Source organism: Lepidochelys olivacea (genome assembly GCF_965140295.1).
Source record: "Lepidochelys olivacea isolate rLepOli2 genome assembly, chromosome: 2".
NCBI lineage: Eukaryota > Metazoa > Chordata > Testudines > Cheloniidae > Lepidochelys > Lepidochelys olivacea.
In genome coordinates, this window is record NC_140412.1 from 17,094,310 (window position 1) to 17,382,667 (window position 288,358).

At 42.2% G+C, this 288,358-nt stretch overlaps 1 protein-coding gene and 1 long non-coding RNA gene across 5 annotated transcripts; one reads left to right on the top strand and one right to left on the bottom strand.

Annotated features, from left to right (window-relative positions):
* Positions 1-202: 202 nt before the first annotated feature.
* EFR3A (EFR3 homolog A) lies at positions 203-184,689 on the bottom strand. 4 transcript variants are annotated; one of them, XM_084621037.1, is made up of 26 exons: positions 184,576-184,689; positions 172,058-172,110; positions 161,436-161,528; positions 114,389-114,465; positions 111,274-111,401; positions 110,061-110,211; positions 105,196-105,317; positions 91,421-91,570; positions 76,058-76,195; positions 47,556-47,634; positions 45,996-46,131; positions 41,775-41,939; positions 40,242-40,356; positions 38,961-39,012; positions 35,024-35,196; positions 33,624-33,699; positions 30,730-30,891; positions 29,405-29,536; positions 28,479-28,546; positions 27,581-27,708; positions 15,093-15,181; positions 7,101-7,149; positions 5,549-5,652; positions 4,040-4,089; positions 3,096-3,190; positions 203-1,401 (listed from the first exon to the last, which is right to left on the bottom strand). In XM_084621037.1, exons 3-26 carry the CDS (start codon positions 161,446-161,448, stop codon positions 1,397-1,399), a joined length of 2,457 nt encoding a protein of 818 aa, XP_084477163.1. In that variant the 5' UTR covers positions 161,449-161,528; positions 172,058-172,110; positions 184,576-184,689; the 3' UTR covers positions 203-1,396. The 4 variants fall into 4 exon arrangements, with proteins under 4 accessions (XP_084477163.1, XP_084477161.1, XP_084477164.1 ...); XM_084621035.1 differs by lacking the exon at positions 203-1,401 and having other exon boundaries at positions 2,149-3,190; XM_084621038.1 differs by lacking the exon at positions 203-1,401 and having other exon boundaries at positions 2,149-3,190; positions 161,412-161,528.
* On the top strand, positions 184,169-186,705 carry LOC311516701. Its single transcript, XR_014710488.1, has 2 exons — positions 184,169-184,304; positions 186,568-186,705. It is a non-coding gene; the product is annotated as an uncharacterized lncRNA (long non-coding RNA).
* Positions 186,706-288,358: the final 101,653 nt, after the last annotated feature.

The window sequence follows — 288,358 nt, forward strand, 5'->3', positions numbered from 1 at the left end:
CAACTTTATGAAGAAGTGAAATGTTTTGGGTTTGCAAAATAACTGTCTGTATTAAGTGAAATTTTATTTTGCTTTCTCAACGATAAGCAAGTATTATATTTAGGACAGCACGGATTTCTTAACCTCAAGTATCATACAGTAATTCATACTGTAATTGTTCAAATTAATTTGTAACAAACTCAGCTATTTTAACTTTTTGGTTTATTTTATTGCTGAAATGTACATTGCACAGTGTATTCTTACATTTCATGAAACTGGTTCAACACCAACAGTAAAGACTGTATGGGCATCAATAAAACAGACACATTAGCCCTACTCTGAACAGGCTAATTTTGTTTCTTCTAAATTAACATAATTTTAATTTACCTTAAAATGAACTGCTATCAAAAACCATAATTACTCAAAGTGACATTACATTTAAAAGAATTTAAAGCAGAAGCTGGAATACATACAAATGTCAACTGGACATGAAGTGATAAACATTCAAACAGTATTCAAACTGTCACAGACACGACAAGCCCAGTATGCACACTTCGTATTCTAAGCTCTCCAACTCTTTTCAAGACCAGAAAGAAATAAAAGATTCAAAGCAACTGTATACATTAAAACAGCATTCTGAACAATTTGATTTCAAAATACCTACAATTTATTACCTACATTAAACAATGAGTACAACATATTATGCAGCAGACTTCCACAAATCCTCAATTCTCATCTGTCTGAAGTAGCTTCAGTACTCAACTTGCAGACTCCCTGCATTTTCAGCAGGGAAGAAATTATATATCAGGCAAAGTCCCAAAAGATTACAGATCTTTAGTTCCTTAACATCTGCACATCCTGAACAAGGCTAGTCTGAATTTAGGACATGTGGGAGCCTATCTTGTGATTAAATGAAAAAAAAATCTTCATCAATAGACTTCAAATGAATGGTACATGAAATGTTGAATATAATTTTTCTCATGCAGTATACATGCAACAGAATTTAGTTAATCTGAGAAAACTTTATATTTACACCACAGTCTGCGTATTACAAGAGTGCAAATGAAAGTACATTCTTTATTTCTTATTCTTTAGACTCTTTAATTCTATTTCTTTTTTGTATAAATGTGCACAGTGTTACTTTATAAAATCACATCAGTGTGGATGATGATTGTTCTACATTGCGTCCCTAGCTTACATCTAATTAAAAAAAATACACTCTATTTATATAGGTCAAAATCTAATATCTTACCTTAAAAAACAAAAAGTGAAAACTAAAAACTAAGGTGACAACGAGTTCTACTAATGTTGTTGACTCTGGTCTGATCAGGATGATACGTTGCAGCAGTAACAATCACAACGGAATGCTGTAGGTAAGAGGTTGTTTCGTCATCCACTAACAGCTGTGATTGCACTGTCAAACTGAAAAAAAGGTCTCAATTACCTTTCTGAGTTTTGTGAATGCTTCCTGAAAGTCTTGATGTGTCATCTCATAGGTCTAAATAGCTGAAATTTCTTTGGAAACGTGCTGTTTCACTCCTTTAAAGATAGTTTAAAGGAACATTGTACTTAAGTTTAAAAATCCAGAAGCCCTACATTTTTCAGCAAGTGTGGAAATTGCCAAGGACAGTTAACATATTGACTAGCTTCCTAATCAATTTATAACAAGAGTTATTAGTTTAATACACTATTCATCTCAGCCCTGACCCATTCAAAGAAATATATTGTTTTGAATTTAATAAGTTTGTATTGAGAATGAAAGTTGATTATATTTGCTGCTTCAGAAAAATCCAGCTAAACCTAGACTACAAAGCTCACTGCTAATAGCACTGGACTATTAGAACTTTTCATTTTTACGCACAGAATTTCTCAATGGGTCATGAAGACAACATTGTCATTACCATCAAGGGCCAAGCAACTTACTGTACAGCACAGTTTTATGTACAGAGCTAACAAAAAGTTATGTTCTGTGTATGTATTTGAAATTTATACTCAGGTATCTAAACCTATGAAAGTTACCACATCGGTTTTCAATAATCACAGGAAGACTTGTCAAATGCAACAAAAATGTATACAAACAGCTATAGCTGCAAAATGCTTTTGCTTGAAAACACATCTAAATTGATAATTTTCAAGAGAATTCATCCAGTTTTCTTTCAATTTGCAAAATATCATTAAAAACCTATTTTACTAAACTACACAGAGCAACATTTCATATAATCTTATGTTCTGTGTTTATAATTTCACAAATGAACTAGTATTTAAAGTACTTATCCATTTAAAATGCCCTCAGTTTGTTGCTATACTAAATATATATTTATTTATTATAATTCAGACAGCAAAATACTACTGCATTTTCAAAAGCATAGTCTGTAAACTATACACATAAGACATGAAAAATATTGCACAAGTCAGAGCTCCAAGAGGAGGATTTACATCTCTCAAGCAGAACATTGCAACTTTCGGCAGGAAACAGCACATGTGCTGGATTTCTAAAAAGCACATTTTGTTAATCATTTACTAGGAACAATATTTAACAATTGGATGACCAGTCATATTTATTAGTGAAACTTAACAGGTAAAAGGTTGCCTATTTAATGTATTTCAAAATAATGGAATAAATAGCTACTAGACAGCAACAGTATAGGGAGCTAAGACATTGCTCCACTGATACATATGGTAACAGAAAGCATGCCGAAAGCACTCTACCCAAATCTGGAAACCCAGGTGGAAGGAAGCCACCAGGCATTGCAGATATAGCCCCCAATTCTAGGAAATTGTATTTCTGTAAACTCATTTTTAAAGTCTCTGAAACTCTAGAACAGACTGGCAAAAGAGGAGGAAATATTTACTTCTGACTTTTAAACCTACTGAAATATGAAAAATGACTAAGTGAAATAATAAGGTAACATAACAAAACTAACTTCAAATATTAGAGAATAGTTAAAATAATTGAAAGTTTGGTTAAAAATCATTCCTATATACTGTAGGTCCATCATTTTTCTACAAAACTATTAATCTAAATTAACAAAGAACTTGAAAACTCATCTTGGTCTGTTTATTGTACTCTACTCTAAATAATGTCCTGCAGACTTCAGAAGACACTTAATACACACAAAGATCTGGAAACTTCATCTCATAGACTGGAACGGATTGGTAATGAGCATGTCCAGCAGTAATGGTCATCGTTCCCGAGGGGCTAGGAGGAGGACTGTAAAGAAGGAAGGAGAAAACAAAGGCATACAATTCAAGTTTTCACAATAATATGTAATCTGTTACTACTTTTAACTTCCTAGAGTACTTGGAAACTTGATACTAAATTTCTTTCCATCCTTACTGTACCCTTTTCCTACATTTGTAATGAAGCCAAATTATAATGGCTGATTTTTGTTTGTATCTTTACCTGAATCACCAGTTTTGTTGGTGTCAACATAACTATCGAGATAGGACTTTTGATTTACAATATTACCTCAAATGCAGAACAGATGTGCATGGCACTTCACAATACATAGATTGCTAGCTAATACCTAGAGCACATACAACAAAGGGAGAATTCAACATTTTTGTAAGCATGACGAATATATATATAAAATACATTTATAAAAATACTCCAGTGCTGTGTTGCCAATATATATTTTCACATCTTTCAGCAAATATTTTTCAAACTTACGCCCAATTCTGTCCAGTTATATAGGTGGAACTTTCTTAGGAACCCAATTAAACCCTAATTAATGGATACAATCATAGAAGATCTTCAATAATTTTAATGGAAAAAAAAACCAAGTTTTATCCTTAACAATACCTCTAATTATATGGTTTGGATAGAAAAGAGGTTGACCTTTTTAAAACAGAAAATATTTGATGAGCTAATATGCTAATCTTGACACAGGATATTTTCCTCTAAATAAAAAAAAAAATCAGAATAGTAACAATAAAATCAAATGTTTTGTAAATGAGGCTATTTCAATAATGTACATGAGACTAACATCTTAAAGTAGCACAGAATTTTCTGACAACTACCTTACTTTTAATTAATTCCCTTTTGTGCATAAAACCTTACCGAATGGTGAGCTCCAATATCTGTGCAAGTCTATCATGAAGAAAGTTTGCCTACAAAGAGAACAAATTTAAATATTGTAATGATATCCTGTAAAACCACTGTACACAGAATGACTACGAATAAGAATCCTGGACTGGTTTAGTGGAATATACTCCCAATTTCAGAGTTTTGCTTCCCTGTTGCAGCAAGGACTCAGTTGTGTGAAGGCAAAAGAATAGCAACTGGGAGTTTATTAACAAAACTGAAGTAGATTTTTATTTCTTAAAAGATGGGGGGGGGGGGGGGGGGAAGAGAATGACCCTTCCAGTCAATTAAAGCATGTTGGCGTGATCCAAAAGTTGCATTTACTTGCAATTCCAGAGTGAAATAATCATGGCTCTGAAGCCCAGTCTCAAAGGCAACAAAGGTAAAAGTGTGTGTAGTTTGTGGAGGGTGGAGGACAAAGGTCTGGGCTACACTAGAGTTAGGCTGATGTAAGGCAGCTTACGTTAAACTAACTCTGCCAGTGTCCACACTACAGTGGTGTTCCACTCCAGGTAAGTCACCCACTACATCGACTTAACTCCACCTCCGCGAGAGGCGTAGCGCTTAGGTCGACGTGGCTGGAGTGTGGGGCACTGACAGCCGCACAGGGCTGACAGCTAGAGTGCACCACCCCAGTGCTGAGAGCCCAAACTGTAAGCCAGGCACAGGGGTCTCAGCCAGCACCCCCACCTGCCCTGGGCCTGGTGTAGGCCTTAATTTCACAGCAGGGAGCCTACCAGCAATGAAGTTGACATCCTTGTCAGTTTCTTGGCAGCTATAATTTCACATTTCATCTCCAGCTGTCATCCTTGGGGCCCTGAGGCTCCAGCTGTGAGCTTTGTGCCAGGCTGACAGGCAGAGCCGGAGAGGAAATGCGACATCATAGCAGCCAAGAAACTGACAAGAATGTCAGTCTGCCAGTAGGTTTTCTGCTGTGAAACTGAGCCCTGCTTAGCTCACAGCTAGGGCTGTCAACCCCAGGGCAGGGAGCTCCAGACGTGAGCCTCATGAGGCAGTCAGTGCCCACACAATGCCCCACTTCAGTGGGTGCAAGTACTCCTGATGAAGACGTGCACCACCGGAAGAAGGAGGGCAGTGTGGACACCAACAGCTAATTTAATTGCTGAGGTGGTTGTAGGCCGACCTAATTTTGTAGTGTAGACAAGCCAAAAGAAGGTTCACACACAATCCCTAGCCCAGTAGGGTCCTGGTCTATAACTAGGGTTCCTCGTCACTAAAGCAATACAAATAATAAACAGTAATAATAGCAGCTCTGTGAGATGTAGGGGACCCAACCCATTCAGGGTATATATAATTTTGATTTCCTACACAGATTAAAAATTTCAGAGCACAGATGAAGGCAAAAAGGCAACAACTATTTTCTTTTAACAGTAAGCATGATCATGAACCACCCTTTACCCACGTATCTCCCTCATCACTTGTACAAAAACCTTTAAAACAATATAAAATGTACCAAGTACTCACTTTTGTTTCACATTGTGCTGCAATTTCTTCAAAAGGTGCTTTTTGAAACTTTTCAATCACAAGACGCCTCTTTTCTTTCTCCTGCTCTTCAAGCCCAGTATTATCTTTTAAAAAATGAAGACAGTTCTAATTTATGCTTAAACAGATTTCCTACAATAAGTGAAAGGATAAAACATTAAGATGTCTTCATTTTTTTACTACTACTTCTTAAAGTTAAGACATAAGGCTAGAATCTTTGAAATGAATAGTAAAAAGTAGTCATAGGTTAGGCAGACTTATTGAATAAGTTCTAGTTAGTCAAATTTCCTGTAATAATGGAACATGTACTTGAGAATCAGTGTAAAAAGGTGAACACAATGTCTTGACCTGTGGTCCCAACTCAGTTTCCACTCAGTCCATCAGTAAGAGTTTTGCCTGAATAGGGACTGCAGGATTTGCCAAGTAAGTTATTGTTTGAGCACAGGAGGTCAACACAGATGCAGTGGAATGTGGTCCAAACTTCATCCAGTGGCCATATTCTTGGATTTATAGTATTTTACACTATGCAATCCATTATCCATCTTTTGCTATCTTCTTGCCCTTACATGTGGGGCAGTAGGCTGAAAACAGGTGCTAAGACTTTTTGCGGCTTCTTTTTTTCCAATATACTTAACATGGGGATTGGTACTAATTCTTCAGGTTTCAGAGTAGCAGCCGTGTTAGTCTGTATCTGCAAGTGTACAGAAGCATTCTTCAAGTGTACACAAGACCATCAACTCCATACACTATTCACTTTTTTTTTTTTTAAAACAGTCAGCCTAACAAATTTAACTTGGGATCAGAAAGTCAAATTGGACTTTCATGCATCATAACCAGCAGTAAAGAGTTTGCAAACTAAGTTATACCCTCAGTAACACCCTGTTGTCTTGTAGCCTTATGTTCCAAGTTACACTTTGTTATGGACATGGACATAGTGTGACTTGCATAATCTTTATTACTGGTGGTGAGATGTCAGAAGGAAGAACTCAGATTCATTTTCAGACCCTAGGTTAAGTTTGCTGGGTTGGCAGTTGGAAAAACACCTTTTTAATCATGAACTGAGCATATCTGACATGGAAGTTTGAGACAAAAATGGAATTCCTCTGAAGCCCATAATGCTAATTTCATACACTATACTCAGAGAACTCCCTTTGAGGGCTTGACCATTTCTCACTATATTAAAGGTGCTTTACAGATATTTACTTAACTGAAATTCACACAAGCTAGGGATAAAACATTGTGTGAATTGCTTAAGTGTTTTTCAAGCTTTGACCTGTAAAGGCAAAGTTCCAGAAACCGTTAGAAATAAGAATTCATTTACCAGCTTTTCAGTAAGTCACACCAGCTATAGGTAAAGAGAAGATTTCTCTAAGAAATGCTGAAGATCATTTAAGGGGTTTGTGGTTTCAAATCAACCTGCTATATGATGAGAAACTAATATAGTATTTTAAGTATGCTATGTTGGCAAAGCTTTTTTCTGGCAAATATTTCATTTACTGGAGAAGTGTAAATGCAGTATTGCAATAAATCTCACCAATTGCTTTCTTCAAAGCTTCAAAAGTGATTTCTTCAGTATTATTGACCTAAAGGAAATAAGTGATTTTTAATTCAGTGAAACAACACAAATTGCTGAAGAATAAGTAATTTGTCTGTACTCAACTATAATTTGGCTTAAATGGCACAAATGTTTTTTCTCACACAAGACTAAGGCCCAGATTTTTAAAGGTATTTACAAGTTGCTGTGTTCAATGCTGTACATTTCAAAAGGGACTTAGGAGCCAAAATCCCAATGGGAGCCTAAGTGCCTAGATTTAGGCTCCTCAATCAGTTGGGCATTGCAACGTTGAGTGCAGCAATGCCTAAATACCTTTTAAATTTTTTACCCTAACAGAGTTTTTATTTAAGCGACAGATTACTGTGAATACATAAGGAAGTCTTATATTTCTTTACCATTGCAATGACTCACGTTTAGTGATCCACCTATTTTATTATATACAAAGCTGGTAGTTCCAGCCATACTTATGGTTGCCTGACACGTCATTATTAACACCCATTTTTCAGTTGCCTATAAGTTTACAAAATTAACTACTTGTGCTGAAATGCCTCAGGTTGATTTTTGATTTTATATTTTAATTTAATTTTTTTCGATAAATTTCAGCAAAAAAAATTCAGCAGCTTCTGGGAAAGAGATTAAGGAAAATACATTTTACCTAGCACCTTTATGCTTTGTAACATGGACTTGAAATTTGCCAAGGGGTGGCCTGTGTGTCAGTATTTGTTTTTTGCTGCTGGGGAAAACAAAACAAAACACCCTGCCAAGTTATAAGCCCGTGAAAAACTGCAGTTTGCACATGCTCAGTAGAGACTTGTTAACATTGACAGCTAAATTCCTTTAAATTTTTTGCCTGAACTGAGCAAGTTCCATCACAGGGTTGAGCAGGACTTTCCCTACAATTGCTGTTCTCGGCTGCTATGGGTGGCTAAGGAACTGGGCACCAGAACAGAGGAGATGACTCTGTTCTATGCTCTCAATACTCTCCCTACTGCCACCCAGGCAACATGAAAGAGGAAACTGAGTCAAATGGAGAGGACACAAAAGCCTGACCTAGAATTTGGAGGAGGGATGTTGTGAAATACAGAGGAAGGAGCAGACTGGATCCAAGAGCATGGTGTGGGAAGGAAAGACTGGGGCTGGGAACAAGGGAAGTTAGGTTCTAGGGACTGTTTAGGCCAGAAAACTGGGACCTGGGTGGAGAAGAGGGGAGGCTGAGACTGTGAAACAGTTTAGGGACAGGATGGAGAAGGTGTGGGGACTAGGACAAGCTAGGCAAGGAGAATGGGACAATGAGCTAAGGGCTCTAATCATCCCAAGCTGCACACCTACAATTAATGCACACTTTTGACCTTACTTTCTGTGCCTCAGTTCCCCATCACACAGGGGTGTGTGAAAAATAGTTATTTGTGAAGTACTTTGCTGAGAACACCATACAAAAGCCCACGAGGAAATTAAAATTCTGTATTCAAAGCAGGGTTTGAATAGTGTGAAGTAAATAAGATATGGGCAGGCCAAAATTTTAATGAGGATGAGACAGAATACGAAATAAAAGAGTTACCTTTTCCGTAACTGGTTTCTTCAAGATGTGTTGCTCATGTCTATTCCACAATAGGTGTGCGTGCTCGCCACGTGCACCAGTGCTGGAAGTTTTTCCCCTAGCAGAACCTGTAGTGGGGAGCATCCCCCGTGTCCCCTTGAGTGGTGCCTGCCTGGTACAGTATAAGGGGAGCTGCGCGCACTCCCCACTCTCAGTTCCTTCTTGCTGGACAACTCTGACAGAAGGGAAGGAGGACGGGATGTGGAACAGATATGAACACCACATCTCGAAGAACCAGTTATGGAAAAGGTAACTGTCTTTTCTTCTTTGAGTGACTGATCATGTGTATTCCACAATAGGTGACTCCAAGAGATATCTGTTGGAGGTGGGTAGGAGTTCACAAGTTCCCAGGACAAAGGACAGCCCTGCCGCACCCGGCGTCATCCCTGGTTTGGGGGACAATCACATAGTGCGAGGTGAGTGTATGAACCGAAGACCATGTGGCGGCCTTACAAATGTCCTGAATGGGGACATGGGCCATGAAGGCAGCCGACGAGGCCTGCACCCGAGTCGAGTTTGCCCTCACAATGGGTGGTGGGGGGACACCCGCCAGCTCATAACAGGAACGGATGCACAAAGTGATCCGACTGGAAAGCCGCTGAGTGGAAATCGGCTGGTGCCTTGCGCGCTGAGCCGAGGAGACGAACAGTTACGAGGACCTTCTGAACGGCCTGGTCCACTCGAGGTAGAGAGCCAGAGCCCGCCATACATCGAGCGTGTGGAGACACTGCTCCTCACTGGGCGCATGAGGCTTGGGGCAGAGGACAGGTAGAAAAATGTCCTGACCCATGTGGTAGGCAGAGACCACCTTCGGGAGGAACACGGGGTGTGGGTGGAGCTGGACCTTGTCTTTATGAAAGACCGTGTACAGCGACTCGGAGGTCAGGGCCCTGAGCTCCGAGACTTGCCTGGCCGACGAGATTGCAACCAGGAAAGCCACCTTCCATGAGAGGTGAGACCAGGAGCACGTGGCCAGTGGTTCAAACAGGGGCCCCGTGAGACGAGCCAATACCAGATTTAGTTCCCACTGTGGGACCGGGGGTCTAGAATATGGTAAAAGTCGGTCCAAACCCTTAAGGAACTGCCCAGTCATAGCATGGAAAAATACAGTGTGCCCTTGCACCGGCGGATGGAAAGCCGATATGGTTGCCAGGTGCACCTTGATTGACGAGGGCGCCAGGCCCTGGACCCTCAGGTGGAGGAGGTAATCAAGGATAAGCTGGATCGGGGCGGCCACAGGGGAGACACCCTGGTCCGCCGCCCACATAGAAACTTGGGACTACTTTGCCAAATAAGCGTGGCAAGTGGAGCGCCAGCTACTTTCGAGGAGGAAGCGCTGAACCTGCTCTGAGCACGTCCTTTCCTTTCCACCTAACCAGTAAGCAGCCATGCCATGAGGTGAAGAGCCGCTAGGTTGGGATGGAGGAGGTGGCCCTTGTCCTGAGAGAGCAGGACCAGGCGGAGCGGCAACTGCCAAGGTGGAGCTACTGCCAGGCCCGTGAGGGTCCTGTATCAATGTTGCCTGGGCCATGCCAGGGCAATCAGGAGGACCCGGGCCTTGTCCGTCTTTATCTTCTCTAGGACCCTGCTGATTAGAGGGATAAGGGCATCAGAGATGGAGCCTCTCCCTAGACCCCCCGTGGAGCAGAGCCGGGGGCATCGCCTGTTCCGCCGAGTCGTGAAGAAGTCCACCTGGGGAGTACCCCACCTTCGGAAGTCGGTGGGCCACTTTCGGGTGGAGGGACCACTCGTGTTGTGAGGAAAAGTCCCTGTTCAAGTGATCTGTCCTCTCGTTCTGGGAACCCAGTAGGTGGAAGGCCTTCAGGTGGATGTCATGGGCTATACAGAAGTCCCAGAGCCTGACGGATTCGTGGCAGAGGGCAGCAGATCGGGCCCTGCCTTGCCTGTTGATATAGGGCATTGAGGCCGTGTTGTCTGTGAGGACCCCGATTACCTTGCTCTCCAGGTGCCATACATGCCAGCTGCACTACCCTGAGCTCCCTGATATTTATATGTAGGGTCGGGTCTTGAGCCGACCACAGGTCTTGGGTATGAAAGTTCCCCACATGGGCCCCCCAACCCAGGTCAGATGCATCAGACACCAGCTCCAACGACGGGGCCCTGTCCCTGAATGGGATCCCTTGGAGCATGTTGTTTGGGGCAGACCACCACCGTAGAGAGGTGATCACAGAGTCTGGCACAGTGAGGACCTTGTCCATCCTGTCCGTGGCTTGGGAGAACTTTGAGGCCAACCAGAGCTGGCGGGGCCTCATCCTGAGTCTGGCGAGATGGACCACGTATGTGCACGCCGACATGTGACCCAAGAGCTGCAGGCAAATCCTGGCTGTTGTCACCGGGAACCCTGTGACCGAGTCGATGAGACCTTTTAGGGTCTTGAATCTGTCTGGCCGGAGAGAGGCCCTGGCCGACGCTGCATCCAGGAGCGCCCTGATAAACTCTATACACTGGGCCGGGACTAACATGGACTTGGTATTGTTTACCAACAGGACCAAGGCGGTGCACGTGGATAGGAGGAGCGCCACGTGATCCCTTGCCTGCGACTGGGAGGTGCCCTTGACAAGCCAATCAGTCAGACAGGGAAATATCTGGACCCCGCACTGTCTGAGGTAGGCCGCTATCACCGACATGCATTTTGTAAACATCCTGGGGGCAGTGGACAGACCAAATGGGAAGACAGTGAATTGGTAGTGATTCCGTCCCATCACGAAACTGAGGAAGCGCCTGTGCCCCTCCAATATGTGAATGTGGAAGTATGGGTCCTGTAGATCGAGGGCAGCGTACCAGTCCCCGGGATCCAGGGAAGGGATGATGGAGGCCAGGGAAACCATGCGGAACTTGAGTTTCACCATGTACTAGTTAAGACCTCGCAGGTCCAGGATGGGCCTGAGCCCACCTTTGGCCTTCGGGATAAGGAAATAACGGGAGTAATACCCCTTGCACATGAACTCCTCGGGCACCGCCTCTATCGCTCCTAGTCCTAGGAGCCGCCCCACCTCCTGCTCGAGCAGAGCTTTGTGCGAGGGGTCCCCCAAGAGGGACAGGGGGTGTTTGGGCGGGGAGGAAGTAAAATGGAGGTGTAACCCTGGGAGATGGTGTTGAGGACCCATCAGTCCGAGGTTAGCTGCGACCATTCCATGAGGAAAGCACACAACTGGTTGGAGAAGGGGAGCTTTATTGGGGGTAAATCCCTGATGAGGACTGGCAGGGTGCCCCGAATGTCCCGTCAAAAGCGCCTTTTCCCCACCTGCTTGTCCTTGGAGGACCCAGGCTGGGGGACAGGCCGAGACTGCCTCTGAGGGAGTCTCTTATAGTCCCGCTGGCTCTTATGGGAGCTTCATATTTCGGGAGGTTTGAGCCTCTTGATCATATTCCAACTTATTCATGATGTAGGTTCTTTCCTCACTCTGAACTCTGGGGTACAGATGTGGGGACCCGCATGAAAGACCCCCTAAGCTTATTTCTACCATCTTAGGTTAAAACTTTCCAAAGACACAAAATTCCCCATATCTGGGATTCAGTATGCTGCCACCACCAAGAGATTTAACAAAGAATCAGGGAGAGACCACTTGGAGACATCTTCATGTCGTCATCATGAATAAGTTGGAATATGAACAAGAGGCTGCTAGGCAGCTCTCTAACTCCACATTCTGAAGGTCATCATCCTCTGATTCCACTGAGGATTAGCAAAAGAAACTACACCATCTGCTCAAGAAACTCCCTGAAAAAGCACAGGAACAGATCTGTGCAGACACATGCCTAGAACCCTGACCAGGGGTATTCGATCTGCTACCCAAGATCCATAAACCTGGGAATCCTGGACACCCCATCATCTCAGTCTTTGGCACCCTGACAGCAGGACTGTCAGGCTATGTGGACTCTTTCCTCAGGCCCTACGCTACCAGCACTCCCAGCTATCTTAGAGACACCACTGACTTCCTGAGGAAACTACAATCCATCAGTGATCTTCCAGAAAACACCCTCCTGGCCACTATGGACATAGAAGCCCTCTACACCAACATTCCACACAAAGATGGACTACAAGCTGCCAGGAACAGTATCCCCGATAATGTCACGGCAAACCTGGTGGCTGACCTTTGTGACTTTGTCCTCACCCATAACTATTTCACATTTGGGGACAATGTATACCTTCAAATCAGCGGCAGTGTTATGGGTACCCACATGGCCCCACAGTATGCCAACATTTTTATGGCTGACTTAGAACAGCGCCTCCTTAGCTCTCATCCCCTAAAACACCCCTACTCTATTTGTGCTACATTGACAACATCTTCATCATCCGGACCCATGAAAAAGAAGCTTTTGAGGGATTCCACTATGATTTCAACAATTTCCATCCCACCATCAACCTCAGCCTAGACCAATCCACACAAGCGGTCCATTTCCTGGACACTACTGTGCTAATAAGCGATGGTCACATAAACACCACCCTATACCGGAAACCTACTGACTGCTATACTTACCTACATTACTCCAGCTTTCATCCAAGACACACCACATGATCCATTGCCTACAGCCAAGCTCTACGATACAACCACATTTGCTCTAACCCCTCAGACAGAGACAAACACCTACAAGATCTCTATCAAGCATTCTTAAAACAATACCCACCTGCTGAAGCGAAAAAACAGATTGATAGAGCCAGAAGAGTACCCAGAAGTCACCTACTACAGGACAGGCCCAACAAAGAAAATAACAGAACGCCACTAGCTGTCACCTTCAGCCACCAACTAAAACCTCTCCAGCGCATCATCAAAGATTTACAACCTATTCTGAAAAATGATCCCTCACTCTCACAGATCTTGGGAGATAGACCAGTCCTTGCTTATAGATGGCCCCCGAACCTGAAGCAAATACTCTCCAGCAACCACACAACAAAAACACTAACCCAGGAACCTATCCTTGCAACAAAGCCTGATGCCAACTCTGTCCACATATTTATTCAAGTGACACCATCATAGGACCTAAACACGTTAGCCATGCCATCAGGGGCTAGTTCACCTGCACATTTACCAATGTGATATATGCCATCATGTGCTAGCAATGCCCCTCTGCCATGTACACCTGCCAAACTGGACAGTCTCTATGCAAAAGAATAAATGGACACAAATCTGACATCAAGAATCATAACATTCAAAAACCGGTAGGAGAACACTTTAACCTCTCTGGTCACACAGTAAAAAATTTAAGGGTGGCAATTTTGCAACAGAAAAGCTTCAAAAACAGTCTCCAATGAGAAACTGCTGAGCTTGAATTAATATGCAAACTAGATACCATTGGGTTTGAATAGAGACTGGGAGTGGCTGGGTCATTACACATATTGAATCTATTTCCCTAAATTAAGTATCCTCACACCTTCTTGTCAACTGTCTAAATGGGCCATCTTGGTTATCACTACAGAAGTTTTTTTCTCCTGCTGATAATAGCTCATCTGAACTAATTAGCCTCTGTCAGTTTGTATGGCAACTTCCAACTTATCTGTATGTGTGTATATATATCTTCTTCCTATATGTTCCATTCTATGCATCCGATGAAGTGGGCTGTAGCCCACGAAAGCTTATGCTCTAATAAATTTTTTAGTCTCTAAGGTGCCACAAGTACTCCTGTTCTTTTCACCTTAATGTTACCCATTTCCTGACAGAAGCTAGAAGTAACAGAAACAGCTTATATTTTATGCTTAGCACACTTTTTTGGAGGGGGTGGGGGAATATCTTTTTCAGAACACTTCAGTTAAGAAGTCTAAGATTTGTCCCAACAGTTAGTCATACTGAAGCCTTCCTGCAAGATAATTAGTCTCAATCCCTGTACCTTAATGCCTGTATCTTTTGTTTGATTCTATCAATTCTTTCCTCTGCCTTAAAATACAGTTTATTATACATTCCTGAAAAAAGAAAGGACAAGATATAAGACGTATTTACGATATACGATGTGTGGAATTTCTCTCTTCCTGTGTTCAGTTCCCTTAGTATATGTTCAGGGACATCAAGTTAAATATTTGGAGTTACCTGTATCTTACTCAGTTAAGATATAATGTCTCATAATATATTACACAGAAATTTAGCATATAATTAGCATTCCCTCAATATGTTACCCTGGCTGAAAGGTAACTAAAAGCTTCACTGAAACAGTAGCCTATATTAATGGTCAAAAATAACTCAAATACTGTAGTGTACCTCAGCATCAATAAATGAGATAATAAAAATCTCTACTTCTGAAGAGTTACAAAATAAGAGATACAAGACAAAAGATTTTGTAAGAGCTTCTCTGGAAAAGTTTCATTCTGTAGGTTGTCTCTTTATGCAAGAGATACTTCCTAGGATACCTTGTTTTTCACATACCTTATCCTCCGTGTTGTTGCCAGGCAGAATATCCACCTGAATAGATACAGTGTCCACAATGCTCTTCCTTCTGGATAGTCTATCTTCATCTAGACAAAAATAACATTCTTTCATTTTCTGTATCAGTGATTAAAAAAATAAGCAAATTCCTCACAAAGGAATGTTTCCTCACATAGGTGTGGATTTGTTTTCCCCTACCTACTTTAGCCAAGTTCATCTATTTTATCAGTAGGATATTTGTGAAAAATATGACAAAGTTGCCTTATGTATTAGTGATCTTAAAATTCTTCTAAGTGTCACACAAGTTAAGAACTATAACAGCCATGTAATACCATCACATTACATTCTACACTTCTAGACCACAAAAGTTGAATTCTGAAGAGTTGTTTGTAATTTAAAATTCATGTTTTTAGGCCTTAGCTTGGAGATGTTTTGAAACACAAAAAAGCTCTTCCACAGATGGTTCAGATGGCTCTTTGCAGAAAGGAACAGTGTGGGAGGAGAAATATTCCTTCTTCCCCTGCTGCCACTGATCTGATGAACATAAGAGTGTAAGAATGGCCAGGCTGGGTCAGACCAATGGTCCATCTAGCACAGTATCCTGTTTTCGGACAGTGGCCAATGCCAGATGCCTCAGAGGAATGAACAGAACAGGGCAATAATTGAGTGATACATCCTCTGTTGTCCAGTCCCAGCTTCTGGGAATTAGAAGCTTAGATACCCCAAGAGCATTGGGTTGCATCATTGACCATCTTGGCTAGTAGCTATTGATGGACCTATTCTGCATGAGTTTATCTAATTATGTTTGGAACCCAGTTATACTTTTGGCCTTCACAACATCCCTGTGCAGCAAGTTCCACATTTTGACCGCATATTGTGTGAAGTAGTACTTCTTCATGTTTCTTTAAAACTGCAGCTTATTAATTTCATTGGGAGACCCCTAGTGCTTGTATTACATGAAGGGGTAAATAACACTTCCATATTCACTTTCTCCACATCATTCATGATTTTAATAGACCTCTATCATATACCTCTTTAATATCTCTTTTCTAAGATGAACAGTCCTAGTCTTTTTAATATTTCATCAGATAGAAGTTGTTCCATACCACAAAGCATTTTTGCTGCCCTTCTGTCTACTTTTGCCAAGTCTAATATATCTTTTTTTGAGATTGGGTGACCAGAATTACACACTGTATTCAAGATTTGGGAGTACCATGTATTTATATAGTGGCATTATGACATTTACTGTCTTATTTTCTAACCCTTTCCGAATGGTTCCTAATAGTCTGTTAGCTTTTTCAACTGCCGCTGCATGTTGAGCAGATGTGCTCTGGTAATTCTGTTGTTTACTAAAGTTTCAACTAATTTGCTTGGTACTGAAGTTAGGTTTACTGGCCTGTAATAGCCAGGATTGTCTCTGGAGCTTTTAAAAAAAATAAAAAATAAATCAGAGTTACATTAGCTATCCTCCAGTCATCTGGACATAATTTGCTGGACATAACTTAGTTTATAACATAGGTTCCCTGTTTGGTTACACAACCCATTTCCCTCCTTTCTTATTATTGCATCAAGAAACACTTTTGAAAGTTTAACCGCCTGCAAAATTTTTTGGAATGCAAGACTGATTACACTTTTGGTTAAGAGTACGGTAGTTCCATTAATGCTAGAGGGAGCAGCGGAATTACATTTCATAGGGAACATTCAGGACTCCATGCCAAATCTGACTCAGTGTTCTGCTATACATTTGATTTGATTTTCCATTCTCCTCCACTCCTTCCCATGAGTCTTGTAATGTGACAGCATAGCTGGGACACAGGGCATGGGCAATTACTTACCTACTCATATCTTGTTCCAAATTTTTATAAGAAGAAGTGCTTGTGGAAGCTGGTGAATGGAAAATTAAAGCCCTCTAGATTTATGCATGGAAGAGTTATATCATTGGCTGCCACAATCTTCCTTGTGTTGCTCTGGCTGAAGTCCCTCGACCCTGTTCTAAAAGGACCAATTCTACAGAAGAAGTTAGCTCAGACTTCATGACTCATTCAATTGTTGACTTCTTCTAAGATTGCCGACAAGCGTGCAAATTATTATGCGGAAACCTGAGGCCTATCAACACCAACCTATTAAACAAAGGCCATGCAATAGTCACTTGGCAAAGACGTATTAATGTATGACAAGGGAGATCCTCCACATCCCTAGTAGAGCTCTGAATCCCACACATCACATACAGAAGACCTCAATTTCTGAATTCCCCACCATTATTACTCCTTAATTGACCACATGTTTGAGCAACATGAGATGCTTCCCCAACCCATGCTGGCTCAAGGTTCTGAATACTAGGCCTGAGACTTACTACATTTCTTGAGTGTTGAATTTGTTATTTTCCCCACCTATTCATTTAATTTTCTACTTTTCTACATTCATCTCATTTTCCTTTGCAAACAATGTTGTAGTACCAAAGCACATACTCAAGCACTCCTTTCAATAGCTTTGAATTTCTTCCTGTCTCTTCAGACAAACAAGAAATATGGTTCAATACAGTCTTAAAAATAAAATAGGATTAGCTTTATAGCATAAAAAGGACAGAATGAAGAACAAAACACAGGGGAGACAGTAGACAAAACAGCCTGAGGCTTCCACACAGATTACAGGTATCAGGACTAATTTAGCTAATAATTTACTATTACCCGTGCTCTGAAATACAGCTGGAGATGTATTTTAATATGGTTGCCAGAGATACTCCACATTGGTAAAGGTATTTTGGAGAACCTGGCTCATCTTTAATTTTCTGATGCAGACTTGTTACTTTCTACTCGTTCCATATGACACCCAAAGAACGTATAGGAATTTTGGGGGAGCATAAAGCATGCTGACTATAAGAAATAAAAGCAAGACAAAATTGCATCTTTGCTGCCACCTTGCTGCCTTATCTATAATCCACATAGGTACATTATACACATACTTTTTGTCCTACATTGGATTCAGCACGGTTATATGTGTACAGATGCCTCCCTCATTTTGACACACTTTAATCTGACATACTAGGAAAACAAGGTGATTGCACTCAGAAGAATATTTTGTTGACTAGGAAAAGGAAGCTCATACCTGTGTGTTAAGTATCATATGGGCCCTTTGGAGCTTTCTGGTTAGTCAAGGTGTTGTGTTGCTGCCAGACATGTGCACTTTCAGCTGGGTTTTTATACAATACCATCATGGTTTTGATTATTAACCAATTTATATAGACAGATTATCCAACGTGATCAGCCTCAAACAAGAGACCAGTATGAAACTCCTTACTTTCAAGGACATGACGTCTGCAACAAATTTTAGACAAGAATCTTTATAGATGATAGGAAATTATTTTTTTATGAACATTGGGTGAAAGTGAGCCATTATTGTGACAACTCATTGTTCAGACTATATAATGGTGTCTGAGTAGTTACAAAATATGGATCTACTATTAAACAAAGATCTAAAATTTTAAATCCAAACAGTTTTAAAAGGGTAGTGAAAAAAATGAATTCTCTCTGACCTCATAACCTGTATTCTGCCCACTAATTAATCTCCTCCAGGGTTCCAAAGTTTGGAACAGCTTCCTACAGCATCGATTTTTCCTTTTCTACATAAAGACCCAGTGCCCAAATGCCCAGTTTCTCTCAAAATGTGATCTGTTAAATAGAGGGAGTGAGATTTACATGGGCGATAACATGCTTAATCAAGTGACACAGTGCCTGCTTCTCATTTCCATTAAGGCTCCTCTACTTTGCTTTACAATACGCTGATTCAAAATAAATAAAATCACTTTTTACACCCACTTTAAGAACAGCATAAGGGGTCCTTATTGTAGCATAAATGAGCATCAGATTTTTTCCGAGTCCTTAAAGTTGGTCACCCTCTGTTTCAGTAACATAAGACACAATTTCAGAACTCGACACTCTGTATTAGAAGATTAATACTACATTCTCCAAAAAGCAAAATAGTGCATTTTACCAAAAAAAGATTTTCCACAGGAAACCACTCTGCCTTCATTCTGTCTGAATCCTACTGCGCAGAAGGACAAGGCCTGGCAAACAAGGTGCTAGATGGTCTACCACATATATAAATATGCTGAACATTTCAGAAAGACAGCAGCTCTAGTCTTTCTTTACCACTAGGCAATTCAAAGGCCTCCACTGCAAGACAGAGGAAACTATTAATCAAAAGCAGGATACAAAGCTAGTGATCCATGTTTGAATTATAGCTGTCATCCTCAAAGTTTTTACTATGAACAAAAGATAGAAGTGGGAGGCAGACCTGTTGAAAGTCTCAGAATAAGGATAAAAAACAAAGATGATGTAATGGCAGGTGTCTACTACAGACCACCTAACCAGGAAGAAGAGTTGATGAGGCTTTTTCCAAACAACTACCAAAATCATCCAAAACACGAGACTTGGTAGTGATGGGGGAGTTCAACTACTCAGACATCTGTTGAGAAAATACAGCAGGGCAGATTATGCAATGAGTTCTGGGAATGCACTGGAGACTTATAATTACAGAAGTGGAGAAAGTGAGTAGGAGAGTGGCTATTCTAGATTTGATTCTGACAAACAGAGAGGAACTAGCTGAGAATCTGAAGGTGGAAGGCAGCTTAGGTGAAAGTGATCATGAAATGATAAGAGTTCATGATTCTACGAAATGGTAGGAGGGAAAACAGCAGAAAAAGACAATGGATTTCTACAGGGCAGACCTAACTGAACTCAGAGAACTGGTAGGCAAGATCCCGTAAGAAGCAAGTCTAAGAGAAAAGTGTTCAGAAGAGCTGGCAGGTTTTAAAAGGGTACAAGAGTAAATTTTATAAAGGGCACAAGAGTAAATTATCCCAATGCACAGAAAAGATAGGAAGCATGGTAAGAGACCACTCTGGCTTAATCAGGAGATCTTCAATGACCTGAAACACAAAAGAGTCATACAAAAAGTGGAAACTAAGTCAAATAATGAAGGATGAATATTAAAAAAAATAACAAGTATGTAGGAACAGAATTAGAAAGAATTAGAAAGGCCAAGGCAAAAACAAAATTAAATAGCTAGAGACATAAAAGTTAACAAGAAAACATTACAAATCATGTGAAGAAAGAGGAAGATCAAGGACAGAGTAGGCCCATTTACTCAATGAGGAGGAAAGACAAGAAATGTTTATTTACAAGACTGTGGTTCTTTGAGATGTGATACAGATGAATATTCCCCCTAGGCGCATGTGTGCCCAGTGCACTGGAGCTGGACAAATTTACCTAGCAGTACATTGAGGGGGGGGCGGGCTGTGTGGAGGGAGAGTGCTTGTGCTCCATAGACCCTCCTCTGGCTATATGAGGTGGCACCTCCCCGACCCTCCCTCAGTTCTTTTGCACTGAATGCGTGGACACAAGATTCCAATACACAGGGGACAGAGGGTTGGCCATGGAATGCAAATCTGCATCCTATCTCGATGAACCACAGTTACAGTAAGTAAGCGTTGTTTCTTCTTCTTCAAGTAGATGCAGCCGCATATTCCAGATATGTCCAGATGAAAGGCTAGACAAGTTTGACATCTAAGATATGGAAACGCTGCTCCTCAGAGATGAATGCGACTTAGGAAAAAACAGGTAAATATACTGGTTCTAATGGAACAGAGACCACTTTAGTCAAAAATTTTGGGTGTGGTCGAAAAGTCACTTTGTCCCTGGAGAACTATCTATAACAGGGGTTGGCAACCTTTCAGAAGTGGTGTGCCAAGTCTTCATTTATTCACTTTAATTTAAGGTTTATCGTGCCGATAATACATTTTAATGTTTTTTAGAAGGTTGGTCTCTCTCTATAAAAGCTGTACTTGTACTGTGTTGTACTGTAAAATAAACAAGGTTTTCAAAATGTTTAAGAAGCGTCATTTAAAATTAAATTAAAATGTTGATCTTATGCTGCCGGCCCGCTCAGCCCACTGCTGGTCTGGGGTTCTGTTCACCTAGGCCAGCAGCGTGCTGAGCGGGGCCTGCGGCCGGGACCCCAGCTGGCAAGGGGCCGGCAGCCAGAACCCCAAAACCGCAGCGGGTTGTGCGGGACCGGCGGCCGGGACCCCAGACAGGCAGTGGGCTGAGAGGCTCAGCCCGCTGCCGCTCAGGGGTTCCATCTGCCGGCTCCTGCCAGCCGGGATCCTGGCTGCTGGACCTGCTCAGCCCACTGCCGGTCTGGGGTCCTGGCCCTGCCCACATACAGTGGGTACCTACCTTCTCCCTGGTTCTGGCCCATTCTCTTCTGCTCTCTCAGCACTGAGCTGAGGGTGGGAGTGCACTGAGCACAGGGCTGGGGGTGAAGGAGCAGGCTGGGGGCTGGGGTGTAGGGTTTGGCCAGGAGCTAGAATGAGGGAGGGGGCTCAGGGTTGGGGCAGGAGGTTTGGGTGTGGAGAGCTTACCTGGGCTGCTCCCATTTGGTGGGAGGGGTGCAGGTGGGAATGTGGGTGGAGGGGTGCAGGAGCTCCTGTTTGGTGCTCAGGGTGGGGGTGTTGGGGGTGCGAGAGTCAGGATGTGGGGGGTGCATGGGGTGTGTGGGGGCTGGGTATGTGCGGGGGGTGCAAGAGTCAGGGCAGAGGGCTGGGGGCCTGTGAGGCAGGTACAGGTGTCAGGGCATGGGGGGCCTGGGTATGTGTGGGGGTGCCAGTGTCAGGGCTGGAGTCATGGGGGCAGTGAAGGAGTCAAGCAGAGGCTGGGTGTGTGTGAGGGGGGTATAGGGCTCAGGGCAGGGACCTGGGGTGCGTGCAGGGCTGCAGGGCTCAGGGCAGAGGGCTGGGGGTGTGGTTGTGGGGTGCTCACGGCAGAGGACTGGAGGGGGTATACCCCGTTTCCACCCGTTTCCTTCTCCAAGGCCCTTTCCCCGCTTCTTCTCTGCCTCCGCTGGGAGCAGCTGACCCCGCTCCTCCACTCCCCCCTCACAAGAGCCATCAGCTGATTGGCGGGCAGGGAGGGACTGAGAGGAGGAGGAGGAGGGGCAGGAACCCAGCACACTGCGGGAAGAGGCAGGGGAGCTGGCAGGACCAAGCTTCTGGCCCCTGCCCCTTGTCCCCGAGGGAGGCGAAGAAGAGCGGTCCCAGCCGGGCCGGGCAGGATTTTTCATGGCACGCTGCTGCTGCCCCCGTCTATAAGGAGACTCTGCCATCAAAGTCTGCAACTCACACACACTCCTTGCGGATGTTATCACTACGGCTGTCAAAGTAACGCTCTCCTTGATGCAGAACTGCCATGCACAGATCACCTATAGTCAGAGCAACCTTGATTGTGTTCCCCCTTGTTCGTTCACATCATACGTTGCAGTGGTATTGTAAATATGCGAATCACTGAGTCTCTGATATAGTACTAAAAAATGTGAGAGGCATTGTGGATAACCCAAAGATACAGCAAATTGATATGGAGTGTGGCTGCCTGCACCAACCACAGTCCCTGTAGTTTCAGTGACCACAGGTGCACTCCTTAACCCATCAGTGAGCCATCACTAACAGCTGACTTGGTTGGTGAAAGCTGGACAAAAGAAATGCTTTGGAAAACATTCTGTGGACATGTCCAGCTCTGCAAGGAGACTAGGACCAGTGGAGGGAGACAAACCAGTCTGTCTAGAGAATGAAGACATATGACAGTAGTCGAGATATGAGAGGATGTGAATTCTCTTCTTCCTGAGAAATGCCACAACAACGACCACACATTTGGTAAAAACCCAGGGGGGAAGGAGAGAAACTGAATGGAAGCACTGTGTACTGAAAGTGGCATTCCACCATTGTGAACTGAAGGATCTTTCTGTGCCTCAGTCAAATTGTCATGTAAAAGTAGGCATCCTGAAGGTCATGAATGTCACAATTATGCATTTTCAATACAAAAACCTGTGGCATAACACAAATTTGGAACAAGGTGAAAATAAATTGAATTTAATATGAAAACAAACAGGAACTAGCGATTTGATTGTATTTTTCAATAAAAATATCCATTTTAAAATTTGCCACAGTATTTACATTATTGCTGCACTGTAGTGCAGAAGAGGTCTGGCATCTTGCTGCAGCTTCCATGGAGTACCTGAGATATGATTACGAGGAAGCACTTGGAACAGTTACAAAACTGATATTTATGAAGCTATTAAATCTTTGGGAAAAGGAAAGGAAAGGAAACCACCACATTTTAGAATTCAAAGTCCAAGAATAAAAACAAAGGGAAACCTGATAAAATTACAGCTACAAAACTAGTTACAGCATGAGGACTGAGGCAGCCAAACAGGAGGAAAAGAAATTAAAACTATGCACAACAGAATTTCTTGCTTATTTATCTAAAGATCTTCTAAAAGCAGTTGTTTGGTGGGGTATGTCCTATCCACACACGATAGCTATGGGGAGGGCAGGCAGACCTATGGTTCAGATTTACCTTTTGATTTGCGTCTGCATTTATGAGGCTTTTTGCCTGATGGAAATAGAGCTAAATTAACAAAACAAGAATGAGAATAAAAAATTATGTTTAAGCATCAGCTATAAAGCAAAAGATACAGAACCACCCCCCAGAAAAAACCCAGAAATTCTACTGCTCGGATAAGAAATATGTTAATAAAACTCTCTCCAATATTGGCATGAAAACAGACAGATAAAAGAGCTTTGGTCTTATCCCACAACACTCCTCTTTAGGTTCGAAACACTCACTTCCTCCAGCTTCTTATTTTTATCACCAGAACAGGGCTTTGTAAAGACAATTAAGAAAAGTAATACACTGAAGAAAAAAGTCAGTAGTTGTTACCACATATATTTTCAAAAGCTTCCCTTAGCATTTAAATATTTAAGTAGCTCAATAACTCCCATTAAAGATTTTCCTGTTGGAAATTATTCAGCTAAATCAAAATGTTTCACAGGGACAGTTAGAAGGCTTTTCCTTTACCCTCTTCCCTGGTTCTTGTCAGGCAGATAGAAAGCAGAAGACTAGAAGTCTGAAGCGCAGGCAATGCAATGTTTATCGGGGTTAATTTTCAGCAAGCACGTGTCCCATAACTCTGACGCCGCAGAGCCTTGTTTCCCAGTATTCCGTCTTCCCCCTCCTCAGTAGGCGTAATTATGCCTCGGGCCCTACCAAATTCCCAGTCCATTTTGGTCAAGTGCACGGTCATAGGATTTTTAAAATCGTAAATTTCAGCTATTTAAATATGAAATTTCACAGTGTTGTAATTGTAGGGGTCCTGACCCAAAAAGGAGGGTTTTTTGGGGAGGGGGGTTTGCAAGGTTCTTGTACGTACGGTTGCAGTACTGCTACCCTTACTTCTGTCCTGCTGCAAGCGGCAGCGCTGCCTTCAGAGCTGGGCAGCTGGAGAGCGGTGGCTGCTGGCTCAGAGCCCAGCTGCGAAGGCAGAGCCACCATCAGCAGCAGCAGCACAGAAGTAAGGATGGCATGGTATGGTACTGCCACCCTTACTTCTGCGCTGCTGCCTTTAGAGCGGGGCAACTGGCCAACAGCTGCTCCTCTCTGTCTGCCCAGCTTTGAAGGCAGCATCGCTGCCTAGAGCAGCGCAGAAATAAGGATGGCAATACCACGATCCCTATAAAATAAGCTTGCAACTCCTCTGCAACTCTGTTTTGGTCAAGACCACCCATTTGAGAAATGCTGGTCTTCCATGTGAAATCTGTATATACAGGGTAAAAGCACACAAAAGACCAGATTTCATGGGGAGAGACCAGGTTTCATGGTTCATGACTCGTTTTTCATGGCCATGAATTTGGTAGGTCCCCAATTATACCTGAAATGCACGCCCACAGTCCCACCCCTTGCAACTTATGATCATGTTCCATTTGGGGGGTTGAGAGTCTGGGGTCTTCATCCCACCCCTTTTGTACCCCATCAGGGGGTGAGGCATGAGGTTGTGCTACGGTCAGAGGCAGGCAGTTCCCTGGTCTTTTAGTGTTTTATCTCCCCCTCCCCCCCGAATCTCCTCTTGCCCCTCACGAATGGTTGCTTGACCTTGTCTTGAGATAAGGAGTTGAGGCAGTCTTCAAGTGTGCGCTCATATATTATACTTCCCCCATGCCCAGTAACACTTTAGTTATTCTTATCGGTTCCCATTACACTAACAAGCCCATCTGGCTTAGACAAAAGCAACATAGCCAGTATTTTTGTCACATACTAGTAAGAATCCCCTTGTTCACACATATTAGTAATAATGTATGTGTATCAAAAAAATTAAACAGGCAAGCAAAACCCAAAATACTATTTCAGGCGAAAACACAGGCCTGGATTCTACATTGGCACTAGCGCTCCTAAAAGGGACGTACAAACTAGTGAAATTTTTGATGCAAAATTAGCAAAACATTTTGTTTTAACTTTATCGTTTTATTCTATTATAAACTGTAATATACTGGTAATTAAAAGTTGGAATCTCTTGAGAAGATCAAAATGAATTATTTCAGCATATTTGATTTCACAAAAAATTCCAAGATTTCAACTTTTAGTCCCAATTTGAGATGAAATGAAAATTCAAAATCTCAGCATCTCTCACAGTACGGGGAATTCCATTTTTCAACCCGCTAATCATATTGCGCTTGCAACCCATTCAGATTACTTTTCCGCAAAAAGGAGCATAATCAAATTAAAACACAAAAACATTAAATGAAACTAACTTACGTTCAAGTACATATGAACAACTAATTCAGGCTCGGATGTAGTAAAGTGCTTAAATCCATCCCTATTAAGGAAAGCAGTTAAGCAAGTGCTTTAATCCTCCTGCCTTCATGTGCTTAAATGCCCTTTCTAAATACGTGTGCTTTTTGAATTTAGTAACAATCATTTTAACTTTTTACATGGTATCTAAGAAAAAAAAAGATCTGCTTTATTTAATGAGCTCATCTGTAACCCAAACATCAGCACCCTTTATGTCAATTTGTGTGAAGATTACTAAACAGAAATTGATTTGTTTCATATAAGAACTTGGACTTTTTGCATGAAATTCAGATCAGGCAACCTCTCTTCATTCCCACCCCAAAGAAATTAAAGGCTTCTTAAAAGAAGCTTCTTAAAAGAAAACAACAAATGCTTCTTTTGCTGACACCTGACATTGTCCTTCAATTTTAACGTAAAGGGTTACATTATTCTATCTGGCATCTGAAAAATAGTGAAAAAGGTTACCACCACGCGTATAAGGTATTGAAATGTTTCCACATACATAACGGAATTTTCCCCTCTTACTGTGAGATGCAACCTTAGCAGCAGAAAGTGCTGAGAGCACCATTTTATGACTCCTGGTGCCTAGTACATCGTTATGGTACCTTAAATGAATTTACATTGCCACAGTACTCATGGCAGAACCAAGGCACCGTCAACAGTTTTGTTGGGGGACTGGTTCTCCTAAGATTAGAGCTTTTGTGGCCTCTGTAACTTGCTTCAGTGTGTACTGTGTCCCCTTCTGTACCTGATCCACATCTCCCAGGTAGGAACATTAAATTTAGGCTGCAAAAGTTTATAATTCATCTTGAGAGGTCCTGGGGGTTAATCCCCCAGATGACCCAGAGTTACAATAGTATAAATCCACAAAATATACATATCAGGCCTTGAAGCAAGAACTCTAGAAAAAAAATTCTTTGCTAAGCAAAAGAATAGGAAAACAAAACACCAAAAACATGATATCACTTTCTCTAGCAACACAACCAGAAAAGTTATTTGCACATAGGGGAGGGTAAAAGCTCCCACAATGCTTCTACATGGAGATATTTTATCAGCAACAGCACAATCCATCTTCCCAGTATTAAAAGGCAACAAAATGTGCTAATTAGAGACAAACATAATAAATATATCTTGTTCATCTCAAAGCACTTTAAGGGACATAAGCCTCATTATTCTCTTTTTACATATACAGAAACTGAGGCAAAGAGGCAATGCATTTTGCCCAAGTTCACCCAGCAGGAATAGAACCCATGTCAACTGAGTTCCAGTCCACTGCTCTATCCATTAGACCACATTGCCTTTCCTAGTATTTCTGTTATGTGAACCCATGGTCCACTGAGAATTTGACTGAGCCCAGTAACCCAGGCCACATTCAGTCAAAGAGTGAACATTTATGAACCAGGACTGGCGTTCAATTACTTATCTAGTGAACAAGTGAATGTGTATACAGAAAAATTCAACACTGACTTAATACTAAAGCTCAAATTAATTTCAGAAAGTTAGTAATAAGCACTACCATCTCATTTAACAAATAATGAAAATCAAAGTGAGGTCAAAACTTTCCTCTGTGGCTTTTTTTTTTTTTTTTTTAAAAGGATGCAGAAAATAATTCTAGGAGTTAAAATCCTGTGTTGTATATTGTACAGTACACCATGAACAAACTCTTACTTCTGAAATTATACTACCACAAAATGTTGATGCAAAGTATTCAAGTTACATATAGGTTGGATGTGGGTGACAGATTAGATATGAGGCAAAAATGAATTCTCAGTAGCTGCTGTTGTAACATTTATGTAATTGATTACTGCTTACCTGTTACCTGGGGCACATACGGCACTGACAATCTTTCCACACTGTATCCGCTGCCACCTAATGATTCTGCAATCTTGTTTGTCAGGAAAAACAAGTTTTTTTCATGCTTCTCCAAAGATTTGGGAAGACTGTCAAATAATATATATTTAGCAATTAATATTTATTGATACAGATCTATACATGTAATAAAATAAATCAAGATCATATTGGAAGTCAACTACCACCTAAAGAAGAGTCAGTGTTGATGTTTTGACAAAAAGGAACATAGTTAAATTGGTTATTAACTGATATATTCAAAGCTCTAATTTCTCTGTACATTTAAAAAATATTATGAGTCCCCTTAACACAACACACCTATACGATTTGGAACTTAATCATCACTGTTTATTCTTCACCTAGTCTAGGAATTGCTAAAATATTCTTGGCCTCATTTTGATCCACCAGTTCAAAGTAATTGCAAATGAAATAGATTTTCTAATAAACAGATCAGTTTACATTCAAGAATAACTTTCCCAGTAATCTTTTATGGATTTGAAAAATGATGATGCAGAGAACGATTCTATTATGAAATGTGGGTCTCCGCTTCTGAAGGGTTTAGGATACCACGCTACATTTTAAAGTTACAGAGTACAAATAAAATACCTTATATTACTCAGATGCTATAGCATCAACATGCAACTTACTTCTGACTAACCTTTTATTAAGAAATTAAAATTGAGATTTCCCATCTTATCTTTAATACTACTTTTTTCTTCCCCAGTTTGTATATCATTACCCTTTCTGTGCCATTTCTCCATAGATTCAAGCTACTCTATGGTGTACAATTGTTTAATCTCGATAAAGAGAACGTTAAAACGCATCTTCATCCATTCTATTATAAATATTTGTATCTACGTACATGCGCTTGTCCTTGAAGATGTTTTCAGGTAGAAAATAGGGTGCTTCCACAGTTCGTGTTTCAATGACCTGCAAAACAAGCAAAGTAACGCAAGCGGTCTTGGAGTGAATGAATGAAACTTTTCATTCTTATACTTCCATATTTAATATTTATTTGTGCACATAGAATATTGCATATATTGTATAGCAAACGCCACCACAATGGTACATTACTGGGTTGAACAGGTTAAGATATATTTTCCCCTAAACTAACCAATATCTAAAATAACTGTTTTGTTTATTTTAGACTGTCTGCTAGATTCTCAGTTGGCATAAATCAGTATGGCTTCTCTGAAGGCAATGGAGCTATACGTTTTACACTAGCCAAGGATCTGGCCAATAAATATAAAATTCCAATTATAATGAAAAGTAATGTAGGTGAACAAAATTAAAATGCTACACTAGAAGAGGTGAAAATTAACTGTACAAGCTTGAAGGTAGTATGCAATTCCCATTGAGCTGACAGAGATTGCACTGTAGTAGTATTAACAGGCACAGATGTATTATGGACATTAGTTCTTACTATACAGAGTCTCTGGAGAGAGAGCTGAATATCATCTTACAGTGGGTCCAGCTTCATATTCCCAAGATTCTGCAGTAAGAAATGCAGCCACTAATACATCTACTAGAGAGGCCATTGCAACAGATATGATGACAACACAAATTATGCAAAAAGAAGGGTGTGCTCAGAAGGCGAAAGTGTTACAATAATGACAGAATCTCTACATATTCTACCTATTACATGTAGTCTTTCTAAGCTTTAAATCAGCGAGCATGTTGCTATGCTAAAAGATACTAAAAAGAAAAGAAACATTTAGTAAAAGTTATTTAATTGTTGTAGTGTAGGAAATGCCATGCTAAATATCAAAGCCACTGATTTTATACTACCTTGCTGACATGCTGGCAAAAGGCAGGGACTGCAATCATCTGACTTAGAAAGTTGAGGTAGGCTGCAACCAATGCCTTGACACCACAGCGGTTGAACATTGGCAAGTTATCCTCATTAATGATGGCGATGTCCTATAATAAAAAGGAAAACATCAGGTGGCCCAACATTTACAAGTTATTCTGAATTTACATGAATATTTCATAATCAGCGTCTTAACATTCTTGAAGTAGGTAAGCAATAGCCTCATTCTATAGCTGGGAACAACTAACATAAGGGAATGTAAGGACCCCGTTACCCCATGAGTATGGCAGAGCAAAGCCCAGGGACCCATTTCAACTCTATCCCCATAGGATATGAATAACTCTGCTGAAATGGAGAAGAGTGTCTTTTGACATCTAGTCCTGTGTCTTCACCATACGACCCCTTCCCATCCTAAATAACACATTTCCAGGGAATTAGAATGTTATTTAAAAACATAAATTTCACTTAAAAGCAGACAAAATATTGCATGAGTCACAGGCAAAACATATCAAAACCATACATAATAGCTCCTTAATCTTCCCCACCTCTCTGGAGGTAAGTGGTTAACTGTTAGAAAGGTGAAGTGACTTGCTTAGGACCACATAATGAATCACTGGAAAAGCCAGGATTAGAGCTCAGGACTTATTTCTATCCAGATTCTTCTACTGCTCCAATAACCATGGTATCTAAACTGTTGAATCCATACCCCTGTTCATTCTTCCAGATCAAACTGCCTTCCTGCCGCATTTAGCAACCTTTTAGTAAAGTCTGATTTCATTTAATAAAAGAGACCCAGACAAAATTTTAGCAATTTGAAAAACAGGCCATTTATTTAGTTGCCTGTTTTTCAAAGATGCTGGGAAGCTGCTGGTATTCATGCAACATATTTAAATTTCTACCTTGAAAATCTTGGTTCCTGTTTCTGAATATATGCAAAAACCCAGCCCAAATTAAAATCATCTCAATACTCAGCTTTTCATATTCATTTATATTTACTTATAGAGTGACTGGATTTATGGTTTATTAGAACAATCTGTAACTCACTAATCTCCTTTGTCCTGTGACTGGAGAGGTGTTAACTGGTCACTACACTTTGAATGGTCTCTTGCAACATGCGTTAACTACTTATGTAAATCAAGCTGTTCCAGCTTGCATTTACTGGAGACACTCTGGCTGCCTTTCCCAGACCTGAAGAAGAGTTCTGTGTAAACTTGCTTCTTTCACCAACAGAAGTTGGTCCAATAAAAGATATCCATAAATATACCATTAACGGATTAACCCAAATATCATTCCTGAAGTTTACCTGCAAAGCAATGGCCAATCGAATGAGGTCAATAACCACTTCTTCATTGGCTAGTTCGATTGTTATAAGAGCTAGAGAAGTGTAGAGCAGCTCAAAATTCTTTTGGACATTATCTTCTTCTTTACAGCCTAAGTAGATGTGTCTGTACAACTGCTGGCCATGCTATAAAGTGCAGAAAAGGGACATTCAATACTGAAAAGATACTGTCAATAAAGATTATTTTAAAATATACCAAAACAGGTTATTAAACAAAAGAGCACTACCTTTCTACCTTGAGTGCAATTTTAGAGTAATATGCCATTTTATGTGAACACACTTTTGAGTCTTACATAAATAGTTTAAAAGACAAAAGTCATACACAACATTATACAAGAATCATATATGTCCTCTGCCAGGTTTTATATTGACATGAAGTATTCACGAAAATGAACATTTACATCAGTTTATGGAAATGCGGGGAGGGAACAGAACGAAAAAATAGATCTTCGGTAAAATTTTGAAACACGCCTAAGTGACTAACAAGCCCAAGCCCCATTTTCAAAAGTGAGTAAGGCACTTAAGGAGCTTAAATCCCATTGACTTTCAGTGAGAATTAGGCTCCCAATTGCCTGTCTCTTTTGAAAATAACACATTGTTACTCTGAAACTTGAAAATCATACTTTTTATCCTTTTGAAGAGCAAACCAAATCAGAGTAACATTACAATGAAGGAGTCTATAATTATCAATCTATACTTTCAAGAAATGTCCTAAGCATCAGCCAAATCTATTCTTTAAAGAAATTATTATTTCAAGGCAAAGAATGAACGTATAGTAAGAATGATCTAGAAAGGCCATTGCTTATGCAACTGTCTGCTCACGGTTTTTTCCTTTTCTATGGAATGCCCTGACATGTCCTTGCAGGTGATAAACAAATGTATAGGTAGCAGAGGTATTAACATCATTTGACATCAGTTAGCATATAAGTTTAAAATAAAGGTTTAAAATTACAGGGATCCGGATGGATTCAGTCCTTTGTTCTACAAATGGCAGCTTACTATTTCAAAGCTGCTGCAACTTAATTGAGCCTGATATTTCTAGGTAGCAAATATGTGCATCTCAACAACTGCAATGCTAGTTAGAAAAACTTCTGTTAGAAAATTATTTCCTACACCACTGCTAGCAGACATTACTAGTTTTATGTTTCTCAATGGGAGTACTGCATATAAGTGTTTGACCAGCAAATTACTTCTCTACACTAGGGTCTGCATCCTTATTTCAGAAGCTAATACTCCTAAACGAAACTGAATTTTAAGATCTTGTGTCCAATAATGCATGTGATCAAAAATCTAAAGATTATGAAGATTTCTTTAAATATGTTTAGGATTTTTTTCTTTATTTTTTCCATAGGTCATTCACCCTCTCAGACTAGATACAGCAACAAAGATATTACACATCTATAGCCAGAGACTGTGACATTAGATACAAAATTATGACTGATCCTGCAGTGAAGGTATAATGAGAAGCAAGTTTGATAGGGAGAAGTTATTTAAACAAACAAGCATAACTCCTTTAATAATAAGAGAAATTAAAAAGATACCACAATACACCGCTTTTCACAAATCAATTTTGAATGTGTTGCCCGATTCTTTACTGGTTATTGATTATTATTGATTTCCAATTAAGTACCAATTGAAAGAGCTGGCTGGGGATTGTAGGGTTCTAATTCCAGAATCGGGCACAACAGAATCGAGCTCATCAAGTTTACTATCTGGTTGGGAACCCAGATGTGCACAATGATGACATCTACACTGAGAGCAATGCAAAGCTTTAATCACTTTTATTAGCATAATAGTAAAGACACAATGGCTCCAAACCACAAACATTAGCAAAAATACAGAGTTAAGGTAACATCTTGTACCATTCCTGACATATACTAACACCCCTTCCTGGGGACCTGGTGGAAAGAGATAAAAGTCCTGCTCTGCCCCGGCATGCCAAACGAGTCCAGTGGGCCGAATGCTCCTTACTTGGTGGTCTGGCCTCTTATATGGCCATGGGACTATCATGAACATTCAGACAAATGCCCAGCCTTCCTTGTCCCTATCTAACTTCCTCACCATAATAATGTTCGTGTGTCCTTATCCTATAGGTTAGTATATTAATGATTTTAGCTCATCATCATATACGTCAATTTGTTGCCAAGGCAAGCTTGTGGTTAAGCATCTGCCAACGTTTCTATCCTGAAATATCCAAGCCTAGTACCACAGTTAAATGTTCCTGTGGTTACCAAGTACCATTTTGTACAAACTCTTCCCCTTAAGCATACTATGCCCAGTTCCCCAAAACTTGGGGTGACTGTTAGGACACTTATCTATGCTAAAGTTCATAGGCCTCAAAGTCTTACGCTAACTGTTTAAGCTAATGCCTTACAGGATACAGCCTGAAGGTTCCTTGTGTTATTGATAAGTGAAGTAAAATGCTAAAGCTAGCCCTATGGGCTACAAATGGTGTCTTTAAAAAAAAAAAAAAATCACTGAGGATTAGATCTGTATTGGAGGACCTTACTGAAGTTACTGGTACTCCACATGACTCTGGGTGTATGGAACTTACTTCAGGATCGTGGCTTAAAGTCGTTAAAGCCCTGATTCTGCGAAGTACCTAACTTCATGCATGCGAGTATTCCCACAGAATGAGAGATTAAGCTGTAAATTCTTCAGTGCATAGAACTGTCTCGGAAATGATTCAGTACCTTGCTTTTAAGGTGCTATAAATTAAAAAAAAAAATTATAAAAGAATTTTATATTGAGATTTTTTTATTTGATGTGAAAATGTTGCAGCAAAGAAAGATGAGTTAATGATTCAGTTACTTTACATGCTCCTTCAAAGGAAAAAGATAACTGTTTCATGCTATTACCTTCTTCATGAAGCTCACGTCTTGCCTTGAAATTTTGTCTCGTTTTATCTTTAGATCAGAAACATCTGGTATTATTCTACAAAGGCAACAAGTATGTCATTTTAATAAAATAACTTATTTATAATTTGTTAAGGGAAGTTGTATGGGGAAAAACAGGCTGTGTAATATATCCCATGCACCGCTAAAGACTAGGGACCGAATGGCTAGGCAGCAGTTCTGCAGAAAAGGACCTAGGGGTTACAGTGGACGAGAAGCTGGATATAAGTCAACAGTGTGCCCTTGTTGCCAAGAAGGCCAATGGCATTTTGGGATGTATATGTAGGGGCATTGCCAGCAGACTGAGCAACGTGATCGTTCCCCTCTATTCGACACTGGTGAGGCCTCATCTGGAGTACTGTGTCCAGTTTTGGGCCCCACACTACAAGAAGGATATGGAAAAATTGGAAAGAGTCCAGCGGAGGGCAACAAAAATGAGTAGGGGACTGGAACACATGACTTACGAGGAGAGGCTGAGGGAACTGGGATTGTTTAGTCTGCGGAAGAGAAGAATGAGGGGGGATTTGATAGCTGCTTTCAACTACCGGAAAGGGGGTTCCAAAGAGGATGGACCTAGACTGTTCTCAGTGGTAGCTGATGACAGAACAAAGAGTAATGGTCTCAAGTTGCAGTGAGGGAGGTTTAGGTTGGATATTAGGAAAAACTTTTTCACTAGGAGGGTAGTGAAACACTGGAATGTGTTACTTAGGGAGGTGGTGGAATCTCCTTCCTTAGAAGTTTTTAAGGTCAGGCTTGACAAAGCCCTGGCTGGGATGATTTAGTTGGGGGTTCTACTAGATGACCTCCTGAGGTCCCTACAAACCCTGATATTCTAGGATTCTATGATATGAGCTATTCAAAACATTCTTGCAATTTCCATTTTAATTATACCCATGTTTAACAATCACATTCAATTTTCAGTTTTAAAGGAAGGAAACAAAAGTAATTATGACGCAAACAGAAGGTTGCATTTTACAGAGCAAAAAAAAACTATCTTCTGCAAAGCAAAAATACAATTAAAAACTTAATTAAACCAACAACTATTGAGAACCTCCATTTAATAAATAATATATTAGGGCTTGGACAGAACCATCTCTGTCCTTCAATCAATATAACTATATAACTGTTTTCCAGTTTTGTTATGGCAAGGTGGACTACAGTGTTACTAAAATGCGTAGTAAATAATAAGACATGGGAAGCTGTGTATTTAAGGAACCATATCTAACAACTTAAAGCTTGGGAAAATAGTGCATTAAAATGTTTGTGCTTTGAAAAATATAATTAACTACATGCATTACTTTAGCATTTGGATATTAAACTAGAAACAATTACTATAACTGAAGCTATTAAGACCAGAACACTACCTTATTCCTCTAAGTTTTGCTCTGTTGTCATGCCGATCAATAAGATTATGCAATATTTCCAAGACCAGCTGTCTTAGTTCAGAGTCTTCCATGAGTGAAGGAGACAATAAAGGATCAAGAAATGGGGCAGGAAGAGCAGCAGCAATAGTCTTTGCATTATATCCTGAAGTCACCTGTTCATTGTTCAAGAGAACATAAGCAGTATCATTGTAAACTATTATTACATTACTAGATAAGAATAATTCTCAACTCCCACTCCATTTCTGAGTGAGCAGATTTTTTTCAAGTGTTTGGGGGGGATAGGTTCATTTGTAAATGCAATTAACTTGGAATTTCCTGAGTTGACTGCTTATTCATGCATCCTTAATATTATCTTAAGAGGATTTTTTAAAAAAACTAGGATTTCTGGGTCTCCCTCTCCCGTAAAAAGAAAAATATTTCTTAAGCTGGATATTACAGGAATGCCCTATCCCATGAAAGATGTGCACTGAATGAGGCAACAGTTTGTGCAAAGGTCTGCCTCTTTTAGGGTCTGATCCAATTCTCACTAAAGTCAATGGAAAGATTCCCCATTGACTAATTGTCTTTGGCTCATAACCTCAAAACTCTTATCATACAATTGTATTCATGTGGGCAGATCCCTCAGCCTGTGTGAAAGCAGTTCCAGAATCAGCATCTACATGTTATATTTCAAGCTCCTGGACACAATATGAGATTCGATTATAAAAATAGTGAAAAAACATGCTCCAGGTACAGAAGGTTTTTAATTATTCAATCTAAAGAATGAGGTTAGGGGCCCTGCCTCATTCCATTTGTCCCCTAACAGCTGAACCACGTATGCAACAAGCTCTCCCTTGTAGACTTATCTAGCATGCCCAGCCACACGTGCGGATGCAATACAGCCTTTCTTTGCTTATAAAATTGGTAAAAAAAGAACACATTCATATTGCAAGTGTTGCGTATACAAAACGTGCTACTTTCAAACCCTATAACTTGACCAGTTTTAAAATAAATGATGAAACTTTCCCCCCCACTCTGTGTAGTCAAACAACTGAATTTTTTTTTTTTAAAAGGTATTTTGGGCAGACACCAGACCCAGAAAATTTCAGCCCAGAAATACATTAGCAAATTAAAACAAGGTAGTTTTAATGAAAATACATAGCTAACCTCAAAGCAGACAAAAATACATAAAAAACAAACCAAACAAAAACGTCTTCATTGAACATCCCATTTAAAAAAAATTAAGAATTGCGAAGTTTCATTTTTACTAGTTTGACAGCCCTGGAGACTGGTGTCCTAATTATCCTCAGAACAGGTGCATGTGTGCATTTTCTTGCCAACATGACTCAGTCTAAAGGTGGAGAGCCCAATTCTCAGATTAGCTTGTAAATCAGTATAAAGCCTTCTCAAACTGCAGTCGTTCTACTGAGTCAGCCACCAAAGGAGCTAATTATACAGTGTATGTGCTCCTTATAGCACTGTCAGAGTTAGGAACCAGAGTGGGCAGTAAACTTTTCCCACAGTGCAACACATTTGTAGAGCTAGAGTATCGACACTGGGGTGGGTGGGTGATGGGGGTGCTAGGCACCCTGGGACAGGGTTACTTTGACTCAGGTCTGTGCATTGCAGTGTGGATGCAAGAGCCCTAGGTTCGAGCATGACTGAGAAAATCCTATACCCAGTGTAGACACTCAAGCCCAGAGTTCCCTGACATGGGTCAGCTGACTCGAGTCCTGCTAACCCTAAGCTTCCATTGCTGTGTAGTAGACATATCCTAGGTGCTTAAATGGTAGGTGAGCTCCTTTGAAAATCCATCCTCACAGGATCCAAACTCCAACACTTCACAGATCCAACATGCAACCAGACTGTGGATGCACCAATCATGCAAAGTGACTCAATGACTGGGAGCTGCAGGTGGGAGACTCAGTTTTTGGGCAAGGAGACTGGGAGCTGGGGGAAGAGGTGTAGATTGGAACTGGCTGGACAAGGAGACTGAGAACAAGAGTTTGTGGGGTGAGGAGAGAACAGGGTGGGGGATGGATCTGACAATGACCCAGGATGTGGAGGGCAGAATAGGGTATTGCTGGCAAAGAGATTTTGACAAGGAGCCAGAAAGGGAGACTGGGACAAGGAGCTGGGGAGCAAGAAGGAGACTGATATTAGACAAGGAACACGTGGAGGGAAAAACTGGACAAGGCGAGTGGGAGGGTGAGACTGAGATTTAGACAAGGAAATAAAAGGGGAGATTAGAACTGGCTGGGCAAGGAGACTGGTGCTGGGATGAGAAGTCTCATGACTAGAGATTGGGATGAGGAGTCAGTAGAAGGGAGGAAACAAGACTGGAATAGTTTGGAGAGGATGGGGGTAAAAGTGGTTAAACTTTGGGGGGGGGGGAATGGGCAGAAGACTCTGTACCCACTGGATCGCATTCGCCTCCAGAGTCTCAGCCCCTCAGCCACCCAACCCCAATTTCATGAGCATCCATGGCCTGCCATACAATTTCTATACCCAGATATGATTCTCAGGCTAAAAAGTTTGCCCACCCCTGATCTAAAGGTTCCAACCCAGCTGATGAACCAGAAGGGTGTCAATATGATGCCACATCTGGAATTTCCCCTTCCTCATTTGTTTTTTAAAAAGGTTTGAGACATACTAAGAACATATATTTGCTCACTGGATTGATTCTCAATGACCAATTTTGAATTAATTTTGAACTGAATCTCTTTTCTCATTTGTTCAATTAAATAAATCCCATAGACGATACACAGACTATAAAATGGTAGAATTAACTAAGTTTTTCTGGGGTTACAGATATGTAGGCTTTTTAGTGTATGTATACCTATTATTAAGGCTAAGATTTTTGTCACGGATATTTTTAATCAGTCATGGACAATAAAGAAAAATTCACAGAAGCCTATGACCAGTCCCTGACTGACTAAAAACAGCCATGGGGAACTGCTGAGTGTCCACAACGCACTCCCTAGCTGGGCAGCAGGGTACCCCCTATCACCGCTGGCAGCTTGGAGCTGCAGAATACGTGGCACCGCCGTCTTGGAGCTGCGGGGTACCCCCTGCTGCTGCTGGAGCCCAGGGTTCCCCGCAGCTCCCAGTCATCGTGGGCAGTGGGGGGACCCTGCAGCTCCCAGCCACCGCAGCCGAAGTCATGGAGGTCTCTGGAAGTCATGGATTCTGTGACTTCCGTGACAAAATCGGAGCCTTACCTATTGTATAGCAACCTATTATAAACCACAATCTAAGTCACTCTACAAACTTTTTGCCTCTTCTACCAGTGATGAGTTATTAAAACCAACTGAAACTCATAAGATGTTTCCTAGAGCCCCAGGGCATTTGGTAAATTTCATATTTAAGTGTAATTTGAATGGCTGAAGAAACTTTAAAGTTTAAAAGAGTGTATTTGTGAAAAATCAGTATTTCTAATTATGCCTTTTAAGAAGATGAGGAAGGCTTGGGAGGTGAGGCACTAACTGAGTAATCATGCTTGAAGTGCTTTGCCATTTTAAGCCATAATGCCTCCTGAGGCACTGGGAGCTTAATAAGCGCCCACTGCTACACCATAGAAGGGTATAGAAATTACAGCTCTCGTAGTGGTGGAGAGGGAAAAATATTTCACTTAGAGGTTGCTAGCACTGCTGGCAGAACTAGCTACTTCAACTCCCTGGTATTCTTTGGGCCTGCAGCCCCAATTATGACAGACATTCTCTGAACTACTCTGTGGGAATGGAGGATTAACTCCTGAGCTTCTTGTAAAGCACCTGTGCTTGAGCAGCTGTGATTTTACTCTATATATCTACATATCTTGGTAGTGTGAACATGTATACCACATTTCATAATTTGACTAGAATCAAAATTCAGTGCATTTACAGAATAAGTTATCTACAGAATCTTTTAGAAAATATATTTAACAAATAAGGCTTACCATAAGTAAAGATCTCAGCAACATGATCTGAATCCGCCTAGTTCCCAAATCCCTAGAATCGGGGGAAGATACTCAAAAGTTAGCTTGAATCAATTTCTCTGGATAACTTCAAAATATTATTCAACCACAAATACTGTTTTTAATCACTTCTTGTGTGCCAAGAGAAAACAAGCTAGGAGACCAAGGTACAAGATTGACTGAAAAAAGAAAAGGGTAAACACCTACAAAAGAGGTACAAATGAATGGTTAAAAAACTGTTTCAAAAGGATAGTTACAGGAAGGCACACAACTGAGTAAGCAATTAAACACAAAGAACATGCAAAGTAACACTGAACAATGCTGTAAATAGAGAGGGGCCTAAATTTCAGAAGTGTCCCAATATTGAATGTTTCCTTATAGCAGTGGTCCCCAACCTTTCTGTGGCCAAGAGCACATTCATGCCTTCAGAAGAGCGTGGTGGGCAGCGACGCTTCTTGGCGGCATTTCGGCGTCAGCTTCTCCGACGGAAGCGCGCAGTGGTGGCATTTTGGCAGCAGCTTCTCCGGCGGATGCGCTCCTCTCCTCTTTGTTCCTTGGCGCTGGCCCTGATGGTGGGCATACATAAATGCCATGGCGCCCGCGGGCACCGTGTTGGGGACCACTGCCTTATAGGAAGTGCTGAACTTGAGCCTAAATGTCAGAAGTGCTGAGCACTTGTGGCTTCCAATGAATTCAAATGGAATTGTAGCTGCTCAGCACTTCTAAAAAATCAGGCCTTAAGTGTCCAAGTTGACCACCCGATTTTAAAATGAAAAATAAGCCAACTGAAGTAAAACAAGTTCAACATAATTTTCCCACCATGACTCCTTCTTAATCTTAAAGTCAATTAGTATTGAATGAAGCAGAAAACTTTCTGAATTATTCAGCTGACTAAAAATTTGTAGCCTGAAGACAATTCCATGACTTAAGAAAGCATACTTCCTAAAAATGGAAGGAATTAATGGAACATTAAGTGCATTGATTTTTGGAAACACCTGTATGAGTTTGAAGAGCAGAAATTTTGTAGTGCATGATATGTAGGGCTTTCCAATCAACTGTAATTAAAGTTGCATTTTGGATGCTGGGTTCATACTGCTGTCATTGTGTGTGGCTTGTTTCTCTATCACACTGAATAGAAACCTAGCAGCTAAGAGTTGTTTTAAATTCCAATTTTTAAAAGTTCTACTTTAGGAGGGCTTCAGAACAGAAAAGAGTTTATATTCAGAAGCTCAAAAAAAAAAAAAAAAGCAACAAAGTACAAACCCAAGGTGGCTTGTATCCAGCAAATGTGAGGATGTCCCAAAAACAGGTACCTTCCCCATAACGAACATCATAATCTCTGACCGCTGGTAATCCGGGAGATTGCTCCCAAAAAACCCTAAATAAAAATGGAGAGAAAGATTACACTTCAGGCTACTTTCTTTATACTGCAGAGGTTAATAAATGTAATTAAAAAGGAATAAAATATCTACTCTGTCTGGGTCTCCTGTACCTTTTGCAATGTTCTACTTTGTATTACAGCTGTAATAGATAGCTGAGTATTCATCTGTGCAACTCTGCCTATTACTGTACACCATCTTGTCACAACTACCTCATTCTCCCTCTTCCCCCCAACACACTTTCTAATCTCATCTTTCCTGAGTAATTATACTACTTAAACCAGGGCATTTGACATTAATTGCAAGGTAACAAAGTATTCAGGAGCTGGAAATTTTCCAAGCTAGAACGAAATTTAATTCAATTCCTTACCTTTGCACTTTCCTATGCTATTATTAAACATGAATGGGGTGCTCAAAGAAGAACTCTTACAAGAATATGACTATGCTCTTTCTTCACCTACAAACTACAATGCAGTTATGTTAAATCTGAATTTTTGAGATAGGAAGATTTCTGAAACCATGACAAAGTTGAGTCTTACAATGCAGTTGAGAAATAGTTACTGCAGTTGTAAGGGTTAAGGTATAGAGAAATTTAAGAAACAGATTAATTTTCCAAATCTGCTGAACAAACATTTGAGGGAATCAGACCAAAATAATTGGGGGAAATTTAAAGTAATAATTTTCATTAAATGCATAGCAACACAAATAGCACTAAAGTAACAGGAATGTCTGAAAAGAGAGAGAAATGCTAATGAAATTATTTACAGAAGTGAATGCTAAAACAGGATTTTATGTCTCTTGGAAACACTGCAGTAACCCAATAAATACAAGTGGCCAGTAGGTGTCATTGTTGCTGCTATGTTTGATTTTTGAACAAGTTTTCAAGCAGTAACAATTAAAACATATCTCACTAATGTATACTGTGATGCCCAGGTGGTTTTCATATCATATAGATATCGTATACATATGACTGATACACAGCATACATTAAAAATATGGGAATTTAAGACAGCAGCTTTATATTTCAAAGGTTACGTTTTAGGTAAGAGACAAACCCATAGGTTTTGTTTGTATTTTTCCGAAGCACAATATTAATCAGCAATATGACTCGGCAGAAGTGACAGAGTTCCATTTTTATTGTGCCTCAATGACAGAAATCTTATTTGCCCAGTTAACAAGTAAAAAGACAGCTCCCTCTAACTCTCAACCCCACAAACCCAGCCTGTGTTCTAAAAGCTGGTGCAGTCAGACACCTTATTCTTAACTTGGTGGGAGTGAGGGGAAATAGAGAAGAGGTGAATGGCAAGACCTTTACTTAAAGGAGTGCTCTGTGTTTAGACTTCATACCCATGTCAGTTTTTAAGTTAACTTTTTGAAGTGAGTCCATGCTCAACGGGAATAAAAAACCTTCACTCACCAATTGTTTGAATAATGGCATTCTGGACAATCCTCTCATCGCTTTCTTTGGAGCTTGTGCTGAAACTGGCACTGCCAGTTGAGCTACGCCTCTCACCTAATTCAAAATCAACACTGAGACGCAGGTGCTTCAGTAGGGTGTTAAACACTTCCAAGACTGTTGGGCCTGTAAAGTAATAGATAATAATGGCTGTAGTTTAAAAATGCCTAACAAAACTAGACACATCTTCAACAATCCCTTTTCAAAAGAACTGTCGATTATGCTGAAATGCACAGGTGAACTTGATTTGTTTGAAGGAGAAAGTAAGCAGTCTGAAACTCAAAGTCTTCAACACAAAACCACAGGGAGCATTATGGCTATTTTAAAGATGGCAACGCTCTTTATGACAGGTTTCAGAGTAGCAGCCGTGTTAGTCTGTATTCGCAAAAAGAAAAGGAGTACTTGTGGCACCTTCGAGACTAACCAATTTATTTGAGCATAAGCTTTCGTGAGCTACAGCTCACTTCATCGGATGCATAAAGTGGAAAATACAGTGAGGAGATTTATATACACACAGACCATGAAAAAATGGGTGTTTATCATACACATTGTAAGGAGAGTGATCACTTAAGATGAGCTATTACCAGCAGGAGAGTGGGGTGGAGGGAGAGAAAACCTTTTGGAGTGATAATCAAGGTGGGCCATTTCCAACACATTTCCAGGAGTTAACAAGAACGTCTGAGGAACAGTGGGGGGGAGGGGCGGAATAAACAAGGGGAAATGGTTTTAATTTTCCCCTTGTTTATTCCTCCCCCCCTCCCACTGTTCCTCAGACGTTCTTGTTAACTCCTGGAACTGGCCCACCTTGATTATCACTTCAAAAGGTTCTCTCTCCCCCCACCCACTTTCCTGCTGGTAATAGCTCATCTTAAGTGATCACTCTCCTTACAATATATATTTTTTCATGGTCTGTGTGTATATATAAAATCTCCTCACTGTATTTTCCACTTTATGCATCCGATGAAGTGAGCTGTAGCTCACGAAAGCTTATTATGCTCAAATAAATTGGTTAGTCTCTAAGGTGCCACAAGTACTCCTTTTCTTTTTGCGAACACTCTTTATAAGCATGTATAAGAGTGAAAATCTGTCCGTAAGTCTCTTTTGAAAATGGGACTTAGGGTAAATGTTTTACGCACACAACTAAATCCCTGATCTTTCCAGTCTAATTTAAATGCATATTCTCATTGAAGTCTAAAGTTTTGTCTACATTAGGAAAATTAACTGCTGCTAACAGGTGTCATCAATGGATGCAACTGAACATACATACACTTGCATGAACCAACCACTTTCAGTGGTTTCAGAAATCTCAGTTAAATAAATCCTGTTTCATTTCTAGGTTTAGGGTTCCAATCCAGTTTTTTGACCATTGTTTCTGAGGTGGTGTTGAATGGTTTGTCCTTGTCGACACTTGCATTTAAACCTTTTCAGCTCAACCCTCTGTTGTCAGCAATGGCTTTTTTCACATTGTAAACAAGGCTAATAGGTGTATTTGTGCAAGCAGGACCACCTTACACCTGGAAGAATCAGGCCCTTGCTTAAAATCAACAATGAAAAACAAACTGCAGGCAGTAGAGGAAACAAAGCAGGAAAAAAAGGAGCTCTTAGGTTAGAGTAGTTCCCACAGAGTAAGTGATTTGAACAGTTTCTTATTGGTTCCTCAGATTTTATAAAAACATTAACGATTATAGTTATACATAATGAAATTGTGTATTTCATGGACAATCGCTAGAAGGGAGAGAGTTAAATGGTACACAAGATCAGAAAGGCTGGACAGGAATAGCACTGAGGAAAGCATGAAAATGGGAGAGGGAGACTGATATGCCTTCCAAATAATTTTAAAGTTCCATTATACACAAGCCTCACAATTAAGTTAAATAAATTTCCCCATTTAAGAAATTAATTAAAAGAGTGTATTTAACTCCCAATTTTTCAAATTAAAAACAATTTAAAATGATCAGTTGTATGATGCACCCATTTATGGAACGCTAAATATATTTTCAATGGCAAATTTATTTGGAAACCATAAATATAACACTGTGTGTTTTCAGATTCTGAAGAGTATAGTGCATTTTGGAACACTATTTTCCATGCATTCAGAGCATAGCAGAATTAAGCCACCAAACCAAAGTATATTGCTGGTCAGTAGCAGCCTGTAGGAAAGCTGAAAAGTAGGCTTTTTCAGATACCTTTCATTAAGGCTAATAGAATGTCAATTACTCATAAGACGTGACAAAATGAAAAGCAACACTTTTCCGTAATGCATTCACTGGTGGTTGGAGCCTAACATTGATTTTATAATTATGAAGGATTATCACAATGGAGAGAAAGAAATAGCAGTCTCCCCCAAGGATCTGTAGTGGAACCTGTGCTGTTCAATATATTCATAAACGATCTGGAAAATGGTATGTGCAGAGAGGTGGCAAAATTTCAGATAGCTAAATTCAAAGCTGACTGTTAACAATTACAAAGGGATCTCAAAAAAACAGGTGAGTGGGCAACCAAATGGCAGATCAAATTCCGTGTTGATAAATGCAAAGTAATGCACAACAGAAAAAAAGTTATCCCAACTATACATACAGAATGATGGGATTTAAATTAGTTGTTCCCACTCAAGAAAGATCTTGGAGTCATTGTGGATAGTTCCCTGAAAACATCTGCTCAATGTGCAGCGGCAGTCAAAAAGGCAAACAAAATGCTAGAAATCACTAGGAAAGAGATAGATAATCGGACAGAAGATATCAGAATGCCATTATATAAATCCATGCTATGCCCACACCTTGACTTCTGTGTGCAGATCTGATTGCCTCATCTCAAAAAAGATATGTGAGAATTAGTAAAGGTACAGAGGAAGGGAACAAAATGATTAGGGGTATGGAACAGCTTCCATACGATGAGAGATTAAAATGCTCATCTTCTAAAAGAGATGATGAAGGGGAGGGGATATGATAAGAGGTCCATAAAATCAAGAATGGTGTGCAAAAAAGTGAATTAAGAAGTGTTATTTAGCCCTTCACGTAATAAAAGGACCATGATTCACCCCCTCTAATTAACAGGCAGTAGGTTTAAAAACAAACCTAAGGAAGTATCCTTCACACAACACAGTCAACTTGCGGAACTTGTTTCCATGGGATGCTATGACGGTCAAAAAGTATAACTGGGTTCACAAAAGCACTGGATAAATTCAAGGATAATGGGTACATCAATGGCTATTAGCCATGATGGGTAGGGAGGCAACACAACGCTCCAGATGTACTTAAGTCTTCAGTTGCCAGAAGATGGGACTGGACTAGGGGATGGATCACTTGATGATGCCCTGTTCTGCTCATTCCCTCTGAAGCATCTGGGACTGGGCACTGTTGGAAGACAGAATACTAGGCTAGATGGACTATTGGTCTGACCAAGTATGGCCATTCTTATGTTCTAAGGCTCAGTATTGATACATATATCTAGTGCCATAAGAGGCACCTCCCAAATCGGGTGCACTGCTGTGTCTCAATTTCTTCTCCTTTCCGGGGCTAGACAAAGTCAGAAACATAATGTTGAATTTCATCACAAAGTCTCTCCTCTACAGTTTCATTTATTAAACAAATATTCAGCATTGTTCCTGGGCTCCTCAAGTTCCTTTTGGTTCTTCCCCAGAGTTTCACAATTACCTTCATATCAGGGCTTCATTGAATTTCCTTACCAAGGACTCCCAATTGTCCTGCTCCCAGGGTCCTGCCCCTTCTGTGGAAGAGGCTCTTCCAGTCCCACTCTGGGCCCTTTGGTCACTGCTCTTCACTTAGTAGTTTTCCTTCTGCCAGTCATTCTGGAGACTCTTAGATCTTGGTCTCCCTCTGACCAAGCAAGAGGCCTGGTCTCTCTCACACAATTACTCAAGTCTACAACCCTTAGAATTCCTGGTTGTAAAGGTCTGAGGCCCTCTAACTGTCAAGGTACGCCACACCTGCAATTATAAGACCAGCACTCTGGAACAAGCCTTAAGTGCTGAACAAAGTATAGGGCAAGTTCCACCTACACCAAAGAGAATGGAAAATCTGATTTAATTTTGGATTTGAAAGAAAAGCTAAAAATGGTAAAAAACCAACCAAACAAAAAAATCCAACAGCTTAAGTTTTTATTCATTCTGAAATTCACTGAAATAGTTCATTGGTTTCATACCATTCATTTACCATGACTCACCTATGGATCCTTTAGCAGCAATGGCAACTGCTTCCAAAAGAACCTGAATAATGCCTGCTCGGACTCGTGGTGAATCCCTTTTGCGAGCATCAAGGTGTCCAAGGGTCTCCTGTATTACATGATGGGAGTATTGTGCCTATAAAAGAAAAAAATGGTTTGTTACTTTCCTTTCTAATTAAAAATACCACCACACACAACCATTCAGCCCTGAACTCAGACTAACAATCTTGAGTGGCGTTCCTCTTTGCTTTAGCACTGCATTTGGGCAAATTATACATTTCTAAATCCCAGTCAATAAAAAGCTGGACTAAAGGTGGCTAAAGGAGGCCAGGAAGGACCATTTTCCATTAGGACCCCTCATCTTAAACGAAGTACAGCCTCCTTTAAGTGGCACGTTGATGGAATGGAAAATATTAGTTGTATTACTTGTATCAATAGTTTGAGTTAACAATGTGACAATTCTTTGCCTTTTGGATGTGTGCTCTGGTTATGACTTGAAAGTCAGTTTTATTCTTCCTTCTTCCTCACACCCACAAATCTGAGAACATACGGGATTAGATACTCATCAGCTGTGATTCTTGGTCACGGGTACAGGGTAAAACTGTTTGACAACTACTGGAGGATGAGATCAAATTTTCCTATAAGGCACATAAATGGCAGGGACATTGTAGATTCTTTGCCTTCATCTACCACCAAACAGAGATCTGTCATTATGAGTAAGGCTGCAAGTCTGTCATGGAGGTCACTGATTCCATGACCTCCGTGACTTCTGCAGCGGCTGGTGCTGGTTTAGGGATTACACGACTTGGGCAGCACCTGGGCCAGAAGCAGCAGTTTGTGTGTGGGAGGGGGCTCAGGGCTAGAAGCAGGGGATTGGGGTTGTGGGGGGCACTTACCTCGGGGTGGGGGGCTCCCGCCTCCCACTAGCATGGCCCTGCAGCTCCTAGGTAGTGAAGGGGCCAGGGAGGGGGCTCTCTGCCACACACTGCCTGCAGGTCCCGCCCCCGCAGCTCCCATTGGCTGCTGTTCCTGGACAACGGGAGATGCGGCAGCCGGTGCTTGTGGCAGGAGCAGAGCGTGGTGCCCCCTGGCCCCTCCACCGCCTAGGAGCTGCACGGATGCAGAGCCAGGTAGGGAGCCCATGCCAGCCCCGCCAACCCTTCCCCCTCAGCACGAGTGGGGGTCCTGGGCCGCGCTGCCTGTCCGCTCCCCACCACCACCAGTGGGGTCCTGGCCTGCGCTGCTTGTCCCCCGCCCCCTCCACCAGCAGGGTCCTGGGCCACCTCCCTCAATGCTCCCGGACAGTTGCCTCCTTCCCCGCCCCCGAGCGCCCATGGCCCCCTGTCCAAGATTTAGTCATGGGTATTTTTAGTAAAAGTCATGGACAGGTCACGGGCAGTAAACAAAAATTCACAGCCTGTGACCTGTCCATGACTTTTACTAAAAATACTCGTGACTAAAATGTAGCCTTAATTATGAGTAAGCGAGCATATAATTCATGTTGTCAGCTTTGTTCTTATGGTATGTATAGGTCTAATCACTGGACTAGATCAAACCTACCTGTATAGAATACATGATGATTTTGAAGCAGGAGACAGCAAATTCATTGGGGTCCCAGAGTCTATGATGGTCTAAATGTCTGTAACAAAAAACCAAAAGACGTCAGTTTTCCCCAGTGTTTGTTTTTTATACTGATTCTTGACAAAATTATGGATTGTGTCCCAGCAATTGGTTTTCAGTCATTTTAAACTGAAAGTCCTGTTTGCAATGATGAGACAATTTTTGTGGTCCCATTTATCATTGCTGTGTGTCAAAAGGTTTTCAGCTTGTTAACTCTTAAATGACGGTCTTGTAGTTACAGAAGAGGACTGGAAGTCAGGAGATCCATGTTCTATTTGCCAAAACCTCTGGCCAGAATGTTGACATTTGGGTGCTGTGACAAAGTTCCTCTACCTTGATGAGTCTTGAGCTTATTGGCGGATTTGCTCGCCTTGGAGCTTCACAGCAGCCCTCAATTTGGCCGTTTTTGTGAACCCACAGTCCAGGTTAACTCCTCCTGTGTCTGACCAGGAGTTGGGAGGTTTGGGGAGAACCCGGACCTGCCCTCTACTCCGGGTTCCAGCCCAGGGCCCTGTGGAATGCAGCTGTCTACAGTGCCTCCTGGAACAACTATGCAACAGCTACAACTCCCTGGGCTACTTCCCCATGGCCTCCTCCCAACACCTACTTTATCCTCACCATAGGACCTTCCTCCTGGTGTCTGATAATGCTTGTACTCCTCAGTCCTCCAACAGTATACGTTCTTATTCTCAGCTCCTAGCACCTCTTGCTCCCAGCTCCTTACATGCGCAGCACAAACTGAAGTGAGCTCCTTTTTAAACCCAGGTGCCCTGATTAGCCTGCCTTAATTGATTCTAGCAGCTTCTTGATTGGCTGCAGGTGTTCTAATCAGCCTGTCTTAATTGTCTCCAGAAGGTTCCTGATGGTTCTGGAACCTTCCCTGTTATCTTACCCAGGGAATAGGGACCTACTTAACCTGGGGCTAATATATCTGCCTTCCATTACACTCCTGTAGCCATCTGGCCCGACCCTGTCACAGTGCCTAAAATTGGTCATCTTAGTTTCTATTTAGGAACCTAAATAAGTGGCTTTATTATCAGAGGTAGTGAGCATTCACAGGTCCCTCTGAAATCAACCCCCTTGTAAGATAAATAAGTATTATCCCAATCTTGTAGTTGAGGAAACTGAGGCATAAAGGCCAATATATTGAAGATTCATAGTTTGAGGATATGATCGTATGGGTTCTCCACCATAGGATGCGCACATGCCCATGCACTCTCAATCAGAGACTGCACAGTAGTAATTGCAAGCCTGTGCCTGCACAGAGCAGTATCTTGTGCTTTGAACAAGGGCATTTAAGGAAGCGAAAACTCATTGTTGCTCAGTTTCTTCTCAACAGCCTGCGGCATCAGGACACGGCATTCTGATTTATGTGCTGCAATGCAAAGGCACTTTAGGGGATCCCAAACCACTTTGATCCAGACCATTCTAGTACCAACAGAACACTTTCTGCACACCTCACGAGACCTTCCAGAAAAGAATCAAACTGCAGAGACACCCGTACGTCTTCTTAATCTGCCCATCTTTCTAAGAGGCCGTTCTGACATCTCGGTTGAGAGCACTGACCAACCTATTCCACTGGATCCTCTGTTGTGCAACTACAGCCCCTTTGGAAACCAACTGTCTTACTTCTTGCTTGCCTGGGAATATCATACCTCAGACAGGTAGATACTGGAGGTCATCCACTTCCATCCTATCCTCCCCTCCACCCTCTTCAAGGACCCTTCTCACAAGGAACTCCTAAAATAATAAATTCAGTCTTTCCTCCTCCTGGGGACAATGGAGCCAGTTCCACTGGAATTCGTCAGAAGAGGCTTCTATTCCAATTGCTTTCTAGATCCCAAGAGAGCTAGCGGGTGGAGACCAATCCTTGATCTCAGGAACTAAAACAACTGTGCTCTAGGACATCTCAGAATAGTGACACTAGCTACCATAATCCCTTCCCGAGATCCAGGGGACTGTTTCATTGATGTCAACCTTCAGGATATTTTCAAGTAGTGATCCACCTGCTCACAGGAACAGATCACTATCGGTATCGAGTTTTCCCTTTTGGACTCTCCACTGCCCCAAGGTTATTTAGAAAGATTTCCCCAGAGATATCGGTTTGCCTCCAACAGTGGTGGAGCTCAGTATTCCCATACTTGGATGGCTGGCTGCTACAACTCCTGCCAGCTCAAGAGGTCCACATAGCAACATCCAAGACTTAACCTTATTCCAATCTCTGGGGCTCCGTATCAATCACTAGAAATCCATAGGTTTCAGAGTAGCAGCCGTGTTAGTCTGTATCCGCAAAAAGGAGTACTTGTGGCACCTTAGAGACTAACGAATTTATTTGAGCATAAGCTTTCATGAGCTACAGCTCACTTCATTGGAGCGAGCTGTAGCTCACGAAAGCTTATGTTCAAATAAATTTGTTAGTCTCGAAGGTGCCACAAGTACTCCTTTTTTTAGAAATCCATACAGTTCCCAGTACAAAGAACAGACATTATAGGAGCTACCCTAGATTCCACAACAGCCAGACTTTATTTTCTACCCTTTCCAATATTATCTCAACAATACAACTGAGCCAACAAACAGCAAGGGTTAGCCTAAGGCTCTTGGGTCACACGTCAGCCTCCATGTCTGTGACTCTCCACAGAATCAGAATCGTAGGACTGCAAGGGACCTTGAAGTCCAATCCCCTACACTCATGGCAGGACTAAGTATTATCTAGACCATACTTGACAGGCGTTTGTCTAACCTGCTCTCAAAAATCTCCACTGATGGAGATTCCACAACCTATTTATTCCAGTGTTTTACCACCATGAAGTTAGGAAGTTTTTCCTAATGTCCAACCTAAGCTGCCCTCGCTGCAATTTAAGCCCACTGCTTCTTGTCCTAACCTCAGAGGTTAAGGAGAACAAATTTTCTCCCTCTTCCTTGTAACAATCTTATGTACTTGAAAACTGTTACCATACCCCCTCTCAGTTTCCTCCAGACTAAACAAACCCAATGTTTTCAATCTTCCCACACAGATCATGTTTTCTAGACCTGTAATAATTTCTGTTGCTCTTCTATGAACTTTCTTCATTTTGCAAGCCTACAACTCAGATGCTTTCAAATGTGAGTAAGAACAGTGTATACCCCAAACTGACAAAGCCTATCCAAACACTTTACAGTCTCTCCTAGCGTGGAGGAGACTTTCACATGGTGGAAGAACCCACTTAGTCTGTGTTGGAACCCCATTCTTGTATTCCGCACCATCAAAGATCTTCACCACAGACACTTCTCTGCTAGGATTGGGAGCGCACCAGCAGGGAGTCACAGCCCAGGGTAAATGGTGTTACTGGAACTGGTGCTTTATATCAACATTCTGGAGCTAAGAACAGTATGATATGCTTCATAATACTTCCTTCATGCCACACGGGTCACTTAGAGTAATGCTGGACAACTGGGTAGTGATATATTACATCAACCTCCAAGGTGGAACAAGATTACAATTCTTGTGCACAGTCGCTAAGGCTGTGGAATTGGTGTTTCTACCATTGGATATAAGTACGAGCAGTCTACCTACCAGGCTTCTAAAATACATGTGCAGAATTCCTGAGCAGATACTTCTGACAAGACCACAAATGAGAACTCAAAGACTCTGTCTTTTGCAGGGTTCTACCAGAAATAGGCCATCCTGAACACCACGAAGTGTTGCCTGTTTCTGCTCCAACAAAGGTTATGGCCATAAATCCCTGGGGGATACCTTGACAATACCATGGCCCCATACTCTTCTTAGCCACCTGTACTACTAATCTTCAAGAGCCTTCTCAAGCTGTGACAGATGAGACACAGCCAGAGCAATTCTCATAGCACTGGGCTGACCAAGATAGGTATTGTACTCAAACCTCATCCACTTCTCGGAAGTAACACCCCCTCATACTTTCTATCAGGAAGGATCTCTTGCCACAGAACTCAGGGATCTTAATTCATACTGGTCCCTCCTCCCCAAACCTGAAAGCATTGCTCCTCAATAGCTCGAACATGGAGCTAATCTGTTTAGATAGAGTTCAGTCAATATTCCTATCTAGTAGAAACCTCAATACTCACAAGACATACCCCCAAAATGGAAACATTTCCAGTCCTGGTGCTCCCTCCTCAAGCATCAGAGGTTCTGTTCCATCACCACAGCTTTCCACTCACCCATTCATGGCTTTCCCACTCTTTGCACACCCTACAGCAGCCAGATTACTCCAGAGTCCATACAGCTTATTTTTTCCCTGTTCAGAACCTGTCCTTCCAGCAGAACCTCAATTTGGTTTTTAATGCATTAAGATCTCCCCACTCCTTTGGACTGATGGCTACCTGCTCTGGCCTCCAACTTTCCCTCAACATGTCATTCATCAGCAACATTACTTCAGTAAAATGAATAGGAGAACTGGGATCACCCATGGCTGACCTACCATATACCACCTTTTACAAAGGCAAAATTATACTATGCCCCCATCCGTGCTTTCTCCCCAGGTCTCCTTGGAATATCTTATTACCCAGGAGATTTACTAGCCCCAGTTTTACCCCAAACCTCATGCCTCCAGAGAGGAATCCAGTTCTCAGTCACTGGATGTCAGAAGAGCCCTTGCCATCTCCCTGGGCAGACTTCTCAGATTCCCTATTTTAGTGTTTTTTAAAAGAATTTTTTCCTCTCAAAAAATGCATATTTTTAATCAAATTTTGTGTTCAGCCCTCCATTTTAGAATATCTGAAATGTGCCTTGTTCACAGTTTAGTAGCAAGGATTGGATCGTGCTTGGTCAATAATCCTTACCTTTATGGAACTATAGTTGATGTAATGGGTGGAATTGTGTTCACCAATGGTTCCTTTCATTGGCAATATATTTTATACAAGAAATTGTTTTATGTAACTAGGCTCAGAGGTCATACACTGGGTACATTTCTAAATATAAGATAACAAGAATATAATATTTTAAAAGTATTTGGGGGGGAGGAAGGTGTTCAGTCTTGTGTCGTTCCTGGTGTGTTATTTCTTTTGGCAACAGAAGGCAGAAACAGAAGTAAGCCAAAGACCTTTTATTGGCTAAAGGAAACCAGTATTAGTTTACAAGGTCACCTTACCTTCTGAAGAGTCTTGAGAATATTGAAGAGTCTGTGACCTTTCCAGTTCTATCTTCAGCAATTATATATAGTAAGTCCTCAAAACTCTTCTGGCCCACAACACAGATGGCCAAGTGAAAAAGCCAAGAGTTTCTTCTGTTGAGACCACAATCTCCACAGAAGAATCAACATTCTAAATTGGTTTTGTGAGTGACTTACTCCTGTATGATTGTCATTAAGACAGTTTAAAACAGGGGTTCTCAAACCGGGGGTCGGGACCCCTCAGAGAGGGTTACAAGGTTCTTACATGGGGGGGTTGCGAGTAGTCAGCCTCCAGCCCAAACCCCGCTTTTCCTCCAGCATTTATAATGGTGTTAAAAATATAAAAAATGTGTTTTTAGTTTATGGGGCGGGGGGGGGGGTCACATTCAGAGGCTTGCTATGTGAAAGGGGCCATCAGTACAAAAGTTTGAGAACTCTGGTTTAAAAGAAGCAGTTGAGAGTGTTCAGGGTGAGCTACTGCAGAAATAGGAAATACTGATCCTCTTGTGGAAGCCAAAGTGCCAAATGTAGATAATCGTTAAGAAATATTTCTATTATAGTAGCACCCATATAGAGGCCCCAATAAAATTTGAGAACCCAGTATGTTACATGCTGTATAAACATTAAGAGTCAGTCTCTGTCTTTCAGAATTTACAATCTAAGATTATATCCCCTTAGCAGTTGGAAAACCTTCTCCCCCATTCATCCGCCTCTGCACCAGAGAGATGAGGCTTTGAACTCATATGGTCGGCTGTCTTCTTGAGCTTCTAGAATAACCTTCAATGTATGAGGCTTGGATTTGTCTTTCTACTTCCTCTTTGCCTCAGGAAGAGGAGGGTCCTCTGGCCATTGACTTGTCCAGGTACTCAGAACCAGACTTGTTGGTGTTAAACCAACATTCCAAGATGAACAGATGGAGCTTATACTGCACCTCTTTTGTGCCCTGTACATGAAACTGGTGCACAGAGAGTCTAGCAGATGACCGACATCCAGAGAATGCCCACTAGTTAGTAATTAACATTTTTGCCTTTCAAAAAGCACAGTGCTTGAAGTCTAATATATTTTATTTAAATCAGCCACTACAGAATACAAGGGGCAAAAGGCCTGAACATCATGCCACATTATAGATCCTAACAACGTGGACAAAAGGCCAGAGGACCCAAAGAAAAAAATCTAATATTTTGTATTAAAAAAAGGTACATACAGTAACACTACAGGTGTATGTGCACCTAACACTTTCTAATTGGAGACTTTTGCCAGCAGCGCCACTAGGCAGTGCATGCACTGCTGCTCTCCTTGTGTGCAGAGAAAAGGACATAAAAGGGGTGTGTCCACTACATCCTTGTATATGAAGTGTCCAGTGCAGTAGGGAAAGGCAAGAGGGTCATGGACTAGATACATACCCAACACATCTCAAAGAACAAGTTATTGTACAGATAAGTAACGTTTTTCCCCCACCTTCGAGTGTACATATACATTTCATCACAAGCGATTCATCAGTAGTTCTCTTGCAGGTGGAGGACTTCAGATCACTTGAACAGAGACTAACACTGACTTGCCAAAGTTGGCATCATCTCTACAGGCTTGAGTGATGTCAATGTCTGGAAAAGGTATGAACAGATGACTGACGGCTTTGCAAATATTCTCTATAGGGATGTTGCTCAGAAAAGCTGATTAAGCAGACTAAGCTCTAGCAGACTGAGCTGTTATCCTTGAGGACTTTAGTAACATTGTAGCACTGCTTAATGCAGTCAGAAATCCAACAAGAAATTTGCTGAGCGGTTACAGGTTGGCCTCTAATTTTCTCAGCTTATGCTACAAAGAACCTGAGAGAGCTCTGAAAGCCACAGTGTAATCCAGATAGAATACCAGAGCTCTACAAACATCTAAGGTATGGAGTGTCTCTTCAGCTTTTGAGGCGTGAGATCTTGGGGGATAAAAACAAAACATCAGAAGATGAATTGTTTGATTCAGGTAGAAAGCTCAAATTATCTTTGGAATAAACTGAGGATGTGGCCTAAGAGAAACTTTGAAAGGAGGATCAGCTAAGAGATCTTGAAGTTCTGAAATTCTCCTTGTAGAGATGACTGCCACTAGGAATCCCTTCTTCATAGAAAAGAGAGACAGTGAGGAGAACCGATTAGTCCGGAGATGACGAAGTTAAGATCCAATAAAGGTACTGGATCAGACACAGGTGGGTAGATGTTGATTAAACCTTTCAAAAATCTGGAAACCAGAGGGTGAGAGAAGACAGAAAACCTATCCACTGGCAGATGCAAAGCAGATATTGACACCAAGTGGACTCTCACAGAACTAACTGATAGGTCAGAAGATTCCAAGTGTAATGAAGTACAATACATGTGAGATCTCTGTGTGATGGGGTGGTATGGGCTGAGATTGCACCTAAACAGAAAACCTCCATTTAGTTACTGTACAGTCTCTTGAACTCCTTATCAGGAGCAGATCTAGATGAGACTGCTGAGTGCACTCTCTGGTGTCAGAGGAGTCAGAAACTGGGTGGGTGAAGAAATAATCAAAGTCCTGCTGAGGGACTTGGTAACTTCTATCAACCCACTTTGCCGTACGTGGCATAGAGGACAGTGAATGTTCACTGGCTCTAACAAGACTTCATTAATGGGAAGGGCAACCCTTCCTGGGGCAGGAGCCTATAGAATATTAAGGAGACTGTGTGAGTTTTCTTGTACGAGCTCAGCCTGACACCCTGAGAAGTAGCTACTCTTCTCATCAAGTCCTGAAAGACTTTAAAGTTTTCTGGAGAATGAGATGTCAACTCTGGGGTGACTGCTTCATGTCAGGAACAGGGTAAAATATTGGGGCAGGGAGTAAGTAGAGAAGACATCTTGGCTTTCTTTCATTAATTCCCCTTCCTCAACAAGATCTAGTACAGCTGATGGAGGGATGGTGGAAGGAGTCTCTCCAGAGGTTTCCTGCACTAGACTCTCCTCTTGGACTATAACTCTGATGGAGGACTAGACTCCTTCAGAGCAGGCCAAGACAAGTACGGTCATGGAGGATATTCTATTCTCTCAGTAGACCATAGGGGAGGGTACCATAAAGGAACCTCTTTTTAAGAGTACCAGTCCTGTTCCTTCTGCCTCATGTCCCCTGAACAAGATCTAAAGCCTGGTCTACACTATGAGGTTAGGTCGAATTTAGCCACATTAAGTAGATTTAAAAATGACTGCGTCCACACATTCCGTCAACCTAAAGGGCTTTTAAAATCAATTTCTGTACTCCTCCCCGACGAGGGGAGTACCGCTAAAGTACTGCAAGTACTGCTATCTACTTGCTGGGTCGAATTTGAGGAAGTGCGGACGCAAATCGACAGTATTGGCCTCCAGGAACTATCCCAGAGTGCTTCATTACGACTGCTCTGGACAGCACTTTGAACTCTGAAGCACTAGCCAGGAAAAGCCCCGGGAACTTTTGAATTTCATTTCCTGTTTGGTCAGCGTGGCGAACTCAGCAGCACAGGTGACCATGCAGTCCCCCCAGAATCGTAGAGTGTAGAATATTTCTACGCTCCCCCAATCATCTCCATTCCTGAGGTTATCGCAGATTACAAGGCGAAAAAAACGCACTCGCGATGACATGTTTTCCAAGCTCATGCAGTTCTCCCGCACTGAAAGGCCACAGCTTAATGCATGGACACATTCAGCGGCAGAGGCCAGGAAAGAATTAAGTGAGCGTGAAGAGAGGAAGCAGGACACGATGCTGAGGCTAATGTGGCAGCAAACAGACATGATGAAGCATCTGTTGGGGGGAGCAAATGGACATGATGAAGCGTCTGTTGGAGCTGCAGGAAAGCCAACAAGAGCACAGACTCCAGCTGCATCCACTGTATAACCGCCTACCCTCCTTTCCATGTTCCATAGCCTCCTCACACAGACGCCCAAGAATGCGGGGAGGAGACTCCGGGCACCCAGCCACTCCACTTCAGAGGATGGCCCAAGCAACAGAAGGCTGTCATTCAAACAGTTTGATTTTTAGTGTGGCTACAATAAGCAATGTCGCCTTGTTCTTCCCTCCTCCCTCACCCCACCTGGGCTACCTTGTCCATTATCTCTTTTATTTTTTTTAATTAAGAAAGAAAGAATGCATGGTTTCAAAACAAGTTATTTTATTTCAAAGGGGGGAGGGTGGTTGGCTTACAAGGAATTAAAATCAACAAAGGGGGCAGGTTTGCATCAAGGAGAAACACACACAACTGTCACACCGAAGCCTGGCCAGTCATGAAACTGGTTTTCAAAGCCTCTCTGATGCACAGCGCACGTTGCTGTGCTCTTCTAATTGTTCTGGTGTCTGGCTGCCCAAAATCAGACGCCAGGCAATTTGCCTCAATCTCCCACCCTGCCATAAACGTCTCCCCCTTACTCTCACAGACATTATGAAGCACACAGCAAGCAGCAATAACAATGGGAATGCTGGCTGTGCTGAGATCTAACCTAGTCAGCAAACAGCGCCAGCAAGCTTTTAAATGCCCAAAAGCACATTCTACCACCATTCTGCACTTGCTCAGACTATAGTTGAACTGCTACTTACTACTGTCCAGGCTTCATGAGCCATGGGAGCAAGGGGTATGCTGGGGTAGGTGCGACCACACGGTGCTGCCCGCTGGGAGAGCAGCCTGAAGCAGAAGCCTCCAGCTCGCATGATATTCCAGGCAGGACTGAATCTCCATGAAACAAAACTTAAAGAAGAAAATGACCTGGAGTCTCTGGCTCCCATTCAGTGCTCTAAGAGGACGATAGCCATGTCTGTCCAGGTGCTCCTAATCGACCTCACCGAGGTCTGCCAGGAGCACCCAGGAGATGTATGATGGCTATCAGTCCTACTGCACCATCTGCCACGAAGGCAAGGAGTTGCTGCTGTGTAGTTATGCAGTACTGTGTCTGCCAGCAGCACCCAGGAGACGTACGGTGACGGTGAGCTGAGCGGGCTCCATGCTTGCCATGGTATGGCGTCTGCACGGGTAATCCAGGAAAAAAGGCACGAAACAATTGTCTGCCATTGCTTTCATGGGGGGGGGGGGAGGGCTGACAACATGTACCCAAAACCACCCGCGACAATGTTTTTGCTCCATCAGGCACTGGGAGCTTAACCCAGAATTCCAATTCCAGTGGAGACTGCGGGAACTGTGGGATAGCTATCGCTCTGTAAGTTGATGCTAGCCACGGTAGAGAGGACGCACTCAGCCAACTTAATGCGCTTAGTGTGGACATACGCAATCGACTGTATAAAATCGGTTTCTAAAAATAGACTTCTATAAAATCAACCTAATTTCATAGTGTAGACATACCCTTAGAGGGGAATAAAAGTACAGGCCTCATAAGAAGATGTAGTACTCGTCTGGAAAGAGGAGCATTCTCTGTAGGGGTCCATGGGGGCTTTGGTAACGACGAGACCTGCTGGTCAGAAGCCGCCCGAGGACAAGGTAGATAGAATGCTGCACTCTTAATCGATGTCAGTAGTGCCGGCATAAGGTACTGGCAGAGATGATATCTATGGCGCTGGGAGCGACAGTGGTGCCAGCAGTGCTGACAGACTAAGGCTAACTGATAGAATTATATACATTGAAGACTTAAAGCTGGCAAATTGAAGCAAAAACTACAGGAGCTCCAACTCTTGCCATGGGCGCTGAGACGGAACTGAGAGTGGGGTGGTAGACATGCCCCTTTTTTGTCTTTAGCTCAATGCACAAGAAGAGCATGTGCTACCTAGCGGTAATACTGGCAAAAGTCTCCTACTCAAATGAATTGGGTGCCCCTAAACCTAAAGTGGAATGCATATGTGCACAATCACTTGAAAAAGAATAAGTGTTACAGTAGCATCCAGAGGCCCCATACAAGATCAGGCACTCATATTTGATATTGTACATACAATAAAAGAGTCCAAGCCCCGAATAATTTACAACCTAAAAATAGGGACAAAAATACAGGGAGGGAAAGGGTGACAACAACAAGAACAATAGTTTATATGCATTTTTAACGAACTGTACAATCCTCAGGCTTTGAAGTTTCTTTTTTAATACCTGGTCAGGAGATACTAACAAGCAATTTGTCTAGACGTCATCATTGACATCATAATAGAGATCTTAAAGTATCTGAAGGAACACAGACTTCTGGATGTGTGAAGTGATTTTTGGAGGGCATTCCACACAAAACAGAGGGCAAAAAGTTATCTCTGGGAGAAGTGGACAAGCAGTTGAAAGAGGCTACCATCATTAGTAAAACAAAGGGTGAAAGTCACAACATGGTGAAATAAGAGATTGGTTAAGTATGAGGAGCTAAAATTCGAAGGACCTTGTTAATAAGAACTCAATTGTTGTGTTTGATGTGATGAGAAGGGAGCTCAATGCATTGCCTGGAAGTATCTCTGGTAATATACAGAGAAAAAAGTATACATTTCAGAATCTGACACTCCAGCTTCTACATGTCCTCATTAACCAAAACAAGCAATTAATACAAATATTTCCCTCTATATTTATTTTAAAGTGGGAAATAAAATTTACCAAATCATTGGCTGGCCAGGTTATAAAAGTTCTCTTCTGAATTACCTCCCACTTCCCAGCTTTTTTTTAAAAACAGCCCAATGAAATAAATATGTAAATGTTTCCTTTTAGTCAGAGGAAAGGCACTAACAGCATGGCACATCTCAAAGGTATTAGCACTTCACAGCAGTGCCACAGGTACTCCTTTTCTTTTTGCGAATACAGACTAACAGGGCTGTTACTCTGAAACCTGTCACAGCAGTGTGCTGACTTAAAAAATAAGATAAGCAGAACTGAAGTCTTTCATTTCCATTTTACCGCTGAGAAGAGGAAAAGGCTACTATGACAGAAAAAAGCATTGCTATAAAATGCAACAAAGAAGCATCTGACTGATATTCACAACTTTTTATTTTATGTAACAAAGTATTATGATTATGTAACAATCAACAGGAGCCAAGAATGGAAGATGTAATTTGGAAGGGTTTTTTTGAAATAGAAGTCAAAATAAAATTAAACAAACAAGTTACTAATTCCTCCTTACATGGGTTAAAAATACATATAAGGACAACCACCATTTATTTTAGTTATTACACCCTGGATGCAATTCAACTTCAAATTATTTCTATTCTCCTAGATCAGTGGACACCAACCAGTCGATCACGATCTCCCTATCAATCCCAGAGGATCTCCTAGTTGATCGTGATCTCCGATGGTGCAGTGGGGCTGCTGCTAAGGCAGGCTCCCTGCCTGCCCCGGCCCCACACTGCTCCCGGAAGTGGCCAGCACAGCCCTGGGGACAGGGGCCTCCCTCCATGCAATGCCCCTGCAGCTCTCACTGGATGGGAACGGGGAGCTGCGGCCAAGGGGAGCTGCGGGGGCGGTGCTTGCAGAGAGGGGCGGTGCTTGCAGAGAGGGGCGGTGCTTGCAGAGAGGGGCGGTGCTTGCAGAGAGGGGCGGTGCTTGCAGAGAGGGGCGGTGCTTGCAGAGAGGGGCGGTGCTTGCAGAGCCACATGCTCCCTGATGCTCCCAGGGGCGCATTGACCCCTTCTGGGAGTGGTGTGGTGTGGCGCTGGGGTAGGCAGGGAGCCTGCCTTACCAGCAGCCACACTACACTGCCAACCAGGAGCCGCTGGAGGCAAATGTTGACTGGCTGGAGGCTGCACCCTGAGCCCCTTCTTGGAACCAGCACCCTATACCCCTCCTGCACTCCCAAACCCCTTCCTGCACACCAAGCCCCAGCCCTGACCCCCTCCTAGAGCCAGCACCTGGTATCCCCTCCTGCACCCAAACTCCCTCCCAGAGCTTGTACCCCTCATCCACTCTTACACCCCAAACCCCTGCCCCAGGCTCAGCACAGAGCTCCTTCTGATACTGTGAACGCCTCGGCCCCAGCCCAGAGCCCACACCCAATTCCCTATTCCAGCTTGGTGAAAGTGAGTGATGGTGGGGGAGAGCGAGCTGGGTGGGGGGGAATGGAGTGAGGAGGGCGGGGCTTTGGGGAAGGGGTGGGGTAGATCCTGGGTTGTCCTTAAATTCAAAGTGATCTTGGGCGTAAAAAGGTTGGAGATCACTGCCCAAGATCATCATGGCTTGCTGTCCCCATAGTGGATCATAAATTATGCTATTTGCATTGACTGCAAGATGTGTCACTAGAGTTTGAGGACTATCTCAGGCATTATGTTTAGAGCAGTGGTCTCCAACCTTACGCACAAGATCACTTTTTGAATTTAAGATCAACCCAGGATCTACCCCACCCATTCCCCAAGGCCCAGCCCCGCCCACTCCATTCCCTCCTTTCTCCATTGCTCACTCTTCCCCATCTCATTTTCACCATGCTGGAACAGGGGGTTGTGGTGCGGGAGGGGGTGTAGGCTCTGGGGCTAAGGGGTTTGGAGTGCGAGGGGGGCTCCGGGCTCAGCCTGGGGCAGGGAGTTGGGTGCAGGAGTGAGGGGTGCAAGCTCTGGGAGGGTGCAAGCTCTGGGGCCCCGAGGGGGAGGACAACAGCAAGTCTTCCGGCGTTGCCTGTTCCCACAATTGCTGCCCCCGCAGCTCCCATTGGCTGGTTTCTGGCCAATGGGAGCTGCGGGCAGGGGCAGCGCATGGAGCTGCCTCACCCTCCCACCCCCAAGGGCCACAGACGTGCCAGCAGTCATCCACTTCCAGGAGCAGCGTGGCGCCAGGGCAGCCAGGCAGCTTGCCTCAGGCCTGCTGCGCCGCCGAACTTTTAGCAGCCAGTGATCATGATTGACTGGCAGAGGCTGCAGGATCAACTAGTCGATCGCGATTGACTTGTTGGTGACCACTGGTCTAGAGTTAAACCTTTGCAGTACTGGTTCCATCTAATACTAGATATGCTATGGGGGACAGTGGCCAACAGGAAGGTAACAGATGACAGCAAAAAAATGAAAAGGAAAGCGGTGAAAAGTGGAAAGGAAGTACTTAAAAGTTTCAGACAACTGGAGAGGAAGAGGAAAATGAAAGTACAGCACAAGAGGGTACTAAAAGAAAATCCCACAAGTACTATCATCAAAAACAATCCAGGAAAAGTACTGATAAGGGACAGTAAGATGACCTGACCTAAAATAAGAAAAAAATGGATTACAACCCTACTCTTGTCACTAATAGGACAGTACCATGCTGACAAATTTCTGAAGTGAACTTGGTAAAACAACCACTGTAAAAGGCTGCAATGTGCACAAGAGTTTAAAAAACCAAAAACTCCAGCCTGGATCCTCGTACAGCACATATGCCTTTTTAAATGCTTTTCCCCCACCCTCCACAGACAAAAATGAAAATTTTAAGTGTTGGGGTAGCCTCTTGGACCTTACCCACACAGGAGTATGCTGGGTGGCTTCTGAGACCTTATCCATCCAGTTCCCAAGAATTCAGTGCAACTCCAAACTATCACTCATCTTTATTGGCATATAATCAAACTGCAGCTGAGCCTAATCAAAGCTCAAGCTCAAGTGGGTACAGGGCATACCACACAGCCAAAGTTACACAGCACCCCTTTTCCCTTTATATACATTTACTCATTACACTGCATTTACTATACATTGCATCACACATTTTGAGACTGGCCTGATCACTTTATAGGAACCAATCCTTGTACAGCACGCATTGTTCATACATAACTTACTCTTTACCTCATCTTATGTTCCAGGCTTATCTTATCCTTTGTTATGTTGTCCATTGTAAATGGTTTCCTCAGTGTTTCCCCTTATCTTAGCTAGTACAGACATTCTGTTTCCAGCCTCCTGATCCATTTAACCTCCCTAATCCTGGCTCCAAGAAATGAGGCCTCATACATGTCCAATTATCCATGTCAAGCCAAGCCTACAAACAGTAGCAAAGACAAATATGATTTCTCACCTACTATATTTACAAGCGGATGAAAATACAATAGATATTCAGGCTTGTTAAATCTCCTGTTTGAGAGAAGAAACTGAGTCTTTAGTTGCTTTCAAAACTACCCTTACCCAGGAGTATTAGTGCTACCTCTGAAGTGCAAAAAACACAGACATCCAAGATGATCCTGACCCCATAAAACTGGACAGCAGGAAGTGTACACTGAGCACCCTTACAGATTTCGCAAGCCAGTTACCTCAAAAAAGGGATGATCTGGGGAAACACTACCCAGAAGCTTAAAGCTGAAGAAACACACTAATATGAAACTTGCTTTGCCACTCTAGGTAGGATAGCTATGGTTCAAGTCTTTGAAGGATTCTAACCACAGAGACATAGCCTAGAGCAGTGGTTCCCAAACTTTTGTACTGGTGACCCCTTTCACTCAGCAATCCTGAGTGTGACCCTCCCCCACAAAGTAAAAACACTTGTTTATATTTAGCACTATTATAAATGCTGGAGGCAAAGCAGGGTTTGGGGTGGAGGCTGACAGCTCGCAACTGCCCACATAATAACTCATGACCCCCAGTTTGAGAACCCCTGGCCTAGAGCATTAGTCATTGCTCCCCTCACAAAAAATCCCCTTCAACCATGACCACAGGCTTGGAGCTATGGCTAGATCAAAGTGAGTAGTGCTCTAGCCATCTCTCCCTGATCACAGGAACTTGTGTACAACTAGGGAGCAGCAGCAAGAGAACCAGCAGCCATATTACAGAGAGCAAGGAGCTGCCAGATTTAGCTAATCAGCTAGGTGCTAGCAGCCCAATCAGAAAAGCTGATAGAAGAAAACAGCCAGATTCCCCCTCCCCTCCCAGAGCAAGCACAATCCTGGCAACCAGACCACACCCCTTCACGAAGTCTGGAACAAGGAGCAGAGATGCCAGAGGCACAGCAATTCCTACGTTCTGTGCTACAGTCTTGTCAATCTTAAGTCTGGTAACGGGGACATTTGCTGTCATTTATGTAAATGAAGCAAGGCATAGTTATCAACTATGAAAATTAAGTCAGTATGTTATTTGCATAGAATCTCCAGATCTCTGAAACTTTAGCCTTAACAGGCATGGTATTTCATTGGTGTCAAACTGTAAATGATCATTTGTTTTATTTCCATCAGATTCAGTATTTTTTGGTAGGTAAATAAATATGCTCGTAAAATACAGCATTTGCTTTAAAATTCATGGTGACCAATAAGCTTCTTCTATAATGCTTATAGGGTGAAGGGGCACTACTTTAAAAAAAAATCTGTTTTTTCACATAAATGTACATTATATTCAACGGATATGAAATGTTGCTTGCTGCCAGTTGGTACACAACTAATCTATAAACAAAATGAAACAAAATTATTCTTTAGCATTTGTCTTACTGGAAAACAAGATAATTTGCCCCTTCATACACTGAAAGATTCAGTGTGAATATGAAAATAAAATCCATAACAGATTGTCAATTCATGTTTGCAAACTATTTCTATATTTATATGTAATCATTTAAAAATTGGTAATAAGGCTGAAAGTTAGTTTTCCATGTGCCAAAATTTTCATAAAATAGAACTTTTCAACAAGAATAGTTCCAGTAATCAGCAGAGACTAAGCATGGAAAGTTTCAGCCTCAAAGATGGGAATGTTGAAAACATGGTATTAGAATGCAAATAACCAGTTTTAGTTAGAGGAATCCATAATTTGGAAGATGACTGCAAATGGGATAGGAGCTTACAAAATATTATGGCACCACATGACTGAGCAGTACAGAAAACACATCAGGACTAAGAACACTGTAGTATCTCTGTATAAATCAGACTGAAAAGTACATCTAGCGTATTGTATATGCTGGTATTTTTTGGTACTTCCCTACAATCACTACTTAGTGTTTAAATGTAGAAGCACAGAAATATAGGGTGGAAGGGACCTTGACACGTCATTTGGTCCAGCCCCCTGCAACGAAGCAATATTAAGTACACCTAGACCATCCCTGACAGATGTTTGTGTAACCAGTTTTTAATAACTCCAGTGATGGGGATTGCACAGCCTCTCTTGGTAACCTATCCAGTAATTAACTATCCTTGTTAAAAAGGGTTTCCTAATAACTAACCTAAATCTCCCTTGCTGTAAAATAAGACAATTACTTCTTGTTCTATGTTCCATGGACAGTAATTAATTGTTCTCCATGTCCTCTTCATAACAGCCCTTAACATATCAGAAGGACAGAACAGGTCATGCTGGTGCGGGAGTGGCACTATATGTGAAAGAAAGCATAGAATCAAATGAAGTAAAAATCTTAAATGAACCAAACTGTGCCATAGAATCTCTATGGATAATAATTCCATGCTCGAATAACAAGAATATAGTAGTAAGGATATACTACCGACCACCTGACCAGGATGGTGATAGTGACTGCAAACTGCTTAGGGAGATTAGAGAGGCTATAAAAATAAACTGAATAATAATGCGGGATTTCAACTATCCCCATATTGACTGGGTACATGTTACCTCAGGATGTGATGCAGAGATAAATTTTCTTGACACCTTAACTGACTGCTTCTTGGAGCAGCTAGTCCTGGAACCCACAATAGGAGAGGCAATTCTTGATTTAGTCCTAAGTGGAGCACAGGACCAGGTCCAAGAGGTGAATATAGCTGGATCGCTTGGTATCAGTGACCATAATATAATTAAACTTAACATCTCTGTGGCGGGGAAAACATTACAGCAGCCCAACACTGTGGCATTTAATTTCAGAAAGGGGGACTACACAAAAGAGAGGAAGATAGTTAAACAGAAATTAAAAAGGTACAGTGCCAAAAGTGAAATCCCTGCAAGCTGCATGGAAACTATTTAAAGACACCAAAATAGAGGCTCAACTTAAATGTATACTCCAAATTTTAAAACATAGTAAGAGAACAAAAAAAGTGCCACCGTAGCTACACAAGTAAAAGCAGCAGTGAGAGGCAAAAAGGCATCCTTTAAAAAGTGGAAGCTAAATTCTAGTAAGGAAAATAGAAAGGAGCATAAACTCTGGCAAATGAAGTATAAAAATATAATTAGGAAGGCCAAAAAAGAATTTGAACAACTAGCCTGTCAAGGTTCCTCCCCCACTCTGAACTCTAGGGTACAGATGTGGGGACCTGCATGAAAACCTCCTAAGTTTACTTTTACCAGCTTAGGTTAAAACTTCCCCAAGGTACAAATTAATTTTATGCTTTGTCCTTGGAATATCCACTGCCACCACCAAACTCTCACTGGGTTTACTGGGAAACGTAGTTTGGACACGTCTTTCCCCCCAAAATCCTCCCAACCCTTGCACCCCACTTCCTGGGAAAGGTTTGGTAAAAATCCTCACCAATTTGCAGAGGTGACCACAGACCCAAACCCTTAGATCTGAGAACAATGAAAAAGCATTCAGTTTTCTTACAAGAAGACTTTTAATAGAAATAGAAGTAAAGGAACCACCTCTGTAAAATCAGGATGGTAGATACCTTACAGGGTAGTTACATTCAAAACAGAGAATCCCTCTAGGCAAAACCTTAAGTTACAAAAAAGACACACAGACAGAAAGTCATTCTATTCAGCACATTTCTTTTCTCAGCCATTTAAAGAAATCAATCTAACGCATACCTAGCTAGATTACTTACTAAAAGTTTTAAGACTCCATTTCTGGTCTATCCCCAACAAAAGCAGCCTATAGACAGACAGAGACCCTTTGTTTCTCTCCCTCCTCCCAGCTTTTGAAAGTATCTTGTCTCCTCATTGGTCATTTTGGTCAGGTGCCAGCCAGGTTACCTTTAGCTTCTTAACCCTTTACAGGCGAGAGGATTTTTCCTCTGGCCAGGAGGGATTTTAAAGGGGTTTACCCTTCCCTTTATATTTACGACATAGCCAAAAACTCAAAAAGTAACAGCCAAATTTTTTTTTAAGTACATAAGAAGCAGAAAGCTGCTAAACAACCAGTGAGGCCACTGGACGATCGAGATGCTAAAGGAACACTCAAGGACGATAAGGCCATTGCAGAGAAACTAAATTAATTCTTTGCATCCGTCTTCATAGCTGAGGATGTGAAGGAGACCCAAACCTGAGCCATTCTTTTTAGATGACAAATCTACGGAATTGTTCCAGATTGAGGTGTCATTAGAGGATGTTTTGGGACAAATTGATAAATTAAACAGTAATAAGTCACCAGAACCAGATGGTATTCCCAATGTTGCCTCTAATTTTTTCATCTATGTGAGGAATGAGTTTTGTCATGTCCACTAAGGTGATGAGTGGCAGGGGTGGAGCCGAGGAGTTTGGAATGTGGGAGAGGGCTCAGGGCTCCGTTTGGGGATGCAGGTTCTGGAGTGGGGCTGGGAATAAGTGTTTGGGGTGCGAGAGAGGCTCAGGGCTCAGGCAAAGGGTTGGAGTGTGGTGTGATGGCTGCAAGATGTCCTGGGGCTGCAGCGGGGAGAGAGGACTCCCCTCAACTCTCTCTCGCAGCAGCAGCTCTAGCGCCAGGGCTGGGGGAGAGGCGCCTCTCCCCGGCAGTGGCCCGGCAGGCCCCCTACCTCTTTCCTCTCCAGTCCAGGTCCGTGTGGCTGCTCGCCTGTGTGGCCCTTAGTAGCCTGCTGTGCAGCCACGCAGCTTAGAGGGAACTTAGGTATTCACCAAAGAGATCGGAAGGAACTCAAATGTGAAACTGTACAACTACTAACTGTGGTTTGTAGCCTATCATTTAAATCAGCTTCTGTACCAAAATGACTGGATAGCTAATGTGACACCAATTTTTAAAAAAGGGATCCAGGGGTGATCCCTGCAATTACAGACAAGTAAGCCTGACTTCAGTACCAGGCAAACTGGTTGAAATTATAGTAAAGAACAGAATTGTCAGACACATAAATGAACGTAACTTGTTGGGTAAGACTCAATATGGTTTTTGTAAAGGGAAATCATGCCTCACCAATCTACTAGAATTCTTTGAGGAGGTCAACAAGCATGTGGACAAGGGGAAATCCACTGGATATAGTGTACTTAGATTTTCAGAAAGGCTTTGACAAGGTCCCTCACCAAAGGCTCTTAAGTAAAGTAAGCTGTCATGGGATAAGAGGGAAGGTCCTCTCTTGGACTGATAACTGGTTAAAAGATAGGAAACAAAGGGTAGGAGTAAATGGCCAGTTTTCAGAATGGAGATAGGTAAATACTGGTGTCTCCCAGGGGTCTGTACTGGGACCAGTACTTTATAAATATATTGAGAATGATCTGGAAAAAGGGCTAAACAGTGAGGTGGCAAAATTTGCAGATGAAACAAAACTACTCAAGGTAGTTAAGTCCAAAGCAGACTGTGAATAGCTACAAAGGGATCTCACGAAACTGGGTGACTGGGCAACAAAATGGCAGATAAAATTCAGTGTTGATAAATGCAAAGTAATGCACATTGAAAAATATAATCCCAGCTATCCATATAAAATGATGGGGTCTAAATTATCTGTTACCACTCAAGAAAGAGGTCTTGGAGTCACTGTGGATAGTTCGCTGAAAACATCCATTCAATGTGCAGCGGCAGTCAAAAAAGCAAACAGAACGTTGGGAATCATTAAGAAAGGGATAGATAAGACAGAAAATATATTGCCTCTATATTAATCGATGGTACACCCACATCTTGAATACTGTGTGCAGATGTGGTTAACCCATCTCAAAAAAAGATATATTGGAATTGTAAAAGGTCCAGAACAGCTTGCATATGAGGAGAGATTAAGACGACTGGGACTCTTCAGCTTGGAAAAGACACAACTAAGGGGGGATATGATAGAGGTCTATAAAATCATGACTAGTGTGGACAAAGTAAATAAGCAAGTGTTATTTACTCCTTCTCGTAACACAAGACCTAGGGGTCACCAAATTAAATAGGCAGCCGGTTTAAAACCAACAAAAGGAAGCATTTCTTCACACAATGCAGAGTCAACCTGTAGAACTCTTTGCCAAAGGATGTTGTAAAGGGCAACACTATAACAGGGTTCAAGAAAGAACTAGATAAATTCATGGAGGATAGGTCTATCAATGGTTATCAGCCAGGATGGGCAAGGATGGTGTTCCCAGTCTCTGTTTGCCAGAAGCTGGGAATGCATGACAGGGGATAGATCACTTGATGATTACCTGTTCTGTTCATTCCCTGTGGGGCACCTGGCATTGATCACTGTTGGAAGATAGGATACTGGGCTAGATGGACCTATGGTCTGCCCCAGTATGGCCGTTCTTATGTTCTTATATTTGAAGACTTATCAGGTCTGTACCTCCCCCACCCCAGTCTTCTTTTCTCAAGACTAAACATGGCAGTTTTTTTAACCTTTCTTCATAGGTCAGGTTTTCTGAACCTTTAGTCCTTTTTGTTGCTCTCTTCTGAACTTTATCCAGTTTCTTCACATATTTCTTGCAGCGTGGTGCCCAGAACGGGACACAATACTCCACCTGAGGCCTCACCAGTGCTGAGCAGAAGAATTGCCTCCACATCTTACCCATGACACTTGATAATATACCCCAGAATAGCATTAGACTTTTTGCAACTGCATCACACATTTTTGATTCATATTTAATTTGTCATCCACTATAACCCCCAGATCCTTTCCTGCAGTACTACTGCCTAGCCAGTTATTTCCTATGTTGTATTTAGGCATATAGCATTTTTCATCTCAAATCAAATAAACAAAAATTCAGAGACGAGAGACTAAAATGAACACAATTTGAAGGCATAACTACTGAAGAGTATTAAAAGGAAAATACATTTATATCTTGATTAAATGACAGAAGTGAGCTGAGAGCATAAGGTATCAGTCTACAAGTATTTCTAAGCACCAAGAAATTAGGGGCCAATAACTCTCTAGCTACTCTACAGGAATGTTATCAGACTACACTGCATAAGCAGAGACACATTCTTGGGAGTATAAGCCTTAATGGTGCAATTCAAGAACGATTCAGAAAGCAGTCTCCTGAATCACATTTGTTGGAAGGAAAACCAATCCTTCTCTATTATACCAAAAACTTTATATAGATGATGCTGTGGCAAAATTCAAGTCTGTAGGGCTATTATACTCTGAAAACTCAATTTACAGTGAATAGCCTTCCTTTCCCCTTGGAGACATCTCAGCTATTCAAGACTGCATATTTGTACTATAACTATATGAGATTCTAAACTGTCCGAGAATGTTAATAACAAAACAAACAGAAAAACAGAAAACACCCCAATGTGTGCATAGTACTATAAATCTTTTCAACTTTCACGAACTAGTAATTTTTGCCTGATGGAGGAGTCAGATTTCACCAAAATTAAAAGTGAGAATTTGAGACAAGGCATATATTAATAGTCATATTGACACTGATTGAGCATTAAAAGCCACCAAAGGCAAGGAGATTTTAAAGTCAATCCTGACCAACATCACTAGGTTGAAATTAGATCTTACCTGTCTCAGGCACTAATGTGGCCAGCTCTGTTACTGTACTGACAGCCTCACAATATTTTAATGTACTCATCGCCACAACACCTCTGCGAAGTAGGAAGGTACTATTATCTCCATTTTACAGATGGTCAGAGAGATTTGCTCAAAGTCATATAGGAAGTCTGTGGCAGAGCAGGGAACTGAATCTAGGTCTCCCATTAATGCATTAACTACTGAATCTTTCCTCTCCAGAGAGCTTTGCCAGAGATGCAAATATGCACTCTTATAAATGGACACTGTCAAGAAAAAAGAAAAGGAGAACTTGTGGCACCTTAGAGACTAACAAATTTATTTGAGCATAAGCTTTCATGAGCTACAGCTCACTTCATCGGATGCATTCAGCATTCAGTGAAAAATACAGTGGGGAGATTTATATACACAGAGAACATGAAACAATGGGTGTTACTATACACACTGTAACCAGAGTGATCAGGTAAGATGAGTTATTACCAGCAGGAGAGCGGGGGGGGGGGAACCTTTTGTAGTGATAATCAAGGTGGGCCATTTCCAGCAGTTGACAAGAACGTCTGAGGAACAGCACGCAGGGGGGATGGGGAGGGAGCATGGTTTGTTCTAAGTCAGCCATAAAAATGTTGGCATACTGTGGGGCCATGCGGGTACCCATGGCAGTGCCGCAGATTTGAAGGTATACAAAGGTATACATTGTCCCCAAACGTGAAATAGTTATGGGTGAGGACAAAGTCACAAAGTTCAGCCAATGGCTGACTTAGAACAACGCTTCCTCAGCTCTCGTCCCCATATGCTCCTACTGTACTTGCACTACATTGATGACATCTTTATCATCTGGACCCATGGAAAAGCCCTTGAGGAATTTCACTATGATTTCAACTATTTCCATCCCACCATCAACCTCAGCCTGGACCAGTTCACAAAAGAGATCCACTTCCTGGACACTACGATGCTAATAAGCGATGGTCACATAAACACCACCCTATTCTGGAAACCTACTGACCGCTATGCCTACCTACATGCCTCCAGCTTTCATCCAGACCACACCTCACAATCCATTGTCTACAGCCAAGCTGTTCGATACAACCGCATTTGCTCCAACCCCTCAGACAGAGACAAACACCTACAAGATCTCTATCAAGCATTCCTACAACTACAACACCCACCTGCTGAAGTGAAGAAACAGATTGACAGAGCCAGAGGAGTACCCAGAAGTTACCTACTACAGGACAGGCCCAACAAAGATAATAACAGAACGCCACAAGCCATCACCTTCAGCCCCCAACTAAAACCTCTCCAACGCATCATCAAGGATCTACAACCTATCCTGAAGGACGACCCATCCCTCTCACAGATCTTGGGAGACAGGCCAGTCCTTGCTTACAGACAGTCCCCCAACCTGAACCAAATACTCACCAGCAACCACACACCACACAACAGAACCACTAACTCAGGAACCTATCCTTGCAACAAAGCCTGTTGCCAACTGTGTCCACATATCTATTCGGGGGACACCATCATAGGGCCTAATCACATCAGCCACACTATCAGAGGCTGTTCACCTGCACATCTACCAATGTGATATATGCCATCATGTGCCAGCAATGCCCCTCTGCCATGTACATTGGCCAAACTGGACAGTCTTTACGTAAAAGAATAAATGGACACAAATCAGACGTCAAGAATTATAATATTCAAAAACCAGTCGGAGAACACTTCAATCTCTCTGGTCACTCGATTACAGACCTAAAGTGGCAATTCTTCAACAAAAAAACTTCAAAAACAGACTCCAACGAGAGACTGCTGAATTGGAATTAATTTGCAAACTGGATACAATTAACTTAGGCTTGAATAGAGACTGGGAGTGGATGTGTCATTACACAAAGTAAAACTATTTCCCCCCCCACTGATTATCACTACAAAAGGTTCCCTCCCTCTCTCCCCCCACCCCAGCTCTCCTGCTGGTAATAGCTCACCTTACCTGATCACTCTCCTTTCAGTGTGTATGTTAACACCCACTGTTTCATGTTCTCTGTGTATATAAATCGCCCCACTGTATTTTCCACTGATGCATCCAATGAAGTGAGCTGTAGCTCATGAAAGCTTCTGCTCAAAAAAACTGGTTAGTCTCTAAGGTGCCACAAGTCCTCCTTTTCTTTTTGTGGATACAGACTAACATGGCTGCTACTCTGAAACCTGTCAAGAAAAAGAAAATCTTATTTCCCCATTTGTGTTACAGCCACCACCTCAGATTTTCAGACTGCAAATGGAAGCCTAATTTACTTTTTACTGCTGTTATTTTCTTTTATCAGTTCTCGTCACTTGCACAACGAAAGCGTCTGGTCATCTAACTTTTGTTTAGAAACAGTTTCTTGCAATTTCAGTTCCAGATTCTCATGGTCTTCAATGGTACACAATCTCTGCAGCACTTGCATCCTTCTACTCACATGTCAATTATTTATAAAGAATCTATTTATGCTGGCTCTGCTGTTGCAATGGAATGCTGAGAATGGTGACCACAAGCTATGACTAACCTGTAGGAGAGTTTCTTCACCCCTTTCCTCAGGAAAGGAATGTGCTTAGCAGATCTGTAGAAGGTTGTAATTACAGTAACTCCTTGCTTAACATTGCATTTATGTTCCTGAAAAATGCTACTTTAAGCAGAATGATGTTAAGCGAATCCGATTTCCTCATAAGAATTAATGTAAATGGGGAGGGTTAGGTTCCAGGGAAATTTTTTTCGCCAGACAAGATATTTTTTTTTAATACACACACAGTATAAGTTTTAAACAAACAATTTAATACTGTACACAGCAATGGTGATTGTGAAGCCTGATTGAGGTGGAGGAGTCAGAGGGTGGGATATTTCCCAGGGAATGCCTTGCTGCTAAACGATGAACTAGCACCTGCCTGAGCCCTCGAGGGTCAACACATTGTTGTTAATGTAGCCTCACACTCTACAAGGCGGCATGAATGGAGGGAGGAGACACAACAGACGCATGGTAGTGGCTGCCAAGATTCCCTGTGGAAACTGAACACTGATTATGAACCCACGCTATCCCACTGCAGCGCACCACTCCCTCCACTTTCCAAAGTGCTGCAGTGGTGGGGTGCATGTGTGTGTGAGACAGAGTGTGTGAGAGTGTGAGGGAGCGAGAGAGACACGGACGCGCATTGCCCCTTTAAGTACGCTGACCCCAGTCTAAGTACACTGCCTTTTTAAGTAGATCAGCAAGTTGAGACAGCAGCTGCTGCCAGCAAGCTCCCTCCATCCTCAGCCCCTATCATGTCCCCCCTGCTCTGTGAAGATGGGGTACAGGAGAGGCGGGGAGGGGAAATCCTGACATCAGCATCTCTCTTCTCCCCTGCACAGCAAGCAGGAGGTTGCCTCGGAGCTGCTCCCAGGAGAGGGCAGGAGCAGCATAGGGCAGTGCTGGGAGGGACAGCTGAACTGCCCAGCAATTGATAGCCTGCTGGGCAGCTGCCAAACAGAGAACTTTGGGGAGCTGATGGAGGGCTGCTGGCCCACCCTGGTTCCAAGCCCCCACCATCTAGCTCCAACGGGCTGCTCTTTCTGCAAGCAGTGGACAAAGCAGGCGGCTGCCAAACAACGTTATAAGGGAGCATTGCGCAACTTGAAACAAGCATGTTCCCTAATAGATCAGCAATGTAACAACAAAACACCATTAACTGGAATGACGTTAAGTGAGGAGTTACTGTACCTGGCTGACAACATGAATAGTTGGAGGAGGAGGCTCCTTTAATTCAGAAAAAAAAATAATCACCTGGCCTATGGTGGACATGGCAGACAGGTGTTGGACTTCACTATCCTCACGTTGAAGTTTTGTGTGCACAAAGCTCTCTTTGTTTTCAGGAACTTGCCATCCTCTTCCAAGGCAATCAGACCGTGCCTGACTAGCACAGCAGAATGTAGCACCCTTACTGTCCTTTTGCCTTAGAACGCTGGTCACTTGGAGTGAAGATGAGCCCCAAGGCTGTCCAGCTGAAGACACTCCAGCTTCCTTCCCGGTCTGCAAGACCATATGGTAAGGGATCTCTCAATACCTGACAGACAAATTCCCAAGGCGTTGGAGAGATACACCAAGGTGGAGTCGACTGGATGCACTGGTGAAGAGCTGGTAATTTTTAGAAGTGTACCTTCTGTCTTCTGTCAAAGGCAGCTCTCTTCCCCAACAAGTTCCCTGCCCCATGTTCATTCCTTATATCCTCTCAGGCCCACCTCTCCACAATTTCTGAACCCCGTCCACTAAAATGATTCCTCTTTCCTTCATCCCAGAGAAACTTAGAATGCAGGAAGAGGGTGGCTGTTATACTGCTTCCTCACAGAGACTTCAATGGGCTTAACTCAGAGGAGTAGTAAAGCAAGAGGCATCAGACACTAGCTGGCCTAATGGTTATTCTTCATTGAGCTCTGCAGTTGCAGGAGAACAACAGTGCAGTAGTTGGCCCCTCAGGCTGTAGGCTGCATGGCCTGGCACACTGACTGGAACTGATTCACCAGGGATGGATTTGCAAAATTTGGAGCACTTCTAGTCAAATGAAGATTGTTGGTTACTATGCAGACTTGTCCTTGAATGCAAAAGTAGGCCCAGTAACCCACTGCAACTCCTACTGCAGTCACTGGGAGTTGTTTCACTTAACTAACTGAAGGCAGAACTGGTGCTATTTCAAAGGGGAAACACAAACCATCTATCTCTTCAGATTTAGCTTCTTCAGTATGAATACTAATGTCAGAAAATGGAGCAGCAAAAACAGTAACTGCTCCAATTTCCTACAAGGTCTTTCCATGTGGTATAAATTGCTTTCAGTAATTTATATCACTGAAATCATTATTGGAATATAAATGCCAGTTTCTACAGTTCATTCACTTTTGCTATTCAGCTATTTACTAACCAAAATGTTGGTGAACACCCTTCCATTTCAGTACGTAACCTCTGAACTTTGGTTAAAATGTATTATGGACAACTAACAATTCACAAATGTGTTTGAAAGTAGGCATACTCTGCATTTATAATGCATGAACTTCACATAAGTGGTCATAAAACAAACAAATATTACTTTAATAGATTAGCTGCAAGAAGGACATTATTTCTATTAGTGCTAACTTAGAGGCTCAAATCAGTATCAGGCCCCTCTGTGCTAGACGCTATGCAAACACACAGCAGAAGAGTCAGTTCTGGACCCAACGAGCTTATAATTTAATCTGAGACAAAAACAACATGAGTGAAAATCAGAAGGCAGGAAAAGATGATAGGGAGAACAGTTTACATCAGTTCGTTCCGTGCACAAGTCAAACATCATTGAAGGTACCAAGTACACTTTAATATAATTAGCTTTCCCTGACTGATGCACAACAAAACCATTATCAGATGGTTGATTTCCTGTAGGTATCACAAGCAGAGGTGTGTCTCGAAGAAGAGTTAAGTAGTAGCCATATGTATTAATTCAGAGGGGTGTTCCATGTGTAACTCATGCTTACTGGAATGAATGTGGCTCTGTCTCCTCCTGGAGGCTGGACCACAGCAGTTTATGAGTTGGCTACGGTCTATGAGCAAATAGACTTGGGTCTTTTAGCTCAGGCAGTAGAGAAAGACTGCTGAATTAAAACTGTAAACCCAATTTCAGCCTCCACTGGCAACAACCCATCCTGGGCACTGTAATACAGGGGCTGCATGGGGGAAGCTAACAGATGGGCAGACAAGGCTGGCATCTAGCTGGGACAGGTAGATTTTTGAAGGGCCTTGAAAAAGGGGACAAGAAGGAATGTTATGGGATAGAGTTTTATGGGATGAAACAGGAGGAGCCAGTGAAAGGATTCAAAGTGACGTGATCAGAGTGATGGACAGGGAAAAAAGATTAGAATGCAGTACTTCAAGTATTAAAACTTAATCTTTTTTATTGAAATATTAGACACACTTCCAACTTTTAGGACAAACAGTTATTTTGACATTTGTTTTCTACTCACGCAAAAACTGGTCTGACAGCATTGTTCATATTCCCATAGGTTGCTCGGCCCAACAGTTCTCGAAAACAATTCTCGGCCAGCACAGCAGGGTTCTCCTCTTTCTCTCCTCCTGTAGGGGATGAGGGTGGGCCAGTTCGACTAAAACAAAGAAAAAAGTTGCACTGGAGTTATTTTTACTTGTTACTCATACACCTATCCCTAGGTACTTTTATGGCTCTCATCCGTCTAGTATTCAAGTGCTTGACTTATGCAAAGCCACTCAACAATGATCTCTGCAAGATACCTCATCCAAATTGTTCCAAGACAGACAGGCTGGGATGTAAACCTAGAATGCACTATAATGCCAGGCACTAACTAGCCATGTGGACACTGCTACTGCGCACTAAAAGTATAGCGTGCTTTGATCTACTCCCATTTCACGTAGCCAGTTAGTGCACTGCAGGTTAATGTGCTGTAGATTTACATCACAGCCTGCTGTGCACTGTCCATCTGGTCAAGCTCTGTATATTTTTGTGGGTAAACAACTTTATCTGTGTCTGTACTAGGTTGTGAACTACCTGGAGCAGAGACTCAATGTCAGTCTTTACATATCTGTTCTCCCCCAAGCAAACTGTAAGTGTTCAATAAATAATTTAGTCATAGGACCAGTAACCGATAGGAGGCAAAACAATGGCTACCAATACTGAGTTTTGACATGTTACTTATCCAGTAACACCATCACATCTAGTATTGTAGATTTGTCTATGGACTGAGAAACCTGGTGAACAAATGGTTGCCCTTTTACCCTAGACAGCTTTAAATCTAAAATCTATTTGCCAAGATCAAACACACTAGTTAGCTATGTAGCTATACTATTTGGTTAGGTTTAATTCAGACAATTCTGTCAATCCTTCCATTATCTGAAGGGTTCCATCCTGATCTGAAGGAACTGGATAGAGGTTAATGACCTGAAGGAACCTCCATCCCCTGCTGTAATTCTCTTCAGAAAAACATAATTGGTGAATACGCTCTCTACTGCCTTCGCCTTTCACATGCAGTTTTTATTAGAGGAGCACTTTGTGGCAAATAGAACAAAAAGTTCCTGCAATGAACCTTATGTCTTGTAAAAGAAAAACAAGTCAAACAGTTCTGAAGGAGCCCCAGCTGCATTTGTATAGGCCCTGAACTCAGCTATATCCAAAGAAATGTAGCCATTCTTGGTCTTACGCAACCCTCTAAGTATAGCAGAAAAGAGTATTATAAAACACAGTACTTTATTTAATGCCTTTTTATGGTTTTATTCAATTGGAATTCAGATTATTCAGAGGGCAGGAGCCATTCAGCAGAAGGTGGCCTCCTCCACGGCTGGGGGCTCCTCCTCCTCGCAGTCCTAACTAGAGGTCTCTGCTCTGTCCTGCTCACCCACTCCCATGATTGCAGGGCAGCAGAGGGGTCCCTGTGCTGCCACAGGGTCGGTGGACACTTGATCCCTGCAGGCACAAGGTGCAGGTAAGGCTGCAGTCCATGCAGGGAAGAGCAGAATCCTGTCATGGCCCCACTCACTCCCCTCCAGGACAGCAGGGCTGCAGAGGGCTCCTTGTGCTGCTGCAGGAGCCATTCAGCCTCTCCCAAGGTTGAGGGCTTGTCCTCCCCCTTGCAGTCCTGCCAGGAGGGTCTTTCCTCTATTACCTGAATGTCCACATTATCCCCCAGCATGAGATACATGCTATAGAGAGCTTGTACCTCATGCTGGGAGACAAGGAAGGGATTCAGACAATGCGGACATTCGGGTAATAGGGTTTTGGATAAACAGGAACCTACTGTAAACCTATATAGAAGACAAGTCGAAAAGAATTTAAAGCAAAAGTTATGTGATGTTTCAGGCTGCACAAAATATTTTTGGTAACATAGCTAAGGTTTACTTGTATTAATGTATTATATTTCAAAATGAATTAAAAGCCCCAAATCTATGCAAGAACTTGGGCAAAACTTTGGTAGGAACAAAGTGACTAAAGATCTCTTTCACTTGCCCACTGCTTAATCATCATTAGGTGGGCGAGTGAGAAATGAAAACTCCAATACTTTCGCAGTAATAGCTGGTTTCCAGGTTAAAAAATAAATAAATGATGGAACCAATTAGAACATTGCTGCCCATGTAACTATATCACAACTATATCCTGTAGACCTTAAAGTCTGCAAGCATATTCAATTCCGGGAACACAATGCTTCTGTGTTAACTTTGTTTACAAAGAGTGTCAATCAAAAGAGGCAAGCCACATTTAATAGTTTCAGTAGCTTACAGCTGTAGCCTACGAGTATCACAAAAAGTCAGATGTTGAAAAGAAATGTCATTGTAGTCACATGACAATGTACTTCACAGCTCTACGGCTTTCCAATGTTCACAGAAGCTTTGTGGTTTAAGGTCATTATGATCTAAACTTACATCGTCAAATCTAAGTGCCTCTACTCTGGTCAATATTTTAGAAGCTACAATACTAAGTAGATGGTTAATAATTAGACACTTGCCAGACATTTTTAGGGTGCAAAAGAGGAGATCAGGAGGACACTTTAACAGAATAGGAAGGAAAACTGGATTTGCTATTAGAGGGTAAGTCTGCACAGCCTGAAGCACTGAGCCTCCCGGCCTGGGTCAACAGACTCAGGCTAGCGAGGCTTATGCTAGTGCTCTAAAAATAGCAGTGTAGAATGCGCTTTGACGTTGCAGCTAGGTTCAGAGCCTGAGTCACAACTTCAAAGCACTGTCTACACAGCGTATTTTTAGAGAGCCAGCCCGAGCCCCGCTAGCCCAAGTCTGTTGACTCAGGCTGAGAGGCTCATTGCTGTGGGCTGCGTAGACATACTGTTTGTGTTTTACCACCACCTATGCCCAATGCCAACCACTTTATTGTTAAGTTATATTGGTTATTTCAGTTCCAGTTTTTAAACGGGATATACCAATTGTAAAGCTGAATGAAAATTAAAATGAACAAAACCATTTTAAGTTCGGCACATAACTGGTAGTAATATAAATAGTGATGCTATGACTTCAATTTCTTAATTACCTACAACAGTGATATTCAATTACATTTTCTGGTGGGCCAGATAAGGCAATGTCCAAATGTTGGTGGGCTAAAGGGCACTCTCTAGGGCCAAAGGGCTTTTCAGGTGTTTGCTCTCTAGTGAGCCTGCCACCAGTCAGGGCTTGCAACTTTTCAAGAGTGGGATGCCAGACTATTTATTAATCTCAACATAAAAAATTAAGTATGCCGGTAGACAATATTCCATTGAAATGTTGCAAACAATTATTTACACAAATATACTGTAATGTTATTAAAACAGCATGCTATTAATATAAATTCTATTAAAACTACAAAATTCAAATTAGAAGTTAAACTCATAAGAAATGAACGGACATCTAATTTTCTTTTCTTATTGCCTCAAATTTTCTGATATTTGCTTGCAGAGTCTTTTTCGAAAGAGTGCTGCACAGTACCCAATCAAATTAACTAATGAAAGCATAACAATTACAGATCACTTTAAGTTGCATAAATATCTGATACAGCACTTGATTAAGCCAAAAGGTAGCAACACAGTCTAGCTCCAATGTGTTTAAATGCACATGAAAAGTTTAATTTAGAAACACATAGCATGACAGTAAACAGAGGGAAAACAAACTGAAGTGCATCTGCCCTGCTCCCATCAACTCAGCTCCCCTGCAGTTCTGCCCTCTAGCCCCTCCCATGTGCCCCCCTCCCCCCCCCCAGTTTTTCCCAGCCCCACCTCTGCTCCTACTGGATTCTTCACCCCCCTCTCCCAGAGTGGGGGAGGGATGCAGCAGGATCCCCCCTCCCCTCTTCCAGGCAGAGGGCAGCTCCAGGGGTTCTCTTCACCAGCCTCTCCCTTCTTAAGATAGTTATTACAGGGAGGGAAGGGAGAGGAGCAGAGGAACCATTTCTGCTCACATAAGTGGAGGGGGTGAGGGGAAGGAGAGGGAGTGAAGGGCATGGACCTGCTCTGAGCTGTAGGGCTCTTTGTGCCCCCTCCCTTCCTGTGAGAATACGCTAGACTCCTCAGTGAAGGAGAAAAGAACTCTGCTGTTTCCAGAGCGGTCTGGTTGGCTGCTGCTTCCCAGAAGGCATGAAGGAACAGCAGATGCCCGGGCAAATGGAAGACCATTGTGGCCCAGATCTGTCTCTCAAGCTGCCAACTGAAAAAACACTGTAAGTGATATATTTTGGAGACCCCTTATAATCCAAGGTCCTGAGCTGCATCCCCTAAAGCCCCTGCGTTAATCCAGCCCTGAGTACATTACAATGTTTCACTGCAGAGAACTTTGCCATTTTTCCACTGCAGCTATCAAAAAAATCTGTTATGAATGGGTATATGGTAAATGCCTGCTCAGCTTGTAATAAACTACATATGACCTCTTCCAATCCCTACTTTGAGCATTTATTCTAGAAACCATGAGTAGGAAGAATGTTTCAGGCTTATGAAAAAGGATATATTACATATACAAGCAATTAGATAGTACATTTCTCCCTTAAAATACAGAACTGTAATGAAGCATAAGTGCAGTAGAGAAAAAGAATAAATGACTTTTAGAATTATAAGACACAGCATATGCAAGTCTTTGAGTTTGCCTACATGTGGGGTGGGGTGGGGTGGGGTAGGGGAGGGTAAACCTCATTGATGCCATTATTTAACCTGCAGTACATAAATCACACTAATAGCATGCATACAGGATGGCTGTGCATTTTTTAAATTTGCATCATTGTGCACACTAAGCATATGGAGTTCTTGGAGGATATTCTATGGTCCTTTGTTTTGCTGCTAAGAAGTATGCATTCTGGGATTTTTCTCGCTGCATTGTGGGATGCATAGCAGAAACCAGGAGGGTTCAAATTCTTAAAAGAAAAAAAAAGAAACCTAGGTTTCTGCTTTCTCTGCCCAGTGCTTCTTTTCTGGATGGGTGAGCCCCATTTTTGTATTTCTGTTGGCCGGCGTGGGCCCAACAATGCGCCGTACTGCACCACTGTGCTGGCAACTGTGAATATACAGAGGCAGGCTGGGCTGCATTTCAGCAATTAAAGCTGGATGAATTTGGACTTCGCCTGCTGCACCACCCAGCAGATGATGTGGCAACATCAGCTGTCCAGTAGCACCAGCAGCTTCAGTGGCAGCAGTGGGGTGAGGATGATGAAGAGGATGACACAGAGCAGCTGATTTTAGAGGAGTCGTTCCTGAAGCAACTTCACACCCTGCAGTGCCATTTCATGGCATGCCGACCAGCACGGATTGGTCGGAAAGGAGAGGATACTAACCCTGTGAGGTATCTGGAATTCTTCGAGATTGTGTCCCTGTACATTTTGTACATCCCATAAACCAGCGGCCTCCAGTCCCAAGAGCCATGGGGGAACTATGATTGCAGTTAAAGAACGTTCAGATTGGGGTGAAGCATCTGACCTGCATCCTGAGACACAGTTGAGGTTTGATCGGAAGTTGCCATGGAGGATGAGGGGTGAGTTTCATGAGGGAAGGAAACTAAACTTGTCTTATTTTTAGGGGCGGGCTTCTTGGAGTCCTTATTTTTAGGGACGGGCTCTGGTTTGCTGCATCCACCACCAAGGTCCCGGGTTGGGAGTAGGAGAAGAGGTCCTTATGCCCCTTTTGTGGGATGAAGTAATGCTTCTCCACACCCCGGCTGTAGGTGGTATAGAGGCTGGGGTCTGTCAGAGCACCTTTGTGGTGTTTTGTACAGTTTTTATGAGGCAGTGCCACCTTGGAGGGATCCTCTGGGGCGAATGTGTTGACCATTGGGTCCGAGTCCTCCACAACTTCCTCAGTTTGCATATTGAGGTCCTGGCGTATCCTCCTAAGGAGGTTCTGGTGGGCTTTCATGTCCATTGCTGGGAGGGACATTGTAGTGCCCACTTCTGTCTTACATGGCAAGGAAGAAAATGAGGCTGGAGGTGGGACAGCCCCTCCAGTTCCCTGTGATGTGTTCAGAGACATCCACTGCCGCTGCGACTAGTGTTGCGGGAGCCACAGGTGTTGGCAGCTCTGACAACGCACCCAATCCGGGAGGCCTGGGGTCTGCACCCCATGGTTTTCGGGAGCCCTGAAAGGGGGTTGAGGGAGGGAGAGAGCAGTATGGGCAACAAAAACTACTGATGCTGCCTTGGAACTATGCCCTTGGGCCTGGTGATAGGCCCAAGGTGTCCAAAAGGGCCATTGTACTGGGCCCTGCCACTGGGGTGGCGAGTACACCATTGGTACCAAGGGATCCTCCACGCTACAGTGCTGAGACCGGAGCCGGGATCTTGAGCGGTACCAGCTGTGTCGGGACACGAACAACTCCGCCTCTGACTCAGAGGAATAGTCTGAGCCCGACCAGGGTGGGGCAGACCCTGACCTGACATCGAGGCGATGGGTAACAGCACTGCATCATGCTGGGCTTGCCACAGTGCCGGATAGGTGGTGCCACAGATGGTGCCGCTGTCAGTGCCCAAAGGGTGCAGCAGATGTACCGGGTATCAGCGCTCCAGGAAGGAGAGCTACTCTAACAGGGAAGGAAAAGCTATCTACTCTTGGAAGAGAGTCTAAACCTTGCTCAAAAAAAAAATTTAAAAAAAAATCAGAATTTGTGATATTAGTGCATAATACCTGTCAATGTCTTCTATCTTCTGCATATTAAAAAGCAGTGAGAACTATCTTGTCCATATGCTCCAGGATGAGCTGGGGCTTCCGCTGTCTGCACCTGAACCAGTGAATGAGTGGTGGGGGACTGTGCCGTCATGGCAATCAAATCCCACGCGGCCTCAAAAGTGACTGGTGTGGAGGGAAGGTCAAGGTCCTCTTCCAACACCTCCCAGACTAGGGAGTCCACCAACACTGGACTCAACGGACCTCCCCTCAAGGCTGGAGTCAACAGTGACGGGACCAATGGACCAGCCTTCTGGTGTCCCGGTCTGGGACGCACCACACTGATGTCCTGTTTGCTCTTCTTGGTGTGGGAATGACCCCCTCTGCCTTTTTCTTCTTATGCTGCACCGGGGATTGTGATCTGTGTCGCACCAATGAGCCGGCCTTCCACAGTGGGGAGCGGTGCCGACGCTCCTTATGCGAGTCCTTCCTCAGTGCCGAGGTGTCCCGCACTGAGGCCGGTGAGCTGTGCAACGAAGCTGCTGGTGCTGCCTCTTGTGCTGGTTGAGGCCAGAGAGCAGACTCCATTAAAAGGAGATTCAGCCGATATCCTTTCTCCCTGCAAATGTCCCTCTCCCAGGCACTTCAGACAAGTGGCGTGCAGATCCCCTCTGGGCAGAGGCTTACCACACCTATCACACAGCTTGAACCCCTGGGGCCGCAGCAGGTCTTTGACAGTACTCTTAACCTCTCTTGGGAAGCCCAACAGCTGCAGCGAAGACACTCTCCTCCTGAGCACTGCAGTGAATATAGATCATGCTGCAGTATATGCAGCATCCAACGAAGCCTGGAACAATATCTTTGCCAGGAGCTGACCCTGTCTACAATAGCCTTAAACTGATCACGATATTCCTCTGGCAGGTGCTCAATAAAGGAATTAAGTTCGTTGTAATTTAAATAATCATATTTGACCATGAGCGCCTTATAATTTGCTATTTTGAACTGAAGTGTGGCTGAAGCATAGCATTTGGGACCAAAAAGATCAAGCCTCCTGTCATCCTTTCTGTAAAGGGTGGACTTTGAGCTATGCTATCTACCTTGTTCACTAAAAGCCTTCACTACCAGGGAATTTGGAGCTAGATGAGAAAATAAAAACTCTGATTGCCTGGCAGGGACATAATACCTTTTATCTGCCCTCTTGCAAGTAGGTGGTATGGCAGCTAGGGTTTGCTAAACTGTCTTAGCAGCCTTTATTGACCAGAATGATCATAATTCAGAGATGTGTAGGTATGCAAAATAACTAGAAGTTTATGACAGGACTCCTGAACCTCCTCTAAGGGAGTCAGAAGCATTTCAGCAATTCACTTAATCAGTTCTTGAAAGTGCCTAACGTCATCTGCCTTAGAGGGTGGTGGAAGCATGACAGGTTCATCAGGCAACGAGGAGGAAATATTAGTAAGAGGTGTCACCTCCTTAACCACTCTTATTTCTTGCTCCTCAAAGGTTTCCTCCTCTGTCATAAATGGTGGTAGAGGAGGTGGAGGAAGAATGGTCCCTTTTCTGTTCCCTCTAGCGGTGCAAAGATCTTGCTGCAAATTGTTGATGACAGAACCCCCACAGGTCCCACCAGAACCACTAAGGGGGCTCAAATAGCATAGAATCATAGAATATCAGGGTTGGAAGGGACCCCAGAAGGTCATCTAGTCCAACCCCCTGCTCGAAGCAGGACCAATTCCCAGTTAAATCATCCCAGCCAGGGCTTTGTCAAGCCTGACCTTAAAAACCTCTAAGGAAGGAGATTCTACCACCTACCTAGGTAACGCATTACAGTGTTTCACTACCCTCCTAGGGAAAAAGTTTTTCCTAATATCCAATCTAAACCTCCCCCACTGCAACTTGAGACCATTACTCCTCGTTCTGTCATCTGCTACCATTGAGAACAGTCTAGAGCCATCCTCTTTGGAACCCCCTTTCAGGTAGTTGAAAGCAGCTATCAAATCCCCCCTCATTCTTCTCTTCTGCAGACTAAACAATCCCAGCTCCCTCAGCTTCTCCTCATAACTCATGTGTTCTAGACCTCTAATCATTTTTGTTGCCCTTCGCTGGACTCTCTCCAATTTATCCACATCCTTCTTGTAGTGTGGGGCCCAAAACTGGACACAGTACTCCAGATGAGGCCTCACCAATGTCGAATAGAGGGGAACGATCCCGTCCCTCGATCTGCTCGCTATGCCCCTACTTATACATCCCAAAATGCCATTGGCCTTCTTGGCAACAAGGGCACACTGCTGACTCATATCCAGCTTCTCATCCACTGTCACCCCTAGGTCCTTTTCCGCAGAACTGCTGCCTAGCCATTCGGTCCCTAGTCTGTAGCGGTGCATTGGATTCTTCCATCCTAAGTGCAGGACCCTGCACTTATCCTTATTGAACCTCATCAGATTTCTTTTGGCCCAATCCTCCAATTTGTCTAGGTCCTTCTGTATCCTATCCCTCCCCTCCAGCGTATCTACCACTCCTCCCAGTTTAGTATCATCCGCAAATTTGCTGAGAGTGCAATCCACACCATCCTCCAGATCATTTATGAAGATATTGAACAAAACCGGCCCCAGGACCGACCCCTGGGGCACTCCACTTGACACCGGCTGCCAACTAGACATGGAGCCATTGATCACTACCCGTTGAGCCCGACAATCTAGCCAGCTTTCTACCCACCTTATAGTGCATTCATCCAGCCCATACTTCCTTAACTTGCTGACAAGAATACTGTGGGAGACCGTGTCAAAAGCTTTGCTAAAGTCAAGAAACAATACATCCACTGCTTTCCCTTCAGCCACAGAACCAGTAATCTCACCATAAAAGGCGATTAGATTAGTCAGGCATGACCTTCCCTTGGTGAATCCATGCTGGCTGTTCCTGATCACTTTCCTCTCATGCAAGTGCTTCAGAATTGATTCTTTGAGGACCTGCTCCATGATTTTTCCAGGGACTGAGGTGAGGCTGACTGGCCTGTAGTTCCCAGGATCCTCCTCCTTCCCTTTTTTAAAGATTGGCACTACATTAGCCTTTTTCCAGTCATCCAGGACTTCCCCCGTTCGCCACGAGTTTTCAAAGATAATGGCCAATGGCTCTGCAATCACAGCCGCCAATTCCTTCAGCACTCTCGGATGCAACTCGTCCGGCCCCATGGACTTGTGCACGTCCAGCTTTTCTAAATAGTCCCTAACCACCTCTATCTCCACAGAGGGCTGGCCATCTCTTCCCCATTTTGTGATGCCCAGCGCAGCAGTCTGGGAGCTGACCTTGTTAGTGAAAACAGAGGCAAAAAAAGCATTGAGTACATTAGCTTTTTCCACATCCTCTGTCACTAGGTTGCCTCCCTCATTCAGTAAGGGGCCCACACTTTCCTTGGCTTTCTTCTTGTTGCCAACATACCTGAAGAAACCCTTCTTGTTACTCTTGACATCTCTTGCTAGCTGCAGCTCCAGGTGCGATTTGGCCCTCCTGATATCATTCCTACATGCCCGAGCAATATTTTTATACTCTTCCCTGGTCATATGTCCAACCTTCCACTTCTTGTATATGTTTAAGATCCGCTAGGATTTCACCATTAAGCCAAGCTGGTCGCCTGCCATATTTACTATTCTTTCGACTCATTGGGATGGTTTGTCCCTGTAACCTCAACAGGGATTCCTTGAAATACAGCCAGCTCTCCTGGACTCCTTTCCCCTTCAAGTTAGTCCCGCAGGGGATCCTGGCCATCCGTTCCCTGAGGGAGTCGAAGTCTGCTTTCCTGAAGTCCAGAGTCCGTATCCTGCTGCTTACCTTTCTTCCCTGTGTCAGGATCCTGAACTCAACCAACTCATGGTCACTGCCTCCCAGATTCCCATCCACTTTTGCTTCCCCCACTAATTCTACCCGGTTTGTGAGCAGCAGGTCAAGAAAAGCGCCCTCCCCAGTTGGCTCCTCTAGCACTTGCGCCAGGAAATTGTCCCCTACGCTTTCCAAAAACTTCCTGGATTGTCTATGCACCGCTGTATTGCTCTCCCAGCAGATATCAGGAAAATTAAAGTCACCCATGAGAATTGGGGCATGCGATCTCGTAGCTTCCGTGAGCTGCCGGAAGAAAGCCTCATCTACCTCATCCCCCTGGTCCGGTGGTCTATAGCAGACTCCTACCACTACATCACTCTTGTTGCACACACTTCTAAACTTAATCCAGAGACACTCAGGTTTTTCTACAGTTTCGTACCGGAGCTCTGAGCAGTCATACTGCTCCCTTACATACAGTGCTACTCCCCCACCTTTTCTGCCCTGCCTGTCCTTCCTGAACAGTTTATAACCATCCATGACAGTACTCCAGTCATGTGAGTTATCCCACCAAGTCTCTGTTATTCCAATCACGTCATAGTTCTTTGACATTACCAGGACCTCCAGTTCTCCCTGCTTGTTTCCAAGGCTTTGTGCATTTGTATATAAGCACTTGAGATAACCTGTTGATCGCCCCTCATTCCCAGTATGAGGCAGGAGCCCTCCCCTCACAGACATTCCTGCCTGTGCTTCCTCCCGGTATCCCGCTTTCCCACTTACCTCAGGGCTTTGGTCTCCTTCCCCCAGTGAACCTAGTTTAAAGCCCTCCTCACTAGGTTAGCCAGCCTGCTGGCAAAGATGCTCTTCCCTCTCTTCGTAAGATGGAGCCCGTCTCTGCCCAGCACTCCTCCTTCATGGAACACCATCCCATGGTCAAAGAATCCAAAGCCTTCTCTCCGACACCACCTGTGTAGCCATTCGTTGACTTCCACGATTCGACGGTCCCTACCCAGGCCTTTTCCTTCCACAGGGAGGATGGACGAGAACACCATTTGCGCCTCCAACTCCTTTATCCTTCTTCCCAGAGCCACGTAGTCCGCAGTGATCCGCTCAAGGTCATTCCTGGCAGTATCATTGGTGCCCACGTGGAGAAGCAGGAAGGGGTAGCGATCCGAGGACTTGATGAGTCTTGGCAGTCTCTCCGTCACATCGCGAATCTTAGCCCCTGGCAAGCAGCAGACTTCTCGGTTTTCCCGGTCAGGGCGGCAGATAGATGACTCAGTCCCCCGGAGGAGAGAGTCCCCGACCACCACCACCCGCCTTCTCCTCTTGGGAGTGGTGGTCATGGAACCCCCAACCTCAGGACATCGCATCTCATGCCTTCCAACCAGCGGAGTCTCCTTCTGCTTTCTCGCCCCAGACATATCATCTGGTCCACTCTCCGCAATGGTACCTGTGGAGAGAACATAGGTGGCATAGCATAGGTGGAAGCATCCATCTGTGTTCCTGCCAGGGGGTGTCATTTGAAATCTATCCTCCTGTAACACGTAAGTGTAGGAAGGAGAGCACTGTGTCCTAGAATAGACAAGGGAACCCTGCACATACTCCAAAGGGTGTGGCGGGGCTAGCTGTTCAGCTTGCAAAGTAGACACAGGCAAGTATGTTACTCTAGGTGATAGAGAGGTTGGTGATCAAGAGACTCCTGTCACTGACAAACCCCCAGCACTCATTAACAGAGGAAACTTCGGCTTTGAAGATACTATCAGGTCCTATGGGTACCTAAATTCTTGCGATATCCATAGTATCAAAGAGTTGAGGGAGAACCTGTGGAAGATGGCTTCAGTATTGGTGCACTTGGTACTGAGTGCTTGGCATGTGAGTAAGTTGGTTCGATTCAACCTGTAGCATAAGTAGCTAAGCAGTCTTTGGTACCACTGATTTTCATATTATCGGTACCAAGTGCTGCTCAGGGACTGGCTCAGAACTCTTAACAGTCTCTCTGTTGGTGTGGGTACAGGTACCCAAACTCATTACCGAGTCTGTCCAAATAATGGACTCTGCTCCACCCTTGCAGTGCCGGCATCACTTGGAACTTGTATGGAACTCCTCTTGGGACCTGAGGTCTCCGTCCCTTCTTGTGCGTCGGTGAATGAGATTTCTTATAGATTTACTCCTTACCTCCTCCTAGCTAGAGGCAGATGTGGATGAAGACTTCAGTACCATAGATGTACTTTGTGCCGTGGTACTGCCTACATCTCTAGCGGTCTCCAGCAACCAAGACCTTGATGTGGATGGGCTGCTAGCAGTACTGGGAGGTCTATGTAGAGAGGAGTCCTCCACCACGGGATCAGAAGCTGGTCCTAAAGCAGGCTCCATCATTAGGCGTTTAACTTGATCTCCCTCTTTTTCTGGGATCTACCATTGAAGGAAGTGCAGATCTTGCACTTACTGAGGATATGAGTAAAAAGAAAAGGAGTATTTGTGGCACCTTAGAGACTAACCAATTTATTTGAGCATAAGCTTTCATGAGCTACAGCTCACTTCATCGGATGCAGCTCACGAAAGCTTATGCTCAAATAAATTGGTTAGTCTCTAAGGTGCCACAAGTACTCCTTTTCTTTTTGCGAATACAGACTAACACGGCTGTTACTCTGAAACCTGAGGATATGAGTATCACCCAAACAGTAGAGGAACTGGGAATGCCCATCACTGACCTGCATAGCCTCATGGCAGGCGAGACACCTCTTGAAGACCAGCATTCCAGAATAAAATAATGAAAAAACTTCTATAAGGGGAAGCTCTTAAATTATCTCTATGTGTATATATATTTGTTAAAGGAAAAAAAAATACAAAAGGAACAACTATTCCAACAACTGCAAACGCTACAAGGTAACTATATGCTAACTAATTTTTGAAGTATTAGAGAAAACAGGTACACAGAGGATCCATCTCAGGCTGAAGCCAGTTGAGAAGGAAATGAGGACAGTTTTCCTGTGCTGCTCCATATTACGTCAACAAGGGACACAAGGATGTGTGGGGCGCACGTTTGGGCCGAATAGGCACCGCTACCAAAAATCTCAGATCAAAGGTGCAAGCACACTACTTGAAGAATAGTTCATAACTGTGTCTTAAAAGCAACCAATGTCAAGAGAAATGTTTCATTCTCCCTTAAGATGCTAGTGTGTATTTATTCATTCTCTATGCAGCTGGGCTGGAAAGACTGGTCTTTCCTACATAAAGCTTTGATGCCATCTGCTAGAACAATATGGTTCATACTCCTACACTTTAAGATGCCTTTCTCTTCTGCCTCTGCATGTATAAAGTCACAATAGCAAAAAACAAACAATTATTATTTGTAGCATTTAAGGCCAAGAGTCAACAACTGATAAATATTGTTTTCCATTTTTATGTCATGTGTATAAAAGCCACTTATCTGCCACTTGGAAAAGCATTAGCCATTTTTTCTGCTGAGTGTCTTTAGTATACTACCTTTCAAATAAGCAGTTAGCCTCAGATATTACTTTCCTTTGCTCACTAAGTGATAAAATTTACCCCAGGGTTCATCTGAAATGATCTCCTTTGAATGAATGCAGAAAGTACTAACTTAGTTAACCATATGTCTGCTTCTTAGCACAGGGAAAGGTTAAGAGGGAACCAGAAAGGTGCCTTTCAGAGGTGCCTCTGACTACTTCCTCCTGAGAAATCCTCTCTTTTAGCACAGACATCCCAAAGCCAGTGGAGGCTGGCTAGGCTTCTCTCATTAGGAGCAGCAACACGAGGGTCCTGGGAACAACTGGCTTTTGTTCAGGCCACTTTTTCAAGGGTAAAAGCCACATGGAGACAGCTGTGTGCCCCAAAGGCCTGGACAATCTGTATTCCAGAGACACTTTCAGAGAAGCATGTAGAGAAATGGGCAGGTAGGCAATGACTGATCTGAAGTGGGGAGCCATTGGTACCAGCCTAGCTTGAAACTGCTGCTGCTTTGAAGGGGAGCCAGGTGCTGCCAACCAGAAATGGAAGAAAAAGTGAGGCAGGAGAGAACACAAAGGGCCTGTAGGTTCAGGAAAGCAAAGCAGGAAGGCATGAGAGAGAGAAAGCATGAAATGACTGCTTTGTGTAGATGTAGAAAGTCTACCAGGGATAACAACAGACAGGGTCTTAAAAGGGCCAGATTCAACCACCAAAAGAAAGATTTGTTTAAGAATGCCTCCACAAATGGAATTAGCTTGACGCAATTCCACAGGATTACCAAATGGACATTTGCCTGTAATACATGCTCCACAGAACAGTATTTATCAGCAATTGTATGGCTCCAATACTATTATGAAAAAAAACAAAAGAAAACTTGATACACATACTGGTACATACAAAAATGCACTGGAAAAGTAACTGTTGCATATTCTCAAGAGCTACAGTGATTTAGCCAAAGAGCCATTGAAAGTCAACAGCAGCTGGGTGCTCAACTGCCATTTGTGCCTTAGTTCCATATCTTGCTTCCACTTCTCCTCCCCTAAAAGAAAAATCCCAGAAACTGCTTTAAGGACTACCTAAAAATTAATAAAAATCTCAACTTTAAACAGTTTTGTTAAGTTTGGCAAAAATGGTATTTGCTGATTTTTATGTCAGACACTGCATGAAACAAGTGATTTTTAATTTTAAAAAGCTTAAAGGTATCTGGATAAGCAATTTGTGAACCAATTTTCAGTCTGGTGGGATCTGGAACAATTGAAATATTGATTGTTGAAAAAAATGTTTACCAAGGCAAAGATTAGCAGTTAACCATATACATGCTACCAGTTATACACATTTATCAAGAGTATCTAGTGACAATGAGAGCTACTCTAACAGGGAAGGAAAAGCTATCTACTCTTGGAAGAGAGTCTAAACCTTTCTTTAAAAAAATCAGAATTAGTGATAATTACTGCATAATACCTGTCAATGTCTTCTATCTTCTGCATATTAAACAGCAGTGAGGGAACTATCTTGTCCATATGCTGAGGTTCCCATATGGTTGCTCTGAGCTCATCATTCACTGTTTTACGTACTACTCCCTGAATGCCTCTGATTCCAGCAATCCGGATCCTAGGAGAGAAAAGAAATTTCAAAAGATGGAAACGTAGCATAAGACTTAATGATTTATCTAGTTATTAGGCAGTGTGGTTATGCAGTTTGGATTTCATTTAAGCTCTAAAATGGAATTAAATTGGAAATATGGTTAAAACTGTATGGACATACCTATTTCCTTTAAATGGACACAAGGCTCCTACTTGTGGCACCTTAGAGACTAACCAATTTATTTGAGCATAAGCTTTCGTGAGCTACAGCTCACTTCATCGGATGCATACTGTGGAAAGTGTAGACTTTGGTTAGTCTCTAAGGTGCCACAAGTACTCCTTTTCTTTTTGTGAATGAACGGCCGTTACTCTAAAAAGCTCCTACTGACATTGATGGAAGCAATGCATGCACACATGAGGACAATATATGGCCTTTAAAAGTTATACTGAAATGGATCTTCAGGCACACTTGCAAATATATAAAATTGTTCAACTGTACAGACTGCCTCTTAAAGCACCAAGTGCATGGCTTACAAAAAAGAAGGAGCTAATCTTTCAAGATTTTTGCAGGTTGAGATCTACAAGAATGATTAGAAATGACAGAAGTAAGCCAGAAAAGGGAAGACAGCCTAAACTGCTAGAATAGTTGCATGTATCTTGATCAATGAATAAAAGTTAAACATGAAATACAAAAGGGCACTTCAATCTGTATTTATAAACCAAATACACCAAAAATGCTGACTGCAAAAAAATACAAACTGATATGTTCTGACCTCTACTGAGAACTTAGTCCTATTAATTACAGCCATTTATACAGTATCCATAAGAGTGATGTAAAAACAATAACCATGTAACCGATTAAAATTCTATCGGTTACACAGTTAAACATTTAACCGGGGAACTATTTATGCGGGGGGTGCTGCAGCGCCCCCACGTTTCAGGCGGGGCTCTGCTGCCAGCCCCGCACTCAGGGATTCTGGCACAAAATGCCTGGCACAGGCGGCTGCCAGCTGGGACCCCGGGTGGAATTTAATCATTAACAGAAAACGATAAGCATCAGGCTTATTGGTTAACCGGTTACATTTTTACATTCCTAATCCATAAGTATAAATACAGGTGTAGTTCAGAAGAAACTATGTAAAAAAACAACCTTATACAGAAAAGGTTCGTATCTGTGGTGTTGAATTGATAAATATTAAATATGGTTGAGGTGGCAATGGCTTTTCTTTTTTTTTACACATATATTTCGAGACAAGACACACCTAGTTATAAGAGGTCAGAAGATTTAGCATAATAGGACTTTTTAAAATAAAGATTTTATCACTCCTTTAAAGCAATTTTAAATCTTAATTTCAGCACAAAGGAATACTGTCACTGGCCTTGATTCTTACTTCTCTAAGCTGTCAGTCACATTACAGTTGCTAAACTAAACTAAAATATTCCAAGCTTTACTTCATAAATGTCACATTATTCACTAGGAACACAGTTACAGGAAAATAAGGGGGCTACGATTCTGAATAATCTATTGTAGGTCTAATTAGGATTCGGTACCAGAAACTAAACCTGTTTCTAGGAGTTATAGGTTAACATAAGAGGTAGAGGCCGCATGTGCAAGTGATTGGGATGCATTTCAAATAACTAGAGAAATGCACGTTTATTACTTTAGAAGTATAGCGCAGTCTTGTAATTCCAATTTTAAGAAGTCTAGGAATTACAGTTAAAGTGCACTGCATTTTAATATTCCATCATAGCAAGAGTTTCAGTCACATAGTGTCATCTATAACATTAACATTTTTGAAGGGAGATGTTTATTATTCTTTACAGGAAAGTAGCATGACTTAAATAAAGAATGCTCCTTTAATTCTCAGTTATACATCTTTGGTGTTCAATCAAGTTTTGCTCATGTAGTGGTTGTACCAATAATCACCCCTATCAAAGGGTACTTTTAAATTTTACATAGTGAAGACTTGTTCATCTAGAGTGACTTCACTGTCCATCCCAATGGTAAATTTCGTGTTAACTCCTATGATTATCTCTCTCTTTTTTTTTTTTTTTTTTTTTTTTATGAAGGAGACGATGAGAACCAAGCTTAAGATTTCTGTACAGACAGGTTTTTTCAATCTTACCCTAAGCCCTGGTCTACACTAGAACTTTAGGTCAAATTTAGCAGCATTAAATCGATGTAAACCTGCACCCGTCCACACGATGAAGCCCTTTATTTCGACTTAAAGGGCTCTTAAAATCGATTTCCTTACTCCACCCCGACAAGTGGATTAGCGCTTAAATCGGCCTTGCCGGCTTGAATTTGGGGTACTGTGGACACAATTCGATGGTATTGGCCTCCGGGAGCTATCCCAGAGTGCTCCATTGTGACCGCTCTGGACAGCACTCTCAACTCAGATGCACTGGCCAGGTAGACAGGAAAAGAACCGTGAACTTTTGAATCTCATTTCCTGTTTGGCCAGCGTGGCAAGCTGCAGGTGACCATGCAGAGCTCATCAGCAGAGGTGACCATGATGGAGTCCCAGAATCGCAAAAGAGCTCCAGCATGGACCGAACGGGAGGCACGGGATCTGATCGCTGTATGGGGAGAGGAATCCGTGCTATCAGAACTCCGTTCCAGTTTTCGAAATGCCAAAACCTTTGTCAAAATCTCCCAGGGCATGAAGGACAGAGGCCATAACAGGGACCCGAAGCAGTGCCGCGTGAAACTGAAGGAGCTGAGGCAAGCCTACCAGAAAACCAGAGAGGCGAACGGCCGCTCCAGGTCAGAGCCCCAAACATGCCGCTTCTATGATGAGCTGCATGCCATTTTAGGGGGTTCAGCCACCACTACCCCAGCCGTGTTGTTTGACTCCTTCAATGGAGATGGAGGCAATACGGAAGTAGGTTTTGGGGACGAAGAAGAAGAAAATGATGATGAGGTTGTAGATAGCTCAAAGCAAGCAAGCGGAGAAACCGGTTTTCCCGACAGCCAGGAACTGTTTCTCACCCTGGACCTGGAGCCAGTACCCCCCGAACCCACCCAAGGCTGCCTCCTGGACCCAGCAGGTGAAGAAGGGACCTCCAGTGAGAGTGTACCTTTTAAAATACTATACATGGTTTAAAAGTAAGCATGTGAAAGGATTACTTTGCCCTGGCATTCGCCATGTACTCCCAAAGCCTTTGCAAAAGGTTTCTGGGGAGGGCAGCCTAATTGCGTCCTTCATGGTAGGACACTTTACCACTCCAGGCCAGTAACACGTACTCGGGAAACATTGTACAACAAAGCATTGCAGTGTATGTTTGCTGGCGTTCAAACAACATCTGTTCTTTATCTCTCTGTGTTATCCTCAGGAGAGAGATATAATTCATGGTCACCTGGTTGAAATAGAGTGCTTTTCTTCAGGGGATACTCAGAGGAGCCCATTCCTGCTGGGCTGTTTGCCTGTGGCTAAACAGAAATGTTCCCCGCTATTAGCCACAGGGAGGGGGGGCGGGTTGAGGGGGTAGCCACGCAGTGGGGGGAGGCAAAATGCGACCTTGTAACGAAAGCACATGTGCTATGTATGTAATGTTAGCAGCAAGGTTTACCCTGAAAGAGTGTAGCCACTGTTTTATAAAATGTGTCTTTTTAAATACCACTGTCCCTTTTTTTTTCTCCACCAGCTGCATGCGTTTCAATGATCACAGGATCTTCTCCTTCCCAGAGGCTAGTGAAGCTTAGAAAGAAAAAAAAACACACTCGAGATGAAATGTTCTCCGAGCTCATGCTGTCCTCCCACACTGACAGAGCACAGACGAATGCGTGGAGGCAAATAATGTCAGAGTGCAGAAAAGCACAAAATGACCGGGAGGAGAGGTGGCGGGATGAAGAGAGGGCTGAAGCTCAAATGTGGTGGCAGCGTGATGAGAGGAGGCAGGATTCAATGCTGAGGCTGCTGGAGGACCAAACCAGTATGCTCCAGTGTATGGTTGAGCTGTAGCAAAGGCAGCTGGAGCACAGACTGCCACTACAGGCCCTGTGTAACCAACCGCCCTCCTCCCCAAGTTCCATAGCCTCCACACCCAGACGCCCAAGAACGCGGTGGGGGGGCCACCGGCCAACCAGCCACTCCGCCACAGAGGATTGCCCAAAAAAAAAAGGAGGCTAGCATTCAATAAATTTTAAAGTGCTGTGTAGCATTTTCCTTCCCTCCTCCACCATCCCTCCTGAGCTACTTTGGTAGTTATCCCCCTATTTGTGTGATGAATGAATAAAGAATGCATGAATGTGAAGCAACAATGACTTTATTGCCTCTGCAAGCGGTGATTGAAGGGAGGAGGGGAGGGTGGTTAGCTTACAGGGAAGTAGAGTGAACCAAGGGGCGGGGGGTTTCATCAAGGAGAAACAAACAGAACTTTCACACCGTAGCCTGGCCAGTCATGAAACTGGTTTTCAAAGCTTCTCTGATGCGTACCGCGCCCTCCTGTGCTCTTCTAACCGCCCTGGTGTCTGGCTGCGCGTAACCAGCAGCCAGGCGATTTGCCTCAACCTCCCACCCCGCCATAAACGTCTCCCCCTTACTCTCACAGATATTGTGGAGCACACAGCAAGCAGTAATAACAGTGGGAATATTGGTTTCGCTGAGGTCTAAGCGAGTCAGTAAACTGCGCCAGCGCGCCTTTAAACGTCCAAATGCACATTCTACCACCATTCTGCACTTGCTCAGCCTGTAGTTGAACAGCTCCTGACTACTGGCCAGGCTGCCTGTGTACGGCTTCATGAGCCATGGCATTAATGGGTAGGCTGGGTCCCCAAGGATACATATAGGCATTTCAACATCCCCAACAGTTATTTTCTGGTCTGGAAATAAAGTCCCTTCCTGCAGCTTTTGAAACAGACCAGAGTTCCTGAAGATGCGAGCGTCATGCACCTTTCCCGGCCATCCCACGTTGATGTTGGTGAAACGTCCCTTGTGATCCACCAGAGCTTGCAGCACTATTGAAAAGTACCCCTTGTGGTTTATGTACTCGGCGGCTTGGTGCTCCGGCGCCAAGATAGGGATATGGGATCCGTCTATGGCCCCACCACAGTTAGGGAATCCCATTGCAGCAAAGCCATCCACTATGACCTGCACATTTCCCATGGTCACTACCCTTGATATCAGCAGATCTTTGATTGCGTTGGCTACTTGCATCACAGCAGCCCCAACAGTAGATTTGCCCACTCCAAATTGATTCCCAACTGACCGGTAGCTGTCTGGTGTTGCAAACTTCCACAGGGCTATCGCCACTCGCTTCTCAACTGTGAGGGCTGCTCTCATCTTAGTATTCATGCGCCTCAGGGCAGGGAAAAGCAAGTCACAAAGTTCCATGAAAGTGCCCTTACGCATGCGAAAGTTTCGCAGCCACTGGGAATCGTCCCAGACCTGCAACACTATGTGGTCCCACCAGTCTGTGCTTGTTTCCTGAGCCCACAATCGGCGTTCCACAGCATGAACCTGCCCCATTAGCACCATGATGCATGCATTGGCAGGGCCCATGCTTTCAGAGAAATCTGTGTCCATGTCCTGATCACTCACGTGACCGCGCTGATGTCGCCCCCTCGCCCGGTATCACTTTGCCAGGTTCTGGTGCTGCATATACTGCTGTATAATGCATGTGGTGTTTAATGTGCTCCTAATTGCCAAAGTGAGCTGAGCGGCCTCCATGCTTGCCTTGGTATGGCGTCCGCACAGAAAAAAGGTGCGGAACGATCGTCTGCCGTTGCTCTGACGGAGGGAGGGGCGACTGATGACACGGCTTACAGGGTTGGCTTCAGCTAAAATCAGCAAAGGGGGTGGCTTTACATCAAGGAGTATTTCAGGCAGGACTTCACGGAGGGTTCCAATAAGAAATGGTGCACCTAAGTTATTGTTCTTATTGGAACAAGGAGGTTAGCCTGGCCTCTGATTGATACATGGCTAGATTTACCTCGCTGCACCTTCTCTGTGAGTGACTGCAGTGTGACCTAGAGGAATGAGTCCCCTAGACAGGGAAGGAGGCAAATGAGTACAAAACAAATCTGGTCTATTTCTTGTTTTGATCCACTCCATCTATCTTTTACATCTTTGGCTGGCAGCAGACAGTGCAGAAGGACTGCATGCCATCCACATCTCATGGCTGCTCAGCAGAAGATGGTGCAGTAGAACTGCTAGCCACCCTCATCTCTTGCCTGCCCGGCAGAAGATGATGCAATAGGACTGCTAGCAATCCGTATCGCCTGCCTGCTCACCATAAGACAGTTCAATAGGACTGACTGCAGGACTAAAGAGAATGACCTGGTCAAGTCACTCCAAATTTAGTCCCTGCGCCCATGTCTGCCCAGGCGCTCCCAGCCGACGTGGCCAGGAGCACCTCGGACATGACGAGGACGGCTACCAGTCGTACTGTACCGTCTGCTGCCAGAAGGCAATGGGTTGCTGCTACTGTGTAGCAATGCCGTACCGCATCTGCCAGCACCCAGAAGACATACGGTGAAGGTTACGTGAGCGGGCTCCATGCTTGCCGTGGTATGGCGTCTGCACAGGTAACTCAGGAAAAAAGGCACGAAACGATTGTCTGCCCTTGCTTTCACGGAGGGAGGGAGGGAACGGGGGCCTGACGATATGTACCCAGAACCACCCCCGACAATGTTTTAGCCCCATCAGACATTGGGATCTCAACCCAGAATTCCAATGGGCAGCGGAGACTGCGGGAACTGTGGGATAGCTATCCACAGTGCAACGCTCCGGAAGTCGACTCTAGCCTCGGTACTGTGGAAGCACTCCGCCGCGTTAATGCACTTAGAGCATTTTCTGTGGGGACACACACACTCTAATACATAAAACCGATTTCTAAAAAACAACTTCTATAAATTCGACCTTATTCCGTAGTGTAGACATACCCTAGGAATCAATTTGGAGATTGAGAATCTGAGTTATACTGTTTAATGTCCTGAAAAAATTGCTAGCTCATTTGCCAACATGAGTAGGAAACTTGTCCTGGAAAGTGGAGTTCTGCAGAATTTAAGCTTTCATTTAAAAAAAAAAAAAAATCCCAGCCTTTTGAGAAGTCACTTTCACAATGATATTGTAAACTGAATTGGATCGATTCAGAGTTACTTCAGGCTGACAGGAAACTTACACATGAAAAATGGAAATTCTTTAAGATCAAAATCCTGCCCCTGAAGGCTGGGAGGAAGGTATACTTCCCCTCTGATCACGGTGGGAGAAGAACTACTTATTCCAGCACTATGTGGGAGGAAAAAGGCCAGTGGATCTATACAGCAGCACCATAGGCCCAGCCCTCATATCCTTACTGTCACTGTTATGCAGGAAAGCCCCATGAAGCTAAGGCTTTTGTTGTGCTGAAGGAATGTTGTGTTCCATCTTCTGGCATAGTTCCTGCATAGGAGAATGTCGCAGCTTCCACTAGAAGAGATCTCGTACAACACGCCAAAAAGGGGGCTAGATTTACATCTGAATATTGTAAGCATATCAAATGTATGCTAACCTTGAAATCCTTCTGCATCTTAGTTTTGTCTCAGAAAGACTAGATATTTGGAACTACTTCATGATTTGTCAAAGTCTGCAGTCTTATGATAACTGTATTAGGATACACACTAGTTTAAAGCTAGGACCTATCCCCGTTCCTGTTGGTGTGAAGAACAAGATTGGAAATTACCAGAGAGTCGTGTTCCAAACCCATCTCTATGATCAGCATGCTTTATGACCTTGTCCAAGTTGATAAGGAAACTAAGACCAAATGCTAATCTTTACAACTCATATGGCACTTTTTACTTAGAACTCAAAGTGCTTTAAGTGTTAACTATTTTTAATGACCATGAACCACTGAAGCTTCTGGGACCCATGTTCTCCCATGAAGATGCACTGTGAGTATGCTTTCCTTAATAAAAATATATAGCTTTCAGATGAATATTTCAGTTATTTCTTACATTATAAACTCCTCTAAGCAAAGAAAGTGTCTTCTGTACTCCTCGCAGAGTAGGCCTCCACCCAGTGCTGACTAATATAAATATTTAACAACAATTTGGATTTTTACTGTTGAAGGAAAGCTGAACAATGTAATGCATGAAAGTAAGGAAAAATCAATATCGTTATAGGTTGGGATGAACCTTGCTGGTGGGTGTAACACCCACCTTGCATTCAGAATAAATGTGGAGGCCATTACACTCCCTTATGGAACCTGGCAGCTGAAACAACAGTGACCTCTCACCCCAAAACAGAGGCACACCAACACCCAAAACAAAGGAACACGTAGCTGGCTATTATTTTACGAAGGCCACGTATCTGTGAAAGAAACAGAAATACCAGAGAACCTGAGAGAAAGCACAACGAAGCCCCGGACAGCAGCACTGGTAGCACATCATCCTCTTAACAGAAACAACGCACAGGGCCCAAAATTTGGCTAACCTCTAGTGTGAAAAAGGGATAACAATATAGTCAAGTTATAAATCACATTCTATAAAAAAAGGTGTCACAAATTCTAATGGGTTTGAGTATTTTCAATAATGCGTATACATAGTTTACACAACAAATGAGAACATTTCACTAGAGGGAGCTAAAGACCAAAAAATGTAGTGTTTATGTAATACTAAAAAACAAGTCCATAGTACAATATACTTACATTTTATGAATTAAAGTGTTTTTACACTATTGACATGCTGGCCCCTAAATTACACTAATTTATATACAAAATGCCATCCTTAACCACAGCTTATACTCCCACTACACAAAGTGGACTAACAGTGATCCTGCCAAACAAAGCAGAAAGTGTTATGTTAAGCTGGCAAATCCATTCCTATATCTATTTAAGTTTTAACACAAAAAATTCATCACCATGATGTTTATACTTTAGAGAAACTGGCTAAAGGTAACTGTTTGGAAGTTCACTACTGAAAATTCAGCTAAGCTTAGACAGTTTATTTTGTACCATAATATCTTTTTGCACTATTGTAGTAGTAAAGGGTTTTGATTACTTATATAAACTAAATATTTCCTTTGTAAGTGAAGACTTGTTAGAAGGCTACTACTCAGGACTGAAAGGGAACCTGGTGCCCTAGGAAAACCACAATATTAGCCTTTCCCCTCCTCCATTACTCAAACAGCTTCATCTCCCTCTTGGAAATGCAGTGGCAGAGGTCTACCCAATTCCCTTCCAGAGAAGCAGAGGCAGAAGCATAGCGCCCTCTTCTTCCCCAACTTGGAGTAGCAGCAGGGATCCCCTTAGAAGCAGCAGGTGTATCAACATGGGTCCCCCTGGCCTCTCTCAGGAGGCAAGAGAGGCCTCAGGTACTTATCTCACCAGCAGAGATTAAACTGCTTAGGTGGGTGGGCCAGGCCCTGCCACACTCTTCTCTGCCATTCTGGTAGGGTGGTGCGACTCGACACCAGTGACTCTTGGAGTTAACCCCCCATTAAGATGCATGGAACAATTCACAATTGTTGTTTGGCAATGAGGCACTTCATTCTATTTGACTAATGTACACATTAAAACCCACTTTGGAGTCTGATTCAAAGAAAACTAAAGGATGTGGCCTATTAAAACATCAGGACTTTCATAATCAAAAACAAATGTTTGATAAATATATTAAAGATAACTTGAATTTTAAAAATACTGAAAACATGCAGAGCAGAGCTTATTACCACTTCTGTTTAAACATATTTTGTTCTAGATAGTGGCCTCAGAACTAGCTTTTTATGATTGAACAAACCTAGGAAGATACTTTGCATGTGAAACTACTTTGCACTGCAAGTCAGGTAACCCAACTACTCCAGTTTTACTTAAATTCCATCTCCTAAAACCAGTCTCAAGGTGGTTCCAAAAGGCTCACACTTCACATACATTACAGAAAAGCTCATTGCAAGATGAATGGTTACAAACAGAAAAAAATCTATTCATTTGAAAGAAGGAAGTGCCATGATCATCTGATCTTAACAGGTAAAATAAGAACTAAATAATGGCAGTAAGATATAGTTATCAAAGAATATGCTAGTCAATCTGTGCATTTTCCAAGTCACAGTATCCCCAGCTCACGATAGCATTGCTGACCCATGATGATCACCTTAAAGATGTCAGAGTGCTGCAGGGGTACACAAGTATTGACACTCCAGTCCAGTTTGAAAAGGGTTGACCCTAGGCTTCTAGCAAGATTCTCCCCTTTTCATTCCCTAAATTCACTCCTCCTGTCTAACAGCACTCAAAACCACATTTAGTATGCATCCACAATGTGATTTATTAGTAGGATGCCACTGAAATCCCCAAAATACAGGACATCCAGCTCAGCTGCATGAACTTCTAGAAAGGTGTGGATGCACCTCTGCCAGCATGACCTTGCATGCATGATCCATGTGTCGCCACACCACAGAGAGGATGCCATTTTGCAAAGCACCCTGCCCCTACCAGAGTGAACTTGCAGGCATTATGCCACATGGAAATGCCATTTTGCAGACCATGCTGCCTCACCCCCACCAGCGTAACCCCACGTGCACAGTGCCTACGAAGCCACGTTGGTTGGAGAGGAGCAATGCATTCTGCAAAATGGTGTCCTCCGTGCATCTGCAATGACATCGGACAAAACCACATTCAGTTTTATATCAGTACTAGACAGGACATCAAACTTTACCAAACAAACAAACCAAATAAACGGACTGGTTGGCTTAAAACCGGACAAATGGCCTGCCTACTTATTACCATAGGTGTGGATAATATAAATCAACTACCCCACTATTCCTTAATTATTCCCACCCCAGCCTTTATGTAACTCTCACCAATAGGAAAGATGGGGACCACAGGAACTATATGCCTATGACACTGACCCAGGCCAGATGCTTAGGTAAACAAGCCTCTATACAATATTTAATGAGGTCCTAAAGTGTGCTGGGGGCTTCACAGAAGACAAGACAGAAAGGGTCATGGAATCAGAAAAAGAAACAAAAGGGTCATTCATCATGGGTGATGTCACTGAAGAATAGAGGGGGGAGAGGGCCATAAAGCACCCATATACCACCGTCTTCTAGCAAACCCTCCCCCAGCGATTCACAATTCCCAAATCCTTCCCTCTTTCCCTTAATCCAACAATCAGCAGTCTCTCAGTTGTTCCTGCAAAGGGACCTCTTAAAAGACCCATTCTAAGTAGTGCAGGAGTCTGGATGGAGCTAACACCAAGTCATGTGGAACAGCAGTTTCTGCTTTCAGCCAGGAAAGAGAATGTTATTTTATTCTAATTGTACAAATATTAAAAAAAATAAAAAAAATTTTACTTTGCCCCATTTCATCTCCCAAGTCTCATTTTCTTGTTATCCACTACAGTAATAAGTGTACTCAGAGAAAGACTGTGGATGCAGCAATGTTGGACCATTTCCTCCAGGAACAAAGGAGGACATTACAGCTAAAGCATAGGATACAGTCAGGAGATTTGGGGTCCATTCCTGGCTCTGCCACAGAATTCCTGTATGACCATGGGTGACTCACTTAATCTCTGCCTCAGTAGCTTTGTATGAAAACAGAAGTAATATTTACCTCTTACAGAGATGTTAAGAGGTTAAATTAAAATGTCTTTAGATTCTTGTATGCAAGGTACTACAGTATGTAAAATACAAAGCGTTTTTACCATTCACTAGATTATCACTTTCAGATGGCCAAGCCTCATGAACTATATAACCCTAGTAAGACTAGTATAATATTACATATAGGATTCATAACACATACAGAGCAATGTTTATTTGGGATTTTTTTTCTTCATTGGGAATTATATTTCTATAAGCTTATTTCACAGATGGAATTGATTTCCCTTCTTGGGAATTTTATTTCAAGTATGGGACAGAGAAAGACAACATTCTGTGACACTATTCATTTGCCTTTGAGACAAAGGCAGCAGCATGCAGTGTCTGTCACATTCAGCGGCTGGGTAAACAGTGTAAGGCAATCTTTTTGCATAAGTGTTTCAGGCCCAGGTATATTTCAGTTGTATTCCTTGGAGATTTCCTGAACTGACCTTAACTTAAAATGAGGAAACTGTGGAAAAGTCTGATTCATCTCCCTCTCCCTACAATATTGATGCTCCTTTGTACTGGATATGTACTTCCATCAGATGTGTCCTTTAGCTCAACTTTGTCCAAGTTGTTGCAGTCACTTGGCTCCTACATAAGTGGCTGAAATCAATGAGACAGTTGTGTGGAGGGGAGAAGCTGAAGCATTGACAATCTTCGGCACAAGAAGCACTAATAACGGTGTCAGTGACAATGCTTTGTATGACAAAGGAGCCAAGAGGTACAGGAGTTCATCTGGAAGTGGTTGATTGCACCAAGAGATTTAACAGTCTCCAACAGAGCAGTAGGTAGAGCCATCCCTTGGTAGAATGAATCAGGGCAACCACCCCAGGCCCTTCACTTTGGGGGGGAAAGGGGGGGCCTGCATGTCGATAAAAAATGGGACTGTCCCGATATTTAGCCCTTTGCCCCGCATCCCAACTGATGTATGATCTGGACACCATTTATTCAGATATTCAGATAAGGAGGCGAGTGGGGAGGTGAGGTGGGAGACAGGTGAGCAAGCGGGGCGAGGACGGGAATGGGGAGGCAAATGGCAGTTGGGTGGGGGGGTAAGGAGGCAGGCAGGCGGCAAGGAGGAGAGTGGTGGTCGGGCAGGGTACCAGCCAGACTGCAGGGAGGCGAGCGATGGGCAGGCAGGTGAGAAGGTGAACAGGTGGACAGCAAGGAGAATGGCGAGCAGGCGGGGGGAAGCGCACACTGGATAGATAGCGAGGAGACTAGCGAGGAGACGAGCAGTTGGCAGGGGGGTGAGGAGGCAAGCAGGTGGATGGCGAGGAGGAGAGCAGCAGGTGGATTTGTCTCGGGCCCCACCGCCAACCAAGGACAGCCCTGGCAGTAGATAAGTGCTGAAGGAAGTGTAATCAACAACATACTAGTTCTTGAAGAAGTTAGGAGTCCAAGGGTATGCTTATACTTCAATCAGGAGGTCTAACTGCAGCTTGTGTAGGCATTCCTGACCGAGTTTTAATCTAGCTAGCTCTAGTACCAATAGCTAGGTAGCATGGGCTTTGGCGTGGGTTATTCAAGCCTGCCTGGGACCCTGGGTTCTTACTCAGGTGGCTAGCTCCCTCGGATGCAGCTTCACTAGCTTGTGTATGCTTATATGTGCTGTAACCACACTTCCGATTGCAGTGTAGACATCTCCTTAGAGTCTTACACAATAGCACGCTGTGTACATCTGTAAATACACTCTGTTTAAAAAGCATAATGAGAATGGATGAATAACGGACATAGCAAACAGCACTTTTTTCCTGTTTACCATTTACAAGCCCAATCATACACACACTTGCACATGAGTAACCCTGCTCATGTGAGTAGCGCCACTGACTTCTCATGTGACTCATATGGTTGTAGGCTTGGCCCTGTGTCCCTTAATATATATGATGCAATCTTGCAGCCCTTGTTCAGGTAAAACTTAACTACACTGAGAGTTTTAACTGAGTAAGACTTGTAGTATGAGGCCTATTTTCCTGAAATATTGTACAGGTTCTAATGTTATTTCCTTGAATGATCACCGAATGTTACAACAATTGTATACTTCTCTTCTGCTTTAGTTTTTAACAGAGTACATAGCAATACAATATAAACGGGCACTTACTCAGTTCGTGTTTCTGGATCACTGTGACAGGAATGACACATGGCACTAAATCGAGAAACAAAAAAGTCATAGCGTCTGTGATATGAAGGGGTGTCTTCCTCAATGTTGGCAAATTTGACAAACTAGGGGACCAAAAAAAAAAAAAAAAAAAAAAAAAGCATGGTTAGAAAACTCTTTGTAACAAAAGTTTCCAAAAAGAGAACTAGATGGCTTTTTAGTTTCTAACTCCAGAACTTTCAAAAGTGGCTGTTCAATTTTTAAATATTTGACTTGGTAAACATTAAACAGAAAAAAGAATCCTCATGTTGCAATGCAGTGTAGAATATTGTTGCACAATAAGAGCAAAATTAATAATTTATCCTAATTTATTTGGTTACTCTAGTAAAACAAAAAGGAAACACGCAAGGTGGGGAGAAAGTAAATAGGCCTTGCCCTAAGGTTCCCCAGAAAAATATCAGCCCTGCTCAGAAAACTGGTTTGCAATTGGACTATAGATCCTAACTGATTTTTTCTTCATTTGGATTAATGTGCTTAGCTAATGGATTTTTTTTTTTAAGTGTTCTGATGTAATTTTACACTATTTTATAAAATCTGTGAAGACCAAGACAGCTGGTCTTGCAATCTAATGGTAGGTCAAAAAGCTATACAAAAGTGATCAGTTTTGTTCACAAGCCTGTTCTCCAGGCCAGCAGAGGCCAAAGGCATTGTGTAGGCCATGAGATCAGAGCCTCGAGGTGGGGGGGGGGGGGGGGAGTAGAGACCTCATGTTGCCACAGGTGATTCACTTTGGTTTACATGGAGCAACACTGGCAGGCTGTAAAAGGAACTGCGTTAACCCTCAACAGCTAGAAGAAGGACAGTCACAAATATTTCCTTTGAAAGAGTGAATATCCATGGGAGATCCTAGAGGACTCTTCCTCTCCAACCGTGTGAAGTCAGTATTGCCAACCTTGAGCATTTAAACACATGTCCAGCCCAAAAAAACATGATACAAAAGAGTCATGAGTTTTAAGCCAAAGTAATAAATGTTGGGTTCTTTTTATCTGCAGTCTGGTTAAGTTTGAGGCTTTAGGATGCACCAGCTTCACATTTCTAACCTTTTCTCTGTAACGATGAAGGTTAGAAAAAAATTAAAATGAAAGCTGAGATTGTCATACCATCTCTTGAATCCAGCTAGTAGGGGTTTAAATATATCAAATGTCATAAGATTCACCACACAAAAAAAATCACGAGAGTTGGCAACACTGTTTTATCCTAATAAAAAAAGGTTAAACTGCAGTACATTTTATTTTCAAAAGCTGTTCCATTAGCAGCTGCATTATTTCAAAGTGATCTAAATGCAATTGCATGAAATAGAGCATACCTTGTGGCGCGTGAACATGTAAAATTGAAACAAAGTGTTGTATCATAACATTTTTTGGGGAAAAAAGGCATCTACCCATCAAACAACCTCACAAAGCTGCTTGCCAGGTTGAACAGTCTATCTAAACTGTGTACCAAATAATGACATCTCCTATTGCTCAGTAGCATTTGAAACAGAAATTAACAAGCAGCATTCAATTCACAAAAATTCACAGACTTAAGCAGAATTTCCCTAATGCCTCATGGTTTGCACAAAATGCTTTGAACATTATAAAAGTAAAAAACATTCATAAATGATACAGGATAATGCTGAATGTTACCTAATGTTATTTGCAACTTTCAAACACTAAACTATCAAATCCATTAGTAGCCTCACTGAGTAGGGTTGACAGTGTTTTTATCCTATACAATGCTATACAATTACTGGCTATAAAAATCAACATTTGCTACAACAAAGAAGAGTTCTTGACTCAAAAGAACATGTGAGTGATGTGACCCAGATGATATTTGTATGGCTTTTGCACTAGAGAGAGATGCTGAAGAAGCCTCAGGAGATAACAGACCCCCACAAATTTAGTTGCTTACATAAAAATATTGGTTTAAAAAAGGAATGGAACAGGTCAGACCGGAGAAAAAGCTCTTGATGCCACATCTAAGAATTCAAACTGTACATCTGACAAGAAATTAGTATCTTTTTAGCATCTAGATGGACTTTTGGTCTGACCCAGTGTGACCATTTTCTTATGTTCTTATCTCAAAGTCCCCAAATGAGCCAAACTTGAAGACAGAGTTGACACTTCTTTACAGATCACCAAGCACAGTCTAGAGCAGTATTTCTCAATGACCAGTCTGTGGACTGGTGCCAATACCTGAGATCTCCCTGATACAGTTTAGGAAGGCAGCAAGTCAGTACCTGGTATCAAAAAGGATGAGAAACACTGATCTAGCGCATCCCTTCCATCATGGTCCCTGAACTTTAGAACTGGCCTGTATCAACAGGTCATCCAGATATGACTGGAAAAGCCATGTGGAATCTGCAGCAGTCACTACCATGATATTTTATATTTTTAAAATTCAGGGGCATTGTACAAACTTAAAGGTGAGAGCTCTGTATTTGAGGGAGATATAATGAAACCATTACCATTCATTATCTTCCTCTGCCCTGCATCTTTTCTCCTGTTTCCTCTGCAACATCAGTTCCGTACCCAACAACGTCGCTGCCATTTTACCTACTGAGAGCTGTAGTTCCAGTTTAAATTTAGCAGATTTCTAACAACTATATTCTAAGTATCACTGAAATAGCTGACTCTAAATTCTGAGATACTGTACAAAACTGTTCTTCCTGGAAGCAGAATACACTGGGTTGTCACATGGTAAGAAAGTGAATAACAATCAAACCAATGTTCTAAAGTCTATTGCCACTCATTTGTCTGAAGGAGAACAGCCCACAGACACTCATTGTAGAACATAAGTAATAGAGAAAAGGTTTCTCTTGATACACTATTTTATAAAAATTTTTTTAAAGCTTTCCTCTTTCTAAGGGCTTCAGAAATAGGCTTCAAATACCTGCTGTCCTACTGTTCATTTCATAGCATTGCTAATTATGTGGCAGTGTAATTAATTAGGTTCTTGTCTTCAAAATGGGTTTTTTAGACAAATCAATCTTCTACAGTTTAATGAACCATGAAGTTCAGGAAAGAGGAAAAAAGGAAGACATCATCATTTTAACATGTTCACAAATGTTCAAACATCTTCAGAGCCTATTCAAGTGATTTGACCAGATCCATTCTTATGTAGAAGTTTAATAGAACTGAAGCAAAAGGTACCTACAATTCATGGCAGTTTAAATTTTACTAAAAGATACTAAAAGCTAGAGTTAAAAGTTTCACAACTTTAAAGTATCAACAATAACACTCTCCTATAAATGTAAGAAATATAAAAGGCTTTTGGTTTTGTGGTGCATGATACACCTTCTATGGAGGACAGAAGAGGGGGTTATATCGTTCGGATGACTTCTCTCTCTCAGGCCTTGTCTACACTGCAAACTTAAGTCTATGGAAGCTGCCTTAAATAGACATAATAAATAGATGTAATAATCGATACTACCAGGTCCCTTCCACTGACGTAAGTTGCCTGTAAAAGCAATTTCATTACTCCATCTCTTAATTTGATATTGATGGGTCAACAGAGAGGTAGCGCAGACACACCTTTGTGTAGTTTGACTCAAATGGCCCCCAGGAGGTGTCCCACAATGCTCTGCTGTGACTGCTCTGAACATCATTTACAACTTCACTGCTCAGCTGCTAGGCATTGATTCTGCCCAAGACATCCCATTTATACCATGAACTGCATGCGATTCACAGTGGTGACCCCACTACACCCCCACAAACACAGTGTGGACATCTCCCAGGAGTATGAGTCCTGGGCCACCACAGGCAACAACAAGGACAACATTTTGGAGGAGGAGGAGCGAGCCCAGAGGATTTCACTCTCTGAGAAACTGGACATGGAGAGCATCCCAGAGGAGCCACACAGGAAAAGATGCTGTGGATTATGAAGGTCCAATCAGAGATGTTGAGATATCTGGTTGAGCTTCAAGAAAAGCAGATTGAGGCTAGACTCCATCTGGAGGCCTTGCAGAACTGCCTGGAAGCATCACCCTGTTCACAATACCCCTACCCCAAATGTTCCAGGAGGCAGGGGGGAATTCAGCATCCGTTCCACTCAACACCAGGGGAGGACGCACAGAACTAAAGGAGCCCATTCCTTGGGCTTTGCTTTCGAAAAACAATCTGACTTGCTTGGTTTCTCCCCTACCAATTTTATCAGTCAGACTTAGTTTCCCGTTCTGTTTCTTTGTGTGTATACAATAAAAGTAAACACGTTCAGAAAGAAAGGTTCTTCGTTTATTTTAATCATGGGAGTTTGGGCTGGGTACAGGAAAATCGATGCAATGGAGGGGATGGTAAGGGAAGGCAGAATGCAGATAACCGGCAAATATTACTGTGGCTCATTACTGAAATGGGCTTTCAAAGCCTCCCAGAGATGAAGAGGTCCTTGCTGGGCTCTTGTTGCCCTGGTATCTGGCTGTTCAAAATTAGCTGCCAAACTATCTGTCTCCATGCCCCACGCCTGGGGAAACTAAGCAGAATCTACTTTACAGTGAAAACAGAGGAAGACTGGATGGACCCCGTAAAGGGAAAAAGACCAAATAAAATTAGTTGTATTCATGAGTAAGGCATTCACCTCCAACTTTTACTATGAAAATCATTTTATACTTTTAATAGGATAAATATCCATAGATAAGGATTATTTTGACAGTTAAGCTGCTTATAGATACATTCATATGGGTCATACAGGAACTAACTACATGCAATCTCAGGCTTTCATTATGTTTTTTCCTTTGATTGTCATGCCAGATGTTCAGCTGGTATTCAGTCTCTCACCACCTCCAATCTTCTATGAACTTGATTCAGATTTGGGTTAGCAAACTGTTTACTCACTGAATTGGTTCCAAGAACTTGCAGCTTTGGTTCCCCTGACTCTAGCAGCTTGGCCACCATCTGAAGGAAACTTTCCACAAATGGTTTAATGCTTTGAGAATGGCAAGCCATTAAAAGTTGGTCCAGTGCCTCCATGGCAATTAAAACATACCTGAAAGCAAATGGAGAAGAGATCCATACAGATGCACATTGTGTCATATTTACCTTGGCCCAAACTTTTACATGCTTTTATTTAAGCCCATATTACAAAAACTAAAAAAAAAAAAAAAAAGAAATTTATATGTCAGATAGGTGTAAGGCACATCACCTTAATATTCTCCACTTATTTCAGAAGTATATTTTTCAAAACAAATCAAAGCAGGTAAAGATTCCTTGGTATTCCTGTAGAAATATTTTTTAATCTTATTTTTTCCTACTTTTTATTTTATATTAAAGGCACCACTCTTCCAGTCAGGAGAGGGCTTTCAGCCTACCAAAATCCCAGTATGACAAGACAGCAATGTATCTAAACTTCCATAGTTTAAGGAGACATCTCAATCTACACAGAGCGTGTTAGTGAGAGGGAAGAGTGCTGATCAGGAGATGTGTTTACTGTCACTCACATACTGACCGTTTCCATAAAAAAAATTCGTAGTTGTTTTTACATCTGTACCCCTTTATCTTCAACAATAACTGCCAGGCAGCAACATTCTCTTCCAATTCCATGTGTTGTCTGTTTCATTTTTTTAATCTCTTAACTTTATGGTCTCTTCCTATCTCTATTTTCATTATATACTCCTCTCCCCTATTCCCTCTTTGGGAAAATACAGGAAAGACCATTTTCAACCTGTTCCCCTGGGGTCAGGAGGATTAATTTAGCTCAAGTATTAAGGACAATCACCTGTGAAGTCAGACAATTAGCTTATAACACAATTATAGCTCCAACAGAAGAACTGAAGGATATATTAAAAGAAAACACTCTTAGTATACTGGGAAATATGTCCTGCTGAGTCTAGAAGTTTGATTTGTAAATCCAGGTCATTTTCACATCCAACATTACCTATAACTTCATAATTCACTTTACTTTCAATATATTTTGGCTATTCCCTGCCCAGCAGCATGAACAATATCCAAGGTTCTGACTCTATATGTCTTGTAGACTGAACCAGAATAATGATGGGGAAAAACAGCTAACTTTCAGCTTCAGTATTTATGCAGTGACCGAATCCCTTACCCATAGCGATGTCTCACAACATCTCTGCTCAGTCTCTCTGCTAGGTAAGCTCCAATTCGATCCAGCTTCTCTGGTGCAGAAACTGCATAGAAAGTCAACTTCTCCATATCAGCTTTAACAAGACCATCCTAGGAATACCACAGAGATTGTTTTTTAATTCATAGTAATAGTTTTAAGCTTCTGAAGTATCTTTCACTTTTCCAATTCAAATCACAGGTTTGGGGCTAATACAAAGTAGAATATGCCATTTTGCTAGAATATGTTAAATTATTCATTAACAAGCTTGTCCAGGGCCTAAAATACATAAATGGCAAAGTAAAAGATTAAGCCCAGTACTTCTCAGAGAAGTGTGCGGTCAGTGTTCCCCCTTCCTTCTAACAGAGGCAGATTATAGGTGAGCTGTGACATCTTTCTTCAGACATACTATTTTTCCAAAGTCCAATTTCTGTTACTTAAGTAAGAGTCCTTCAAAAAGCCATTAATTACTTCAATAAAACACTTCAGAAGTGAGTGTGTCACGTTAATCCTTTCAGGCTAAAATTGTTTTTATATAACTGAAATTGCAGTCTAAATGTTTCATTGCTCCAATATCATGCCTTAACAGTTCTGACTCTTCTCTGTACAAGGCCACTGCTTTCATATTTGTCTGTATTACAGCTGGTGTTTAAGGAGCTGAAGCCATCTGATATTTCTAACTATCAAAGTACCAGCTACAGTTATTGACATACAAAGAGCACTCAGCATTATCACAGGTTAATTTTTAGAGCTGAGATGGAACAGGGATTAAAATATATTGCTCATTTGAATAACCAATCACAGCTGGTAGACAATATACATTTTTCTTAATTTTTTTCAATGGAAAAAGGGTTATTCACGAATTATTTTTTCCCCAAAGCTTTTTGTCCAGTTCTCTCACTGACATCAAGGTAAAAGTCTAGCCGCTATCAGGGTCTCAGCCCCTTCAACCAGAAGCTTCAGTCCTCTTCCACTAGAGTAACATCTTTAAAATTGTGGTTCCTTTTTGTACACCAGCATCAGCTTCAAGGGGAGAATGACCTGATCATTGTGCAGGAATTTTTCTTCACTTCTTCCACACTTTGATAATTTCATATTTAAATAAATTGGAGAATATAGGGATCAATAACTATGGAAGAACATACAGTAATGGTGATTAGATATGCCACATTGTAACCCTGAAAGTGATAACTACATTCCTGCAGTGCTACTGGTGCAGTAAGTTGTACTCTTGTTGAAGTCCCTTTCCTGGCTGCGTCACTGATCTGTGATTGTCTACTATCATCCAACTTATTTTACACTATAAAGCAGTTTAACCGGCAGTTCAGCAAACAGCATAGTTTTTAAACAATATTTCAGATTCATTAATTCAAAACTCACAATTTAAGTCAAATATTAATTATATAAAAGAAGAGTATTTTCTCTCAAAGTCTCACAAGAATGATTAACTTATGTGTGAACAGTCACAGGAGAAAATGTCCATGATATATTAAATGGATCATTAGAAAAAGAAAAATCTTTAGTATCAAGATGTCCCAGAGGTCTAAAGAGATCACAGTTAGATGCCATGCAATAATTAACATTTTACCATGCAAAATTAGGCCTACCACCATCTGCAGTGTCATACATTGTGGGCTGGACAATATCCTGCCCTCCCTCACCTTGTGCACCGACCAGCACAATAGGAAAGTCTGACAGATTGCTGCAACAGGGCTGCTTTTGAGAGCACACACAGCACTAGTAGTACAACTTTAGATGTTCAGAAACGTTTCTCTATAGCAGCATAGGCGCCGACTCCATGGTGCTCCAGGGCTGGAGCACCCAGGGGGAAAAACTGGTGGGTGCTCTGCACCCACCGGCAGCCAAGCTCCCCGCCCCAGCTCACCTCACCTCCTCCCCTGAGCGCACCACATCTCCACTTCTCCTCCCAGCGCTTGCCGCCACAAAACAGCTGTTTCACAGTGTAACAAGCTGTGGGAGGCAGGGGAGAGGAGTGGGAACGCGGCACACTTGGGGAGGAGGCGGGGAAGAGGCAGGGTCGGGGCGGGGATTTGGGGAAGGAGTCCAATAGTAGTAGGGAGGGGGCGGAGTTGGGGCCGGGACTTTGGGGAAGGGGTTGGAATAGGGGTGGGCTGGGAGTCGAGCACCCACCGGCACCAGGAGAAGTTGGTGCCTATATATACACGACTAGTACCAAACTTGTTTAAAGAAGTATTTGGTTTCTATGACTGTATATAGAAAACAGACCATCAGTATCACCCTCTCATAGGTAGACAGAATTTATTTCTGAATGACTATTTTCTCTGAAAAAAAAAAAAATCCATGCTTTGAAGATATCAGATCCACAGAAAAGAACAACTCTCCCCTGCAGCCGATATTTTACAAAACTTAGGTAGCTAGCCCACAGTGATAATAGTGGACCTTCTAGGAAGAACACACATGCTGCACGTTCTGCCTCATACATATGCCAGACCTACACACACAACTCCAAACTGTTCATAGCCTTCATTTTTAAGAAAAAAGAAAAAGGTAGTACAAATCTGGTAAGACATTGAAAGTGATCTTCCACCATTTAAAGAAACTCTGGATTAGTTTCAAACATTCAGCTGTATTAGATATTTAGCATCATCAGTACTTAACACTCAGGAAGGAACTATATTTTCAAGTAACATGGCATGAAAGAGTTTGTACTATGTGGATCCAAATGAAGTCACAATAAACCAATACATATGGACAACTAAAGATGAAAAACAATTGGCTCATCATCCATTGGTTAAACCAAACTATATACTTCAAAAAGACAGAAAACTAAGAAGTGCTAGGCACACAGAGAAAAGCAAATACGTTCAAACTTGTGGTTATATCTGAACAAAAATTCTGTTTAATATTAAATATTTGTGGTCCAAACAGTTGGATCACAATTTTGCAGATTTCTCTCTTACTGAAGAATGCTCTAGCAGATTAAAATTTGAATGCCTTTCGTTCTCCAAAAAGTATGTTAAAAGTTACAAAATATTACTATTTCTGTTACAATAATATTTTAGTAAATGAAGATTCAAATTAAGAATTCTGGTTAAACTTTAATTAAATCATTTCTTACTTTGGGGTCTTCGGGGAATATGTTATCCACCAGACGTTTGTAACGAGGGCGCAAAGCAGCACAGCAACAGCATACTCCTAGAAAAACATTTGCCAAAAAACAAAAACACAGGTTATTAGAAGGTAAATGTTTTAGAAGCTGTATAGAGTCATTTAAGAGAGGAAGAGTACAAGCAAATGTTACGTGGACAGACCCAGGTCATCGGTGAGACCGAACCTGGGACCTCTGAAGCTTAGTGCATGAACCTCTACTATATGAGCTAAAAGAAACATGGCTCTTCGCTAATGCTGTAGCAGACTCAATCTCTATGTAGCCTTGATGCCACTACAGGGGGACAGAGCACCATACCCAGGAGGATGTAGGTTACACATACAGGGAAGAAGTTAAAGGGTAACTATACTCTGCAACCTCACTTTCTAGAAAAAGGTCATTTGTGGAAATAGAGTTAAAACAAACAAAAATTAAATATTATAATATAGCTAATTTTTTGCACACCTTCCCATGTTTTCCTTAGGAAGCAGTATCTGTCAGAAAGATAACAGGCAACAATTCCACCAGAAGATGATGTGCATTGGCATAAAGACTTGTAGAATATGGGCCTATCCTACTCCAGGGCCTGAAAGTTAAAAACTTCCATCTGTAGAAGTGGGACAAGACACAACATCTGGGTAAAACAGCGGCAGTCAAGCAGCGAAACCACCTCCTCACAGTAACATCTTGATCTGCTGCCAGGAGGGAGCAGTGGCAGTTTCCTCCCTAAATCTGCCTTTTAGAACTGCAGTTTTTCCTCCAACAGCCAGTAAGTGAAGGAGTGGACCGTGGGGAAAGTTAGAACTTCCTACACTCACAGATGAAAGCATCTCCAGGAGAAGCAGAGAGATTACAACTAGCAGCTATTATCTCTGCAGCAGGAGAGGGAAGCTACTCAGCTAGGGGGGCAAATTCCACTATTCACCACTTTTTCAGCCCCAGTGCAGTTGACCCCCAAAGACTGAAAGGAAGAATATGATGTTTTTCCGCATTCCCAGGTTATAAGCGCTTGTCTACACTTACATTTTATAGCGCTCTAACTTGCAGACTCAGGGGTGTGAAAAATCACCCCCCAAGCACAGCAAATTTGAGAGCTTTAAAGCGCTAGTGTGAACAGTGCTCAGAACTATTCCCCTCATGGAAGTGGATTATCAGGAGCGCTGGGAGAGCTCTCTCTCAGCACTCACGCGTGACTAGAGTAGACATAGCCTAAGACAGGTGCTGTTCTTCCCTACCATATCCCCAATCATCAAGCCACTATTTTATAAAATAAATATTCTAGTATTACTACATATTTAGTATCCCTTCCTAAAGTTTATGGCAAAACATACTTAAATATTTTTATATTTCAGGATTTACTGCAATTCCTTTGTTATTAGGGAACAGATACTGTCCTCTTGTTTGTCTGAAGACTTTTAGTGCATGTTACATGAAAACACAACAGGGAACTGTTACACTCTGTATCCCATATGACACCCTGTACCCTATAATCAGCACTTTTATATGGTTATATATTTTGTATAGGGCTGTCAAGCAATTAAAAATTAATCGTGATTAATCGCGCAATTAAAAAAATTTTAATTAATCACACTGTTAAACAATAGAATACCATTTATTTAAATATTTTTGGATGTTTTCTACATTTTCAAATACATTGATTTCGATTATAACATAATACAAAGTGTACAGTGCTCAATTTATATTCATTTTTATTACAAATATTTGAACTGTAAAAAACAAAATAGTATATTTCAATTCACCTAATACAAGTACTGTAGTGCAATCTCTTTATAATGAAAATTGAACTTACAAATGTACAAAAAAAACTGCATTCAAAAATAAAACAATGTAAAACTTTAGAGCCTACAAGTCCACTCCGTCCTACTTCAGCCAATCGCTCGGACAAACAAGTTTGGTTAAAATTTGCAGGAGATGGCACTTCTTGTTTACATCATCACCTGAAAGTGAGAAGAGGCGTTCACACGGCACTATTGTTACTGGCCTCATAAGATATTTACATGCCAGATGCACTAAAGATTCATATGTTCCTTCATGCTTCAACCGCCATTCCAAAAGACATGTGTCTATGCCAATGGCGGGCTCTGATCGATAACAATCCAGAGCAGTGTAGATTGACATGTTCATTTTCATCATCTGAGTCACATGCCACCAGCAGAAGGCGGATTTTCTTTTTTGGTGGTTCAGGTTCTGTAGTTTCCGCATGGAAGCGTTGCTCTTTTAAGACTTCTAAAAGCATTCTCTACACCTTGTCCCTCTCACATTTTGGAAGGCATTTCAGATTCTTAAACCTTGGGTCCAGTGCTGTATCTATCCTTAGAAATCTCACATTGGTACATTCTTTGTATTTTGTCATATCTGCTGTGAAAGTGTTCTTAAAGCAAACACGTGCTGGGTCATCATCCGAGACTGCTATAACATGAAATATATGGCAGAATGCAGGTAAAACAGAACAGGAGATATACAATTCTCCCCCAAGGAGTTCAGTCACAAATTTAATTAACGCATTTTTTTTTAACAAGCATGTCCTCTGGGATGGTGGCCCAAGCATGAAGGGGCACATAAATGTTTAACATATCTTGCAACGCTGGCTACAAAAAAGTGCCATGCAAATGCCTGTTCTCACTTTCAGGTGACACTGTAAGTAAGAAGTTTCAGAGTAACAGCCGTGTTAGTCTGTATTCGCAAAAAGAAAAGGAGGACTTGTGGCACCTTAGAGACTAACCAATTTATTAGAGCATAAGCTTTCGTGAGCTACAGCTCACTTCCTCAGATGCATATCGTGGAAACTGCAGCAGGCTTTATATATACACAGAGAATATGAAACAATACCTATTCCCACAGTGGGGTGGGAATAGGTATTGTTTCATATTCTCTGTGTATATATAAAGCCTGCTGCAGTTTCCACGATATGCATCTGAGGAAGTGAGCTGTAGCTCACGAAAGCTTATGCTCTAATAAATTGGTTAGTCTCTAAGGTGCCACAAGTCCTCCTTTTCTTTTTGTAAGTAAGAAGCAATCAAAAGTATCTCCCGTAAATTTAAACAAACTTGTTTGTCTTAGGCCTGGTCTACAGTATGCGGTTATTTTGGAATTAGCCGAGTTACCTCGAAATAAAACTGGTTCCGTCCAGACGACCAAACCAGTTTTTTCGATTTAAAGGGCTGTTTACTCTGATTTCTGTACTCCACCTCGGCAAGCAGAGTAGCGCTAAAATTGAGATTGCAGTTCCGGGTTATGGGTACTGTAGATGCAATTCGACGATATTGGCCGCCGGGAGTTATCCCAGAATGCTCCCTTGTGAACATTCTGGACAACACTCTGAACTCCTATGCACTAGCCAGGTAGGCAGTAAAAGCCCCAGGAACTTCTGAATTTCCTGTTTGGTCCCCATCAGCACAAGTGACCATCAACACAGTCCACCATTACAGGCGACCATGCAGAGTCCACCATCTCAAGAGACCACACAGTACCAGATTCACAGACGAGCTCCAGCATGGCTCGAACTGGAGGTACTGGATCTCATTGCATGTTGGGGAGACGAATCTTATGGCAGAACTACATTCCAAAAAAAAGGAACGCAAATACGTACGCTAAAGTCTCCAGGGCCATGATGGAAAGACGCTAGTCCAGGGACACAGAACAGTGTCGTACAAAAATCAAGGAGCTCAGGGCAAGCGTACCAAAAAGCCAGGGAGGCATACAGGCGCTTTGGGTCACAGCCCCATACATGCCGCTTTTACCATGAACTGCATGCTATTATGGGTGGTGACGACACCACTACCCCACCACTGTCCATGGACACCTGCAGGGGGGAGTAGCACGGAGCGAGGAATATGACTTTTTGGTGAACAAAGAGGAGGAGGAGGACAGTGCACAGGCAGCAAGTGGGGAATCTGTTTTCCCCCCTACCCAGAAACTACTCTTAACGCTGGAGCCAATAGCCTCCCCCAACTCCCAAAGCATGCTCCCAGACCATGACCCTGGAGAAGGCACTTCCAGTGAGAGAGAGCTTGATCGGAGCCATGAGGTGGGGGGAAACCCAGTGGCACTGGGCTGTTCACGTTTAGTTTAAAGGGCTCATCCCTGCTCAGAGCCTCATCGGAGCCCCGCGGTGGGAGGGGAGTGTCGGGGCGGGGGAGGGCGTTGTGTGATGCGATCATCCCAGAGAGCCCACAGGCTGCCTGCAAGCTGAATTCTGTTGCCTGGCCGCTGCCTGCAAGCTGAATTCTGTTGCCTGGCTGCATGTGATGGCTTACTCACACCAATGTGGCAGGCACTTCAGTATAAGAGGCAAAACGAGACCTTGTACAGAAAGAACATGTGCTGTGTACTATGAATTGCCTGTTTCACTGAGAAAGAGTGTCCCCTTTGCTCTTTAAAATGTATCTTAAAATACTACCCTCCCTTTTCCTCCTCCTGCAGCAGGTGCAAATGTTTCAATGTGGCTCCTATCTACTCCATCCCAGAGGCTGGTCCAGATTAGAAGGCAGAAAAAACTAACTCGGGATGACACATTTGCCAAGATTATGCAGTCCTCCCACACTGATAGGGTCCAGTTGAATGCGTGGAGGCAAACAATTGCGAAGTCATGTAAAGCATTACATGAATACGAAGAGAGGAGGGATGTGCGCAATGAGAGCAGGCAAGATGCTATGGTCAGGCTCATGGGGGAGCAAACTGACATGCTCCACTGTATGGTGGATCTAATGTGGGAAAGGCAGCAAGACCACAGACTGCCGCTGCAGCCCCTGAATAACCGCCCTCCCTCCTCCCCAAGTTCCATAGCCCCCTCACCCAGACGCCCAAGAACACGGGGGGAGGGGAGGGGCAGGCTACGGGAACCCACACAGTCAACTCCAGAGGATTGCACAAGCAGCAGAAAGCTGGCATGTCCTAAATTCTGACTTGGGTTAGGGGGGAGGAGGAGGAGGGAAGGACAAGTCCAGAAACCAATACCCCCCTCCCCTGTCTAGCTTCTGATTTCTCTCAATGTTTTGTGCAACAAATAATAAAGAACGGTTCTTAAACAATTGTGACTTTATTTCCTTATATATTATAGGGGGCAGGTAACTTTAAGAGAAACAAACAACTCTCACCCCGTAGCCTGGCCAGTCATGAAACTGGCTTTCAAAGCTTCTCTGATGTGCAGCGTGCGCTGCTGCGCTCTTCTAATCGCCCTGTTTAGCTGTGCGAAACTGGCCGCCAGGCGAGTTGCCTTAACCTCCCACCCCACCATAAACATCTCCCCCTTACTCTCACAGATACTGTGGAGCACACAACAAGCAGCAATTACAATTGGAATATTGGTTGTGCTGAGATCTAACCGGAGTCCGTAAACTGTGCCAGCACACTTTCAAAAGTCCAAACGCACGTTCTACCACCATTCTACACTTGCTCAGCCGAAAGCTGAACTGCTCCTTACTACTGTCCAGGGTGCCTGTGTATGGCTTCATGAGCCATGGCATTAAGGGGTAGGCTGGGTCCCCGAGGATAACTATAAGCAATTCAACATCCCCAACAGTAATTTTCTGGTCTGGGAAGTAAGTTCCTTCCTGCAGCAGTTCAAACAGACCAGAGTTCCTGAAGATGCGAGCATCATGCACCTTTCCCGGCCATCCCACGTTGATGTCGGAGAAATGTCCCTTGTGATCCAGCAGTGCTTGCAGCACCATAGAAAAGTACCCCTTGTGGTTTATGTACTGGTGCCCCGGTGTTCCGGGGCCAAGATAGGGATCTGCATTCTGTCTATCGCCCTGCCGCGGTTAGGGAAGCCCAGCACATTAAAGCCATCCACAATGGTCTGCACATTTCCCAAAGTAACTACCCTTGATAGCAGCTAGTCAATGATTATGTTGACTAGTTGCAGCACAGCAGCCCCCACAGTAGATTTCCCCACTCCAAACTGATTCCCAGTTGACCGGTAGCTGTCGGGCATTGCAAGCTTCCACAGGGCTACGGCCACTCGGTTCTCAGCTGTGAGGGCTGCTCTCATTTTGGTGTCTTTGCGCTTCAGGGCAGGGGACAGCAAGTCACAAAGTTCCATGAAAGTGGCCCTACGCATACGAAAGTCTCTCAGTCACTGGGAATCATCCCATACATGCAACACTATGCAGTCCCACCAGTCTGTGCTTGCTTCCCGGGCCCAGAATCGATGTTCCATGGCATGAACCTGGCCCAACAGCACCATGATCTCCCAATCGCCACATGCCGTGCCGTCTGTATCCATGTCCTCATCAGTATAGTAATCGCGCGATCGTCACTTCCTCACCCGGTTTTGCAGATACTGCACATACTGCTACATAATGCGCGAGGTATTTACAATGGTCAAAACTGCAGTGGAGATCTGATTGGCTCCATGACTATGGCGCCTGCATGGGTAATCCTGGAAAAAGGGCGTGAAATGTAGGAGAGCAGAGTGGCAGCAGAAGCTGTGCTGTTTGGTTCACAGTAGCTGAACAAAGGCTGAAAATGGTTGTCTTCTGTGGCTTTCACAGAGGTAGGAGCTCAGGACAGACAACATGGAGAAGCTCAGAAGCGTGGCAATAGCGGGAGAGCAGAGTTGGCAGCGGAAGCTGTGCTGCTCGGTTCACGATGGCAGAGCAGAGTTGAGTTGGAGAGGTGGATTCATAGTAGCAGGAGAGCAGCGGTGCACCGTCTGCTGAAAGCAGTATGGCATCTGCACGTCAAAAAGGTGCAAAATGATTGTCTACCATAGCTTTCTGATGAGACATACCCAGAAACACCGGTGAGAATGTTTTTGCCCCATCATGCACTGGGAGCTTAACTCAGAATTCCAATGGGCAGCGGGGACTACGGGAACTGTGGGATAGCTATCCACAGTGCACCGCTCCGACATTCGATGCTAGCCTTGGTACTGTGGACGCAATCAGCTGAAATCACGTGCTTTAGTGGGGACATAGAAGACCGAATGCATAAAATAGCTTCCAAAAACTCAAATAGAATAATTTCGAAATAATTGCATACTGCAGATGTACCCTTAGGAATTGGCTGAACAAGAAGTAGGACTGAGTGGACTTGTAGGCTCTAAAAAGTTTTACATGGTTTTGTTTGTGAATGCAGTTATGTAACAAAACAAAAATCTACATTTGTAAATTACACTTCCACAATAAAGAGATTGCACTACAGTACTTGTCTGAGGTGAATTGAAAAATACTATTTCTTTTGTTTGTCCTTTTTACAGTGCAAATATTAATAAAAATAATATAAAGTGAGCACTGTACACTTTGTATTCTATGTTGTAATAGAAATCAATATATTTGAAAATGTAGAAAAAATCCAAAATATTTAATAAATTTCATTTGACATTCTAGTGTTTAACCGTGCGATTAATCATGATAAATTTTTTTTAATCACACTTAATTTTTTGAGTTAATCGCATGAGTTAACAGCGATTAATCGATAGCCCTTATTATGTACAATGGATGCCTTGTGGGGTATCATTTGAAAACGCATAATCTACTGAACATTATTGTACGGTTGAAATATGTGTAGCAACAGTGTGTGTGAAGTTAAGGTTCTACTTTATGATTGTTACTGAAATATGTTTTAGCTCTGGGAAACGTCCATAGACTAGCTCCTCAGTGTCAACAAAGGACTGACCAAAGGTGTTAGAAAGCTATTAGCTACCTATGCATTTGCCATCGGTGGGGACTGTAAACAAAAGATTTGCATGTCATCCCTGAAGACATGTTGAACTTCATATGAATTATAAATTTCTTTTTCATACCTTCTGCATATGTGAAGGACTGATGCAGAGCACATACATCATGGAACTGCCTAACCCCATGACCCAGCAAGGACTTTGGCATATAAGAAGAGAGAACACAAAACACACAAATGACCTCTCCTCTTCACCTTACATCTCTCTGCTCATAACATCAATGAATACCTGAAGGGCACTGAACTAAGGGGAGTGGTCCCATGCTGAAGGAAAATCCAGCCTGTGAACTAAGAACTGCAGAGGAGAAGTTCAGAGGAGAAGTCCAGAGGAGAAGCAAACAGAGGGAGTTTCCCTAGGGGGAGTTCTCACAGAGATCTTGCCTTTCAAGCTTCTGAGAGCAGGAAATAAAACATCTGAAGAAGCTCTTAGAAGGAAGACAACATGGATAGTGAGCAATTAGCTGTTGTGACCTGCATAGGATGTGCCATGTTTGTCTTTCTCCCAGAGGATAGAAGAGCCTTAGTCTGTATGAAGTGCAAGCTGGTCTCCATTTGGAAGAGAAGGTTAAAGGACTAGAGACCCAAGTTTCAATCCTGCACTGCATCAGAGAAAATGAAGACTTTCTGGATAGAAGTCAGTGTTTGGTACTGCAGGGACAGCATGCTGAAGAATCAGAGAGGGCAGTGCAGAACAGAGAAGAAAATTGGCAGCATATGACCTCCAGAAGAAGAAAGAGGAGAACACATGTAGTCCCAAAGCAGACAGAGAAACAGTTTTCAGGCTTTCTGCACAGGTACTATGGCGGCGAATGGTTTGGAAGAGACATCTGAGGGAAGGGATCAGAAAGAGACCCCATCAACTGGAAGGCATGGGATACATTGTCCTTGGGATGGGGGTTCCACAATCACCACTCCCAAGAGAAGGAGATGGGTTGTAGTGGTGGTCGGGGACTCCCTCTTAAGGGGGATGGAGTCATACATCTGCCGTTCAGACTGCGAAACTCGAGAAGTGTGCTCCTTGCCTGCAGCTAGAATTCAGGATGTGGTGGAGTGTCTGCCAAGAAGATCAAGTTCTCGGACCACTACCCCTTCCGACTTTTCCACGTGGGCACCAATGATACTGCCAAGAATGACCTTGAGTGGGTCACTGCAGACTATGTGGCTCTGTGAAGAAGGATAAAAGGAGTTTGAGGCACAAGTCATGCTCTCGTCCATCCTCTCTGTTGGAGGAAAAGGCCCAGGTAAGGACTATCAAATTGTGGAAGTAAATGTGTGGCTACGCAGCTGGTGTTGGGAGAGATGGCTCTGGATTCTTCGACCATGGGATTCTGTTCCAGGAAGAAGGATTGCTAGGAAGAGATGGGATCCACCTAACAAAGAGAGGGAAGAGCATCTTCGCAGGCAGGCTTGCTAACCTAGTGCAGAAGGCTTTAAACTAGGTTCACCTGGGGATGGAGAGCTAAGCCCTGAGGTAAGTGGGAAAATGACAGAGCAAGGAGCAATGGTCTCAAGTTGCAGTGGCGGAAGTTTACATTGGATATTAGGAAAAAATTTTTCACTGGGAGGATGGTAAAGCACTGGAATGGGTTATCTAGGGAGGTGGTCGAACCTCCTTCCTTAGAGGATTTTATGGTCAGGCTTGACAAAGCCCTGGATGGGATGATTCAGTTGGGGATTGGTCCTGCTTTGAGCAGTGGGTTGGACTAGATGACTTCCTGAGGTCCCTTCCAACCTTGATATTCTATGATTTTATGGGATACCGGGAGGAAACACAAGGAGGAAGGTGCAACAGGGAGGCCTCCTGATTCATACCGAGAAAGTAGGGCAATCGGCCAGTTATCTTAGGTGCCTGTAGAGGAATGCAAGAAGCCTGGGAAACAAGCAGGAAGAACTGGAAGTCCTGGCACAGTCAAGGAACTATGATAATAGACTGGAATAATAGAGACTTGAGGGGGTAACTGTTCAGGAAGGACAGGAGGGTGAGAAAAGGTGGAGGAGTTGCTCTGTATGTAAGAGAGCAGTATGAAACTGGAAAAAAGCCTGTTGAGAGTTGTTGAGTTAAGTTTAGAGGTGAGAGTAACAAAGGTGAAGATGTGAGGTCATCTGCTATCGACCACCAGACCAGGAGGTTGAGATAGACTAGGCTTTCCTCAGACAACTAACAGAAGTATTCAGATCGCAGCCCCTGGTTTTCAGGGGGGACTTCAATCACCCTGACATCTCGGAGAGCAATACAGCAGTACACAAACAATCCAGGAAGTTTTTGGAGAGTGTTGGGGACCATTTCCTGGTGCAAGTGCTAGAGGAACCAACTAGGGGCCATACTCCTCTTGACTTCCTGCTCACAAACAGGGAAGAATTGGTAGGGGAAATAGAAGTGGGTGGCAACCTGGGCAGTAGTGACCATGAGTTGGTCAAGTTCAGGATCCTGACAAAAGGAAGAAAGGAGAGCAGCGTACTTCAGAAAAGCAGACTGACTCCCTCAGGGAACTGATGGGCAGGATCCACTGGGAGGCTAATATGAGGGGGAAAGGAGTCCAGGAAAGCAGGCTGTATTTTAAAGAAGCCTTATTAAAGGCGCAGGAACAAACCATCCCGATGTGCAGAAAGAATAGCAAATATGGCAGGCGACCAGCTTGGCTTAACAGAGAAATCTTCGGTGAGCTTAAACACAAAAAGGAAGCTTACAAGAAGTGGAAACTTGGACAGATGACTAGGGAGGAGTATAACAATATTGCTTGAGCATGCAGGGGTGTAATCAGGAAGGCCAAAGCACAATTGGAGTTGCAGCTGGCAAGGGATGTGAAGGGTAACAAGAAGGGTTTCTATAGGTATGTTAGCAACAAGAAGGTGGTCAGGGAAAATGTGGGACCCTTATTGAGTGGGGGAGGCAACCAAGTGACAGATGATGTGGAAAAAGCTGAAGTACTCAATACTTTTTTTCCTTGGTCTTCACAGACAAGGTCAGCTCCCAAACTACTGTACTGGGCAATACAGTATGGGGAGAGGTGAACAGTCACCAGTGGTGAAAAAACAGGTTAAGGACTATTTAGAAAAACTGGACATGCACAAGTCCATGGGGCTGGATGCAATGCATCCGAGGGTGTTGAGGGAGTTGCCTGATGTGACTGCAGAACCATTGGCCATTATCTTTGAAAATCTATGGTGATCGGGGGAGGTCCCAGACTATTGGAAAAAGGCAAATGTAGTGTCCATCTTTAAAAAAGGGAAGAAGGAGAATCTGGGGAACTATAAACCAGTCAGCCTCACCTCAGTCCCTGGAAAAATCATGGAGCAGGTCCTCAAGGAATCCATCTTGAAGCACTTGGAGGAGAGGAAGGTGATCAGGAACAGTCAACATGGATTCACCAAGGGCAAGTCATGCCTGACCAACCTGATTGCCTTCTATGATGAAAGAACTGGCTCTGTGGATATGGGAAAAGTGGTACACATGATATACCTTGACTTTAGCAAAGCTTTTGATACGGTCTCCCACAGTATTTTTGCCAGCAAGTTAAAGAACTGTGGATTGGATGAATGGACTATAAGGTGGACAGAGAGCTGGCTAGATCATCGGGCTCAACGGATAGTGATCAACAGCTCGATGTCTAGTTGGCAGCCAGTATCAAGCAGAGTGCCCCAGGGATCAGTTTTGTTCAACATCTTCATTAATGATCTGGATGATGGGATGGATTGCACCCTCAGCAAGTTCACAGATGACACTAAGCTCGGGGGGAGGTAGATTAGCTGGAGGGTAGGGATAGAGTCCAGAGTGACCCAAACAAATTGGAGGATTGGGCCAAAAGAAATCTGATGAAGTTCAATAAGGACAAGTGCAGAGTCCTGCACTTAGGATGGAAGAATCCTATTCACTGCTACAGGCTGGGGACCGACTGGCTCAGTGGCAGTTCTGCAGAAAAGGACCCAGGGATTACTGTGGACGAGAAGCTGGATATGAATCAACAGTGTGCCCTTGTTGCCAAGGCGGCTAATGGCATATTGGGCTGCATTACTAGGAGCATTGCCATCAGATTGAGGGAAGTGATTATTCCCCTCTATTCAGCACTGGGGAGGCCACATCTGTAGTACTGCATCCAGTTTTGGTTCCCCCACTACAGAAAGAATGTGGACAAATTGGAAAGAGTCCAGCGGAGGGCAACAAAAATGATTAGGGGACTGGGGCACATGATTTATGAGGAGAGGCTGAGAAAACTGGGCTTATTTAGTCTGCAGAAGAGAAGAGTGAGGGGGGATTGATAGCAGCCTTCAACTACCTGAAGGGGGGTTCCAAAGAGGATGGAGCTAGGCTATTCTCATCTGGTGGCAGATGACAGAACAAGGAGCAGTGGTCTCACGTTCAAGTGGGGGAGGTCTAGGTTGGATATTAGGAAAAACTATTTCACTAGAAGGGTGGTGAAACACTGGAATGGGTTACCTAGGGGAGGTGGTGGAATCTCCATCCTCAGAGGTTTTTAAGGCCTGGCTTGACAAAGCCCTGTCTGGGATGATTTAATCAGTCCTGCTTTAGGCAGGGGATTGGACTAGATCCGTGGTTCCTAAAGTGGGGTTTGTGAAATGTTACAGGGGGTTCTCCGGAAAAAATTCCCTAATGGTAGATAGAGCTGTCCCTAGGAGCCCTGGACAGCACGGAGCTAGCAGCCTGGAGCCCCTGGACTTCCAAGAGCTAAGCAGATCAAAGCAAGCATATCCATAACACTGAGGAGATTTAAACTTCAAGACTCTTTATAAGAAATGGAAAGGGAGGTGGATATTTTTTGCTGTTTTTAAAATTAAATAGGTACCTAGTACGGTTTTAAAAATTATTATGAAGAACAAGTTTAAGCTTTGATGTAACAGGTGTTGTTTGCTTGGACTGCTCAAGACCTGAATGCTTGTGTAGGAGGAACTCTTTGAGTTGACTTCTTAAATACCTTCATGTTGTTTCACATCTGATACTCCTTGATGAAACATAGGAGCCTTGTCTTATAACAGGCTTATTCAAAGTGATATAAGCTACAAAAGTGAGATCTTGGAAGAGTGTTGCCGTTTTCATAATATAATAAAAATACTGTAATGATAAATAATAAATAATAATTAATAGTGTGTAATAAGCATGTCATAAAAACAAACTTTATATTTCCAAGATCACTGCTTTTATAATTTATACTCAGGTAAAGGAGAAAATCCCTGGAAATATTCATTTTTCGGAAGGGGTTTGCGAGACTTGACATTTTATTGAAAGGGGTTCACAGGTTGTTAAAGTTTGGAAACCACTGGTCTAGATGACCTCCTGAGGTTTCTTCCAACCCTAATCTTCTATGATTCTATAACAACTGCCTGCAACATCTGGTGAAGTGAGAAAGCCATGTGCTTCAAATCTTACTTAGCTTGTTAAAGTTTAGGAATTCCACTGCATGTTTATTTTTTATTTCTTTTGCAACCAATTGTGACCTTTGTAACTTACCACATGTAAATCACTTAAAATCTATCTTTTTTTTAGTTAATAAACTTGTTTTACTCTTACCTAAACCATTGTGTTTGATTAAAGATTTCCCAAACACTTCAGTCAGGTCAACGGAACTCATGCATATTCATTACCCTTTGTTGACAATGACAAATGAGTTTAGACAGTCCACTGAAGGTACAAGACATATTTCTGATGGGCGAGACTGGGACTGAGGGGCATGCAAGTGTCGCCCTGTACTACTTTATGGATGGCTGGGCACAGCATTCATGTACTCAGCTAGGGAGTAACTTTACATGCTGGTAGCTGAGAGTGATCAGCACCTACAGAGTTTTGTTATTCATGAGAAAAGCAGTGTAAAAAGCATCTCAGTCTGGAGAGCTGAGGAGACCCAACAGCTCATATTGCATCCTGGGGAAGGTCACAGGAACAACAATGTTAGATTTCAGGTGACTGTTAAGGCCAGTTTAATATTCCGAAATACATATGTAATGCACTTTGATTGGGGCAACTATGTCATAAGTCAGACATTAACTTTACAGCAGATGATTTACTTATAATCTCATGCTCAAACAAGAATATTCCCACAGCCCAAACCAATACTCTTAATAACCAATAATTGTTAAGAGAAAAAAACAACTAAGAATATACTGCTGAAAGTATTTCTTTTCATGGTTAACAGAAAAGCATTCAGATACTTGTTCTGTTCTAAAGGTGTCATAATCCCTTTGTAAATACTTCAGAAACAGTAGGCAAACTTCTTGAGTACTGGGAAACACTGTGTCCTAGAAATGTCTTTGCCACTGTAAATTAGATTAAACGGGGGTTGGGGACGACGAGAAAAATGCAAACATCTCCAAACAAGACAATAAATTGCACCAGAACTGCTCCATTTATTGCCTTATCTTGGCTCTGAATTATCCTTTCACAATATAAGGAAGGGGCATATTATTGTATGTGTATACACACACTTCATACTTACATCTGTAAATTACAGTAAGCAATAAAATTAATCTGATATTTAGTAGCCGATTAATTATTCTGTGAATGCAATATGCAAACCAAGATATACCAAGATGCTCCCTTCCCATCTGTCTATCGTTTGTAGGCTATTAAGACAACTACATGAAATTACACTTTTAAAAATGCCTGTTCCTCCATCTTCTTGCCACATTTCCATTGTCAATCACAGTATGACAACGTTCTACTCAGATATATCAAAAGATTCTTAGAGTAAAATATGCAGTCTCTCTTTAACATAATAAGCAACACACATCACATTTCCTGTTCATAAAGACAAGAGAATATGGGTTAGGTATAGTTCGCTTTTTTCCTGGGATTGAGCGCAACCAGATTGTTCAAAGGAATAAAAACCTATTATAATTTACATGACAAGAAACAGCAATTAAAGTAATAATGCACATTTAAAACCAAAAATGGAATATAGCCAGCTAGCCATCTGGTACCTTCCTCTACCAGTGCAGATTTATTCCCTACAGTATTTTTAAGCACTTTATCCAATCTAATTTTAAGTATTCCGGAAATGGGTGAGATATGATGCGATTCCAACTCATTGGTCAAGTCCCAGATCCACAGTAGAGCAGCTTTGAAGCACAGGAGCTATTTAGAGGTAAGCTAATATTAGTAATTGTCTACAAAAATCAGTGGGAGCTTGCCTCTCAAAACTCAAAAACACAATACTTACTCAAATAGCAAGCAGTATAATGGGGTAGGAGGTGGTGAACACTTTAGAGGAGATTAGATATCTAACATCTAACTCAAACATACAAAAACTTTGCTAAAGTAGATGAGGTTGTTAAGCGAAAACAACGCCCACGTTAAAACAAAACAGACTTAAGAATGTCTTGGTACTACCTTGACGACTGCAGTTCATTTGTTTGGGGGTAGGGGCAGTGTTTATGAGGGGATGGGGTGAAGGTTATATCTGTAGTTGTATGACTTTACTCAACATTTGGATCTCTATGCAACTGAGAAACCTGTGTCATTTTTAGCCATATTTATCATATAACAAGACGTATGGGAGGTCAAAGTACAAGCTATCCACTGGTTTCAAACTCAATAACTGGTCAGGAATTTTCCACTCTTGCTTTCTACCAGTCAAGAGGAGCTGTAATAGATACACAACTCCTTGTCTAATTTTGCTGTATCCCTCTCCATTACAGATACTGTACAGCACTAGATACTGTTACCCTATCCACCTCTTCTCTCCCTCCTAATAATTAACTTTCCATTTGGGAAGGAAGAGCCGCATTCAATTTCAGTTATGCCTATTTTCTGACAATTTAATTAATTGGTTTTATCTTATGTAACTTGCAAACAACAATTGTGAAATTTACAACAATTTGTTTTTAAGCACTTGATCCTTCAGTCTACCTCCATGAGTCCTTTGATTGATTCATGAATACATAGTTGAAAACACAGTATAATAGATCATTTCCACAGATTGGGATGAGAACAGAAATATTACTTCACTCTTCCAAGATCTCACTATAGGACTGAGGAAAAACTTACTACATTTCACAAGAATCATCCACAGCAAAATATCAACCAAGTAAATGGTTTATGTGATATTTTTTAAAAGGACATCTACAATTATCTTAAAGAAACCTGTTTTGTACAGTACAACATTTTGTAATATTTTATATTGATTAAAATAAGGGAACAAGACTGAATATGTAACAACTGGCTAAATCAGGTACATATTATAGAACACTAAAAATTTGAAGTAAAGATCATCATAAGCAAACTAGGGAAATGTGGTCGACATGAAATTACCATAAGGTGGGTGCACAACTGGTTAAAAGACAGTACTCAGAGTTATCAACAGTTCACTAGATACTTCCTCCCAGTTTGACAGTGGAGTCCCTCAGGGATCTACCCATTTTCATTAATGACTTGGATAATGGAGTCAACAACTGGATGCAGCTGTGAAAAAGGTATATATTGTGGGGTGTATTAACCAAAGTGTCATGTGTAAGGTATGGGAAGTAATGGTTCTGCTCTACTCAGCACCAGTGAGTCCTCAGGTGGAGGTGAATGCCCAAGTCTGGGCACCACACTTCAGCAAAGATGTTGGAATGTTATAGGATTATTTTCCTAAATTAGAACAATTGCATAACTCATAGTAACTTAAGCAAAATAATTTGAGATTTATTTGAAATACAGATAAATACAGAAAACACTTTCTCAATACATTTTCCATACAGCTATTACAGTGTTCACAATTAATGAAAATACTGTTCATTCCAGTAAAGACTTTCTTTTTTTTAATCTTTCACATACTTGTGTCCCTTTCTTCCATTTACTGTCAAGAAAGGCCAAATTAAAAGCTCATTACCAAAGGCAACTCTTCTACACCAAGAGCTACAACATCAAGCCTAAAAACAGTGTTTTTGACAATTGAAGCTATATAATCTGAATGTAAAATAACGGAGAGGATATGATCTTGACATTTATTTATGAGCTGCTCTGCTGACTCACTCTGGCAGCCAGACCATGTGAGCAATAGGACACAATTTCTGCCCTTGTGTGGTGAATATCCTCCCCGCACTGAATTTTGTTCAGCCAAACGAATTTGCCAAACTAAACATCAAGCTAAATCTCTGGTACAGTAGACTTGAAACATGTCGGTTTTACCTTTTTCCCCACTGCAGATTTTCCGTAGTATCTTTCAATTGTGTTATATTTACTACATTTTACCATCTATGCAACAGGAACAAAGAAAAAGATTCTGGCATGCTTTTGTGCCCTGAACTGGTTTGCTTATGGCAAAAAAAGTAGAATGGGAAAAATAATATTCATTAGCAAATCAATATATGAAACTTGAAGTTAGGTCAGTGGAAAAAACTGTATCAGTACATTATATTCCATGTAAAAGTCTTACACAGTAGATTAACACTAGCTTTAACATTTTCCTATAATTCAAATATATGTCCTCTTGAATCAAGCTTTCATAGTCTACCTGTTAAGAATTTACGAAGAGTATTGTCTTTTGTTTTTTAAATAAAAAAGTATTCTACAAACCACACAGTGAGAAATGTTGCACATCACCAAAATAGTAAGTGATTTTTTCCCACCTACCCAAATGTATAAATGGACTTGGCTCCCATGCAGGATTGTAGTCATAGGTATTTTCCTGCTCAACTGTCGGAACTTGAAAATATTGCCTCATCCTGTATGCGAGGTTACTTTCCATGCATTCTATTCTTTTTAGCTGTCCTTTTTCAACAGTTCAGCATCTTTTCTGCTCAATTTAGCAGTATTCATGTAATGTACTAGAAGACACTAAACTTACCTAATTAGCTTTCCATGTGACATCAACATAAAGCTACCAAACACAAGACAACCCAAGTATCATATTCTGTTAACACCACCTACTGTAAACAGGATATATTATGAATGAGTTTACATGACCAGTCTCATGAAAATCAAACTTTCATGTAATGTATAGCCTTCCATTTCTATGAGAGATGACAGGAGAGAGAAACAGACTAGTTTTAGGAAAACCTCTGTTAATTCAGCTGCTGTATATCACTTTACAGTGGTAGTACCAAACTACCAATTTGGATTTCTTTTAGTATAATTAGCAAGTTTATCATATTTTTTAAATAAATTCCTGGCTAATAAGAAAGCCTTACAAAACAGACTTTTAAACAAGAATGTTAAATTTTAAGGACAGGGACACCTATTTAAAAGTCAGGAGACTAATCACATTAGAACTACCTGTATATAATACCTTATAGTTTAAGCAAAGGTGGTATATGGAACAGCTTCTATATGAGGGGCAAATAATAAGATTGGGACTTTACAGTTTAGAAAAGAGATGACAAAGGAGGGAGGATAAGATAGAGGTCTATAAAATTATGACTGGTGTGGAGAAAGTAAATAAGGATGTCTTATTTACTCCTTCTCATAACACAAGAACTAGGGGTCATCAAATGAAATTAATAGGCAATAGGTTTAAAACAAACAGAAAGTATTTCATCACACAAGGCACAGTCAACCTGTGGAACTCTTTGCCAGAGGATGTTGTGAAGGCAAAGACTATTATAACAGGCTTCAAAAAAGTATCTTGTCTAGTGGGCATTACCCAGGTGTAACTACACATGTGGAATACAGATATGTAGTCAATATTCATAAACAAAAATGATATATGCACACAAATAGGATAATCATATTCAGCAAATCATAACATTTCCAATGGCACCTCACATGACTGATCTTGCATAAAATACACTATAATTATGTCATAATCATAATATTATCACTGTGAAGAATATAGGGTGCAGTGTCACAAGGTCCATCAGTGGCTATTGGCCAGGATGGGCAGGAATGGTGTCCCTATCCTCTGTTTGCCAGAAGCTGGAAATGGGTGACGGGACGATCACTTTATGATTACCTGTTCCGTTCATTCCCTGTGAAGCACCTAGCACTGGCCACTGTTGGAAGACAGGATACTGGGCTAGATGGATCTTTGGTCTGACCCAATATGGCCATTCTTATGAGGGTACTACTAAATTAAAATCCATTATAAAGACTCTTCTCACAGATGCCTTGGTGCAGTGAAGACTGTTTGAGTAGAAATTCCACTTATGGTTAAATATTTAGAAGGGTTTTTTTTAAATGTATTCCTATGTCCTTGCATTATTTTATCCTTTTGTCTCCCACATGATAGTCACTTGTGGCAGACTAAAAAACATCCACTGAAGTGTTTTTAGAAGCCCCTTCAAAACTATTATAAATCTACCCATGCCAGATTTGAACGGTATTCTAATTGACTACTCAGGTTTTACAGAGTAAAAATACTGAACTGCATGGGGATTGCAGCTTAGTTTATCCAAAAAGCTGACCACATGACTAAATCCCATTATATTGCAAATCAAAAGAGTAAAATCCCAATCTATTGAATTTGGTGTAATGAAAAGTTATATAATGAAGTGAAATATTTAACTGCAATCTATGAACAGAAACATCTTAAATTTAACCTGGCTTTAACATAAAAGGCTTAGTTAATGCACACTGCAAGTTTTAGGGTTTGTTTTTTAATTAAGACAGCTACACAGAAGTTCTGAACAGCCAAACAGCATTTTTTGCCCTTAGTTAAAAAATAGGTAAGGAAAAAAATTGTGCCTCTGTCACATGCCAGTTTTTTTTTTCCTGGCATCTTACCTATAAGAATCCCTGTCAAAAATCTTACAGTTTGGATAGAGAAGATCTTTTCATTAACAATCTGAACAAAGATTGTGTGTCCACTCACTCATTCTGATATTACCTAGCCTCTTTTATGGCCCCGCCCCCTCAGCCTTTGTGCCTCCCAAGAATTAAAAACAGAAGCAACACTCTCCATCCTTCATAGTCTTGAAAAAACAACTTGATTAGTACATAGGTTCTGTTTGCTTGTTCACGTTTGTGTGTGAATGGACGTGTTTTGTGTTTATGAAGAAATGGAGGGAAAAACTAAAGAAAATGAGGTTTGCAGTGAATTCTGAAAGTAGTTGGTTTCATGGTCATTCTTCTCTCTCCTTGGAGTGAGCTCCCTAGTCTATCTCCAGCTCCTGTAAAAGTTGAGTCTCCTGCACTAACAAGTTTTCCTCATAAGTTAACATTTTCAGCATACAACTAGAACTCAGCAGTTGTAAGAAATCATAGACAACAAGGGAATACTGACCTCTTAAGTAGCTAAGATCATAGGGAACTTTGAATATCCATACAGAGAAGTTGAATTCAACTTAGTAACCAATGGGACTGCTTTAATAATAAGAAATTATTATTAAATTATTTAATAAGAAATTGGTGTAAGTGCTGGAGGAACCAACTAGGGGCAGAGCTCTTCTTGACCTGCTGCTCACAAACTGGGAAGAATCAGTAGGGGAAGCAAAAGTGGAGGGGAACCTGGGAGGCAGTGATCATGAGATGGTCGAGTTCAGGATCCTGACACAAGGAGGAAAGGAAAGCAACAGAATACGGACCCTGGACTTCAGAAAAGCAGACTCTGACTCCCTCAGGGAACTGATGGGCAAGATCCCCTGGGAGAATAATATGAGGGGGAAAGGAGTCTAGGAGAGCTTGCTGTATTTTAAAGAATCCTTATTGACGTTACAGGGGCAAACCATCCCAATGTGTAGAAAGAATAGTAAATATGGCAGGCGACCAGCTTGGCTTAACAGTGAAATCCTTGCTGATCTTAAACACAAAAAAGAAGCTTACAAGCAGTGGAAGACTGGACAAATGACCAGGGAGGAGTACAAAAATATTGCTCGGGCATGCAGGAGTGAAATCAGGAAGGCCAAATCACACCTGGAGTTGCAGCTAGCAAGAGATGTTAAGAGTAACAAGAAGGGTTTCTTCAGGTATGTTGGCAACAAGAAGAAAGTCAAGGAAAGTGTGGGCCCCTTAATGAATGAGGGAGGCAACCTAGTGACAGAGGATGTGGAAAAAGCTAATGTACTCAATGCTTTTTTTGCCTCTGTCTTCACAAACGAGGTCAGCTCCCAGACTGCTGCACTGGGCAGCACAGCATGGGGAGGAGGTGAGCAGCCCTCTGTGGAGAAAGAAGTGGTTCGGGACTATTTAGAAAAGCTGGATGTGCACAAGTCCATGGCCGGATGCGTTGCATCCGAGAGTGCTAAAGGAGTTGGCGGATGTGACTGCAGAGCCATCGTCAATTATCTTTGAAAACTCATGGAGATCCGGGGAAGTCCCAGATGACTGGAAAAAGGCTAATGTAGTGCCCATCTTTAAAATAGGGAAGGAGGAGGATTCTGGGAACTACAGACCAGTCAGCCTCACCTCAGTCCCTGGAAAAATCATGGAGCAGGTCCTCAAGGAATCAATTCTGAAGCATTTAGAGGAGAGGAAAGTGATCAGGAACAGTCAGCATGGATTCACCAAGGGCAAGTCATGCTTGACTAATCTAATTGCCTTCTATGACAAGATAACTGGTTCTGTGGATGAAGGGAAAGCAGTGGACGTGGTGCTCCTTCACTTTAGCAAAGCTTTTGACACGGTCTCCCACGGTATTCTTGTCCGCAAGTTAAAGAAGTATGGGCTGGATGAATGCACTATAAGGTGGGTAGAAAATTGGCTAAATTGTCAGGCTCAACGGGTAGAGATCAATGGCTCCATGTCTAGTTGGCAGCTAGTATCAAGCGGCGTGCCCCAAGGGTCAGTCCTGGGGCCAGTTTTGTTCAATATCTTCATTAATGATCTGGAGGATGGGGTGGATTGCACCCTCAGCAAGTTTGCAGATGACACTAAACTGGGAGGAGTGGTAGATACGCTGGAGGGTAGGGATAGGATACAGAGGGACCTAGACAAATTAGAGGATCGGGCCAAAAGAAATCTGATGAGGTTCAACAAGGACAAGTGCAGAGTCCTGCACTTAGGACGGAAGAATCCAATGCACCGCTACAGACTAGGGACTGAATGGCTAGGCAGCAGTTCTGCAGAAAAGGACCTAGGGGTTACAGTGGATGAGAAGCTGGATATGAGTCAACAGTGTGCACTTGTTGCCAAGAAGGCCAATGGCATTTTGGGATTTATAAGCAGGGGCACTGCCAGCAGATCGAGGGACATAATCGTTCCCCTCTATTTGACATTCGTGAGGCCTCATCTGGAGTACTGTGTCCAGTTTTGGGCCCCACACTACAAGAAGGATGTGGTAAAATTGGAAAGAGTCCAGCGGAGGGCAACAAAAATGATTAGGGGACTGGAACACATGACTTACGAGGAGAGGCTGAGGGAACTGGGATTGTTTAGTCTACAGAAAAGAAGAATGAGGGGAGATTTGATAGCTGCTTTCAACTACCTGAAAGGGGGGTTCCAAAGAGGATGGATCTAGACTGTTCTCAGTAGTAGTAGATGACAGAACAAGGAGTACTGGTCTCAAGTTGCAGAGGGGGAGATTTAGGTTGGATATTAGGAAAAACTTTTTCACTAGGAGGGTGGTGAAACACTGGAATGCGTTACCTAGGGAGGTGGTGGAATCTCCTTCCTTAGAAGTTTTTAAGGTCAGGCTTGACAAAGCCCTGGCTGGGATGATTTAATTGGGGATCAGTCCTGCTTTGAGCAGGGGGTTGGACTAGATGACCTCCTGAGGTCCCTTCCAACCTTGATATTCTATGATTTTATGAAATTCTAATCCTAATTAAATACCCAGATATTTAAATTCAGTAACTGCTTCAAAAGTTTTCTGGCATCCAATAGCATCAGTGATAGGTTGTTTTTTTTGGGTTTTTTTTTAATATTTCCTTTGGAAACCATGCATGAAGTTTTAAAAAACTCACACTTTCCCAGTGGCATTTATTTTTCAGGAATATGCTGAAAAGTAAACAATGGTAGTGGGAGGTTAGTGTTTCTTCTCAGCTTGCACTGGAACAGTTTGCTACAACTCTTTTCAACTCAGGATAAAATTAGAAAAAACGGTAGAAGCCAACAGCACTATGCTAACATAACTAAAGGAGTTTATACTTTCTCTCCTTCCCTGGGAGGCTGCACTTTGATATGGTGGAAAGCTTGCAGACAGGGATGCAGGCCCAAAATTGGTCTCTGAACTCAGCTGAGGACCCACAATATGTTACTGCTACTCATCTGTTGAACTCAATGGGAGACTCCACAAAACTTTCCATGAAGACATATGATTGTCACCACATTCTGAGTTGATCAGTAATTGTTTGCTACAAGTCAAGTTAAAATGATCACTATAAATGAAGGTAGACAGTTCTAAATAAGGTTTATTCAATGCTACTATCTAAAGCAGTCTTGAAATACACACTGAATGCCTATCAGGAAAAGTCTTCAATCAGCCTCAGAGCTGAAAGCATAAAAACTCATGTATGGTGCATAATTACAACTGCATCCGTAGATGTGAAAACTTGTTATGGTTCATAAGCCTATAAAGCTGCAAAATACTCAACAGTTGGAAGTCTTTTTACTAACACAGTAATTTAGAAAAGTCATTCAATGTTACCCTCCTGGTAATGAAATCAGAGCTTTACTTCAACCAGATGACTCACTCACCTGAGAATCTTTTATGTGAAAAATGCTAGGCTTTTGCTCTGGACCATGAAATAGAAGATTTTTAATTTATAGGCATGATTACATGACAAATGAAAGCTCTCCGTTTTAGTTTTATAAGCTTCCGCAATCAAAGTCTGAATTCTCTATCCTAATCCAAACAACTGAAATATCATTCTTTTGACAAAGTTGACAATTTTGTCAAAATACCAGTGAATATGGGGAGGTGCAAGCAGACATGAACCTCACCATAATTTCACATGAGACATCCCAAGAAATTTGGTGAACTGTTTTTCATTTTTGTTTCTCAGAACTTTGCCCTACAAATACCTTTATAAGTGTCTCAGTTTAGCAACCTCTGTGACAAATGTCTTTGGAAATTTTATTATACCACAGAAAATATCTTAACAAATATAATGCAAGAGTTGAGAAGGAAGATTAGGCAGATTGTGTGACTATCACTGGGTAAGGATCACAAAAAGACATATTTTAACAGATATCAAATGCATAAATTACTGATATTGAAAATCTCAAGACACAGATGCACTGCTTACAGAAATCCTGACGGGGGGGGGCCCTTTTTTGTGATCCAGAATTGAACAGGACAGACACATTTATTCTCTTTCAGGCATCTAGGAACCAACACCTCACTGACTTTGCATACCCCTTACTGTCCATCCATAGCTGAAAGCGAACTGGTCGGTTTCTTGCGTAATTTACTAAGAAGAAAGGTTCCAAACTAAGACTATAGATCTGTCTTCTATTCTTACCTTAAGCAGGTGTCTATACCAGCATTGTCAGAATAAAGAAAAAATTAAAGTAAATTTGTTCTGTGGCCTAGTTACTACCAATACAGTCTGGATGGCACTAAAGAGCAGAAGACAATGATGAGCACAGACTCACTCCTTCACTTCACCAATGCTAGATTATTTGATATAGACAAAGGAAAAGTGAGAGCTACTAAACTGCCACCACAGCTTCCTACAGCACCTTCATTTTCCTTAGAGATATCTTTTCCAAGCCCAATCCAGCCATCCATATCTTGAGAGACCTGACATGCTAACAGCTTAGTGTTGTATGGCTTCAGGCTGCTCCAAAGGCAATAGGTTAGTCTGGATACTGGACTTCCAGTTGCAATGAGTTTTTTGTTTTGTTTCTGTTATTTTTAAAAGAAATCAGCTAAAAATTTCAGCAGCAGATCTCACCTTTTCATCTATCTCACACAAATGGCACATTAAGAAGATGCTGTGACAAAGCCATCCCACCCCATAAAGCACATCTACTTAGATAATACACAGTGCTCTGCTTATAGTTTTACAAGTCTTCTCACTCTCCAAGATGGAGATTACACAGGCTAATCACAAAAGATCGGAAGATACTCTATAGATTTCATTTGACCTCTTTTTATACCCTGAATTTTACAACAAGCTAATCAATTATATATTGTATATGCTTAAACAGTCCTTGCTGCAAATCAAAGTATTTATCCATATTACCCAAATCATACACAATATTTGAAGACTTAGCCTTCTCAACAGCTTTGCTTAAAATAATTACTCCATTTCAGGAGTCTTACATGGGCTTAAAACCTTGAACCAGCTTCATTCAAAGAGAAACCACTTTTAAAACATAGTATGTCAAAGGAACTAATTCCTTACAAGCAAATGACTCCTACCTACATCTTTCTGGATTCAAAAGGCAATACTATTGCATATAACTATATTGCCATTAGGAAATTCTAAACGTTACACACTTTAAACCTTTCAATTAAATTTAAAAAACAGAACATACTACACAAAAAGTAGTGAGAAACTTAACAGTAAGTTAAATTTAACAACTTAAATCAAGTACAAAAACATCCAGCTCACATAAGGTTTAACATTAAATATCTTCAATCAAATGTTCCTTTCAAATCTACTGAGCAATTCAAATGAATCCCCCACTGCAGGTTTCATCTTCTGGATGGTCCCTTAAGAGTTTCAAATGAATCCACACTGCAGGTTTCATCTTCCGGATGGTCCCTTAAGAATTTCAATCCATTATATAAAAAATATTCAATTACCACAAGTACTTTCCTTCTCCAATTACATTCCTTTGCTCAGTTCTGCTGGCTGCTCTACTTCCCTGCCATCAACCCTTCCTCTCCCTCCCACTCCCCAGTGTTGCTCTTGATTCCCTCATACACATTTTTATCCTGGTTTACTTATTTCTTTCAAACTGTCAAATATAAAGGGAAGGCTAACCACCTTTAAATCCCTCCTGGCCAGAGGAAAAACCCTTTCACCTGTAAAGGGTTAAGAAGCTAAGATAACCTCGCTGGCACCTGACCAAAAGGACCAATGAGGAGACAAGATACTTTCAAAGCTGGAGGCCGGAAGGGGGGTGGGGGGCAAAGGATTCTCTCTGTCCATGTGTTGGTTTTGCCGGGACCAGAGCAGGAATGCAGGTCAGAACTCCTGTAAAGAGTTAATAAGCAATCTAGTTAGATATGCGTTAGATTCTGTTTTGTTTAATGACAGGTTTCAGAGTAGCAGCCATATTAGTCTGTATTCGCAAAAAGAAAAGGAGTACTTGTGGCACCTTAGAGACTAACAAATTTATATGAGCATAAGCTTTCGTGAGCTACAGCTCACTTCATCAGATGCATTCATCCGATGAAGTGAGCTGTAGCTCACGAAAGCTTATGCTCATATAAATTTGTTAGTCTCTAAGGTGCCACAAGTACTCCTTTTCTTGTTTTGTTTAACTGGCTGATAAAATAAGTTGCGCTGAATGGAATGTAGATTCCTGTTTTTGTGTCTTTTTGTAACTTAAGGTTTAGCCTAGAGGGATTCTCTGTGTTTTGAATCCGATTACCCTGTACGGTATTTACCATCCTGATTTTACAGAGGTGATTCTTTTACTTTTTCTTTAATTAAAATTCTTAAGAACCTGATTGCTTTTTCATTGTTCTTAAGATCCAAGGGTTTGGGTCTGTGTTCACCTATGCAAATTGGTGAGGATTTTTATCAAGCCTTCCCCAGGAAAGGGGGTGTAGGGCATAGGGGGATTTTGGGGGCGAGACGTTTCCAAGTGGGCTCTTTCCTGGTTATATTTGTTAGACGTTTGGTGGTGGCAGCAATAAGGTCCAAGGACAAAAGGTAAAATAGCTTGTACCTTGGGGAAGTTTTAACCTAAGCTGGTAAAAATAAGCTTAGGGGGTTTTTCATGCAGGTCCCCACATCTGTACCCTAGAGTTCAGAGTGGTGAAGGAACCTTGACACAAACTCTTGTTAATGGTTTTTCCTTCCCACAGCATTCCTCTTTTCCTGCTACTGAGTCAGCACCTTGAAAACTCCTGCCCTTCTAAAAAACTATGTCATAAGAGTCTCTAGACCTCAATCAGCAGGGCTGTACAGACTTGCCCAAGTGTCATGCACTTTGCTTCATAGATTGTAATACTACTAATATAACAAATGTGAAAATAGATCATGCAAACTAGGGCATATTAGCCTATCTTCAGTGTAATACTTTTGTCAAGGTCTATCAAGTGGTAATATAATGCAGAATCAATCATCTTAGCCCTGATTTACACTACAAGTTTAGGTTGAATTTAGCAGCGTTAGATCGATTTAACCCTGCACCCATCCACATGACCAAGCCATTTTTGTCAACTTAAAGGGCTCTTAAAATCGATTTCTATACTCCTCCCCGAGGGGATTAGCGCTGAAATCAACATCACCAGGTCAAATTTTGGGTAGTGTGGACGCAATTCAACAGTATTGGCCTCCGGGAGCTATCCCAGAGTGCTCTATTTTGATCGCTCTGGACAGCACTTTCAACTCAGATGCACTAGCCAGGTATACAGGAAAAGCACTGGGAACTTTTGAATTTCATTTCCTGTTTGGCCAGCGTGGCAAGCTCAACAGCAGAGGTGACCATGCAGTCCCAGAATCGCAAAAGAGCTCCAGCATGGACCGAACGGGAAGTACTGGATCTGATCTCTGTATGGGGAGACAAATCCATGTTATCAGAACTCCGTTCCAAAAGACGAAATGCCAAAATATTTGAAAAAAATCTCCAAGGGCATGATGGACAGAGGCTATAACAGGGACCTGCAGCGGTTCCACGTGAAAATTAAGGAGCTCAGGCAAGCCTACCAAAAAAACAAAGAGGCAAACAGCCACTCTGGATCAGAGCCCCAGACATGCCGCTTCTACGATGAGCTGCATGCAATTCTAGGGGGTGCCCCACCACTACCCCACCCCTATCCACAGATAACTGCATAAGACTCCCCCCTTGCAACAGTGATGAGGATTTTGGGGATGTGAAAGATGAGGAGGATAGCGCACAACAGGCAAGCAGAGAAACCGTTCTCCCCCACAGCCAGGAACTTTATCACCCTGGAGCCAATACCCTACCAAGGCAGGCTCCCAGACCATGAAGCTGGAGAAGGCACCTCTGGTGAGTGTACCTTTGTAAATATAATACATGGTTTAAAAGCAAGCATGTTTAATGATTAATTTGCCCTGAAGACTTGGGATGCACTCGTGACCAGTACAGCTACTGGAAAAGTCTGTTAACATGTCTGGGGTTGGAGCGGAAATCCTCCAGGGACATTATTAAGGGGACATTCAGAGGTGGCCATTCCTGCTCGGCTGTTTGCCTGTGGCTGAAAAGAAATAATTCCCGCTTTTAGCCACGAAGGGGGGGGGGGGGAAAGACGACGTTCTCGCTGATCTGTTCATGTTTGGTTGGCAGGGATCTTCCCTGATACTCATCACGCGGTGGGAGGAGGGGTGATGTGATCATCCCAGAGAACTGGGGGGGAGGGGTTTAGCTGGGTTTGTGCTGCACTTTAACCCGAAAACTGCAGCCCCTCCTTTTAAATGGCCAACCCAACGGGTGCTTGGTATGGGAAAGGAGGGCGCTGCTGTTTGAAACCATTCCCACATGTTATGAAGGTTGAAGAAGCCAAAAGGCTGTGGCTTACCATGGCTGCCTGCAAGCCGAATTCTGTTGCCTGGCCCTGCGTGTGTGATCTCTCACACCAAACCGGCAGGCACTCAATATAAGAGGCAGAATGCAACCATGTACCGAAACGTTACATAGCACATGTGCTTAACAGCTTGGTTCACAATGAAAGTCTACCCATTGTTCTCTAAAATGTGTCTTTTTAAATACTACTCTCCTTTTTTTCCTCCCGCAGCTACAAATGTTTCAATGCTCCGCTTTCATCTCCATCCCAGAGGCTAGCGCAGATAAGAAGGAGGAAAAAAAACGCACTCACGATGAAATGTTCTCTGAGCTCATGCAGTCCTCCAGCACTGAACGAGCTCAGCAGAATGCGTAGAGGAAAACCATGGCAGAGTCCAGGAAAGCAGAAAATGAATGAGAGAACAGGAGGGACAAGCAAGATGAGCGGTTGCAGGAGCAAGAGGAGAGGTGGCAGCAGCGTGATGAGGAGGCGGCAGGATGCAATGCTGAGACTACTGGGGGATCAAACTGATATGCTCCAGCGTCTGGAAAGGCAGCAGAAGCACAGATCGCTGCTGCAGCCCCTGGGTAATTGCCCGCCCTCCTCCTCAAGTTCCATAGCCCCCCCAGCCAGATGCCCAAGAACGCAGGGCGGGGGGAGCGGGAGGGCCAAGCAACAGAAGGCTGACATTCAATAAGTTTTGAAGTGAAGTGCAGTGTGGCCTTGTCCTTCCCTCCTCACCCATCCCTCCCAGCTATCTTGGCAGTTATCCCCCTATTTGTGTGATGAATTAATAAAGAATGCATAATTTTGAAACAATGACTTTATTGCCCTGCAAGCGGTGATCCAAAGGGGGAGGGCGGTTGGCTTACAGGGAAGTAGAGTGAACAAAGGGGGCGGGTTTTCATTAAGGAGAAACAAACAGAATTGTCACACTGTAGCCTGGCCAGTTATGAAACTGGTTTTCAAAGCTTCTCTGATGCGCAGCACACGCTGCTGTGCTTTTCTAATCGCCCTGGTGTCTGGCTGCATGTAATCAGTGGCCAGGAAATTTGCCTCAACCTCCCACCCTGCCATAAACGTCTCCCCCTTACTCTCACAGATATTGTGGAGCACACAGCAAGCAGTTATAACAATGGGAATATTGGTTTCGCTGAAGTCTAACCGAGTCAGTAAACTGTGACAGCAAGCTTTTAAACGTCCACATGCACATTCTACCACCATTCTGCACTTGCTCAGCTGAAAGCTGAACTGCTCCTTACTACTGTCCAGGGTGCCTGTGTAGCTTCATGAGCCATGGCATTAAGGGGTAGGCTGGGTCCCTGAGGATAACTATAGGCATTTCAACATCCCCAACAGTAATTTTCTGGTCTGGGAAGTAAGCTCCTTCCTGCAGCTGTTCATACAGACCAGAATTCCTGAAGATGCGAGCGTCATGTACCTTTCCTGGCCATCCCATGTTGATGTCAGTGAAACGTCCCTTGTGATCCACCAGTACTTGCAGCACCATTTAAAAGTATCCCTTGCGGTTTACGTACTGGCTGCCAAGGTGATTCGGTCCCAAGATACGGATATGCGTTCTATCTGCCCACCACAGTTACGGAATCCCATTGCAGCAAAGCCATCCACTATGACCTGCACATTTCCCAGAGTCACTACCCTTGATAGCAGCAGCTCAGAGACTGTGTTGGCTACTTGGATCACAGCACCCCCACAGTAGATTTGCCCACTCCAAATTGATTCCCAACTGTCTGGTGCTGCAAGCTTCCAAAGGGCTATCGCCACTTGCTTTTCAACTGAGAGGGCTGCTCTCATCTTGGTATTCTTGCGCTTCAGGGCAGGGAAAAGCAAGTCACAAAATTCCATGAAAGTGCCCTTACTCATGCGAAAGTTTTGCAGCCACTGAGAATCATCCCAGACCTGCAACACTATGCAATCCCACCAGTCTGTGCTTGTTTCCCAGGCCCAGAATCAGCATTCCATGGCATGAGCCTGCCCCGTTGCCACCAGGATGTTCAAACTGCCAGGGCTCATACTTTGAGAGAAGTCTGTGTCCATGTCCTCATCACTCTCGTCACCACGCAGCCATCGCCTCCTCTCCTGCTTTTGCAGGTTGTGGTTCTGCACACACTGCAGGATAACGTGCGAGGTGTTTACAATGCTCATAACTGCCGCGGTGATCTGAGTGGGCTCCATGCTTGCCATGGTATGGTGTCTGCAGGAGAGCAGAGTTGCAGCAGAAGCGGTGGCTGATGATAGATGCCACGAGAATAGATATTTATACAGAAGGACGAGAGGACCTGCGAGGTGGATTCACGAAAGCAGGAGAGCAGAGTTGCAGCAGAAGCGGTGGATGAAGCACCGTAGCACTGCGCATGTTTCCTGAGGAAGAGCCCATGACAGACAATATGGAGAAATTCGCTATTGAGATAGCAGCAGAGCAGAGTTGCAGTGGAAGCAATGCATGATGACAGTTAGCAGTCCTACTGAACCTCTGCTGAAAGCAGTATGGCGTCCACACGGAAAAAAGGTGCAAAATGATTGTCTGCCATTGCTTTCATGAAGGGAGGGGCAACTGATGACATGTACCCAAAACCACCCACGACAATGTTTTTTCCCCCTCAGGCATTGAGAGCTTAACCCAGAATTCCGATGGGTGGCAGAGACTGCGGGAACTGTGGGATAGCTACCCACAGTGCACCGCCCCGTAAGTCAATGCTAGCCACAGTAGTGAGGACATACTCTGCCGACAATGCACTCAGTGTGGACATATGCAATCGACTGGATAAAATCAATTTCTAAAAATAAACTTCTATAATATCGACCTAATTTCATAGTGTAGACATACCTTAGAGAAAGAAATAAATATGCATGCTATAAAATACTCCAAGGAAACAAGAAATGAGACAGCTAGGCACTGAGGACAGGGCGGAGATTAAAGAATCTAGGCATGGTCCAACATATAAGCAAATACTTTGATTCAGTTTTTAATAAAGGTAATGAGGAGCTCAGGGGTAATGGCAGGGTGGCTAACAAATGAGGATATGGAAGTAGAAACTACCACAATCGATGTTTGTACAAAACTGCTATTAAAATAAATTCTTAAGCACAAATTCCTAAATAGAATTTTGTTTATAGTGTTGTAGCCATGTTGGTCCCAGGGTCTTGCGTAGCTTCAAGCTTGTCTTTCTCCAGAGAAGTTGGTCCAAAAGATTAACTCACCTACTCTGTCTCTCGAATAGAATTTTTACTTTTTCATGGATAAAAGGTAATTTTTCAATTAAAAAGGAATAGCATTAGATTTTGAAATGAAACACACACATTGGCATCACCATGGAGTTATATAGATACTTAAGTATGAACCCATGTTCATGTTTTTGTAATTGTTTTGTTTATTTAAGATGACTGATATTTTAAAAGTTGAAGGAGCCAGGAAGCAAAGGTCCTGCTGAGATGAAGATCAGACACTAATTTTCCTTGAAAGGTTCTGAGTATGAATATCTTGGATCTGACATTTCCAGCCTGACATATGGTCAAAACTTAGTTTTCACCATGGTAACAGAGCAGTATTGACTAAAAGGCTTGAATTCCCTGTCAGTTTTTAATGGTCAGTTTTGTTTAGGTGACACTCTTTTGCGCGCATTCTCCTATGAAGGTGGCAACTTAAGCTACCACCACTATAATTGTGTTTTCTTTCATCATTTCACAAATCCATTTCTACAGACTCCTATTTTGGTTTGCAAATAGTGAGAATAACCAGTCAAATGGCAGCTGCCACTTGTATTTCACTGTCCCTCAAAATTTAAGGTTTAATTCTGCAAAAATTTACAAGAATTTAATTTTTAGTCACGAGTAGTTTCACCAGCTTCAAGAGGACTGTGCATGTAAGTTATGTATATTCAAGTGTTTTTAGAATCTCTAATCAGTCTAATTTTTCCCACGCATGTGCAGAATTAATTTTGTCACGTGCACCAATATGGAGATGATGTGTCACACATCACCTCCATATTGGTGCACGTAACAAAATTCAAGTGGGGGGGAGTGGCCGAGGGGTTCAGAGTGTGGGACGGGGGCTCAGGGCTGGGGAAGAGGATTGGGGTGCGGGGAGGTGGAGTGCAGGCTCCGGGGATGGAGGTTTCAGGGATGGGGCAGAGGGCTCCAGGCTTCCCAGGGGCTATGTTGGGGGGGAGGGAGGAGGAGGAGGAGGAGGAGAAGAGAGACGCACACACACTCTCTCCCCCCGGCTCTCCCTCCCCACAGCATTACCTGGGCTGCGGAGGAACAGGCACCTCTCCCTTGGCCGCGGCAGGTCCATGCCGGAGCTGGGTTGGGGCCGAGGCACCCCTATTCCCCGGCAAGTCCATGGTGAGGGAGAGGTGCCTCTCCACACCACAACCCTGAGCCTCTGCGCGGGGCTTAATAGGCAGCTGCACAGCCACACAGCTTAGAAGGAACTTAGGTGTGCACACCTAGAGACATTTGGGTATATTTTCCAAATTACAAAATAAATCAAATATACTGAACATATAGGTATATATTAGGGCTGTGAAGTGATTAAAAAATTAATCGTGATTAATTGCGCTGTTAAATAATAGAATACCATTTATTTAAATATTTTTGGTTGTTTTCTACATTTTTGAATATATTGATTTCAATTACAACACAATACAAAGTTGACAATGGTCCCTTTATATTATTTTTATTATAAATATTTACACTTTAAAACAAAAGAAATAGTATTTTTCAATCCACCTCATACAAGTACTGTAGTGCAATCTCTATCGTGGAAGTGTAATTTACAGATGTAGATTTTTTTTGTTACATAACTGCATTCAAAAATAAAACAATGTAAAACTTTAGAGCCTACAAGTCCACTCAGTCCTACTTCAGCCAACTGCTCACACAAACAAGTTTGGTTACAATTTGCAGGAGATAATGCTGCCCACTTCTTGTTTACGTCACCTGAAAGTGAAAACAGCTGTTCGCATGGCACTGGTGTAGCCAACATTGCAAGATATTTACATGCCAGATGCACTAAAGATTCATATATCCCTTCATGCTTCAACCACCATTCCAGAGGACATGCGTCCATGCTGATGATGGGTTCTGCTCGATAACAATCAAAAGCTGAGTGGAACAAGACATGTTCATTTTCATCTTCTGAGTCAGATGCTACCAGAAGGTTGATTTTCTTTTTTGGTGGTTCAGGTTCTGTAGTTTCCACATCAAAGTGTTGCTCCTTTAAGGCTTCTGAAAGCATTCTCCACAACTCATCACTCTCAGATTTTGGAAGGCATTTCAGATTCTTAAACCTTGGGTCCAGCGCTGTAGCTATTTTTACAAATCTCACATTGGTACATTCTTTGCGTTTTGTCAAGTCTGCTGTGAAAATGTTCTTAAAATGAACATGTGCTGTGTCATCATCCGACTGTAACATGCTGTAACATGAAATATATTTTTAAGAATGAGAGTAAAACAGAACAGGAGACATACAATTCTTCCCCAAGGAGTTCAGTCACAAATTTAATTAATGCATTATTTTTTTTAAATAAGCATCATCAGCATGGAAGCATGTCCTCTGGAATGGTGACCAAAGCATAAAGGGGCATACAAATATTTAGCATATCTGGCGCATAAATACCTTGCAATGCTGGCAAGAAAAGTGCCATGCGAACACCTGTTCTCAATTTCAGGTGACATTGTAAATAAGAAGCAGGCAGCAGAATCTCCCGTAAATGTAAACAAACTTGTTTGTCTTAGCGATTGGCTGAACAAGAAGTAGGATTGAGTGGACTTATAGGCTCTAAAGTTTTACATTGTTTTATTTTTGAGTGCAATTATGCAATTTTTTTTTTTTTGGTTACATCTGTAAGTTATACTTTCATGATAAAGAGATTGCACTACAGTACTTGTATGAGGTGGACTGAAAAATACTATTTCTTTTGTTTTAAAGTGCAAATATTAAGATTAAATCGACAGCCCTAGTATATATGTTTATGTAGATATTCTGGCCATATTGTTAATGTTAATACATAGATACAAATTCCAATTTGCCACTGTACACAGAATACATAAATGTGAAATTTATAGCAGAGAGATTCACAGAACAGATTTAACTTGGTCATGAGCATACAGACAAGGTAATCAGATGAGAACCAAGTTACAGACAGAAGGGACATGTGCTAATTTAATATGGTTAGAAATTGGGCATACCAATGAAAAGGTAAAGATTCCCTAGTTAATGGCCCATAAAGATTATACTTCAAGAACGGACACAAAAATGAGATCATAGCAAGAAGGAGCTCCAAAAATGTGAAAATGTGCAGATTCCCATGGATTCCAAGGCCAGAAGGGACCACTGTGATCATCTAGTCTGATCTCAATGTGATTCAATAAGGTAAACAGTAGTCAGCTACTTTAAGATGCACCTTGACCACCTTATTAACTTTTATCTTTTTTCTGCACAGGAGATATTCATTGAACCAGTACAGGTACTGGACCTTAGAACTCAATGACTTGAGTCACCAGAACACATACTCCAGATTAGTTTAACTGTTCAGCTATTACATCTAGTACAAAACTATGATGTGTCCTTACCTAAATGCTCATTTAGGGCCCAACTCAAGAAGCCACTTAAACATATATTTACATCTATGCCTCTTCATGGCCATATTTACACAAGTGCTTAAGTCCCACTGACTTCAGTGTAGAATAAAATTTGATTGAAACAATCTGCTTCACCTTTCCCTTCTCTTTCTCGAGGGAAGGGCACAATCAGAAATACAGACCCAAGAGAATGCTGGGTGGTCTGTTTCTTTTGCCCTCAGCAAAAAACCGATACCAACATCACAGTGAAATTCTGTTTCTAGTGAAAGGAAGGATGGTCTGATGTAATCTAGATACCTGCAACTAAGCAGATCAGCTTTCAACCTGAGACAGTGGCCTCCACCATCTCACCTGCTTCAAATCCTGTTTGAACCTGATTCCAGGCCAGATGTGTGTCCTCACAGAATTCCTTCCTAAGTTCCTGACCTTTCTTTGGAGAAGCAAACTGATCTAGGTAGAAGCCTTCTTCCATGACTTCATCTGGACATTGGTCAGAAAGAACTGGTAATTCATGTTACACAGTTGCAGCAACAGGCTGGTAAATAGTATGTCCTGATGAACCCCATTCTGCAGTTCACAATCATGGGGTACCGTACCACAGGTGTGGCCAGTCTTCTAGCTGTGGTTGCCTTCACCACTACGCTCTCACATGGACATGGGGGGATAAGCTGCACTTTTTCCTCAACTGCCTTTGAGACTAGGACAGCTGTGTGAAGGCTCTACCATGATTTCCTCTATTATCTAGTAAAAAATAGGCACAAAGTCACAGCAACCCAACTGAACAAAGGTTCAGTGATGAGATACCTTCAATTTAGAGCTTTTCAGATTTCTGAACTGATTTAAGCTCAAAAATCAATTGCCTTTGACAGCATCTGTAAAGAACCTGGAAAGACAGCACCTTCCTTGGGGAGTTATTGTCCTCTTGTTCCTCAGTAGAAGTATCTGATGTCCAAGTGCTCCAGATCATCTGAATTCAAATAGCAGCCCATAGCAAAAAGACTCACCATACCTAAACTCAAGTAGCTGGAATCATGTAGGGAATGGGGGAGCCTAAAGCATCTTAAACACTTCCTGAAGTTCCAACTGGCTGATTCAAGAGGCCCGGGGAATGCAATCATCAAAGCTCCAAGGTACTAGCTTAAAGAATGAACGTGACTGAGCATGGAAGAGCTGCCAGGCACCAACAACCAGTGGCATCTGAACGCCAAGGCATGCACCAAATCACCACGGGAATCTATCAAAGCACTCAAGTGAAAGATTTCAACAATCATACCACACCTGACTGGAAGATACAAAATGAGGAACTGTTAGGGTCTAAAGAAAAGCTGGAGCTATGGCCAATGAGGCAGGCTACTCACTGACCACAGTCAAGAAGGAACTCACTAGAACATTTGAAAGGCAGTATTTATACTCTGCACAGTAGGGCATGGCTTGTTCACCACACATCTTCTGCCCTCAAGAATCAAAACCCTCACAACTAGGGATCTGAGATGAAGTGTGGGTCCCACAAAAATGGAATTTATTGAGAAAATGAGGTCTTATTAGTTTGGAGATTTTAAAGATATCTTGTTGACTGAAGAAAGGTTTCCTTAATTAGATTGTATTCCACTACTTCATAGGTTTTAGTGACACTTTTTAAACGAAGAAAGAAAATAAAGCAGAGCTCTAATTATTTTATGGTGCCACCTTGTGAATTTATAGAGTTTGACAATTATGTGGTACTGCTGGGTACAATTTCATTACTCTGCAAGTCTTGATCTATTCAATGTTTAATACCCCTATGCCGTATGCTCTCAGTTCCAAACTTCTGACTAACGCCTTCCATTTGTGACTTCACAGCGTCTCCACAAAAACACACTTCATTACAGACATTCATTACCCAATCTTTCAAGCTCTTGGGTTTCCTGGCTTTCTGGCCACACTTTTGTTTTGCTCTTCAAAACCACAATTCCTCTGGCATTCAATCCTGCTCTCGCTCCCCACCTTCTTACGCTGTTAAATACAAAATTTTTAAATGGTTGTTTCAAACATTAGATGGACACGTTTTTTGATTCAGTCAATAGCAAAAATTATTCTGTATATAAAAATGATTGATAAAGAATCTAAAACATTATTATTCACCAAACTCAAAATGTCTGCAAAGATCAACTACATTGAGCTTTTTTTTCCAGGTAAGTATATCTGCAATTAACCCAAGAGAAATTTTCAGCTGTTGCAGGAGGGAAAACCTAGTTATTTATACTACTATCATATTCATAGTATTCCAGCACCTAGGAAAACACAAATCTCCAAAAAAACCCAAACATTTTTATCCTAATTTCAATCACCCTGATTCAATTTATCATCATACGCGGGGGAAATCTGTATTTGAATTTGGCTTGCGGGAAATCAACATCCATCCTTGAAATCTCTATATTCCCCGTCACTGTCACAGTCTGCCTTTCTGACAGATATTGTTCAAAGTTGGGCATGTATAAATTGCATCTTACTTCCCATCAGAATTCTAGAATAGACAATTTCTGCCATCATGCTGTCATCTGATAAAGTTTTAAAATGAATAATGATGTAGGTTTAAGTCAAACATAAAAGTGAAGAATTTGTAGCAAAGAAAAATGGTCAATACTGAAAATCTTTTAAGTTGGGAATAATGTTGGGAACAAACAAAATGCTGGGAATAATTAAGAAAGGGATAGATAATAGGACAGAAAATAACATGTTGCCTCTATATAAATCTATGGTACGCCCACATCTTGAATACTGTGTGCAGATGCGGTCACCCCATCTCAAAAAAGATATATTGGAATTGGAAAAGGTTCAGAAAAGGGCAACAAAAATTATTAGGGGTATGGAACGGCTTCCGTATGAGGAGAGATTAATAAGACTGGGACTTTTCAGCTTGGAAAAGAGATGGCAAAGGAGGAATATGATTGAGGTCTATAAATCATGAGGTTTAGAGAAAGTGTTGTTTCCTACTTCTCATAACACAAGAACTAGGGGGTCACCAAATGAAATTAATAGGCAGCAGGTTTAAAACAAATGAAAGGAAGTATTTCTTCACACAACACACAGTCAACCTGTGGAACTCCTTGCCAGAGAATGGCGTGAAAGCCAAGACCATAACAGGGTTAAAAAAAAAAGAACTAGATAAATTCATGGAGGATAGGTCCATCAGTGGCTATTAGCCAGGATGGGAAGGAATGGCGTCCCTAGCCTCTGTTTGCCAGAAGCTGAGAATGAGCAAGAGGGGATGGATCACTTGATGATTACCTGTTCTGTTCATTCCCTGTGAAGCACCTAGCACTGGCCACTGTTGGAAGACAGGATACAGGGCTAGATGGACCTTTGGTCTGACCCAGTAGGGCCATTCTTATGTTTTTCAACCAAAAAAATAAAAGTAACTTATCAGCACATACACAGTGCTACCCTTGTGAAGTAAAGCTGTCTAGTGAAAGTAACAGTAAAAGCTTTCTAAAGGTGTATCTTCTGAGCTTTTAAAAATGCAGGTAGTACCTGCCAATGTGTTTGTCAGCTGCCATAAAACTCATGATCATCATCTCTGGGATAAAGATATGGGGATTAATACAAAGATACAACACACATATTTTATCATCTTATTTATATCAGTCCCAAATGCCACCCTGTCACAAACCATAATTAAGAAATTCAGAAAGTTATCGTTTCACAAAGACAAGTTGTTGACAGAAGTTATTGTGTTTCTGACCTTGCTTTATTAAAGTAAGCTAGGCAAGCAATAACCAAACTGGAGTAGGATACACAATATTGCTTCAAGATGTACACTGCCAAGGTTGATTGGTCCAAAATTAGATTTTTCATCATAGCCTCCTTAACTTCAATAAAAAAAAGTTATATGTTTTTCTTACACTTGTCCACTTAATATAGAAAGAACTATCACGCTATAAATAGTAATGACAGGGGCCACAACTTTAAGATGGCTTTTTCATAACTCATGTCAGGAAAATTGGATTATATTTAGTTCTGAGAGAGTGTAATACTCTCTCAAGTACCATGGTCTCTCAAGACTGAAGGATGCCTACTATTACACTGAGTGTAATATAACATTTTTGGGCAATTACACCCAATGAAAGTGTAATATTCCACTCTGTAGTTTCACAAGACTCAGAATGCTTGCTCCTAAATCCCTACTAGGCTGACGTTCCAAGCAGCTTTAATTTTCTACCCTGTGATGTGCTCCCAGCCCACAATCATGTGCCATATCACACATACCCCTTCTTTAACTAAGGCTATCTCTACACTACAATTATTAAACTAGCCAGGTTACACATTTATCTGACACAGTTGCAATAAATATGATTGAGCTACATCCATCCAGCAGCTTTTTCCACATCAAAACCAAGTGTCAAACTTATGTATCCACATCCACCACCAACACTGACTTCACTGTTTTTACCAGTGCATTCTGGGAAAGTCAGGAAATCAAAGGTCCCCAGCATACATACAAAGCAACATGAAAAACATGTGAGGCAACGTATCCATGCATGGGACACAGAACGAGGAGGAGAGAGGACCACTCAGTCTGGTGATACAGACATGAGATGTTGTGCAGATAGCATCCTCTAAACAGATCTGACCTGATTACAGGACAGCTTTGTGAGAGCCTAGACTACTGGATGGGAAACATTAACATCCAGAGTTACTGTTCAACAAATATAACACAAAAACACCACATCTGGAACCAACTAATGCCACCAACAAGTTAAAAACCTGGTAAAACTGTTCGGGTGTACAAGGGGCCTTAGACCAGACTTGCACTTGAGATATAGCCATACAAGAAAGCATAGTTATTCCTTGTTACAAACACATACAGAGTAGACAGGATCTTATCCACGATCTTACCTGTGTTTTATAACCTGGGTAAATCTAAACGTTTCTCTGGAAACATTTCAAAGATTTACCTGTGTTATGAAACTTATTAACTTCCAATCTATTTTGCATATTGGAACATTGTTTTGGGTAGGGAACAATCTAGGTATAACTGTCAGAAAACCAGAAGTGTATCTGTAGCACGGAAATGCTTAAGTGCAGTCTCAGCAACAAACATTTACTCATTTTTCACATAGTAATCTTCCCCACATACGGGCAGCTTGCTCTCCCCATACACCTTATACTTTCCAAAATCAGGAGGAGGAAAACCTAATTTTACATAGCCACAAATAAGAGGCTAGATCCATCTCTGCTTGACATTAAAAATAAACGCTATAATCAAGATTTTCAGAAATAACTAAGGATTTTGGCACCTAGCTTGAGACAAATTAAGATCCCAGTTCAGCAAGATACTTAAACGTATGCCTAACTTTAAGCATCTGAGTAGTTTATGCTTTAAGTTAGTGATGTAATCAAGGAAAAAGAGGGACATAAGTGACTTGATGAATTTAGACCTTAGTATGTCTCAACTGGAGCACCCAAAAAATTGAGCCACAAACCACTAGTCACTTTTGAAGATCTTGGCTTAAACTTTTACTTTCAAGTTTCACACAATATCCATGCAAACATTTTCTAATTGTATGCAATCTTTGACACAGTTACTACATGGCTGAAGATACAAAGGAACCATTTTTTCATAACAGATGAGTAGAAGGTGATGATTTACATAAGAACTACCATACTGGTCACACCAATGGTCCATCTAGCCCAGTAGCCTGTCTCCAACACTGGCCAGTACAGACGCTTCAGTGGGAGTGTATAGAACAGGGCAGTTTAAGTGATCCACTCCTCCTCCCCTCCCCAGCTACTAGCAGTCAGAGGAAGTCCCTGATCATGGCGTTGTATCCCTGACCATCTTGGCTAGTAGCTATTGCTGGACCTATCCTCCTTGAACTTATCTAGTTCTTATCTAAATTGTATCTAATTATACTTTTGGTCATCACAATACCCCATGGCAATGAGTTCCACAAGTTAACTATGTTCTGTGGATAAAAAAAATACTCCGTCTTGTTTGTATTAAACCTGCTGCCTATTAATTTGTGTGACAACGACTGCCTGTTAGCATTAACAATTACTGTACCTTCAAAGAACAAGCTGACATCAGTAAGGTGAAATTTTAATAGTGTTTTAGGAGGAAAAGTATTAATTTCTGAGGGAAAATATATGAATTAACTTACATTTGAGGCTGTTCAATATATGACAATGTACAGGAATACATTTTTAGTCTGATTTACAATTACATTTTGAGAACTGATTTTTTAATCACTATTTATGCTGGGATGAAATATGAAGTTCTTTACTCTTGATTTGAATGTGTTTTCATACATAATGCAAGATTTGAGGTCTACCTACAATTTTTACTTTCAAGTGCGTGGGTTTTGTAAAGTGATGGGTAAACTATGCTGTTATACAGCAACCTTAACTAGTTTTGGAATTAATAATGTTTTAAGAATACTTTTTCTTCTACAGATAAATGAAGACATTATTTAAACTGTTTTTTAAAAATGTCAAATGGACAAGACAGGTTTTTAATTTAATAAAGAGTAAACTGTGCAGTCTAAACTAATAAGGACTTGCACATCCCACCCTCACTCAAGCCCCAGTCCAGCAAAGCACTCAATAATCAGCATGTGCTTAAACAGTTCGCTGGATTAGGGCCTAAAAGCACCTGTGCCAACATACACACATTCACTACATAGCTAAATTATTCAGACAGAATAGTTAGATGGGGAGGGCTCTGAGTTATTACAGAGAATTCTTTCCCAGGAATCTGTTGGGCAGGTCTTGCCCACATGCTCAGGATCTAACTGATCACCATATTTGGGGTTGGGAAGGAATTCTCCTTCAGGTCAGATTGGCAGAGACCCTGGGAGTTTTTTGCCTTCCTCTGCAGCATGGGGCATGGTCACTTGCATGTTTAAACTAGTGTCAACGGTGAATTCTACGTAACTTGAAGTCTTTAAACCATGATTTGAAAACTTCAGTAACTCAGTCTATAATGCTGGTAAAAAGTGCTAACTGGCTTAGGCCATGTCTACACTACCACTTACGTTGGCAATACTTACGCTGCTCAGGGATGTGAAAAAAAACACACATGCCCCTGAAGCAACATAAATTTTGCCAGCATAAGTGGTAGCGTGCACAGCACTATGTCGGCAGGACAGCTTCTCCCACTTACATAGCTACCACCACTCGTGTAGATGGTTTTATTATGTCGATGGGAGAGCTCTCTCCTGTGAGCATATAGCAGCTACATGAGCCATTTTACAGCAACGCAACTGCATCAGTGCTGCTGTGCTGCTATAAGCTAGTAGTATAGACATGGCCTGAGGAGATTCAAATTTTTTCCCCTATCGAGGAATTCTCACTTTAAAACTTTCCCCAGCAGAGGTTCACAACAAAAAGTTTCTGTCACCATGCTTCTTTCTCCATTAGCTTTCATGGCAAAAAAAACTGGGTCTTGTTTTCACACAAAGTAATCTTTCACTATATGTGCTCATAAAACTTCCTCTTCAAGAACTAATTACAAAAATCTACCTAGATTTTAAATATTAAGGTTCAATTATTTTGTTGGGAATCTCATAAGACAAACTTTATACACGGACTGTAAGCACTGCAAGACTAGCATGTCTTATATTAATAAGCAAAAAAACTTAATCAGTTAGGGTGACTACAAATCCACAAAAGTAAAATTAAAAGTTAAGCCACACATCTTTACCATTACAACAACTGTACATCACAGAACATACACTGCAACCTTAACTCTGTCCCCTTTTTGCACAACCTGTTTACCAGATTCCTTTCCCTATCCTCAGCCACTATGGATGTTATGGATGTCTGATATACAGTAATGGATATTGGGAGAGTGTAGTTTGGTAATGGGGTATGTACAGAGGGATCGTCAGAGAGGGTGACTGACGACTGGCAATCCCAAGAGGGCAGGGTTAAGGCTGCTGTATCATCTGTCTTCAGTAGTTCTTTCTAAGCTGCAACCAAGGTATTGCAGGACATGCCAATGCACACACAGCACCCAGACCTACCCCCAGCGAAGTCAGTAGCAAAACATGACGTGAGTGAGAATATGACTGGGTCAATAATTAAATATATATCATAATACTACTGCTTACTATGCATAAAATTCTGTTTTTATTCTTAGCTCGTATTCCCACCCTTCTCTTTACTCCCATTTGCCTGTTTCAGTCACCAGCTGCATTGTCAAATTCAAGCCCCAATTTTGCTTACAGCCATAGACTATCAGTTCTCTTTGGACAGCAGACTTTTTACTACGTTTCTACACAGCACCTACCACAAAGTGGCTTTAACCCTCCTCTGGGCCCCCAAGTTGCTATTGTGTGAGAAATTAACAAACAAGAATTAAGGTTAGTGACAGTTCAGGTTGCACCAAAACCCATCCTACCCACTCAAACCCTTGTATGTTCATACTTTTATACTTTCAAGTTAACAAAAGTTTCCAGTATCCCTTACCATCTTTACATTGATTACAATACTGTTAAAACTTCCTCCAAAAGGCATTCACTTCCATCTCCAACCCATATCAGACAGCAATACATAACCCAACTTTATTCAGTTCACTGTCATGCAAAACTCAGTGACCCCAGCCTCTTGCATCAACAGTTTGACACATTTGTCACATGCTTTTGGAACTTATTTTGCTTTCACACTGCTGATGTTACTGTTGAGGTTTCACTTTAGAGGGCAAATTTGATGAAGTTGGGTATGTATTGCTTTTTGGTATCTGTTGGACACAGAAGTGAAAGCCATATAAAGTTCTAGATACTAACAACATTGTAAATAATGAGAAGATGGAAAGAAACAGGAGTTTTCCCCCTTATCTTATTTCCCTGCTTTTAAGGTTTTGAGTGCCTACGTGTGTCTTAATGCAGCCTTAACTGTCACTGAACATAGTCTTTGTTTCCTGATTATAAGTAAGTATGGCTAAAACCCAGAAAAGGCATTCTCTACTCAATATACTTTAATATTACGCTCAATACACAGAAAAAAGAAAATCTAAATTGCAACACTACATTAAAAAATGCAATGTTTCACAGAGTTTGGCCATAATCTGGTATGGAAATTTTGTGTTGTTCAAAGGATTGTTTAATTTTTGTAAAATGCTTTGAAAATGAAAGTTAAACCTTTGGTACTACTCATTTCAAATAAGAGAGCACAGTCTACTGTTTATCGCATGGGATTTGTGATCAGGAGTTCTGGGTTTTATTTCCAGCAAGACTTACTGTGCATCCCTGACAAGCAACAGCCTCTCTGTACCTCATTTCCCTATCCAGGGAACTGGAGATATGCTCTCTCATAAGGGTGTTGTGAGGCTTTAAATACTTTGTTCCAGATTGCTAAAGTTAGGCACATATAATTATTTACATATGCATAATGTATGGAAATACCCAATGTTCCAGACAAATATATTTATATATATACACATCACCTGATAGAGTCTTAATTTGCCTTGTGAGAGCAACAGGCCATGTGCACAGGTAGATACATGATTTATACACAAGATTTAGGTACGCACAAATGATTGTACATGTCCAATAGAAGCCACGTTTTCAGAGTAGTAGAAAGAGAGAGCCTGAGACCTGAGGCCTGATATAAGGGCCTAGTGCAAGGCCTAAGGCCCAATCTAAAGTCAGGCCCTATCCTGTTACAAAGCAGATGCCTGCTTGCAGGTTCCCTGTCCAATACATGAACTTGGCAAAATAGGGCTAGCATTGCAAAAGCAAGCACCCCTAGGCATTAAGATCGCTCTCCTGTCGATTCCGGTACTCCACCGGAACAAAAAGCGTAAGGTAAGTCAATGGGAGAGTTTCTCCCGTCGACCCAGTGCAGTGTAGACTCTGCAGTAAGTCGCCCTATGCTACATCGACTCCAGTTACATTATTCTGGTGGCTGAACTGAGAACCTTGATCTCCTGAGTCCTAGACCAGTGCTAGAACAGTACATCATCTTCATGACACCACAAGCTAATTTTTTCCCTTGCATTTGGTGTTCTACAAAGTGGGCTTTGGCAGCCATATCTGAGGTCCAGGGAGCAAAGATCAGGTTTTTCCTTCTTCAGGGGTTAGCTCTAAACAAATAGTGCAGACTCTTAATTACCATATGGAACATGTTCAAGTGGATTTAAATGGGAAGACTGTAAAAAGAGTATGGGAAATCAGTTAGGGCTCAGACTGTTTCCAGAACATCAAATATTCAACATTTACTGTAAATTTAGATCATTTCTAAGTGTTTAAAGATTGATAAATATTGAAGTGTTAATCCTTATGAAAGCAGTAGTTATTGGTACTACAGTGTACTGTCTATAGATTTAATGTTCTGGAGTTATGTTTATTTTCAAAAGCATAGGACACTCATAAGGTGACAGCAAGACAATCTCCACTATATATATTTCTAAATTTTCTCAGTACAAATTAGTTTTAATAGGATTTATTAGTAGTTTAATCAGGTACTGCTTTACTGTATCTTTTGAAGGTGTTGCCTTTTTTTATGAAAAATATTGCAGTAGGTACAAAACATCTGCAACAGGCTCACAAAATAAAGTAATATTCCATTAACAGAGAATTTTAATTGGGACATGCCTTTCAGATATCACAGTTGGAGGCTAGTTTGGATTTTAAATGGCTTTCCATCTTTCAAAAATATTCTTTGTGGTTTATTTATGATTTCCTATACTCCCAGCAAGCCACTAGTTACCTTTTCATATGAATTTTTCTTCCACAGGAAAAGTCTGTATAATACTGCATAATTTTTTAAGGTGGCACAGCTTCAGTCACTCCCTTATCACTTTTATTTTATCCAAAGGTAGGATCATACTTGAAAGCAACACTTATGATGTGCTAAACCAACTTGACTTAAACCAAAAACCTCACATTCAGTCCGGCACAGCCTTCTCCATGCTGCTGGGCACCAGCTGCAGGACTACTGTGAGCAAAAGACTAGTCTCCTTCCTGTCCATTCCATTGCCACATACCACAGCAGCCCCCAGGTACTGTGAAGAACAACTGCAGTGGAAGTCCTGCTCAGCTCCTGCAGCCTGGGGATGAAGCATTTTCAGTCACTCTGGAGAATGATACATGTACAGTCCGGTCCGCATATAGGGACACAGCATGCTCAGTGCAGATAGAATCTTTTGAAAATTTAGCTGCCAGTCTCTAACAAACTTCGACTGAACGTGTACAAACTGATTTATAAAAGCAGCTTATAACTTGGCCAAATTTGGGTATATTTTCCACAGAAAGGAATAAACAAGGTGACCCCCTTGCCAAATTTTGAGTTCCTCATCCAAAGCACAGAGGCACTTCTCAATGAAATTGCTAAGAGAATTTAACATGGGTAAAACAATGCATTTTTCCTCAAAATTCATTCTGGGAAATGCTTACCCTGGTTTTGTTGAAACTTGCAAAAGCCTTCAGCTTTAGGCAGACACCCAGCTCAGAAAATTTGAACCCAAACAGTTAAAGAACTCAAAAGTTTTAAGCCACAGGAAACAGGGTCTTCTAATGGAGGCAACCTTAAGCAAAGGCACTGTTACCATTTTACCCATATTCTGGAATAAGTGAAAAAGCCCTCTGCCCCCTAACGACACCCGCAGAGGGGTCAGCCAGAATCTCAATGTGCACATGACTAGGAGCATCTACAGCTGAGAGACCCAATGAACACATGGAGGGGGTAATGCCATAACTACACCACACTTTCACACAAGCCAGTGGAACAGAGCCAATATACTCTTTGTCCATTTGTAGGGCTCCCACCAGTTCGTGCCAAAGACCACCAAGACCGTTCACTCTTCCACAGTTTTGGCTGTAACTCCAAGAGGAGTTATTAAATTTTATGATCTTATCCTTGCTTTAAGATCTAGTTTTTCCAATTACCAGCTTCCTTCAATTTCAGCAAGAGTTTAGCAGCAGATATTCTCATTAACTCCTACAAATGAGATTACACCATTTGAAAGCTGGAATTGAGGCATCCAATTAATTTCTATCCCTGATTATTCTCAAGGTATCTGATCTTAAAGTGATCACTGGTCCCTTCCAGAAGGCAAAAAAAGAAAACCCAGAGGCCACTTGTCAGACAGGCCAAGAAGTTTTCAGTGTATCATTAATTGCTATCAGTCATCTCAGGCCAGTTCACTCTTGGTCTTTCGATACTATAACTTGCACATAGTCACATGGGAAACATAAAAATTAAACCAATTGATCTTTATATTTTTAAAAAAGAAAAATCAGAACACTTGCATGTATAATCAGCATGAGTCTTACCCGTCCGTCCCATGATACAGAAATCAGTATCAAATAATGCTGCACATGAAGATTAATCAACGACTGATACGAAAACCAGTTGCAAAGTAATTTCTGTAAATAACAATGACAGGTTTTAACAAACAGGTAAGTTAATAAAACTTAGCGATACTTTTATAAAATATTCACTGCAAAATTTTGATTTTGAACTTCAGTATGCTTTTATCAGGTGCTTGCTTTTAACCTAAAACTATACCTAATAGCTTACAAAATGAAAAACCTATCTGACACATACATGACTTTTTAGTACGGAATGAAAAGACATAAGGGTATTAATTAAATCAAATACTGAAAATGCAAAAAAATGAATTGAGATATCATTCATCAGTTATAAATTGCATAGATAATTTTAGATACAGAAGTTTCAATTGCTTCCAATTTGCACAGCCCCTTTCCTAACGTAGAACACTAGACAATCAACAGCTAATTAGGAGCTGCAATATCCATGTGACAAAATGAAAGTCTTCATAGGCATAATATGTTCTCTGCCTATCAGGTTCACCATCTGCCAAGACATATTTTGAATATGTACTTGTATAACCTACTAAAAAGGTACAATTTTCTGGATAGAGTCCTAGTTGGGCAGTTGTAAGTTGTTATTTTGTATTTTGCAGATTGTTTCATTATTATCTTGTGGACTCAACACTGTACAACTTTACTAAAATTGTTTAATGTTTTTCGTGTACACAGATATAAAGCAAAGTGCCCTTTGAATACTTACAATGAAATTATTTTAAAATCTCCTGAATAAAAGTAAGCCACCACTGTAGTCAATGTTCTCCTAGAGCCTTGTATGTTCAATTATTTTGTCATTTTATATTCTGTATGTTGAAACCTGCACTGTAACTGCATAACCAAGAGGAAAACTTGAACAACAGTGTTTAAACAAACAAACAAAAAATCAATAAAAGGTTTGTAATAGCAGATTGGTAAAAAAGAATGTTTCAAGAAAATACTAAAGTAAATCAGATTAAATCCTTCTTTGTCAACTATTTCAAGGAGAAATTACAATCTATGTGAAGATTCCTTTTCTAGTATCCACAATCAGGAAAGTTTTGTTCTGCGGTGTTTTAATACTACTCCATTAAATACTTCATATTGAAGCACAATTTTACATGAATAATTAATCTGAAGATTCTCTACACAAGTGAGATGTATAAGTACTTTGAACAAAACACTTGTATTAATATATTTTTTCCACTGAGTAACTAATCAATTTTTATTTGAAAGGAACTCTTAAAGAATAGCTTTTATTTATAATCTGATCGGCGTATACATCAATATGACATGAAAAATGGGTTCACAGCTCGTCTGACAATTGAAGCACTGGTCGCAGCTCCATAGTTATGGTTGAGTTGAATTTTGCACTTAGACTATAGAGGGGAACAAGTCAGGACACTCATAATTGGGGAACTGGTCTTCAGAAATAACAACCAATCACCACCCTTCCTCTGAAGCTGACTGACATGTTACCATTCTATTGGTCTGATGAGTCAGTGATGAGAGAAGACTGGACTCAAGAATTCTCATTAATAAATAATTTTGGCCCCAACTGCCACTGCTCCTTAAAGTTTCTGTGGCTGCATACTACCTTGGGAATCAAGGCATGGCTGTCTAGGCTTCCCTGTGCACTGAGTAGCTGAGGCAAGAGTGCAGAGAAACTGAGCTCCAGTTCTCCCCACAGTGCTGCTTTCTGTTGTTAAAAACAATGAGGAAGACAGTAAGGAAGAAGTTCAGAGAGACAGAATGGGAAGGCAAGGGAACGGGGGAAACAATGGGGTGTTGGGCCTTGGGTAAAGAAGGCATGTGCATTGGGAAGGAGGCTTTAATAGGGAGATGGGCTTTATGCAAATAGGGAGTCTGGGGTGACAGGAAAAGGAAAGAATCCAGGCCAGAGGCTAGACCCTTGCAACCTGCCTAAATGCTTCAGGTTTGGGTCAGGTATGAAAATGACTCACTCTTGAGCTTGGATGGGCTTTAAAACTAGGTCCAAGCAGATTTTCTCTTCCTGTTCCTGCCTCATCATCCAATGGAATGAAGTTGAAAGGCTTCCCATGACATTTATAAACAGATTCCTTCACCATCACAGAATCCTGACTGCTGCACAGCCCTCTCTCCCTACAACCCTCTCCTTCTTTATTTTTTGTTAAACACTGTTACAAAAGTATGTAAGTCTTTATGTTGGCTATGCAAGATACAGTGAGGGTTTCAACAATACAACACAGAATACAAAATGACAAACATTTAAAAATATATAAGGCTTTAGGAAAACTGTATTATGGTGGTCACCTATATTTCATAGGAAAAATTAAAAAAAAAAACTTAGCTCCTTTTTCACTGGGAATGCTGCTTTCATTTATTTATGGACTAATGTGATTGCAAAGTCAAAGCAAATATAATCTTGGTTCCCACTCAGTATCAGGTATTTCCTCTTTGTTCATACTGGAGTTCGATAGGAGTTTAAAGTCATAATAAATTAGTGTGAATGGAAGTTTTTCCACTCCAATATTCTTGTTGGCTCTTTCAAGGAAATGTCTATCTTCTAGTCTTTCCAGAGTATTTGATTTCCCTTACTTCTTAAAGAATTACAAACTATTAGTTCTCTTTTACAATGTGGGGAAATATAGTTAGAATCATTTTTCTCAATATGTGCTTGTTTATAGTAGATGCAATACTATCCACCATTCTCGGCCAAAATCTGCAACAGTAGAATTCCTAGGACCACAAATTATGGAGAAACCCACTGAAATATTTTATTTCCATTTCAGTTTTGCAGACATTTAAATACAAATCAAATTTAGCTGTGTACAACTTACATGCTAACTGGCATGGATATTTATTATTAGTTGTAGACTTGATTGTGTCCCTATTGTACCTACAAACAACCCTTTGAAATACAAAAAAGATTTTTTAGAAATGACCACTAATCTTCTCAAGTAACTCTGCCAGTAAATTTAGCATCTTTGTAGCAAGACATATAATACTTTGTATTCTTAGTTTTACATGATATTATGGAAATACCAGTTATAAATTAAAATATTAAGAAGGATAAACATTTTTTAAAAAGTATACAATCTCATATTTACTGATGTTTCAACACTTTCATGGAACTATTTCCCCCATATACACTCCCAATTGTGGCATTGGGGGCGGGGGGAAGAGTGGCACTGAACTATAAAGGCAACTTTGACAACATAAAAGCAACTTAAAAGATCTATGATAGCAATGTATTCTGTACAATTTCTGCTAGTAATATTAAAAGAAAGTTGGTAAGCTCATTGTTCAGTTGGTCATTAACTTACCATAATATTTTTTTTAAAACTCAACACAATATAAGACTGAAAAGTTTTGCCATAAACAAGAAACAGAATATTAAGGAGAACAAAGGAAAGACAATATTGTGTGGGAAAGGAAGAGTTTGTATTTAAAGTTTTCAGCATCTGGTGCAATAGGTCTTGACTCAGTCTGTAAAAGACTTTGAGAACAATCTGTCCCATGTAAGATTTAAAACCTTAGTCACTAATTTACTTGGAGTTTGGAATGATTGTAAAACCCAAGTGAAAACAGACTTAAATCCCCATAGCATATAATACTATTTTTTAAACAAGCATAATTTGTAATCTCAAGGAAGAGAACGCCTTCATTCCATTTAATCCACCTTGAAGTCAATAAATCAGACTTCACTTTACACAAACTAAAAAAAGAAAATCTTCAGCACATTCTTTGGCTGAAGATAAAAGTCATTACAGAATGTCAGAAACAGACACATCGGATTTGAGAAGTAGGAATGAAATTCTAAAATAGAAATAATTGAAGAAACCTAATCCAAGATTTTGGAATGCTTCTGTAACAATGAGTGAACAATTTGAGTATTCTAAAGTTGGGCTTGTTCTACATTAAACCTTGCTAATTCTCACATAATGAATACATATACCTGAATTCTAATGAATGATCTCTTTCCAACTACACAATTTAAATAGAACATTATAGTACTGTTTCCTATTATAAAAACATCACTACTGTATTAGTCTAATTAATACTATAGCCAGCTACACTTGTAAAAATAAAATTACTGACATTTTATGCATTATCTTGGTTTTCTGCATGTTTGCTTATTACCCTGCATACTCCAGTGACACACAATGGGCCTGCCAATCATTGTTGAGAATTCTAACTAGTTAAACACAAAAGGCAATATAAACATTCCACCATGTTAGGATATAGATATTCAGGCCTGTCTGCAAAGGCCTGTACTCTAAGAATTTAGGTGTATTCTTATCACTTGGCTAGTGATAGAGGTATAAAAGAAAGAATCAAAATCACTGTCTGCTGGTGTAAGGGCCTTCTCTTACTGTGACAGTTTGTGGCCCTGTGCTTAGGCTCAGGCCTTTGGCTAAGCAGCAGAGGCAGCCATAAACTGGGAAGCGAACGGTCACATCCTCACATTCCAAACTAGTCACATTGAAATAAGGTGCTATTGGGCTGTTAGGCACTATCAGGACAGGATTGTATTCCTATCACCTCCAGAGAAAGGGAAGTGCCTAGAAAATGTAAAAGGAAACTTAGTTTGATAGCATCCTGTCTGGCAAGAACTCACTTATCAATAGCTGGGATGTGAAATCCTCACTTCTGTATTGTTTTGTCATTATAGTTCCCACTTTGCTGTTGTTTGTCTGTATAATCTCTGTCTGGTTCTGTGATTGTTCCTGTCTGCTGTATAATTAATTTTGCTGGGTGTAAACTAATTGAGGTGGTGGGATATAATTGGTTACATAATCATGTTACAATATGTTAGGATTGGTTAGTTAAATTTCAGGAAAATGATTGGTTAAGGTATAGCTAAGCAGAACTCAAGTTTTACTATATAATCTGTAGTCAATGAGGAAGTGACGGGGGTGGGGGTGTGGGTGGGGGTGGGCATGGGCATGGGCATGTGGGTGTGTGAGATGGAACAGGGAATGGGGGTAAGAAAATTGGAATCATGTTTTGCTAAAGAGGGAGATGGGAACAGGGAATGGGGGTAAGAAAATTGGAATCATGTTTTGCTAAAGGGGGAAATGGGAACAGGGAATGGGAGTAAGGAAGTTGGAATCATGTTTGGCTAAGGGTAGGAATGGGAACAGGGACACAGGTGTAAGGCTCTGTGGTGTCAGAGCTGGGAAGGAGGATACTAAGGAAGGAAACTGGAATCATGCTTGCTGGAAGTTCACCCCAATAAACATCGAATTGTTTGCACCTTTGGACTTCGGGTATTGTTGCTCTCTGTTCATGCGAGAAGGACCAGGGAAGTAAGTGGGTGAAGGAATAAGCCCCCTAACACACCACAAAAATTGTGAATTTACAGTTAAGACTGCTTAATTGTATTCCAATCAATTGAATCACTAAAAATCTAGAAAATCACTAGTTAAGACAACATTCACATCTACATCAATCTCAAGTCATATGCCTTGCCACCCAAGCACACAGCTCAGATTCTTCAGCTCCACAATGAACACACTTCCCACTCCAACCAGGATGGATAAACTGATTTTCTGTATTTAAATCACAAATATCAGATTTTTATCCAAATTATTTTTTTTTAAAAATGGTGCTTAAAACTAAATTTAAAGTTTGTTAAGGCCTAAATTTATAATCTATTAAAATTTAAACATAAATATGCTGCATCAATGAGGTCATCCTAAAATCTGAATGAATTATGGACATTTCTTTATATAACTAAAGAAGTATCAAGAAACCACCTCTAACTTATGAGGTCCATTCAAACTTTATAAATATAATCACATCATATACTGTATTAAGCAAGCATCTATATTGTTTTCAGTCTTTACAATGGAGCAATTTTATCCCCAAATTTAAGGGCTTTCAATTTCTGTTGTGCAGAAAAGCTCTTCCATTAAATACTTTTGGCAATGGTTTAGCCAGCAGGTGCAGAAAGGATCTTCTCTTCATTTGGATTAGCTCATTCAAAGTTAAGAAACCAACTTGGAACTGAAAAGCAGGAAAGTTTATTTTCTTACTCCAATCTATGAATGAAAACATGTGGCAGAGGATGCGATCTACTAACTCTAAAGATCTGAAGGACCTGGGACCAGTTTTTCAACGGCATTTTATATCTTAGATGTGTGATTGATGCTTTAGGAAATCCTACAAGGCACCTAAGCAGGTTAAATGTCTAGCTCCCACTGAATGTCAATTCATTTTATTTCAATGGGAGTTAGGTATTTACCCTGCTTAAGAAATTTTGAAAATCCCATTAGGCATCTATCTGCATTTTCAGGCACCTAAATACCCTCAAAAATCTGGCCCATGGGGACCAGAAACAATCCATCAATTCACTAACTGCAGATAATACTTCGTTTGCTTAATAAATCAAAGTTTTAAATATAAAACATGTTTTGTTAAGAAAAAATGTTTATGTATACAGCACATTTAAGGAAGATTTCTTTATCTAAAAAGATTAAACTGTTGTTTTTGGACTTTTAATTGAATTCCAAATCCCATGCAAATGCAGAATGACACAAGTCCATAGTAAAAAATTATCTAGTAAATAAAGGAGTCATTCACCATTTTCAACATAATACAAATGTAAAAATTAAGCATCTGAATGTTCACTCTATATAATTACTTACATAAGTGTGCATAGACAGTATATATCCTCCTAGTTAGCAAAGAGTAGTACCAAATTTAGCGTGAGGACTATATTTGGTTGCAAATGAACACGAGACTGAACCTCTCTTTAGGAAAATAACTAAAAAGTACAAACACAAAACAAGATTAAACTCAATTATTTAAATCAAAGTTTCTCACTTGATTTAAATAATTAAAAACTGATTTAAAATCACTGATTTAAATAAATTTATCCATGCTCCAACATATTACCAGTCAAAATGCACATTCAATTTCTCACAATTACATGTACTCAAATGCACAATGTGAATTTCAATAGATGACCACAGACCTGTCTAGTGGCAATGAATTTGCCCATGAATAACTATGAGATTGAAGTCAATGTTTTACAGCTGAGTATGACAGTATGAATGAAGCTGTAACATTGAGAGGAGAAGGAGACTGTAGTGGAGCACTGAAGGATGGCCATGATCTAAGGTTTCATAGCAACATACTACTTCATAACAACTAGAAATGCTGAGAGTTGGTTAGTAGGAATCCTGTGTGACATCTACAAAGAAGCTAATTTACAGTGGTTTTATTTTCCAACTCAGAGGGGTTTTTTTTCCACTGCATTAATCTTGCGGCATTTTGAGTGCTACACCTAACCCCACTGCACCCAGAAGTTTCTAGCTTGAAATAAACTGGAGCTTTAAGCTCAAGGTAGCCCATCAGGAAGGACGGGTTGGAGACTGAGTGTTGCTGAAGCTCAAGCTAATAATGCAGGGAGGACTCAGCTTTAGAGAGTAAAAAGCTTGCATCCGATGAAGTGAGCTGTAGCTCACGAAAGCTTATGCTCAAATAAATTGGTTAGTCTCTAAGGTGCCACAAGTACTCCTTTTCATTTTTAAAAAGCTTGAGTTACCATAGAATAGAATATCAGGGTTGGAAGAGACCTCAGGAGGTCATCTAGTCCAACCCCCTGCTCAAAGCAGGACCAATTCCCAATTTTTACCCCAGAGCCCTAAATGGGCCCCTCAAGGATTGAACTCACAACCCTGGCTCAAACCACTAAGCTATCCCACCCCCCTTAATGTCTCCCAATAAGCTGGTAAAGAATACTACAAGCATGTAAGAACAATAATACAGTATGCAAAGTGTAAAGTAAGATGAATCAAGACACATCCCCAGTATACAACTTAAAGGGTGGGAGAGTGTGAAACGGTGGTGTCAGGATGACACCAGTGTCTCCCTAAAAAACAAAAACAAAAAAATAAAAAAACACTATGTCAGAGGCAGGGAAAGATGAGTACAATCTTTAGTAAGCTTGTTCAGAGGCTTGCAAAAACCCATCTTCAAACTCATCTGTTCACAGCTAATATCCTATATTCTTTATAGTCTGATCCCATTCCTTTCCAATTAGAAATAATTACATGAAAAAATGTTAAGACAGAATATTTACCTTGGCTCCTTGTTCAAATGTACTAACATTACAGGTGTAGCTGCTGGCTTACATTCTCTCCCCAACCCATACCACTTGGTTACATACTGTACAAATTTTAATTCTTGCTATTTATTTTGTGTACATTAGTACTGAATATCCCACTGCTCCTATCTCCAGATTTCTTTGCAGTCTGGTTCTGTTTCTGCACAAGAGCTACCTCTGCAACTCTAAAGTTATCCACAAGTCAATCTCTTAATTTACACCAAAGCAACCATTTGATAAAGACAGATATGAAACATACAAGGCTGGTCCGGAGAGGATTTCTTCCCCGCCCCAAGAATGGGGGTAGGGATGGAAGGGGTAAATTTAGTTGGTAAAAAAAAAATCTGACAATTATAAAAAGATATGAGGGGCTACAAATAGCATCAAGCATCACTGCTTAAAGACAGATGTTCCACCGTTTTTACAAAAGTACTGCCCTAGTTTAAAAACCTTTGCTCTTGATTAAGCACCCATATACCTCTTGTGTGACCAATTCTCTATATGTCTAATCGATTGATTTATTATTCAAAGCGAGCAGGCTGACATTCAACATCAACAACCTTGACACATTCACTCAACAGGTCTTCTTCCTCACTTGTCTTCCCCATGAATCACCATTCTTTTGCACTTCTTAAAGAAGCTACAAGCTTCCTCCCCATTTTTGGACCTTAATGGCCAAATCTTGTTTCTATTGTCTATGTACTACTCAAAAAGAAAGTTATGCTGAAGAGGTACCTAATCACAGACAAGCATATGCACTCCAGTTATAGTCATAAAGGACCATCAAGAGAATTAGTGCTATCAATCATTACAGACCACACACCCATTTATCTGAATTCCTTTTTAGGAATTCAGTACAAAATGTTCACACTGAATTCAAACCTAATATACAATAAAATTTAGTAATTAAATTGTGAACTGCCCTTCAATTTAAAATAAAACCCTCCTCTACTCCCAATTTATCTCTACTGCATTCCATTCTCTCCCAAAATCCAAATCACACACACTCTCTCAAACCCAGTGTTCTGATTCAATAACACAAGTGTCAAAAAAGGAATAGCATTTCTATTATGTCACCACTCAGTTTGCCAGACCTGGGGAAAATATTTCTGATAAAGATAGAGGAAAAAATTAAATTTACATTTCTTCTATTAGGCTATTTCTCTTGACATCTTCACTGAAGCATTCTCAATAAAAAAAGAAATAAGAACACTATGCCAGCAACCTCAAAAGTGAATTCAACTATAATTTAATATCCATTTTGGCAACATGCAAGCTATTAAAAATTGTTGACATACAACACCTACTCTGCATTCTACATAACATGTTCTCTTTACAAGAGCTCTCCCTATACTTAAATGAAGGAGATTGTTCTATTTCTTTATTCCATGATGCCGGGAAAAAATGCAAAAATATTTATAGAAAGGTATTTCATAATCACGAGGGCCCAAACAGCAAACATCCAAATGCTGCTTCACCTACAGAACAGCAATTTACAAAAAGCTGTGACACTGTAACACAACAAAATACCCCAAAAATATTTTACAGTAAGTAGCAAGTAGTAACTAAATAGCAAAATACCCAACAGATTTAGCTCCTAACATATAGCACATATTTTGATTCATGGATTTCTGAGATGACAAGCAACCTAAAACACAAATTAGATTAATGTTTCCTGATCAATCCAGACATCTGTAAAATCCATATTCAAAACAGTATATCTATATTTTCAACAATCCTGGTTTTTGTTTTTGAAGACTCTCACTTAGTCATTATGAAAGAGAAATTCACTTATTATAAATACTACTTTTTGGGGGGGTTTTTTGGTTTGTTTGGGGTTTTTTTTTTTTGAGATAAGTTACTTTACTTGGTATTAATTGTGTGGTGGGTTCATTTCCTTCCCCAGCCTGAAGCTTTTATATACATGAGGTTTTTCTTCCTCAAGATACATGATCTTTTTGAATCTTAAAGATGCTTCTGTCAAAATGTTAGCTGTATTTTTATATATTAAGTATTAGACCTATCATTTTATAAGTTAACTATTCATTCTATTTACTATACTGTATTACTTACTATTTTAAAATACTTTGTGGGTAGGATTGCACTGGAGTACCACAGCTTCTTTTGTAACTTTTGTTTTGCCCCACCACATACTTTCAGTCACGTACTAAATTCACCATAATTTTATGATGAACAATTTTACAACTATGAAGATTTTATGATCACTGAGCAGTTAACAAGAAGTTGCCAACCTTATATATGAGATTTCATTTTTAAAATGTTCTCAACAGATATGTATTGGTACATGAATGTATGGCCAATCACACGGTCTTGAGCAAATCCAATTCCATTTTAAACTAAAAAGATAATACCTGCATTATTAGTTCCCTTATTTCACTTGGGTTCCCCCTACCCCAATTAAGCAATATTTAATACACAACATGATATCCTTAAACATTTTTTCAATATAACTAAAGGTTGTAATACTTACTACCAGGCATTGTTAGCCAGGAATTTGTCTTCAGTTTTGCAAGATGAAATAAGCTATAAGAAAATAAAAATATAATTTGAGTAAGAAGTCAAGACATTATGTACATTGGTTTAATGTATTAATTTCAAATGCAAAACATGCTTTGATAAATTTTTCCTTATGTATACAGCACATTGAAGGCAGTTTTATGAAACTAAAAAAATTTTTACAAAGCCATTTTTGTACATTTAATTGAATTCCAATTTCCATCCAAATGCAGCTTGACAATTCACAAGTAAAAAACCATCTAATAATAATAATAATACATCATTTTCTAACATCATAAAAAACAAAAATTAGTAATCTGACTACATGAATGTTGAGCTATATTATTGTTTAGAGTACTGTCATAAATATAAAGGGAAGGGTAAACCCCTTTGAAATCCCTCCCGGCCAGTGGAAAGCGCCTCTCACCTGTAAAGGGTTAAGAAGCTAAAGGTAACCTCACTGGCACCTGACCAAAATGACCAATGAGGAGACAAGATACTTTCAAAAGCTGGGAGGAGGGAGAGAAACAAAGGGTCTGTGTGTCTGTCTATAGTCTGTCTTTGCCAGCGATAGACCAGAAATGGAGTCTTAGAACTTTTAGTAAGTAATCTAGCTAGGTACGTGTTAGATTATGATTTCTTTAAATGGCTGAGAAAAGAACTGTGCTGAATAGAATAACTATTTCTGTCTATCTTTTTTGTAACTTAAGGTTTTGCCTAGAGGGGCTCTCTATGTTTTGAATCTAATTACTCTGTAAGGTATCTACCATCCTGATTTTACAGGGGGGATTTCTTTATTTCTATTTACTTCTATTTTTATTAAAAGTCTTCTTGTAAGAAAACTGAATGCTTTTTCATTGTTCTCAGATCCAAGGGTTTGGGTCTGTGGTCACCTATGCAAATTGGTGAGACTTTTTATCCAACATTTCCCAGGAAGTGGGGTACAAGGTTTTGGGAAGTATTTTGGGGGGAAAGACGTGTCCAAACAGCTCTTCCCCAGTAACCAGTATTAATTTGGTGGTGGTAGCGGCCAATCCAAGGACAAAGGGCGGAATATTTTGTACCTTGGGGAAGTTTTGACCTAAGCTGGTAAAGATAAGCTTAGGAGGTTTTTCATGCAGGTCCCCACATCTGTACCCTAGAGTTCAGAGTGGGGGAGGAACCTTGACAGTATCCTCTGGTAAGCAAAAAGAAGTACCAAATTTAATAAAACTACATTTAGTTGCAAATCAACATGTTTTAACGGTTATAACAACCAAGGAGAATGAACCTCTCAAATACAAAATAGGATTAAAATCAATTTTTTAAATCAAGGTTTAGTGCTTGCTGATTAAAATCAGTGATTTAAGTCAATCTATCATGTTTGAAAAGTATGCCTCTCCACAAGGACAAAGTTAAAGCTTTTATTTTTTGTGGAGGGGGAAAGCATGTGTATTGTGGGTGGTGCATGTTTGTATAATAAAGATGAATTAACAACTTTGGTTGAAAATTTGACTCAGGGATTAGAGAGAACAGATATTTTCTGGCTTCATTAAGGGTGCATTTGTAGTACACAATTGAGCAGCCTTAACAAGGTTTTAATTAAAAGAGCCTGATGTTTATGAGTGTTGAATTTTTGACAACCGCAATGAATGGGGACACAATACACTTTGCCAGTGAAACATTATAGGTAGAAGGTAGAGACAAATATAATTTCAGTTGCCTGACACTTCCTATTATAAGACCCTATTTTCGAAAGCTTATAAATTTGCCAAACCTCAATTGTTCAGGCTGAAGTTTTTCATACCAGGTGTGAGCCTAATGCTGAAGTTTTTGAAAATTTTGTGCTGAAACAGTTTAACTGTTTGAGAACAAGCTTAAGAAAAATTTTTCCCACATAATTTTTTTTTACAACCTTTCCACTGAGAAGTTTTAGCACCCCCATGCTTTAGAACAGGCAGTAGAAATCTAAGAGGGAGTCACCTTGGTGTGAGGGGTGTGCCTTTTCTCCCAAGTCCACAGGGATCGGAAAGCTGCAAAGAGGAGCTAGCCAGAGACTCTGACTGGACTTTCTCTGTGCTGACTGGCTGTGTGCTCCAAACCTCCCCCTTCCTCAGTCTCTTCACTTTATGTCACCAGGGTTGCCAGCTTTCTACCTGCACAAAACTGAACACCCCTACCCTGCCCCTTCTGAGGCCCCTCCCCAACTTGCTCCATTCCCCCCCCCCCCGGTCGCTTGCTCTTCCCCACCCTCACTCTTTTTCACTGGGCTGGGGGTGCAGGCTCTGGGTAGGGACCGAAATAAGGGGTTCAGGGTGCAGGAGACTCCAGCTGGGGTTGCAGGCTCTGGGGTGGAGCCAGGGATGAGGGTTTGGGATGCAGGAGGCGGCTCAGGGCTGGGGGTTGAGGTGGTGCAGGATACAGGCTCCAGAAGGAAGTTTGGGCGTGGGAGGGGACTCCAGGCTGGGGGCAGGGGGTTGGGGGGGGGGGTCCCGGCAGCACTTACCATGGCTCCTAGGAAGCAGCTGCCAGGTCCTTCTGGCCCCTTGGTGCATGGGCGGCCAGGAAGGCTCCACACACTGCCCTCACGCGCCTCCCCCGCAGCTCCCAGCCAATGGGAGCTGAGGAGCTGGCACTCAGGGTAGGGAAAGCGTGCAGAGCCTCCCTGGCCACCCATGCGCCATGGGGCCGCAAGGACCTGATGGCTGCTTCTGGGAGCTGCGTGCAGCTAGGGCAGGCAGGGTGCCTGCCTTAGCCCTGGGCCCCCGCTGCACCACTGACTGGACTTTTAATGGCCCAGTCGGCAGTGCCAACTGGAGCCACCAGGGTCCCTTTTTGACTGGGCATTCCAGTCGAAAACCAGACACCTGGGAACCCTCCACTTACACTCTTCTCCCCTTCTGTTCCCTCATCCTCCTTCTCTTCAATGTCCTTTCTCTCTGCCCTTTAGCTTATCCCCTCCTAACTAAACCCACCAGAGAGAAAATAAAAACTGTGGAACTAATATATTTGCTGCCACCAGATTGTACACTCTGCTTGTGTGTCGTACGCCTTCCCTGTCTGTCTGGTCTTTTTAGTCTGTAAGTGTTTCAGGGAAAGGACTGTTGTTTTGTTCTGTTTGTACAGCTCCTAGTGCTTTGTGGTACTGGCCCAAAATTAGGGCTCCTAGCACTCCAGTAATAAAAATAATAAACAGTGGGCCCAAATTTGACCAACTTATAACCTTCTGAAACTTACAGTAAAGATTTGTTAGAACCCAACAACTAAATTCTCTGAAGATTCCATGTGCACTAGTAGTGCTGCATGCTGAAACAGTTCCCAGATGCTACCCAGACCACACATGCACAATCCCCATGAAGCAACTAAGCCCGTTTCTTCCCAAGACTGCAGAGGCTGAGCAAAACTTTCCCCGCAGTTGCTGGGGGCTGCTGTAGCTCTGATTATCAGAGCTGAGAGCACAGGAAAGCCTCCCTTCTTTCAGCAACTAACTTGCTCGAACTCACAGAATGAGGCAGGGGTCCTATGGAAAAAATATTGAATATTTAACTAAAAGTTATATCCTAACACATACGCACATGGGACTGAATTACGTTTGCATGGGCAACCTTAATTCTGGCATTTTTTAATCTTTGAGTGCTTGACTAAGCAACCTTAATATTCTTTTATTGTAGTTCTTTTATATGTCATTATTTATATACTGCTCCAGTGTGTACTAGGTGCTTTACATAAATGTAAGACAGGTCTCCTGCCCCAAAGAGCTAATGTGCAACAAATGCAGTGTGAACTTTAGGTACTCAGCTCTTAGGGGAGGAGAGGGGAGAGGGAGTGAAGGCTGAAAGGCATTTTCCAAGCTATGGCAAAACATGATTGAAATTTACAACAACTCCCTGGACGACGAGGCAGAGAATGGCCTAAAGTTCAACAATCTGCATCCTGCCTACAGTCACCAGGCACCTAGCTGGCAGCCATAAATAACCTTCCAGCATCTACATCACAAAACTGGCTAGCTTTCCCTGGTCATTGATGGACAAGGTCCTGGATAGATGGAAAGCACATTATGCCACTGACAACTGTCCAGAGCTATGTGACATGGCAAACCATAAGGCTGAAGACCCAAGGACAAACACTGATCCCTAAATATTTCCCCATGCTTATTCCCCCCCCCCTACTGTTACTCACACCTTCTTGTCTACTGTTGGAAACGGGCAATCCTGATGATCACTGCAAAAGTTTTTTTTCCTCCTGCTGATAATAGCTCACCTTAATTGATCAATCTCGTTATAGTGTGTATGGCAACACCCATTTTTTCATGGTGTGTGTGTGTGTATATATATCTATCTTCCTACTGTATTTCCCACTGCATGTATCCGATGAAGGGGGCTTTAGCCCACGAAAGCTTATGCTCAAATAAATTTGTTAGTGCCACAAGTACTCCTCATTCTTTTTGCTGATACAGACTAACACGGCTACCACTCTGAAACCACTGATCCCTCGGTCACTTGAGGAAGTACGAAAGGCCATTCCGAAGTTACAGAGTGGATGCACTGTTGGACCTGACATTCCCCCAGACCTGCTCAAAGATGCTTTGGAAGCAGTGAGCAACAGCCTGCAACAAATATTCTTCAAAGTGTGGGCATCTGGCGAAGTACCAACAGAATGGAATAATCATATCATAGTATCCCTGTACAAGGGCAAAGGATCTCGCACTGAGTATGGGAACTTCAGGCCAATTTCATGGTTGTCAGTCCCTTGAAAGGTGTTTGCTCATGTTCTGCTTGGTAGGATGCAGATACTCCTTGACAGAGGTCAACAATGGACACTGTCATTACCCTCTGGCTGATCTGTACCAAGAATTTAACTACCCACTTCACGTGTCATATATTGACATCAACTTGGCTTTTGATTCTGCTAAATCTGGCGCATGGTCTTCACACCAGTACCTGTGTGAAAGTCATGCTGGTTAACAGCTTTCGCTGCATTTCTACACAACTTTGGGTGTGAGATAGAGTTGCACTCTCACCCTGGCACTTTCTGTCAAGCTATTGATTGGATATTCGGACTTGGGGCTCCTCATATCAGAATCAACATCGGTAAGAAATGTTCACCAACACACACAACACGGATGAAGTAGCCTTGCTTGGGGAGAAGTCATAGAATTTCAGTCCCACCCTCCAAGGTTTCCGGAAGGCTACCCCCACTATGGGGTTGAACGTCACATGCCAGAAGACCAAGGTTCAGAACCTTGGAGCTGGGCCACCACAATACCTTGTGAAGAGTTGGTTCAAAACTGTCATCTACCTAGGCTGAAAGCAAAATTCAGATGGCCAAAGCAAACCGGACATTCTCTGACAAAGATGTCTTCTCACTTCCTGCATGAAGTTCACGTCTCACTTACAGATGCAGAAACATCTTTAAGCTGAGACAAAGTTCTGGATCGATCAAACCTGCGTATTACCTGTACTGCTGTATGGATTAGAAACCTGGACTCTCTTATAGGCAGATTTTGAGTGGCTAGAGACTTTCCATATGCACTGGTAACACTAAATCCTGAACATAAAGTGGTCTGACTTTATGCAAAACATTACAATCTTGCTGAGAGATGCCTTCTTTCAATCGCTCATTATATTCAAAAGCAGCATTGCATGCTCTTTGGTCATGTCATCAAATTGGACAAAAACCACCCCAGCACACCATGCTCTCAAATTCCCCATTGGTGCATGAAGAGGTGCACATCTTGACTCTATGTGGCACTGACCACTGGGCCACCACAGAGATCTCTAGAGCCTCAGGATTGAGCCAGAACTGGGAACTTTCCTACAAAACGCCTTGTGAGAAATCGGAAGAACTGTGCCATACTGAGAGGTCAATAGAGGTGGTTTTGGAATAAACTGATAAATTAAACAGTAGTAAGTCACCAGAACCATATGGTATTCCCCTAAGAGTTCTGAAGGAACTCAAATATGAACGTACACAACTACTAAATATGGTGTGTAACCTATTGTTTCAATCAGCATCTGTATCAGATGACCGAAAGATAGAGAACGTAATGCTGATTTTTAAAAGATACTAAAGAGTATCCTCGCAATTACAGGCCAGTAAGCTATCTTCAGTATCAGGTAAACTGGTTGAAAATATAGTACAGAATTATCAGACACACACATCAACCCGATATGTTGAGGAAGAGTTAACCCAGCTTTTGTGAAGGGAAATCATGCATCCGATGAAGTGAGCTGTAGCTCACGAAAGCTTATGCTCAAATAAATTGGTTAGTCTCCAAGGTGCCACAAGTACTCCTTTTCTTTTTGCGAATACAGACTAACACGGCTGTTACTCTGACACCAATCTACTAGAATTCTTGGAGAGTATGTGGACAAGGGTAATCCAGTCAATACAGCATACTTGAACTTTCAGAAAGCCTTGACAAGGTCCCTCAACAAAGGCTCTTAAGCAAAATAAGAAGTAATGGAATAAGAGGGAAGGTCCTTTCACGAATCAGTAACTGGTTAAGACCGGAAATAAAGGTAGGAATAAATGGTCAGTTTTCACAGTGGAATTAGGTAAATAGCAGTGTCCTCCAAGGATCTGTACTGGGACCAATGCTATTCAACATAATCATAAATGATCTGGAAAAAGAGGTAAACAGTGAGATGGCAAAGTTTGCAGACGATACAAAATTATTTCAGATCGTTAATGCCAAAGGTGACTGGGAAGAGTTAGAAAGGGATCTCCCAAAACTGGGTGACTGGGCAACAAAATGGCAGATGAAATGCAATGTTGATAAGTTCAAAGTAATGCACATCAGAAAACATAATCCCAACTATACATACAAACTGATGGGGTCTAAATTAGCTGTTACTACTCAAGAAAGATCTTGGAGTCATTGTGCATAGTTCTCTGTAAACATCTGCCCAACATACAGCAGCAGTCAAAAAAGCTAAGAATGTCAGGAACCATTAGGAAAGGGATAGACAATACTGAAAATATCATAATGGCACTATATATATCCATGGTATGCCCACACCTTGAATACCACATGCAATTCTGGTCACCACATCTTAAAAAAAATGCATTAGAAATGGAAAAGGTACAGAGAAGGGCAACAAAAATGACTAAGGGTATGGAACAGCTTCCACATGAGGAGAGATTAAAAAGCCTAGGACTATTCATCTTGGAAAAGAGACAATTAAGGGGTGATAGGCTAGAGGTCTATAAAATCATGAATGGTGTGGAGAACGTGAATAAGGAAGTATTATTTACCCCGTCACATAACACAAGAACCAGAGATCACCCAATGAAATAAATAGGCAGCAGATTTATCACAAACATAAGGAAGTACTTCTTCACATAGCACACAGTCAACCTGTGGAATCTATTGTCAGGGGATGTTGTGAAGGCCAAAAGTATAACTGGATTAAAAAAAATTACATATGTTCCCTGAATATAAGTTCATCAATAGCTATTAGACAAGAAGGTCAGGGACACAACCCCACATTCAGGGTGTCCCTAAGCCTCTGACTGCCAGAAGCTGGGACTGGACAACAGGGGATGGATCACACGATAACTATCCTGTTCGTTCCCTCTGAAGCACCTGGCACTGGTCTTTGCCACAAGACAGGATACTGGGCTAGATGGACCATTAGTCTTACTCAGATGTCTACGCAGCAAATAAACACAAAACCCACACCTCACGGCTGGCCCATGCCATCAGACTCGGGTTAGCAGGGCTCAGGCTGCGGGACTGTTTCATTTCTCTGTAGACTGACCAGGCTTAGGCTGAAGCCCGAAATCTAGGACACCCCCCCACCTTGCAGGGTCCTAGAGCTTGGGCCGCAGCCCAGCCATCTACACAGCAGTAAAACAGCACTGCAGCCATAGCCTTGGTCAGCTGGCACGAGCCTGAGTTGGCTGGCACAAGCCAGCCACAGGTGTCTAGTTGCTGTGTAGACATATCCTTAGAGTTATGGCTCTGTCAGAATGCTGTTCTATTCTGACAAGTGACTAAAACTGGTAAGTGGCTTAGAAAGAGCACAGCTTTACTTTCAGATCCCAGGCTTAATTTGAAGGAAAGGCAGTTAGAAAAGCCATTCTTTAGCTTTTAACCACACAAGACTTGATATAAATCCACAATACCATTTATTTGTATAGACTTTCATTATGCATAGCGAAGAACATATATCATTTAATATTCCAATCAATTAATATTATTGTCTGCGCTGGCAGACCCATCCACCTGAAAATAGCTGCGACACAAACTCTAGAAAGCCACAAACACTGACTTTGTTGCAGTCCAAAGTCTTTTGATCAGCATGCCCTGGAAGACCAAAAGAGCTCTACAGCAGAAGGTTAGTGCGAGGTGGGCTCTTGCAAGCTAAAAATGTCACATAGCATATTCCACAATTCCAGATTCTCACAATAGTCAATCTCCCCTCCTGTTGCCATAAATTCCAGGAGAATTAATACAGCCTTTGGGCTGAAGTAAAGCAATCAGTGCAATGCCCAGTAATTATAGCTCTAGGCTCAGCCTCCAATCAGCCAACTAGAAATTGCTATGTCAATTTAAAATGTGTGCGCTGGCGGTGGGGAGGAATAGTAATACTTCCTTACTTCTTATCCTGTCCTTAACCAACTAGTCTATTTTAGCCCACAACAAAGTAGCAATCCTGAGTCTGGGAGGAAATACAGTATTGTGATTAGGGTACAGTAATGGGAGTCAGGAGATCTGTATTTTTATTAACAGCTCTTTCACAAGCCTTGGGAGACACTAATTTTGGATTTCCCAACTGGAGATTTCTAGGGTTCTTTTTTGGAAGAGATGAACAGCCCCCAAGCCCAAATAAAGATCATGATATAGGTGCTCAGTGCCTCTGAAAAATCAGGCACGAGGCATCTCAGGTTGGGCACCCAAGAACTGAAGCATTCAAAATTATTGTTCACTTGTACCTTTTGCCTTTCACCTCTGTTCAAGTTCCCCATCTGCAATATTGAAATAATGTGTCACACAGGGGTATCGGTGAGGCTAAATGTATTTTTTTGTAAAGCAGACAGAGATCCTCAATAGGTACTACTGATGTATATGTACAAATATTATGACTCTGTTGCCATGGCAACTACCACAAATTCAGCTTTTATATGCTGCAGAATCAATTCAAAAGAAAACTGACTGAAAAGGATCAAGCCCGTTTTTAAACAAATCTTCAATCATTACAAAACATGGCAATAAAATGTATGAAACAAGTGAGTAAAAAGGAAAGTTTTCCCCATGTAACTGACAGCCACAAATCTAACATGCTCATCCACAAAGAAAAAAAAAAAGAAAAAAAAAGCCTAAAAGTGCCATAGTACTGGTAATCATCTTATTTCACCCTGATATGATGCTCCTAAGATACTCAGGTTTCAGAGTAACAGCCATGTTAGTCTGTATTCGCAAAAAGAAATGGAGTACTTGTGGCACCTTAGAGACTAACCAATTTATTTGAGCATAAGCTTTCGTGAGCTACAGCTCACTTCATCGGATGCATACTGTGGAAAGAAGACATTATATACACAGAGACCATGAAACAAAATGTCTTCTGCAGTTTCCACAGTATGCATCCGATGAAGTGAGCTGTAGCTCACGAAAGCTTATGCTCAAATAAATTGGTTAGTCTCTAAGGTGCCACAAGTACTCCTTTTCTTTCTAAGATACTCAATCTGCCAGCCATCAGTTTCCATTTCTCTCAGTAAAGTCCATCTCTGAAAGTGCCATCTCAGGATCTAGCTATTAACATAAAATAGTAGAGAAGCACCATATTAAAATAAAATCAACTGAAAGCACTGATTAAAGTACATAAATGGTATTTTTAATCACATAAAAATGATATAAGTTGATTACAGGGAACCACACATTTTGGAACAAAATGTGCTACTGGAATTGCTTAGGATTCTTTGAACAGCTGTCATAACTTTTGCTTTCTATGCTAAACTATGATAATCCCATTCATAGACATTTTTATTGAAAACCCCCTAACATTAGCCATTTTAGTGATGTCAAAATACAGATGTTACATGGCACAAAATTCATGAAACAGTTTATTTTCATTTCCTTTAAAGCTTATGGAGCCAGAACAATGGCAGTCTATTTCCACAACAGGTCTCTGATCCAACAGCCAACCAATCATCTGGGAATCTGAAAGTCATCAGTGTTACTAATGTGGACACCTACTAGCACACACTGTAGTTAGGAATGTAAACAATTTCCTTCATAGAATCACAGAAATGCAGGGCTGTGAGGAACCTCAAGAGGTCATCTATACCATCTCTGAAAGGTCTTTATCTAACCTGTTCTTAAAAACCTCCAATGACAGGGATTATACAATCTACTTTGGTAATCTAGTCCTATAGTTAGAAAGTTTTCTTCATAGTTAGCCCACTACATACAAGTAACCTGTTGTGAGATTCTTCGGCATTTTATCCACTCCCCCAAGCTTGGAGTGAAATCTATATTTTAGTGGGAAAAATGGTGTGGAGAAAATGAATAGGGAAGCGCTATTTACCCCTTCATGTAACACAAAAACCTACTGCCTATTCATTTCAATGTGTGATTCCTGGTCCAAAACAAACATAAGGAAGAACTTCTTCACACAACATAGAGATCATCTGTGGAACTCATTGCCAGGAGATATTGTGAAGGCCAAATCTATAACTGAGTTAAAAACAAAATTTAGATGAGTTCATGGGGGATAGGCCCATCAATGGCTATTAGCCAAGATGGTCAGGGACCCAACGCGATACACTGGGTGTCCCTAAACCTCTAACTGCCAGAAGCTGGGACTGGACCACAAGTGATCACTCAATAATTACCCTGTTTTGTCCATTCCCTGTTCATTCATTCCATTGAATGAACCTGGCACAGACCACTGTCAGAAGACAGGATACTCTGCTAAATAGACCATTGGTCTGACCCAGCATGGCTATTCTTATGTTCTTAATGATTCCATTTTATTAGACCTGAAGCAGAAGATCAATCATACTCTTTGCAGTTTTAGTATTGCAGTCTAATGGAATTCCAAATTTTGATACAGGTATACATATTTACACTCACACAGACATATGTACACTAGGATGGGGTAAGAGAGCAGAGGAGAAAATGGGGAAGGAAGTTTAACATTTTCCAACATTACAGTATTTGAAACCAGAAATCAATCACTGCTATCTTATTTGTAAAATAATTACCTTCAGTTCCCACTTTTAACACTGTTTTTTCTGAATGAACAATCATAGACCTGCCAACTCACTCATTTTGGCACATTTTAGAGTGTCTTTTCCTCCTATGAAGGATTTAACAGCGTGTTTCAAAAGCAATTTAAAGTCTCACTTAGTGAAGTTCTCCCAGTGTAATGGCCCTACAATCAGTATTTTAATCCCCCAAATTTGTAATTTCTCAGTGAAATTTTATGTAAACATTTTAGAGCCTATTTACAGAGTCTTTCAACAGACAAGCTCGGTACTGCAGTCCATCATACCATAAACAAATTTCCCTCCAAAGGTCAAGTTTGGTCTCTATAATACACCAGCCCGTCAGAGAGATGGAAAGCTATCATCACGGATAGTCACAAAACTGTGTAACTTTCATCTAACACTACAAAGGTCAGATCTGCATTGTCACACCTCACTGTCATGTGTTGCCAGGACACAATCATCCTAAGAGTGTCAGACAAGCAAATGACATTCGTTAGCGCTAAATGGATTCCCTGAACAGCTTGACAGCACGCTTACAATATTTGTATCATGGTGTTTGGTCAATACTATGCAAGACAGACCTGTATGTATACCATATCAGTATATCACTCAACGAAAAACAGAAACACCTGCCTCCAGACACTACAATACCAAGGGACATAGTGGTGTTAACAGGCCTATCTCATCCTGCCACAGGACTCTGCCGCTTTTACAGATCCAGACTAACGCGGCTAACCCCCTCTGATACTTGACATCACAACATAGTATCAGGGGGCTGTTCCGTGATGAGTTCGCGGCCCCTTCCCACAGCGAGTGACCCCCCCCCACGGCCCCAGGCGCTGCAGGGGACACTGACGTGGTGAAGCCACAGCAGGGCTCGGGAGGCTGGCTGGCTGGCTGGCGGCCGGGGCAAACTTTGCAGCACAGCCCCAGGCGGGCACTCGGCGACACCTGGAGCGCTCTGCGATGCGATTCCGGGCCAGCCCGGCGGAGCGACGCGCAGGGCGCGCGGACACCACGCGAAGGTTAGCTGGCTGCGCGGCACCAGGAGCGCGGGAACTGCGGGCCCGGGGGGGGCCCAGGCACCAGGATACAGGCGCGCGGGGGCGCCTCGGACGCCAGTCCCCCGCCTCGCGCCGGCCGGCACCGTTGGCGAAGTGCCCCAGCCTCCGTGCGGCGCCACAACCCCGACCGCCTTCGCCTCGCTTCCCGGCTGCCGCCTCTCGCCTCGGGCACCCTCCTTCCCGCGCTTCCTCTCCCTCCCCCGGAGCCGCTCACTTGCCCTCGCAGACTCACCTCAGCCACGACTCCTCTTCCTCGGCTTAGCCGCAGCCATTTTGCTCCTCCCGGCTACTGAGGCTGCTGGCGCGCGGAGCACTGTGGGAGTTGTAGTTCTTTCGGGGGAGGGCTCCTCGCCTTCCGCGGTCACTGTCGCGGCCCAGTCTCCTGGTTACCCCCCGAGGCGCGACCCCGGCACTGAGGCTGCTTAACCCCAGAGGCAGCCCTGCCGCAGCTGAGGGTCACTGGGGGAAGCCGGGTGGAAGGGGCAGCTCACGCATACAAATCCCAGCATGCTGTGCGAATCATAAACTATCAGGGTTGGAAGGGACCGCAGGAGGTCATCTGGCCCAACCCCCTGCTCAAAGCAGGTGAAAAAGTTTTTCCTAATATCCAACCTAAACCTCCCCCACTGCAACTTGAGACCGTTACGCCTCGTTCTGTCATCTGCTACCACTGAGGACTGTCTCCCCCTGCTTGGCGTTGCTAATGGTCTCTGAATGCGGCCATCTCCGACCTTTTCCCCCCTCAGCCATCACCGTCAGGTGCCCCAGGCAGACAGTGGGAGGGACCAAGGTGCGCCAGTGCCCAAAGTCCCTGCAATGGCAGGTCAGGGATTAAGTGAGGTAGACTCAGCTAATCCTGCCCAGTGACCCTGCAGAAAACCCACACTCACTGCCAATCTGACTGAGGGGGAAAGCCCTTCCTGGCCCCTCTTGTGGCAATCAGACCCTGAGTGTGTCGGCAAGAACCGGCCTGCCACGCACCTGAAAAAGACACTGTGCGGTGGCACCTCAGGGCACTGACCCATCCTGCCCACTGTCGCATCTCCTGACCTGGCCATCGCTGGTACTTCAGAGGAAGGAAATAAAAAAAACACCTGAACAGACTTGGTGACAAGAGATTCCTTCTTGAAGCCTAAGGGTGGCCGGCTGAAGCCTGGACACATGAGCTTTTAGGCACATAAACCATAAATCAGAAATGACCCTTAAGGCTGCTGAGTCCTGCTCCCTACCAGCACAAGCCAGCCCCTCATTCATTTGCGCTCATAAATTTGGCTAGCTCACTCTTAAAACTAAGTTGTTTGCCGCCCACAACTATTAGGAGGCTGTTCTAGAACCTCACTCCTCTGAGAGTTAAAATCTTCTAATTTGTAGCCTGAATTTCATAGAATCATATGAGGTGGAACCATAGGTGGTGGAATCTCCATCCTTAGAGGTTTTTAAGGCCGGGCTTGACAAAGCCCTGGCTGGGATTATTTAGTTGATGTTGGTCCTGCTTTGAGCAGGGGATCGGACTAGATGACCTCCTGAGGTCTCTTCCAACCCGAATATTCTGATTCTATAAGAGGCTGAGCGGGAACAGGGCCTTTGGGTGGAACGCAGGTGGCCCCCCACTGCTAGGGAGCTTCTGGTGGTGGTGCTGTAAAGGCAGCAGGACAGCATGCCTCCAAAGGGAGGTGTGCCGCATCCAGCATTTCTTGCCCCGTTTGGGGTGGCTTAGCCTCCCCAAGCCTCTTATACCTGCCGCCCATAAGCAATTATGTCCATTCTCAGCCTTCTTACTAGGCTAAACAAGCCAAGCTCTTCCAGTCTCCTCTGGCCCTACATTCCCTTGGTCATCCTAGTAGCGCTTCTCTGCACCCGTTTCACTTCAAATTCATCTTTCTTGAACATGGGTATCCAGAATTGTACATGTTATTTCAAATGACGTCTTATCAGTGCTCTATACAATCGCTTGAATACTTCCCTATCCCTACTGGAAAAACCTTGCCTGATACATCCCAAGATTGTATTCACCTTTTCACAGTGTTACCAGAAAACTTGGGAGGTATCTTTATAAAGGACCCCCTCCCAGACAGGCCCGTTTACTCTGAATTAGTATCTATCACCTATGGTCATACCAATAATTACATTACTCACTCTAAGGAAGAAAACAAAAGGGATTTATTTAATGAATAACAGAGGAATAAAGATAGATATTTCTATTACACTGTATTGATGGAAGCAGGAGACAACAGAAAACCAGATGGGATCAGCAAACCCAGGAACCCCTTGAGAACCAGGACCAGGAGCCTCAGGAGAACACGCCACCACTAGAGCAAGCCACCACTGGATTGGATACGGAACCGCTCAATGGCAGGAACAGGTAGGTGTATTCTTCTTCAATGTTACCACAAACGAGCACAGGCTACCTCTAGGACAGATAGCAACCGGCACACTGTGTGGAACTCTTATATACTTTCCTGTTGCCAGGCAGATTTTCCGGCCTTTTCCTTCAAATTTCCTGCCTCTGCCTCTGTTACTAGGCAGAAGTCCCTTAAGCTTACCCAATCAAAAATAAGCAACAAAGAAAAGAGTGTCAAGCCAAGAAACAAGAAGGCAAAACAACATGGAGGATAACAAACAACAAAACAAAATGGCAGAAAATTCCTAACAACAGCTGCATCACCTTGGTGTCTCATAGTCATCCTGTGCTTGACACACACATCCATGTCTTTCTCCTCTATTGCTTCCAGCTGATGATTCCCCCGCCCCTGCAGCCTGTAGCAGAAGTTACTATTATTAGACCCTAAGTTCTTGTTTTTACACTTTGTACTATTCAATTTCATGACATTTCCATCACGCTAGTCTTCAAGCTCATCCAGATCTTCCTGTATAATATCCTGATCCTCCTCTGCATTGATGATGCCTCCCAACTTTTTTATCTTTGGAAAATTTCAAATAGTACACTCCTACTTTCTGTGCCAAGGTCATTAATAAAATATTGAATAAGATTGGTCCCAAGAGCTATCCTTGAGGAACTCCACTAGTAACATCACTCCAGTCCAATAATTCACCTTTTCAGCACAACCCGTTGCCTTGTCACCTTTAGCCAGTTCCTCATCCATTCTACCATTCTTGTACTAATCCTCATCTTGTCTAATGTAACTAATATTTTTCTATGTGCTGCCATGTCAAATATTTTACTGAAGTCGAAGTATATTAGCTCTACTGCATATCCCTTATCTAAGATATCAGTTATTTTCTCAAAGAAGGGAATTAGGTTAGTCTGTCACTAACTAACTGTCATCCAGTAACAGACTGGATGACAGTTATTACAGTCTGTTACTGGATGACAGACTATTAGGTTAGTCTGTCACTAACTGACTGTCATCCAGTCATCTCTCAATCGAACAACATCTCTACTTCTACTCCCCAATCGCTGACCATGTCTAACACTATAATCAGTGTTGTGTACCAAAAAAGATGAATAAAGAAAAGAGAAAAGCAACTATATATAGAAACAGGGAAGCCTCCTTGGACTCCACTGCACTCAAAAGCAAAGCACTCTGCAAGTGAACCAGAAGTGGCCTTTCCCCAAGGCATTACTAAAGAGGAACTCAATAGTCTATTGACTTCAGTAGTTTGACAGCAATAATTCCATAGTTTCTTATTAAATTAAATGTAAGGCCTGGTCTGCACTATAGAGTTAGATTTATGTGAGGCAGCTTACACTGACCTAACTCTGTGAGCATCTACACTAAAATGTCGCTCCAGGGGATGTAATTCGCCCGCTACACTGACTTCTTAACTCCACCTCCGCTAGAGGCATCACACTTATGGCAACGTAGTTAGGGCAATGCAGTGTCAGAGTAGACACTGCATTACTTACATCGACTTTCGTGGCCTCCAGGAGGTGTCCCACAATGCTCCATTGTGACCGCTCTTGTCACCATTTTCAACTCCACTACCTGGTGGCCAGGTACACAGATACACACCTGTCATAAATATAAAGGGAAGGGTAAACCCCTTTGAAATCCCTCCTGGCCAGGGGAAAGCTCCTCTCACCTGTAAAGGGTTAAGAAGCTAAAGGTAACCTCGCTGGCACCTGACCAAAATGACCAATGAGGAGACAAGATACTTTCAAAAGCTGGGAGGAGGGAGAGAAACAAAGGGTCTGTGTCTGTCTGTAGTCGTCTTGGCCAGGGACAGAACAGGAATGGAGTCTTAGAACTTTTAGTAAGTAATCTAGCTAGGTATGTGTTAGATTATGATTTCTTTAAATGGCTGAGAAAAGAATTGTGCTGAATAGAATAACTATTTCTGTCTGTGTATCTTTTTTGTAACTTAAGGTTTTGCCTAGAGGGGGTTCTCTATGTTTTTGAATCTAATTACCCTGTAAGATATCTACCATCCTGATTTTACAGGGGGGATTTCTCTATTTCTATTTACTTCTATTTTTTATTAAAAGTCTTCTTGTAAAACACTGAATGCTTTTTCATTGTTCTCAGATCCAAGGGTTTGGGTCTGTGGTCACCTATGCAAATTGGTGAGGCTTTTTATCCAACATTTCCCAGGAAAGGGGGGTGCAAGTGTTGGGAGGATTGTTCATTGTTCTTAAGATCCAAGGGTCTGGGTCTGTAGTCACCTAGGCAAATTGGTGAGGCTTTTTACCAAACCTTGTCCAGGAAGTGGGGTGCAAGGTTTTGGGAAGTATTTTGGGGGGAAGGACGCGTCCAAACAGCTCTTCCCCAGTAACCAGTATTAGTTTGGTGGTGGTAGCGGCCAGTCCAAGGATAACGGGTATAATATTTTGTACCTTGGGGAAGTTTTGACCTAAGCTGGTAAAGATAAGCTTAGGAGGTTTTTCATGCAGGTCCCCACATCTGTACCCTAGAGTTCAGAGTTGGGGAGGAACCTTGACAACACCCCTCCCCTTTTAAAGCACCATTAATTTTAAATTCCATTTCCTGTTTGCTTGGCATGGAGAGCTCACATAGGAACTGCCCAGCTGACTGTGTCTGCTCCACATAGCAAATGGGATCCTGCCTGGAGTACACAGGAGGTGGTGGATCTCCTGGGTCTGTGGGGAGAAGAGAATGTGCAGGCACAACTCCAATCCAGCCATAGAAACATTGATATCTATAAGCAGATTGCTCAGGGCTTGGGGAAGAAGGGCTACAACAGGGACACCCAACAGTGCCTCGTGAAAATCATGGAGCTGTGGCAGGCATACAAGAAGGCAAGGGAGGCAAACAATTGCTCTGGTGCGGAGCCACAGACACGCTGCTTCTACAAGGAGCTGCATGCTGTCCTTGGGGGAGACTCCACCACTGCCAAGAGCCCCATGGATACTTCAAGGGAGCTGGAGTCACAGGCCCCTGAAGAGCACAGTGAGAAGGAGGTGTTAGACGAGGAAGAGGAGGAGTAGTATGGGGGCAGACAACTGGGGGATCCAGTGGTGCGGCGAGCCATAACCTCTTTCTGACTCCAGGGCAGTCAAGTCAGTCCCTACATCTAGCACTAGTGAGACTGATACAGGGGAAGGAACCTCTGGTAAGTACGCAGTTTGCTTTGATATTGCAGGGACACATCTGTTCATTTACTATTTTTTTAATCAGGCTAGAAGAGGTAGTGAAATAACCAACAGAGGCAGAGTTGCTATCTGCTTTTCATTCCCCTGTACAGCTAGGCAGAGGGGGTCTGGGGAACAGTTTGTTTATGTGCACTGGGATGTTCCATGAATCCTCACAAAGATCTCAAGGAAATTTTCCTGGAAGGAGTCTGCAATCCTCTGCCAAAGGTTTCGGGCTGAGGGGCGGGGCTGCCTTATTTCTTCTTTCTTCCACCATGGTAGGACACTTTCTCATGCCAGTCAGCAATTATGTCAGCAGGCACCATTGCAGCACACAGGCTAGCAGCATAGAGATCCAGTCTGCGGCCAGACACATGCAGGAGCTGTTCCCTTTCAGCCTCCATTACATCTCAGGAGTAAGAGATCAGCTACAATCACCATGGCCTGTGGAAAACGGTGCCAATATTCAATGCAATTGCCCTATCCGCATATACTGATGGTCATGTACTCTCCCCACTTATTGTCCCAAATTGCCTCTTTCTCCTCTTCCTCACCATGGCTGGGACTGCTGCCATGCTCTATGAATTTAATTACTGTGGCAGCTGTATGTCGATGTTAACTTTGGACAACTTAATTTTACAGTGTAGACATGCCTTAGTTCACATTAATAAAGTAGCAGGGAAATTTTCAATTTCCTAAGCAAGCAGTAAAAGGTACCTTAGCTAAAACTGTCAATAAAAGTTCAAAATGGGGGATCAAATGGTGCAAGATGGCCAATGCAGTACATTAATTCTGCTCAAGAAGTTTCTGAGTTGGTGAAAAAAACCAAACAGTGAGGTTGATTCCACCTCACATCAGTGTAACCAAGAGTAACTCCGTGGTAAACTGGTATAAGTGAGAAGATAATCAGGCTCACAATGTTTCATTTCACATGGTTTTAATGTAGATTTATCATAGAGGAGGATAGCTAAGGAGCTGTACAGTGTCCATAAGGTAAGGGCTGTAGCCATCCAAAGTCACTTGTTTGGCTAACAGTAAGATATAGCAGATTTTAAAGAAGCATATTCACAGATGTGAATATTTTTTAGTCTTTACAATCAGATTCTAATCAGATGACATTTTTAATCTTTATTTTAAAGTCTATTTTTTCTAGTCAAAATATACTGTTTTTTCCTTGATGTTTTTGTTTATATGAATTAACAAATATTTTGTTACAACATTTTCTAAAAGATTGAATTTAGACCAGGAGAGAAGATATGCCTACAAAGAATAGTTAAAATAGAGGAATCAGATCTACCATGATGAATTCTGGCTGGCTTTGTAGTCCAATAGCTTCACAGGCAAGATCCAAAGACAGCAGCAAATGAGCTCCCCCAATCCCCTCCACTGGCTCCCTGCAGATCTTCACCCACTCTTTTCCCCATATAGTGCCCTGGGTGACAGCAGTATCCCCTCCAGAGCCACCTCTAGGGGGACAGAAAAAATGGATTCGGGGGGGGGGGAGGGAGGTGACTCAAGAATTTTCAGGAAGTACTGAGCATACACCCTCAGAAAACTAAGCATCTTTAAAGTGATTCAGATTGGGTGACCAAAAATTGCACTCAGTAACACTAATTGCTTTTGAAAATTATCGCCATACATATTAAAATACATATATACACTCAGAATACAGTCTATATGAATAACAGAGGAATAAAGATAGATATTTCTATTACACTGTATTGATGGGCACAGGAAGTGGTCTATTAATCTATAACGTGTTTACACTCCAATAATATTTTTATAATATAAATTATACAGATTTTGTTGTGTTTTGTAAAGCCAGCATTTTGATTTGCCAGTAATTCCCTTAAAGATACAAGAAAACTCATTGTCAATGTGGTCAAATGAGGGAAAAGGTCATTTTAGTTACATTTCACAAATAGTGCTTTATGTTTTCCTCTGGCATCTGGAATGTTTGTAGTGATAATTTTTCTTATAGATTAGAATAACTTTGATAAATTTTGGGTTTTTTCTTTTAGGAATGTTTATATTTATAAAAGATAAATGGCTTCATTATAAAATATTTAAATCCAGAGTTAAATTTAATTTGCTGATTTGGTGGGGAGCGCTTGAAATGGAATTATAGTTACTTCGCCAGTGGAGAGTGGGAAACAGTATAACGTATTAAATATCGTTTGTTATATGCAGAGTTCCTGCAGTGTTAGCCATTACTAGAGTTAACTATGTATAGATCATACTACATTCCTCCCCCTCCCCACAATGAGATTTTATATATTAGTCAAATTTCCAATCCCTTTTCAGAGAAGCTGGAACTGATGTACTTGTGCATATTCTACATATCTCCACCTTACGCAATTTCTTCCTCCTGCTGTGCAGTAAAACAGTAATGTCAGAATTTTTGAGTACCATAATCTCCAAAAAAAAAAGCTAATTATTCTCTTCCATTTTCAGTCTCAACTAGACTTTTCTGAGAACTGATTAAAGCCCTGTAGAAAAGAATGAACGTGTTCCTTTTTGCTACCAAGACCATTTCTTCAGCACTGTTTTGTATGCTGAATACTCCACATTATGTTCTGTGTAACAAGAATGATTTTTTTAAAAGGCTATGTAGTTATAGCCTATTGCAAGGAAGTACTGCAATCAGACAATATCATGTCCTGTACACAATAATGATACACTACAAATTTCTGAAAGGCTTGCAGGACACAACCTGCACAGAGAAAAAAACATTGCTTCAAACAGCAGTGGGCCAGATCCTCAGCTAATATAAATTGGCATTCCTCTATTAAAATTAACCGAGTTATGCTGCTTTACAGCAACTAACAATCTGGCCTGGTATGTCAAAAAAATACCTCCAAAGTATACACAGATAATGGTACAAGAAAAAATTTAGATGTTTGGCGGGGTGTGTGTGTGTGTGTATTCAATAATGGTTGATAGTCAGACTTTTAAGCTATTCTGGGAGCAAAACTGAAGGAATAAAACCCCTTGCAGCTTTCTTAAACTACTATCTGAAATCAAATCAGTTTAAAGGATAAAGCTTGTCTGGATCTAAAATGTCTTGGAAAATGACAGATACAGTGTCTGCCATTTGTTTATGTCCAAAATTTAGGTTTTATAAAGGGGAAAAAATGAGAGTCTCATGATCTTTTCTTAAATATAACAAATAAGTAATATCTATATTTATGGTGCTTTCCAAACATTAACTAATTAATCAGTCTTCCCAATCCCCCTGGTAAGTAGGTAAGCAGTATTATACCAAGTGTACAAATGGGCAAATTATGACAAATTTATGCTAGGTTTTTATCTGTGCTCCATATGCAATGGGTGCATCAGTGACATGAGGGGCTCACAAAGGAGCCATTTGTGACTCCTGATTTTGGATGACCAAAGTTAGGCAGTTAATTAAGTAGCCTGATTTTCAGAGATGCTGCATATGGGCAGTTCCCACTGATTCTAGGTACCCAAACTGGAAATCTTTGGTTTCAGTGACCTAGGAAAAAATGGGACTGAATGCAATGTGCTGAGTCCCTCCCACAAGGTCCTATGTCCTCTCAACTCTAGGTAACTTCAATGGGAGTTGAAATTTATCTGACATTTCCAAATTAATCTGAATGTCAAACTGCTGTAGGAAATACTCTGCATATTGTTGCCCCTTTTTGATCTCAGTGGCTACTCAAAATTTGGAGCTATGGGGAAGTTCCAGCAGTGAGTAGAAATTGGTGATAGATATTTCTTAGATGCAGTTTTGTTTATCTACAAAGAATGTACAACGCCCTGTTTCTCTGAACACCAAAGGAATCAAACAACAGGAAACCGCTTCTTTTGCTCACTCTTTTCAGCCGGCTCCCTTGACTGAAAAATCTCTTCTCAGGTTTCTTTCAGGGTCAGACACCAGGCTTTAAGCTGCTCTTTCTGGCTGGCTGTATTTCTCTCTAGTCATCTGTCTTCTGCTTCCCCTTCCACACACCTACCTAGCCAAAACAGTACTTAGCAAAAACTCCTGAGTGAGTTCACATGCTCCTTTTGTCCTAGTTGGAGGCTTATCCTTACAGTTATGTTAACTGAAGGGTGTGTTCACATCTATCAATCTCCATGAAGTTTTAACTCAACACATAACAATTTTTCACCCAGTTCATAACTGTATATTTAAATGGATCTTACTTTGTTTAAAAAAACATGATTTTTAAAATGCTGATTATTAATACCTGTGAACTCTTAAATCACTGTGTGGATTCAGTTCAGCAGGTCCACGCACAGGGTCAAATTCTGATTTTACTTTCCCACATGCATACTCAGTGATATAAGTGAGGTTGAATACATATGAATAAAATGAATTTGGCACCGAGTTTGTATCCATAGTGACAGTTTTGCCGAAGGTAAAAGAAATCTATTGCTTAATCATACTCTGTTTTTTTCTTGGTATGATTTTGCAGAAGAACAGATATAACATTTATATCACATATTTAATCCAGCTAGGGAAACACTTACAGTTGTAAATACAGAAGCATATATAACTCTTTCTAACCAACCCTGACTGCTCTAAATAAGGTAATTACTGAGATTAAGCAAGTATCTCTAAATTGCTTTTATATTCCAATTGCTTCTATTTTCTACTGCCCCGTCATTATCCTGCTACAGAAAGGATGAAAGATAGCTTTAATTTTATCTTTAAAGTGCCCTGCAGAGCAAAATGACTTTAATTTCAGGATTAACAAACTGGGCTTTGTTGGGTTTTCTTGAGGAATGAGAAACTTATTTTGGAATTCTTGAGATGGGTCCTATGTCAAACATTTCTGGGGCCGAAGAGATTTAGATATATTTTGAAACTCAGAAAATTAAGTAAATATGGTATTGAAAAAGACAACAGCCACTAAAATTCTGACTACCATACCAACCAGGAGTTCAGCTAAATTAAGTTCCCACCCAACCACCACCACCAATGGTAAATATTCATTGTTGAAAATAATTGCTTTGTTTAACTGTAAGTCCAGTTCTGGTTTCTAGCAACAACAACAGTGATTGATTGTGTAATGATTGGTATTGCCATGTTGGGGTTTTCCTTGCCCCAGCCCTGACAGAGGACTGTAAACTGAATGAAATTTTGACCCCACTGAAATCAGTGAGAGGTCTGCCATTTTCTTCAGCTAGGCCAAGATTTCACTTGAGTGTGAATGTGAATGGAACAAAATAGGAAACCTGGTTTGTTAATTTTCTTTTATCAGTGAGTCTGCTGAGTAGGAATTCTTCACTTTATTCATGCATTTCCGTTCATGAGTTGCAAAAAGACCCAAAGGATACTGGGAGGAATTATAAATAAATTGTGACTACCATATGCCTTTCATCCCAAATGCCATTCAGCCCAAAATATCCCAGCTCACTTTACAAACTAAATATAAAGTAATCACTCAACCCACAACTGGCATACAACATTTAGTAGGGTAAAATGCAGTGGCCGTTTAAACAGTGCACAGGAACATTGCAAAATAATTTAGGGTAGGAAGTGGACAAGAATACTGTGTGCACTTCGAGAGGCAAGGTGGGTGAGATAATATATATTTTATTGGACCAACTTCTGTTGGTGAGAGAGACAAGATTTTGAACTACACAAGAGTGCTTCTTTAGGCATGAAGAGCTCTGTGTGGCTTGAAAGCTTGTCTCTCTCACCATAGAATCATAGAATATCAGGGTTGGAAGGGACCTCAGGAGGTCATCTAGTCCAACCCCCTGCTCAAAGCAGGACCGATCCCCAATTAAATCATCCCAGCCAGGGCTTTGTCAAGCCTAACCTTAAAAACTTCTAAGGAAGGAGATTCCACCACCTCCCTAGGTAATGCATTCCAGTGTTTCACCACCCTCCAGTGAAAAAAGTTTTTCCTAATATCCAACCTAAATCTACCCCACTGCAACTTGAGACCAATACTCCTTGTTCTGTCATCTGCTACCACTGAGAACAGTCTAGATCCATCCTCTTTGGAACCCCCTTTCAGGTAGTTGAAAGCAGCTATCAAATCCCCCGTCATTCTTCTCTTCCGCAGACTAAACATCCCCAGTTCCCTCAGCCTCTCCTCAAAACTGGACACAGTACTCCAGATGAGGCCTCACCAGTGTCGAATAGAGGGGAATGATCACGTCCCTCGATCTGCTCTCTATGCCCCTACTTATACATCCCAAAATGCCATTGGCCTTATTGGCTACAAGGGCACACTGTTGACTCATATCCAGCTTCTTGTCCACTGTAACCCCTAGGTCCTTTTCTGCAGAACTGCTTCCTAGCCATTCGGTCCCTAGTCTGTCGCGGTGCATTGGATTCTTGCGTCCTAAGTGCAGGACTCTGCACTTGTCCTAGTTGAACCTCATCAGATTTCTTTTGACCCAATCCTCCAATTTGTCTAGGTCCCTCTGTATCCTATCCCTACTGTCCAGCGTATCTACCTCTCCTCCCAGTTTAGTGTCGTCTGCAAACTTGCTGAGGGTGCAATCCACCGCATCCTCCAGATCATTTATGAAGCTATTGAACAAAACTGGCCCCAGGACCAACCCTTGGGGCACTCCACTTGATTCGGGCTGCCAACTAGACATGGAGCCATTGATCACTACCCGTTGAGCCCAACAATCTAGCCAACTTTCTATCTACCTTATAGTCCATTCATCCAGCCCATACTTCTTTAACTTGCTGGCAAGAATACTGTGGGAGACCATGTCAAAAGCTTTGCTAAAGTCAAGGAACAACACGTCCACTGCTTTCCCTTCATCCACAGAGCCAGTTATCTCGTCATAAGGAGAAGCTGGTTCAATAGTAGATATCACCTCCCCCACCTTGTCTCTCTAATATCCTGGGACCAACATGGCTATAACTATACTGCATCCTGTATGCACTTGACATTTCAGGAGGAATTTGAGAACTGTACAACACTATTGGGGTTCTCAAACTCTTTCATAGTCCTCTTCTACATTGGGAAATTGACTGGCATAGTTATAGTGCAATAAACTATTCCACTATATCTATTCTGGAATAGCTACCTGTGTGGACACTCTACTCTGGAATAAAAGTCACTTGCATTCTGGAATAATTACTCTGTTTTGTGAATGGTCAGTTTCCCCGTGTAGATAAGGCCACAGTATGGGCAACATTTTAAAATGGAGATTGCCTTTTGGGCCATCTCAGCTTCCCAGTGGACACTAATGCAGTTGTTTACATGGAGAGAATATATTAATAAAAGTACTTTTAACATCTTTTAATGTGATAGAGTAGCTAGAAATACATAAGAGGAGCCTATTCTAAGTGATCAGTCAGCTCTTTGGGACTGTAGAGCACATGTAGTCCACAGCCCACACTTTGAAAACTGCTACTGGAAAACTTTATATGCCATATAGAAACTTCTTCCCCTGTAACAACCTTTCTTGCTTGTATACTTTTATGTTTTGTTTTAAAGCAACAGGCTATATGTATATATTTTTACATGCAACTAGAGATGGAATGAGAAAGAAGTGTTTGGATCCGGATTCGATTTAGGACAGGATTCAAATTCAAGTAAGGAAACACATAGAAAGCCTGTGTTAAAACAGCCACACATTGTTTGAATTGCAAAGATGTGGATGATCAACAGTGAAACCATCCTTCTCCCCACCAAAAATGGGTCTACCACAAAAAAGGAGGCCAAAAACTTTAAAAATATGCCACATGTGTGTTAAAGACAGAAATCCCATTAACATTACTTTGTAGTACCCTCTGACATGCTTTGTGGCTGAACTGCTGAATTTTGAGTAAAAGCTATTGGGAAAGGGTAATAGGTTGTGAAACTAGGCAGTATCATCTAAAGATTAGGAGAGTGAGTCTGCTAGATTCTATTCATAGCTCTTACTGTATGTCTTGGGTAAGCCATGTAATTCAGTTTGCCCCTGTGTATAATTTGGACAGTAATATTTACCGAATTCACAGGATTACTGTGAGGTTAATTAATTACAGTAATATTGTTTTCAAGATGCACACACAAAATGTGTGTGTGCTGGCACAAATCAGAAACTATTATGCAAAATGCATGATTTATAACTTATCATTTATAAAAGTGCTCCTCTGTTGTAAAACGTCTGGGCCCAACACACATTCAGCAATCATCGAAAGTAAACAAATCAAGAGTAAATCATTTTAAAAAATGAACTTCCAAGATCATAATTTCCACTCAGCCTCTTTCTCATAAACACCAAGCTCTGTCAAACAGATAGGGAATGAATTTCAGAACTGAGGGCCCTCTGCCAAGACCTGGTCTGCTGCAAATCCCCCAGAATTCCAGTCTGGGGAAGATTAGCAGGAACACTCCAGCTGTACAGATAGTGAACAGGGAGAGAGTAATCAGAACTCAAACCACATAAGGACTTTATAGATCAAAATCATCACCTTTAATTGTACCCACAAGCCACTTCACTCTACAAAGATTTAGCGTAATGTACGCCACATTAGTAGCACAGCTAAATAGGGGAGTAGCTGCATTCTGCACTAGCTAAAGTGTTTCATTCCTCTGTAGCCTTGCATAACGCACATTGCAGTAGTTCTGTGCAGAGCAGTGTTTTCTCAACCTTTTTGATACTAGGAACTGGCTTGCTGCCTTCCTAAACTGTGCTAGGGAGATCTCAGGGATCAGGTGTTGAAAAACACTGGTATAGAGGACACAGAAATAAGGCTAACTCATGTGCTTACATCACAGAGGATAGATTTCAACCTCCTAGCCAAATGGAGGTGGAAAAAAAAGCAACAAAAAGTGTTTGTGGAAGCAGCTACCAATTCTGTATAAGCAATTACTCATTTGCATCCCTGTAACTACATTTTTTTGAAAATATGGACTTTAGGATATATAAAATGCTTTGAATCCTCAGAAGAAAGGTGCAAAGTAAATGCAATGTTTCAGAGTAACAGCCGTGTTAGTCTGTTTTCGCAAAAAGAAAAGGAGTACTTGTGGCACCTTAGAGACTAACCAATTTATTTGAGCATGAGCTTTCGTGAGCTACAGCTCACTTCATCGGATGCATACCGTGGAAACTGCAGCAGACTTTATATATACACAGAGAATATGAAACAATACCTCCTCCCACCCCACTGTCCTGCTGGTAATAGCTTATCTAAAGTGATCATCAAGTTGGGCCATTTCCAGCACAAATCCAGGTTTTCTCCCCCTCCACCCCCCCACACAAATTCACTCTCCTGCTGGTGATAGCCCATCCAAAGTGACAACTCTTTACACAATGTGCATGATAATCTAGTTGGGCCATTTCCTGCACAAATCCAGGTTCTCTTACCCCCTCACCCCCCTCCCAAAAACCACACACCCAAACTCACTATCAGACCCTCAGACAGAGACAAACACCTACAAGATCTCTGTCAAACTTTCTTACAACTACAATACCCACCTGCAGAAGTAAAGAAACAGATTGATAGAGCCAGAAGAGTTCCCAGAAGTTACCTACTACAGGACAAGCCTAACAAAGAAAATAACAGAACGCCACTAGCCGTCACCTTCAGCCCCCAACTAAAACCCCTCCAACGCATTATTAAGGATCTACAACCTATCCTAAAGGATGACCCAACACTCTCACAAATCTTGGGAGACAGGCCAGTCCTTGCCTACAGACAGCCCCGCAACCTGAAGCAAATACTCACCAACAACCACATACCACATAACAGAACCACTAACCCAGGAACTTATCCTTGCAACAAAGCCCGTTGCCAATTGTGCCCACATATCTATTCAGGGGACACCATCACAGGGCCTAATAACATCAGCCACCCTATCAGAGGCTCGTTCACCTGCACATCCACCAATGTGATATATGCCATCATGTGCCAGCAATGCCCCTCTGCCATGTACATTGGTCAAACTGGACAGTCTCTATGTAAAAGAATAAATGGACACAAACCAGATGTCAAGAATTATAACATTCATAAACCAGTCGGAGAACACTTCAATCTCTCTGGTCACGCAATCACAGACATGAAGGTCGCTATCTTAAAACAAAAAAACTTCAAATCCAGACTCCAGCGAGAAACTGCTGAATTGGAATTCATTTGCAAATTGGATACTATTAATTTAGGCTTAAATAGAGACTGGGAGTGGCTAAGTCATTATGCAAGGTAGCCTATTTCCTCTTGTTTTTTCCTATCCCCCCCCCCCCCAGATGTTCTGGTTTAACTTGGATTTAAACTTGGAGAGTGGTCAGTTTGGATAAGCTATTACCAGCAGGAGAGTGAGTTTGTGTGTGTATGGGGGTGGGGGGGATGTGAGAAAACCTGGATTTGTGCTGGAAATGGCCCACCTTGATTATCATGCACATTGTAGGGAGAATGGTCACTTTGGATGAGCTATTACCAGCAGGATAGTGAGTTTGTGTGTGTGGTTTTTGGGAGGGGGCTGAGGGGGTGAGAGAACCTGGATTTGTGCAGGAAATGGCCCAACTAGATTATCATGCACATTGTGTAAAGAGTTGTCACTTTGGATGGGCTATCACCAGCAGGAGAGTGAATTTGTGTGGGGGGGTGGAGGGTGAGAAAACCTGGATTTGTGCTGGAAATGGCCCAACCTGATGATCACTTTAGATAAGCTATTACCAGCAGGACAGTGGGGTGGGAGGAGGTATTGTTTCATATTCTCTGTGTATATATAAAGTCTGCTGCAGTTTCCACGGTATGCATCCGATGAAGTGAGCTGTAGCTCACGAAAGCTCATGCTCAAATAAATTGGTTAGTCTCTAAGGTGCCACAAGTCCTCCTTTTCTAAATGCAATGTGTTACTGTTACCTCAAAAGACTGATAAGAGCACTATATGTTGCTGTAATGAGTTTCCCCACATTTAATTTATGGAAGAATAACCTGGTTATATTAACAACAATCTGTTTCTGCCCACTGAAATAGTTATTGTTGCCTCCACTAGCAGGATGGAGTTGGTTGATGAGAATGATATGTAATTGGGTAGTCTTCTGCCATGTACTGTATATGTAGCACAGGAGCTCAGTATATTGAATAAATCAATAAGAATGTACTTTGTCACGTCAAAATAAATGGACCTACTTATTTAAATACCAAATATACAATGCTTTGAAAGCCATTGGGAAAAATTATAGGTCACCCTGAGCCAAATATATTCCAGCAGGACCTTATTAAACATTCGATGATGTTACTGTTTAAAAGTCTTCTATGGCACTGGGATTCAGATTCCCCACATAGCGGATACCATGGACAGTGTGCATAATAAATCAAAAGTGAGATGCATCTTATTTGTCATGTATTTTCCTTTTATAAATATTAATCACATTTTAGTATTGGGAAGGGAGCTGACAGATCCACCCTGGGGAATGAGGTACTCTGTGCATTCAAATACCAGGTACGGCACAGGTAGTACTGGTGAAAGCTTCCCCAACACGGCCCTGCCCAGAGGGGAGAGTTCACTTTGCATGCCCATCAATTCTTGACATTTTTACTGAAAACGATTGCTGGCAAAGAAGCTACTTCATTTCAAATATGATGGTGTTTTCTGTGATCTGTGATCTCACCATTTGTCCATTAGGAGCAGCACCCTGGTATCTGTAATTTCTAAAATGAGACACCTCCAATGACACTTTACTAGCATGTCACAAGGAAATTTAATCCTTTTAAAGTAGTGTCTTCAAGGGGGAAGGGTATTCTGCACTTCACTTCTTAAGATTTAGTGGCTGCAGCCACCTCCAGGAATGATTCTCCATACTTTGTGTTGAAGGAAAACAAGCAATTAATCTGAAAAATAAACACTTGCCCTTAAATAAGAAGAATTCATAAAAATAAAACTTGAGTAGTAAAATGCTTTTCATCTAAGGGAGAAAATGGATCATGAAACAAACTGGCAATTTTTTGGTAGCATTGTAAAAGGTCACTTAAGTCATTTATATTTAAACAAAGAAAAGCAAAACAAAACATGTTGGAGAGGGAAGATTCCATGGAAAACTCTACATGGCAATCCACAAAAAATTCCAGTGCACCTTCTTCTCCATTGGGAAGAGAGGGTCTTGGGAAACATAGAGAAGGAAGGAGGCATGCCATGAATCATACCTTCCCATGCCATTCTCTGTCCAGCTAGCTCATTCAGGAGCTGACATTGGTTCTGTGGTTGCATACTAGTCCTATCATACATGATGTCTGAGTGGCATAGCAGGAATTAAGCAGCATTAATTCCTGATGGAAAATCTGCTGATTTCACAAGGGATAGAGTCATGTTCCCCTCTATTCGACATTGGTGAGGCCTCATCTGGAGTACTGTGTCCAGTTTTGGGTCCCACACTACAAGAAGGATGTGGAAAAATTGGAAAACGTCCAGCAGAGGGCAACAAAAATTATTAGGGGACTGGAACACATGAGCAGGGGGTTGGACTAGATGACCTCCTGAGGTCCCTTCCAACCCTGATATTCTATGATTCTATGTAGAGTAGCTGGTCCACCTCCTCATCCATCTGGCCAATATAAGATACACTGGGTATATCCTATTCTCTACCTGGGGAGAATTCTTCCTGTAGGGAAAAGGCAGCCAACATGATGAGACCATCTCTTTGTCTAAGGGCTTGTCCTCATGCAGCAGCACCACCGGAGCTCTGTGGTAAAGATGCCCCTATGCCAACAGGAGAGCTTCTCCCATTGGCATAGATAATCCACCGCCCTGAGAGGCAGTAGCTATGTTGACAGGAGATGCTCTCCCATCGACATAGCACTGTTTACACAGGGGTTTAGGTTGATATAACTACATTGCTCAGCGGTGTGGATTTTTCACACCCTTGAGTGATGTGGTTATACTGATATAGGTCTGTAGGGTAGACCTTGCCGAAATTTAACCCTAAACCTTATCCTTCAGAAAAGTCAGCTGACCTCAAACATCCAACCAAAAAAAAAATCCTCCTTCCACCTAAAACAGAACACAGTTGGCAACACATCCACTCAAGAGAGGCCCAGAACTGGAAGAAGGGGTGTTTTTGCAGGTTAGGATTGAAGCACAGTGGTAAAGTACCATTTCAAGCCTTCATTGCATTTTAATGTGTACTCAGTTCAGTTGCTTTCTGGCTGTCTGCGAGAATCCCCTAAATACAGATTAGGTTTCAGTGAAATCATTGGACTTCAGCGGGAGCAGAATCAGGTACTTCCTCATAACTGATCTGCATAACCACCAAATTATTAGCATGGTTTAAGTCATCTTTGGTATAATTTACACTAGCGATACCATTCTCTACAAATTCAATGATTCATTTTGGCAAGTGTCCCAATAATTGGTTGCTTTGGTCATTTGATATGACTTCTGGCAGGGAGATTAAACATTTTCATCCCCCACACAATCAGGGGCTATTTTCCATAACCAGGTTGCAGTTTTAGAGGTGACCCATCCTAATCCTTGGGGTTATCCTCCTCCTATTTACCAGTAGCATGGAGGAAATAATACATAATTTACAACTAATACCACCTCCCTTATCATCAAGTAAAAGGCAACCATGTTCAGTCAGTTTATAGTAAATTGTACCACTGCATAGCTGATTGCAAACTACGCTCCAAGTTTGTAAAATGCTTTGGGATTCTTTGGCTTGAAATGTGCTATATAAAATATTAGATGCTGGGCTTGAAAGCAGTCATTGACTGCAGTTGGCAGAGGATCAAGTCTATCATAAATTATTCTGTAAACTCTGTAAAGTTTCTGCTACACCTAGTTTCTAATATTTTAGTGATATAGCTGTATCATATCTTTAAGGTGGGAATAGGTAGGGCCATCTGGAAAGAAAGATTTTGTTTGCTCTTTTGGCTTTTTCAGAGGAAAGGGCTCAAGTAAACTCTTTATTCAGCTTCAGTGTGTTACTAAACTAAGACACCCACTGTTTCCGACCCCATTAGGCTAATTTCAAAGAGAACTTGCCCATAAAATTATTCCTTTCCACTTGGCTTGCAACAGAATATATTTTGCACAGTTATATACAGCAAATTTTTTCCTCAATGCTAAAGAAAAAAAAAAGCTTTTGTTACAGCCTTCTGCGGTATGGCAATGTGAAATGGGTTTGTTTACATAGCCAGTAGCCATACAGTAAATTTGTAGCATGTACTGGGGAAAGAATCAATTACTTCATTTACACCTTAGTTTAATTCATATTTGGAGTGATCAGTCATTGTTTCAAAGGAAGCCAAGCACTGCAGGATTCCATTTGGAGCTTATCTTCAGCTTCCCAGGCAATAGGTCAAGCAGCTTCAAAATAGATCAGCTTCAGTTGAGACAGAAAAGCTGATTTTCATGGTCCCTCAATGCCCGGCTGCTTCCTTTCTCCCCTGGCATAAATAAATAATGAGTTTGTGTGATTACACACATAATTAAGATAGAAGAGTAGTTGTCTGTAACTGTCCTCTTTAAAACTCTCAACGTACACAAATATAACTTTGCCTCCTGAATAGTTTCAAAGATTACTTCCGTACATCTGAGAACAAATAATGTATTTCACTAATATATAAACATTATTTCAGAGAGACAGTGTGGTAGAGGTAGTATCTTTTATTGGACCAAAAAAAATATTTCCTCACCCACCTTATTTCTCTAATATCTTGGGACCGACACTGGTAGAACAACACTACAAAAAAACATTATTTTAGTGATTCGGATGCTGGTAAAAGGTCCCAGATTAATAACCTACTAAACCCTCTATTTATCTGCTGAACACATTCAGTATAGCTTTGGCGACTGCTGGACAAACCTCCCACCACCAGCTTTCCAACATACCTCAGCCATGCTCTGGACTGACCTTCCCTAAGGAGAGATGTTTTTATGCCCATTGAGTCCATGGAGACTCTGAATTGTTCAGGGGCTCAAATTAGAACCAAGGCATCTTAAGAGTTTCTCATTGGGAGCTGAGGCATAAAGGAGTGAAATCTTAATTGTGATGCACTAGCTCATGTAAATTACTTAAGTGGTACAAACTTAAACAATTTCCATCTGCCCCAGGCTTCAGCATGGGTTCTCACCAGTGGGTTCTCTTAGATTTTCACCAGTGCTCTATTCTTCCACAGAACACCAGCTCCCAGGGTTGCCTCCCTGCGGTTCTGCCCTGTTTCAAGGCCTACCACAGGGGCTAACTCCATTCTTGTAGTTTTCCCCACAGTTCTCCTTCTGCCAGAACTCAAGACCATCTCTTTCCTGAGATTCCTCCACCTAACTGTAGGTGAAGGGAGTAATGATACAGAAGCTGAACAAGACCATGACAGAAAACTACAAGCTTTTCTACAGCAATTCAGAGACAAGAACGTAAAACTCCACCCAGAAAAAATGTGACTCGAACCGTGTGAGATAGACCTTGGACATGTGCTCACAGCAGAGATTCTGAAAGCAGATCTCAACAAGATCAAGGCAGTCAGAGACATGCCAGCTCTAGTGGATGTGAAAAGGTTACAGCACTTCACAGGAATGATAAATGTTATATCCAAGTTCTGTCCCCACTGGGCTGCAGTAGTGGAACCCATATAACAGCTCACAAGGCAGGATGTTGAATGGGACTGGACAAGTCACCAACAGCAAGCATTTGACATGCTGAAACAAATGATAACACATGCCTCTCTACTGAAGTACTGCCATCCAGGAGAGCCACTGACACTCCAGTTTGATGCATCAGAGAAAGGACTGGGTGTAGCTCTTTAGCAGGAACAGTCAGCCACTTAGGCCTGTAGATCTCTGTCAGAGACTGAACCAGGCTATGCCCAGATAGAAAAAAGGCTTCTGGCTGTGGTATTTGGAGTGGACTGATTGCATCAGTACATCTATGGCCACCCAGTAATACTGCACTTGGACCACAAACCCGTAGAGACAATTATGGCAAAGCCCCTTCTTACTGCTCCAGAGAGATTGCAGCACATGTTGATGTGACACCAGTGCTACCAGGTAGACATCAGATATTGTCCAGGATGACTATTGGCGTTAGCTGACACCCTGAGCAGGGCATATGCACCCAGCATAACCAAGTTAGGGGAAGGAGATCAAGACACTGAATCCATTAATATGCTGCACTAACTCCCAGTTTCAACAGGAAAGCTGACAGAAATCAAACAGGCGACGGAAAAGGACATTCATCTACAGGCAGTCAAGAAAGCAATACCAGCAAGGTGGCCAGAAGACAAAAGTCCAAATACCATATTTTCAAATTAAAGATGAACTGAGCGTACAGTATGGAATCATGTTTAGAGGACATGTTGTACCTGCGTCATCACGTAAGGATGCCTCACACCTGGGCATTGACAGCTGTCTTAGATTCAGGAGTGTGTTTACTGGCCAGGAATGAATACATGATTCCACTCCTTGATGGAAGGGTGTGACGCCTGCCAGTCATGTGATAACAGCCAGCAGAAAGAGACTGTTACCACATAGGCTGACTGCCTAACCACAAAGAAATGTGTGAGCAGACTTACCTTCAATGAAAAGCAATACTTGATTACAGTTGACTACTGTTCAAATTTTTGGGAGGTCAATGCCCTGCCTGCTACAGGAAGCAAGTCAGTGATTGGCAAACTGAAGGCCCACTTTGCGAGAGATGGCATTCTGGACACACTCTATTCCCTGACAACAGCCCCCAGTTTGCCTTGGAAGAATTAAAGGAATTTGCACACAAATGGGAGTTTGACCACCCCACCTCCTCCTCAGCATACCCACAGTGTAATGCTAAGATGGGATCAGCTGTGAAAACAGCTAAGGGGCTAGTATACAAGGTTGTTTCTTGTGATTCAGACCCTAGTTAGCATTTCTGGCACACAGGAATACTCCATCATGGAGGCCAAAACAGTCCATCACAGGCATGGATGGAGATACCACCAAGAGGCAATGGCCGGCAATCAGAGAAAGCAGGCACTAGCGTACGACAGGTCAGCGAAGGATATACTGGCCCTGGAGACAGGCATTCCTGTGAGGATCCAGTAATTAGGGAGACACCAGCAGGAACGGACTAAAGCAGTTGTGAGGGTGCAGTGGCACCAAGGTCATACGAGGTGATTACTCAAGAGGGACAAGTAATCCAAAGAAACAGGAGGCTCTTAGGGACCAGCAGACACAATGCCCAGAGAGAGCTTTCCGAGAGACAGAGACCACCACAGAATGCAGAGACTGAGAACCATCCAGCAGCTAACCCCAGAGGGAGGAAAGAGACTCCACAGACAGAGAGAGTTTGCTGTACTCAGAGACAGATGACAGGGAGACAGAAATAGGTCACTTCTGGTGTGGTCACCTGTTGAGGAGACCAAACTATCCCAAAGACTATGTAAACAGCTGAGACTTTGGTCAAGGCAAGAGTCCAAAGATGTTGGGCTGGAAGCAATGCATCCTCATGGACACAGCAGGGCACAGTTGCCAATTTTCACACGGTAAATAAGCACCCCGACTTTCACAATAAGCCAAAAATAAAGCTAATCCCATTTCAAAACAAGGCCAAAACAAGCCAATCCCTAAGAACCCCAACACTCTATGTGACTAGATCCCCCCGGCTTGCAATCTGGGACTGTGGTGGGCCCACTGTGGACCCCTGACTCTCCCGCCCATTCCCCTGTAAGCCCCCCCCTTGCCCCTGCTTGCCGAGAGCTGATCAAAAAATAAAGAAGCTACGAGCTACAAGCCAAACAAGCTACAAGCCAAAAACTAGCCAACAAGCAATTCACTAGCCAATTAAGCCAAAAACAAGCCCAATTTCACCGGGGGGTGGGAGGGGAGTGGGTTTGGCATGTCTGCAGCAGGGCACAGGGTTTAATGAAGTTCCACTTGTTCAACTTAACCTGCATTCACCTTCACTTTTTGCCAGTAAAACACAGTTTAGCTCCATGGACCTCTAGCACCCTGATCCCCATGTAAAGCCCCAGTAGAGAGCTTGGCAGGGCTCTGGGGCCATCCCTCCCAGCCCTAACTCCAGTAGGAGCTCCTTGATTGAGTGGGGAGGCAGCTGCCCCAGTCTGTTACTTCCTGTGCAGGGGTCCCCAGCTGAGGGGCTACCCTGTGTTGCTGTTCCAGGTATGGCTGGGAAGAGAGGTGGAAGTTGCTGGGTTTCCACTCAGCCAGCCAAGGGGTGCAGGGGTGCCTGACTCCCGGCTTTGTTGTGCGCATCCCTGCCCCCCCTATGATCAGAGGGCAACCTTTTTTTTCTGCCCAAGGCAAGGGGTCCTTTACTGCTGCACAGGCTGAAGGGTCCTGGCAGGAGTATTATGACCCTCTCTGCTCCTGCTGCCCATAAGTAATTTAGCCTGGATCAGTTTCAGCTTGGCTCCAACAGATAAGTAAGTTCTGGTACTTTTTTGTAGGACTCAAGCATTGGCATGCTTGTCTCCTACACTATAATTTTACATTAAACTACTTGTAATTTTCCTCATTATACACTGTTTTACATTTTGGAGACATTTACTTCCTTTCTTCATTCAGATTCTTTCTGCTGTATAGGATCCCAACCCTGTGAAATGCTGACCTCCTTCAACTAGCTGATGTCAATGGGAACAGAGGACACTTTGTTTCACAGAACTGGGCCCTGAATTTGTACATTCCTAATTACACCTAACAGGATTTGCATACTTATGAGAGTGGCAGGAATTCAGCTGATCTGCTTTAATAGAGCAGAGCTGTCCAGCTTTCCAGAAATTGCTCCAATTATCAAGCTAAGTATGTTACAAAGTATAAACAATGTATTTCATAATGCAAACCTCTTCCTCCTAGTGCATTTTGCTTCCTTCTATCTACAATACAGTATTTTTATAATAACAAGTTAAAACAGTACATGAAATGATACACTAATGCAAATGTAATCACTTCCAGAAATGTACAAAGCAAATGCTAATCTCCTATTTTGTGTAGAGAAAAAACAAAATCATATGGGCATGTTCCTTTGAACACTAACATGGTCTGAAAATAACCTGTATAAAACTGAAGCAGCTACAAATTAGCACAGCTTCTTTCTGTAGCTGATGACTCACAGTCCCGTTTCTTTCCTTCACATACTATCATCATGTTTCACTTTTTTTTTAACATACAAGAGCAATGCCCTGCTTAGAGCATGAGGTAGAGGAAGAACACTTGGCCCCTTGTGTTCCCCTTATAAGTGAAGACTAAATGGCAGCTCTCAGGTTCTCCCCAGGGGCCCTATCCTGCCAGATGCTGAATACTTCCTACAAATTGCACTCATTCGGAGTTCAAGTTGCTCAGCCCCTCACAGGATTAGTAGCCAAGGCCTAGATCCTTAAAGGTTATCTAGGCTCCTAGCTCCTATTGACTTAAATGGAGGTAGGTGCCAGAATACTTTTGAGGTTTTGGGCCCAAGTGCCGAGTATGCTAACCATACTGGGAGATTAAGGGTATGTCTACACTGCAATTAAAAACCTGCAGCTGTCCCATGCCAGCTGACGTGGGGCTTGGGCTAAGGGGCCGTTTAATTGCAGTGTAGACATTTGGGCTTGGGTTGGAGCCCTGGCTCTTGGATCCTGTGAAGCGGGAGAGTTCCAGAGCTCAGGCTGCAGCACAAGCGAACTTCTATGCTGCAATTAAACAACCCCTTAGCCCAAGCTCTGTGAGCCCAGGTCAGCAGACAGAGGCCAGCCACAAGGGTCTAATTGCAGTGTGGACATATCCTAGGAACATATCTGAGCTTGATGGTGAGAAAAACAAAACAAAACAAAACAAAAAAACCTCTGTACTGACTAACTGCTAAGAAACACAATATACTTCTCTGTAATTTGTGGTCTGGTAATTTACCCTGCTTCTAAGAAAGCGAGAGTGATACATAGTATCGAAAATCCACATGTGAGAAAGGAGAAGCAGGTGTATTGCATGTATCTTCTGGCACCACTTCCATCACTGGAAATAAATGGGGAAGCTACTGTAAAGTGTTCTGGCCAAGCTACATACAAAATTGTTTCTGTATCTTCACTGAGAACTTACTCAGGTTCTTATGCTGCACCTATGTAATCTTTCCCACTGTCTATCATATACTTGATGACCGGTGGTGATGTGTGTAGGGTGACCAGATGTCCCGATAACACGGCTGCTACTCTGAAACCGATTTTATAGGGACAGTCCTGATATTTAGGGCTTTTTTTCATATGGGCTCCTATTACCCCCCACCCCCTGTCCCGATTTTTCACACTTGCTATCTGATCACCCTAGGTGCGTGCACTGTTAAATAGTTGCTAAGTTTCTCCCCAGAGATAGCTGCACTTGAATGCTGGGTGAAGTGATTCCTATACTGTAGTGCTTTTAGGTACTTCTGGAAGGAAGGTATGTTTTACTGTAAGATCGTTGGGCCAGATCTTCAGTTGGTGTACATCAGCAGCGCTCTGTTGAAACAATGGACTACTATTGATTTACACCAACTGAGAATAGTACACGGTCTATCTAAATTAACTAGTTCTTCTGTCATCCCTAAAAAATTGATTTCTGAGACCATAAAATGAATGCAAATTAACTACTTACTGCTGACTATATATCAGATTCAAGAGAGTGAGTCAAACAAGGGTGTGTGAATCCTCGGCCATTGCTATAGTGCACATCATATCTACTATCTATGTTTTAGGAACACTGGTGAGTATAGTTAATAGCTTCTCTTCATATGCAGAGAATGATTTAAATACCTTGACAACAGCACATGCCTGAGCAATTTAGAGCAACGTAGTTACTTAAAGAGACTAACTGATCAGAAATCCCTGTGAAAAATCACCTTTTAAAATCAAAGTGATCATTTTTGACACTGCTGGCAGTAAAAACAACTAACACTAAAATTGTGCAGCATCATTTAGTTCAAAAAGCACACACTGGGCCAAATTCCACACTGACTTATACCCAAGTTCTGCCATTGAAATTAATGAGATGTATCACATTGGGTGTAAATCAGAATAGCAGTTGGCCCTTTGTGTTTTACAAAGACTTCTCTTTCTGTCTGCAACCTATGCATGAACCTGCCACCTGGCAATGCATGAAGGAGAAATAAATATTGATAAAGAGCATTTTGATCAGGGATAATAGCAAAAATATACCAAACAAACAAAACTGGACTAAGGCTATATATATAGGGTGAGCTGAGATTTCCTTCTATATTATGACAATGGGATTTTTTTAAAATAAGTGTATAGTTTTTGCCTGTATTTTTAAATTAATGGGAGTTTGGCAATCGTAAGTAGTGAAAGACCAGTCCCCAATTTGATAGCACAAGTGTTCAGAAATTGACCTACGGGCTACATGAGATCAAGAAACCCACAAGTGCTCTGGTAACAGAACTCTTTTTTGAGTACCTTAAAGATCCAGCACTTAGTCCCCAACTCTAACACTTTTTATAGACATGAAATTCCAGTCGCCAGTGACTCCTGTAAATGTGTGTCTATGCCAGTGCCACTGACCTCTACTGGGAAGCTGTAGAACTGCAAAGCTGGAGCTTCTGAACCTAGGAGAATTTACAAGAGCTCTCTGTTAGGTCAATTGAAAGGGGCTTGTGCCTTTTCTTTTCTTTTCTTTTCTTTTTTAGTAGAAGAATCTGAGTTCTATTCCCACTATCTCCATCAATTTTTGTGCACCCAGGGACCTAATCCAGCAAAGGATTTAAGAATGTACTTAAATCCATTCCTATTCAGTGAAGCATTTAAAGCACAGCATGTACTTAAGTCCCATTGAACCCATGCTTAAGTACCTTGCTGAATAGAAATGGGTTGCTGAATTGTGGCCCAAGCTGTAAGGTGATGAGTCACTTATGTGCTAGGCTCCACCCAATCCACAAGCCAAGAACTGGTCTAGTGACTCTCAGAACAGGTATATAAGCCTCACAGAAGGCGCCGCTGCTCAATCTGCTCATTTGTCCCTTCAGAACTTGGAACTCTCTGCTGCAGTGGCAACAGATTCCCCAAGCCCTGTTTTTTGTCCAGCCCCATTCCTAGTCTTGCTCCGGCTCTGCTCTAGCTCCCACCCTGTTCATAGACCTTCTCCAGACTTGCTTTCATTCCAGTCTTCCTCCAACCCTGCTCTAGACTCTTGATTTTGGCTCTGCCCCTCTGGCTCTGACCACTATGCCTCAACCATCTCCATCATGCTTTCTGATACAAATGCATGCATCAGAGAAACAATCTTGGAGGTTGAGAGGCCTGGGTATAAAAACAGAATCCCCTAATTATGATTTTACCTGAAGTGAACACTTGTTTTTTTGAGGAGAAAGCTGACTTTATATGTGACCATTTATTTTGATAAGCAACATAAGAACATGTGTTCCAGAACCTTGGAGGGCCTGTTGTAGTAGATATAAACCAGTCTATCAAAAGGCTGACCAGTTCCCCATAATACGTCTATACACCTCACAAGGTCCTAGGCAGCTAGAGATTGTTTTACATTATTCTGCACTTCTATGGTGCATTCCATATGAGGAATAGAATAGAAGCATGCTTTTGCTCCTTATAAAGACAAGAAGTCTGTGGGGGAAGACATAACAGGGGGCTTTGGGATGGCATGAAATATACGCTGTAATCAGTATAAGATTCTAACAAAACTTGTCACAATACAGCAACTTTGTCTTTTAGCTGTCACATTACAACCTTATGCTGATAAAAGCAATAGCTGACAACTTGATTTAAGTTTTAAATTATACCAGTAGTCTGCAGTATATCATAGAATTCATGATCACCTCACATAAATATATTATTTATGTGTGATTTTTTTTAAATATCAGTTGTTTTATAGGTTATTAAGAATTCTAATGGTTAATTAGAACCTACAATTGCAGCTTTATTATGCATTGCATTTATCTGCATGACACAATGCTATTACCAGGTCCTGGGAACCGGGGCCGGCTCCAGGCACCAGCGTTCCAAGCAGGTGCTTGGGGTGGCAATCTGCAAGGGGCAGCAGTCTGTGTGCTGTTAGGACGTTTCCGCCGCAGCGGCAATTCTGTGGCAGCTGCTCTCTTTAGCCATCTGCAGCGGCAAGTTGGCAACAGCTTCTATCTTCAGCCGCTCGCGGCGGCGGCAATCCTGCCCTCTGCTTGAGGCAGCAAAAACAGTAGCGCTGGCCCTGCTGGAAACAAAAATTGCTTGAAATGCATAACCCCCAACTTACAAGTATCTAAAAATTGCATATGAATAACTAATCTCAGAGAGGAATAGAAAAATCAAAGCCAACTGGAATCTGCTGTTAACATGCATACAGGCCTGAAACCTGCAGTCCTTAAGCAAGCAAAACTTTGACTGAAGTCAATGAGAAGTTTGCCTGTGTGGAAACAGCAGGCCTCAGGCCCTAAATGGACGGAACAATAAATGATGTTTTCGAAGAAATGAGCTGATCTGATCTTATCTGATCTGATCTGATTGGCGCTATCTGAAAAACACTAGGTCTCTCCGAACATCAGGGTGCGTGTCTCCTCACTGTGCACTGGGTGTCTGCTCAGAAAAGGTTGATACCATGATTGCTATTTATTTGCTGAGTTCCATAGGAATCCTTGCCCCTTAACTTTCAGGGCCAGTTTTGCCCCATTGTTGCAAGTTTAGAAGATAAAGAGTCAGGTGGGATGGAAAAGAACAAATGTTGGGAGACTCCCTTCCCCAGCACAGATATATCACAGCAGAGCAGGATTCTTCTAGGATAGAGGAGGAAAAAACCATGCCAGTGCCCAAAGAGGCTGTCTTCAGCGCATACTCTGTGTAGAGTGGTCAGCTTTCTAATGTCTGAAAACTGGACCCCCCGCCTCACCTCTTTCCCCCGGACCCTGTCCCTTCTCCACCTCTTCCCTTGAGGCCCTGCCCCCTGCTCGCTCCTCTCCCCCCACCCCAGTAGCTCGCTGCTCTCCTCTCCCTCAACTCCAGCATGAGCAGCCCCAAGGGACTGGCCCACCCCAGGTCCAGCAGGCCGCCTGGAAAAGCAGGTCAAAAGAGTGCTGCGTCTGCTGGTGAGCTAGGATGCGGCCATGCTTCACACCAGCCTCCCGCCTCCCTCTATGCCCAGCAGCCCCCTGCCTCCTTCTTCGCTGCCTGCCCAGCAGCCCCTTTCCTGCCTGCTTGAGCCCTCCCTGCCCCAGAGCTGCCTGAGAGCATGGCTGAGGAAAGTGCTGGTTGGCAGGGCAGCTCATGTTCCTTTCCTTCCGAGGAACATTCCATGCCCTCTGAGAGCCCCTTACCCTGCTCACCATGGGCCCCTGCACTGTGTCCTCCCCCACAGCCCTGCAAACTGTGCTCCTCAAATGGGCCACCCACAGCTCAACCCAGTGCACACGTACTGCCATGAGAGCCACTGCTTCAGGGCTGGGTGACAGGCTGACACTTTCCCGCACCTGTGATAACCAGGCTTTTAGTGTCCGGTCAGTACATCTGACTGGACACTGCTAGATTCCCTTTTTCACTGGACTTTGTGGTTGAAAACTGGCAACCCTAACTCTGTGATAAGCAGCAGACCCTAGATGGGGTGCACGCTCTTGCTTCTGAAAAGGCTCTCCCTCTTCCCTCCAATCCTGTTCTGTGCATGTATGATCTCTCTGTACCCACAGTGTGGCCACTCTATTCTGTTTCCCTGTTCTCCCAGAATTGCTCCAGCAAGTACCACAAAGGACAGAATATTGCCCTAAAGTACAGTTCACACATATGTAAGCAGGGTCTGAAAGAATTCTCCCCTGACAGCTAGCTGGGATGGGGAGAGACTTCAGGAGCAAACTGTATTTACATGAACACACCTACTCTGCTTAGATATCCAGCAGATAGAGCTGTGTTGCTCAAAGTGATCAACTTTGGCTGGTGTTGGGTTAAAAATCACTATAGTACTGAATGCAGGGGGTAGTGAAATGTTGTTATCATTGTTGTTGTCTTTATTGTATGAATAAAGGGGAGCAAAACTGTGCTTAACCTATCCCAAAGGAGGGGGTCAACCTCAGCTGGAAGGACCTCATTAAGCCAGGGGCTCGAATGCCAAAGCCCTGTGAAAGTAAAAGGGGTGGGGACAAAAGTCCTAGCCTGGAGGTATGGACTTTCCCTATGGGTCATCAGTCAGATTTAACCTGTTCATCTCCACTGTTCAAAGATAGAAATAAATAGGCTTCCTTAGAAGCCTTTCGTTATGTTATGAACCCAGTGAGAGCTGAAATCACCTGTGGTAGGGCAGTGTTTCTGCCCAGCATGTTGAGAGCTAAAAATCACTAAGAGATTGACTGACAGAGGTCACAGCAGAGAGGCAGGTAGCAGCACGAAGTCACTGACTGGTTGCTGGCAAAAGTGGCGAGCAGTCGGGAGCGGCTGGTGAAAGTGGCGAGCAGTCAGCAGGGCGGCCAGGCGGCAAGGAACAGCGGCTGGCGAGGCAGCCAGCCAAAGCAAGTGCTCAGATAGCAGAGCAAGCCCGGTGTCTTCTTCTCTGGGTGGGAGGTGAACTCACACAGATGCACTTCTGAACCCTGGATCCTCACTGACCAAGGACACCCACTGTGAGTGGGGTATAGTGAGGGAGCAGAGAGGGACACAGAAAAGGAACTTTTGGTTGTTGAACTCAAGAACATAAGGCAGAAGACTCTCCCTCATGCACTCTGGGGTGGGTGTCCTTCTCACAGTTTTAGGCTTATGAATCCTCCTTCCGACATTTTCCCTAATTAATGTCAGGTGACTTCTCTCCTTCACCCTAAACCCCTTATCCCTGGCCCCACCCTGGAGCCCACACACCCCCAGCTGGAGCCCACACCCCCTCCTGCAGTCTGATCCCCTTGGCCCCAGCTTGGAGCCCCCTCCTGCACCCCAAAACCCTCAACCCCAGCCCCACGCCAGAGCCTGCACCCCCAGTCAGAGTCCTCACCCTCCCACACTCTAACCCCCTCTCCCAGCCCAGTAAAAGTGAGTGAGAGTGAGCGACGGAGGGAGGGGGGATGGAGTGAGCAGAGAGCAGGGCCTTGGAGAGGGGGCGGGGCAGGGGCAGGACAGGGGTGTTCAGTTTTCTGTGATTAGAAAGTTAGCAACCCTAATGCAAAGCCCCAGCTTATCACCAGTGGATAGACAAGTTTCTGTTTAATAGAAGCATGTATACTATACAGCAGCGGTCAGAAACCTTCAGCACATGGCCCATCGCTGACAGGCTGCAAGACCATTTTGTTTACATTGACCATCCACACGCATGGCCCCCCCGCAGCTCCCAGTGGCTGCGATTCGCTGTTCCTGGTCAATGGGAGATGCGGGAAGTGGCATGGGCCGCAGGGATGTGCTGGCCACCACTTCCCACAGCTCCCACTGGCCGGGAACAGTGAACTGCAGCCAATGGGAGCTGTGGGGGGCCATGCCAGTGGATGGTCAATGTAAACAAAATGTCTCGTGGCCCACCAGCGGATTACCCTGATAGGCCGTGTGCTGAAGGTTGCCAACTCCTTGTATACAGGATCTGCAGCCTTCCATATCAAGAGAAAAGTGGAACTGTGCTCAAAATATATAGCTCTTTGCTGACTATTGTTGCATACTTTTGCTGTGCGAAATTTTCACAGCTGTTGCAATGGCATCTCAGACCTGGGCTGCAATTGTACCTCCCCCGGGTTTTCTAATTCTTGCCCTGGGGGTTGAAACTACCAGCTTCTCTAGCTTTTTAATTATTTATTTGAAGTTTTGCTAGTGATCTCTTTGTGAAAGGCCCTGGCACTTGCTGGAAGCTGGGAACACAACTTGCCAGCAGCAGCAGCTGGAGAATCAGTGGGTAGGAGAAGGCACCAGGCATGCTGAGCTTCAACATATTGCAAAGGATGGCTGTATTTGCAAAGGGGAAGTGAAATGATTCTCGTGTCTTCTTTCTCCCTTAAATCCTGCTTCTCCTCTGATGCTGCAGAGGCCTGCTCCCCGGGGGAACTAGGGACTGCCACAAATTCATTTCTAGAAAGGCTTCAAATGAATAAATTAAAATAATTTTTAAAAAAATCAGTTCTTTATGTAATACCCACTGATTTACTTGTGGAGGACACCATTTCCAACTTCTATTGTGCTGGCTCATTCTCCCTGTAAATGCTTTTCTGGTTATGGTCACTTACTGTAGATTTACATACTCATCCTCTGCCTACATGTTACTAAGGCCTTGTCTACACTACACGGGAAATTCGATCTAAGCTATGCAATTTGAGTTACGTGAATAGTGTAACTCAAATTGGCGTAGCTTAGATCTACTTATCGCAGGGTCCACACTATGCAATGTCGACAGGAGAGACTCTCCCATCGACTCCCCCTACTCTTCTTGATCTGGTGGACCACAGGAGTTGACAGGAGAGCGATCTCCAGTCGATTTAGCGGGTCTTCACTAGACCTGCTAAATTGACTGCCAATGCATCAATCACTGCTCGTTGATCCCCCGGTAAGTGTAGACAAGCCCTAAGACTATTGGGAGGCTTAAGTGGAACTGATGAACAAGTGCATCTTGGGATGTATATACTGGAGAAACAGAACACTCACCACATCCCTCAAAATCACATTTTTATCTGGTGACCCGTGCCCTTTATTTGTTTTTTGCACCTGTTAGCATTATGAAATCCATTTTGGGTGGAATTTTCAAAAGCATGTTAGGGAGCCAGGAGTACAAGACCCATTGACTTTCAATATGACTTGTGTTCTGTGACAGGGTTGGGCCAGATGGCTACAGGAGAGTAATAGAAGGCAGATATATTAGCCCCAGGTTAAGTAGGTCCCTTTTCCCTGGATAAGGTAATAGGGAAGGTTCCAGAACAATCAGGAACTTTCTGGAAACAATTAAGGCAGACAGGCTGATTAGAACACCTGCAGCCAATCAAGAAGCTGCTAGAATCAATTAAACCAGGCTAATCAGGGCACCTGGGTTTAAAAAGGAGCTCACTTCAGTTTGTGGTGTGCGTGCGAGGAGCTGGGAGCAAGAGGCGCAAGAAGCTGAGAGTGAGAAGGCATACTACTGGAAGACCGAGAAGTACAAGCATTATCAGATATCAGGAGGGAGGTCCTGTGGTGAGAATAAAGAAGGTGTTGGGAGGAGGCCATGGGGAAGTAGCCCAGGGAGTTGTAGCTGTCACACAGCTGTTACAGAAGCCACTGTAGACAGCTGCAATCCACAGGGCCCTGGGCTGGAACCTGGAGTAGAGGGTGGGCCCGGGTTCCCCCTTCCCTCCATACTCCCAACTGATACGAGAGGAGTTGACCTGGACTGTGGGTTCCACCAGAAGGGGAGGTCTCTGGCCTGTTCTCCTGTCCACTAGGTGGATCAACAGTAACTGCGGGGATGGTTCTTCTTCCTTTCCCCATGCTGGCCAGTGATGAGGCTAACTGAGTGAACGGCAGATTTGAGCCATGAAAGTGGCCAAACTAAGGGTTGCCGTGAACCTCTGAGGCGAGAAAATCCACCAGTAAGTACAGGAGCCACCAAGGCAGAGGAGGAACTTTGTCACAGTTCCTAACTCTTTTTTATGCTTTGAAAATCCCACCTCAGTTTTTAATACATTAGAGAGAAAAGCAGATGGCTGAAGTAGGATTGGCAAGGAAAGCTCATTAGATGTAAAAGCAGTGGGAGTTCTAAAAGAGGAAAAATGGATTGGTTTCCTTTTGTTGATTTAGGATATCTCATTGAAACCCAGCCCACCTTAAATGTCAATAAGAAAACAATCTATTTATCCCCCATAGAATGTTCTTTTCATTATGCTTCTTATGTCACAATGCGGTCACACTTGCGCTTGAATATTTAAATGATCTTTTTAGGGAATTTATATATAAGTTTGGAGGTTTTTTGGGAGGAAAGAATAATTTGGGTTGTAAAAACTGCCTGCAAAGTCATGGGCAAAATGAAACTATCCAGCATAGCAGAGAACATAATGGTATTTATATCACTGTACCACAAAGAATGGACCCATCAGCGAGCAACTTACAAAAATTGCCCACAAAGAAAACTCCCAGAGCAAAGTACAGCTATTTCATCCCATTCAGAGAGATTAGGCCTTTTTGTAATTTTTAAAAAGATGGTGTGACAAGATTGGCAGTGCTGGAAGGTGGAAGTTTAACCTAGCTCATTCCAATCTGAGCAGCAGAAGAAAAGAAATTCAGCACGAAAAACAAATCTAAACAAGCTAATACGTATGTGGGGACATAATCCAAAACAAAGATGTGTCAAGAAAGCAAAGAACCTGGAAAGCACTGGTTCTAAAAGAGACTGGGGAGGAGAGTGGACTGTAAATTAGAGAGAAAACCACATTCAGTTGAAACTGTAGAGGGAATTTTAGTTATTCAGAATGTAATTGTCCATATTGGAATTTGGTCAGGGCATTGGGACTAACAACCCTATGCTTAAGATACATAATTAGCCAAGGAATTTTTAATGATCACAAGTGGTAAGGAGCTCAGCTGTGCATATCCTCCAGAAGGTTCACATCACTACCACATTGACTGATTATTCTATTTTTCAGATATAGTTGATTTTAGATGCTGCAGACTCTGTTTCTTGGTTTTGATTATTTAAAACTCATTGCAGTGAGCGTGTCACAGGTTACTCTACCTCCCTCGCATCCTGGTGAGGGAACGGTTCAGTGTTACAGTGCCATCTATTGAATCACTAGCACTGCTTGCTGCAGCTCTCTGGCTTCTTTTCAGATGTTCCAGACAAGCACTCACTAGGTCCAGCTTTGGTTAGCTTATGAGACCAGCCAAGCTGACAGCCCCCAAGGGGTGTGACTTTCCTTACCTAGCCCTAAGTGCCCCAGCATGTCTATCCCTTCATGTTACCTTTTTATTTATTCATTGCAGTATTCATTGCTTATTAAACCATGCATTCTAATTCATCACCCACTGCATAGTCTTTTGTATCTTGTTATGTGAAATAATGCTGACAAATCCCAAACTGTTTAAATGAAGGCTCTATTTTATTTTTATCTGGGTGCTAAGTGGGGTTAATTATAGCTTATGCAGAAATATGTGGGCTGTAACTAATTCCATAGGTTCCAACTCTGTGGGTGCTTGTGGGTGCTCCGGGACTGGAGCACCCATGGAAAAAAAATAGTGGGTGCTCAGCACCCACCAGCAGCCTATGGATCAGCTCCTCCCTCTCCCTCCCCCGCCCCAGTGCCTCCCACTTGCCGCAATCAGCTGTCCAGCGCCGTGCAGGAGGCGCTGGGAGGGAGGGGAAGGAACAGGGGCAGAAAGAGGCAGGGGCAGGGATGGGATGGGAAGAATTGGGGCGGGAGCAAGGCAGGCGTGGGGGCTTAGGGGAAGGGGTGGAGTGAGGGTTGAGCACCTGCCCTGCAAATTACAAAGTCAGTGCTTCTGACTAATTTCAACTTTGAATTGCTGGGACTTTTTTCTCGTTTCTTCTCATTTTATTGTACCACCCCATTACCACCCCATTTTCACTATCACCTCTTCCTTGTTACTATTAGAGCATAGATCTCCAAGAGCTCTCTGGAGTTTAATTATCTGCTAGAAAGAATCTGAGAGAGTTTACTTTATGTTTTTCTTAATTTTCACTGGTTGTCTATATTTTCCTTTTCAACAAACACTCCTTCCCCCCACGCCCTTTCTACTTATTTTTAAAGTGGATTATCTGGAAATAAACGGTCTGATTCACAACTAGAGTAAGTCTATTGAAATAAATGGAGTAACACTTATTCAAAACTGAAATAATACCATGGTGAATCATAGAATATCAGGGTTGGAAGGGACCTCAGGAGGTCATCTAGTCCAACCCACTCCTCAAAGCAGGACCAATCCCCAACCAAATCATCCCAGCCAGGGCTTTGTCGAGCCTGACCTTAAAAACTTCTAAGGAAGGAGATTCCACCACCTCCTTAGGTAACACATTCCAGTGCTTCACCACCCTCCTCGTGAAAAAGTTTTTCCTAATATCCAACCTAAACCTCCCACACTGCAACTTGAGACCATTACTCCTTGTTCTGTCATCTACTACCACTGAGAGCAATCTAGATCCATCCTCTCTGAAACCTCCTTTCAGGTACTTGAAAGCAGCTATCAAATCCCCCCTCATTCTTCTCTTCCGCAGACTAAACAATCCCAGTTCCCTCAGCCTCTCCTCATAAGTCATGTGTTCCAGTCCCCTAATCATTTTTGTTGCCCTCTGCTGGACGTTTTCCAATTTTTTCACATCCTTCTTGTAGTGTGGGGCCCAAAACTGGATACAGTACTCCAGATGAGGCCTCACCAATGTTGAATAGAGGGGAACGATCACGTCCTTCGATCTGCTGGCAATGCCCCTACTTATAAAGCCTAAAATGCCACTGGCCTTCTTGGCAACAAGGGCACACTGTTAACTCAGATCCAGCTTCTCATCCCACTGTAACCCCTAGGTCCTTTTCTGCAGAACTGCTGCCGAGCCATTCGGTCCCTCGTCTGTAGCGGTGCATTGGATTCTTCCGTCCTAAGTGCAGGACTCTGCACTTGTCCTTATTGAACCTCATCAGATTTCTTTTGGCCCAATCCTCCAATTTGTCTAGGGCCCTCTGTATCCTATCCCTCCCCTTCAGCGTATCTACCTCTCCTCCCAGTTTAGTGTCATCTGCAAACTTGCTGAGGGTGCAGTCCACGCCATCCTCCAGATCATTAATGAAGATATTGAACAAAACCGGCCCCAGGACCGACCCTTGGGGCACTCTGCTTGATACCGGCTGCCAATTCGACATGGAGCCATTGATCACTACCCTTTGAGCCTGACAATCTAGCCAGCTTTCTATCCACCTTATAGTCCATTCATCCAGCCCATACTTTAACTTTCTGGCCCATAATCTTCAGTTTAGGCATGTGGTAATAAAGCAAATACATGTCATGCTTCAGAGAACAAGCTGATTTCTTCAAGGGTCAGAAAGGAATGCCAATGTGCACAGTTAACTACAATAGATACATTTTGTCTTCCCCCCCATTCCTCTGGAGCATGAAGTACTGGGCTCCAGGAGGTGGAGGTGGGATACTGAATTCTGTGTACCAATGGTCTGATCCAGTATGGCAAATCCTATTTGGACTCAGCAGAATGATCATAATGGAATTTGAAAAATAAATGACATTTCCTTTTTTCCTTTTATTTCACCAAATTGACAGAAAGAAAGAAAGAAAGAAAGAAAGAAAGAAAGAAAGAAAGAAAGAAAGAAAACCCACTTTGTGGAATTTAATGTTTTTTTACCAGGAGAATTATTTAGGTGCCTAGCTTTCAGCACCCAAGTTTGAAAATTTTGGCCAATGGGATTATATTTATTACATGACCAGTGTAAGATTTCTCATTTCCTTAACTATCCATTTCCTTGTATTTTAGTGCTTGCATATTTTTAAATGATATGATGATAAATACATTGTTGTCACTTAGCAACCTTAATTGGTTTTTGAAAGAAACATTTCATTTGGGAACATACATGAGAAAGATTATAAGAAAGACATTATTTTCTTTGTAACACTAAATGTAAGAACAACAAGAATTTCAAAGAACTGTGGATTAAATTTTTCCATTAATAAAGCAGCTATTGAAAAAATGTTTTTGTTCTAAGTCTGTGCAAAAATCACAAAATGAACAATAGATTCTTGATATTTCCAGAATAATACTGTCGGTTCCCAATTAAATTTGGCCGTGTATAGAGAATTTCATTTTCTGACTTGACTTTAAGTCAATACTATGACTCATTAAAATATATTGTTTCCAAAAATTCAGAGGCAGAAGATGAAATGTCATACAGGGATATCATCACCACTTGCATTGATATTAATATGACTTTTATAATACAGCTTTATTTTTTACAGCATCTTACATACATAATGTATAATAAAATGTTATAGCATGAAAGAAAGCTTTCAAGTGACGGAGAACTGCTGTTCTATTGAATAAATACAGAGAGAAATAATCATGGAGTTACATCCTGATATTGCAGCCCAGCCTGTAAATAGTTGCATGTATACACTCGCATGCTCAAAAATTCACACTGTACCTGTGACTGTGCATGCAGTTGCAGAAACTGTGTGCGCAAAAACCTTTGATGTGTCTAACAGGCCACTTCTGTGTGCCAGTGTAAGCCATGCTTTTGCTGCTGTTTCTTTAAACAGTAGTAGTCAGGGTGTTTTTTTTTTGCCAGAAGTGTGGAGCAACTGTCCACTGACTCCAGCTAGTCGGGGACTAGCAGAAAAAAAAAGTTAACAGGCTTAGTAGGGCATCTGTGAGGGTGGGGGCTAATTCCACTCCCCAGTATTAAAAAAAAAAAAAGTGCCAAACTCTTGAGTTAGGTCAGTCAAACCCAAGGGGAGACAGACATACCAGAGGGGAGGTGAAGATCTCTGCCCTGAGGTCTGATGCCCAAAGGTCCACTTTTACTAATTGTACCAAGAAGATAACCACAAGTAAAAGCATACCAGCATATTCAAAGAATAGGATGCTTGCGGCTTGTTCAGCTCAGAACAATGTGGTGACATAAAGGTCAAATCAGCAGTGCATGTTTTAAGTGGACAGGATATGTGGCCTGGGTACCTTTTGGCACTGAAAATAGAAATCTGTATGTTTGATATTATTTTTGTTTACATAGTATTTGCTGTATTGCTGTAATGATAAAATCAGATTTAGATTTATGAGGAGTCTTAGTTAACCCCCAAATTGTCATCTTATAAACTTAAAGGTGTTTTGTTTTTTGTTTAGTTTGAGCAGCTTTACTTCCTTGTGGTGTCTTTATTCTAAACTAGAGCAACTCAGGGTATGGGCATACACAGCTGTCCAAATCTGCATATGTGTCATTATCCACAGGTGGGAGTTCTACTGTAAAAACCTGCTCACTGTTGCTGAGGTAAAATGGAGTTGTAATGGGTACTTTTGTAATCAAAGTTTAGCGGGTTACACAAAGACTATGAAAACATAGTAATTGCATGCTATCACGTTCTGGGGTGCAGTGCAGACCTGCGAGAGGTTGTGTCATCTCCTGCCCTGCAACCCTGGGTGCCTTAAATGCTCTACTGTGGTGGCTCACACCCCAGACACCACCAGCTGGCAGACAAGTATGCAGTTCCTTGAGTGTCTGTATGCTGTGCAACCTTGGTTCAGCACTCTGACTCCAGCTGCCTGTCTACAACACAGCAGTCCCATCCTGGTCTCCACCAGCCATGGTTGCTACTTGCAAGGTGACCGCAATGCACCCCCAGTCCTAATTTTTCCCAAAACCAACTACTCTGAAGTGTCGGCCCACTCCTGGACCACACGGAGATGTCATAAAGTCCCTTGCTCCTTCAAAGAGACAAAAGCACAGCTTATTACTTTACCCGGAGTTAACAAGAAACAATCACAGCACTGGGTTGGTTTAGATTACAAGTAACACAAGTTCATTAACAAAAAGAGAGGGTTTAAGTGACTTCAAGTACAAGGGATAAAGAAAAATTGTTACAAGCAAATAAAAGTAAGAATAAGCTTTCTAATGACCTAACTTAACAAGCTACAGCCCTAGTTCAATGTAGATTTTTTTTTTACCAGTCTTCCTCCTTTCTGGACATGGCTGACTTTCTGTCAGTCAGAACCTTCCACAGAAGTACAAGGTGCTGCGTTCCCTTGTCTTCCTAGCTGAAAGATGCCAAAATGGTTGTCCCTGCTTATATCTCTCAAAGTTCATTGATTCTGTTTCAAGAGGATGGACCTCATGCTGCTCTTCCCTCCCTGTAGCCTTCCTATTCCCCAGCTCATTTCCATGTAAATGGGGTTTCCATTGTTTTGATTCTACCATTCTTAATTCTTAAGCCAGGTAGATAGCTGTCTTTCCTCCTGTCTGGGAGAAAACTTGTTTCTCTCTCTCTGTTCGGTCACAGACTTTAAAGCAAAATATTAGTGAGTATCCATAATTCATCATATAGTGTTAATATGTAAATTTCAAAACAATATTAACCTCCACTGTATCACCAGTTCACATATGATACCTTACATGACCCATTTAAATACAGGTTATGACAGCAGTGCGTTGCGGTACCCTGGGCTAGTCAGGCCAGCTGAAACTCACTGCTGCAAACCAGGAAGTCCTTGCCATCTGACCATGGGTTCTCTGAGGGTCACAACTCCACTCTTACAAAACTGCAGGAAGGTCAGACACTGGCTGCCTGTAGACAACAGATCAGAGCCCTCTTTCTTGAACTGGGCATCTGCCACCATATTTTCTTTATATGGAAAAAAACCTGTTTTGTCTCCTTTATCAGTCTCCAAGACATAATATCAGAGAGTATCCACAATTTCACCTACAGTATTGGTACAAACATTTCACCCTGATATTAATGACCAGTGTGTTATTAGATTTCAAACAATATATTACATGTTACCTTTTAAATAAATATCGTGACCCCTGTGTGTGAGGTGTGGTGAGTAGGTCAGGCCTGACAAGAGTTGCTGAGATGGAGTAGTGAACACAGACCAGTGGGCCTCTGTCTCACACATGTAATCATCTTTTCCTTTGGTAGATGGCCTGTATCAAGGATGAGAACCTGTAACTTACTTCCAGAAAGTAAAGTTGCTTCTTTAGCTCAACTGGCAAGGGATTTAATTTTTAATAGGGCTGTATTGAGGCTTAAGCCTCCCTTAAAGGGCCTATACACCCTGTTCAAGTTCTTTAGATACCACAAGTCATGGGTGCTCAAATACCATTTCCCTGTTTTCCCTGTTTCCAAACACCACACTGCTACGCTAGAATCAGAACCTAGAAAGGGAGACAGACTGGTTTGATCCCCACTGACCCTGGGGATAGGAGGGAGGTCTCTATATGCACCCCTAATTTATTAATTTTCACCCCAGGTGGTAATTGAACTCCTGTGGAGCTAGATCACTTGTCTGACTAGGGGAATATGTAACATCTTGGCTAAGGGCATATGATCTTATCTCACTCTAGTGTCTGGCCCACATCAAGGATAAGAGCCTTTTACGCTCCACTTACTCCCAGATAACATAGTTACTTCTTTAGCTGAAGTGGTAGAAGTGCTGTTGATGATGGTTTGATTGCCAGCGACAAACTCAGTGTCTGTATGTACACAGCTGCAGTTTACTGCCTGTGCATTTGCCACAACTGTGCACTCAGATTATGTTTGAATTTTTATACACATGTGGTTTGGAAAACCTGGGGCTATGCTGTGATGTTGCAGCTCAGTGTCGTCAAGTACTGAATCAATGCCATTAGGCAAACGCTGAAATGTCTTGTCAGATGTCACGTCATATTCATTTTGTGGACCTCAGCTATTGGTTCTCTCATGATCTACTCTCCTCTTCCACACCCTCCTAGCTGCTATCTTTCATTCATGTGTCTCCTTCTTTGCTGTCTTCCTGGGTGCCAAAAAAGGCCACGCTGTTCCACATTTTGGCTGCTTGGAGGGATTATTGCCTCTCTGAGACATTTATTCAATGCTGCCCAAATTGCTTCACACTTAAGCACCAATCAAGGCAATAACCAACACAGAAGTCTTTGTGATGCCCCGCAGAGCCTTATATGGCTCTAAAGACCTAGGTTGAATATTGCTACTTGTCTGCTTCACAGAATTAAATACTACAATAACATGGATAAAAAGGGAGAGAGAAAGTAAGAGGCCTAGCAAAGGAGAGCAATAATTTCAGATAAGATTTAGAATGAGAGGGACGGCTGATGAAATGGAGAAATACAGCAAGGCTGTTCCAGATGGCAGGAGCTGTGCAGGAGAAGGCTTTTCCCTTACATGATGTAGAGCCATGTAAAGGACCAGGGAGAAAACCCCTGTGAGAAGAATGGTCAAGGACAGCTTGAAGGTCAAGAAGAATGACTGTACTTCACACACAGATAATGGAGTTACATGGAAAGGATGACGCCTGTAGTAGGAACCACAACACCATTAGAAAAACAATAATTGCAACAAGTAATTACCTCTCCAAAACCAAAAAGAGCTCCATTAATCACACTTAATTGTTTTTTGCAGTTCACTAAAGTGTTTGATTTTTATGTAAACATCAAAAAATACTATTAAAAATGTGTAACCAAAAATAATGACTAATCAGCTCAGCTGGAAGTGGAATTGGACTCATTCAAGCTGGCTGTGCTTTAAAATTATTTAGCTGATACAAGGGATTGAGTGCCAAGGACTCCACAGACTTTAGTTGCTTGTTTTGGAATCAGTGAATGAGTCAGTAAATGGTTTTCTGCTGTCAATCAATACTTTGGTTTTATTTGAATAACCCAGGTAAGAAGATCTAATTCATGTCTAAAAATTGGAGTTGTAGAAACAAAAATTCAAATGTAATTTTAACACCTATTTCAGTATTGAAATAGGATGCTTCACGATTAACCTGATCCAGGCCCCAATGCTGAGGGGATCTGTAACATACAGAGCGTTGCTGATGCTGCGGCGTTGTTACTTTTGCCAGCGTTGGTGTTCTTGGAGCTCTGATGTCAGTCGCACATAGTACAGCATGTTAAGTCAGCAGACCTCCATGCTATTCATCAGAAAGACCATACGCTCGGTTTGATGGTGAAGGCGCTCAGGCGGGTTTATTGTCAACAAAGCAAAGGACTAGCACCCTATAAGAGCTACATGTATACTAATACATGTATGCCTGCAAGAATGGTACCAGTTTAATCAGGACACCAGGATCCTGTCCCCTAGACCAGCACAAAGTTGCCCCTCCTATGACTTTTCCTTTTATACATTGATACAAACAAGTTACGTATTACACTGTAGATGTTGTTAGTTACCCTGACCCTTGTACCTGCTCGTTCAAACAAAATATCCTTATCCATTATCTTCTCATCCCATCCTTATCTTACAACGGGTTGATGTGTTCCTGTACAACCTCTTGGCAATTTGTTTGTATAGTTATTGAGAGATCTGCATGTGAGAGAGTATATAAAGGAAAACATAACCAGTATCTAGAAATGTTTGAAAAAGAAGGTTACATTATTGGCTCTGAGCAGGGAGTGGGCTCCGTGAGTTAGAGCAGAGGGTTTGGAAGCTGTACTCCTGGTATATATCCTGGCTCTGGGAGGAGAGGGGGGGTTGCTACCTGCTCCTGCAAAACCTGAATTTGTTTCCCTAGTGTCTGTTGCTTTTGTCTGCCTGGATGGACTGGTGCCAGTTCGAATGGGAGAAGTAAGTGCACAGGAGGGAGACATAGCAAACATTTACTTTTACTAAATTGGTAAATCAGATGAAGAAGGAAATGGAACAGTTAACAGAGCACATTAAGTGATAGGAACCACAACTTGATTGCAGGGGAGTGGGTAAAAAAGAATTTAAAAGGGAAAACCCAAGAATGAGCAGGTTAACACCTAGAATGGATGAACTGATGCATGATGTTGTCCAGAAACAGTTAACTGCAGCAGGGATGTGCTTATTTGGTGTTAGCTAATACCTAATGTGTTGTTATTTTGCCAAGGCCAGGCCTACTCTAGTTAACAGTCTTTGGTGCATGCTACACAATGGCTGGATAAAAGACTGTTCTGTAGCCTGGTATCTTTCGAAATAGGTGACTCCAAAATCTATATGGAATTATTTGGTACATTTCAAGATTAGCTGAATGTGGAGATCTATTTGGAAGAGGGATAACATGAAAAAGATACATACACCCCAACAAACACAAACTGGTCACTTACAAAACCTGGTCTGCATGAGAGCATCCCTGCACCTGTGCAGAGCCCCACTGAATTCAATGAAAGTGCATGTAAGCATAAATAGCTTCATGTGCAAATCAGATTGTGGGATTGTAGTGCTAGATTGGATTGTTTTATTATACACATTGTTCGTGACTCCCTAATTAAGGTTGCTTTAGGATTTACACTTCAGTCGGGACTAAAATTCCCCTGATTCACATTTTGATGTGTGAATTTAGCCTCCCAATTTGGCACAAGAACTCTTCAAAGGCCCCATAATTTTTCAGTGTAACTGTTTTAATAAAATATTTAATAATTTTTGTAGATGAAACATTTGCATATGCTCCTATTGAATTTTTCCCTGTTTTCCTCACATCTCTTTGAGTTCCTTTAACTAAACAACCACATTCCCCACAAACTCTAGTGACTTGCTGAAAACAGAATGAAATGTGTTCCTGGAAGTAACTCCTACGTGTCTACATGGCACTTCTCATCTGCAGATCTCAGAGTGTTTCTCAATGATTAATGAACTGAACTTCACATCACCCTTGGAGGTAGGACTGGTATAGCGAGTACCTCCAAGGTTACACAAGATGTCTGTGACAGAACTGGAAATAGAGCCCTAAACTCCCAGCCCTGGGCCTTACCTCCTCACAACCGTCCTTGAGGAGGAAAGATGGTTTGTTAATTAGGGCACTAGCCTGATATTCAGGTAGACCCAAGTTCAATTTCCTGCTCTACCACAGACCTACTTTATAATCTTGAGCAAGTCCCTTAGTCTCCCCATCTGTAAAATGGGGATAATAGCACTGCCCTACCTCACAGGGATGTTGTGAGCAAATATACATGAAAGATTGTGAAGTGCTTAGGTAGTACAGTGATGGGGGCCATATAAGTACCTGAGATAGTCACATATATATCCTTCCTTACATTAAGAAATTCTGGTTTGTCATTGTGTATATGCTCAGAGACTCTGCAATTGGTGGATTTGATCAATCTAAAAATAAATAGGTTGGAATGGTTTGCATTACATGTCACAGAATATTATGCCATTGGAAGAAATAATTAGCAAGCTCAGCTGTTTTATCAAGACATTGTGAAGAAAACCCATTTGCACAGCTTTCCCAGAGCAGCATTTTGGGTTCTGATTTGTTGTGGCAGCTTTCAGCCTATCTACAGTAGGAGTGTAAATCTGCCGGTTGATGTTGCATTATGCATGAAACATCTCATGGACTAAGATCACAGCAAAGTCTAAAAATAGACCCATTCAGATATCCTTAAAAGAAATCCTGACATGAATATCAGCTTGTAAATCAATGGTGTCCGTAAGCAGAACTGCTAGCCCACACACAGCTCATGTGTGCTTCATGCAGACTGTTCGCTGTCTCAGGCACAAACACAGCCCTGTTGTGCCTCTCTCTATCAAGTTATGCGCAGTCACACTGTTTGGAGCCTATATTAACTAAGAAGGGAAATCGTTGCACAGCGATTGGTTTTTGGCTTCAAAGGTGAATTTAGGAAGGTGAAAAAGAGACGAGTCAAGTTGGAGACCGAATTCTTCTCCTTATCCCACGCAGCACAGACAGGCAATTCAAAATTCCTTGTGCCATCCCACTAGAGCTGAGGAGGTTGTTTGATCTCTCTGATCATTATGCGCAAGTCTGTGACCCCGGCTATGTGTCCACAAAGGGCGCCACAGATTCGGCCAGCAAACCGAAAAATCAGCTATTTGCACAGCATAGCCACCACCACTGTGACGCATACTCTGGCAGGGAGGGTAGGATGCGTGGCTTCTTTCTTTGATTCCAGTGCCTGGCTCTCTATAATCTCAGTTTTGAACCTCTATATAGTGAGATACCCCACCCTTTTCAACTATTGCAAATATGATGTACATTGTCCAGTGTGATGGCCTTCACTCGGGGGGAGCATTGCCTAGTGGCCAGGACTTAGGCCCATCAATGTGTGGAGATGGGGGAAGGGTCTTGGTCGGAGAGCCTGGACTCTCCCACTCCACTAGGATCTGATCCAGGGCTCTGTGAGGGCTACTAAAACTCTGACCACCAAGGGCACCTTAAGGCTGCCCTCCCTAGGCCACTTCTTACCATTCCACAATTGTCCAAAGCTCGCCATCTGTGGCAGCATCCAGCCCCCGATATGCGGCCTGCATTGGTCCTGTTAGGTAAGGTGCCAACAGACTGGCCCACTGGTCAGGTGGCCGTCGGGCTTCTGTTGCTACTCGTTCAACTGTTGTCAAGAAGGCCTCTGGGTCATCTTGAGGCCCCATCTTTGTGAGTTCATGGATGTGGGCGGGACGCTCAGGCTCAGGCTTATACACACTGGAGATTAAGTCCCGGTGGGAGAGCACAGACCCTGTAGCTGCATTCAGGCTAAGACCTATTGGACCAACTGTTGCAGTGGTTCCTGTTGTTGTGCCCTAAGTCCCAGACCAGCTGTTGCTGCTGGGCAGACATTTGCTATAGGAGTTGTTGCTGCTGCTTCTGCTGGCCTGCCGGTTTGCCATCATCCACTTAAGCAGGCACTCTAGGTCCACCTACCAGCCCATGTCTTTTAGTCCCAGGTTGTTTGACTATCTGGGTCAGTCAGTCCTTCCCCCTCTCCAAGGATGGAAAATTGCCTGTATTCTCCACCAAGTTGTAGTGGCCTTCACTTGCGGGAAGTGTTGCCTAGTAGTCAGGGCTTAGGCCCTTCAAACTGCCTTGGGGGTGGGGGTTTGGAAATGGAGTCTGGGCCCTCGCACTCCACCAGGCTCTGGCCCAGGGCCCTGTGAGGGCTATCAAAGGTCTGACAGCCAGAGGCGCCTTAAGGCTGCCCTCCCTGGGCCACTTCATGCCACCCCATGATTGTCCACAGCTCGCTGTCTGTAGCAGGAAGTGCGCTGGGGAGGTCAGCTCAGCACAGGGCACCTCCTTGTGGTCATGTGTGGTGAGGCAGATCCCTCTTTCGGGATCCTCCTCCAGTGGCTTGAGGATGTGAGAGATTAGGGGAGGTGATATTTGAACAAGATGAGGGACCTGTAAAAGGTGGGTGACTATTTGGAGAAGTCACTGAGTGAGGATTGGGGAGACAGACATAAGTGTGTGTGTTTTTCAAGAGAGACAGCTACCGAGTCACTCCCACATGCACTTTCCTATACTTTATTAGACTCTCCCCCAACAACTCTCTCAGAGTTTTTCCTTTGAAATCCCAGTCATCTCCAGATTAGAGGGAGAGAAAAGGCAGGAGGCAGCCCTGAAGGGCCTGAGAAATCCCCTACAATCATGAGGCTAAATAGATCTGGCTGGGGCTGTATTTAAACACTGCCTGCACCTCTTTGTAGCGAGTAGGAACATGATTTCCAAACACCTCTCCCTACAGAATGGGAGTATTACTCATCATTTTCCCTCCGCAGTGTTTAATCTTTCTCTCTACACACTGCCATGTGATTCATATTATTGGGTGGGTAACTGTATACAATACAGCTTGCCATTAAGTGCATTTTATTATTAAGCTTTCCATGTGGTAATATCTGCTGTCAGCACAGACAGCATCTGAATCGACAGTGGGCTTTGTCTCCAAAAAGCTGTTACAACAGATCTGTCTCCAGAAAGCTCAGGGATGACCTCAGAAACACTATTGGAGCCACCGATGTTTGTTTTCTCCACCATGAAGAAATGTGAACGTTTCACCTCTGTATCTGCTCACCTCCTGAAGGCTTTGAAGGAATGTCAATACAACATATTATTTGTCAGACATTTCCAGACAGCTTCTCCCTGAAATCAAGATTTCATCATGGGTAGATTTGAGAGAAGAACACTTATCTTCATTACAGCATTTATGGTTTCAAGAGCAGGGTTTTCCCTCTGTGGATAGCTTTGGTCAATTTTACTGAATATAACTAAGCTTTTACTGCTATTTGGTGAGCATTAGCGATTATCTCCAAGAACTCGTGGAGGACAGGTGACGTCCCAGAGGAATGAAGGGCAAACATAGTAACTGTCTTTAAAAGGAGGAACAAAGAAGAGCCTGGGAATTATAGACCAGACAGCCTAACTTTGATATCTGGGAAGACACTGGAACAAATTAAACAATCAATTTGTAAGGACGTAAAGGATCATAGGGTTATATGTAATGGTCAGCTGTACATAAGACATGGGAGGTAACTGTCCTGTTCTACTTGGCACTAGTGAGGCCTCAGCTGGAGTACTGTGTCCAGTTTTGGATGCCGCACTTTAAAAGCTATGTGGACAAACTGGAGAAATCCAGAGGAAAGCAACAAAAATGATAAAAGGTTTAGAAAAGATGACCTATGAGGAAAGGTTTAAAAAATAACTGGGCACGTTTAGTCTTCAGAAAAGAACACATGGGAAGACTTGATAACAGTCTTCAAATATGTTAAGGGATGTTATAAAGAGGAAAACGATCAATTGTTTTCCATGTCCACTGAAAGTAGGACAAGAAGTAATGGGCTTAATGTGTAGTAAGGGAGATTTTAGATTAGACATTAGGAAAAACTTCCTAGCAAAAAAGATAGTTAAGCGCTGGATTCCAAGGGAGATTGTGGAATCCCCATTATTGAAGGGTTTTAAGAACAGGTTGGACAAACACCTATCTAGGATGGTCGAGGTTTACTTGGTCCTGCCTCAGTACAGGTGGCTAGACTAGATGACCTTTTGAGGTCATTTCTATGATTCTATGAAAATTTGGACTTTCAGAAAATATATGTAGTACAATTAGCCTATTAAAATTCAAAGAAGCATGGATTATTTGATTTGTAATTCCTTTTTCAAGTCTGTTTATTTTCAATAACAGAGCTATATTAGTTAATGGTTGTAATGTATCCTGGGAAATGAACAGGACAAAACCTGACATGCAACCAAATATGTGATCATCTCTCTTCACACAAAGCCTGATTTTGCCCTGTAATGTTAGTCATATAGAATTTATAAGTAGAACAGGAATGACATTGACAAAATAGAGAGAAGTGAGAAGAGTGATCTATTAAAAGTAAGATTTCTGAAATGGTAATTAAGCCTTAACTTTTATATGGTTCTGAATGCTGGGCATGAAGGAAGAGCGAGGAGCAGATCTTAAATACACTGGCAGTGAAAATGCAAAAATGGATGCTTGGAGTTACAAGGATGGACCATATTTGGAACAAATGAATTAGAGGAAGTATGAAAGTGGTACCAATTACAGAAAAGCTAAGGGAATCCAGGTTCAGATAGTTTGGCCATATGAAAAGAAGACTGGAAGAATGTATAGGAAACAGGATATTAAACCTAGAAGTGGAGGATAAGAGAAGGGTTGGAAGACTAGATGGATGGATGTCATACCAAAGGATTTGATTAGCTGCAGAGTTTCCAAGGAACTATTTCAAGACAGACTGGAATGGAAAAAAGGACTCGAGCTGATCCCATGTAGATGTGACTACGGCTAGAAGAAGAAGAAGAGTGTTGGCCATAGGGTGACGCTGTTTAATCAGCTAATACCAATTTTTAATGTTAAAGAATATTTAGTCATTTAGATGCAGATTTTTAAAGGTATTCATGTGTTGCTGCATGCAGCCTTGCAATGCTTAACTAATTTAGGAGCCTAAATCTCATTTTCAAAAGTGATTTAGACACTTAAGGACCTAAATGCCATCAACTTCCAATGTGATTTATGACTAAATCCCTTTAAAAAATGAGAGTTAGCTCCTAAATCAATTAAGCATTACTACACTGAGTGCAACAATGCCTAAATACTGTTAAAAATCTGGGCCTTGGTGCATGTGACAATGTCTCCCCCTAGGGACTGATGGTAATAGTGACTGTAACAGCTTGATACTTAGCCACGCATAACAGCATTACTGTTTTAGTTCAGATGATAGATGTGTGTGCTTTTGGTGCTGAAGGTTCCACATTCAATCCCAACAGTAAAGGTGTTGGTAGCTGTATGTGGGCAACCCCATTGCATTATGTGCGTAGCAACAATAAAATAAAAAATATTCTCCTCTGGCAGAGGAAACTTTAGCTGGGACTGTTCAGTTTTGGTGAAACTATGAAGGATGTGTCAAAATTGAGAATGTAAGAAAGCTAGATACGGTTTTGACTATGAAGTGACTACATAATATTTAGCACAAACAATAATATTTCTCCACAACTTTTAACAAATTATATTAATCCTCCCCCTGGAAAAAAACATATTTGAGAGAGTTAAAATATATTCCCATTTTCATTTATGATTTCCATGAGAAACGGTGGAATCCCCATCACTGGAGGTTTTTAAGAAAAGATTAGATAAACATCTGTCAGGGATGGTCTACATATATTTAATCCTGCCTCAGCACAGGGGACACACTAGATCAGTGGTTCTCAACTTTTCCAGACAACTGTACCCCTTTCAGGAGTTTGATTTGTCTTGTGTACCCCAAGTTTCATCTCACTTAAAAACAAATTGCTTACAAAATGAGAAATAAAATACAAAATTGTCACATCACACTACAGTAACTCCTCACTTAAAGTTGTTCCGGTTACCATTGTTTCATTGCTGATCAATTAGGGAACATGCTCGTTTGAAGTTGTGCAATGCTCCTTTATAACATGGTTTGGCAGCCACCTGCTTTGTCCACTGCTTGCAGGAAGAGCAGCCCATTGGAGCTAACTGTGGGGGCGAGGGGCTTGGAACCAGGGTGGACTGGCAGCCCCCCATCAGCTCCCCGAAGTTCCCTGTGCCACAACTGCCCAGCACGCTATCAATTGCCGGCAGTTCAGCTGTCCAGCCCCCCACTGCGTGAGCTGCTCCTGCCCTCTGCCTTGGAGCTGCTCCCGGGAGCCTCCTGCTTGCTGTGTGGGGGCGGGGGGGGGGGACGGACGAGAGGGAGTCTAATGTCAGAGTATCCCCCTCCCCACTACGCCTGCATGCCACTTTCCCCATCTTCATCAAGCAGGGGGGACACACAACAGGGCTCAGGACAGAGGGAGCTTGCTGGCCCAAGCTGCTCTCTCAACTTCCTGATATATTTAAAAAGGCAATGTACTCAGAGTGGGGTCAGCGTACTTAAAGGGACAATGCGTCTCTCTCTCTCTCACACACACAGGGTGTGTGTCTCCATTTCTGTCTGCCATGCTGTCTCCTCTCCCTCCATTCATGCTGCCTTTTAGAGTGTGAGGCTACAATAACAAGGATGTGTTAACCCTTGAGGGTTCAGCCGAGTGTTAATTCATTTAGCAGTAAGGCATTCCCTGGGAAATATCCCGCCCTCTGACTCCACCATCTCAACTAATCTTCATAATCATCATTGCTGTGTATAGTATTAAATTGTTTGTTTAAAACTTATACTGTGTGTATGTATAGTTTTTTGTCTGGTGAAAAAAATTTCCCTGGAACCCAACCCCCGCATTTACATTAATTCATATGGGGAAATTGGATTCGCTTAACATTGCTTCGCTTAAAGTCACATTTTTCAGGAACATAACTACAACGTTAAGCGAGGAGTTACTGTATTCCTGAAAAATTGCTTCCTTTCTCATTTTTACCATATAGTTATAAAATAAACTGTTTGCAATACAAATACTGTACTTACATTTCAGTGTGATATTTGAGCCTGTTTTTCACTTGTGAGCCTTGTCATTTTGGGAGGCAGTGAAGCAACAGCAACAATTAAGTTTTTCTCCCCATTGAGTCTATTTCTACTCTTTGTCTTGATGGCAGTCATAGCAGAAAATGAGGCTTCACAAAGATATGTTGACGCAAAAGGTAACAGAACATCCAAAGCCTGGTTCCGAAGGTCAGTGTACTCTTTCTGTACTAAACACCAGAACTGGGTTAGTGTGGAGTCATTAAACTTCATTTGGAGACCATGGTCTGAGGACAGCTCAAGAAGATTTTCTTGCTGACTGGCAAGCGACATTGCTGCTGCTTACATCTGACAAAATGAATGGGTTGCTTACCCAGTTGAACTAAGCTGAGTTGTGTTGAATGTTGAGGAAATACGACTTGAACTTAGATGTCAAGTGGGCCAAATGGTCTAGATATGAAGCTTCAAGTGCTTTCGTAGAAATAGATGAAGACTTTTTTCATTTTAAGCTCTCAAGCCCGGAACTCAGAAAACTTTCTTTGAAAAAATTCTACTGGCTTACCCGCATGCACAGGGTATTTTGTCTTCATAAGTCATTGCCAATGTGCTGGCTTCATACAGTTATTTGATAGAGTTTCTCCACAAAGGAAACTCAAAACTTGAGTTGGATCACTATTTGTAGATGTACAAAAGCAATATATTCCTCACAGAACTGATGATGGTTTTTTTCCCAGTCATTTTCAATTTCTTAAAATTTTCACTGTTGCCACAACCGCTGCTTCCAGCTCCTCATTTTAAAAAATGATCCATTTTTAAATTGCAACCTCATCTACACCATGACAACTTCAATGTAATTAACATGCTTGCACGCATCCATAAATGACATAACATGCCTGTGTAACACAGTGTGTATACGCACTTTGTGCTACCGTATAATATATAAGGCAGTATAAACAAGTCATTGTCTGTATCAAATTTTAGTTTGTACTGACTTCGCTAGTTCTTTTTATGTAGCCTGTTGTAAAACTAGGCAAATATCTAGATGAGTTTGTTGGGGACACTGGGCATGGCCACTAGGTAACTCGAGGGGATGGAAGACCACGAGTGTCGATGGAGCCCCCTCGCACTAGGCCCAAGTGACCTTGGCCCCCCGCCTGGAGGCACTTGCAGCAGTTATGCTGAGGATCTGCAACAATATGTTGCAAAGTCAGACTGTCTGAAACTAAACAAGGCCAGACAGGGCAGATATGGTAAAACACTGCTGAACAAAGCAGCTTTATATATATGGTTTAACTGATGGTACAAAGAAAAAGGGAACTAGCTGGTATCTGGATTGGCTGGCTATATGGATACTTAGGGCAGCTTGCTATGGGATAAGTATGCTGAAGAAAGGATGTATAAAAGTCTGTGTAACTTCCTGCTTTGTGTACAGGATTTGAGGTGAATATCTCCCTGTACCATACTGAAGCTTCAAATAAACTTTTCTGCTTCTCCACCCCGTTGTGATTATTGGGTGAGGCACACCGGGCAAAGAACCTTGCTGTTGCGTGCCTCAGGCACTCTGTGCTGGCAACAAGTTGATGTACCCCCAGGGGTATGCGCACCCCTGGTTGAGAACTACTGCACGAAATGATGTCTTGAGGTCCCTTTCAGCCCTACTTTTCTATGATTCTATAATGTCATATGCAGAGCTGGGAGCAGTACCCAGTTTTCTAGGCCCCACACTCTAAACATCGGATATAGTGTTCGTTACTTCACTGACTACCCACCTAGAAGTTAATCAGTCCAAGGTATTTTCATGCCATGTAACAAGTTTTAAAATAGCATTAAAACCAGCTCGATTACATTGTGGTTTTCACGAAAAACAACTACAATTTATATCGAAGGTAAACCTACCAGCCAAACTATTGTTTCTTTTCACAGAAACACGCCAAAAAAAAAAAAAAAAGATACTCTGCAGTTCAGACTGCAAAAAGTTTGCCTCTTTGCTGGTTTTGCACTGAATTTATGAAGTTCAAGTGAGTGCTTATTCTTCCACACAAAGCAAGCAGTCCTTCCACTAAAGCTTTTCTGTAAACATATGAGAAAAAATATCAGTCATTTCAAACCAGGCAAAAAAAGATTAGCAATACTGATCCAGGAAACAGATAAAGCAGATGTTTATTGGAAAAAACCTAAGTGGATTATGATATCTGGTTTCCAAAATGTTAATAAAATATACACACACCAAGTTCATATCCCATTTGCTACGGTTTTAGAAGCCAACCTCCCAGCTGGCAATAACAAGTGTTCAGTGACAATCCCCGTTTATTTTTTCTATAGCACAAATCTCAGACAGTATTTTCATTTTGTTTGACAGAGCTCCCACAGAAATAATGCGGGTTTGCTTGCAGGTGTTCGATTTGATCTTTAAAGGCCTGATTTTGCATTAGTGAAGTTAATGGGAGTTTGGATATAACTTTAAAATACAGCCTAAGTACAGGTTTCAGAGTGGTAGCCATGTTAGTCTGTATCAGCAGAAAAACCGAGGAGTACTTGTGGCACCTTAGAGACTAACAAATTTATTTGGGCATAAGCTTTCGTGGGCTAAAACCCACTTCATTGGATGCATGCAGTGGAAAATACAGTAGGAAGATATATATATACACAGAGAACATGAAAAAAGGGGTGTTGCCATACACACTATAACGAGACTAATCGATTAAGGTGGGCTATTATCAGCAGGAGAAAAAAACTTTTGTAGTGATAATCAGGATGGCCCATTTCAAACAGTTGACAATAAGGTGTGAGTAACAGTAGGGGAAAAATTAGCACGGGGAAATAGTTTTTACTTTGTGTAATGACCCATCCACTCCCAGTCTTTATTCAAACCTAATTTAATGGTGTCCCGTTTGCAAATTAATTCCAATTCTGCAGTTTCTCGTTGGAGTATGTTTTTGAAGTTTGTTTTGTTGGAGAATAGCGACTTTTAGGTCTGAAATTGAGTGACCAGGGAGGTTGAAGTGTTCTCCAACTGGTTTTTGAATGTTATAATTCTTGACGTCTGATTTGTGTCCATTTATTCTTTTACGTAGAGATGGTCCAGTTTGGCCAATTTACATGGCAGAGGGGCATTGCTGGCACATGATGGCATATATCACATTGGTAGATGTGCAGGTGAACGAGCCTCTGATGGTGTGGCTGATGTGATTAGGTCCTATGATGGTTTCCCTTGAATAGATATGTGGACAGAATTGGCAACGGGCTTTGTTGCAAGGATAGGTTCCTGGGTTCATGTTTTTGTTGTGTGGTGTGTGGTTGTTGGCGAGTATCTGCTTCAGGTTGGGGGGCTGTCTGTAAGTGAGGACTGGCCTGTCTCCCAAGATCTGTGACAGTGAGGGATCGTCTTTCAGGATAGGTTGTAGATCCTTGATGATGCGCTGGAGAAGTTTTAGTTGGAGGCTGAAGGTGACGGCTAGTGGTGTTCTGTTACTTTCTTTGTTGGGCCTGTCCTGGAGTAGGTGACTTCTGGGTATTCTTCTGGCTCTGTCAACCTGTTTCTTCACTTTAGCAGGTGGGTATTGTAGTTTTAAGAACACTTGATAGAGATCTTGTAGGTGTTTGTCTCTAAGTACAGTGCAGTACAATTTATGACACTACCAAAAGTGAACAAGGCAACTACAAAAAAGTCAGCTGACCCTCCCTTCCAGAAAATCCCACCTCCATTAACTGTCCCCCATTTTCTGAAGGCATGGGTAGCAGCCCTGAGCTCCAAATCCTCATCTCAGTAATCAGGAAAGCACTTAAGTGTGGGCTTAATGTAAAGCACATGTTTAAGTGCTTTCCTAAATAGGGATACATTCCTGAAACTGGACCTCTGTGGGCAGCCAGTCTGGGAAGAAGGCTTGAACTAGACTTTATGGCATCTTATTGTTCCTTTGTTTATTAAGAAAGTCAATCCCCAGGAAAGGGGTGAGTTCTGAGCCTACACAGGACATGAGGACAGTGTTTACAGTGAATAAGAAAAGAACCACACCTTTAGCTTTATTTGATATACACTTCAGTTTTTACTATTCATAACAGCATAAGAACAGCCATACTGGGTCAGACCAATGGTCCATCTAGCCCAGTATTGTGTCTTCTGATAGTGGCCAATGCCAGGTGCCCCAGAGGGAATGAACAAAACAGGTAATCATCAAGTGTTCCATCCCCTGTCGCCCATTCTCAGCACAAATGGAAATTGCACTCAAAGGTAGAAGTCTGCTGTTGCCAGATAAATATACCCTCTCTACACTTGACAGGTGTGGTATTGAAAAAGACACTGCTTCCACCAACAGAATCTTAACTATGAATAGATTCAGTGCTAAATTTACAGCCACTATAAAGCCTTAAAGGATGCTTGCAACTGTACAAACAAACTCCATAAGTTTCCATTTCAAGTGAAATATTTATTTGTTAATATGTGTTTTTTTACACTAATTTAAGCTGTTAGAGTCCTGTGACTCAGGCAATTTTCATTTGGGCTTATTAAACTATTACAATATGTGATCTTCTATAAATAAAGATGCAGATTTTATTCTAATCAGCAGTAGAAGCAAAATCAACAGATGTAATAGATATATTTAAACTAATTACTGACACAGTACAGTAGAAACAGGCACATGGTGCGTGGATTCAGTTTCCTGTACTGAATGTCTCATCTATGTCTGTGATCATTAATTTAGCACATCTTGAATTGTATTTGAAAATATCTCGAATAAATCAACATGTATCTCAATCAGTCCATTCCAAGTTGTCAATCATTCTGTGTAGAAATCTTCCATATAGTTATTTATCAGGTAGCTTTACTAACCATTAGTACAGAACTTAGTTTGATTATAAGCCTGCAATATGGTTTTCTCCTGCAATCAGTTAAGTTTATGAGCAAATTTACTCACATGAGTTACCACATTCACCTCAATGAGACAACTCTTGCAAGTCAAGTTGCTCATGTGCATGAGTCTATGCAAGATTATGTCCTTAACCAGAAAGCAGATTTCCTCTCTCTTTCGGATTTGGTCAGAAATTGCATCTTTTTGCAGTTCTTCAAAATCTGGAGGTCTCCATGTCATGAAGAACAGAATGATTTTACTTCTAGTAATGCTACCACAAAGATTGGTAATGTTACGTTCACACACAATACAGTGGGGATACTGCAAAAATCAGCATTGGCCAGTGACATGGCCCAAGGCTGCATGTCTAATATGGATTATCTTTTGCCTAAATATAATATATCAAGCTGTATCTATCTATCTGTTTAGGTAGCTATATGGCTACCTGTGTCACCAGGCAAACTTGAACAAATTGAGCCTCACAACTGCCATTTGAGGTAGGGAAGAATTGTTCCCATTTCACAGATGGGGAAGCTGAAGTGCAGCGAGATTATGACATTGTGGCAGAGGAGAATTTTGAGGAGAGACTGGAAGGAGGACAGGATGGTGGCTTTACAGATTTTAAATGGGGGATTATCTCACACATAGGGGATGGCATGAGAAAGAGCATGAAGGTTCTTGTGAGTGAATGACGGAGGCCAGCATCTTTGGCTGAGCAAAGAATGGAGAGGACCTTCTGGTAAAATGATAGGATAGATGGTGGAGTAGGGCTAAATTGTGGAGGACTTTTAAGGTTAGGGCAAAGACTTGCTGTTTGATGCAGTGAAAGAGAGTCTTAAAGAAAGGGGTGGCAGAGTCAGAGCAACAAACCAGAAAGGCGATTTTAGCAGCAGCCTAGATTATAATCAAGAGAATACTGTAAATCTCATGTGTGATGATTTGATCTACTGCATTTGGTCAAAGATAAGCAATTTCCATAGGAAATTCTTATATTATCTGGAGCTCTGCATTTGTCACCACTATAGTGCCCATTTACACAATTCATTATAATGCAGCATCAGCGCCAAGTATTCCTGATGTTTCCTACCCATCCACTTAATTAAACTACAGTGTTTGCTTCAATGCTATCTTCTGCTAAAAGCTCATTCTGGAAACATTCTCAAAATGCCAACAATCATGCCTACCACCCAGACAGAACTGTCTCTCTGAGCCAAGCCAACTATTCTGCTGCGTCTAATTGGACACAAGGCTATGTTTTTAACAACACACTGCAGATGATTTCACCAGACTTCATTGCGACAAATGCCATATCTAAAGTAAAAATAAATCACACATGTTAATTGGTCTTACCTAAAAATTCATACAGGGGGACTATGGAATTGCTAACAGAGCACTTAATTGGAGAGCAAATATTTTATCAGCCTGAAGAGACATTCTGTCTTTTGACAAACACTGTTTACCACATCACTCGGTATCAGAGAGCTAAATCCTTCCCACACGTTGCTCTTTTCTGATGAGGACACAAAGCAGCAAGGCAGCAGATGCTCCTTTATAACAAAGGGAAAAGCGCATGAGGGGGCTACGCTCCTTAACTATCAGTGTAACAGGAAAACTATGAACCCCCATAGCCAAGGCAGGGGCACAATTGACATAATGGTGTAATATTACCACATTCATTGTCAGTGTCATTTTACTGATGTGGGAGTTGGGAAAGATAAAATAAACTTGAAAATGCTTGTTTTTGTTCTTCACTCGATGGGGTTTTTGCACGGGTTGTTCAGCCTAGGTTTTGTTTGTTTTATTGATCTGGTTTTGATTTTTGATTGGTTAGTTTTTTTGTTTGTTTGTAAACTCTTTAAAGATTTTATCTTTAAAACATAAAATAACCCTCTGTTTCAGGCAGAGAGCTGTGGTTTAGAGTTTGACTGTAACTCACCACCAGTTTTATTGAGAGAGGAATAATAGCTTCTTTCAGACCTTGGAAGCCACATAATGCCAGCACTGTAACTTAATGGCTTATTAGTAGGAAACAGAATAGTTGTTTTGGGAATGAGTAAAGGTCCCTCAGCCCATCAAGGCTTATTCTGCTTTTGTACCCTCAGGGTACATCTAATTGTTTTCTGAAAGATCCCATTTTTTTACCTCAACAACCTTGCCTGGGAAGTTTTGTGTACATTTATGGATCTGTTTACCAGGATCAGCCTGAAGTTTGTGTTTTTTGTAGAAACAAGCCCAAGGCAAAACCCTGGATCCAAACACGAATGAGTTTTGAGGGGTAGTTTGGATCTGGATCTGGACTTTCTGGCTAGAACTTTCTGTGGGTTCTCCATCCCAACACTGGCAGATCTTTTACTCTATGGAGAGTCAATGGAAACTCCCCTCTTTATTCAGTAATAAAGCAATTGACATGAAGGAATCTTGGATCAAATTCTTGTCTTGCGTCTTTGTATAGTACTCTCATTCATTGGAAGTCTTGTCACCACCCACCAGGCCACTAGATATCTGAGGGCAGAATTGGAACTTGAATGTTAGGGGTAAGTTTGTCACAGGAACACTAGTGTTGGGCTCTGAAGGGGCTACATACAACTTTTTCAGGACCCACCTTTGGCCATGATGAATAATACCATTTCCCCTTTGGCCTGAGTAATTAGTCAGTATCTGGGGCCTTGAAGATTTGCTTCTGTATGATGAGAAATTGGCGATAGAAGCAGGACTGGTTGTAGGGGCAGGCAAGTAGCAGGGTCACCCTGGGTACTAACTTCTTGGGGTCACCATACCACTTGGACTTTTCCCCCCACTCCATTCTGCTGATTGGCTTGCTTTTCTTGGGGGATGAGACTTGGCCACTCCAACAGGCAATGAAAACATTTTCTACCCTGGCCAGCAAAACACTCAGGGCTGCTCTTGAATATGGGTCATGTATATGCTTGGTGTAAACAAAAAATGAACATAAAATCCTGTTTCCCTGGACATAGTAGCCTAGACCCAGAGGTGTATTCATGTGGGCTCACCTCCCACCACATGGGAGGGGGCATCAAGCAATGCCTCTGTTGTTGCTACTACCACCTCTGCAACTGGCTCACAAGTGCCATTGTTTTTCTCTACCACCGCCTACTGCTCCCTGCTACTTCTGCGATGTCATGTTCTGAGGTTCCCCCACTTAACCCAGTTCTTAGTGATTTCAGCAGGTAGCTGGGAACCTCACGCTAGTGCACGGTTTGCATTGTCTTTCTCTACATTTTCCCCACACACAGTCTAAGGCTCCGCCCCTAGATCTCCTCATCAGTGATACCAACTCTACTAATCCCTGAACAGAAACAAGGACATTCAATTGAGCCCAATCAGTGCTATCTTTAAACACTAGAGAAGAGGATTAAATGGTGTCTAGGACAATTTAGACAGCACCACACCACCACATTAAAAACACATATTTCCCACTCCCACCCCCCTCAGTTTTGGCATTAGCAAGTGAGGTTTCAGTTAGGGTGATCCCCTCAATCAGTGCAGTTTTGCTACACTTTACTCATATAATAAGGATAACCACATTTCATTACCTCTGCATTCAAATAGAAAGTGATTTGTAACCCAAACACAGCCAAAATTGATCACTTTTGCAAAGCAGCTCCATCTGCTGAACACCTAGGCAGAATAGGCATGTCTATGCAAATATGGTCTGTTCCTGAAATCTCTTCCCCCAGCTCCTCACTAGATGTCGGGGAGAGCTCATTTAGACCCTGCTTACATCATTATTAATGAAGGCTCTGGGCAATTTATGGCTTTCTAGATCAGAATCTAGAAACTCCACCTGGAAGCCAACTGCCAGCCAGCGCACATCCCAAAGCACCCATTTCATGTACTCATAGTGAGACAGTCCCAAAACAGCTGCCACATTCTGCACTAGCTTCAGCAATTAGCAGCTGAGCTGTTCTGATTTCTTCAACCAGAGTGCAATTGAACATACACACAGTGGCTAGAACATTACAATAGCGTCAAAGCGTATGCTATTGTCATGGCTCAGGCACCAGCTTTACATTTGCTATGTTCACCTTATGGGACTATAAAGAATTAGAGGGACAGTGTCTGGTCAAATAGGGCCTTAAACAACTTTTTATTAGAAAAGCTCTAGATACTGTAACCTAAATTGAGTGCCCCTGCTGGTGAAGCTTGAAAAATGCACGTTTAGCTACATTACATTTTGGTGCTGAAAAACATTGAAATGTCAATATAAATGTTTCTTTTCTATTCAGAAGATTTAGGGGCTGCCCTTAAACCTGAGACCTTGAGTGCCACATTCTGTATCCATGCACTGGGCAACCGCACTGATTTCAGTGTGATTTCACAAATAGTACTGAGAGCAGAATCTGCCCCTATGAGCTAAATTCCAGCCCAGAGGGATTTTTAGTGGCTAAGCTGGAAACAGGAGGGAGGATGCTGTCATGCTGAATTACATTTTCCATAAACTATAGCAACCAAATTTCTTGTATAATGATTGTATGCTGGAGCATGAACCTAGCTCCATCACATCTGGATTAATTCACTCCTGTTATGCACATTAATGAACAGTTTCCACTTAAGTACAGATGCAAAATAATAACCCTTTAGAAATCTATAAATAGCCACTTTTCTTCTTGCAGGAATTACATAACCTCCCCCTGCAGAAAAATCACCCGGCAGAAAAACAATATGCCAAACCCCTTGAATTAGCAGGAGGGGAATAAGGAATTGCAGAGCCATGGATAAGGTAGCAGAAAGGGCTGCATCCCTCCCAGAGCATAAGCACCTGGAGAGAAATGTAATGTTGGATGAACATTTTCTGCTGAAAAGTGTTGGGGTTTTTTTAACAGAAAATGGTATTTTGTTCAAATGGAATGTTCTGCAGGAAATGTCTCTTTTTATTTATTTATTTAGTTAAGTTTAGTTTAGTTATTAAAGATTTTCACTGAAAACTCAAAAAGGAAAATTTTAGATTTTTCTAGAAAAAGACTGGCTGGTTTTCAGTGAAAATCTTTAATAACTAAACTAAACTTAACTAAATAAATACAAATATTTTGCTTTTGCTAAAATTTATCATGGGGAGAAAATCCTTTCCCAGCCAGCTCTAGAAATCAAGTCACAATCCTGGGTATCACAGGGAACAGTCTCGGATCTTCTAAACTAAACCTGCTCATTTAGTGGTTTAGTTCTTGCGTCAGCTGCACCCTCTGTGCAGGGTATACTTGCAGAGAGAAGGAGTGAGTGCTGGTCCAAACAGTAATATTGTGTGTACACACACACACACACACCCTGATCACCTGGAATCTTCTTGCTTCTAAAGGGAGAATATAGTGCTCACTGTTTGCTTCCCGGATCTCCCTTTTCCCATTGCATGCTGAACCCCTATCCTAAGCTCAGTAAAGACAATCACAAGCATTCAAAAATCATGAGATGCTAAAAAAACCCCAACATTTTGGGTTCTTTTTATATGCCTTCTAGTTTCTGAGCCATTACAGTTTATGCTGTCAAGCTTTTTTTCAACAACCATAAGACTAGAAACTTCCTTTGATTTTTAAATGAAAGTTGATATTTGCATAGAATCACATGAATCCAGGAGCTGGGGCTTTTTGGAAAACATTAAATATGATCAGATTTGTGATACCATGATACCAGCTTGGGAGTTGGCAACACTGAGACCAACCTTCATGTTTTTCACATGGAAGGGCTGAATCCAACACCATGACTATGGTCTGAACCCAGAACCATTCTGCTTCCTCACTATTCTCCTGCCCTGTTTTAATCTTCTCATTTACAATGTGGCATAAGCTTTCATGGGTAAAAAACCCACTTCTTCAGATGCATTTACCCATGAAAGCTTATGCCCAAATAAATCTGTTAGTCTTTAAGGTGCCACCAGACTCCTCATTGTTTTTGTGGCTACAGACTAACACAGCGACCCTCTGATCCTTCTCATTTAGTGATTTGTATATACCAGTATTTTTTATCATTAAGATTAAAGCAGTGCCCCAAACATGCTAGGAGCTTGCCAGACCCACAGGAAGAAACTGACCTTGCTTTTGAAGCTTTTCCAATCTGCAAAGAGAAAAATCTGACAAAGGGACATATGCATCTGCATAAAGCAAGGCCTATCGAAGCAAATAAATGCTAGCTCAGAGTTCAGCCTTCTTAAGGGAGGAACTGCAGGTAGTTATTTACAGCTCCTAAGAAAGGTACAATACAATAGTTACTCAGCAATTATGGGCTACATCTTTTGTGCTTTTGCTGTAACCAAATCAAGATGAAGTGGAAGAACCCTCCTCCCCCATTACTTCAGTCCCTGTGCATCTGTAACAGTGAGAAACACAGACCCTTAAACTGCAATAAGAAAAGGAGTACTTGTGGCACCTTAGAGACTAAGAAATGTATTTGAGCATAAGCTTTCGTAGCTTATGCTCAAATAAATTTCTTAGTCTCTAAGGTGCCACAAGTACTTCTTTTCTTTTTGCGGATACAGATTAACACGGCTGCTACTTTGAAATCTGACACTTAAACTGGAAAGATTAATTTTTCTGCCTGAAGGTGTCAGCAGATAGTTGGAATCCTGTGAACAACAGAGCAGTGAACCAGTCAAGCAACAGTTTGTGTGCTCTGCAATGTTTGGTGAAGAGGGGGAGGAAAGAGACGACCTTGTGCACAATATGCACCAATAAGCATAGACTGACCTCTTTGAACTATCTGGAGAGCAGACAAAAAGGAATGCAAGGCTTTCTGAAGGGTTAGAAATGGTCAGAAGTGTTAATCCACCTGAATCCAGTCTCTTGTTTCAACAGCTTTCCACACAATCCCAAATCCCTATGCACCAAAATACCTTTGCTGATATGTACGTAAGTTTCAGCAGCTCTGATTACCTCTGGTGGTCCAAGTGCTGTGTTTAAAATTTTAATGGTTTCTGAGGTTTTCCTGGCTCAGTAGAACACAGTGCATCCCCAGATGACTCTAACCTGGGAAAGCCTGGGAGCATGCAAAATTTGATGACAGCAATTGGCAGAGCAGAGATTGCCAGGCTTGTTGTGTCCCCACCATAGATGTAGCGATCTATCGGCAAAATTATATTTGGGGCAGGTTTACATATGGGTTATTCAGAGCCCAAAGGACCTTGAACTGGGTCAAGGAGGAGAAGAAACAAAATGATTAATTTTGTTGCAGTTTCTGCAGAAAAGCTAGATGTCTTTTGTGTATATGCAACCATTCCCAGCACTGACGCTGTACGATATTTGCTTTCTTGAATTTCTTAATGGACTTTCTTGTCACTGTTACTCCTTAATTTCTTTTTTGTAATGGTATAAAACTGACCTGTTTTGATTCCAGTGCAATTCATTTAATATTTTAATCCGACATTTACTATATTCCCTACTGTGTTAAATCTACTTCTCTTAAATTAATTTTTATTCCACAGTCTATTCCATCTCCTTCTCTAGAAACATGGTATGTGACTACATACAGAGAGACCATCTACATCTAGAATCAAATTGGGTCTTTGTGTTAAAGTCATCTTCTCATATTGCAAATTGATTATTTTTTAACACTGCCAGTTTCCTTTAGTATCAAATATTTTAATAAGATGCTCTCTCATCTTCTTTCCAGTCCAATGCATAAATAAAGTCTAAATGCTGCATCAGGATCATCTCATGACATGCAGTCACAACTTATATTTTGTGTTAAATTACTGGGGTAGAGGGTAGGCTGGGTGCCTAAAGATATTTCAGGCTTGAGCCCCAAATCTCAAAGTGAAGTTCGAGGAATACAACTCAAAGTGACAACAAAGAGAGGTTTGAACAAGCCTCTGTAAATCCAAACCATCCAGTTTCAGACAGCTGTATTGACAATGTTTGTCCCTATGTTTAACTTCTCACTTATATTCAGTATTTACAGTTTTTCCTCATTACTGTACATTTTAATTCACTGTAAATAAATTCAGGTGGAAATTAGATGGAGCCAACTTGAGAAATATTAATTCAGGGGCTTATGGTGCAGGAGTTTTGGTATTAAATCCAAAAATACCATGCTGCTGAGCTCATCTCTGAATGTCTCAAATACAGACACCCATTTAAAAGGCAAAGCCCCTCATATGTAAAAACCTATCCCTTATGAGTTTCACCTGTCCCACTTGTGCTGCATTATAACATAGCACATTATGATACCAGCTTGGGGTTGTGAAATGGCCTTTCTCTCAAGATAAGAAATCACTAGAAAAAGCAGAGGAGACCACCATCTCCTTGCAGGTAGGGTGGATGTTTTGATATTAGCGCCTTTAGCCATGTGTGCACAGATCCTCCCTAGTTTCTCATCAGTTCTGATTCTTTTGAAGAGGTCCACTTAGAAACTCCACTATAGAAACACAGAAGTAGCATTGAAATGGTTACTCCACAGGGAATTCTGCACCAAAAACTGAAAAATTCTGCACACAATATTTTAAGATTCTGCAACATTCTACATATCTTATTTTTCAAAATAACACAATATAATCCAGCCAGTTTCAATTATGTATGTCTATAATAATATACATACATATAATAGAGTATGTCTATAATAATACGGACACCAAAAAAGATTCGGGAAATGTTTTTTGACAGATAGATTCCTTACTAGGTATATTAATACAGAACTTTGAGTAATAATTCATTTAAACTACAATACAGAAACGTATTTCCCACACCGCTCAGAAGCAGTACAAAGGCTTTGGGGAGTCAGGGGCAACGGAGCACTGAGAGGGAAGTAATTACTGGGCAGGAGCCTGGGAGTGAACTTGGAGGGTTGTTAGGTGTGGGTGGGAGAAGTATGGAACAGGTTTTTTTGGAGAGCGGGGTGATTTGGGAGCTGGGGAGCCTGCTCCATGCAGACCCTGGCTGACCCTTACCTCGCCTATTCAGGCACATCTTCCTCTGGCTCCATGTGTCCCTCCACCTCTCCACTCCCCTGCCCCATGTGTTCTCGTGTAACCCATGTGCCTAATAGGGAGATATCTCTTTAAGAGACCCATTGGGGGGAGGTAGGAGTGAGCTGTGTCTGGGTCACTGTTGCTAGGCGGATTAAACACTCCACATCCAGAAGCTTCTGGAATTGGGTGTGGTAGTTTTGGGTCTGCTCCAATTGGTTCCCTGTTGTTGGGGTCAGACTCCATGAGGGTGAGCAGTCATGGCAGCTGCTTTACAAAGGGCCATGTGCCCTGGGTGGGTTGGGAGAAGGTGGGCCCAGGAGCAGGCTGTTGTCCCTAAGGCTGAAGCATTTTGCAGCAGCAGGTTAGTGATATTGTTAACCTCTAACAGGGCAGCATGGGCAATGGTAATTATAGCCAGGGGAAACTGGGAGGGAAAAATAACTTTTGTCTATTTTAATTGTATGCTTTGAATGTTGTTTTGATTTTAGCCAAACTGCTCTAGTTAAATTGTCTCAACTAGTCTGAATCACCAACTAATGGGGAAAGAGTCATGTCTATTTTGCTAGTCTCCATTTTTGTATTGTAACAGGGTTTTCTTTAGATCTGTACTTAACTGAGTGACTTAACTGAGTGGTTGGCTAATCAGTCAGCTGACTGGCTAGCAGCGATTTCAGCAGAGACAGAGTCTGCCTGGATTCCAGCCGAAGATCTCTACAAGCAAGTGGAGGGAAGATGCTGTTTTAAACTCAGCAGTCTGTATAGATTTGGTGATAAAGACTCTAGCTGAGACTTAGGTGAACTCAACCTAAGCTTTTGGGAACTCTCAGTTTCTTCTCACTGTTTCTGTGGGGACTGAACTGTTCAGATTTTAATTTGTTTTCTTTCTTTATGTTTATAATATAACTGTGAAGATAATGTCTATAGATAATAAAACAGCCGTGTTATGCTGTAAAAATTAGATTATTTGTTTATCATAAGATTTTATAAAGTTATTTAATTAAATTAATTTCTTTAGTTCCTTTTGGGACTTGAATGTGGGGAGGTTGACCCTGTGCAATCCTTGCTGAAAATCCTCAGAGACTGAACTCTGTGTCTCCAGCTACTTTTCTATGGGAGTTGGGGTATTTTTTAGGCACGGGAGAAGGGCAATGAAGTGAACTCTAGCCCACTCAAAGTTTACACGTGCACCCTCCCTTTCCCATCCCCATGTGTCCCTGCACACCTACTCAGCCACCCCTCCCCCATCCCATGTGTCCCTGCACCCCCTCCCTTCACCCCCATGTGTCCCTGCATTTCCACTCCCATTAAGCCCCAGGTTCAATGCTGTCACCCCACTAGTTCATTTCCCCCCACCCCAGTCTGTGTCCCCCCGCTAGCCTTCTGAACCCCAGTCTAAGTGACCCCTCCGGCAGTCCTATGTGCTCCACGCTGTCTGTCCCCTCATATCCCATACCTTGTCACCTGGCCCTATGGGCAGGGAACTATGAGGAAAGCAACTTCTGCCCCTCCCTCTCTGCTGCCGGCTGCTCTAGCCCATGAGCCGGCTGCTCTCTCATCTCCCACCACAGCAGCCCTGGTGGGCAAAAGCTGTAATTGCAGTGCCTCCCCAGCATAGTGTATTATTGGGGGTGGGGGTGAAATCTGCAAGGGATATGAATTCTGTGCATGCATGGTGGCGCAGAATTCCCCCAGGAGTAAAGTGGTGTAATATAATAGAAGATGAGATTTCCATGATGAGCGACAGTGCAATGAAGCCAGTTGTTAAGTATTTTCAGGGTACATGTGGGTGTCATGCAATAAGCCAGAGCAGTGTTTCCCAAACTTGGGATGCCGCTTGTTCAGGGAAAGCCCCTGGCGGGCCCGGCCAGTTTGTTTACCTGCCGCGTCTGCAGGTTTGGCCGATTGCGGCCAATGGGGGCTGCGGTAAGGAGCGTGGGCCGAGGGACATACCGGCCACCGCTTCCTGCAGCCCCCATTGGCCTGCAGCGGCAAACTGCGGCCAGTGGAAGCCGCGATCGGCCAAACCTGTGGATGCGGCAGGTAAACAAACCAGCACGGCTCACCAGGGGCTTTCCCTGAACAAGCGGCATCCCAAGGGAAACACTGAGCTAGAGGGTCATCATTATGAGCTTTAGAGCTTGTTGACACCTTTATTAATCAATATAGCTAGTTTAGAGAGGAATGGAAGATCTCATATTCACTATATTAAATTAATGCTGGAAATTTCCCAAACAACATATGGATAGAGTAGATAGGACTGCCACAGCAGAGGGAAATTAAACAGTAGGCTTGATTAAACACCAACAACTTGTATGGACTCTAATGCGGAATTTGCCTCTTCTTCACTAATGGTATATCTAAAACACAGCAACACCATCACTGGAACTTGGAGGCAGAAGTAAAAGTAAACATGTGAAGCAAGAAACATAAATAGCAGGATGTGCAATAAATGTTCCTTAGTGTTGCTTAGCAATATCACTTGCATGGGCAATGGGAGTAATGGCGTCATCCCTGGAACAATCTACATTACCATCTACAAAGGGAACATTCCTGTGCTTATAAGGTGCCATAAAGGCAAAGTGTATTTGTTAAGCTGGGGGAGGTGTAACAAAGAGCAGAATGGGAAACTATCACAGGGGCAGCTCAGCTTTTCACTGTGCAGGGGGCACTTTCATTAGCAAAAATGTTCTCACTAGTTCTGAAGTGTCCCTCTTTATTAGTGGGGAGCCTTTCAAAGGCATCCATGGAAGTTAGGTGCCTGCTTCTCATTGTCTTTCAGTGGGAACTGGATGCATCAGTGTCCTTTGTGCCTTTGTCAATATCTCCCTGCGTGTTGACCAACCCCAGTATCCACTGCCTATCTCTGGATCAGGACCTGTAATCACGGCCAGGTTACCCCGCTTCGAGAAAATGGAGGCGGGGGCAGTAGAGATGGAAAACCCCATGAGGTTCTCCTTCACAGTCCTCTCATCATATTGTGCCTTCAGTTACTCTCTCTCAAAGAATGGGCAGGGCATGCCAGGCACCAGAACCAATAGATTCTGGAGGAGTCTGCTGAAGGGGCAGGGCCACCCATTTGAAGGAGTATCCCACAGGGAATCCCCCAGAAGTTCATGCAACTGAGGCTGCATGAAATTTCCACATCTCCTCTCCGCAATGTGGAACCCTCTTCCTGGGATCTCTTAGGTTAGCTTCACAGATAATCCCCTGGCAGTGTGGCTGCAATGGAGCTGTGCTCTTCAGTAGCTGGTGGGGCCACCCAGAGCCATGCAGAGATGCAAGGCCTGTGTGTGGATGATCTTAGCCTCTTGCAGATCTATGGCATATGCACTAATTTGGGTATTCTGCATCCAGAAACCATGGACTACACTGCTCTTCCCATGGGATTTTCCAAGGAGGGGGCAATCCAGCCAAAGGAACTTTCAGGACAGATACCAAGAGATCGAGTTTTACTGAAAAGAGAAAAGGAGTACTTGAGGCATCTTAGAGACTAACCAATTTATTTGAGCATAAGCTTTCGTGAGCTACAGCTCACTTCATCAGATGCATAAAGTGGAAAATGCAGTGCGCTCTTGCGTCAGCTACTCCAGTGCATAGGGAAGGCTAGGCAGCCGTGCCTTGATTCCAAGGTAGTATGCAGCCACAGAAACTTTAAGGAGCAGTGGCAGTTGGGGCCAAAATTATTTATTAATGAGAATTCTTGAGTCCAGTCTTCTCTCATCAGTGAAAGAAAAGGAGTACTTGTGGCTCCTTAGAGACTAACCAATTTATTTGAGCATAAGCTTCCATGCGCTACAGCTCACTTCATCGGATGCATAAAGTGGAAAATGCAGTGAGGATGTTTTATACACACAGACCATGAAAAAATGGGTGTTTATCACTTCAAAATGTTTTCTCTCCCCCCACCCCACTCTCCTGCTGGTAATAGCTTATCTAAAGTGATCACTCTCCTTACAATGTGTATGATAATCAAGGTGGGCCATTTCCAGCAAAAATCCAGGGTTTAACAAGAACGTCTGAGGAACAGTGGGGGGGGGGGGTAGGAAAAAACAAGGGGAAATAGGTTACCTTGCATAATGACTTAGCCACTCCCAGTCTCTATTCAAGCCTAAGTTAATTGTATCCAATTTTCAAATGAATTCCAATTCAACAGTCTCTCGCTGGAGTCTGGTTTTGAAGTTTTTCTGTTGTAATGTTGCAACTTTCATGTCTGTAATCGCGTGACCAGAGAGATTGAAGTGTTCTCCGACTGGTTTATGAATGTTATAATTCTTGACATCTGATTTGTGTCCATTTATTCTTTTACGTAGAAGTAACCTGCAGCAACATCTAGCACGCAAAGTGCCGGAGCAGGCTCCTAGATGAGCACAGGTCTGCCCTTGGTGATTCATCATCAGTTGGAATCTTTTGTGGTTATCCTGATGACTCCTATTGTCAATGTATGGGAAAACTGATGGCTGCAGAACAGTTTGAGATTGGATTTCTCACTGGATGGAAAAGATGACAAGCAAGTTCTTCTCTATTGTGAAATGGGTCTAATTCATAGGGGAAATTGCACCCTTGTCTGCTTGTTCCTAGTGCATCAATATAACCCCCCTCCCCTCCCCCCCCGAATGTCCTGCAATCAGAAATTTTCCTTTCCTCTCCCTATGAGCAAAGGAAACCACCTGCTCAGATCATCAGTAAGACTAGAACCTGCAACAGGATGTGAATATCTAAGACATTCACAGAAGATAAACTTCAGATAAGAGGCAGAAGAGCATTCAGGAAAGAACAGAGAGGAATGAGCAATACTTGATCTATGGATAAATATAAAACTTCCATTTCTAATGTGTCATCCCCTTAAGCTTGAATCAACAGCTCTTTATTCTAAATCAACAACACAAAAACCAAATCACGTCAGCAGATCCTCAGTGTCTTTTGTTCATTCATATACTTTATTGAACAGACATTTTCAGAAACATCCATTTGAACATCTGCAGTGCAAGGGGGATACAAAAGGTTCCAGCACTGTGTGCATCTTCAATGAAAAACAGTCCCCCATCTCCAAACATGCTCCCAGACCCCAATGTTTTGTTTCACATGTAATTTAGACCTCACACCTGAGAACTTACAGAGATGAGTTCAATAGGACCACACACATACTTGAAGCTACTTTCATGTTTGTTTGAATATCAAACTCATATTTTGTTTGAATATCAAACTGTAATGTAGTTAAGAGCCCTTGGCTGTTTTCATGTTATTTCTTAAAAGACAAAAACCAAATAAAAATGGTAATAATAGAAATGGGGCTTGAATAAAATCCCAACCTCCAACCATATCACAACTTCAGGGAGTTTGAGAGCCAAACTTGGTGGCTATCTCTATCTCAATAATGGGCCAATCCAAAATCCCATGATCAAAGTGGAGAAGGGTTCAGAGCTAGAACAAAATCTGCCATGTGGGTCCATCTCAAAGCACTAATAATACTTTGTATTTTCATCCAGCATCCTATAGAGTTTAAAAAGGGTTAAACCAACATGATCCTATAGAAATTGAATAGGGTTCTGTGAACAACACTCTGAAATTTCTAGGGCTAATATGTTGACAATATTGAAAAAAAATGAATCTATGTTCCTTCACACAAGGTGGGGATCTGGCTCCTAGAACTGAATGTCCTTTCTGTAGGTTTTTAGAACAGTCCCATAGAATTCTTTAGCATGGATATAACTTTATGAAGCTCTATTTGGTGATATAAAATCTTGTAGAAGAGTTATCATTTTCTATTAAATAGATAAGAGGAGATCTCAAGGAGAGCTCGGCAAATAGTGGGAAACATTGTTAGTGGATATTTTGGTAAATCAAAAACCCTGGGCTAGATCAAGTCAACAGGGCTACATGTCAGCCTAAGATCTGGTTTTTTAATCTCATTTTCTGTCCTTTGCTCTCTTTTTTTGCATTCACTTTTCCTGAAAATGTATTCTCATAAAGTTTTGCTCATATGACTGTTTGTTGTTTCACAGCTGAGATTTGCCCCACCTTCAGGATCCAGGCTGCAGAGTGGGACTGGATGCTTTCCTTCTTTGATGACATCTGGGGCCACACCTCTGCTGACCCAACATCTAGGGGTTGGAATGTCACTCTGCACCTGTCCTGAGTAAGGGACAGGCTTCAGGGTGTAGACGGGGGAAGTAATCTGTTCCAGCTTCCTTTCTGCTCCACATGGACACAGCTGTGCTGCCCTGTCAACTCACTTCTTGCCTGTGTATGGGATTGGATAGAAGGGGGCCTGGCCCCATAGAGGTTGCTCTCCTCCCCATGCTGTGATTTATGATCTGGGTAATAAGCAAAAGGGAGTCAAGGAGCTTCTTGCACACCTTTCCTCTCCTGCTTGGGCACACAGGGCAATTGGCAATCTTGTCCCAACCAACATTACCAAGCTGCTTACACTCTTTGTAACAATTCTCGTCATAGATCCTCACTTAGTGTACCCTGATGGCTTTCAATTTTCCAAGGTCATCTGAATGATTCCTTTGAAGTGCTGAGCGGTTCCTTGATCTCACTGTTATCCTGGGTCTGTGGTTACCTTTGATGTTTGTCATTGTATTTATTTCCTTTTCTCATATAACACAATAAAACAGAAAAGCAGAAAGGCTCCTGTGCTGGTAGTTTTCCCTTTCCAGATCTGGATGCAATTTTGTCACAAGTTTTTTTAATTTGATAATTCAGCCGAATTATCACCTTAGTTGCCTTGATCTATCGTCCAGTCTGTGTTATATGTCGGCAAAAGAAAGTCCCTCATCCTAAATCCATACTTGTTTAGATGACCCAGTTTGTGGGAAGTGGCTATTGCATGTGTTTTATGGTGCTTGAAGACAAAAAGGCCAGGCAGGCTGGGGTTTTGGGAGACTGCAAATTTGGCTTAACATTTTTAGGGGTCTGAGTTTCAGTTTAGAGCAAAACGTGGTGACTGAATTATGATCCTGTGAAAAGCATGGTATTAAAATGGATGAGGAGGCAGTGCTCTGAATTTAAACCATATTTGCTAATCATGTTTCCAAGCTTGCACACCGAGGCAATTTTTTCCATTCTCCCCTTCTCCTACAGATGATTTATCACAGACATGAAACCATTCCCAGCACCATCTAAGCACTTCACTCTCCCACTGAGAAAAAGATGCTTGCCAGCTCCTGTTTGTTAGGTGGCAATGATATTCCGTAGCTAACTGAAAATGGCATTCTGCAAAATTGCAGCTTTTGCTTTCCATCCCCCTTTTCTCTTTCAGGAAGAATGATCATGGAGAAACACTGCTGTGTTTTGCCATTATCTGATCTCAGAAATGATAGCTACATTGGATTCATTTGTCAAGCTATGGAGGATGAACAATACAAGCAACTATCAACTTGTTTTCTCACTCAGTGATACCTGTTTTGGGGTTGGATTCTGACTTCCTTTGGTATAGATCAGGCATGACCCTGGCACAGAACCATTGTAAGGGAGATCAGGGTCTGGCTGTTAGAAGAGAAGACCATTGCTCACAAGATGAATATTGTAACCAATCCGTAGACCCTTACGACGTCACTGTTTACCCAATTCTTCACAGCATGATCATTCAGATCTACACAGCAACAGAACTCAGATCCTCCTGCTCCAAAAGTGCAGCCCCACTAAACACTAGACTTAAGGGAGAATCTCCTTTTTCTGTGGGCTCTCTGGGGCCTATGTCACAAAGCTGAACAGTTCTAACTCTACCCAGTAGAGTGCAATGGTGATAGCACACACCATTTTCAGTTCTGTGCATCATTCATGATGTGCATGGGCATGATTTAGTTGGGCATTGGTCCTGCTTTGAGCAGGGGGTTGGACAAGATGACTTCATGAGGTTTCTTCCAACCCTAATCTTCGATGATTCTCCCTATAACCAAAAATAAAGAATTTGAAGATAGTCAAAGGTACAGTTAAATCTATTTTTAAGTTTACTGCATCAGAGAGAGCTAGAATCAATAGCCCAAAACAGCTGAGAGAGACTCTTTTAGAATTAAGTATGAGATGAGAATGCAGTTCTATTTTGTATGTAGTAGGATGGGCTGATCAGAGCAGAGGCAGTTAGACAAAGGAATTTGCGTGACTAGGGAGAAGTTCAACCAATGTGGAGGTGCAGTTTATTTGCTATTGGTATGTGGTAGGCTATCTTTTCCCCTTGGTCCAAGTCAAAATTGGGACTTTTCTTAGTCTGAAAATGAGGAGCCATCTAGTGACCTGAGTCTTCACAGGCCACTCCTATTTCTGTCAATGTGAGATGCACAGGGGAACATGGAGTCCCCAAAAAGAGTATGGGCTATCCTGGGCCATTACCGTAGACCTTATTCCATCCCGTGCTTTGCTGCACGTTGGGATACCCACATTTGCCATCCTTGCCTGTGAACTGCCCTTTTCTCCAAATCTTCCCATTTCAAGTTGAGGTGCTTGATATCATTCAGAACTGTTCATTTCCATGTTATTTGCGGTCTTCCTCTCTTCCTTATTGTGTTTTCCGGCTTCCATTCAAGGGCGGTATTTGGTAAGTGTTCTTTTTCCATTCTCAGCACATGTCCCAGCCACTGATGTCTTCTTTTGTAGATTATTTGTGAGAGGGTACCTTGTCCAGTAATTTTTCTGACTTCTTCATTTGTCTTCCTATCTCTATATGTTATTTCCAATATTCTTCTCAAACATTTGTGATGAAATGCATCCAGCTTTTGCGTATCTTTTTTGGTAAGTTGCCATGTCTCACTGCTGTATGTTATGATGGCAATAACAATTGCTTTGTACACATTCAGTTTTGCCTTGAGGGAGATGTTTTTGAGTCTTCCAAATGGAGTGTTTGCTTCCCAATTCTTCTTCTTTCCTTGCACATGCACATGGGTTTGCAGAATCAGGATGAAAGACATTTCTGTGTCGTGTTTGTTTAGAGAAGTTTCCCCCTCTCTCCTCTTCGCTTTGCAATTACCCCCATACCCTCGGATTTCATTTCCTCTACAGACCTGCTGGGAGGCAGGAATTCATGTTTGTCCTTTTAGATGATAAAATGTATCATTCACAAATGGTAAATTGTGAAATTGTACCCCATAATGCTTTATGGGAATATGCTTATGAATGTATATATGACATAACTGTAATATGTCTTATGCTACATATGCCATGTAACATCTCTGTAAAGGTTATGATCTACTGAATCTATTCATTCTATTTGTATGCATGTATCATTTTTGTATTCAATGTTATGAATATTGGCTATGTACTTGTTTAATTTTAAGTCACCTCAGTGAAGCAGTTGATCAGCTTCCTGAGAAAAGACTATTCTCAATAGGTGCCCAATCAAGAAACACGTAAACCAACAATGAACTTGGGAATGCCAATCCACATCTGAGCTTTCCCAGGAATGTGGCCTGGCTGGTAAGGAACTCAGTCATGCATGGACATGTAACTTGCCTATGTGACTCCAAAACTCCATCTTGGAGCTGAATTCTGGATAGGAGAGAGGAGGGGGACTACTCACAAGAGAAAGTCTGTTTAAACCCCTGGGAGACCCCTCCATTTTGTCTTCAGCTGGCTCAAGAGATAGCCTCTCCACCCTCAAAGGATACCTGAAAGAAACTGGAACAAAGGACAGTAACCACGGAGGTGTGAGTGATTGCTGGACCCAGACTAGAAGGAGGCTAATCTGTGAAAGAAGCTTACTGGAACATCTCTGAGGGTGAGATTTCATCTGTAGTCACTTTCTTACTGTATTAGGCATAGACTTGTTCTGTCCATTACTACTTGGAACCACTTAAATCCTACTTTCTGTATTTAATAAAATCACTTTTTACTTATTAACTAACCCAGCGTATATATTAATTCCTGGGAGTGGGCAAACAGCTGTGCATATTTCTCTATCAGTGATATAGAGGGCGAACAATTTATGAGTTTACCCTGTATAAGCTTTACACAAGGTAAAATGGATTTATTTGGGGTTTTGGACCCCACTGGGAGTTGGGCATCTGAGTGTTGGAGACAGGAACACTTCTTAAGCTGTTTTCAGTTAAGCCTGCGGCTTTTGGGGGACGTTGTTCAGACCTGGGTTTGGGTTTGTAGCAAGCAAGCGTGTCTGGCTCAAACCAGGCAGGGCACTGAAGTCCTAAGCTGGCAGGGAAAACAGAACCAGAGGTAGTCAAAGCCCACAGAGCCAAAGGTTAACACAGAATCATAGAAATGTAGGGCTGGAAGGAATCTCAAGAGGACATCTAGTCCTACCCACCGCAACACACAGAGGCAGGACTAAATATACCTAGACCACCCCTGACAAATGTTTGTCTAACCTGTTTTGAAGGATGGGGTTTCCACAGTTTCCTTAGGTAACCTGTTCCAGTGCTTAACTATCCTTCTAGTTAGAAAGTGTTTCCTCAATAGCCAACCTAAATCTCCCTTGCCACAAACTAAGATGTTTATTTCTCCATTCCATCAGCCGAGTCATTAATGAAAATATCGACTAGCACTGGATCCAGGACAGACCCCTGCAGGACTCTACTTGATACATCCTCCCAGCTTGACACCAAATCATTGATAATACTTGATACATCCTCCCAGCTTGACACCAAATCATTGATAACTACCGTTAGTCTTTCAACCAGTTGTGCACTCACCTTATAATAATTTCATCTAGAACATATTGCCCTAGTTTGCTTATTAAAATGAACCTGTCACTTTACAAAACTAAATAGTTACACACAATCTGAGGTTTCAAATACACAGACCTCAGTCTGCTTAGTCCCTTGGCAAACACACCATTACCATTGTTTTAACCTTTTATTAAAGTTACACAAGAAAGAGGGAAAACCAGGTAAAGCATTTTGAAATGTAAAGTGTTAAGTAAAGCTATTTTTTAAAACAATATCCCTTATTTCCTTTTCCTTTTAACAATAGAGTGTTTTGATAAAGAACTCCCTTCTCTGATAATCTTTCAGATGATATGAAAGATGGAAATAGCTGGTCTTTTGGGGGAAAGCAGGAGAAGTAAGTTGAGAAGATCTGGAGCTGTTATTGTGCTGTTGTTTGACTAATTCAGAATGTTTCCCTTTTGTATACTTGTCTATATAACAGTCTGAGTTGGAATAATATTAACTTGGACAACTTAGAGTACAGGCCTCTGCAAACAACTGTTGCCTCCTAACTGACAGGAGTCAGCAATCTGTGATCTCCTACTCTTTAGGGAAAATCACCTCTGATTGCTTCAGTATTTGCAGTTTTAAGGCCTTTGCACTGATCAGTTTCTGGGAGTGCAATGCACTGGAGCTGTTGGATATATGCACATGCAATTCTATTGCCTTTACCAAACTGCTGTATCAATCCGCTGCAAAATCATTATTTTTACCAGGTACGTTATAGTCAGACAAAATAAATAATAGTAATGGTAGCATGCAGCAATTTGTATGAAGATAGGAGAAGTGTGAGGAAGGATGACGCATGGTGTTGGCTTGCAACTCCAGAGATGCAGGTTCGATTCCCTGCTCTGCCACAAGCTTCCTGTGAGACCTTTGTGCCTCAGATTCTTCTCTGTAAAATGCAGATGATAGAACATACCTACCTCACGGAGTGCTATGAGGTGCTTAGATAGTATAGTAACAGGGGTATATAAGTGCATAGTAAAGATAAGAGCATTTTTCTCTACATCTAAATTCCTCCCTAAATGTTAGTAATTCACAAACTTCCTAGCCAGAGAATAGAGGTTTCCAGCTCATCTCATAATTAGTTAATGTTTATACTGTCCTTTGAAGTGTGGAATATTATAATGTCTTTCCCATTTAGGAATTTCACAGATGAATTGCTGGTTATTGTACAACATAATACAGTAGATACAGTGTAAAATGTAAGATAGTCTTTATTATCGGGATCCAAACTGGTGTTTGGTCAGTGCTATTCAAAAGAGAATTAGGTTTTTTTTTTTTAAAAAAAAGAACATGGATTTTTTTTTATTGTATTCATGGACAGTGACCAGCTGAGGGTTTTACTTTACAAGTGGGAGGTTCTCTTTTGAGAAGAATGCCTCTCTAGAGAAAGAAATTTCCTGCAAGCCTACAAAATACAAGTAATTATTTTTAAATGGCTGATTTAATCAACAGATCTAATATTCATTCCGGGTTCAGACGAACGGCACCTTATTTTAGAATACAGTGATTGCCAGGAAGGTCCACAATTACCACACTGTAGTACTGGAGATACAACAGCAGTTGCTGTTCTAAATAGAGGAGTAAATGTTGGTATCTTGGGTTGCAATGAAGCTCTAATTACCTATGGCAATCATATGGTAAGCCCACAGAACTTGGACAGGATGCATAAAGGGGCACTGGAATGCCACAAAGTACAAGAAGCAAGCCCAAATGTCAGTGTGATGCCCTCACATAGGGCAAGACCTAAAACACAAGGTGGAGTCATTTGAGTCTTACAGAATGAGTGGAAAGAAAACCCAAAGATCCTCTCATCCCCACAGTAACACCTAATAGGGCTTAAATAGGAACAGTCCCAGCCCTGCATGAGGAAAACGGATTTATTTATTGGGTGACCTGGTTATAGGTTTGTAAAAATTCTGCTTCTCACAAGTCAGCAGGTCACTGACAATTTAACATTTTAATTAGTTGTAAAATGTATTCTCATTTATGACCTTACACAATAATAGTCCCCATCAAGAAGCTGGAGTTTTCCATCTCTGACTTCCATGTGTATCGATACAGTATGATTTCAAACTTCCATTGTCCACGGCTTCTGGATATTCCCACTGGTGGGATTTGACTCCCTGGTGTCCAGCTGCCTTCAAAAGCCATATCTATACACAGAGACAACTCTGGAAGAACAGCTACTGCTGAGTAACCGCTCTTTCCTTGTTATCACTCACAAAGAAATGGACTGGGAGAGAGTGGAGCAGGTTGCTACCACAAGACCCCATATTCATTCTGCTGAGCTAAGCCCCAGGTCAGTCATGATTGTAAGCCCAGCTCAGTTGTTTACAGTGCAACACAGCAGAACAACATTGTCAGTCTCAGAGACAGATCTTTATCTTAAGTGGCTCTGCCTAAAGGATGTGAGGCTGAGAGATTCCAAACCTGAGAGGTCTTGAACATAAGAACAGCCATACTTGGTCAGACCAAAGGTCCATCTAGCCCAGTATCCTGTTTTTTGACAGTGGCCAATGCCAGTTGCTTCAGAGAGAATGAACAGAACAGGTAATCATTAAATGATCCATCCCTTGTCGCCTATTCCCATCTTCTGGCAAACAGAGGCTAGGGACACCATCCCTGCCCATACTGGCTAATAGCCACTGATGAACCTACTCTCCATGAATTTACCTAGTTCTTTTTTAAACACAGTTATAGTGCTGGCCTTCACAACATCCTCTGGCAAGGAGTTCCACAGATTGTGCATTGTGTGAAGAAATACTTCCTTTTGTTTGTTTTAAACCTGCTTGGGCTTTCTTCTTTCAGTATTGTAATGAAGACTCAGACTTACCCAGCTTATCCAAGGAGATCCAGTTCTGATAGAACTGGAGGAGGAAAATACTAGACAACACCAACAGTTGTCACTGGAGATAGCTGAAAACTTAAGATCTTACATTGGGAAGACTGAGCAAGGTACTAAACTTAGTCTCGAATATACCTCACTATGAAAGATGTCTTTCATTCAGTCCTAAAGTTACCTACAATCCACACTAATTTAACGTCTCCTCAGACATAAAGAACCGGGACACTGAGGGTAGAGAAAGAGTCACTTTCACTAAAGGAACAGAGTTATTCACACTGAAGGAAGGACATGTGTATCGTTCACTTTGGGTCTTTGTCCACACTGCATTTGGGCCTTGGCAGGTTGTGGGGTATGATACTCTGGGCTAGCCTACACTATAATCACTACAGCGGCACAGCTGTACCGATGTAGCTGCACCGCTGTAACACTGCTAGTGTACATGCTTGATGGGAGAGAGCTCTCCTGTCAGCATAATTACTCCACTTCCCCAAGCGGTGGTAGCTATGTCAGCAGGAGAATGTCTCCCACTGACATAGCACTGTCCATACAGGCACTTAGGTCAGTGTAACTTACGTTGCTCAGGGGGTGGCATTTTCACATCCCTGGCGACTTAACTTATCCCAAAGTAAGCTCTAGTGTGTACAGAGGAAATGGACGTCTTCAGGAGCTGCTTCCAGTCCAAATTGCCATGTGACTCGAGTAACTATTGTACTTGCACCACTGCCAGAAGAATGAGAAATCATGCTGTTCAGAAGAAGCCTATTATTTATTAAAAACACAGAACAGAAGTCAATACTTTTGAAATTTGATCATGTAAGAGAACTGACTGGTCAAAATCCTTCTGAAAGCTAGAAGATGAATGGGGTTGTTCATGGTGACTCATCTGGAGCTATCATTTGTTTTTATATATTAGTTCTCGAGAAAAAAATTTCATATGGAGGAAAAAAGAGAGAGCAAAAGGGCAGAAACTGTGAGGATAGATCCTGCACTATTTCTTTAAAGTGTAACAGCAAGGAGGGGAGGCCGGGAAGAGGAAGTTTCCCGCAGAAGCTGTGCAGCAAAGTGGAGAGGGGGAAAGAGAGGCAGAATAGCTTTAGGAACAATACTGCTGTGATGTTGCACTCCATATGTTTATGGAAATATGCTTATGAGTGTGAACATAATGTAACTGGAATATGCTTCATGCAAAAGGTCTCTTGTAAGGTATCATTACTAAGCTTATTATCTACTGAGTGTGTTCATCTCATTTGTTTGCATGTGTTATTTCTATGTCTGGAGTTAGGAGAATAAGATATAAACTTGTATCACTGATGTAAACATGTTAAGTGGAAGCCACTAGAGGTGTTTCAGAATCAGTCACCTGTCAATGGCTCTGTTTACTTGCAAACCTTGGAAGTATGACCAGCCTTGGAAGAATGGAGACTAGGGGTCTCACAGGACATGTGACCATGTCACATGACACTGGAATCCATCTTAAACCTGGTGCTTTTCCATTTAGAAGGAGGGGTGAGAACCGAGAGAGAGATAAAGGATTCCCGCCTTTTGCCAAAGCTATAAAAGGGGGTGGAACAGAACAAAAAGGTGGCCAGTCATGAGAAATCCACTATTTACCACCTGATCTGGAACTAACAAGAACTGTACCAGGGGAAAGGATTGGGCCCAGACTAGGAAGAAGTCTAGTCTGTGAAAGAAGATTATTGGAACATCTCTACGTGTGAGATTTACCTGTATTCAGTTTCTCAATGTATTAGGCTTAGACTTGCATGTTTTCTTTTATTTTGCTTGGTAACTTACTTGTTCTGTCTGTTATTACTTGAAACCACTTGAATCCTACTTTTTATACTTAATAAAATCACTTTTGTTTATTAATTAACCCAGAGTAAGTGATTAATACCTGGGGGAGCAAACAGCTGTGCATATCTCTCTGTCAGTGTTATAGAGGGCAGACAATTTATGAGTTTACCCTGTATAAGATTTATACAGAGTAAAACAGATTTATTTGGGGTTTGGATCCCATTGGGAACTGGGTGTCTGGGTGCTGGAGACAGGAGAACTTGCTGAGCTATTTTCAGTTAAGTTTGCAGCTTTGGGGGCATGGTTTTGACCCTGGGTCTGTGTTGCAGCAGGCTAGCGTGTCTGGCTCAACAAGACAGGGTTCTGGAATCCCAAGCTGACAAAGAAAACGGGCTCAGATGTAGTTTCAGCACATCAGGTGACAGTCCCAAGGAGGTCTCTGTGACTGAACCCATCACAAGTGCTTTCTATAAAGTTTCTTGTCCAGTGGAGAAAGTGACTCATCCAAAGAATATCTGTCCATTGGAGACTGTACTGAGAGCACCCAGCTCATTTCAAATAGGCAGCCAAATACCATCTGACAGTAAGGACTTTTGTTTATTGTGACATATGCTAGAGTTGAACCTTCAACTTCTGTAAAAGATGCTGCATTTTATTACTAATTCTTCCCACAATGGCTCTGATTAACATTAGATTCTCCACCCTTATCACTGGGGAAGGACTCTAGGGAGGAAAACTTTTATGCCTGGCATACAAACAGCTGTGGACGGTGACTACAACGGCGTTTTCGTAGGCACCAACTCCATGGGCACTCAGAGGTTCAAGCACACACAGAAAAAAAATAAGGGGGTGCTCAGCACCCTCAGGGCTGGCCAGACCTGCTGCTCTGGTGGCCATGGGGCTGGCCGCCAATCAGCTTTTCAGTGGCTGGCTCTCAGCAGGTCTCCCTCATCAGCTGTTCAGTGGGGCTGCACCACCAATCAGTTGTTGAAGAGGGCCCTGCCACTCACTCGTCTCTGGCCCCTACCCCTCTCACAGACCTTAAAGGCAGGAGGCAGAAAGCAGGAAGTGGCGGGTAAGCGGGGAGAGGGTCTCAGGGGGAGGGGGTGGAGTGGTGCTGGGAAGAGGTGGAGTGGTGGCGAGGCCCTGGATGGAGTGGGGGCAGAACCTCAGGGGAGGGGGGAGCCGGTGTGGGACACCCACTGGCAAAATGAAAAAGTCAGCCTGTATGACTTCTTTAGTTCTTATGGGCACAATGCCTCTTGCTCTTGGTTACTTAACATTTTGCTCGGTGATCAAACAATGAGAAAGGCTTCATATAGAAACTGAAACTGGTGATTTTAACTTCTTTACCCTTGGTGCTTTAAAGGCAAAAATATAAAACTAATAAAAAAGAAGCCTTTTCTTTGCTAGTGCAATTTCAAATTTTTTAATATCATCAGCAAAAAATGGAACTACTTAGGAAGGAACTACTTGTAGAAACTAGAGAAAATACAAAGGCAACAAGAAAGATATGGGGGTTAGAAGATAAATGATATGAGGACAGTCTGAGGGAGTTGAATTTATGTAGTCTATTACAGAGAGGATGCAGGAGGGACATGATCACCATTTATAAATATCTTCAAGATAACCATAAAAATAAAGGAAGAGAATTCTTTGGTCTCAGAAGATGGTATGACAAGGAGCTATGGTCTTAACCTAGGGATGGAAAAGTTTAGGGTAGACATTAGGAAATAGATTTTTAACAATAAGAGTAATCAAGGGAAGTGGCTGAAACACTGTTTTTACAGCGATTCGAGAACAGGTAAGGTAAGCTGTTGGCATGAATGATGTACTGAATAGCCTAAAGATCCAGGGTGTTTCTTTAAAGTCGGAATTTTGTTCTAGTGTCCTTGGCCAAAATTTTCATTTTTCTCACAGTTCTTGGTTGTTGCCTTTCCATCCGTGGCTGCATTTCAGTGGTTCTATATTTCTAGTAGATATTTTATAATGTGCTTTGTGATCCTTTGTGATGCAAAGGGCCATGTATTAAAAGGCAGGGATCAGGATAGATATCCCCAGCTGAGTTTTCTTATCTTTCTGAATCTGGACACACAATCTGGACAGTCCCCTTCAACCTTCTTTTTGGGGTTGTTCCAACCCCAGCTTTAAGTATTCAAGAAATACAAAAAGAAAGAGGTAATTGTGGCCATCAATCTGCCTCCCCTCAGTGCTTCAGCCTTCCAGAACCCAGCCACTCTGCATACACTGAGGTTTACCCCAGCTTGGCATTTGATGGGGAGCTACCAGACTTTGTAGCACCTCTATGGTCAGAGGGCTTCACTCTCACAATGATAGAAATCACAGATGGAAAAGGCCTTAGATGGTCATCTCCTCTATTCCCTGATAATGCAAGATTATCCTTTGATATTCTCATAAACGTTCATCAGCGCATTTTACCACCATGCAAGTTTGGGCCTACGGTACGGAACGAAACTCTTCTCTTAAGCACACAACATCCCCGACATATACAATAGAGTTGTTACAAGGGGCCTACAACACTAGCACAACTTTTAAAGGGGAAGGATGCTTTTGCCTCAGGGCTTTCGTTTAAGACTCAATAGATAATGGTCACACTCCAGCCCTGCCACAAACTTTTTGTATAACCTTGGGCAAATCACTAAATCTCTGTGTTTCAATTCTACATCTATAATATGGAGATAATTTGCTTTCCCCCCATATTTTGTCTGTGTTAGGGCAGGGATCATCTCTTATTATATGTGTACATTGCCTAGTATTATATGGGGCCCTGATCTCAGCTCTAAGCATTACTGTAATACAAATAAATAATAATAAATATAGTAAACAACAACAGTAAAGGCCTGATTTTCAGAAACAACTTCTAATTTTACACTCACAAAAATACACAGATAGTTTTCCATCTGTTATTAACTGTGGGCACAGACGACAGCATTTCTGTGTCTAAAAACCTGATCTGTCAGCACAGGCAGTCAGCTGATTTATGCATGCTCTAAATTGTGTCCGTGATTAATTGCAAGTGCAAAATTGTGCCTGCAGTACTGGAGGCCAGCTTGAAACCCTTGCTCTGACTGATTATTAATTTATAATTCATTATTATTTTTAACAACTAAATAATTAAGAACATACCGCAAGCTGAAGTGCAATCATGCGGCACAGAGATCAGCACCAGACTGAACTGGTTGCTTGGCGGGTGGCTCTATAGTTCCTGCGCTCCTGCCGATGAAAAAAATGAAGCTGGTGAATTATACAGTAAAACAAAGAGCAGGGAGCAGGCTAATAGAAAATTGTGGATTGTTTTTGGTTAATGTTTGTGTAACTGACTTTGCTTGGGCCCAGGCCCTTCGGTGATAAAATCACAAGCCCTTAATAGGTCAGCTAAAGGGCTCCCTCAGCTGTTGCCTGTGGCAAACTCATTAACCTTATATGTGCACCAGCTGCTAGAGGGTAACAAAGTTCCACACTGCATTCATGTAGTTCACATTTGCCTTGGGTCTGTAGCTATGTGGGCTGGGATTTTCAGCTGCTCTTTTGAAGTCCTGGCCATAACTGTTATGATCATGTTTTTCAGGTATTGCACTTTTAACATGACTGTAAGTCTTCCATCTTCTGAGGAAGCTGTCATTTTGTTCTCAGAGATGCTGCAGCCTGCTACAGAGGAGAAACACTCTGTACTCTCTCTTTACTTTGGTTCTATCTTGTTTGTTATTTTCCAGAAGAGATATTAAAATATATTTTATTCAGGAACAAGAGTAGCAAAATGCAAAAAGAAATTATGGAGGATTTTTCCGTGAGGCATCAGGAGACTCAGCTAGCACTGGAATATTTTTTTAATCTGAGAGAGATTTTATTGATCCAAAGAGGGAGCCACAAAATGAATTGCTATTTTCCAGATCAGTTTGCAGTTTTATATGACTCAAATGAGGAATGGTCCATTGCGCCAAATATCTACAGTAGCTAAGCATCTGACCCATTACATTCCTCAGCAGTGACCTGAAATTTTTTAAAAAAAGAAAGTAATAATTAAGCCTCTGTGACAAAACAGTGGCGATATTGTGTTCAGTATTATGCAGAGCCAAATGATTACACCACATTCTGAAAGAAAAAGATGTGGTTACATTGCATTAGCCAGGAGACTTGTTGTCAAGGTGTTGCCAATGCTAAATTTATATAGATACTTACATAGTTTTATGAAGATCAATAGTTTGTGCTGGGGACTGCCAGAACTTTGTACACAACAGGAAAGATTTACCAAGCAGCTTGGGTAGGAATTTGTCTGTCTCCTGGCATATGGTATGTGCCAATGTGGAATTTCCTAACTGATCCATCAATTATCTGTACCTGTCAAGCAATTTAGTGAATAAGCTTGTTCCATGAAGGTGAATAACTAAAAGCATTTTCCCCCTTTAAAAAATCACATCTGTTATTATTTCACATTTGCAGTGTTGCTGTATCTGTGTTGGTCCCAGGATATCAGAGAACCAAGGTGGGTTGGGTAATATCTTTTATTGGACCAACTTCTGTTGATGAAAATGACAAGCTTTCGAGCTTACACAGAGCTCTTCTTCAGGTCTGGGAGAGCTATTCAGAGTGTCACAGCTGAATACAAGGTAGAACAGATTGTTTAGCATAAAGAGTTAACACATATTATAAGAGACCATTCAAGGTAAAGTGGTCAGTTAGCACTTTTGCAGTCATAGGGGAAAAGGGGTGGGGGATTAGTGGGTTACAGATTGTTGTAATAAGCCATAAATCCAGTGTCTTTATTGAATTCATGATTTTTAGTGTCTAGCAAAGTTATTAATTTAAGCTCCCAGGCTCATCTTTTGAAGGTGTTGTGCAGGTTTCCATTGAGGATGAGGACTGAGATGTCAGATAGATCACTTTGTGAAAAGTGTTTGCCCATGGGTGATATGGTGGTTTTGTCTTCTATAATTTTTCTAGATGAGTGCATTCAGGAGCATAGTGTTTCTCATTGTATACATAGTTATTGGGGCTTTAGTGCACTGGATGAGGTACACCACGTGGTGTGATAGGCATTTGTAGGACCTGCGGATCTTGAAAGATGTGTTATGCGGGGTGTTGATCATCACAGAAGTGGAGATATGTCTACAGGTTTTGCATATGTTGTTATGGCAGGGTCTGGTGCTGCTTTGAGCTGGTGTGTCCTGGTCTATGGAGAACTTGCTTCTGATTATGAACATGGGTCTTACACATGCCTGTTGCAACATGTGGTGTACCTCATCCAGTGCACTAAATGCCCCAGTAACAACTATGTGGGTAAAACAAGACAATCAACACACTCTCTAATGAACTCACACAGAAAAATGATAAAGAACAGAAATACGCTATCACCTATCACTCCCTATCTGACCTCTCTGTCCTTGTCTTCAAAGGAAACCTGCACAACACTTTCAAAAGATGAGCCTGGGAGCTTAAATTCATAACTTTGCTAGACTCTAAAAATCATGGACTGAACAGAGACACTGGATTTATTTTAATTAACCAGATTTATTTTAATAAACCAGATTGTTGGTTTATTACAACAATCTGTAACCCACGAATCCCCCTTTTCCCCCCTATGACAGAAGGTGTTAACTAGCCACTTCACCTTGAATGGTCTCTTATAATATGTGTTAACAACTTATATTAAACAGTCTGTTCTACCTTGAATTTAGCTGTGACGCTCCGAGTACCTTTCCCAGACCTGAAGAAGACCTCTGTGTAGCTCGAAAGCTTGTCTCTTTCACCATCAGAAGTTTGGTCCAATAAAAGATATCACCCCACCCTTCTTATTTCTCCATTATTTCACATGGTAATTTTTACACGAAGAGAAAATAATATGCTGAATCATGACAGTAAGCTGAACTGTTTGTGGCCCAATTTGTAATTTTTTTGTTATAAATAAGTGATGAAGGCTTCTTTCATTTATTTTTAATTCATCATACATCATAACAGTTGGTGCATTTGAATATAAAACTTCACTTTAATTTTCTAAGAGGCTTCCAGAGCTGACACAGACTATTTTAGGTGCAATTCTAAGCTTGTCAAGTCTCCCGCAGTTTAAATTTGATGGCAGTGTAGATAATTTCAGCCAGTGGGATGTTTTGTCTCACAATGAGCTATGCTGGGTTCCTGGTTGCTTTTAGTTTCCATACTTCCGCTAGGCTGATTCATTTCACAATCTCTGCATTTCCATTTTTACTCCCATGGTACTCATTCTTATTTTCTGACACTCCTAATCAAAGACCAGCTTCATGAAGGCTTAACAGTGTAAGAATTCCTTGGAGTTAAATTTAACTAAGATGCAAGCTTCTGCAGGGGGCTGAGGAGGGCGAGCGGGTTCAGCAAATTCATCTGGGGAGGTTTGATCTTCATCTTTTAAGTCATTTAACAAGCAGTTTTGACCTTCTGGTTGAGCAGTGCTTCAATAGGAATTCTACATTTTATCTTCTTTCCCTATCACACAGATTATAGATGAGTTTTATGTATATATATATTTTAATGTGAGTGCCTGTAACACATTTCACTGGTCTGAAAATGCTACATACTGGTAAGATGAAATCATTACACTGCTAGCTCTCTTGGGCTAGTTCCTCTGGTCTGATAGAGCTGTGCTTGATGCAGGCCCTGCCAGGGGAAGGCACAAATATGGCTAGAGATCCCCTTTACTCCCCTTGTGTGACACTGCACCCTATATTCTTTATAGTGATATTATTCCGATATAAGTATAGCATAGTTATGTTGCATTTTAATCAAGACAGGTCATGTAAGATGTCAATGGAAAAGTTATGATTTGCTGAATACGATTATCCTATTTGTTTGCATGTATAATTTTTGTATCTGAAGTTATGAATATTGACTATGTATATGTATTTCAAATGTACTGACACCTGGGTGACACCCACTAGGTAAAATGCTTTCAGGCCTATTGAGGGTAATGAGCCATTAGGGAAAACAATAGGTCTGAGGAGAAGCTTATCCATCACTTGGTAAGCCTTCCTGAAAACGTTCCAGACAACCTGTAAGTAATAGCTGCTATGACTCAGCAAGGTGTGCAAGGGCCTGTGACCAGGACACATGACTCTGGACTTCATCTTGGAATGTCTGTATTTTTCCACAAAATGGGGTTTGGAACAAAGGGTTCCAGCCATATGCTAAAGCTATATAAGGCAGGAAGTGACATCCTCTGTTCTTCACTCCCACACAAGAAGGCTCCTGGAAACACTTGAGGAACAAAGACTGAACTGGGGGAAGAGCTGGACCCAGGCTAAAGGGATTTCTAGCCTGTGTATGGAAACCTGAGAAACCAAGGCTTGTGCCTTGAGAATCTGCCAGACTGCTGGTATCATCAGTCAGCGTGAGAAACTGCTAATTCAATCCTATCTTTCTAGTATGTTAAGCTGAGTTTGCATTTTTGTTTATTTGCTAGGTAATCTACTTTGATCTGTTTGCTATCCCTTATAATCACTTAAAATCTATCCTTTATAGTTGTTAAACTTGTTTTTGCCTTATCTAAACCAGTGAGTTTGAATGTAAAGCATGGGAAATCGTAGCTCAAGGGGAAAAGAATGTTGCATATTCCTCTCCACACTGAAGTGGGGCGGGGAATGAACTCATAGACTCATAGACATTAAGGTCAGAAAGGACCATTATGATCATCTAGTCTGACCTCCTGCACAATGCAGGCCACAGAATCTCACCCACCCGCTCCTGCAATAAACCTCTCACCTATGTCTGAGCTACTGAAGTCTTCAAATCATGGTTTTAAGACGTCAAGATGCAGAGAATCCTCCCGCAAGTGACCCGTGCCCCATGCTACAGAGGAAGGCGAAAAAACCCCAGGGCCTCTTCCAATCTGCCCTGGAGGAAAATTCCTTCCCGACCCCAAATATGGCGATCAGCTGAACCCTGAGCATGTGGGCAAGATTCATCAGCCAGATACCCAGGAAAGAATTCTCTGTAGTAACTCAGATCCCACCCCATCTAACATCCCATCACAGGCCATTGGGCCTATTTACCATGAATAGTTAAAGATCAATTAATTGCCAAAATCATGTTATCCCATCATACCATCTCCTCCATAAATTTATCCAGTTTAATCTTGAAGCCAGATAGGTCTTTTGCCCCCACTGCTTCCCTTGGAAGGCTATTCCAGAACATGAGCAACATGTCTCGAAGAACAACAGTTACAGAAGGTTAGGAACTCCTTTTTTCCTTTGAGTGCTTGCTCATGTCCATTTCAGTGTTGGTGACTCCCAAGTAGTAATGCAGGTGGAGGGTTCGGAGTTTATTGGCATGCTGATTGTAACACAGCTCAGCCAACTCTATGAGCTTACACTGTGCAGCACAAGATGGTATAATTCTGGGGTTATACTCCAGAGGAGGTGCATATCTAGGAAGCTGTAGCCTTTCTACTGTTGGTTCATGCAGTAGCTGGTCAGAGAGCCTGCAGGTAGCTGCAGCTGGGTGTGACCCTACTTGTGTGAATGCTGGTGGAAGTGTAGGACCAAGAGTGGGGCTGCAGCTTGTCACAGGAGTACAGTGAGAGAGGAAGGGTTCAGTGGTACCCCGGTTCCAGGTGCCACCCTGGGGAGAACCCGTCACACCCTGATCAGGGCTACTGTAGCTTGGTCCAAGCTACAATGGCTACCTTACCCCTGGCTATGCTCCCTCTGCAATTAGCGGGTGGTATAGGTTCATTTTTATGTCTCCTGGGGAATTCTCCTATGCTCAGGTAGCCAACTAAGCTGGTTTTGAAGCTGCTTTGTACCATCATACCAGTGTAAAACAGTTACACTGGGGGCTTTAGGGGCCCTCTATATAACAGTAGTGAAGTGAAAAATAAAATACATGTGCAGGGGATTTTACTCCGAGGCCAGCATGTCAAGTGGGGAGACCATGACTCAACAGTCCTTCCACTCCCAAAGTCCTGGCAGAGGAGGGAGGTCAATTCACAATATGTGGGTGAGGAATAGATCCTACCTAGTACACCACTGGGATGGGATTGCCTGGCAGTCAGCAGGCCTAGTGGTGAATCTGCGGCCCATCAATTCCCAGTGCTCCATAGTTCTTCTGGATGGACAGAGGGGAAGGGGAAAGCTAGGAGGATCCAGGACCTCCCTCTCCACCAGGTTCCATGACCCAAGGGAAGAGATGTGGAGTCACGTCTGTTTAGATCACCAGACCTGCCTTCCGGGGGCCACTTCCTACCTCCATGCTCTTTCTTTGGTTTGGGGCATGGTCGCAGCCCCCTTCCACTCCCTCACAGCTAGGAGTTCTGAAACAGTCTCAGCAGCTCATTCAATCAATAAGCATTGCCCAGCTCTCTTGGTAGGGTCCAGTTATTTTCCCTCAGCACGGAGTGGAGGAGGGGAAAAGAACAGGGCCGAACCACACAACCTGATTCTTACCCACAGTCCAGATCCTCCTCCTGTGGTGGATCGCTTTGTCCCCAGAAGATGCAAACTGGCTTTCTCTTTTCAGACAGCATCTCCTTCACTCTCCCTCCCTCCTTAATTGTCAGAGTCCTCTTTTAGCAGATCCTCCATTGGAGAATGCTCTGCAGCTGCTGAGGTGTGGGGCCCTCTTCGCCCAGTACTGCTCTTTCCCTCTTTGTGGGGTCTCTAAGACCCATCACAGTGCATAAGCTCCATCAGATTCTGGATGAAGAGAGTGATTTCAAAGGAAGGTCAGTTCTGAAGTTAGTTGACATAATGTATATGTCAAGTTGGGTATGGTCCACTCCACCAACAGCAATAAATAAAATAGTAGCTAGGCAGGTAACAACCAGGGATTGGAAGATGGGGGTGGATCTGGGGATAGTGGGCACGATTCTCTCATTCATACCAGTATAAAGCAGGAGTAAATGCACAGAAGTCAATGTAACTATGCAGGTGTAAAAATAGCATAGGAGAAACATAGAATCATAGAAATATATGGCTAGAGGGGACCTTGAGAAGTTACAAAGTCCAGCCCCTTGAGCTGAGGAAGGATCAAGTAAACCTAGACTATCCCTGACAAGTGTTTGTCTAACGTGTTCTTAAAAATACCCAGTGGTGGGGATTCCACAACCTTCCTTGGAAGCCTGTTCCAATGTGTAACTATCCCTACAGTTAGAAAGTATTTCCTAATATCGAACCTAAATAACCTTTGCTACAGATTAAACCAAATACTTCTAGTTCTACCTTTAGTGGACACGGAGAACAATTGATCACCCTCCTCTTTATAATAGTGTCACATTTTGGGTTCAGCCCAGACCAGTGAGAGGTTGTGTCTCCACCTGGCCAGTAAGCCTGGGTACCTTATATGTTCTGCCACTGTGGCTCACAGCCTGGACACCAACAGCTGGCAGATAAACATGCAGTTCCCTGAGTGCCTATGTGCTGGGCAGCCCTGGTTCCTGTGGACTTCCCATCACTCTGTTGATTTATATGTAAATGGAGCTTCCATTGTTTTGAATCCACCATGCTTAATTTAAATAGGTGACTGATAGATAGCTGCCTTCCCTCCTGTCTCGGAGAAAACATTCTCTCTCTTTGTTTGGTCACAGGCTTTATAGCATAATATGACTGAGTATCCATAATTCCTCATACAGCATTAATACATGCATTTCACAATGATATTAATCATCAGTATGTCACCAGTTCATAAGAACGTAAGAATGGCCATACTGGCTCAGACCAATCGTCCATCTAGCCCAGTGTCCTGTCTTCCAACAGTGGCCAAAGCCAGTTGCTTCAGAGGGAATGAAAGACCAGGGCAATTTATCCATCCCCTGTTGTTCAGTCTCAGATTCTGGCAGTCAGAGATTATGGGATAGCCAGAGCATGGGGTTGCATTTCTGCCCATCCTGGCTAATAGCCATTGATGGATCTATCCTCCGTGAACTTATCTAATTCTTTTTTGAACCCTGTTGTACTTTTGGCCTTCACAATATCCCCTGGCAATGAGTCCCACAGGTTGACTGCACATTGCGTGAAGAACTACTTCCTTATGTTTGTTTTAAACCTGCTGACCATTAATTTCATTGGGTGACCCCTAGTTCTTGTGTTTTGTGAATGGGTAAATAATACTGTTATTTTGCACTTATCAACACTGAATTTCATGTGCCATTTTGTTGCCCAGTCACCCAGTTTTGGGAGATCCCTTTTTGTATCTCTTTGCAGTCAGTTGTTGACTTAACTAGCTTGAGTAATTTTGTATCTTCTGCAAACTTTGCCACCTCACTAAACTTCCCCACTTTTCCTGATCATTTATGAATATGTTGAACAGTACTGGTCCCATTACATATACTTGGGAGATCTCGCTATTTATCTGTCTCCATTCTGAAAACTGACCATTTATCCCTATCTTTTGTTTCCTATTTTTGAACCAGTTGCTGATCCATGAGAAGACCTTCCCTTTTATCCCATAAATGCCTGCTTTGCTTAAGAGCCTTTGGTGAGGGACCTTCTCAAAGGCTTTCTGAAAGTCCAAGTACACTGTATTCATTGGATCACCCATGTCCACATGCTTTTTGACCCCCTCAAAGAATTCGAATAGATTGGTGAGGCATGATTTTTCTTTACAAAAGCCGTGCTGACTCATCCCCAACATAATGGGTTCATCTAGGTATCTGATAATTCTGTTCTTTACTATAGTTTCAACTAATTTGCCTGGTACGAAAGTTAGGTTTACGAGCCTGTAATTGCCAAGGATCAACTCCGGAGACTTTTTTAAAGAATTGGTGTTACATTAGCTATCCTCCAGTCATCTGGTAGAGTCTGATTTAAGTGATAGGTTACACACCACAGTTAGTAGTTCAGCAATTTCATATTTGAGTTCCTTCAAAACTCTTGATTGAATACCATCAGGCCCTGGTGACTTATTACTGTTTAATTTATCAATTTATTCCTGTATTGACTCCTCAATCTGGAACAATTCTTCAGATTTATCATCTAAAAAGAATGGCACAGGTGTAGGAATCTCCCTCGCATCCTCTGCAGTGAAGACTGATGCAAAGAATTCATTTAGCTTCTCTGCAATGGGTTTGTCTTCCTTGAGTGTTCCTTTAGCATCTTGATTCTTCAGTGGTCCCACTGATTGTTCAGCAGGCTTCCTACTTTTGATGTACTTAAAAAAATTGCAGTTAGTTTTTGTGTCTTTTACTAATTGCTCTTCAATTTTTTTTGACCTGTCTAATTATATCTTTACACTTGACTTTCCAGAGTTTATGTTCCTATTTCCCTCAGTACTATTTGACTTCCAATTTTTTAAAAGATGTCTTTTTGTCTCTAAACACCTCTTTTACTCTGTTGTTTAGCCATGGTGGCTTTTTTTTTTTTTTTGGTCCTCTTACTGTTTTTTTTATTGGGGGTATAGATATAATTTGAACCTCTATTTTGGTGTTTTTAAAAAGTTTCCTTGCAGCTATTTCACTCTTGTGACTGTTCCTTTTAATTTCCATTTAACTAGTCTCCTCTTTTTTGTGCTGTTCCCCTTTTTGAAGTTAAATGCTACTGTGGTGGGTTTCTTGGGTCCCCTCCTCCACCTCCCAGATGTTAAATTTAATTACATTATGGTCACTATTACTGGGTAGTTGAGCTATATTTACCTCTTAGATCCTGTGTGCCACTTAGGACTAAATCAAGAATTGCCTCTCTTTATGGGTTCCAGGACTAGCTGCGCTAAGAAGCTGTCATAAATGGTGTCTAGAAATTTTATCTCTGCATCCCATCCTGAGGTGACATGATCCCAGTCAATATAGGGATAGTTGAAGATCCCCATTATTATTGGGTTTTCTGTTTTTGTAGCCTCTCTAATCTCCCTGAACATTTCACAATCACTGTCTCCATTTTGGTCAAGTGGTCAATAGTATATTCCTACTGCTATACTGTTATTGTTCAGGCATATCATTTCTAACCATAGAGATTCTTTGGTACTCTTTGATTCATTTAAGATTTTACTATATTTAACTCTATGCTTTCTTTTACACATAGTGCCATTCCCCCACCAACTTGACCTACTCTGTCATTCTTATATATTTGTACCCTGGTATTACCGTGTCTGATTATCATCATTCCACAAAGTTTCTATGTTGCCTATTATATCAATATCTTCATTTTAATACCAGACACTCAAGTTCACCCATCTTAGTAGTTAGACTTCTTGCATCTGTATACAGGCACTTATAAAATTTGTCAGTCTGCCTTCATGTGATGTAAGTGAATGGGATGCTTTTTCATTTCACTGTTTCTCTTCAGTTATCTGTGCTTTTTCAACTTATACTCTCTTCTTTTTACTAGGATATACGGTATGCCCTTCAATAAATCTTCCCCTAAGGGATGTCTCTGTCCCAACTGTGTGCTCCTCCACACTTGTTGGCTTTCCCCCTGCTCTTAGTTTAAAAAAATCCTCTATGACCTTTTTAATTTTACAGGCCAGCATTCTGTTTCCATTTTGGTTTAGGTGGAGCCCATCCTTCCTGTATAGGTGTCCACTTTCCCAAAATACTGCCCACTTCCTAATAAACCTAAATCCCTCCTCTAAACACCAACAGCTCATAAATGCATTGAGACCCTGCACTTCTACCTGTCTACTTGGTCCTGTGCATCAAACTGGAAGCATTTCAAAGAATGCTACCATGGAGACCCAAGACTGTAATCTCTTATCTAGCAGCCTAAATTTGCCTCCAAGACCTCTCTCCTACCTTTCCCTATGTCATTGGTACCTACATGTATCATGACCACTGGCTCCTCCTCAATACTGCACATAAGTGTATTTAGATATCTTGAGATGTCTGCAACCTTTGCACCCAGGAGGCAATTCACCATGCAGTTCTCCCGGTCATCACAAACCCAAATCTGTGTGTGTGTATATATATATATATACACATTCTCTACATCCTTTCTGTCTATCTACCTATATTTAGACAGAATGTAGAGAAACTGGAACACATCCAGAGATGAGCCACAAAGATGATCCAGTGGAATGAAAGCCATATGAGCAAAGAACTGCTGTGTTTAGTTTGGAAAAGAGGAGACTAAGGGATGATGTGATAGTGGTCTTCAAATTACTCCTTAGGGAATTCTGTGCCACTGTGCAAAGCAGAATGTGCACAGAAATTAATATTATATGCAGAATTTCCTCCCCCACAAAATGAGCTGTTGAACGCTAGGTGGTACTGGACCCCTCACAAATAGAAAGACACTTCCGGGGGGAGTGGGAGGGATCTGGAGGGTTCCCAGCACCTGCAGTACCCAGCACACCCTGAAAGAATGACATGGCATGCAGGAAACACTACACAAACCCAAGACCCAGCATCAGGCTGTTTCTCCCTCTGGATTCCTGGGCTCTGGGGCGGGGGGTAAGGGATGCAAGCATCTGGGATGGGGGGGTGCCCCACAGCTGGGCTCTGTGGGGTAGAGGGTGTGAGTGTCTGAGATGGAGGATGCTGCAGCTGGGCTCTGAAGGTTAGGGTGTGTGTGTAAGAGTCTGGGTTGTGGGGGGCCCACAGATGGGCTCTGGTGGGGAGTCGGTTTGGGTGTCTGGCTCCTGCTGCTGGGCTCTGGAGGGAAGGGGGCAGAGAAACGGGAACTGGGTTGTCACAGCCGTTTCCTTAACTCTCTACCCCTAGAGGAAAATGTTTATGTCTGAATTGTTATAGACATAGTTGCTGACAAGTATTTTGAAAAAAATTACCAAAATAATTGAAACTGGAGTGATTATACAGTGTTATTTTCACAAATAAAATACGCATATTTTTGCAGAATTTTAAAGTATCGTGCGCAGAATTTTAAAATACTGTGGGCAGAATTTTTAATTTTTTGGCACAGAATTCCCCCAGGAGTATCAAATATAGAAAGGCTGCCATAAAAAAGATGGAGAAAAATTGTTCTCTCTTGCCACAGAGGACAGGACAAGAGACAGTGAGTTCAAACTGTAGCACAGCAGATTTAGATTAAATCTCAGGAAAAACTTCCTAACTGTAAGGACAGTAGGACAATGGAACAAACTGCCTAGGGAAGTTGGGGAAGCTCCTTCACTGAAGGTTTTTCAAAAAGAGGCTATATAGCCATCTGTCTTGGATGGTTTAGACACAAATCCTGCATTTTGGCTGGGGGTTAGAGTAAATGACCCTTGTGGTCCCTTCTAACTCTATGGTTTTATGAATCTATGAATCTATGATTTCTAATAATTGAATCCCCCATTACTATTACCTGTCTCTTCTTAATAACAGAGTTCTCACCTGGAGAGATATCGTCAGTGTGAGAGGATACCATGACATCACCAGGAAGGAGGGTCTCAACTATGGGATCATTTCCCTCTGCTCCAGCTTGATGCTCTCCTTCCCCAAGACTTTTATCCTCCTCAACAGAACAAAGGCTGTCAGACAGGGGTGAGACTGCTCTACTGTGTCCCTGAAAGTCTCATCTATGTACCTCTCTGTTCCCCTTAGCTCCCCCAGTTCAGCCACTCTGGTCTCAAGAACCCATACTCAGTCTCTGAGGGCCATGAGCTGCTTGCACCAAATGAGCACATATGACACCTGCCCACAAGGCAGGGAATCATATATGCTGCAATCAGTGCAATAAACTGAATAGCCCCCAGTCTACTTTTGGACTTCTGCCTATATTATTTTTACTTTTGCAGGGGCATTTTTTATTTGTTCTTTGTGTGTGTGTTTTTTTTGTTGTTTTTTTAGAGAATGATTATGAAGTGTATCTGGCTTTCATTGTCCCTTTTTAAACTGCCTTGCAAAACTTCCCCATTGGCTGGTCCAGGTCACTAGTTCCTGTGGTTGCTTACAAGCTGAGTTTTAAACCCTTGTTCTCCCTGTCATCACATATACATTACATAACACATTTTAGGTACAGGTTAGGTACATGATGGCAGTGTATTAGGTATAGTGAGTGTGTCAGGAGTGACCAGATACTGACACAGAGTAGTGAACCACCAGTGGGCCACTGTGTCATAAACAGCCTTTAACAAATTTGAAAGCTTATCAGGTCCTCCCTCAGTCTTCTTTCCTCAAGACTAAACATCCCCACGTTTTTTTTTAACCTTTCCTCATAGATCAGGTTTTCTGAACCTTTTATCATTTTTGTTGCTCTCCCCAGACCCTGTTCAATTTGGCCACAAAAATGTGGCACCCAGAATTGGACACAGTCCTCCAGATGAGGCCCCACCAGTACCAAGAAGAGCAGGACAATTACTTCCTACGTGTTTGTCAGGGTTCCCTCCCCACTTTGAACACTAGGGTACAGATGTGGGGACCCGCATGAAAAACCCCCTCAGCTTATTTTTACCAGCTTAGGTTAAAAACTTTCCCAAGGCCCAAATTTTGCCTTGTCTTTGAACAGTGTGCTGCCACCACCAAGTGATTTAGATAAAGTACAGGGAAAGGACCACTTGGAGTTCCTATTTCCCTGAAATATCCCCCCAAGCCCTTACACCCCCTTTCCTGGGGAGGCTTGAGAATAAACAAGATGAGCACAAACCAGCCTTGGATTTTTAAGACCCAAAAAACCCAGTCAGAGTATTAAAAACCAGAACTTTATTAGAAGAACAAAAAAAGATAAGAGAACAACTCTGTAAGATCAGAATGGAAGGCAGTCAGATTCAAAACATAGAGAATCCCTCTAGGCAAAGCCGAAAGTTACAAAAAGACACAAAAACAAGAATACACATTTCCTCCAGCACAGCGAATTTCACAAGCCAAAACAAAGAAAACCTAATGTATTTTCTAGCTTGATTACTTACTAACTTTACAGGAGTTGGAGGGCTTGCATCCTTGATCTGTTCCTGTCACAGGTATCACACAGACAGACCAAAGCCTTTCCCCACCCTCCAGATTTGAAAGTATCTTGTCCTCTCATTGGTCATTTTGGGTCAGGTGCCAGCCAGATTACCTGAGCTTCTTAACTCTTTACAGGTAAAAGGACTTTGCCTCTGGTCAGGAGGGATTTTATAGCACTGTATACAGAAAGGTGGTTACCCATCCCTTTATATTTATGAGTGTTATACACAACATTCCTGATATTAGCCTTTTTCACAATTGCCTCACACTGTTGACTCATATTCATTTTGTGATCCACTATAGCTCCCTGATCCTTTTCAGCAGTACTCCCACCTAGCCAGTTATTTCACATTTTGTAGTTATGCATTGCATTTTTTCCTCCTAAGTGTAGTACTTTACACTTGTCTTTATGGAATTTCATCTTGTTGATTTCAGACCAGTTCTCCAATCTGACAAGGTCATTTTGAATTCTTTCCTTCCAAAGGGCTAGCAACCCCTCCCAGCTGGGTGTCATCCACAGATTTTATAAACATTCTCTCCACTCCATTATCCAAATCATTAATGAAAATATTAAATAGTATCAGACCCAAGACTGACCCCTGTGTGATCCCAATAGACATGTCCCCCCAAAAAACTGACAGCAGACTATTCATAACTACTTTTTGAGTTTGGTCGTTCAACCAGTTTTCTCCTACCTTATAGTAATTTCATCCAGACTATATTTCCCTAGTTTGCGATGAGAATGTCATGTGAGACTGTGTCAAAAGTCTTACTGAAATCAAGATACAGCACGTCTACAGCTTCCCCCTTATCCACTAGGCCAGTCAAAGAAGGAAATTAGGTGAGTTTGGCATAATTTATTCTTGACAGAACAGTCAGGCCCAGTGGCCATGCATGCTTGCAGCAGAGCAGAGCCAAGCCATTATTGGGAGGTCAAACCAGCAAAACATTTTTGCAAAACTTCACAGAAGAAGCAGTCATTTTGGGAGTTCAAAGAGATGGTTGTGCTAGGGAGGGCTTTGCAGTGCACACAGCAATCAATGGAATGGCACTGCTTTGAGGGTGTTGGTCTGTGGTTTCAGAGATGTATGCTTGGAAGTAGAAGTAAAATCACAGTCCAGGAGAAGCAGAGAACAGCTGGCACGGGGTTAGGACCTCTGCTGGGTCAAGTACAGCAGATTACATGGGAAGTCAATAAATGGAAGTGAAGTCCTATAAGTCCTGGAGTGCCTTGCTATGAGAATAGAGAAATGATCTGGAAGTTTGGAGATAGTGACCTTGTTTCGGAAGGTTCTTATCAAGGAAATGTTTAATTTAGTCAGACCCTGAATTGAGGGCTGGAGCATGTCGGAAATATTGTTCAGATGGATGGGGAATGATGATGAGACTATCAGATGTGAATTAGATGAAACACTGAGCTTCAGCCAGTAAACACTAAGGAATCCACTGTGGACTCAGAGCAAAAGCTGAAGAGGAGAAGTTGGTCTGACTGAAAGAAGGGCTTTTTGCTTATGAAGCAGAAGGTAGATTAAGAGCTCCAGCAGGACCAGGAGAAGCAGCATGTATTTCAGGAGAGGCTTTCAGGGATGTCAGTCACTGGAATTAACTGGGCTTGGACTTTTTGAGAGTCTTGCTATGTCCTAGTCTAAAGATACTAGGCAAACAGACATGGGACTTGACACTAAGTGGGCTAACGTGGGTAAATATGCCAGATAGGTATCCCTGAACTCTAAGCATTTCCTGGATCAGTGTGTGTCTGCCAGGAACTGCAACATGTTAAGCAATTCATGAGGAAAGTATGCTAACTCTGAATGGCACTGTTGCCTTGGCGATGAGGAGATTCATGCAACAATCGTTCTGTGCTAACTTCTGGGCATTAGGCAAAATGCGACATCTCCCAGTAGTTTGAGAACAAGCCATGTTGTACAATGAGAGCAAGCCTCTACCAGAAGAGAAGCTTTTCACATGGTTACACACAACAAGGAAATTTCTATCTACCCTGCAGTTATAGGGGAGTCAACATCCCATTGGCTCATTGTAGCAATGCTGCTGCTGTGTGTGTGTCAAGATGGCCAGGAGACAAATGCAATGAGCTGCCCTCTGCCCACTTGAGACTCTGGAACACCACTGTCAGAGCAAGCCGAGTGAAATGTACCACATGCGCTGGAACCTTGTGTAGCCTCCTGGAACCTTCAAATTTCACCTCTCTAACAGGAAGGGAGGGTCTTTTACAGGGCTGGCCTTACCATGAGGTGAACTGAGGTGGCTGCCTCAGGTGCCAGACTGGGGGGGGGCACCACTAGGACCCAGAGTTTCAAAGTTTTGGCCCAAGTGAGGGGGCATTGGGGTGTCATTTGAGCTCCCTGCCTCAGGTGCCAAAATGTTGTGGGCTAGCCCTGATCTTTTACATAGCAACTAAATATCAATGCAGAGAATTCACTCTGCAGGGTGAACTGGAGTGCTAAGAGGTGAGATCCTCATCCCCACTCCAGCTTGTTTACATTGGATAAGAAGGGCAGAATGGCACAAAGCGTCCTTAAAAGCCCTAGATGTAGTCAGTGGAGGATTCCCCAGGAGCAGGAACTGTATAAAATAGCCACGAGGCTGCCCGCCAAAGACCCTTTCACAAATCTTTGAGTAGAATCATAGAGTTGGAAGGGACCTCTGGAGGTCATCTAGTCCAACCCCCTGCCCAGAGCAGGACCAATCCCAACTAAATCATCCCAGCCAGGGCTTTGTCAAGCCTGACCTTAAAAACTTCTAAGGAAGGGGATTCCACCACCTCCCTAGTCAATGCATTCCAGTGTTTGACCACCCTCCTAGTGAAAAAGTTTTTCCTAATATCTAACCCAAATCTCTCCCACTGCAACTTGAGACCATTACTCCTTGTTCTGTCATCTGCTATCACTGAGAATAGTCTAGATCCATCCTCTTTGGATCCACCTTTCAGGTTAAAAGTTAAAAGCAGCTATCAAATCCCCCCTCATTCTTCTCTTCCGTAGGCTAAACAATCCCAGTTTCCTCAGCCTCTCCTCATAAGTCATGTGTTCCAGACTCCTAATCATTTTTGTTGCCCTTTGCTGGACTCTCTCCAATTTCTCCACATCCTTCTTGTAGTGTGGGGCCCAAAACTGGACACAGTACTCCAGATGAGGCCTCACTAATGTCAAATAGAGGGGAACGATCATGTCCCTCGATCTGCTGGCAATGCCCCTCCTTATACACCCCAAAATGCCATTGGCCTTCTTGGCAACAAGGGCACACTGTTGACTCAGATCCAGCTTCTCTTCCACTGTCACCCCTAGGTCCTTCTCTGCAGAACTGCTGCCTAGCCATTCGGTCCCTAGTCTGTAGCGGTGCATTGGATTCTTCCATCCTAAGTGCAGGACTCTGCACTTGTCCTTGTTGAACCTCATCAGATTTCTTTTGGCTCAATCCTCCAATTTGTCTAGGTCCCTCTGTATCCTATCCCTACCCTCCAGCATATCTACCACTCCTCCCAGTTTAGTGTCATCCGTGAACTTGCTGAGGGTGCAATCCACACCATCCTCCAGATCATTAATGAAGATATTGAACAAAACCGGCCCCAGAACCAACCCTTGGGGTACTCTGCTAGATATCGGCTGCCAACTAGACATGGAGCCATTGATCACTACCCCTTGAGCCCAACAATCTAGCCAACTTTCTACCCACCTTGTAGTGCATCCATCCATCCCATATTTCTTTAACTTGCTGACAAGAATACTGTGGGAGACCGTGTCAAAAGCTTTGCTAAAGTCAAGGAACAACACGTCCACTTCTTTCCCTTCATCCACAGAACCAGTTATCTCATCATAGAAGGCAATTAGATTAGTCAGGCATGACTAACAGAGGACAGAGCTGGGGGCAGGAGGGGTGTGTTAAGGGTGGGGTGCAGCATGTCACGCTGCAGAGATTCTTGGCAGAATTGTGGCTCATAGGGCATACCCGGAACATTGCCATAACTTAGACCATGCTTACACTACACACTTACATCAACTCAAGTTATGCTGGCATACAGCCACTGCAGTTAGTACATTGCTTGTGTGTACATACTTGGCTCCTTTTGTTGATGGTGTGCGTATTCACCAGGAGTGCTTGTATCAATGTAGAGTGAAGTGTACCTTGAGTAGGTATCCCAGTATGCAACTCACCATCATCCAGCACACTGTCTTTTGGGAAGATATGGCAATGCATGATGGAGCTGAAATGAGTCACACGGCTGATTGAGAGCATGGGGTCAGCTTCCCAGTTTGAAACTGTTGCCATCTCATAATGTGCACTGGATCCCATAATGATGGTGCCTTTTTTCAAAAACCTGCACAGCCCTCCTCGCTGTCCACCGCGTCTGACAGAAGCCTGGAGCCAGCCCAGCACCGCACTATTGTTCTGAATGTTGCAAGCACAAGACAGATGATCCTGCAGTATTTGCAGAGCCACAAAGAACAACCGAATCAGTGGGAAACATGATGCTTCCTTGGAGGACAGATTGGTTCTTGCTATGTCTCAAAGCAATGTAAGGTTGTTGGTGGTGGTCATGGAGCAGCTGTAGATTGTGCAGCACTGCTTCTGTGCCCAAGAAATGAGCACTGACTGGTGGGACTAGCATCATAATGCAGGTTTGGGATGACAAGCAGAGGTTCCAGAACTTTTGGATGCGCAATGTGAGATCACATTCCTAGATCTCACCTCACCCCTCCAGCACAGGAATACCACAATGAGAGCTACACTGACAGTGGAGAAGTGCGTGGCGATCGCACTGTGGAAACTTGCAACACCAGATTGCTCTTGGTCATCTGGGAATCAATTTAGAGTCAGGAAATCCACCATGGGGGCCATTGTGGTGCAAATGTGCAGGGCCATTACTTGCCTCCTGCTAGGCAGGACTGTGAGTCTTGACAATGTGCAAGACATAGCGGATGGATTTGCAGCAATGGGGTTCCCACACTACAGTGGAGTGATAGACGGCATGCATACCTCTATTTTGGCACCAGACCACCTCATTAGTGAGTACATTGACAAAAAGGGCAACTTTGCAATGGTTATGCAAGCATTGGTGGATCACTGGGGACATCAGTGTGGGCTAGCCAGGGAAAGTGCATGATGCTTGCATCTTTAAGAATACTGGACTGTTCAGATGGCTACAAGCAGGGACTTTCTTTCCGACTGGCACATTACCATTGGTGATGTTGAAATGCCAGTAGTGATCCTGAGGGATCCAGCCTTACTCCTTGGTCTGTTTGCTCATGAAACCGTACACCAGCCACCTCAATAGCACCAAGGAGAGATTCAACTGCTGGCACAGCTGGTGCAGAATGGCAATTGTATGTGCTTTTGGTTGTTCGAAGGGTCACTGGCATAGTTGACTCACAAGATTGGATCTCAGTGAGAAAAGTATCCATATGGTTATAGCTGCCTGCTGCGTCGTACATAATATCTGTGAAGCAAAGGGGAAAAGTTTCTGACAGGGTGGAGGTGGAGTAACTGTCTGCTGAATTTGAACAGCCAGATACAAGGGTTATTAGAAGAGCTCAACACAGAGCTATCTGGCACAGGCAGGCTTTGAAAGACTCTTTTAACAGGATGCTGGAGTAGTATGTCTTGTTGTAGTGTGCTTTATCTGTCTGTGCTCTTTTGTGGTCTGGTAGGAATCCTTTGGTGATTGCCTGTACATGTAGAGAATACAACACTATCAATGCATCAATTAATTTTGTTTGTAAATGATCCTATGAGTTGTTTGACATTGTGCAGTTACAGGCAAGGTTACTTTCAGCATTGCTGAGCACTTGGTAGCATATGTTTTGAACTAATAAAGATGAATTATGTTCCAAATAATAGAATTTTATTCTGTAACAACATCAGTGCAAAAAAAACCTGTGCCATTTTAAAACTAATCCATTAAAAATTTAGTAAGACTGAATAAATTAAGAGAGTAGAATTTATTAAGAGGAAAGACCATTAATGTCCATTTCTGCTACACCTACACTAACCATGGCTTTCACAGGTCTGTGTATGTGAAGCTCTGATAGTCTTTAATGTCCCCCAGGGTGGAGTATTAGGCGTAGCGCAGCTACATGGCATCAGAGGTTGAACATTGATGGGGGTAGACGGATGTCCTAAAATGGAGCTCTCAATGGGCTATGGAGAGAGGTGAGCCTGGAATTGTTGAAGCTGCAGGTCCACCAGAGTCTGCTGCATCTGTGTCTGCTGCCTGAGAAGCCCCATTGTGTCCTGGTGCATCTCCCTCTCCTTTTCCTGCTGGGACTCCAGGGCCTTTCTCCAAACTGTTTGCAATATTCATTCAGCAGGCTCTGTGTTCACACTCTGATGCAGAACCGATGCAGTCCTCTTATTTCTCCTCCTGATCTGGCTCAGGCGTTCAATGGGAGTGGTGGGGGAGATCCTGAAGGCTGCAGTCGCAGCAGCTGAAGATAAAACATACAGAGGTACCATTGTCAGTGTATTTACTGAAGAAAGCAAAATTTAAGATGCTGATCTCATTC

Bases quoted from the DNA above. Each gene is read 5' to 3' on its own strand.
- EFR3A (XM_084621035.1), bottom strand. The intron at 76,196-91,420 runs GTATTATGCAGT...TCTTTGTTTTAG, and splicing joins AAGATAGAAGACATTGACAG to TCGAACTGGCCCACCCTCAT. The intron at 40,357-41,774 runs GTGAGTGAAGGT...ATTTTTATTTAG, and splicing joins TGCCATTATTCAAACAATTG to GGTTTTTTGGGAGCAATCTC.